The 285,479-nt window shown below is 45.2% G+C and overlaps 4 protein-coding genes and 1 long non-coding RNA gene across 17 annotated transcripts; 3 read left to right on the forward strand and 2 right to left on the reverse strand.

The window, feature by feature from the left end:
* Nucleotides 1-21,728: 21,728 nt before the first annotated feature.
* On the forward strand, nucleotides 21,729-23,873 carry LOC112609172. Its single transcript, XR_003116173.1, has 2 exons — nucleotides 21,729-21,907; nucleotides 23,543-23,873. It is a non-coding gene; the product is annotated as an uncharacterized LOC112609172 (long non-coding RNA).
* A 1,459-nt stretch (nucleotides 23,874-25,332) lies between these two features.
* On the forward strand, nucleotides 25,333-201,057 carry ARSG (arylsulfatase G). Of its 8 annotated transcripts, none has more exons than XM_025361654.1 (13): nucleotides 54,466-54,543; nucleotides 69,920-70,684; nucleotides 102,786-102,973; nucleotides 106,337-106,384; nucleotides 111,880-111,991; nucleotides 116,783-116,920; nucleotides 128,689-128,885; nucleotides 130,607-130,687; nucleotides 144,599-144,707; nucleotides 154,142-154,262; nucleotides 160,161-160,251; nucleotides 189,752-189,875; nucleotides 199,743-201,057. In XM_025361654.1, exons 2-12 carry the CDS (start codon nucleotides 70,467-70,469, stop codon nucleotides 189,832-189,834), a joined length of 1,386 nt encoding a protein of 461 aa, XP_025217439.1. In that variant the 5' UTR covers nucleotides 54,466-54,543; nucleotides 69,920-70,466; the 3' UTR covers nucleotides 189,835-189,875; nucleotides 199,743-201,057. The 8 variants fall into 8 exon arrangements, with proteins under 8 accessions (XP_025217433.1, XP_025217439.1, XP_025217437.1 ...); XM_025361652.1 differs by lacking the exons at nucleotides 189,752-189,875; nucleotides 199,743-201,057 and adding exons at nucleotides 168,093-168,410; nucleotides 176,635-177,378; XM_025361653.1 differs by lacking the exons at nucleotides 54,466-54,543; nucleotides 189,752-189,875; nucleotides 199,743-201,057 and adding exons at nucleotides 55,045-55,262; nucleotides 168,093-168,410; nucleotides 176,419-177,378.
* SLC16A6 (solute carrier family 16 member 6) lies at nucleotides 30,365-54,341 on the reverse strand. 2 transcript variants are annotated; one of them, XM_025361659.1, is made up of 7 exons: nucleotides 54,060-54,238; nucleotides 46,674-46,800; nucleotides 41,285-41,523; nucleotides 37,123-37,266; nucleotides 35,848-35,976; nucleotides 34,185-35,000; nucleotides 31,554-32,686 (listed from the first exon to the last, which is right to left on the reverse strand). In XM_025361659.1, exons 3-7 carry the CDS (start codon nucleotides 41,514-41,516, stop codon nucleotides 32,436-32,438), a joined length of 1,572 nt encoding a protein of 523 aa, XP_025217444.1. In that variant the 5' UTR covers nucleotides 41,517-41,523; nucleotides 46,674-46,800; nucleotides 54,060-54,238; the 3' UTR covers nucleotides 31,554-32,435. The 2 variants fall into 2 exon arrangements, with proteins under 2 accessions (XP_025217443.1, XP_025217444.1); XM_025361658.1 differs by lacking the exon at nucleotides 46,674-46,800 and having other exon boundaries at nucleotides 30,365-32,686; nucleotides 54,060-54,341.
* On the reverse strand, nucleotides 169,167-206,707 carry WIPI1 (WD repeat domain, phosphoinositide interacting 1). Of its 2 annotated transcripts, XM_025361660.1 has the most exons (13): nucleotides 206,525-206,707; nucleotides 201,984-202,066; nucleotides 199,781-199,950; nucleotides 193,555-193,651; nucleotides 185,275-185,372; nucleotides 184,522-184,614; nucleotides 183,452-183,522; nucleotides 182,359-182,466; nucleotides 177,997-178,161; nucleotides 176,832-176,939; nucleotides 175,128-175,246; nucleotides 173,907-174,007; nucleotides 169,167-169,702 (listed from the first exon to the last, which is right to left on the reverse strand). In XM_025361660.1, exons 1-13 carry the CDS (start codon nucleotides 206,602-206,604, stop codon nucleotides 169,655-169,657), a joined length of 1,341 nt encoding a protein of 446 aa, XP_025217445.1. In that variant the 5' UTR covers nucleotides 206,605-206,707; the 3' UTR covers nucleotides 169,167-169,654. The 2 variants fall into 2 exon arrangements, with proteins under 2 accessions (XP_025217445.1, XP_025217446.1); XM_025361661.1 differs by lacking the exon at nucleotides 201,984-202,066 and having other exon boundaries at nucleotides 206,525-206,701.
* Nucleotides 206,708-261,091: 54,384 nt separating this feature from the next.
* On the forward strand, nucleotides 261,092-282,086 carry PRKAR1A (protein kinase cAMP-dependent type I regulatory subunit alpha). Of its 4 annotated transcripts, none has more exons than XM_025362113.1 (11): nucleotides 261,092-261,631; nucleotides 264,854-265,036; nucleotides 272,236-272,406; nucleotides 273,203-273,294; nucleotides 273,494-273,555; nucleotides 274,407-274,453; nucleotides 275,247-275,405; nucleotides 277,298-277,358; nucleotides 278,328-278,449; nucleotides 279,250-279,331; nucleotides 279,609-282,086. In XM_025362113.1, the coding sequence occupies exons 2-11, from the start codon at nucleotides 264,860-264,862 to the stop codon at nucleotides 279,779-279,781; spliced, it is 1,146 nt and encodes a 381-aa protein (XP_025217898.1). In that variant the 5' UTR covers nucleotides 261,092-261,631; nucleotides 264,854-264,859; the 3' UTR covers nucleotides 279,782-282,086. The 4 variants fall into 4 exon arrangements, with proteins under 4 accessions (XP_025217898.1, XP_025217899.1, XP_025217897.1 ...); XM_025362114.1 differs by lacking the exon at nucleotides 261,092-261,631 and adding an exon at nucleotides 261,865-262,065; XM_025362112.1 differs by lacking the exon at nucleotides 261,092-261,631 and adding an exon at nucleotides 261,871-262,034.
* The last annotated feature ends 3,393 nt before the right edge of the window (nucleotides 282,087-285,479 follow it).

A 285,479-nucleotide genomic window follows, 5' to 3' on the forward strand; every position in this document is an offset into this window, starting at 1 on the left:
AGGGTACGTGGAATTTTTACCTCTGACTTGTAAAAACAGACTTTTAGAAGGCAGTAGCTTGGGTTCTTAGGCATTGTTTATTGTATTTGCACTGTTGTGCAAATGAACGAACATGTAATGGTGTTCAGACGGGAAGCTTTCTGCAGATCTTGGTAGGCACTCTGGTGAGCTGCAACAGTGCAGAGGCTGCCGATTCCACACACCAAGGTGTAAGGAGGGCCCTGCAGGCCAGTCAGCAGTTTGGACTTGATGCAGTGAGGAACCCCACTGTGGGTTCTGGAGTCCTGATGCAGGTTATTCTAGAGAAACATAGAGTGGCTTAGAGATGGACTTGAGAGGTGAGACATTCAAGGCCAGAAAACTAGTGAAGAGATGGCAGCCACGTCTGAGATGAGAAGAAAGTGGGAGCAGTGGGAACAGGAGGAAAGAGAACACGTCAGAAATATTCAAAGAAGGAGCAACAGGATTTGGTACAAAATAGACGATAGAGAAGAGGCCATGGTGAAGGGAGACTTGAAGAAACTGGGACTGTTGGGGGCCAGGCAGTAGAAGGGAGTGTGCACTAAGAGGATTTGGAGTAGAGGAGCCAGTAAGGGAAAAAGATGAGTTTTCTTACTGAGTACGTTTTGTTTGATTGTGAATAGACTGTCTGTTAAGTGCAAATGACTGGTGAGCATTCACGAATGAGAGATTGGAATGGAAGTGTATCTGGCTGTTTTAGCTTTCTTTGATGGCCCCGCCCACCCCCCTCCCCAACCCCCAGCAATGGCAGTGGTGGCAGCCGCAGTCGTGGTAGACATCTTAATAAGAGCTGACACATCACCTATGTGCCAAACACAGCTCTTCTGCTCTTCACTCAAATATTTTTTTTTTTTTTTTTTTTTGAGACAGGGTCTTGCTGTCTCACCCAAATTAGCATGCAGTGGCACAATCTCGGCTCATTGCAACCTCTGCCTCCCAGGCTCAAGTGATTTTCCTGTCTCAGCCTCCCGAGTAGCTGAGACTACAGGTGCATGCCACTGCACCTGGCTAATTTTTGTATTTTTTTTATGGAGACGGGGTTTCGCCATGTCACCTAGGCTGGTCTCAAACTCCTGAACTCAGGTGATCCACCCACCTCGGCGTCCCAAAGTACTGGGATCACAGGCATGAACCACCGCACCAGGCCTTTTAAACGCTTCTTGTTTAGTCCTCACAGCAACCTTATGAATGTTATCTCTACTTTACAAATGAGGAAATTGTGACACAGAGAGGTTAACTGAGTTGCCTAGTGTCACACAACTAGTATGTGTGCGTCCTCATCAACATACTCTGCTCTGCCAGACTATTTAGCACTTGATTACATGAAGTTCTGTGCGTCATGTGAAGCAGCCTTTAGATTGCTAACTAAATTGTTAGCTTTAATAGAGACAATAATAGAGAACTTTTTATTGTTATGGAATTACGTTTTTTCAAAGCTGAGGGCCAGCATGTTTCTGAAGGAGCTGGTGTAGATGTATGCTGTAAATTGGTATTGCCTTCTAGAAAGCAGTTGGGTGTTAAGTATCCAGAGTCATTAAAATGTTTGTCACCTTTGACCTCATAATCGTATCCCTGATTATTTTAATCTTAGGAAATAGTCCAAAAGAAAAAAAATTTTGTGCATGAGAATTTTAATTGCAGCATTTCTGTTCATTATGGCTAAAAATTGGAAACAACCTTAATGACCACTAGTAGGGGAATGTTCATGTGAAGTACAACACATGAATGCATTTGGTCTATGTGATTGTCTTGTAAAATGAGGTATGATTGTATCAGCATATGGAGCAGTTCACAAAATATTAAGCAAAAACGTAGAGGTAGGCTGAACATTGTGTGCATATGCTGATTATAAGTAAAGTAGGCGTGTATGTGAACAAAAGCTAGAAGAAAACATGGAAAAGCTAACACTTGAGTCCTAGAGTTATTTAATGAGTGGCTGTTGGTTGCCAGTAGCTAAGAACCTGCCTACTTTTTAAAAATTCTTGATTCTGGCCAGGGGTGGTGGCTCACATCTGTAATTCCAGCACTTTGGGAGGCCAAGGCGGGCAAATCACTTGAGGTCAGGAGTTCGATACCAGCCTGGCCAACATGGTGAGACCCTGTCTTTACTAAAAATACAAAAAATTAGCCAGCTGTGGTGGTGTATGCCTGTAGTCCCAGCTACTTGGGAGGCTGAGGCAGGAGAATCACTTGAACCTGGGAGGCAGAGATTGCAGTGAGCCAAGATTGCACCACTGCGCTCCAGCCTGGGCAACAGAGCAAGACTCCATCCCAAATATATATATATAATATATAATATATAATAAATAATATATTATATATAATAGTATATCCTATATAATATATAGGGATATATAATAATATATAATATATATAAAATATATAATATAATATATGATATATAATATACAATTATATAATATATAGTATATATAATAATATATTATATATAGTATATATAATTATATAATATATATTATATATAGTATATNNNNTATAGTATATATAATTATATAATATATATTATATATAGTATATATAAAAATTCCATTGCATCATTTTGAGACAGTGAGTATTCTTGTTGTAATGAAATTTCAAAATCATATTACACTATTCAGAAAGGCATAAAATGCAGCATTGTGAATAACGGTCAGCATTGTTTTAAATCCTGCCTTGATTTTTAAAATATTTTGACCTTGATGATAAATATTAGCTGTCCTGCTCATGTATTACCAGAAAGCTGTGTTGTAGTTTTGGAAAACTGCCAGACTAAGAAGGAAGAACCAGTTACATTGCATAAGGAAGTGTCCCATCACAGAGTAGCCGGGGACTTGTGTGACCAGCAGCTTCTGTTCAGGGTCTTACAGTTCCCTGACCAAGAGTGTAGAGAAGAGCTCATTTGATCCTTGCAACAGCCCTCCCTCCCAAGTAGACAGGCCAAGTGTGATCACCTCCATTTCACAGACAGAGGTGCTGGCACTCAGAGTAAGTGACTAGTTTGAGTTCTTGGGTCAATAAGTAAGAAAGCTGGAACATAGTTAATTATAGGAGAGAAAGGGTTTTTCACACGTAATACAGCAGCAGTGAAAATGTAGAAGTTCTAAGTCATAAGTGGGGTTGCACAGTTAAGGAACTTTTAGAATAGGTTAGAGAGAGGTGGGCAGAACTTGGAACTGGGAAGTGATCCTTGTGAATTGGCATTGGATTCAGATCTCATTGCTTTTAATAGAGGAGCAAGGAGCAGTGTGGAGAAGGTGGATATGCAGACAGGAAGATCACGCTGGCTAGGACCAAGAGTGGCTGACAGTGCAAGCTGTGCTTGTACTTTTCTTCTCCTAAACAGAATGAAGGGCTTTCTCTTGGTATCGCAAAGCAGGTGTGAGGAAATGGCTGGAGGTAATGGCTGTACTCCTGGTTGCTCTGACTCCAACCTCTCTGGCAAATGAAAATTATTTTCCAGGTTCTCACCTCTAACATGAAATTTTACTGTTGATCTCAAGAGAAACTGGGATAGAAAATTTGGACTTTGAGTCTAACTATTAATATTTAAAAATCTGTGACCTTGGAAACAGGTCATTAAAGTCTTTCTGGGAGAGATTTAAGATCTTTAAAAATTGAAACTAGACTCACTTGAGCATTTGAATCCCCAAACAAACCAAGAGGTCATTTAAGAAACAAAAACAAAAACACCTTTTCTTATGCTATTGTTGGAACAAGGGACTATTTATCTGTGTAAAAAGAAACAATACAAACTGTTGTGTAGCAGAGTGGGCACAATCCTGGTTAACTGGCACCAGGGGATGTCGTGTCAGTACAGGATGCTCTCCCAGAATGACCTGTTTCATTGCCCACAGAGTGGGTTGTTGGAAAAGAAAAGGGAGACTTTTCGGTCCTGAGAACGTAGGAAACTCAACGTTTACAGGTTAAACCAGAGGTCTGTTTTGGTGACTTGGGAAATTTGGCAAATCCTCAAAAAACAGATGGCCCAGGGCAATGTTTTAAAATACAAGCTGTAGACCGGGCGTGGTGGTTCATGCCTGTAATCCCAGTACTGTGGGAGGCTTAGGTGGGTGGATCACTTGAGGTCAGGAGTTCGAGACCAGCCTAGCCAACATGGTAAAACCACATCTCTACTAAAAATACAAAAATTAGGTGGACCTGTGGCAGGCACCTGTAATGCCAGCTATTTGGGAGGCTGAGGCAGGAGAATTGTTTGTATCTGGGAAGCAGAGGTTGCAGTGAGCCAAGATCGTGCCACTGCACTCCAGCCTGGGTGACAGAGAGACTCCATCTCAAAAAAAAAAAAAAAAAATTAAAAATAAAAACCAGGCGTGGTGGCTCACGGCTATAATCCCAGCACTTTGGGAGGCCTAGGTGGGCGGATCACCTGATGTCAGGTATTTGAGACCAGCCTGGCTAACACAGTAAAACCCCATCTCTACTGAAAATACAAAAGTTAGCTGGGTATGGCAGCACGTGCCTGTAGTCCCAGCAACTCAGGAGGCTGTCTCTTTAACCCTGGATGGGGAGGTTGCAGTGAGCCAAGATCGTGCCACTGCACTCCAGCTTGGGTGACAGAGCAAGACTCCGGCTCTAAATAAATAAATAAATAAATAAATAAATAAAAGTACACGCTGTAATTTTTCCTCAGAAATTAGTGGGGCCTCTGAAATACGGTATTGTGGTTGGAGTAAGGGGTATCCATGCAAATGCTGTGCCAGAATGTTTCACAGTGTTCCTTTTTCTTTGAAGTACACCAAGAAAACAAAAGGCTCAAACAAGTATGTGATACAAATTAGCCATTCAAGGAAGCTGTGTTCAGCTTCTCTGTTTGCCACAAGAATACTGAGGGAAGTTGTATCCAGAATTAACATTTATACTGAGTAGAGGAGTATGTTGATTTTTCTTTTCCCTATAAAGGTTCGTGGTAGGAAAACAGAAGCTATCAAGCCTTTTTTAAAGTCAATGATTCTTCTGTAATGACCTACACTGCCGCTTTAGACACGCTTGATTTTCTGCCCCTGCCAACTGGTGAAGGGGAGACGGAACACAGAATGAACTGAAGGCCAAGCACTGCTGACCTTGGGGGGAGAAAAAGTCCACAAGTGCCCACCACGACGCCTGGCTAATTTTTGCGTTTTTAGTAGAGACGGGGTTTCACCATGCTGGCCAGGCTGGTCTCTAACTCCTGACCTCAGGTGATCCATCCACCTCAGCCTCCCAAAGTGCTGGGATTACAGGCGTGAGCCACCACGCCCAGCCAGGAAGCCAATTTATAACAAGCTTTCTTGGTAAACATGGGTGATTAGTTGATGACCCTAATGGTCCCTACCCCTCAAAGTTTGGTGCATCCTCTTTCTCCCAGCCATATGAGAACACAACACGAAGCTGGCCATCTGAGGACCAGGAAGAGAGCGCTCCCCAGAACCCAACCATGCTGGCACTTGACTTTGGACTTCCTAGCCTCTGCTGTGAGTGATAAATGCTTGTTGTATAATCCGCCCAGCCTATGATACTCTGTGACAGCAGCCCAAGCTGACTAAGACACTTGGCAAGTGCATCTCCACAGTAAGATCCGAGCCGTCTCAGCCTGGAAGTTGGCGTTTCCAGATGGCGTTGAGGAGAATGACCAAAGTTTGTCTTTCTTTTTTTTGAGACAGTCTTGTTCTGGCTGGAGTGCAGTGGTGCGATCTCAGTTCATTGCAACCTCCGCCCCCTGGGTTCAAGCAATTTCATGTGCCTCAGCCTCCCAAGTAGCTGGGATTACAGGCATGTGCCACCACACCCAGATAATGTTTGTGTTTTTAGTAGAGATGGGGTTTTGCCATGTTGGCCAGGCTGGTCTCGAACTCCTGACTTCAAGCGATCCACCCACTCGGCCTCCCAAAGTGCTGGGATTATGGGCGTGAACCACCACATCCAGCCCAAAGTTTTTCTCTGTGACCTTTCATTTTCTATTATTGATCGATCTCCTCACCTTTTTTTTTTTTTTTTTTTTTTTGAGATAGGGTCTTGTTCTGTCACCCAGGCTCGAGTGCAGTGGCGTGATCATAGCTTATTGTAGCCTCAAACTCCCAGACTCGAGCAATCCTCCTGCTTTAGCCTCCTGAGTAGCTGGGACTAGAGATGCAGGCCACCACACCCACATAGTTTTTATTTTTTTGTAGAGATGGGGTCTCATTATGTTGCCCAGGCTGTTCTCATACTCCTGGGCTCAAGTGATCCTCCAACCTTAGCCTCTCAAAGCACTGGGATTATAGGCATGAGACATCACGCCCACCCCTAACCCCCTTTCTGATTGGCACGTTCTTAACATACCTTACAAGAGGTTAGAAGTGTTTTTGTAAATGTACTCTTTTTTTTTTTTTCCAAATTCAGTTGTAACCAAGTCTTTTTTTTTTTTTTTTTTTTTGAGACGGAGTCTCCCTGTGCTCCCAGGCTGGAGTGCAGTGGCGTGATCTCGGCTCACTGCAAGCTCCGCCTCCCGGGTTCACGCCATTCTCCCGCCTCAGCCTCCCAAGTAGCTGAGACTACAGGCGCCCGCCACCACGCCCGGCTAGTTTTTTGTATTTTTAGTAGAGACGGGGTTTCACCATGTTAGCCAGGATAGTCTCGATCTCCTGACCTCGTGATCCACCCGCCTCGGCCTCCCAAAGTGCTGGGATTACAGGCTTGAGCCACCGCGCCCGGCCAACCAAGTCTTGCTAAAAAACCCATTCTGATCTCTTAAGGTAACTTTACATTTCTTTACATTAGAACTTTATATTTCTTCTAATCCATATGCATTGGTTTCACAGTTTTACAGTTTTGTAATTGCGAAAACAATGCAGGATTCTCAGTCACATCGGAATTTCAGATGAACAATGAGTAATTTTTTAGTATAAGTATGCCCCATAAATTTCATGGGATATACTTACATTAAAAGTTATTTGTTGTTCATTTGAAATTCTAGTCAACTAAACACCCTTTATTTTCATTTGTAAAACCTGGCCACCCTCTCTCCAAGGGAAATCCTAGTTCTCTATTTCCATATTGGTGGAGGTGGTGGTGACCTCATGATTGCTCATATAACCTATCCACAGTTTCAAGAAGGAAGGAAAGGTAATTCTGTATGCTAAAAAGACACATACACACAAATAACAAATCTGTCCTCATGCAAGGCACAGTGCTGGATGACTCAAGGAGAGTGATGTCTGGTCAAGCACAAGCCCTCGGACGCAGTGGCTCATGCCTGTTATCCCAGCACTTTGGGAGGCTGAGGCAGGTGGATCATGTGAGCCCAGGAATTTGAGACCAACCTGGACAACATGGGGGAAACCCCTCTCTACAAAAAAAAATACAAGAAAATTAGCCAGGTGTGGTGGCACATTCCTGTTAGTACCAGCTACTCGGGAGGCTGAGGTGGGAGGATCACTTGAGCCCAGGAGGTCCAGGCTGCAGTGAACCATGGTCATGCCACCGCACTCCAGCCTGGACAACAAAGTGAGACCCAGCCTCGGAAAAAAAGAAAAATTAAAATAATTTTAAAAAAATGTAAAAAGTGTATATACATCTTGGTCTACAGATTAGCTGCATTCAGAGAAAATCACCTGAAAATCAGTTTCTGAAAAGTAAATTTATTTCCCTAGTTTTCAATAAAAAATGAGTATACTAGAACCCCAATCTGCCAATTTATCATTTGGTCCTTAGCAAGTATATAAACTAAAAACTTCACTGAGACTCAGCTTTCTCCTCTATCAAATGTAGCCCCAATGGCTACCTTTCCTTCCAGCCAGTGCCAGGGGAAGTGCTTGGTGAGGAAGGGGTAAGCAGCATGACAGGCCCTCCAAGATGGCCCCCTGGCATCTGTGATCTCCCTGTTTCCTTCTCAATAACATGAATGCAGATCAAGCAACTCCTAGGAGTGAGCGTTCTGAAAGGGGCTGTGGGATAGAACACATCCCTGCATCCCCTGAAGAGTTAGACTCCAGCTGGAAAGACAGGACATATGTAGCCATCGGTTACAGTGGTAGCCCCCAGTGAAATGCACCTCCTGGTATTCATGCCCTCTATAGATCACTTCACTGGATCTGGGCTGCCTCAAACAAGAAAATGTGACAGAGGTGACACTGTGCCAGCTGTGCCAAGGGGCACATGTGGAGGGGCTCACTTCAGGGTGCTGGATGAAGAACAGGGCAGGAGGCTGGGCGGGGTGGCTCATGCCTGTAATCCCAGCACTGTGGGAGGCCAAGGCAGGTGGATCACCTGGGATCAGGAGTTCGAGACCAGCCTGGCCAACATGGTGAAACCCCCATCTCTACTAAAAATACAAAAATTAGACAGGCGTGGTGGTGGGCACCTGTAATCCCAGCTACTAGGGAGGCTGAGGCAAGAGAACAGCTTGAACCCGGCAGGTGGAGGTTGCAGTGAGCCAAGATTGTGCCACTGCACTCCAGCCTGGACAACAAGAGTGAGACTCCATCCCAAAAAACAAAACAAAACAGGACAGGGACAGATGCTGGGCTTCGAAGACTGCACAAGCTCTAGGGAAATCTTAGTGGATTCCACATTTGTAGTCCTGGGAACCCTGAGCCACTATGTAACGAACCTTACTTTCCTGTTGGAGAGGCCACGTGGAGAGTGAGAGGCCCCTGAGTCTATATGGAGGAGAACGAGGGGCTCAGCCAGACATGTGCCCATGTTCAAGCTGACCCAGCCACCCTCCGGACTCTGGAGCTACACCGGCCGGGACCCCTTTACATGGGATTGATGAAGCCACATCTTCAACTCATTTTTGGGTGTGCAAGATGTGAGTTAACATGGATCATTCTTGGGTATGCAAAAGATCAGGAATGTTTAAGCAAAGCAACCCATGTCTAGGTGAAGGTGATGTTCCCCCAGACAGGGAACAGCACCCAGTATGCCCTGTTTAAATTCCAGAGCCCCAGGTTTGTGGGCAAATAGCATTTTGGTTGTTTTTAGTCTGTTACGTAGCAATAGGTAGTAAAATCTCCAACTGTCAGGAAAAGTCAAATGTCCCTCAAAATGTTAGGAATCTGTGCCTTCCAACCAGCCAGGTTTCTCCGGGTCGAAAGCAAGGACATGTCCAGTTCTAACACAGGCAAGAACACTTCCTGTTGGGGAGTGAGCAGGAATTTCCTGGGAGGACCCCAGGTTTCTGGATCCTGGGTGGGTGTGGGGACAGGCACCCAGGCTGAAGGGCTCGCCTGTGTCTGTTCAGCCACGGCTGTGCTTCCCCAGAGAGGAAACATCATGGGAAGCTGCGTTTGAGGTGGGGGTGTCAGTGCCATGGAATCAGGGCTACCTCTACTGCACAGAGCACCGTGACGTCGCCTACCTTCCAGGCAAGAGCAACAACCAGAAGAGTCAGGCGGTAGCGAAAAGGGAGAGTGGAGCGGAGGGAGAGAGGGATAGAGGCCAAAAAACACCCCATGAGGCAGCAAGGGCAGCTGCCAAGGCTTCAGTTAACCCGGGACAGAAGCAGGACTCGCCACCCGGCCACAGAGGCTGGAGGGCTGCAGAAGGGCGCACATGCAGAGGGGCTGACTTCAGGGCGTTGGATGAAGTACAGGGCAGGGACAGATGCTGGGCACTGAAGACAGCACAAGCTCTGATGGGGCCGGGAGGGGCCAGGATACTACACACACAGGGCCAGCAGGCCAGCACATGCGGAAGCAGCAGTGCAGGTGTCCCGCTGCAGATATAGGCTGCTTGGGGCAGTGGTAGGTCAGTGTAGCGGGCAGGAGGAGCAGGTGGAAATGTGAATGCCAGGCCAAGGCAGCATATGGGCCAGGCTGATTAAAGGCTGGGCCTATGCCTGGTTCATCTTGGGCTCCCCAGCCCCTAGCACATAATAATAGATGCTCAGTAAATGCTTGCCAACAGATGGACTTTGCCTCTAGGTCACTGGGAAACAGTGAAGCTGTCTCCACAGGGGTGACCCAAATGAAAGCAGTGAAAGGAATGCTGGAGTGGCCAGAGAGGCTGGCTGGAGACGGCCCATGAGGCTTCCGCAGCCTCCCGAGGAGGGGAGGCGAGGGCAGGGCTGAGGAGGGGACAGAGGATGGAGAGAGCCTTGTCCCTAGGAAGCATTTTGCCGATGGGCAGTCAGGGTAGGAGTGGATCCCAGGGGCCTGGGCTGTGGCCCAGCCTCGCCGTGAATTCACCGTGTGACCCCAGCAAGTCACCCCCTCTCTCTAGGGCTCAGCTCCATCTCTGTGCATCTGAGAAGTCAGATGAGAAGTTTCCCTTTCGGTCAGACTGTGATGCTGAGATTTGGTGACTGATGTAAAGCGTGGGTGGGGTGGCGTCAGGAAAGGGAAGGAGCACCAAGGATCAAAGATAGTTCTGAGGAGGATAGTGGAGAAAATGATGTGGCTGTGGGCAGAAATAGGAAGTCTCAGGACAGGGAGCTGAGCTTGGGCAGGAAAGATGACGTATAGACGGCTAGGGGAGCTTGGAGGAGACGAGGGCCCAACTCCACAGCAAACAGGCAGTGGAAGCGAAGAGGACAGCCAACTGGAACATGCCCCCTGCAACTGGGTGTGATAGGCTGAAATGTCTCCCTTCCCAAAATATATCCACCCCCTGATCCCCAGAACCTGTGAATACAAGGGTCTTTGCAGATGTGATTAAGTGAGGGTCTTGACATGGAAAGAGATTATCCTGGACTACATGGGTGGGCCCTAAATACAGTTCTTTTATTTTCATTTTGTAGAGACGGGGTCTTACCGTGTTGCCCAGCATGATCTTGAATTCCTGGCCCCAAGTGATCCTCCCGCCTCAGCCTCCCAAGGCACTGGGATTACAGGTGTGAGCCACTGCATCTGGCCAATGCAGGTGTCTCTGTAAGAAGGAGACAGAGGGACATTAGACACACCGAGGAGAAGGCCGTGTGAAGATGGAGCAGAGAGAGATTTGAACATGCTGGCCTTGAAGACTGGAGTGATGCAGCCACGAGCCAAGGAATGCTGCTGGCCGCCAGAAGCTGGAAGAGACCAGGAACGGATTCTCCCCTGAAGCCCGCAGCCAGTGCACAGCTGAGCAGTATGGAGTTTAGACTTCTGGCCTCCAGAACTGTGAGAGAGTAATTTCTGTTGTGTAAGCTACTGAGGGTTTGTGGTAATGCCAGCAGTCATTGGAAGTGCATACACTGGCCATCCCACAAATCCCAGTCTCTGAACTCACAGCCAGGTCCCTACCCGGGCTCCAGGTTAAGTGCTTTGCATGTGTTGCCTCCTCCAATGAGCCAGAGGGGGAGGACCCATTAGTATTCCCACTTCCCAGAGGAGGAAAACGAGGCGTCGAGAGGTCAGATCATCTTCCCAAGGTCATGGAGCGGGTCTGTGACAGAGGCTGATTCTCACTGAGACGGGTGTGACGCCAGGGGGAGCACTTCACCATTCTGCCACTCTGTCCCCCAGCTATGAACATAGATTCCTAAAAACGTTATATACACAAGGGTTCAAGTTCTGGTAAAGGAATTAGGGCCTCCCTCTCTTGGTACCTGAAGTCATAAAAGTTATTATGTATAACAACAGCATTTCAAAATCCCAACTCAGCCACGGGGTGATGGCAGGTTAGTTTGCGCTCCTCTCTCCTAACCCTGCTGTGCCACAGGGCAGCAAACTGGGACCCTAAGAAGTGGCAGCTTGCTCCAAGTCTTAAGGCTGGTCCCCTGATGTTAGAGCCAGAATCAGAAGCCAGTTCAGAATCTCCCCAACCAGCACACAGAGTACATTTTCGGAGTAAATCAGGCAGCTGAAATGTGGAAAGAAATGGGGGCTTGGTCACATGATCCTTGCTATTGAAGACAGTCCCAAGACCATAGTTCAGAATTCAACTATAAAATCAAATGCACTTTCCAAACACATGCATGATGCCTGCCCTCCACCAGAGGTGGAAGGTGGTCAGGCAAGCCAGACCGGGCGCCACCTAGGTCGCTGGAGATCAGGGGAGGACACTTGACCAGAACAGGTCCATTGTCTGACGGGTGGCCCATGAGGACTCCCTCCAATGGGGCGAAGTATTGAATCCACCAGACTGGCTCCCTGCAGTGGGCTGGACAATTTGTAGAGGACCGGACAACAGAGAAAGAGACACAGGGGTGAAGGGGCAGGAGAAAACACCCTGTCGCCAGAGCAGCCTCGCATCCTGGCAGCTTTCCCTCCTCACTCTTCATCCTGAAGGAAGCCTCCCTGGGTTCTCCATTCTAACCACGGAAGAGTCGGCCTCTCACGTAGCTCTTAAGGCACAAAACAGAGTCAAATGTACACAGTAGGCATGTTTTCTCCCAGTCCTTTTGCTTGGCATCTTTGCAATCAGATTCCTGCATTTTTGATTCCTGTGTGAAGTGATACACTTACGAATGTCTTACTGGATTAATTTTGCTGCCTGTCACTCCAGCAAATCCACTTTGGGCCAGTCGGATTTGCCAGGGTTTGTTCTCCTCCTTACGGGTCCAGGAGGGCTCCTGGGTGAGCCAGCTTCAGGCGGAGACCACAGCATGTCCCCTTTTTCATACTCCAAAAGCCAAAAGAAGATGGGGTTGGGGCAAGGCAATCTGGGACCCAATTTTCTTTCTATTAATCTTGCCTGAATTATGTGTTGAAAAATGAATGTTAAGACTGGGCACAGTGGCTCATGCTGTAATCCCAGCACTTTGGGAGCCCAAGGTGGGCCGATCATTTGAGGCCAGGAGTTCAAGACCAGCCTGGCCAACACGGTGAAATTTCATCTCTACTGAAAAATACAAAAATGAGCTGGGCATGGCGGTGGGCACCTGTAATCCCAGCTACTTGGAAGCTGAGGCTAGGACCTGGGAGGTGGAGATTGCAGTGAGCTGAGGTCATACCACTGCACTCCAGCATGGGCAACAGAGTGTGAGACTCTGTCTCAAAAAAAAAAAAAAAAAAAAAAAGGAAAAAAGAAAAGAATGTTAAAGCCCTCACCACTGAGGAATGTTTAATATCTGCCTGAACACAATGCTAACTTTAAAAAATAGCTATTGCTCTTTGGCTTCAGTCACAGAGGGAAAAAGAAAAAAAAATTAAACCGCTATTGTGTGTTTTCCTGTAGTGAAAATAGAGGACAGCTGAATTCTGTTGGGCATGGAGTTAATAATAATTTCCACCTGTGGTGCTCAGCCAACCACACGGTTGGGGAGCTGGTGAATTTTACCTACAGATCCTATTAATATAAGGTGAACTTCTCCATTTCCACCCTCCCACTTCAACCACCATCAACTCGACTCCTCTCTCAGGGAACTTTTAGCTCCACTATCACTGCAGGGTGGCAAAGGTGATACCACAGCCCGAGAATTTCACACACTGGTTTCCAGTTTTCGTTTTTTTTTGTTTTTTGTTTTTTTGAGACAGAGTATCACCCTTCACCCAGGCTGGAGTGCAGTGGTTCCATCCTGGCTCACTGGAATCTCCACCTCCCAAGTTCAAGCTATTCTCCTGCCTCAGCCTCCCGAGTAGCCGGGATTACAGGTGCACGCCACCACACCTGGCTAATTTTTGTATTTTTCTTTTTTAGTGGAAACGGGGTTTCACCATGTTAGCCAGGCTGGTCTCAAACTCCCAACCTCAGGTGATCCACCCGCCTTGGCCTCCCAAAATGCTGGGATTACAGGTGTGAGCCACCACGCCCAGCCTGGTTTCCAGTTTCTTTGGAGGGAAATTGCCAAAGCAAAACCCAAATGAAACAAAGAGGATGATAGAGAAAGAGGAAAGAAGGAAGGCAAAGAAAAGGGAGTGAAAAAGAAGTAGATAAAAATAAAAAATAGCTGCCCCTTAGCCTGGGTGACATAGGAAGACCCCAACTCTAAGTAAATTTTTAAAAATTCACCAGATGTTGTTGCACGCACCTGTAGTCCTAACTCCTCGGGAGGCTGAGACTGGAAGATCACTTGAGCCCAGGAGGCTGCAGTGAGCTATGATTGCATCACTGTACACCAGCCTGGGCAACCGAGTGAGACCCTGTCTCTTGGGGGGGGGGGGAAGCTACCCCCAATTCCTATCCCATGCCTGGCACTGTTGCGGTTTCTGCATTTGATGTTTAACAACAAACTGAAACTGCCGCATAGGTGTTACAGGTAAGGCAAGCAACACCCAGAGAGGCTGGATTTGCCTAAGGCCACACAGCTTAGTAAACACAGAAGCTTGGATCTGAATCCAAGTCCCTCTTAGGCTAAAGCCCATGTTCTTGTTTACCGGTCACAGAAGCATCTTACTCTCATTCCTTAAAGAATCTCACAAAATAAAAGAAAAAAGCAGCATAGCAAGTTTCTAGAAAATCCATTAGCAGGCATGGTAGCTCATGCCTGTAATCCCAGCACTTTAGGAGGCTGAGGCTGGTGGATCACCTGAGGTCAGGAGTTTGAGACCAGTCTGGCCAACATGGCAAAACCCCTTCTCTACTGAAAACAGAAATTACCAGCCTGGCCAACATGATCCAGCCTGGCCAACATAGTGAAACTTCATCTCTACTAAAAATACAAAAATTAGCTGGGCCTGGTGGTGCACGCCTGTAATCCCAGCTACTCGGGAGGCCAGGGCTGGAGAATCACTTGAAACCAGGAGGCAGAAGTTGCAGTGAGCTGAAATCATGCCACTGCACTCCAGCCTGGGTGACAGAGTGAGACTCTGTCTCAAAACAAACAAACAAACAAAAAAATTAGCCAGGCATGGTGGCAGGCACCTGTAATCCCAGCTACTCGGAAGGCCAAGGCAAGAAAATCACTTGAAACCAGGAGGCAGAAGTTGCAGTGAGCTGAGATCACACCACTGCACTCTAGCCTGGGTGACAGAGTGAGACTCCATCTCAAAACGAACAAACAAATAAAAAAATTAGCCAGGCATGGTGGCAGGCACCTGTAATCCCAGCTACTCGGGAGGCTGAAGCAGGAGAATTGCTTGAAACCGGGAGGCGGAGGTTGCAGTGAGCTGAGATCGCACCACTGCACTCCAGCCTGGGCAACAAGAGTGCAACTCTCTCTCGAAAGAAAAAAAAAAGAAAAGAAATGGTCTTCCCATGCCTCCTGGGAGTGAAGGTGCTAATCTGTGAACCTGTGTCCCCAGCCCTCTGAGGGTGACGATTCAATACAAAGCCACTGGTGTTTTTCTACATCATTCTCTCTACGAGCTTGGATGTTATGAGGCTGGTTCTTTCTTTTCTTTCTTTCTTTCTTTTTTTTTCTTTCCTTTCCTTTTCTCTTCCTTTCTTTTCTTTCTTTCTTTCTTTCTTTCCTTCCTTCCTTCCTTCTTTCTCTTTTCTTTCTTTCTTTCTTTTTTTCTTTCTTTCTTTCTTTCTTTTCTTTCTTTCTTTCTTTCTTTCTTTCTTTCTTTCTTTCTTTCTTTTCTTCTCTCTCTCTCTTTTTCTTTGCTCTCTCTTTGCTCTCTCTTTCTCTTTCTTTCCCTTTTTTTTTTGTTTTTTTTTTGTTTTATTGAAACGGAGTCTCACTCTGTCGCCCAGACTGGAGTGCAGTGGCGCAATCTCGGCTCACTGCAAGCTCCTCCTCCAGGGTTCACGCCATTCTCCTGCCTCAGCCTCCCGAGTAGATGGGACTACAGGCACCCGCCACCACGCCCAGCTAATTTTTTGTATTTTTAGTAGAGACAGAGTTTCACGGTGTTAGCCAGGATGATCTCCATCTCCTGACCTTATCATCCGCTTGCCTCGGCTTCCCAAAGTGCTGGGATTACAGGCATGAGCCACCACGCCCGGCCTCTTTCTTTCTTTCTTTTGAGACAGGGTCTTGCTCTGTTGCCCATGCTGGGGTGCAGTGGCATGATCTTGGCTTACTGCAGCCTCAATCTCCTGGGCCCAGGTAATCCTCCCACCTCAGCCTCCTGAGTAGCTGGGACCACAGGTGCACACCACCACACCTGCTTAAGCTGATCCATTCTTGCTGTGCTGGGTCACCCCCAGGTGACACTCAATGTCAATAAGTCGTGTTTTATTCCAATAACTACACTATGTTTTTCTGGATCACTACTACAGCAAATGGCAGATTCCATTTCTTCAGGGTATAAATGTGTAATAAGAACAAGTAGCAGTTGGGCTCAGTGGCTCACACCTGTAATCCCAGCACTTTGGGAGGCTGAAGCAGGCAGATCATCTGAGGTCAGGAGTTCAAGACCAGCCTGACCAACATGGAGAAACCCTGTCTCTACTAAAAATACAAAATTAGCTGGCATGGTGGTGCACTCTGGGAGGCTGAGGCGGGTGGATCACTGGAGTCCAGGAGCTCAAGACCAGCCTGGGCAACATAGCAAGACTCCATCTCTAAAAAAAAAATTAAGATTAACCAGGTGTGGTGGCACATGCCTGTAGTCCCAGCTATGTGGGAGGCTGGGGTGAAAGGATCGCCTGAGCCCAGGAGGTCAAGGCTGCAGTGAGCTGTGAGTGCACAGCCTGGGCAACAGATTGTGACCTTGTATCTTAAAAAAAAAAAAAAAAAACCAAAACAAAACAAATCACTGCATTATTTTCATAAAAGCATATGTATCTTATGGGCCAGGTGGAGTGGCTCATGCCTCTAATCCCAGCACTTTGGAAGGCCGAGGTGGGGGGATTGCTTGAGCTCAGGAACTCAAGACCAGCCTGGGTAATACAGTGAGACATCGATACTACAGTTCAAAACAACAATAAAAAAATGAGCTGGGCATGGTGGCGCACACCTATAGTCTTAGCTACTCGGAAGGCTGAGGCGGAAGGATTGCTTGAGCCGAGGTCAAGGCTAAAGTGAGCCCTGATTGTGTCACTGTACTTCACCCTGAGTGACACAGTGAGACCCGGTCTCAAAAAAAAAAAAAAAAGTAAAAAACATAGCTAGGTAGATAGACAGATGTGTCTGCAAATCATTCCTAGGAGCAGCCCAGGCCTAGAGAGTTAAACCACCCATAGTGACTCACATCAACAGGCCCTTTTGTCAGCGGGCATTTCCATAATTAGAACTTGTGACCAACATGTCCAACCACGAGGATATATGACAAGTACTTGTCTCCAGCACTGGTTTCTTAGCACAAAAAGAACCTGTTAAATGTCAGGGCTTTGTGTTTTTGCCTTTGGGCTTTTGCCATGCCTGGTTATTGGGCACCTTCTGGTCATAACCAGTTGGTTGAAAGGAGCTGTTCCCATGTCTGCTTTAATTCTCTCATTAACCCTGGGGGCCAGAGGTTCTTACTGTCCATACCCCTGGATAAACACACTGAGTCCCAGGGAGGTAAAGTGCCTTGGCTGGGGCCACCCAGGAGCTGGTGGTGCCTCAGTTGAACCCAAGGCCACGGACCGTGGAGTTCATACCCTCTCACTATGGCACATGGGCCTGAGCCTCAGGAACACTGGAAAGTAGGTCGGCTTCCCCCTCACAGAGCCCCTACCCGGGACAGCCACAATCCCTCAGGGCCCCTCTAGGTGCCTGCTTGGCTGACTAAGCAGCCTGGAGAGAACAGTGACCCAGGAAAGCAAGAGGAGAGTTTCCAGGAGGACAGAACACTGGTGCTATCAGGTGCCAGGAGCAGCGTATGCCACACACGGTCCTGCTCTGCTGTGGCTTTGTGTCTTTGGTACGTGCTGTGCCCTCAGCCTGGGCTGCCCTGGACTGGCCGTCCCTACCCCTCCAAGACTTGGCCCAAAAATCTTACTCTTTTTTTTTTTTTTTTGAGATAGGGTCTCACTTAGTCCACCAGGCTGGAATGCAGTGGCACAATCTTGGCTTACGGCAACCTCCACCTCCCTGGCTCAAGCAATTCTCCTGCCTCAGGCTCTCGAGTAGCTGAGATTCTAGGTGCCCATCACCATGCCCAGCTAATTTTTGTATTTTAAGTAGAGATGGGTTTTGTTATGTTGGCCAGATTGATCTCAAACTCCTGACCTCAGGTGATCCACCTGCCTCGGCCTCCCAAAGTGCTGGGATTACAGGCGTGAGCCACTGCATCTGGTTTCCAAAATATTACTCTTTTCCCCAGAATGGAAATACAATTATTATTCAAAATATAAGAGTAATCTTAAAAAATAAAAAATGTAAGTTTTAAAACTTTTTATATATACATGTAAATTCATATGCACATTATATATATCAAATGTGTGAATATGTATTTTTGTATTTATAAACACTTAAACTAAAATATGTAAATTTATATATAAAATTATAACATATGAACATGATATTATACTATGTATACATTTTGTAACCTTCATTTTCACTGACTACAAAATAAATGTATTTTATATGGTAAATATAGATTTACATAATTTTTTCAAGGTAAATAGTTAAAAAAATATAAAACTAGTAAATGCTCATTGCAAAATAAATATTGCTAAAAAATATCAAGAAGAAAGTAAACAGCACAAAAAGCCCTCCTTCTAAAGACAACCATTATTAACATTTTGGCAAACATCCTTTTTTTTTTTTTTTTGAGATGCAGTCTCACTCTATTGCCCAGGCTGGAGCGCAGTGGGGAGATCTCAGCTCACTGCAACTTTCACCTCCCAGGCTCAAGTGATTCTCCTGCCTCAGCCTCCTGAGTAGCTGGGATTACAGGCACCCACCACCACATCCAGCTTATATATACATATATATATATATTTTTTTTTAGTAGAGATGGGGTTTCACCATGTTGGCCAGACTGGTCTCAAACTCCTGACCTCAAATGATCCGCCCACTTCAGCCTCCCAAAGTGTTGGGATTATAGGCATGAGTCACTGCACATGGCCCAAACATCCCTTTTTTTTTTTTTTTTTGAGATGGAGTCTCGCTCTGACGCCCAGGCTGGAGTGCAGTGGCGTGATCTCGGCTCACTGCCAACTCCGCCTCCTGGGTTCACAGCATTCTCCTGCCTCAGCCTCCCGAGTAGCTGGGACTACAGGCACCCGCCACCACACCCGGCTAATTTTTTGTATTTTTACTGGAGATGGGGTTTCGCCATGTTAGCCAGGATGGTCTGGAACTCCTCACCTCAGGTGATCCACCTGCCTCTGCCTCCCAAAGTGCTGGGATTACAGGCGTGAGCCACCATGTGCTGCCGCAAACATTCTTTTTTACACACATACACACCCATATTTTTATATAAATAGTTTCAAATTATATATACACTGGGAACTTTTTAAAAATTTTCAGCAAGATCTTGTGGACATCCTTCCATGATAATATGCATAGGATGAGATTGTTCTTTTTCATGACTACATAATATTTTATTGTGAGAGCATAAGTTTATTGAATTTATTTATAAACACTAGTGGCGAAAATCCATTTTTCAACTATTCAGAATTAAAAACAACACCGTGATGAGCCATCTTTATATCTGGATTATTTCTGGAATAAGAAATAAATGGACTGAAAAATTAGAATGTACAATTCCAGAGGTCCCATGTTGTCAAATGTTGTTGAAAAATGTGCACCACAAAAAGTCTAAAAGTTCAGCCAAGTTTCACTTGGGTCATTTCTGGGCAAAAGGACCAGACATGATTTTGTTTTTCTTCCTATTCTTCTGTCCTCCTCAGCTTTTCTATTCTAAGTGTGTCCTTCGTTATGCTGATGCAAGTTGGCATTTTTACATTGCACAAGAATATATGGTTGTAATCCACGCAAGTGTTGCCTCTGATGACACTCTCTTTCCAGTTCCTCCTGCATGACACTTGCTCTCATCATCTGCTACAGGGGAGGGACCTGCTAGCCCTGTGCCTAAGTTAGCACCAGCAGGAACCCACAGGTGTTCAGTGGGGAGCTGCTGACTGCCTTGGAGAAGTGAATTGGAGACAAGTTGTTAATGGCTCCTGGTCCTAGGGTAACCCCCTCGGCTGGCACCTGCATTTAGCGCAGCAGTGAGCCAAGCTGTTTCCAGCTTGTGGGAAAGAAGCCTCGAGGGGTCCTTAAGGGCAAGAAGGCCTTTCCCAGCTCAGTCCAATCAGATACCCGCTGTGGCTGTGCTTCTTCTGGCCACAGGTCCCTGTCTTTGTTGGTTCCCTGCACTGACCTGGCCAAAAGGAAGCTGCTTGCTTCTGGGCAGCAGCTATTCCCTCCCCCAGGAAGTCTAAAAGGACACAGAGGACGTCTTCAGTATTTCCGTAGAGGTCACAAGTGAAGCGGGTCGCTGTTTTATGTTTGGTTGGTGCTGAGACACTTCCTCTTTCATTTACATCTTATTCAGGCCACCTCCTCCATCCCCCTTGGAGACTGAAAAAGGGGAACTCGAAAGAAAAACTGAAAATTTCAGACCGAGCTACAGCGCAGGAGACCATGCTGTCATCCTGAAGCAGAGGCTGGGGACGCCGCCAAGAGGATCACAGCATCCTCCAGGGTTCACTGATGCCACTGACCCAGGTTTCTTTTTCTTTTCTTTTCTTTTCTTTTTTTTTTTTTGAGACAGAGTCTCGCTCTGTCGCCCAGGCTGGAGTGCAGTGGCCAGATCTCAGCTCACTGCAAGCTCCGCCTCCTGGGTTTACGCCATTCTCCTGCCTCAGCCTCCCGAGTAGCTGGGACTACAGGCGCCCGCCACCTCGGCTGGCTAGTTTTTTTGTATTTTTTAGTAGAGACGGGGTTTCACCGGGTTAGCCAGGATGGTCTCGATCTCCTGACCTCGCGATCTGCCCGTCTCGGCCTCCTAAAGTGCTGGGATTACAGGCTTGAGCCACCGTGCCCGGCTTTTTTTTTTTTTTTGTAATAGAGATCAGAGTCTCGCTAGGTTGCCCAGGTTGATCTCAAACTCCTGAGCTCAAGCAATCCTCCCACCTCAGCCTTCTAAAGTGCTGGGATTACAGGCTTGAGTCACTATACCGGGCCTGACCAGGAACTTTCTTCCTCTCCTCATTCGAACTTTCTTAGCTCCCACTCAAGTCTTCCTAAATGCTACGTGGTATCCTTGGGACTCCTAATTCCTACTTTTTCAGGAAGTGAAATTATATTCTTAGAGTAAAAACCAAAATCTGCTCTTGCTCAATTCTTTGACTTTACTGTTTTTATATGCCATATATATATATATAGAGAGAGAGAGAGTGCATATAGATATACACACACATATATACATACATACATACACACACACATACATCAGATTGTGGTAGCTTTTGGAAACTCTCTGAGGCACAGAAAATAAGTTGCCTGACAAGACATCAAAGAATTGCAGAAGAGGCCACAGCCCTGAAGGCCTTATTGACTGCTTTGTGATTTGTAGCATGACAACTGAAAAGCATCTATTGGCTTCAGTAAACAGAAGTTGAATCATAACATTTGTTCCAGGAAACAGTAACTGAAGTCGCAAATCATAAATAATAAAGCATGAAAAATCTTATTTTAACCTAATGGACTAAAAGATTTCTTGCTGTTTTCATTTCTGCTAATGGCCTCTCTCTCTTGGCACTGCCAGAGCTGGCCCATTAAAGGTGAATTGAGCCTCAGTTTGCAGGCAGGACGTGGTCCAAAAGATCATTTGTAAGTTGGTTGTGTGGACCAAAGAATGTGTTTTCCCCTAGAAACCATTTTTCTCAGGGTGCCTGGGTTCTCAGGTTGGCTTGCACAGTGCTGTTCAACTTCTACTGAAGCTGAGCTCTGGGTCTTTGAGGGCAGGTTCTCTGCAGTGCAGGAGGGAGAAATCAGGTCACCTGCTGCTTCTTTGCATAGAGCCCTGGCNAAGCAAGAAAAAGAAGAGACGTGTAGCTTAATGTGATGGTGGTCTTATAAAGCCTCAACATGATTGTCTTGCAGACTTTAACCCATGAGATCGGACACATATTTGGACTGCGACACTGCCAGTGGCTGGCATGCCTAATGCAAGGCTCCAACCACTTGGAAGAAGCTGACCAGCGCCCTCTAAACCTTTGCCCTATCTGTTTGCGCAAGTTGCAGTGTGCTGTTGGCTTCAGCATTGTAGAAAGATACAAAGTAAGTTGCGGGGTGGACAGTGTAAAGAGGGGGAAGTGGTTCTCTGAGTAGCAAACTGATGTTTCTATTATATCCTTCTCTAGAGTTATAATTTATAAGAGGAAATTAGTATAAAGATAAGCAGGAAGCTGCGGTTTAAAAACATGCGAAGAAATGCCCTTCTTAAATACTTCAGCTTGCCTTTGAGTGATTTATGCTTACAGTTCTATGAGAAATAGTAGAATTTCTCTGCTTCTCTTCCATTTAGGGCAAGAGAATTTGACTTTGCAGAACAGAATAAATATTGATATGTGTGGCAAAGGACAAGAGAGTTTGACTTTGCAAAACAGAATAAATATTGATATGTGTGGCAAAGTTCATTTTTTTTTTTTTTTTTTTTGAGACGGAGTCTCTCTCTGTTGCCCAGGCTGGAGTACAGTGGCACAATCTCGGCTCACTGCAAGCTCTGCCTCCTGGCTTCACGCCATTCTCCTGCCTCAGCCTCCCGAGTAGCTGGGACTACAGGCGCCCGCCACCACGCCTGGCTAATTTTTTGTATTTTGTTTAGTAGAGATGGGGTTTCACCGTGTTAGCCAGGATGGTCTCGATCTCCTGACCTTGTGATCTGCCCGCCTCGGCCTCCCAAAGTGCTGGGATTACGGGCGTGAGCCACCACGCCCGGCCAAAGTTCATTTTTTAAACCCTATAAGTGTGTGGACAAGATTTATCTTTCCAATATGGGACAGAGGTATGATGTTCATTAGGAGGAAAAAATGATTTTCTTTAAAAAGGAAGAAGGAAAGTACCTAATCTGAGTATGCGTGTGTGTGTGTGCCCACACATGCCTATAAAACATCAATATACATTCATGTGGCTACTCATGGATGTGACTGCACATTCAGGTGACTGCACAGAAATGTCTACACACGTGTTTTCACATACATATGTCTATCCATCCCTATGTGTACACTTATATGTGTATATACGTACATGTCAAATTAATACAATGCCGGCCGGGCGCGGTGGCTCATGCCTGTAATCCCTGCACTTTGGGAGGCAGAGGCGGGCGGATCACGAGGTCAGGAGATTGAGACCATCCTGGCTAACACGGTGAAACCCTGTCTCTACTAAAAATACAAAAAATTATCTGGGCGTGGTGGCGGGCGCCTGTAGTCCCAGCTACTCGGGAGGCTGAGGCAGGAGAATGGCGTGAACCTGGAAGGTGGAGCTTGTAGTGAGCCGAGATTTCACCACTGCGCTCCAGCCTACAGCCTGGGCGACAGAGCAAGACTCCGTCTCAAAAAAAAAAAAAAAAAAAAAACCAAAAAATTAATATAATGCTTTGTGGAATATTTAGTAAGTTGAGAAAAAATAACATCCTATCATGCTAGTAACAAAGTGTAAGAATGAGTGTATTTCTTTTTCATCTTTTTTCAGTGCATACTTTTGACATCATTTGTAATTCTGTGTATATTTGGTATGCGCCATTTCACTCGGTATATCATAAGCATTATTTCATATTCACACCATCATTATCAAATGCAGCATCTTCGTGGGGTAAGATGTCACTCTATGATCTAGAGGCCAATGCTCTTCTCTTGCCTGATAGTATTTTGCTGTGGTTTGTTAAAATGCGCATCTTTCCTGTTTTTCCAGGCACTGGTGAGGTGGATTGATGACGAATCTTCTGGCACACCTGGAGCAACTCCGGAACACAGTCGTGAGGGTAATGGGAATTTACCGAAACCTGTGGAAGCCTTTAAGGAATGGAAAGAGTGGATAATAAAATGCCTGGCTGTTCTCCAAAAATAAGGACCTTCAAATAGGAGTGATTGAAATAAATGACTACTTGCATGTTATGCTTTCATTTGGGTGGGATACTTCATTGGAATAAACTACTGATCTTGTGCTGTGTCAGAGTAACGGACTAGAACCTTCTTTCAGGTACCTGAATTGAAACTGAATAATAAAAACTCTAGAAACTCTTTATCTTCTTATCTTACTGGCCTGGTCTGTGGCAGCAAGCACTTTATTTCCATTCCCCAGATATGTTTCTGTCTCCCAAGAAAGCTGGGACTGGCGGTAACGAGCAAGTAAATAACTTGAAAAGAATGGTAGATATGCCAAGGAACCAACCAACATAATTTCCAGGGGGTGATTTTGTTTTTAGAAGAGCTGCTTCCCTCTGTTAGGCCCAGCCAAGTCACATTTTTGGACGTCTGTGGGCTCTGATCTTCACCACAACCCGCCTCTTCCGTGAGCCTTCCTTACTCTCTGGAGTGCATTACCTCGTTTTTTTCTCTTGCTGGGTGTCACCTTATTCCTATATCAGTTTTTAGTAGCTTCAAATATGACCTCTCAGGAATATTTGCAAGTGAAAATAACAATGGTCCTTACACTACCACAACATTTGGTGGTGGGAGTTCTGTTGCAGTTCTGAGCTATAACATAGTCATTTATTTATGAGGGATCTTACAAATAGTGTGTAATGGTATTTATATTTGTGAGTTGCACTTTTTCTATAGATTTAGAGCAACTTTCAGGTTTATTTCAGTAATAATGTCTTTCTCACCTTCTTACGTTGTGAAGTGTTTACTTGAGTCAGGGAGAGAGTTTCATGGGGTTATCTGTGGGGGTGCCATGAATGCTGATGAGGACCTGCAGAGCGTGAACGTCAGCCCCATTGCTATGGGGGTGGAGGTGGAAAACCTCAGACTTGACAAATCACCTCTGCTAGATAGATGTATCTTGGAAATCTAGAAATTACAGTGAATATGGAATGCCAGTGAGCAGACAGCATTTCCCACTTTCCTATCTTACCTTGAGGGTAAGACTTGAGAGATATATATATGTATAAATTTGAAACCTAGATTCTTCATTGTTTGATGTTTGCAGTATGATGTAAGGCACATTTTATATCTGAGTCAGTGGTTTCCCTTGGATTCATTCTCCTACTTGATTGAACCCATTTAAGTCATTTTAGAAAATGGTGATTTGCTATTAAAATTAACTGGAGAGAATACTGAATGCTGAATGAACAAAGTATTGCGCTAATAAAAATAATTAATAATTTTCTACTGTCTAAATACTCTTAGATATTAGTGAATGTGGAATGCTGTTCATTTTTGTCGTAGATCCTGATCCCGGTCACCTGTGGATTTGGTATCTTTCCGGTCAAGAGGTTTTTCAGGCCTCAGACTTTTAATGGTGAGGGTTAAATAGAAGAATTTGGCGAGGATTACCCGTCCGTTCTTGTCTAGCTTGCTTTTTGAAACACACATTCCCCTGATATGAATAATTTACATTTCAAGCCCTAAGAGGGACAGAAGGACGCGTTACTCCCTCTTGGGAGCGGGAGTGCTAAAATCGAAGCAGGCAGCTGCGGGACCGCTATAGCCGGCCCTGCGCTCGGGCCCTTCCCGGGCAGGAAGCGCGTCGCTGTCCCCGGCTGCGCCCAGGCGGGTGCGGGCGCGCGGGCTCAGCAGCTGCGAACGGCCGGCGCACCGCCTGTTTCCACGCCCGGGGACTTCCCCCGGCGGGGCTCAGAAGTGTGGGGTGGGTCGCTTGGCCTCCTCTGGCGTCAGCGACCCAGGGTAACCTCCTCCACTGCCGCCCGCCGTGCAGGCCTGCCTGTGGGAGAGCCACGTGTGCCGCGCTCTGGGCATGGCCTTGGAAAGTCAGGACTGCGACGGCAGCAGAGCAGTGAGTGGAATCAACTTCCCAGTAGAGTATTTAAAAAGTGCTTCATTGAAGAGTTTGAATCTCAGTCACTTTCTAGATTCTGATATCTAGAGTAGCGCCGTCCAATAGAAATATAATACAAGCCACATATGTATGCTGAATTTTTCTAGTAGTCGTATTAGCAAATGCATAAAGAAGCGAGTGGAGTTAATTTTAATAGTATATTCTGTTTAATCCAGTGCATCCAAAATATTATTTCAATCAATAGCAATAGCAATATCAATATCAATGCTGAATATTTTATATTCCTTTTTTTTTTTTGTACCGTCTTCAAATTCCCGTGTGTATGTTACACTTACAGTACATCNACTGGATGTGTGGAGGAGTGGGTTTGAGGAGGAGGATCCAGAGTTCTGCTGAGGACATTTTAAGTTGAAGATGCCTAGTTTATATGCATGCCCTGCCGTGCGGGCAGATGTAAATCAGGAACTCAGGGACAAAGTTGGCACTAAGAATGGGAGGTGCCGGTGCAGAGAAGGTGTTTAAAGTTTTGGTTGAATTCTAGGGTGTATAAGTTGTTAGGGAAGTGAGTGTGCTTGTTCTTGAGTTGCTGGAAAGGCGTATAAATGACACAAATACATGGCCACAATATGTATTTTCTCAGTAATATTTGGGGAAATGTTTTGGGCATCAGGTTTCCCGTCTAATTTTCTCTGTAGGAAGCGGATAGTCATTGAAGTAGTTTTGATTTGGGTGTGAGTTGTTACATGGAAAGCGAAGTTCTAAGTTCTCTTGCCGCTTTTCTTGTTCTGCACCTTTCGAGAGTCATTACGAGAACTGAACACTAGGGGGACCCAGTTTCCTTACTTATGCAACCGGGGCTGGCCCAGCTCTGGGCTCTGGTCACCCTCACTTAGGACACATGCAATATAAACACAAATCTGAAAACAAGGGCAGCTTCTCTTTTCTCAATGCAATGTGTACTTATAGCAGTGATCATTTTTGCGTGTAACGTGTCTGAATTCCTTAAATAGGTCATTTTAACTAATGTGCATAACCATTAAAATTTTTCTTTTTTTTTTTGAGACGGAGCCTCGCTCTGTCGCCCAGGCTGGAGTGCAGTGGCCCTCACTGCAAGCTCCGCCTCCCGGGTTCACGCCATTCTCCTGCCTCAACCTCCCGAGAAGCTGGGACTACAGGCGCCCCCCACTATGCCCGGCTAATTTTTTTTTGTATTTTTAGTAGAGACGGGGTTTCACCGTGTTCGCCAAGATGGTCTTGATCCCCTGACCTCGTGATCCGCCCCCCTCGGCCTCCCAAAGTGCTGGGATTACAGGCGTGAGCCACTGCGCCCAGCCAAAATTTTTCTTTTTTGAAACAGGCTCTCACTCTTTACCAAGGCTGTGAGCAGTGGTGCCATCTGGACTCACTGTAGCCTCTGCCCCCTGGGCTCAAGTGATCTTCCCACCTCAGCCTCTCGAGTAGCTGGGACTACAGGCATGAGCCACCACACCTGGCTAATTTTGGTTTCGCCATGTGGCCCAGGCTGGTCTTGAACTCCTGGGCTCAAGCAATTCACTCACCTTGGCTTCCTAAAGTGCCGGCATTACAGGGATGAGCCACCACACCTGGCCACTGTTTAAAGATTTAAAGGCAATGGCTTCTAAACTCTCATTCCCTATTTGTGAGCCCCATATTTGCAAACTTTTGAAAATAAGGATCATTATTTCTTTTTTATTTTAATTTTTAATTTTTATGTTTTGAGATGGAGTCTTGCTCTGTCACCAGGCTAGGTTGCAGTGGCGTGATCTCCACTCACTGCAACCTCCACCTCCCAGGTTCAAGTGATTCTCCTGCCTCAGCCCCCCAGGTAGCTGGGATTACAGGCATGCACCAACATGTCCGGCTAATTTTTGTGTTTTTAGTAGAGACACAGTTTCACCGTGTTGGCTAGGCTGGTCTCGAACTCCTGACCTCAAGTGATCTACATGCCTCGGCCTCTCAAAGTGCTGGGATTACAGGTGTGAGCCACCGCACCCAGCTGAAGAATCATGATGATTTCTGATTTACAATAGTTGAATTGGAGTATGGAAACTGAATGTAATAAATACTACTTGGTGATTTGAATCTGCTCCACGAGAATTCTGACATATAATCCATTTTCTATTTTATTACCAGGTATTAAGCAAAGGGAAAGGCAAATAAATACTCAAAAGCTACATTACATGTTATTGGAGTATAAAACGTATAACTTTGTTAAAAGGTTTGGACACATTTTGTGTTAGTTGCGGATACATAGGTCTTAAAAGAGTAGTACATGATCTTAACTCTTTTTTTTTGAGACTTGGGGTTTCGCTTTTGTTGCCCAGTATGGAGTGTAATGGCGGGATCTCGGCTCGCCTCAACCTCCGTCTCCCAGGTTCAAGCGATTCTCCTGCCTCAGCCTCCCAAGTAGCTGGGATTACAGGCATGTGCCACCATGCCCGCCTGATTTTGTATTTTTAGTAGAAACGGAGTTTTTCCATGTTGGTCAGGCCCGTCTCGAACTCCCGACCTCAGGTGATCCACCCGCCTCGGCCTCCCAAAGAGCTGGGATTACAGGCGTGAGCCACTGCACCTGGCCCAACTCATTTTTATAACTAGAATAATTTTACTTTTGGGGAGAGAAAGTCTGCATAGAACCCTATATAGACTTTTAACTGAAACCTCTTGAAGTCAACAAGCTTAAAGCCAATCTTTTTAATCAGGGGAAGTGAAACCATAAATAACAGCCTGGTGTGGTAGCTCATGCCTGTAATCCCAGCACTTTGGGAGGCTGAGGTGGGCAGATCACCTGAGGTCAGGAGTTCGAGACCAGCCTGGCCGAGATGGCGAAACCCCGCCTCTACTAAAAATACAAAAATTAGCTGGGCGTGGTGGCACATGCCTGTAATCCCAGCTACTCGGGAGGCTGAGGCAGGAGAATCACTTGACCAGGAGGTGGAGGTTGCAGTGAGCCGAGATCACTCCGGCCTGGGCAACAAGAGTGAAACTCTGCCTCAGTAAAAAAAAAAAGGAAAAAAAAGAAAACATAATTAGCAAATGTGTTAGCTATAATGTTGGACGCGGTGTATAATGCTGGGCGCAGTGGCTCACGCCTGTAATCCCAGCACTTTGGGAGGCCACGGTGGGCAGCTTACTTGAGGTCAGGAGTTCAAGACCAGCCTGGCCAACATGGCAAAATCCTGTCTCCACTAAAAATACAAAAATTAGCTGGGTGTGGTGTTGCACGCCTGAAATCCCAGCTACTTGGGAGACTGAGGCAGGAGAATTGCTTGAACTCGGGAGGTGGAGGTTGCAGCGAGCCAAGATTGCACCACTGCACTCTAGTCTGGGTGACAGAGCAAGACTCTGTCCCCCCCCCCCAAAAAAAAAGGGTTAACTTATTGATCGTTCCTATTTTGGGGCAGTTATGATCTAAGAATTACTTTGACCACAATAAATCCTTTCCCATGGGTCAGGACTGTTAGTTTTCAGAGTTTTGCTTCTGGCAGTACTGACCTGTGCCAATGTTACAGATGTGTGGTGAAGGGGCTAGAAACTGTGGTCCACAGGCCAAATCTAGTCCACTGTTTATTTTTTATGTTTTCAGCCTGAGAGCTAATAGTGTGTGTGTTGTTTTCTTTTTAACGTTTTTATGTTATTGAAAAAAAATATATATTTGCTGTGTGAAAATCTTGTGAAATTTACATTTCAGTATCCGTCAATAAAATTCCATTGAAACATTGCCATGTTCATTCATTTATATATTGTCTGTGGCTGCTTTTGACCCTCAGCGGCAGAGTTGACTAGACAGAGGCTTCATGGCCTGCAAAGCTTTAAATATTTACTATCTGGACCTTTACAGAAAAAGTTTGCCAACCCCTGGCATGTAGAGTCTGCACTGTTTACTTACAGGTTACAACAGTTCTTAGAACGCTTCTGTGACTGGGTGTTGTCTTTAACTATTTGCCTTTATGACTTTTGATAGGCTTACTCTGGGTACCATGATATCATTTCATTCATGTATTTTTCATTAATAATTAAATTACATTGCTGCTTTCATTCTGATTTCGATTCTTAGATGAAAATGTGCTTCTTCATTTGATTATATTGTTTAATCTTTGTTTCCCTCTCCTGTTATTCATTACTTAATACTTCCCTTGAATTATTTAGTCTTTTTCTAAGGTGCTTTAAAATGATTTGTATGAAACTCAACATAAAATAAAATTGTCCTGCTTTCAATGACCAAAAAAAAAAATGGACATAAAAATGTTCAGGCCACACACAATGGCTCACACCTGTAATCTCAGCACTTTGAGAAGCCGAGGCAGGTGGATCACCTGAGGTCAGGAGTTTGAGGCCAGCCTGGCCAACATGGTGAAACCTCATCTCTACTAAAAATACACAAAATTGGCCAGGCATGGTGGCGGGCACCTGTAATCCCAGCTACTCGGGAGGCTGAGGCAGGAGAATCACTTGAACCTGAGAGGCGGAGGTTGCAGTGAGCTGAGATTGTGCCATTGCACTCCAGCCTGGGCAAAAAGAGCGAAACTCCATCTTAAAATAATAATAATAATAATAAATATAAATAAAAAGTTCAGTAGAAACTTCTTGGGAAACTTTATATATCTCTAGTAGAGTTAAAAGGTTTTGCAGAAGATAAACGTTAAAAAATTATTTATTTGGAGTGAATATTTGGTGAGTTTTTATAACTTTAATTGTATCAAACACTGAATGCTGTGAGAGTCAATAAATCTTATAACAGAAGAAAATCAGTCTCTTTAAATAAAAAATCCATAAATTTATTGCAAATCTAGAAGTACCAGAATGTCACTAATACAGAACAAATCAGCAATCTTGTTTGTATTTTCTTCCAAACATTTAAAACCTTGATTATTGACATATTGAAATTGGCATACATTTTGCTTTCATGCAGATAACAGAATAGACATGGAGCAGATCCCTCAGAAATCAGTTATAAATATTAAATTGTATTGAACATTCATAGTAAAAAATATGTTGTAAAGTGCTGAAGTCATGTTAAGTCTGCAAAACTGCCACAAGCTCAAAGTTCTTCTCAAGCAGTGACAGAGATTTGCTACATCCACCTTGTTTTAGGTATGTCTGTTTTTGACAGACACTTTGTCATTTCCTCCCCCACCCTCCCCAAAGTTTTATAGATTGTCCTATTTCTATGGCTGATAAGATGCTCTACAGATTGTAGCAGGTGGTGATGAACTATGCCACTTTTCATTTCAGTGCAGAGAAATATTCAAGCTTGTGTGTACCTGTAACCAAACTAGGCTTGTTATGGTTTTCCCCCTGAGTTGTCATAAATTAACATTAACGATGAATAAAGATGGAGCAGCAAGCATTGACCATCACCTGCAGGGTGAGATTGTGGTAAAATAGGTGAGTAAAAAGTCCACCTATTATCCCGACGCTTGCCCTCTTTACAGAAAACTGCTAACGTGAGCAATACTATACATGTAGTGTTAACTCCAAAAGAAAAAAAAAGAAAGAATAACAAACAAAAAACAAAACAAAAAAAAACAATGACCAGCTACCCGATACCTCTGGCAACTTAGAGCAATCAAGTTATAGAAGATGTAAATTGCAACTTGTAACTCACTATAACGTAATTGTCTCTGTTACCCCCATGTGAAATACAGAAATCCTTCAACAATTAGATGGTTTTTTCTTTAAATCAGAAATGCTTTAAGAGTTCAATGAAATATAATTCTGATCAAAGAAGTTCCTCAAGTATTCTTAGATGATAAAACAAATTATTTTTGAAAGCTAAGGCGATTTGCTATCCAGTATTTTTTCCCCTTTAATAGCACACGTTGCCCCTAATCAAATGGAAGAATCATGACAACTTGGCCGTTTATGAAAGTATTTTTACAAGATAAGACGTATTCTGTGAGTAATTGAAAGGATTGCAGAAAGGAGGTAAAAATGCTGCTTATGTCTCCAATTTTTTTTTTGATTACTTTAATCATCCTAGAATAACTTAATAATAAATAGTGGTTTAAATTAAAGACACTACAGTCACATATTTCTGTATAACTAAAAGCAACAGGAAACACATTTTTAAATGCCATTTTGTATATTCTGTACTGAAATACTTCTGGTAAGGACTGGCCATAAAAAGAAGTGGTAATCTTCACATTTATGAAGTTCAAGTTATATATATACTTAAAATTTGTTTATTAGTAAAATGTTTGGTCTTCAACTATACTTCATTTCCAGCAAGCAGAGGCCATAATTTGTTAATGGGAGCCTTGGTATTTTACAAAAGGTTTAACAAAAACTATTTATTCAATATTTCTGAAAATTAGGAATTTTTTAAATGATTTAAGTCTTTTTTTTTTTTTTTGACTGGCCAATTTCATTTCAATGACCTGGGTTGGATGTTGTTTTATTCAAGATAGTAGTTTATTCAGACAAGACCATAGGAAGAAAGAAAAGAAAGAAAGAAAATCATTTGTCCCACGTGAAAGCTTTTAAAACCACTTTGCCAGTTCATGTCACTATTTTAATATTGGAATGTGAACCAAAGAGTCTTTCTATATATCTTTTGTATTGCTACTGAATACAGCCACATTTACATATGGAAGAGTGCTTGGTTGTTTTTTGTTTTGGCTTTAAAAACAAGCAAAAAGGAAAGCTTAAAACAAAACAAAACAAACACGATGTTCGTAGTGCTCTTCACATACACATTCCCTTTAAAATGTAGTTTTGAAAGTGGAGTAGAGGGGTTAGCTCCTCTACCTCCTTGTGTCCCCGTCGGGCCCACCCCATCCCTCTCCAGCCAACACAGTGGCTGTTGTTGTGAGTAAGTGTGTCATACTGGCTCCATCTGCACGTGAACTCTGTGCTCATTTTTTGCAAGATCCATTTCCAGAAAGTCTTCAGGAATGTCCTGTAAAGTCTTCCCACGATGGCTCACTACCTTTGTTTCACCTGAATGATGACGCTGGCACAGTCCCATCTTACACGGTCTCACCAGGGCGAGGCACACAGCAGCCAGGGCCATGCCAGCTGCACAGGAGTAGAAGGCTCTGCTATAGATCTTACTTTGGTCCACCAACAAACCTGGAAGAGAGCATGGCGTCCGTTAACAGCAGCCTTCCTAGACATGAGCCCTCTCACCCAGGCGACCCTCACATTCAGAAGCCTCTCAGTTTCATTGCCTTCCTTGTTTTCTTTTGTGTTTCTAAAGAAAAATGGGTGTTAAAGGCAGACATCTTTGCTAGATTGGAGAGGAGAAAGAGACAAACACACAATATACTTGTTCTTCTTGGGCTAAGTCTGTCCTAGCAGAGGATCTAAAACCTGGGACATTTAGGTGTATACTTCTTTGAAAAGGTAATATTCTTCGGTAGGAAGGAACTGTATTATTTTCACTTGAGTTCACTTTATGTTTTTTTTTTTTTTTTGAGACGCAGTTTTATTCTTGTCGCCCCAGCTGGAGTGCGATGGCGCGATCTCGGGTCACTGCAACCTCCGCCTCCCAGGTTCAAGCGATTCTTCCGCCTCAGCCTCCTGAATAGCTGGGATTACAGGTGCCTGCCACCATGCCCAGCTACTTTTGTATTTTTAGTAGAGATGGGGTTTTGCCATGTTGGCCAGGCTGGTCTGGAACTCCTGACCTCGAATGATCTGCCCGCCTCAGCCCCCCGAAGTGTTGGGATTAGAGGCGTGAGCCACTGCGCCTGGCCCACTTTAGGTATCTTTTGACAGGAGTATGATTTCTAATCACAAACACTTTAAAGACCCATTTGGGATCTAAGATATGAAACATACCTATGTCCCTCCTACAAGGAAACATTCTGTACAAATCAATTAGGTATTTACAGAGTGCTGCTATCCATTCCCAAACACCTTTCCTGAGAAGGGAAGGTGACTTACAGAAGTCCATTAGTTCTATCATTCCAGAAGTCAGGTGGGCTCTGAAGGTGATAAATCCATGAGTTCCTGTCTAGCATGAGAGAAGGCAAGGTGATAGAAAAAGCCTGGGTTGGCAGGTGCAGTGGCTTACACCTGTAATCACAGTACTTTGGGAGGCCGAGGAGAGCAGATCATGAGGTCAAGAGATTGAGACCATCATGGCCAACATGGTGAAACCCTGTCTCTACTAAAAATACAAAAATTAGCCAGGCGTGGTGGCGGGTGCCTGTAATCCCAGCTACTCAGGAGGCTGAGGCAGGAGAATCACTTGAACCTGGGAGGCTGAGGTTGCAGCGAGCTGAGATTGTGCCACTGCACTCCAGCCTGGGCGACAGAGTGAGACTCCATCTCAAAAAAAAAAAAAAAAAAAAAAAAAGCCTGGGTCAATCTGGACTACAGACACAGCTTCCTGTCTTCATTCGACCACTAATTTACCATCAGACCTTTGGCTTCAATTCTTTGGCCTTCAGTTTCCTCATATTTAAATCAAGAGGGCTGGCTCAGGTAATCTCTAATCCCTGGCAGCTCTAAAATTCAATGGAAATATAAAACGGCAGTAAGTTTTTTTATGGCTTACACAGGAAGCTAGCACAATTCATACGGGGGAGTAGACAAGCATTGGTATTTTGTGTATTTAAATTACCTGCAAGGGGCGGTCCAGCCAGTCCTGCTATGCTCTGAATGAAGATGTAGACCCCAGCTGCAGAAGGCATCTTCTCAATGCCCACGACATCGTCCTCAGCAAGCAGTGGAATGTGGGTTCCTCCTATTGTTCCAACCATGAACCCAAAAAATATGCTACATGACATTAGACCCCAGAATTCAGTAGCAAAAGTAAAGGCAAACAGAGACACAGTCAGTAAGATGACGCAGATGAGCTCAATGTAAATCTTACGGATGGGCTCTCTGTTGAGGACAAAACCAGCTCCGATCCTCCCGAAAACTTCTGCAATGGCCATCGTAGATAATAAAAAAGCAGCGCGGTCCTGGTCAATGCCCAGACTAATGCCCAGAGGAATGATGTACAAGGAAGGTGCAAAGAATCCCAGTGTTGCGAAGAGACCAAATAATGCATAACAAATAAAACTTTTCTCTTTCAAAATGGTGAAGTCTAACAGCGGGGCTTTCTTTTCACTCGGCCCGGGGCTGGTCTTCACCAGGACCTGCTGCATGTCAGCCTTCGGCTCCAGTTCCGGGTTAGTGTGACTAGGCACATTTTTAGGTGAGGTAGTTAGTTCTACTCCTGAGTCAATGGAGTCTATTGAGGTTCGTGTTTTCTCATTTTCAAGCATATACTGCGCTTCTTTCCGATTTTCCTGGATGACTGTTTTCGGTGACCCTGGTCCTCTGATGATGATGGGTCTGAGCAGTGCTCCGAAGATGACAATGTTTAACTGTAGTAGGCCCACGAAGAGGAGGCTGTATCTCCAGCCAATGTGCTCCTTCAGAGCCATGATTGCTTGAAGAGGCAGGAGTGAGTGAAGAAGAAATAAAATATAAGGTCAATAATGGACTCAAGACCCAGGAGAAGCCATCAAGAAGAAATATGGATCCAGATTCCATTATAAATTTTGTGGAAATTTATTATACTCAGCATTATAAATGTGTACTCAATCTTTTTTTGAGACGGAGTCTTGCTCTGTCGCCCAGGCTGGAGTGCAGTGGTGTGATCTTGGCCCATTGCAACCTCGGCCTCCTGGTTTCAAGCAATTCTCCTGCCTCAGCCTACCAAGTAGCTGGGATTACAAGCGTGTGCTACCATGCACAGCTGTTTTTTGTGTTTTAAGTAGAGACAGAGTTTTACCACATTGGCCAGGCTGGTCTCGAACTCCTGACCTCAGGTGATCCGCCCACCTTGGCCTCCCAAAGTGCTGGGATTACAAGCATGAGCCACTGTGCCTGGCCAAAGATTTTGTTTTGAGATGATCTGCACACAGATAAGAATGCTGTCTTTATTAGCATAATCTAAATCCACATTAAATGTAGCTCTCTTGAAAAAGGAGAGGACATAACAGGTGAACAACTGCAAATTACTAGATTATTCTGGAATGCATGTGTCAAGAAAGCCCTACCACTGCATATGTGCCCAGTTAGGAATTCAAACCTATTATTAAAGTGGTCTGAATACCTGAAGTGGGGGTTAGGGAGGACAGATCCTAAAAATGAGCTGGAGAAGAGACATAAATAACCTCTCATTACTCATACACTTAAAGTCATCCGTACTGTTGGCAAAAGTCAGTGTAGCAAGAATACCTGAGTGGCGTCCCTCATCCACATTCACACTTAGACTGTTGTAGTCCACCTACCTGGTGCGAAAGCAAACACGGCGAAACACTCTCCTGTGGAAGCCACTGCAGTGACTATGGAACGTCTTTTGCCAAAATATTGTGATAGGATGGTTACAGTTGGGAGAAAACTAAAGCAGTATCCCAGACCTGTGAAAGAAGAGTCAGAAAAGCCAGTGAAACCCACATACTGCTTGAGACTGGAAGGATGCATTCAAAGAGCTGGGATTTTTGGTTTTGCTTTTTGAATCTTAAGTTCTGGGAGCCAAGTAATTCATTCTGGACAAAGGTGATGTTGCAAAGAAAAATGGGTTTCACGAAAGGTCTGGATAAACTTCAGTGGTTGTTTTGGGATACTAAAAGTATAATTTTTTTTTTTTTTACTTTGCAACACTTTTTTTCAAATTTATATAATTCACAATGGATGAAACTATTCTTGCATGAAATTTTATATAGGATTTGTATCTAGAAAGAAATAAGTCATTTCGTATGTGCAGAAATACAGGAAAAATGTAAAGTCTGCAAATCTTAACAACTGTGTGTGTGTGTGTGTGTGTGTGTGTGTGTGTATCTATCGTCTATGAGGAATATACGGCCTCCTTTTATTGTTCATTTCTTTTTTTTTTTTTAAACAGACAGGGTCTCACTCTGTTGCCTCGGCTGAAGTGCAGTGGTGTGATCACAGCTCACTGGAGCCTTGACCTCCCAGGCTCAAGTGATCCTCCCACCTCAGCCTCCAAAGTAGCTGGGACTACAGGCACACACCACCATGATTGGCTAGTTTTTTATTTTTTGTAGAGATGGGGTCTCCCTATGTTGCCCCAGTTGATCTCCTGGGCTCAAGCGATCCTCCTGCCTCAGCCTCCCGAAGCGCTGGAATTCAGGCATAAGCCACTATGCTGGCTACTCCTTTTAAATGGCAAAAGGTTTTCTTAGGCCCCCAAGATTAAGTCTGGCGTGTTGCACTTCCCCTACAGCCCTGGATCCTCAGACACTGATTTGAGAAATACTGGCTACAGAAATTCGTCCTACTTTGTAAAAATGCTATCTTTTGGCTGCAAATATAGCAAAAGAGAAGTTATCTCAAACAAAAACTCTTGGGCACTTGAGAACAGGTTCCCAGGTCCCCTGAAGTCCATATAGCTCAGTTCAAAACTACTGATCTGAGACACCGTTAATGTTAAAGAGAAAAAAGAAAGAGAAAGAAATACAGTTTGGCTTTAATTTCCTCCTTCCCCTTCCTTGTTCTTCAAACTAAGTGTCTAGAGAATTTCTGAGCCAAAGAGGAACACTTACCAGAGATGATACCGATGGCGACGTACATATGAGAAACCTCTTGTGAGAAGGAGGCGGCCACCATCCCGGTGCTGACAAGTAGCCCCCCCAACATCACCACCAGACGGTGTCCGAAACGATTGCTCAGGACTGTGGCAAGGGGAGCTGCCGGGAAAGAACCAAACGATATTTTAACTCACAGAGGCTTCAGGGTTAGCTGCCATAAGACTCCTTTCTCCACATCTTGCACATGGAGAGATGATGTCAAATATAAATACAGCTGGGCGCGGTGGCTCATGCCTGTAATCCCAGCACTTTGGGAGGCTGAGGAGGGAGGATTGCTTGAGCCCAGGAGTTCAAGACCAGCCTGGGCAACATGGCGAAACCCCGTCTCTACAAAAAATACAAAAATTAGCCAGGCATGGTGGTGTACACCTGTAGTCCTAGCTACTCGGGAGGCAGACGTGGGAGGATTGCTTGAGCCTGGGAGGCAGAGGGTGCAGTGAGCAAGATCACACCACTGCACTCCATACTGGGTGACAGAGTGAGACCTTGTCTCAAGAAAAAACAAAACAAAACCATAATACATTTCATGCAAAGTCAGTGCAGGAATTCTTTTACTATGTGTTCAAATTCAACACGATTTGTCAGACTCCTGAAAGAGAAAGCCAGAATAACAGTATACAACTTTTATCTATATTTTTAGATGACTCTGACTCACCATAAGCATCTATAAAATTAGATATGTATTTAATTTATGTTATTCTATAATAAAAATTGGTTTTCCTATGATTGCTTGAATCATTGTTTTTTCTCTACTCACGGCTTTGGATTCTTTTTAAAAAGCTCCATTTGGGATCAGATTCTAGTTAGTTTCTTTTTTTTTTTGACATGGAGTTTTGCTCTTGTTGCCCAGGCTGGAGTGGCAACGGTGTGATCTTGGCTCACCGCAACCTCCACTTCCTGGGTTCAAGTGATTCTCCTGCCTCAGCCTCCCGAGTAGCTGGGATTACAGGCATGTGCCACCATGCCCAGCTAATTTTGTATTTTTAGTAGAGACGGGGTTTCTCCATGTTGGTCAGGCTGGTCTCGAACTCCCGACCTCAGGTGATCCACCCACCTCGGCCTCCCAAAGTGTTGAGATTACAGGCGTGAGCCACCACGCCCAGCCTAGTTAGTTTCTTTACAGGACCAAAGAATGTGAATTCTAAGTTATGCACTCCTGAAGGAGAGTTGCTATGGGATAGATAATTGAAAGCGAATCATCATTTGCTTAGCTTCTATAAGCTGTATCCCCTAGGACATTTAAATCTGGCAAATTAGTTTCTTAGTTATAGGTTACTTAATATTAACTTGACAACAGTGACATAAGTGAACCATTGAAAGTTGGGTCAAGGAACAACAACATGCTAGAAGAGGAAGTGGGGAGAAAAGGATTCCATTTTTTGGGATTAGTCTATATGTATCTACTATGTTAACCATTAGAATACAAAGTAATCTTGGATGTAGCTCATAATAAAACCACTGTCACCATTTTGAGCCAGGATGTTGGCTCAAAGCATTAACAATTAGAATAATAGCATTTGGAAGAATTATCTTCTGGTATAATAGTATTAAGTGGAAATTTCTTGTTGACTACATTTTTATTTTTAGCTATAAAAGACCTAAAACTGAAGCTTTGGGATTTTCTTTTTATTTAGATTACCAAATATAACATTTTAGTCCTAATTCATTTCAATTATATTTCTAAGAAGGTAATTAAGTATTCCACAATTTAAAAATTAAGTTAACTTGGCCGGGTGTGGTGGCTCACGCCTGTAAATCCAGCATTTTGGGAGGTTGAGGCAGGTGGATCACGAGTTCAGGAGTTAAGAGACCAGCCCAGCCAACATAGCAAAACCCCATCTCTACTATAAAAATACAAAAAATTAGCCAGGCGTGGTGGCAGGTGCCTGTAATCCCAGCTACTTGGGAGGCTGAGGCTGGAGAATCACTTGAACCCGGGAGGCAGAGGTTGCAGTGAGCTGAGACCGCACCACTGCACTCCAGCCTGGGCAACAAAGCGAGACTCCATCTCGAAAAAAAAAAAAAAATAAATAAGTTATCTTAATACTCACTTAAAGTGGAACCAGGAACTACTTCATGAAACTTGTAAGAGACGGTAAGAGAACTAACAAGATAATTTTTTTTTTTTTTTTTTTTTTTGACAGAGTCTTGCTCTGTTTCCCAGGCTGGAGTGCAGTGGCACAATCTCAGCTCACTGCAACCTCCGCCTCCCAGGATCAAGTGATTCTCCTGCCTCAGCCTTCTGAGTAGCTGGGATTACAGGTGCCCGCCACCACACCCAGCTAATGAGAGAAATTTCTACCTTACCCAAAGGGTAAAAACATGTAGAACTGCCTTTTAAAGACATTCTATGGCTAAAAATGGACTACATTTAAGAAGGGCTTTAACTTCAGCAATCACTTCAGAGATAACAGTTCCAAGACTGGGTGTAAGGGTAAACCTAGGGAAGTTTAAGGTCAACCTGGTTAACTTTCTTTTTTCTTTTTTGAGATGGGGTCTTGCTCTGTTGCCCAGGCTGGAATGCAATGGCATGATCATGGCTCACTGCAGCCTCGACCTCCCAGGCTAAAGCGATCCTCGCTCTGCAGCCTCCCGAGTAGCTGGGATCACAAGTGTGTACCACCAAGCCTGGCCAATTTTTTATTTTAATTGTTTGTAGAGATGGGGTCTTGCTATGTTGCCCAGGCTGGTCTCAAACTCTGGGGCTCAAGTGATCCTTTCATTTTGGCCTCCCAGAGTGCTGGGATTACAGACGTAAGCCACCACGCCCAGCCTTGTTAACTTTCCGAGGTGAGTTCAACAGCCCTTTTCTCTTGGAAAACCCTTGGCAATTATTTCTGACAGACCAATGAACTCATGAGACCTGGCATGTATATCCAATAGTCCTTTATAGGACCAAGTGAAGATTAGTATGTTAAAAATGATACTGAAGCCCCATTTTATTTTATGCTATTGGGTCTAGGAGTAGGTTATGTAATGACGAATCAGTGAAGTCCTTTAGGGAAACAGGTGCTCGGAATTCAGAAAGTCTCCTCAGAACAATATTTGTAATTTCACCTTATCTCCTTGTACACATGTCATTTCTCTTCATGTATCCACATTTACATGTTTCTACTTGGAATTATGAGATTGGGACACGGTACGTCAGCAATTCTTTTTTTTTTTTTTTTTTTTTGAGACGGAGTCTCGCACTGTCGCCCAGGCTGGAGTGCAATGGCACAATCTGGGCTTACTGCAACCTCCACCTCCCGGGTTCATGTGATTCTCCTACCTCAGCTTCCTGAGTACTTGGGATTATAGGCACATACCACCATGCCCAGCTAATTTTTTGTATTTTTAGTAGAGGGGGGATTTCACTATGATGGCCAATCTGGTCTCGAACTCCTGACCTTGTGATCCGCCTGCCTCGGCCTCCCAATTTTTGGGATTACAGACATGAGCCATCGTGCCTGGTTGCAACTTTTTTTTTTTTTTTTTGATGGTGTCTTGCTCTGTCGCCCAGGCTGGAGTGCAGTGGTATGACCTCAGCTCACTGCAACCTCCGCCTCCCGGGTTCAAGCCATTCTCGTGCCTCAGCCTCCCAAGTAGCTAGGACTACACGTGCGAACCACCATGCCTGGTTGATTTTTCTATTTTCAGTAGAGATGGGGTTTTGCTATGTTGGCCAGCCTGGTCTTGAACACTTGACCTCAAGTGATCCACCCACCTTGGCCTCCTACGCTTGCCTACAGGCGTGAGCCACCCGTGCCCGGCCACCAGCAACTTTTTGATGTTGCTTCTCAGACAGTGACAATATCCTCACATCCTCACAAAAGGGGGTTGACTTCACTCCTCAAGGGGATCTACAGAATCCTAAGAGTGTGCAGACGGCAGATGTTTAATACGTGTGTATGAAATTGAAGGCTGTCATGGCTGGCAAATACGGTTTTTTTCTTCAGTGCCTTTTGTTTCTTGCCAATCCTCAGTGCTCTGAAAACCCTGTTAGTTGGGGCTAGGAAGGACCAACAGGCATATAAGGGAATGAAAACATCACAATCACCCTGACTACCATTATCAAGGTAGCCAAATTAAAAGGGACCTACACTTACGTCATGGTTAGGCCGAAAGATGTACTAACCTGAAAATGTTAAGACAAACACACAGATTGAGATTATCCATGAGATCCTGCTGTTGGATTCATTAAAACTGTCCATTAAGTCATTAAAGAAGACACCAAATGTCTTGATGATGCCGTAGGTGAAGACTTCAACGAAGAAAAATGAAACAGCGACCGCCCAGCCCCATCCTCCGTCAGGCACTTCAGTATACACGTTGGCTTTGGAACAAAGCTTTAATTTATTTTGGGTCATTCTTAATCTGAAAGAAAAAGTTAAAAAACAATTCAGATCAGCAAGAGCGTGAGGCTTGATGATTCTCATACTCTTTAGCAAACATAACAGATAAGAATGACTTACTGGGGGGAGGGGGGAGGGATAGCATTAGGAGATATACCTAATGTAAATGACAAGTTAATGGGTGCAGCACACCAACATGGCACATGTATACATATGTAACAAACCTGCACGTTGTGCACATGTACCCTAGAACATAAAGTATGTGTGTGTGTGTGTGTGTGTGTGTGTGTGTGTATATAAAGTACTTACCCAATTTCTTAGGTTGTTGAATATTTATTTATTTATTTATTTATTGAGATGGACTCTTGCTCTGTCGTCCAGGCTAGAGTGCAGTGGCGTGATCTCAGCTCACTGCAACCTCTGCCTCCCGGGTTCAAGCAATTCTCCTGTCTGAGCCTCCCAAGTAGCTGGGACTATAGGCATGTGCCACCACACCCACCTAATTTTTTTTTTTTTTTTTTTTGAGACAGAGCCTCACTCTGTTGCCCAGGCTGCAGTGCAGTGGCGTGATCTTGGCTCACTGAAATCTCTGCCTCCTGGGTTCAAGCGATTCTCCTGCCTCAGCCTCCCGAGTAGCTGGGATTACAGACGCCCGCCACCACACCTGGCTAATTTTTGCATTTTCAGTAGAGATGGGGTTTTGCCATGTTGGCCAGGCTGGTCTCGAACTCCTGATCTCAAGAGATACACCCGCCTTGGCCTCCCAAAATGCTGAGATTATAGGCATGAGCCACCACACCCGGCTGATGGTTGAATGTTTAAATTATGTACAAGTAGTATAAAGTCTTTGGATAAGTTTATGTATATATACATATATACAAATCTTGGTATCGTACATGGGCCCCCCAAAAAGAAAGTTAAATGGGAAAAATAAACAGACATGAAGAACCAGAGCAGAATATTTAGAAGCATATTGAAGGACACCAGATGGTCACCAGACCAGGTATTAATGCTGACCTTGAAAGACTCAACTTAGGCCAGAAAAGACTGCACTGACCATAAGGAATGTTGATCAGAAATGAAGCCTAGAAAATGGAGGCTGAAAAGCAAACACTGGCTGTGCATCCAGCACCTTCCACCGAGTACGTGTTTCAGATACCATAAGCATCTCTGCTTGATGTCCCTGGTCACCACGATCACCCAGCAACTCTTCTTCCCCCCCATTTTCTACTCAGTAAGCAATATTCTGATTATGATTTGGTGTTCCATGTGGATGTACCTACACAGACACAATGTCACTATAAATCAAAATGAGGGCATTCTGTCTTCTGGGAGTTTGTTAAGCAGGAGTAATTTCCTCAGAGTTGACCACCAATTGGTATATTAGCAATTCAATTTCCAAGTACATGATGATACTCTATAATATGGTGTCTAAATAAGGTGCTATTATACAAGCCTGTGGTGCCCCATCTGGATACCAGTTAACTGAGTTACCTCTAACCTCACTGTGCCTCTCCATTCAAACCGCAACAAACATCAGAACAAGCAGACCTGTACCTTAACACCACTAAGGAGACACTGACATTGACACTGGTTTAACTTAAGTCTTCTGGATTGGGCTCTAGCACATGAATACTGTCTTTTTCAAAGCCTCTGTGGTTACATATACTTTGAAAGAGTCATTTTTTTTTTTTTTTTTTTTTTTTGAGACGGAGTCTTGCTTTGTGCCGGGGCTGGAGTGTAGTGGCGCCATCTCGGCTCACTGCAACCTCTGCCTCCCAAGTTCAAGCGATTCTCCTGCCTCAGCCTCCTGAGCAGCTGGGACTACAGGCATGTGCCACCACACCTAGCTAATTTTTGTATTTTTAGTAGAGACGGCGTTTCACCATGTTGGCCAGGATGGTCTTGATCTCCTGACCTTGTGATCCACCTGCCTCGGCCTCCCAAAGTGCTGGGATTACAAGCGTGAGCCACCATGCCCGGCCAAAACAGTTATGTTTATTTTTAGCCTAACTAAACATTAATTATATCTATAATAATCAATGAGTCCATGCCATGGTCTTAGAGCTCTTAATGGCAACCAACCTCAAATTTAAGAATTCTTTACGGCCAGGTACGGTGGCTCACATCTGTAATCCCAGCACTTTGGGAGGCTGAGGCAGGTGGATCACCTGAGGTCAGGAGTTTGAGACCAGCCTGGCCAATATGGCGAAACCCCGTCTCTACTAAAACTACAAAAATTAGCTGGGCATGGTGGTAGGCACCTGTAATCCCAGCTACTCAGGAGGCTGAGACAGGAGAATTGCTTGAATCCGGGAGGAGGAGGTTGCAGTGTGCCGAGATATCACTGCACTCCAGCCTGGGCAACAGAGCAAGACTCTGTCTCAAAAAAAAAAAAGAAAACAAAACAAAAAACAAAAACAAAAAGAATTATTTACATACGACCCAAAGCAATCTACAGAGTGGATTCCTATCAAAATACCAACGACATTCTTCACAGAAATAGAAGAAAAAAATTCTAAAAATTTGTATGGAACCAAAAAAGATCATGAATAGCCAAAGCCATCCTGAAAAAAAGAACAAAGCTGGAGGCATCACACTAACAGCCCTCAAAATACATGACAACACTACAGTAATCAAAACAGCATGGTACTGGCATAAAAACAGACACACTGACCAAAGGAACAGGAGAGAACCCTGAACTTAATCCATGTGTCTACAGCCAACTGATTTTTGGCAAAGGTGCCAAAGATATTCATTGGAGAAAGGTCAGTCTCTTCAATAAATGGCGCTTTGAAAACTGGATATCGATACAAAGAATAAAACTAGATCCCCACCTTTCACCCTATACAACAATCAACTCAAAATAGATCAAAGACTTAAATATAAGACCCAAAACTATAAAACTACTAGAAGAAAACATAGGGGAAACACTTGAGGACATTTGTCTGAGGAAAGATTTTTATGAACAAGACTGAAAGAGCACACATAACAAAAGCAAAAATAAACATGGGATTATATTAAGCTAAACAGATTCTGCACAGCAAAGGAAACAGATCAGCAGAGTGAGGCCAGGTGTGGTGGCTCATGCCTATAATCCCAGCACTTGGGGAGGCCAAGGTGGGTGGATTGCCTGAGCTAAGGAGTTTGAGACCAGCCTGGGCCACATGGTGAGACGCCATCTTTACTGAAAATACAAAAAATTAGCTGGGTGTGGTGGTGCACAACTGTAGTCCTGGTTACTCGGGAGGCTGAGGGACAAGGATTGCTTGAACCCAGGAGGTGGAGGTTGCAGTGAACTGAGATCCTGCCACTTCACTCTAGCCTGGGTAACAGAGGGAGACTCTGCCTCCCCCAAAAAAAAAAAAAAAAAAAAGAATGAAAAGACAACCCACACAAAGGTAGAAAATATTTGCAAACTATTCATCTGACAGGGGATTAATATCCAGAATATACAAGGAACTCAAACATCTTAACAGCAAAAAAAACTCCCCAACAATCTGACTTAAAAATGGGTGAACAGGGCCGGGCGCGGTGACTCACGCTTGTAATCCCAGCACTTTGGGAGGCCGAGGTAGGTGGATCACGGGGTCAAGGAGATCTAGACCATCCTGGCTAACACGGTGAAACCTCGTCTCTACTAAAAATTAAAAAATTAAAAAATTAGCTGGGCATGGTGGTGGGTGCCTGTAGTCCCAGCTACTCGGGAGGCTGAGGCAGGAGAATGGAGTGAACCCGGGAGGCGGAGCTTGCAGTGAGCCGAGATGGCACCACTGTACTCCAGCCCGGGCACAGAGCAAGATTCTGTCTCAAAAAAAAAAAAAAAAAAAAAAAAAAAGGATGAACAGGCCGGGCGCGGTGGCTCACGCCTGTAATCCCAGCACTTTGGGAGGCTGAGGAGGGTGGATCACGAGGTCAACAGATCGAGACCATCCTGGCCAACATGGTGAAACCCTGTCTCTACTAAAAATACAAAAATTAGCTGGGTGTGGTGTCGCGTGCCTGTACGCCTGTAGTCTCAACTACTTGGGAGGCTGAGGCAGGAGAATCGCTTGAACCCGGGAGGCAGAGGTTGCAGTGAGCCGAGATCATGCCACTGTACTCCAGCCTGGTGACACAGTGAGACTCTGTCTCAAAAAAAAAAAAAAAAAAGGGTGAATAATCTGAACAGACATTTCTCAAAAGACATACATATGGCCAACAAATATATGAAAAAATGCTCAACATCACAAATCATTAAGGAAATGCAAATCAAAACCACAGTGAGGTATCATCTTACCCCATTTGGGATGGCTATGATCAGAAGACAGAAAATAACAAATGCTGGCAAGGATGCGGAGAAAAGAACTCTTATACACTGTTGGTGGGAATGTAAACTAGTACAGCCAATATGGAGAACAGTATGGAGGTTCCTCAAGAAACTACAAATACGGCCAGGCGCAGTGGCTCAACGCCTGTAATCCCAGCACTTTGGGAGCCCAAGGTGCGGGGATTGCTTGAGCCCTGCAGTTTGAGAACAGCCTGGGTAACATAGGGAGACCCTGTCTCTACAAAAATGTATTAAAAAAATTAGCAGGCCGGGTGCGGTGGCTCACGCCTGTAATCTCAGCACTTTGGGACGCCGAGGCGGGCGGATCACAAGGTCAGGAATTCCAGACCACGGTGAAACCCCATCTCTACTAAAAATACAAAAAATTAGTCAGCTACTCGGGAGGCTGAGGCATGAGAATGGCGCGAACCCCGGAGGCGGAGCTTGCAGTGAGCCGAGATTGCGCCACTGCACTCCAGCCTGGGCGACAGAGCAAGACCACGTCTCAAAAAACAAACAAACAAAAAAAATTAGCAGGGCCAGTGGCTCATGCCTGTAATCCCAGAACTTTGGGAGGCCAAAGTGGGTGGATCATGAGGTCAGGAGTTCAAGACCAGTCTGGCCAACACAGTGAAACCCTGCCTCTACTTAAAAAAAAAAAAAAAAAAAAAAAAAAAAATTAGCCTAATGTGGTGGCGGGTGCCTGTAATCCCAGCTACTTGGGAGGCTGAGGCAGCAGAATTGCTTGAACCCAGCAGGTGGAGGTTGCAGTGAGCTGAGATCGTGCCACTGCACTCCAGCCGGGGTGACAGTGTAAGACTCCGTCTCAAAAAAAAAAAAAAGTGGGGTGTGGTGACACATACCTGCAGTCCCAGCCACTTGGAAGGCTGAGGTAGGAGGATTACTTGAGTTGAGGCTGGAAGCTCCAGGCTGCACTGAGCAGTGAACACACCACTGCACTCTTGCCTGGGTGACAGAGCAAGACCCTGTCTAAAATTTTTTTTTTAAAGTTGACTAGCATGGTGGCTCACACCCGTAATCCTATCACTTTGGGAGGTCGAGGTGGGTGGATCACTTGAAGTCAGGAGTTCAAGACCAGCCTGGCCAACACGGCAAAACACCGTCTCTACTAAAAATACAAAAATTAGCCGGGCGTGGTAGCGCGAGCCTCTTATCCCAGCTACCCAGGAGGCTGAAGCAGGAGAATGACTTGACCCTAGGAGGCAGAGGTTGCAGTGAGCCGAGGTCACACTACTGCACTCCAGCCTGGGCAACAGAGTGAGACTCTGCAAGGTGGCTAATGCCTGTAATCCTTTGGGAGGCCAAGGCAGGTGGATCACTTGAGGTCAGGAGTTTGAGACCAGCCTGGCCAACACGGTGAAACCCGGTGTCTACTAAAAATGCAAAAACTGGCCAGGTGTGGTGGCACGTGCCTGTAGTCCCAGCTACTCAGGAGGCTGAAGGAGGAGGATCACTTGAACCCGGAAGGTAGAGGTTGCAATGAGCAAAGATTGTGCCACTGCACTCCAGTCTGGGTGACAGAGCAAGACTCTGTCTAAAATAAATAAATAAATAAATACAAATAAATAAATAATAAATAAAATGTAAAAAGAGAATTCTTCATAATTATACAATTGTATACTGGTGAATTTTCAGGGTCAGGGTGCATTATATCCTTTATATCCTTTTCCTAGCCATAAGTTGTTGGGTCAAAGTTACTAAGGCAAAGATTTTATTGAAAATAGAAGGCAACTGAAAAGTAACAGGACACAACCTCATCTATCCAGCAGACTTGCTGGTTTTCTGTTTTTAAAATCTAATGTTCTGAATTTACTCTACAAATCTTAAAAAGCAGCAAATCTGATCTAACTTAATATCATTAATCCTATTGATAGCGCCATTCCCACTGTAGCCTAATACTTGGGAAGGACTGTGTATTCACTTTATACTCTATTACCGCTAAATATTTGGTTGATTAAAATAAGGCATAAGATGTTGTAAGATGAGTATGCTCTTTGCAGCAAAGGCCTTTGCATTTTGATGTGTGTTGATGTGTCATGTCTGAGAGCAAACGGAAAGGTGGGAAGGGCAGTTAGATAGCTCAAGAGATAGGCTGAGCAACTATAGAATAGTTTGTCACTACTGTCCCTCAACATGGAAAGCAATTGATTTAAGTTGGGAGCCAGGAGCCCTTTACCAAATTAGGTTTTCACAACATCCCTCCATTTCAAAAGCCACTCTCAAAATGAGGCCGCTGGGGCAGAGAAGTGAGAACAACACTAGCTTAAGATTTAGAAAACCAAAAACATTTTTAAGAAGTGCTTGCCAGTGTTGGCTTTAGAATAGTGTCTAGCCCTGGGGAGGAATGGTGAGCCTGCAGCTGTCAAGGCTGTAGCCTTCACCCCTTCTATTTCATCCCCCCAGCAGGCCATTGGTTTGAGCTTTTCCTTGTGAAGACCATGACTCCTTTGCCAGCCTCTTAACGGACTTCCGTATCCTGTACAATGAACCTTTTGGAAATGGTGTATTGTCATGGCATTTTTCTACTGAGACTTTTTTTTTTTTGGAGACGGAGTCTTGGTCTGTCACCCAGGCTGGAGTGCAGTGGCACGATCTCTGTTCACGGCAACCTCCACCTCCCAGGTTCAAGCAATTCTCTGCTTCAGCCTCCCGAGGACCTGGGACTACAGGTGTGTGCCACCAGTGCCCGGCTACATTTTTGTATTTTTTCAAGAGACCGGGTTTCACCATGTTGGCCAGGCAGGTCTTGAACTTCTGACCTCAAGTGATCCACCCACCTCGGCCTCCCAAAGTGCTGGGATTACAGGTGTGAGCCACTGCGCCTAGCCTACTCAGACTTTTTCAATGGCTTTTGTCTTTCTGAAGAATAAAATCCACTCATTAAGGCTGGGCATGGTGGCTCATATCTGTAATCCCAGCACTTTGGGAGGCCGAGGCGGGCAGATCACTTGAGGTCAGGAGTTTGAGACCAGCCTGCCCAACATGGTGAAACCCTATCTCTACTAAAGATACAAAAATTATGCGGGGGCGTGGTGGCGTGTGTCTGTAGTCCCAGCTACTCAGGAGGCGGAGTCAGGAGAATTGCTTGAACCCAGGAGGCAGAGGTTGCAGTAGGGGCAACCTGGGAGTTGAGATCACTGCACTCCAACCTGGGTTAGACTTCATCAAAAAAAAAAAAAAAAAAAAAAAAAAAAAAAAATTCCACTCATTAGCCTGACTTTCAATGTTCTTTGTAACCTCTCTTTGTGGCCTTATTTCTTCTGGTTCTAAAACTTGACTCACCTGCCACGGTCAAAGTGGAGTCCTCCTGGCCCTCTAGTCTCTACCCACCTGGCTGTGGCCATGCCATTTCCCCAAAATGAGACCCTGCTCTGTGACATCCTTCTTTCTCCATAATGCTTTCTCCAACCAGCTCAATCTAAGGGCTCTCTTCTTCAGGTGACAGGTATCATTTAATGATGGGGTATTGTTTACTTTTATGCCTTTATCTTATTTGCTTGATTAAATTATTATGTTCACAAAATCTGAGGTCTATTTCTCTTTGTACAACCCCATGTCCCCGGACCCCGCCTGTACCTTGTACACAGCTTGTATTTATTTTTGCAACAAAACACCTATCAGGTGCCAGGTCCTCGCTTTCACTGTAGGGGCACTACAGTGAAAAGACCAAGAGATGGTCTCTGCCTCCATGGACTAAAATATCTGCTGCTGATGATGCTAAGGAAAATGAATGCATCTGAAATGCATCCTATTTAAATGATTCAACCACATCTTGCTGGAATTCAGCACATTTCTGACAAGCAGTCAGGACTCAGTAGCTGCTAAGTCCAAAGTCAAATTGGCACAGTTGTTCTAACCCAGAAATGTGCCCAGAAGGTCTGAAGAGTTTTAATGGAGGGCTCAGGACCACCTTGAAACAAAACATATATAGTGATAAAATGTGATAAAGACCCTAGAGAAACGTGGAGTGCAGTGACACAACCATAGCTCACTGTAGCCTCAAAACTCCTGGGCTCATGCTGGGCGCAGTGGCTCACACCTGTAATCCCAGCACTTTGGGAGGCCGAAGCGGGTGGATTGCCTGAGGTCAGGTTTCGAGATCAGCCTGGCCAACATGGTGAAACCCTGTCTCTACTAAAATTACAAAAATTAGCCTGGCGTGGTGGCGCGCACCTGTAGTCCCAGCTACGTGGGAGGCTGTGGTGGAAGAACTGCTTGAACCCAGGAGGTAGAGGTTGCAATGAGCTGAGATTGTGCCGCTGCACTCCAGCCTGGGCGACAAGAGCGAGACTCCGTCTCAAAAAACAAAAACAAAAAAAACTCCAGGGCTCAAGTGACCCTCCCACCTCAGCCTCTCAAGTGGCTAGGCTATAGGTATGTGCCACCATGTCCAGCCAATTCTTTTTTATTTTTTAATTTTTATTTATTTATTTTTTGAGACAGCGTCCAGGCTGGAGTTCAGTGGCATGGTTTCGGCTCACTGCCACCTCCGCCCCCTGGGTTCAAGCAATTCTTTGCCTCAGTCTCCCGAGTAGCTGGGGTAACAGGCACCCGCCATCATGCCCAGCTAATTTTTTTGTATTTTTAGTAGAGACGGGGTTTCACCATATTGGCCAGGCTGGTCTGGAACTCCTGACCTCGTGATCCACCCCCCTCAGCCTCCCAAAGTGCTGGGATTACAGGCGTGAGCCACCGTACCTGGGATAATTTTTATTTTTTGTAGAGACAGGGTCTCACCATGTAGACCAGGCTGTGGACTGCATTTAGATGAGTGGGACCAGATTGCAGTTTTTTTATGAGCTGAGATTACCTGCCACCATGAGAAGCCTCTGTCTGGCCAGCAGTGAAGTTCTGGTGCCAGCTACCCCCTTCCTCTTTTCCCTTGCCTGTATCATCAGAGGTTTACACTTGAAAAACGGATGGGGTTAGGATGAATCTGTAACCCCCGAAGAGAGTTAGAATTACTGAATGTTAAAGCTGAAGGGGAAAATTGAGGTCATCTTATTCAATTCCTCTTTGTAAAATCTTACTCATTTTGCAAAATCGGGAAACATCCCCAAGAGGTGAAGGGACTTGACTGAAGTAGCCCAGTACTGAATCTCCTGCCTTTCAGGGCTCCTGCTGTACAAGCCTACAGGAGAGCATTTTTATTTTATTGAATTTTTTTGAGACGGAGTCTTGCTATGTCACCCAGGCTGAAGTGCAGTGGCACAATCTTGGCTCATTGCAACCTCAGCCTCCTGGGTTCAAGTGATTCTCCTGCCTCAGCCTCCTGAGTAGCTGGGATTACAGGCACTTGCCACCACGCCCGGCTAATTTTTCATTTGTCTGTTTGTATTTTTAGTAAAGACAGGGTTTCACCATGTTGGTCAGGCTGGTTTCAAACTCCTAACCTCGTGATCCACCCTCCCAAAGTGCTGGGATTACAGGCGTCAGCCACCGTGCCCGGCCTTCTCTTCTTTTTTTTCATTCCTTCAGCAGAAGGCCAAACCTTCTGTCTCTGCAAACAAAGCAACTGAGGCCTGAATTTTGAACTCATTTACGTAGAAGTCTCTATGTTCCAGAATATGAAAGTTTATCTGTCCACTTTGGTTTGTGGCCATGTGAATTTATCTGATGGGTAGGGATATTTTTCAGCTGTGTGCGGATCTAACTGGTGAGGCAAGCTGAGTCATCCTGCCCATCAACCCCTGCTTTACGGATGATGGGATTTAGGCAAATCACGTTGCTTCCCCATTTTCATTGTCAATGTAAAATCAAGGTAAATGTAAAAAAGGGAGTTGAACTAGACTCTGATGAGCTTAGATCTCTTCCTGCCCTAATAGTCTATACTTCTATGATAGCCTTTGACCGTCACTTGCTTTAATCCTTCTAAGCCCTTTGAAGGCAAGGCCCAAGAGTTGGTCTTCTTAAAGCTCTTAGGCCGTATTTGTTAATTTCTGTGTACCGTTAACTGGCTGCACAGTTATGGAAGCCACTGAATCCCGAACTTCTATCATCTGGAAAGCACGGCTTGTCAGGGGAGTCTCTCAAGCCTTTTCCAACTTATAAAACTCAACAATTCTGAATGGGGGTTCCTGGCAGCCATCTTCCCTTCACCCTAGTGTTCTTCTGGAGGAAGCACAATGACAAAATCCATGGGCAGTTTGGAGGATTTCCTAGTAGCATGTGGTTAAGTGTCCCCTTCACTAAATGGGTATTAACCAGGTGTGGTAGCTCATGCCCGTAATCCCAGCAATTAGGGAGGCTGAAGCAGGCAGACTGCTTGAGCCCAGGAGTTTGAGACCAACCCGGGCAACGTAGTGAGACCGCGTCTCTACAAAAAAATTAAAAAATGAGGTGGGAGGATCGCTTGAGCCTGGGAGGTCGAGGCTGCAATGAGCAGAGATCACTTCCATAATGGGAGGGAGACCCTGCCTCTAAACAAATAAATAAATGGGTATCTTGCCAAAGGCTTGGAAACCCGCTATCCTTGGGAGTTTCACTGTGACTTAATTTGTTGAGAGAAGATTTGGACCGAGGGCATGAAAAAATTGGATTATCGTAGACCATCAGAGTGTTATTCTAGGGGCAGCTCAGAGCAAGGTTCAAAACGCAGGCTCTGGATGGAAATGGGGTGCCTACTGGTGTAGGCAAACCCCGAGCAAAAGCACTGTGGATTTCTCTTCTTCTTAAAGGTGTAGCCTGGAGAACGGCTTTGACAAGCTGTTTCTGGCCCAAGTTGGCAAAACCAGTCTGCATTTGGCTAAAGTTCATTTTCATTCTCTATTAAAAAAAAATTTCCAAACCTAACCTGGATAGCTGCCTCACGATGTTGAATCACTGGCTACAACCGAGTCACCATTTTACAAGGCTATGGTGTTGAAACCTGAGCCCCTAATTTAAGTGTCCTCCTCAGGAGTTCCACTGAGGAAAGTCCTCTTTCGGAAACCACAGAAGGAAAACTCAGGGTTAGTGGTACTCATTACACTGGAAGGAGCTTTTCCACTTGGCTGCATTGTTTATTTACATTCTGTAAGTTCCTATCTTGGACACTCTTCCCTTAATTATGAGAAGAGGGGTTTCTATTATATCATATGGCCGGATGTATTGTTGACCCCCAAAATGCCACGTAACGGTGCTTGGGACATGGGGAGTTGCATCGTTTAGAGATTTCAGCATAAGCACTTGGCATCTTTTTACAAACAAGACACCTATCTTACCATGATTTGCAAAAAACAATCAGATCACTGAGAAATCTCATTCCCGAGATAGAAACCATCTCCTGCGAGAAGGAGCTGGCACGGAGTGTCTAACCGTGCAAACAAAACCGGCTTCCAGGTTGACAAGTTGTAATTGCTCCTCCCCAGTTGGCTCCGGGGAGCTTTTTCTAAGACTGACGCCCCCCGTGTTTGGTGACATTTTATATACGCCACCTAACAAACTTCTATGACCGGTCTTGCTAGGGTAGGGAGAATAAAAGAATAAAAAGAATAAAAAGAAAAGACGACAACAACCTAGAAGGAAATAACCCATTTCCTCTGCAAAACCATCTTCCCTTGCTACGGAACTGCTCGGCGACACCAGCGCTTTCCTGCGGTTGGCAGCCCGGGAACCTTGAAGTTGCGCGGGACCGGCCGTCAGCCGCTGACAGTTCTGACCGTCCAGGTGGAGGACCCGCGCTCTGCCGGGAAATCCCTGCCTTCCCGCAGGGGGCAAACGGTGGCCGCCCCAGGGAGTGCTGTGTTTGGGGGTCGGGGAGGCAGGGAGCCCCACTTTCCCTCGCGCTGCCTCAGTGGCCGCCCTGCGTGCGCGCGCCAGCCTGGGGAAGGAAGGTACCTCTGACATTTCGCTCCTGCGACGCGCAGGCAACTTCATGCGGAAAATCCGCGGAGGGGCTGAGCTCGGAGCCCCCGACTCTTCCGACGTCCCGGAGCCCCCAACCCGGGGCAGGGGCCACTCAAAGGCCAGGCGTGCCTTTAGGTATCTTCCGGGACCCAACGGTACCAGGGTCACGGACATTCAACTCTCAGCTACCCACACCGGCGCGAGCGCGTCATCCCGGTGGCCCTGGGCATTCCTAACTGTCAGAGCGAATATTTTTGGGAATAACCTCTCCAAAATGTGAAGATGTTCAGTGGTCTCCTCCGCCTCCCATCCCAAAAAAAGGCCCCAACACATATTTTTTAAAAAACAACCCACACCCCACAATCAAACTTTTAAACATGTAAAATAATAAACCAACTCACCAAGTTAGAAGGGAAGAGAATAAACCCCAAAAGGCTCCCAATAAGGCGGAGGCTTGGCCTCCCCCTCCTTATAAGCCACTCGGTAACATGAGAAAAGGATTAACCCCTTAGGGGGCGGGCCCGACTCTAGCGCAAGTTGGCTCGGGCTGCTGAGGCCGGAGCGCCCGGGCCCTCCACCCACTCCCGCGACTCAGGCACCCGAGCCACACCCTCCCCCCGCCCCCCACCCCGGCCGCCTGCGCCCCGGGCCGTGCGTGCTGCCGCCCGCGCCCCGGCCCCGCGTCGCTGCCTAAGCTCTTATCCTATACCGGCTGCAGCCGGTCTCCGCCGGCCTCGGGGGCGCGCCGCCGCCGACCATGTGCTGCGAGCGCCGAGCGCAGCCAAGGAGGGGGCCTGCCTGGCGCGCGCGCGCCGGCCCACGTGGACCTGGGCCGCGCCGGGCGCGCGCCCGCCCGCCTGCCTCCTGGGCTGGGGGTCACGGAAGGTAACCGCGTCGCGGTCCGGGGCCGGGCCGCCCCCACCAGCGCCTCCGGGGTCCTTGGCACAACGCCCCGATCTCCCAACCCAGGCGCGCCTCTGCGCGCGTGACCCGCCCAGACCCCGGAGCTTTGCTGCAACGCTAGTGGGAGCGCGAGTGTGCAGGGGTGGTGGGGGCGCCTGCACCCTGTCTCGGAGCACCTCGGCCAGGCGCGCGCGCGGGGGTCCCCGTCCCCACCCCCAGGCGCCTTCCCGGCGCGCCCACCGCCCAGTCCCGCCAGCACCCTGAGCATTTAGGGATTTAGCGGGGAGGGGGAACGCGCGCGCCGGGGCTGATTCCGCGCGGCGCTCGCGGCTGCGGCGGCTCCGCGCCCGCCCCGGGCAGAACAGGTTCCTTCCAGTTTGGGTGTGAGCTGCGCGCGCGGCGCCTGAGTTCCTCCTGCAGCGCCCACTTCCCTCAGTTTCGTCAACTCGCGCACCCCCACAGTTCCCCTTCCGGCGGTGGGGAGGGAGTGCCGCAGTGGGCCCCGGGGAGCGAGCGGCCCGGCCGCTGCGGGTGCCTTGCTTCCCCCACTTTGCTGCACCGGCAGCAGCAGCAGCAGCAGCAGTAGCAGTAGCAGCAACAGCATCCGCGTTGCGCGAAAGGAATGTGAGCCGCCGGGCTGAGTCAGCATCCCCGGCCCAGGGCGCGCGCGCACCCTCCAGGCAGAGGCGGCGTCGGCACAGGTGCATGGCTCCCATACCCGCGGGGAGCCCTCTGTAGGGGACCTGAAGGTTTAGACAGTCTGTGCCCCTCATCCCGTAGTCCCCGACCCCAAGGTCACTGTGAACTAAGCGGTTGATGCACGCGAAACCCCAGTTACGAGCTCCTCATGGGGACAAAGCATGTGTCAGTTCCTAGACATTTCAGAGCCTGCGGGGGCGCAAACTTAGCTTGTCGGTCTCTACCTCACATCCCGAGGGCAAATTTGGAAACTGCTCGCAAGCGAAGGCCATGTTATTTGCATTCCTCTGCAGACTTTGGCGCCGGCTGCTGCCTTCATTGGGGTTCGGAGAATGTGGTTCTGATGTCAGAAACTCAAGAGAGCCTAGTTTGGGAGTGCGTGCACGGAGGGTCGCCACCGGGAGGAGTCGGCGATCTGAATTTTAATAAAAGCCTTCCTTGCTCGCTGATTTCTCTCACCATTTTGGGATAGGCTCTCCTGAGTTAAATGCCATCCTTTGCTGTTGACAAGTTCTGGTTGTGTAAGTGGGGAGAAGATTCGTTGGTACAGGGTGCCCTGTATGGCCAGTCCTGTACAACCAGGGGGCCGCTGTGTAGCTTTGCAACCTTGTAGACGTAATTTAACCTCGTAGAGCGTTAATTTCTCCAGATCTGTAAAATGGGAATGGAGGTGGTATTCCCAGAATTGGAGGGTTTAATTTATGGTACTTGTAAAGTGCGGATCGCAGTGACTGGCATTTGGTAAGGCCTCAGTACCCATTAGCTCTTGATGCTGTTATGATTTATGCTTTACCAAGGCCAATTAATTGCTGACTCCAACACACTCCCTGTGAGAGCCTTTTCTGAGTTGTTCTTCAAAGGATCCACATATAATGATATTTAGAAACTGATTTGAACACTTCATGCTAATACAGTGCTGCCTGTAAGATAATCTTTGATATTTAGGATCTTACACTTTAATATTTAGGACCTGTTACTGTATGTATGGAAATGTCGTGTGTAATATGACAGCATATTCTGTGTGTCTTAGGAACCTAAAGTTGCAGCCTGCCATTATATACCTGAGTGACTCGAAGCAAGTCACATAGTCTCCGTACTTCAGTCTCTTGATATAAAAAATTATACAAATTATGCCTAAAGCCTCAGGAGTGAATGAATGATTGGAAAAATCACATCTGAATGTTTGAGCAAGTGAAACCTGGCTTTTGGGGAGCATGATTCTAATAATAATAATAATAATAGATTTTTCTTACTAGTAATATATTACTATTCTTCTATTTTATTAATATTAATCTTTTTAAATGTTTACTTTGTCCTCAACATTGTATTAAGTACCATACATGTAATTCAATTTTAACCCCATCAGTAACCTTCTGTAGTTGACACTCATTATTCCCATTTTACAGTTGGGGAAAGCTGAGGCACTGAGCACTGGAGGGATTGACCTAAGGTTACACCATGTTTATAGATACACACTAGCGCTTTTTACAACTAGAGCTCATCCAAAGATGACATTTGCCATCTGTGTTTGAATAATGGAGAGGTGGCTGGAAACCCCACCTAAGCACAGCCTTGCTAGTCACAAAAAAGTCACGCAACATGACTTTTGCCCACCCTAGTTAGAGGCTGGCTTCACCTTGTTCCCTCAATCCTAGTGAGACCAAGCGTAAAAACCCCTGCTTTTTTAACTTCTCCAGAGAAAGCACTGCATTGCCATGCTAATCAACACCCCCTCGCCCCCAAACAAAACTAACTCTGTTTAGTTCTAAATAAGAACAAAAGAACCTTTGGAGTCTGGAGTACAGGACCAGAAAAATCAGGAAATCAAGTGACGGGCTCAGCTCCCCTGGTAGCCTCTCCCGTTGTGTCTGCCTGATCTCAAGTGGCAGGCAGAGCCCCTTCTTGGCTTTCCTTTACAGTGGGCAAGGCCATCATGATGCCCTTAAGAAGTCCCCCAACATCTTCTTGGGGGAAAATATTGGCTCTCCAGAGCTGTCCCCAAGGCTCCCTCTTCTAGCCCTCTTGCAGGGTCATTTGCATGAGAACAGATTCCTTTGTGTAAAGTTGGCCTGCCTGTTCTCTGTCCACGTTTATAGTCCTTCAAGTCTTCGTGTTGGGTTGCTAGGCAGATATGACCCTGGCTTGCAAATAAGCTCACTGCATTTACCAGCCTGTGAGAACTTCAACTTGGGTAAGTAGACTGAAAGGAATCTGGTCTGGAGCTCTGGGAAGAGGGTCCCTCAAGCCTGCTTTTGGGGGCTGATTCTTCAGGGCAGCCATCACAGAGGGAGAGTGTGTGAAGGGGGCTTCCATGAGGCTTCGATGGCTCAACCACCCTTCCATTCTTCCTCTTCCAGTCTCTGTTCCTCCCACCATGCTCCCACCCAAGGGCCTGTGTTCTGGGCGAGTGACTTGTATGCCACTGAAGCAATTTCTTGCTTTACAACTTTAATATCTGCTTCTCCAGTTGGCCAGGAACTTCACACACTCCGCCATGTAGCAACAGTGAACTGATGGTCCAGGTAGTTCTGCTAGGTTTATTTTGTGATTTGTGGTTCCCCCCCCCCCCACAAATTTCACAGTTTGTAGGAAGGCAGGGCCCTTCAAACTGGGAAACACACACTTCTGGGGGAATTTAAAGATTTGCCAAGGGGTTCTGAGGCACAGATAGTGATGACGATGATAATAATAATATTACCGAGTTGTGTGCAAGGCTTAGTACGCTTGCTAAGTTAACTGAATTAACATGTGCAAGGGGCTTAGCACTGGTATTGGCTCGTGGTCCCTAACTCTTGGCTGCGACTCTTTCAACCTGTGATTCCTGGGGGATTGAGGAGGATGGTGATCAGGGAAGTCTTCAACTGGCAGAGAGGACCTTGGGAGGACTGGCAGGGGGTACTGAGCCAGGGGAGAGGTGAACAGCATGAGAGGAAGGTAGGAGGTAGGTGAGGCCATTCTGTATTTGGGGACAGTGAGGTCATCTTCCCACTCGTGTGTGTAGGGGCGGGCGATGATTGATTTCGATGTATTGCTGGTGTCTGGCATTAACTCTGGAGTAACTTTTACTTGATCAGTACTGAATTTCATTCCTAGGCTTCTCAGTCTTCATAGTTGACTGCTCCTGTAGTTTTGTCATCTATTACTGCTTAAAAATTAAAAAAAAAAAAAATAGAGAACACAGCCTCCAGGAGGCTTCTATAAATTATCTCAAGGCTGTTGCAAAAGTCCTAAAAAACAAACCCAGGCTGAGTGTGATAATCCTAGTGCTTTTGGCATGAAGGCAGGAGGATTGCTTGAAGGCAGATTGAGACCAGCCTGGGCAATATGGCAAGACACCATATCTAAAACAATTTTTTTTTTTTTTTTTTGAGATAGAGTCTTCCTCTGTTGCCCAGGCTGGAGTGCAGAGGCGTGATCTTGGCTTACTGCAACCTCTGCCTCCCAGGTTCAAGCGATTCTCCTGCCTCAGCCTCCCAAGTAGCTGGGACTACAGGTGTGCACCACCATGCCTGGCTAATTTTTGTACTTTTAGTAGACAGGGTTTCACCATATTGGCCAGGCTGGTCTCGAACTCCTGGCCTCAGGTGATCCACCCGCCTTGGCCTCCCACAGTGCTGGGATTATAGGCATGAACTGCTGCGCTGGCCTAAAAAATATCTTTTAAAAAAATTAGCTGGGTGTGGTGGTGCTGTCACACCACTGTACTCCAGCCTGGGCAACAGAATAAGACGCTATCTCTAACCAACCGACCAACTCAAAATCTCAGAACAAAAGTATTTAAATCACGTTGCATTTAGGAGTGAATGCATGTCACAGTAAACTGTATGACACAGCTGTGGGTCGTGGGGGTCGTGGAATCTCATTGGCAATATTGGGAAGGGCTGCATATGGGACAAGTGAATTTTGCCCGGATAGAGTCACGCTTTCTTCGGATAGTTGTTGAAGTTGCCCCACCTGCCCTGTTCCTCAAGGCCCAAGGAATAAAAACCTGCTCTCCTGCTATATTTCTTGCCTAAAGGGAGATGCTGACTTTCCCTATCTTGTCTAAACAGGTACCTCCTGTCCTGTGCTTCTAGATTCCCAGGAACAATAGGCAATGTTAAGCTTCTATTTTAACCCTTTAGGACCAGTGCCTCCATGAGTTTCCAGATGGCTAGGGGATGATGCGAAGAAACTAGAAGGATGCTGCAGGATTGTGTTGTGGGCAAATGCTGAGGAGGGGTCCCGCCTTGCTGTGATCAGTGGGGGGCTGTGGAGTTAGGTGAGCTTTTTAGGGATACACAGCAGGACTGGGTCCAGGCAACATCCATCCCTCCATCCTTCCCTCCCACGCCCGTCGTTCATCCATCCATCCAAGTAGCCTCTGCTCATCCATAGCCCACTCATGAGCACTGACAAATACTGTTGTCTCCCAGGCCACAAAACCACACCTCAGAGGATGTGGTTCCTTCTCTCATAGTGTTTATAGTTTAGTTCAGAAGACAGGACACATGTGATTGTTACCTAAAACAGCATTTCAACAAGTGCAATTTTACAAGTGAGAATTACAAGTGAATGTCTTCCGAGAAAGAACTTAGAAAAGTCATCTAAGTTTAGGAGAATGATGAGATGAAGCTGGTAGGGTGGGGCAGAGCCGGCTGGGCTGTCGATGTTCATGTTACATGCATTCATCCAGCAAATATTGACTGAATACCTTCTGGACCAGTTGCCGGTATTATGCAGTGCATAAACTATACAGAATGCCCCTGCCTTTACATAGTTTCCACCCCGGAGTTGTGGATCTTTCTTGCTTGAGCACCTAGCTAGCCAAGCATCATGGACAAAGAGTTCTTTTGAAATGTTTCTGATATGGAAATGTAACTTCCATTTTCAAGTAACATCAACAAAGGGGAGATTCCCCTCACATGCACCCTACGTCTTGACCTCATATTGTTAAATTGTCCAAAACCAGATTTGCTGGAAGGCAGCATACTCCAAGGATGCCAGCTATTATTAGAGTCTGCTTAGCTGAAGGGACCTGGCTCAGGTTTAGCCAAGATGGCACAGATAGTCATGGGATTGTGTAACACGGAACCATAGTTTGGAACGTTGAAAATGCAAACTGAAATCACTCTTTATTTCCTCTTTGCCTTGTTTGAGACTATGGTGGTGTGTTTGTAGCTTCTACCTTCTCTAGGTTCAGAAACCAGCATCAGAGCTTGCTAACAAACAGTTCTGGTAGATTCAGCCAGTAGCTGCAGGGAGTAAAAATTTTTTTTCTAATAGAGACGGGGTCTTGCTATGTTGCCCAGGTTGGTCTGGAGCTCCTGGGGTCAGGTGATCCTCCTGTCTCGGCATCCCAGAGTGTTGGAATTACAGGCGTGAGCCGCTGTGCCCGGCCATTATGTTTTATTTTAATGTTAGTAATGCTTTGGCTGGCACAGCACATTTTCAGTGTGTTCTCGTATTTATTATCCCTTTATCCTCAAAACAATCAAGAGATGGACTAACAGTAGCCAATATTTCTTAGCACTTACTGAGAACTTGGGTAGGATTATTTCATTCTCACATTGTGTTTGGGGTTGAGAAAGTTTACTGTGACTCTTTTTTTTTTTTTTTTTTCTGATATCTAATTCCAGGCTAAAACTGCATTTTTCAGGTAAGGGAGAAAACTGAGACACAAAGAGATTCTGTAACATATCCACGGTCACACAGCTAGCAAATCACTGCTGAATCCTGGATACATACTATTCTGGAAATAAGACAACACATCTCAAAAGTCAATTCCCCAAAAGGCAAATTTGCTAAGTAACTGCTTCACTAAATTGAGTGGGTTTTTTTTCTAAGTTTGGGTCTTACCTCTACTTCTGCCCCTACCTGAGCCTTGGCTTCAGAGATTCCCAGGTAAAACTTTAGTGGGAATCTGTCTTGGGGTACTCAGGATGTCATAACAAAATACCATGGACTAGGCTGGGCTTGTTGCCCCATGCCTGTAATCCCCACACTTTGGGATGGTGAGATGGGCGGATCACTTGAGGTTAGACGTTTAAGACCAGTCTGGTGAAACCCTGTCTCTACTAAAAATATAAAAATTCGCTGGGCATGGTGGTATGTATCTGTGGTCCCAGCTATTTGGGAGGCTGAGGCACGAGAATCTCTTGAACCTAGGAGGTGGAGGTTGCAGTGAGCTGAGATTGCTCCACTGCTCTCCAGCCTGGGTGATAGAGCGGGATTCTGTCTCAAAAAAAAAAAAGAAAGAAAGAAAGAAAAATACTGTAGACTAACAAGAGAAATTTACAAAAATACAGCCCAAACAACAGAAATTTATTGTTTACAGCTTTGGAGGCTGGAAAGTCAAAGATTAAGCTGCTGGCCAATTTAGTTCCTGGTGAGGGCTCTCTTCCTGGCCTGCAGACAGCCACCTTCTTGCTGTGTCCTCACATGGCAGAGAGAATGAGCGAACAAGTTCTCTGATGTTTCTTCTTGTAAGGGCACTAATCCCATCACCTCATGACTTCATCTAAGCTTTATCACCCTACAAAGGCCTATCTTCAAATATCATCACACTGAGAGTTAGGGCTTCAACATACAAATTTTGGGGGCACACAAACTTTTAGTTTATAACAGAGTAACATATTTCATTATATGGAAGTGGAATGGATCCAGGGCAAGGGTAAATCTACAGAAATAGAAAAGATAGTACAAAGCACTGTTTTTCTTAAGAGAAAGTTTCCGGCCAGGCGCGGTGGCTCAAGCCTGTAATCCTAGCACTTTGGGAGGCCGGGACGGGCGGATCACGAGGTCAGGAGATCGAGACCATCCTGGCTAACACGGTGAAACCCCGTCTCTACTAAAAATACAAAAAACTAGCCGGGCGAGGTGGTGGGCACCTGTAGTCCCAGCTACTCGGGAGGCTGAGGCAGGAGAATGGCGTAAACCCGGGAGGCGGAGCTTGCAGTGAGCTGAGATCCGGCCACTGCACTCCAGCCTGGGTGACAGAGCAAGACTCCATCTCAAAAAAAAAAAAAAAAAGAGAAAGTTTCCTACTCTCATGCAAAAATGACAAAGGGAAAAAATTGAACTTGTTTTTTTTTGAGACAGAGTTTCACTCTGTTGCCCAGGCTGGAGTGCAGTGGCACTGTGTTGGCTCACTGCAACCTCCGTCTCCTGGGTTCAAGCAATTCTCCTGCCTCAGCCTCCCAAGTAGCTGGGATTACAGGCACCCACTACCATGCCTGGCTAATTTTTATATTTTTAGTAGAGATGGGGTTTCACCATGTTGACCAGGCTGGTCTCAAACTCCTGACCTCAGGTGATCCACCTGCCTTGGCCTCCCAAAGTGCTGGGATTACAGGCATGAGCCACTGCGCCTAGCTGAAAAAATGGAACTTTGACATGTAAACCACCGATCAGGCTGAACGTGACAAGGGGAAAGATACGATGCATGAGGTGGGCCTGCCAAAAAAAAAAAATCGAACCTGGATCGGATCTCATCCTAGATCTACAAGCCAGTTTACAGGGAAAACAGGGGTCCAGGGAACATTTCAATAGAGGATACAATCAGCTAAATCCAAAATTTGAGAAATGTTACAGGGCAAACAACATAACTTATTTACAAATCTATGCAGAGAAAGGAGGAGGGGAGCCATAAATGAAAAGAAAAGAGACACGTGAACCAAGTGCAGTGTATTGTGAACCTTGTCTGGATACTGATTAGAACAAACTAACTGTTAAAAAAAAGATACTGATAAGACAATGGAGGACATTTGAACTCTGATTGAGTTTTTGATGATACTATCCATTGTTAATTTTTAAAAGGAGAGTGTTACGGAATTGTAGTTATATAGTAAGAATTAACTTTTAGAGACTCGTACCAAAATACTTTTGGATACAATTATATTATGTCTGGGATTGCTTTTTATTTTTTAAGAGACAGGGTCTTGCTCTGTTGGCCAGGCTGGAGTGCAATGACATGATCATGGCTCACTTGCAGCCTCGAACTCCTCAGCTCCAGCCATCTTCCCACTTCAGCCTCCCTAGCAGCTGGGACTACAGCACATGCCACCATACCCAGCTAGTTTGTTGTTGTTGTTGTTGTTCTAGAGAGATGGGGTCTTGCTGTATTGCCCAGGCTGGCCTCTAACTCTTGGCCTCAGGTGATCTTCCTGCCTCAGCCTCCCAAAGCACTGGGATTACACGTGTGGCCCACCACCCCTGGCCTGGGGCTTACTTCAAAATAATCCAGCATATGTGGAGAGGGAGGCAAAAGGAAATTGAAGGAGAGGGCCAGCCTGACCATATGTTGATAATTGTTGAATTGAGATGTTGGGGAAGTAAATGTGAGTTTCTCAATTTTGGTGTGTTTGACAAGTTCCATAATAAAATGTGTAATAAGTGATAAGTAAATACAGTTTTGTGACAAGTTCTTAAAAATGTGGCAAACAGGCTTCCAGGGAGCTAATTTCAGACAATTTTCCTGGAGCTTTCTTCTTGATCACACCCTTCAGGATTTTCCTTCTCAAGTGGAGGATAGACTTTTACAGAAAAGATGTTATCCAGAGGTCCATGTCCTCTCTCTGATCTGTGAGCCAGGACACAGATATAATTTCCTCAGGGCTACTGGGTGTTTAGATGCATGGCGTGATACCACCTGGGCTCTCTCAAATTGGCTCCTGCAATATGGCTTTCTTCTGTGACAGTCTCAACAGGTGGTTTGAGCCTAAAACTAGGGAGGATATCATATGCCCCCTGTGGATGGGTTTCCTGGCATCGTTGGGTTCACAGAGATGATATTGTCCCAAACAGTGTCTGGCGTGAGGTCTCCAAGCTTTTTTTTTTTTTTTTTTTTTAAAAAAAAAGCATTTTAATTACCTAAGTGAAATTGCTCTCCCAGCCTGGATAGAGGCATTCAGAGATGTCTTTTGCATCCTCTGTTGAGCTTAGACTACTATCCCTTAGTCCCCACACTCTAAGAAAGCAGTCTTTCCAAGTTGGGCCAGCCTCAAAATTACATGTTGGGGTCTATGGGCAAAAGACTGGGACACGAGAATGTTTATTATGTATAGATAATAAATAAACCTTTGTCCTGGCTATTGTGGGAACTGTGTTTTCCTTTTCACCTGGATGGACTAGGGTGAGGCAACATGTAAGGAAGTGCTCACTGCCCAGGTAGTGTGAGTACAGGGTGGCCACCTGAGCAGAAGGGCCACCTCCTGACGTTTTGTGCCCTAGGCATTTTGCTTGTCTCGCTTTAGCACTGTCTCTCACCTGAACTCACCTGGACCCATGCAAGGGACTCCTAACTCAGCTGCTTGTTTCATCTGCCGCCCTGTAGGGCATTTGTGTATTCTCACCAGGGCAGGGATTCTGTTACAATATAAGCCAGAGCCTGCTGCTCTTGCTCAATCCCTCTGGCTTCCCATCTCTCGCAGCAAAAGCCTTTCTTTCCTCTGACTCTAATCCCTGCCCTTCGTCTCTCCATTGCTTCTGCAGTGGCTTATTTGCCGCTCCTTGCTTGTGCCAGACCTCAGCCTTTCCCAGTTTCTCTACCTTTCCTGCATGGCTTCCTGATGGCTGCGTAGCTTCCTCCCTGACCTCATACAGATCCTTATCCAAAGTGCACTTTCTTGATGAGATTGTCCCAGACCACCCCCTTTAACTTTGCAGCCTTCATCCCACGCCTGAGCTCCTTCTTTGATGTCCTCCGTGCTATTTACATTTTATTGATTTCATTTCTCCCCTCACTCTCAAAAAAGTAAGTGGTGTGAGGGCAGGGATTTTTGTCTGTTTCATTCATGGCTGTATGCACCGTGCCTGGTTTAAAACCTGTCAGTCAGTACAAATTTGGTGGACAAATGACAGAATACATTGGGGAGTTGCTTCAGACAACACATGAACAGCTGATGCCCAACGATGGCCCCTTCTGACAGCCCCTGATGGCTCCTGGCCCCCAGCCAGCACACAGACCATGTTCTGATTTTGGGGAGTAAAACAACAGGACTTCACATCCCAGAGACCCGCTCCCCCACTGCTCTTTTGTCTTTTTTGGCCTCAGCTCATCAGATGCTTTTGTCTCTGGAAAACCAACAGAACCCTCTGCCAGAAAGGTCTGCCCGACATTCTTGTTATTTCAGCTGTTTTCAAGGTTCTCTAGGAGGATGCTTGGCCACAGGGAGGCCCATGGGAAATGAGGGTCAGGTGATGAAGTGAGTGGCTCAGGAAGCCCAAGGACTTCAGCTCTGTGTTTTCAGACACTGCTCAGCGGATCTTCAGGTTGCTGTATTCCATTTGCTTCTCAGTGCTTCTGGCCCACAGCCTGCCTGTGGGTCATTTGGCTGTTTATCAGTACCTTTACCCCTAAGCAAGATTGGAAACTGAGGGAGGTCAAACTTGAGCACACTTAGCAGCCCTACTTTAAAATGGGAGTCGTGGAGAAGAACAGGAATCACGGGTAAAGCTGATTGTCAACTAAAGTTCACTCTACTCCTGCTTGGGGAGCATGAGATGTGGGAAATTGTTCATGCTTGTCCTCAGCAAGGATCTTTCACAGTCAGTTGTGCTCTGATGGAGCAGATGGGCCTTCGTTGTGGGATTTGTTGACTGATGTGGCCGAGTACCTTCTGCCCCAGTGGAAGGAGGGGTGGACACTGTATTTGCCAAAGACTCTGCCTTTCTTTATAGCCAGGAATGCTCCTTCCCTGTGTCTACTTTCCTTTCTGAGAGTGATGGAGAAAGAAAAAGCTGGCAAAATAACATCAGATAAGATCTGAGGGCAGCAAGCAAGGCCATTTTCTTTTCTTCATTTGTTCTAAGGGCTAGATGCAATCAAATGCTTGGCTTATATAGCTGTATGTTTGGAGGTATTGCTTTCAGAGACAGGATCTTGCTCTGTTGCCCAGGCTGGAGTACAATGGCACCATCATAGCTCACTACAGCCTTGAACTCCTGGGCTCCAGTGGTCCTTCCACCTCCGTTTCCTGAGTAGCTGGGATTGTAGACGTACACCACCATGCCTGGCTAATTTTTTAATTGTTTTGTAGAGATCGGGTCTTGCCATCTTGCCCAGGCTGGTCTCCAACTCTCAGTCTCAAGCAGTCTTCCCACCTTGCCTCCCAAAGTGCTGGAATTACAGGCATGAGCCACTGAGTCTGGCTATGGGACCATTTTCCTTATATTTTTGTTTTGTTTTTTTTTTGAGATGGAATCTCACTCCGTTGCCCAGGCTGGAGTGCAGTGGTGCAGTCTCAGCTCATTGCAACCCCTGCTTCCCAGGTTCAAGTGATTCCCCTGCCTCAGCCTCCCAAGTAGCTGGGACTACAGGTGCACGCCACTATGCCCAGCTAATTTTTTTGTATTTTTAGTAGAGATAGGGCTTCACCATGTTGGCCAGGCTGGTCTTGAACTCCTGACCTCAGGTGATCCGCCTGCCTTGGCCTCCCAAAGTGCTGGGATTACAGGCATGAGCCTCCGCGCCCAGCCCCATTTTCTTTATCACACTTGAGCTCTAAGTTTGAGCTTAGATCTTAATCAAAGTCTGTACCTGGGCATCCATTCTTTGAGTATCTGGTCTGCCTTTTCCATTTAGTTAAAACAAAAATGGGGAAAGGATTAAATGTCTCCCTGGAGGTGTGGGTGTGAAGAATAATGCAATGGTGTGCTGGCTAGATTTGCTTATTTCCATTCTATGAAAATTTTAAGTAACGATTCTCTTTGAAAATCCTCAATGGAATGTTTCATCATGGAACACTGAAGAAACACAATCTGTTTATTTATATTCTTACCTTAATTTTAGCTTCTTTCTTAAGTGAATTTTTTTTCCCTGAAGTCTTCTATATTGGATCCATTCTGAAATGGATTATTGACCAGGCATGAGGCTGCTCTAGTGTTCCAAGCTAAGAAACTTTAAGAGGAAAAGTCTCCTGTGTCTGTTGCACATGGTCAGAAGCCAGTAGAATAATCTTGGAATCAAGCAGTAGGACCACAGGCATTTGTTAACTACTCTCCTTGTGCTAAGGCTCTTTCTCCTACAAAGGGAGACATCTTTGGAGTCTCAAGATCAACAAATACCAGTTGAGTCTAATTGAGTTTGAGATAATACATCTCCTTTTGGGAAACAAAAGAATTTGCGTTTCTGAACAATTGATTCATTGGCCTCCAGATGACATGACTGTGTACTTGGATTTCCTTTTATTTTGATTAAGTGTGTATTTGCCCATTCTTTTGGTTTTTATCCAGGTCTTCCAGAATTTACATACCTCTAACCACCCCCATCCACGTGGATTGATCAATTGGGTTGGGTGGCGAGGAGGTACAACTGGAAAAAGTGTCTGTCATAATCCCAGGCCCATCTTTTTTACACATTGGTTCTCCTTTAATCTGCTCCATACATTGGGTGTTCAACTGAAACTTTGTTGTTGTTGTTGTTAATTTTAGATTAAAAAATATAGAGATAAGGTCTCACTATGTTGGCCAGGCTAATCTTGAACCCCTGGCCTCAAGTAATCCTTCTGCCTCGGCCTCCCAAAGTATTGGGATTACAGGAATGAGCCACCATGCCCAGCCAACTGAAATTTTTATTTGGTCCACAATTTCAACTCTGTTTCTCCTTATTAAACTTCCTAATTGACTGGATGTGGTGGCTTATGCATGTAATCCCAGCACTTTGAGAGGCTGAGGTGGGAGGATCACTTGAGCCCAGGAGTTCCAGACTGGCCTGGGCAATGTAGTGAGACCCAATCTGTACAAAAAATAAAAAAAAAATTAGCTGGGCTTGGTGGCATACACTTGTAGTTCTAGCTACCCGGGAGGCTGAGGCAGGAGGATCGTTTGAACCCAGGAGTTTGAGACTGCGGTGAGCTGGTATCTGTCTCTTTAAAAATAAATAAGTACATAAATAAAATAAACTTGCAAATTTAGGGCTTTTAAGTGAACTAGAGCTAATCTAGTTTTATCCTTGGCTCCATTTGCAATCTCTAGCTTAAAGTATAACCTTCAATTCCCGTCTTTCAAAACTCAGTCTGATTTGTTGCTTTTGTTTGTCCACTGAAGTTGAGTCATTAGTTAGAGTAAGCAGTTTCTTTTTTCTTCTTGCACTAGACTCATGATGTTTTTGTTTTCCAGCACCTATGCTACTTAAAGTGTGATCCAAAGACGAGCAGTACAGGCCTCACATGGGCTTGTTAGAAATACAGATCCCAGGCCCAGCGTTACCTACTGAATCTGTGGTTTAATAAACACAAAATCCACAGCAGATTCGTATGTACCTCCACGTGTAGGGCGCACCACTGGCTGAACATGTCTTTAGATTTTCTTATTAAAATTACATGGGTAGGATGCAAAGGGACACATTTCCATGAAAAAAAAATTATGAAATTTTTTCTGACATTTTATTATGAAAATTACAAACATACAGCAAAATTAAAAGAGTTCTATAGTAAGCACCCATATATCCTCTACCTAGATTCTATTATTAACTTTTTAAAACCATTTCCTTTTCCCCCAGATTAACTTCTGTTAAGAATTTTAGCTGGGCCTGGGTGTGGTGGCTCACGCCTGTCATCCCAGCACTTAAGGAGGCCAAGGCGGGCAGATCCCTTGTGGTCAGGAGTTTGAGACCAGCCTGGCCAACATGATGAAACCCCATCTCTACCAAAAATACAAAAATGTGCCGGGATGTGTTGGTGTGCACCTGTAATCCCAGCTACTGGGAGGCTGAGGCATGAGAATTTCTTTTTTCTTTTTTTTGTTTTTTTTGAGATGGAGTTTTGTTCTTGTTGCCCAGGCTGGAGTTCAGTGGTGCGACCTTGGCTCACCACAGTCTCCACCTCCTGGGTTCAAGCGATTCTCATGCCTCAGCCTCCCAAGTAGCTGGGATTACAGGCATGCGCCGCCACACCCAGCTCATTTTATATTTTTAGTAGAGCTGGGGTTTCTCCATGTTGATCAGACTGGTCTCAAACTCCCAACCTCAGGTGAGCCACCCACCTTGGCCTCCCAAAGTGCTGGGATTACAGGTGTGAACCACCACTACCGGCGAGAATTTCTTGAACCCGGGAGGCAGAGGTTTCAGTGAGCCAAGATTGTGCCATTGCACTGCAGCCTGGGTGATAGAGTGAGACTCAGTCTCAAAAAAAAAGAATTTTAGCTGGGCATGGTGGCACATGCCTATAATCCCAGCTATGTGGGAGGTTGAGGCAAGAGGATCACTGGAGCCAGGAGTTCAAGACTGACCTAGGCAACGTAGCAAGACCCTATCTCCAATTTTTTTTTTTTTTTTTAATGTAGAAACATTAGGTTATAGCATGACTGTTACAAATAACCATGTCTTGGTAATAAGGGTCTCACCTCTCCTTCTAGAATTCTCAGTGGCACATTGGGATTTAGCAGCATTGGGGGCTGGTCCTGGTCCCACCCAGAACACTGGGCCTCAATATCCTCATCTATACAGTGAGTGGGCTGGCAGAGATCATCTCTAATGTTACTTCCAACCCTGTCACTACAGGTCCATTGCGAGTATTATTATCATCACTATTTTTCAGGTGGAGAAACAGATGAATCAGTTAAATATCTGAATAAAAACATCTGTTGGCATGGAAAAGTGATTATTTCCTAAGCTACTGAGTAAAACACAGCTGCACTGGCAGTTTTAACTCTGTTTTCTTGTCAATTTTTGTTCTTTCAGGAAACCTTACAGAAACATGAAGCCCTCAACCATCTGGAACTCAGAAACTTATTCGGGGCTGACTGTGGCTTCTAGAACATCCAGGTGTTCTGCAGATGCGAGAACTCATCCTGTAGTCACCAGATGGAGTCCCAGACAGATGTAAGGCCTGTGCTGTGGCTCTACAGCCCTCAATACAGAAGGGTCACTTTCTTAGTGGCCAAAGAGCAGTTATTGACATTGATGTCTAATTATTGAACACAACCAGTCATTTTACCGAGCTGCAGTGAGGAAACACTGACCATAGAAGATCAAGCCAAATTAGGGATGGCACATTTCCTGATTCTTTTGAATTAGGATTCCAGATGGGGGCCTCATTTCTGTCGCCCCCAACACTCCTATAGCCGTTATCACCGCCATCACCGCTGCCACCAGCATCTTCTTGCATACGCCACCTCTGCTCCCCAGAGACTTCCTGCTTTGAAAGTCAGCAGAAAGGAAGCTGTCAGAAAAGTCTCTAGTGGTGGCTGCCGTCGCTCCAGACAATCGGAATCCTGCCTTAACCACCATGGGCTGGCTTTTTCTAAAGGTTTTGTTGGCGGGAGTGAGTTTCTCAGGATTTCTTTATCCTCTTGTGGATTTTTGCATCAGTGGGAAAACAAGAGGCCAGAAGCCAAACTTTGTGATTATTTTGGCCGATGACATGGGGTGGGGTGACCTGGGAGCAAACTGGGCAGAAACAAAGGACACTGCCAACCTTGATAAGATGGCTTCGGAGGGAATGAGGTGAGTCTTGAGATGCCAGGCCAACCTGTCTTTGGATGTCTTACTCCCGTTCTTGAGAGGGGAAGGGGCCGTGCAAAGCACTTAAAGAGTCATTGATGGACCCATGCTGATTTAATTAATCTGTCAATTAATTTGGTTTGAAGCTAGCGTAGCATCTGAAGAAATCCCACCATCTAGCACCCATCCATCTATCTAATAACATTTATTATGTGTTAGGCGCTAGGAATACAGAGGTGAACAAGATAAAACATTTTTGCCCTCAAGTTATTCATTGTCTGGTAGAGGAGACAGGTTAAAAGGAAAGTAAGCGGCTGGATGCAGTGGCTCATGGCTGTAATCCCAATGCTTGGGGAGGCTCAGGCAGGAGGTTCACCTGAGCCCATGATTTTGGGACCAGCTTGGGTAACCTGGCGAGATCCCACTCCTACAAAAAATAAAAGCAAGTTAGCCAGCGGTGGTGGCACACTCCTGTGATCCTAGCTACTTGGGAGGCTGAAGTGGGAGGATCACTGGATCCCAGGAGTTCAAGGCTGCAGTGAGCTATGATCATGCCACTGCACTCCAGTGTGGGTGACAGAGTGAGACTCTGTCTCTTAAAAAATAAGTAAATAGGCCAGGCGCAGTGGCTCACGCCTGTAATCCCAGCACTTTGGGAGGCCAAGGTGGGCGAATCTCCTGAGGTCAAGAGTTGGAGACTAGCCTGGCCAATATAGTGAAACTCCGTCTCTACTAAAAATACAAAAATTAGCTGGGCATGGTGGCAGGCACCTGTGATCCCAGCTACTCGGGAGGCTGAGGCAGGAGAATCACTTGAACCCAGGAGGGGGAGGTTGCAGTGAGCTGAGATCGCACCACTGTACTCCAGCTTGGGCAACAAGAGCAAGACTGTCTCAAAAAAAAAAAAAAAAAAAAAATTAAAGAAAGGGAAATAAGGGAAGTAAGAATTATAAGCAGATTGCTTCTGAGCCCACATCCAGATTTTTTGTTGTTGTTGTTGTTGAGACGGAGTTTCACTCTTGTTGCCCAGGCTGGAGTGCAGTGGCACAGTCTCGGCTCACCACAACCTCCACCTCCTGGGTTCAAGCGATTCTCCTGCCTCAGCCTCCCAAGTAGCTGGGATCACAGGTGCATGCCACCACGCCCAGCTAATTTTGTATTTTTAGTAGAGATGGGATTTCTCCATGTTAGTTAGTCTGGTCTCGAACTCCTAACCTCAGGTGATCTGCCCACCTTGGCCTCCCAAAATGCTAGGATTACCGGCATGAGCCACCGCACCCAGCCCCAACATCCAGAGGTTTTGGAGAACAGAGGCGAGGGTGTGGAATCCAACCTGGGGTTTCAAGGGAGGAGATGGCCTTTGAAGAGCAGCGGAGAGTGTGTGAGGCGTGGGAGACGTGACTCACTTATTTATGAGAGGCATGGCTTATGTTTAAGGCACACTGAATTCTAAGGGACCACAAAAGAGGAGCCTATGCATCTGATGCGTCGAAGTGTTTAGGAAACAGCTATTGCAGTTTTTGTTAAAACACCCAGCTCCTTTTCCCACTTAGATGGAGAACAGGCGTTAGAGCTTTCAGGCTTCAGGATTTTCTTCTTGGGCTAACGTTGGTCTGATTGTCCAGCTCGGATCCTGTCTGCATTGGGCGAAACTCCTCCGTGTGGTTCGGGGGGAATCATTTCAGCTCACCACTTAGGATGACGCATAGGGCATCTCCACAGAATTTTGGCCACTTGCATCCTAGAGCTTGATGCTTTTCCTGAGATACGCGCCCTTGGTGGGTGGCGGTTTCTGCATCTGTTCTCACCCACTCCAGTTCTTCCTCACCTCCATCAAGGTGAACTTTGTAAAAACACTCTTCTTCTTCCAGTCCTTCAAAGACATTTTTAGCCCGAAGGATAAAACTCAAACCCCATACCACTGGTGTTTGGCTGGGTGCGGTGGCTCACGCCTGTAATCCCAACACTTTGGGAGGCCAAGGTGGGCACATCACTGGAGGACAGGAGTTCAAGACCAGCCTGGCCAACATGGTGAAACCCCATCTCTACTGAAAATACAAAAATTAACCGGATGTGGTGGCACACGGGAGAATCGCTTGAACCTGGGAGGTGGAGGTTGCAGTGAGCTGAGACTGCACTGCTGCACTCCAGTCTGGGCAACAGAGTGAGACTCTGCCTCAAAACAAGCAAAGAAAACCAACAAAACCCCAAACTGGTTTCTTCACCGCCCCCTCTCTCTTGAGTGGTCTTTGGGTGAGCCCTCCCCTCATCTGTGTGATGGGTTCATCCTGGTGCACTCTCCACTTCCTCTGTTTAGTCAGTTTCTAGTCACTACGTAGGTCTCAGTTGTACACGAGGGCCTCAGGAAAGCGTTCGTGGATGCCTCGGGTGTTCTGTGATGGTCCTCGCTGCTTTCCATGGTGGCTGTTCAATCATCTGACCACTACGTTGGGTTGAATAGCATGCTCCCTAAATTCATGTCCATCCAGAGCCTCAGAATGTGACCTTATTTGGAAATAGGGTCTTTGCAAATGTTATGAGTTAAGGCTCTCGATGATCTCAGAATCGATTTAGGGTGGGTCTTAAATCCAGTGACATTTCCTTATAAGAAGAGGAGAAGACACAGAGACACACAGAGAGATGGTGATGTGAAGATGGAGGCAGAGATTGGAGGCGTGCCTCTACAAGCCAGGAACACCAGTGACCGCCGGCAACCACCAGAACCAGGAGACAGACACGGAACAGATTCTCCCTCAGAGCCTCCAGAAGGTACCAGCCCAGCTGACATCTTCATTTCAGACTTTTAGCCTCCTATACTGTATTTTTTTTTTTTTTTTAAGACAGAGTCTAGCTCTGTTGCTCAGGTTGGAGTGCAATGGTACGATCTTGGCTCACTGTAACCTCCACCTCCCAGGTTCAACTGATTCTCTAGCCTCAGCCTCCCGAGTAGCTGGGATTACAGGCATCTGCCACCATGCCTGGCTCATTTTTGTATTTTTGTAGAGATGGGGTTTCACCATGTTGGCCAGGCTAGTCTCGAACCCCTGACCTCAAGTGATCCACTCGCCTTGGCCTCCCAAAGTGTTGGGATTACGGGTCTGAGCCACCATGTCTGGCCTGTACTGTTGTTTTAAGCCGCATAGCTTGTGGTAATTTGTTATGGCAGCCTCCCTCCTTACACACCTCCCTCCTAGCTCTGGACTTCAGGAAGAAAAATGCCTCATCTATTCTTTCCCGCTTATATTCCTAGCATGTAGCACAGTACCTGCTACGTAGTGGACAATTAATATTTGTTTGTCAATAAATGGGCTCTAGGAGCTCAAGATGCCCTGGAATGTCACCCCAAATTTTGCATATAGGAATATTTTTCTGGGGAGAGAGTTCATCCATCCATTAGCATTTACCAGATTCTCAAAAGGGCCTGGGTTGCCAAATGCTTAGGAACTTCTGCTTTCAGTGTCTAGCGGGTTAGTGAGGAAATACTAGTTCCATTATTTAAGCTGAGATTTTCGAAGCTCACACATTTTTTTTTTCTCATGTGCTGTCTCTACCGTCACACTCTCATTCTGAGCAGAAAGGGCGACTCAGGGGTCAGATGCCAAATGTGGTTCGTCAGGCTCTCCTTCTCCCCACCCCCTTATGAAAGTGTTTCTTTCCATCTGAGCCTCGTGACAGTGGCCAGGTGGATAGCCCTCTGGCCTGAGGTCGACGGCTTTTCATTCTTCTTTGTTGACAGGAAAGCCTGGCTTCCTGTGAGGCCACGAACTGATTCATCACTGGTTTCTCCCTCTGCCTACTCACGGCCAGTGGGGAACTGTGACTTTCAGACACAAACTCTTATGCCCAACAGGGTCTGGGGTGACTAGCCGGGACTGCACGCTCAAGCCACCATGCCCAGGTCTATTGGCTCCTTGTCGTTTGTGAATAAATGAATTTTCTAGGACTGCTGGAACAAATTACTCCAAACTGGACAGCTTAAAACATTACTTTGTCCTGGCCGGGTGTGGTGGCTCACACCTGTAATCCCAGCACTTTGGGAGGCCGAGGCGGGCAGATCATGAGGTGAGGAGATCGAGACCATCCTGGCTAACAAGGTGAAACCCCATCTCTACGAAAAATCCAGAAATTATCTGGGCGTATTGGTACACGCGTGTAGTTCCAGCTACTCGGGAGGCTGAGGCAGGAGAATGGCATGAACCCAGGAGGCGGAGCTTGCAGTGAGCCGAGATGGCGCCACTGCACTCCAGCCTGGGTGACAGAGCGAGACTCCATCTCAAAAAAACAAAAACAAAAAAGCATTACTTTGCCCTTTGACAGTTTGGGAAGCCAGAAGTCCAGAATCAAGGTTACGACTGAAGGCTCTGACAGAGAATCCATTCTTTGCCTCTCTCCTGGATTCTGGTGCCTGCTGGAATCCTTGGCGTTCTGGGCTTGAGGACTCCTATCTCTGCCTCTGCTGTTACGTGGTGTTGTTTCATGTCAGTGGCCAGACTCCCCTCCTCTAATAAAAATACCAGTCATTGGATTGAAGGCCCACCGTACTCCAGTATGACCTCATCTTAACTTGATGACATCTGCAAAGACTCTATTTCCAAATAAGGTCACATCACAGGTTCTGGATTGATATGAAATTGAGGGGAACACTATTCAGTCTGGCAGTCTGGTGCAATTAGCCATATTACTTATCTTTTTTTTTTTTTTTTGAGACACAGTTTCACTCTGTCACTCAGGATGGAGTGCAGTGGTGCAATCTTGGCTCACTGCAACCTCTGCCTCCTGGGTTCAAGTGATTCTCTTGCCTCAGCCTCCTGAGCAGCTGGGATTACAGGCACCTGCCACCACGCCCAGCTGGTTTTTGTGCTTTTAGTAGAGACAGAGTTTTGCCATGTTGGCCAAACTGGTCTCGAACTCCTGACTTCAAGGGATCCACCCTCCTTGGCCTCCCAAAGTGCTGGGATGACAAGCATGAGCCACCGTGCCTGGCCTACATATCTCTTTTTCCTCCGCTTCTAATGCAGTCTGTAATGTAGTAGGTGGTCAGTCAGTATCTGTTGTATTGAAGACTAAATGTCATGCTTAAGAGGGCAGGAGCCAGACAGTTTGAGCTCAGATTCCAGCTCTGCCACTTCCTATTTGTGAGCTGTGAGCTGGGCAAGCTGCATTGTCCCTTGGAGTTTTGTTTTCCTCTTCTGTAAGTGGGGACAATGGTAGCACCCCTACCTCACAGGATGTTGTGAGGGTTAAATTAAGTAATCCGGGCTGGGCACAGTGGCTCATGCCTGTAATCCCAGCACTTTGGGAGGCCGAGGTGGGCAGATCACCTGAGGTTGGGAATTCGAGACCAGCCTGACCAACATGGAGAAACCCCAACTCTATTAAAAATACAAAATTAGCCGGGCATGGTGGCACATGCCTGTAATCTCGGCTACTCAGGAGACTGAGGCAGGAGAATCACTTGAACCCAGGAGGCAGAGGTTGCAGTGAGCCGACATCACGCCATTGTACTCCAGCCTGAGCAACAGAGCAAGACTCCATCTCAAAAAAAAAAAAGATGCCAGGAGTTCGAGGCTGCAGTGAGCTATAATCATGCCATTGTACTCTAGCCTGGGCTACAGAGTGTCTCATTAAAAAAAAAAAAAATTAAGTAATCTATGTAAGCAGTTAGCATAGAGCCTAGCATACAATGGATAGGGTTCTATGCTATTTTTGTTATTGTTACTAGAAATGTCCATATGTAATGTCAGAGTGAATTGGCTAATCTGCGTGATAAAAGGTCCAATGACAAAACTTAGAAGGATGAGGTGGAGTTCCAGTGACAAATTCCTGGTAATCCCTATGCTGGCTGTGCGCCGGGACCAACACCTTTATTTCAATCAACACAACAGCTGCAACAATCACCCTTACCAAGCTCTTGCAAGGTGCCAGGCTCTAGGCATTACCCTGGTTAATTCTTGGTACCACCCTGCTTTTTCTCTTATACCTCAGATGAGGAAATTGAGGTTAAATAACATGCCCAGAGTTGGTGAGTGGCCAAGCCAGCATTTAAACTCAGATTTCCTCATTCTAGAACCTTATTCTTTCAGGACTGGGCAGAATTGGGGAATTATCAAAGAGAATCCATCAAGATTTGGCCAGCTTTGCCATAGGGCTGTCAAAGAGGAGGAGGCCAGGCGTGGTGATTCACACCTGTAATACCAGTACTTTGGGAGATGGAGGTGGAAGGATTGCTTGAGCTCAGGAGTTTGAGAGCAGCCTGGGCCATATAGCAAGACTTCATCTCTACAAAAAAATCAATAAATTAGCTGGGCATGGTCCTACCTACTCTGGAGGCTGAGTTGGAAGGATCGCTTGAGCCCAGGAGGTTGAGGCCACAGTGAGCTATGATCGCGTCGCTGCACTCCAGCCTGGGTGACAGAGTGAAACCCTGTCTCAAAAAAAAAAAAAAAAAAAAAAAAAAAAAGATTGGAATCTCATCATTTTTTTCTCCCTTTGGTGCTAATGAAGGATTTTTGTGCTGTCCAAGCATAAGAGGCAACCTGAGAAATGGGATTGTATTTTATTTATTTATGTATTTATGTAAGTATGTATTTATTTATTTTGAGACGAAGTCTTGCTCTGTTGCCTAGGCTGGAGTACAGTGATGCGATCTTGGCTCATTGCAACCTCTGCCTCCTGGGTTCAAGTGATTCTCCTGCCTTAGCCTCTCGAGTAGCTGGGACTACAAGTGTGTGCCACCATACCTGGCTAATTTTTGTATTTTTAGCAGAGACAGCATTTCACCATGTTGGCTAGGCTGGTCTTGAACTTGACCTCAGGTGACCCACCCGCCTCAGCCTCCCAAAGTGCTGGGATTACAGGCGTGAGCCACTGCACCCGGCCAGAAATGGGATTTAGATGTCAGTCATCAAAATGGTTGATGTAACCATCGTTCCGGAGGCTCACCCAGCTGGGGATGTGTGATGGCTGCAGTTTCAGGCACCTGTGATCTTATCCCGCCCACTCCCGCTTCATCTCCAACCCTCTCCTCATGTTCCTCACATTGCACTTGTTTCTGTTCCTTGAGCATATGCTTTTCCCTGCCTCAGGGGCTTTGCACTGGCTGTTACCCCTTATTGGCAAGCTCTCTTCTTAGGCTTCAAGCTGCTGATCCCTTCTCATCCTTCTGGCCTCCACTCAAATACCATCTCCTCAGAGAGGCCTTTCCTGACCACTCTCTCCAACATTGCCTTCCTTCCCCATGCACATCTCCTACCCATTCTCCTGTTCTGTGTCATGACCTGTATCACTGTTCAAATGATCTTCTTTGTTTACTTCTGTATTGCCTGTCTCTCCCACTGGAATATCACTTCCTTATAGGAGCCTCCTTATCTGTCTTATTTATGTCTTCAGTGGCTAAAACAATGCCTGGCACATGGTAGGTGCTCAAACAATAATTGTTCACGTACTTGGACTCCTGGATCTAAACTTCTAGGTGTGCACACATGGGCTAACCCGAGCATGAGAGCTGGAACTAGACTGCCTGGGTCTGTTACATGCTAGCTTTGGGACGCTGGGCTAGTTACTAAACCTTGCTGGGCCTTAGTTTGCTCATCTCTGCAATGGGAAAATAATAGCACCTACATTACAGGACTATTGTGAGGAGGAAATAAGGTCATATAAGGCAGCAAAAGGGTCCTTGGCATGTATTGGTGCTTGATGGGTGCTAGCACTTAATGATTCCCTATGACACCGGCCCTGCTCCCCGTTCATCCTGCCGTCCTCTGGCTGCAGGGTGAGGCCTGTTTTCTCAGCTTCTGTTCCAAAAGCACCTGGCTCGGTCTATTCCCAGACTCTCACCCTTCCCCAGGCTGAGCTGTAGGACTTAGAATCTGCTTGTTTCTTCTCATTCCTAGGCCAAATCCCCAAGTCAACACCGAAAGGTCTCAGTAACATTTCCCTTTTCGTTTGTGGCCAGCACACGCTATTCGTTTTTTGTTTGTTCTTAGCCTGGCTACAGGAGATGTGATTTGCCCATTTTGTGCACAGAAAGAGCACCATCCATACCACAATTATGATGTCATTATTTGTTAAAGGAAAAAAGGAATCTTTGGGGGAAGAAAAGCAGAATCTTTGACTGCCTTCGTATTTTGGTATCCCTTTTCAGACTTCTAAACGCCATCTACATGGAGATAAAATAGGGATGATGGCCTAAAATCCCACAGGCTTAAGCCTATTTAGAGTAGCCCAGGTCAAAGAGCATTCATGTCACCATATCCCTTAGGGAGAAACTGAGGCCGAGAGACATGAAGCATTTTTACTATTATAATCAGCTCTCTGCCATGTGTGGATAGATTATCTCGTTTGTGGGTTTGCTAGCTTAGAGACTGGCCACATGAAAAATAATGATGAACTTTTTTTTTTTATTTGTATGTGAAAAACCCAAAGCTACCGCAAATTAGCAGACATTGCTTTATCAGAGGGCGTTGTTGTTCGGGGCTCCCCAGTGTTGAGAGATTGCTCGTGTATGCACCGCAAGGCCCAGGTCCCCTTGCACATGTCAGTAGGTTAAGCAGCCAACCTATTTTGCCCTTGACCTTGTGGGATGTCATTTTGCCAATGTCCTTTGCAGATCTGAGCTGGGCTATGCTGTTGGACACTTACCAGTTTAAAAATGATAAGATAGCCAGAAGATAATTGAAATGAAATTTAAGTGAAAATGTCAGGGACTTAGTAATCAACTAAAACTTAAAAATTTTAAGCAATTGGTCAGGCACAGCGGCTTACACCTGTAATCCCAGCACTTTGGGAGGCCAAGGCTGGCGGATCACCTGAGGTCAGGAGTTCAAGACCAGCCTGGCCAATGTGGTGAAACCCCGTCTCTACTAAAAATACAAAAATAAGCCAGGCATGGTGGCGGGTGCCTGTAATCCCAGCTACTCAGGAGGCTGAAGCAGGAGAATCTCTTGAACCCGGGAGGTGGAGGTTGCAGTGCGCTGAGATTGTGCCTTTGCACTCCAGCCTGGGTGACAAGAGCGAGACTCTGTCTCAGGGGGGGAAAAAAAAGAAGCAATTAAAACGGGAGATGAAAAGCAATTTGTATTACAATAGGGGACAGAGGGATGAATTGCTCATGGTTTAAAAAAGAGAAGAGGACAAACGCATTCTGTTGGCATCTTTTTCAGCTCCTCATGCAGTCTGGAAATATTTAAGATAACTCTGAGAGCTCAGTGAATAACCCTGATGATACAACAGTAGTTTGGTTCTTGCTGGCAGCACATCTCAGACCCAGGGAAAGCCAGTGCTGGTCTCACCTGTGATGTAAACAAGTGACGCTATTTCTTGAAAATTCTCAGGCTGGGAAGTACCTTGCATATGACTCCTGGCAGGTGGCTGGATTCAGGCAATGGCCTAGGATTTCGGAATGGGGATTTGAGCTCCTGGGCACCTAATGACTCACAGGTCTCTTGGGAGAGAGGAGGAGGATGCCCAGTGATCGTGAAAGAGAGGTGGTCACAGGCAGCGGAGCCCAGATACTTCCCACTTGCTTGAACTGTCTGCCAGGCTGACTGAGAGGTGCAGGTGACAGCACATCGTAATTGTGTTACTTATGTACGTTGATTTGCAATATGTTAACTTTGCACCTTGATCTCGTTTCTTCTCTGCTTTCCCCCTTCTCTACCCCTGGTTTAACTTGGAGTCAAGTCAATGCTGCTGCTGCTAGGAGTTACAGGCAGTGGCTTAGCTAGGAATCAAAGATCAATATTCGCCACAGGAAGGTCAGGGGCTCCCAGGGACTTGAGGCTGTTTCTAAAACAGGCCTCAGTGAGCAATGAATTGAGCTGTCAATTTAGTTGAGCACTTGGCTTGATTTGTGTTCTCAGAATTGGCTTTTTGCAAGAGTTCATGCACCCTGTTACCTCTCCGACCTCTTTTTCTTAGCCACCCTGCTGCCTTGGGGATTTGGCAGTAACCTAATGAAAGATGCAAACCGGGTCGGCAGTCACGCGGCAGGGGATTGCGACGAGGTCTTGATGTCTGTTGGACAGTATGGGGACGAGGGCAGAAAGGACATTCTAAACAAGACCAATATTAGAGAGAGAAGGACCCTTCCTCTTTCAGGTAATTCCTTTTCAGCTGTATTCCTATCCCTGACAGTGACTCAGATTCGGGGTTGGGAGGACCCTCACTGGGGAGAAATCCTCTTGTCCTGTGACCTTCACCATTATCTCTGAGATGCCAGCTTTGGGAGGTCCCATCCTGACTTCTCTTTGTAAGCTCTCGGCGTGGTGGGATGGGTGACTTTGTATTTTTGCACTTGGGTAAATAGGTCAAATAGACATCAAAATCATGTCATGCCCACCTTTCAACTGGGGCCAGGTAACGTGCTGAACAAAAGGGACTTCAGGTTTTTACCTCATGGCTCTGTTTAATAGATGGGGACAGGCAGGAACACAATGACCTAGATGGTAGCCAATCTTAGAGAAAAGAAAAGGAACTGAAATATTAACCAGTGGGGCCTTGGTGCCAGCCTGCTTAACCAACTGCAAGTTCAAAGTAGTCTGTCCAATTGCTATTAATAGTTCCTCTTTTAAGCCTCCCAAATACAGTCATTCAACAGTGAATCTCTACGAAGAGGAGGACATGAGATAAATGCTGGGAGACCCTAGCCAGCTCTGCCCTTAGGGGACCGATAGCCTGATGGCAAATAAAGACAAGAAAACCAGCCACTACAATGCAGGAGGGTAGTGTGTTGTGAGAGTGGAGACTCCTGCCATATCTCCTACTTCTGTGCTTTTATAACCTGAGATGGATGCATCTGAATTGACAGCTTAGGGGATACAACTAGCATATCACTTATAGATTGGTCTCAGTCAAGAAAGAGAAAGGCGCCTTGCTGGGCTTCTCATGCTTTCGGTGATAAAGCTTGCAGTGAGGAATCCTGTTAAAGATAGTGCCATGACCGGGTGCAGTGGCTGATGCCTATAATCCTAACACTTTGGGAGGCCGAGGGGGGCAGATTGCCTGAGCCCAGGAGTTTGAGACCAGCCTGGGCAACGCGGTGAAACCCCATCTCTACTAAAATACAGAAGAAATTAGCCGGGTGTGGCGGCGTGTGCCTGTAGTCGCAGCTACTCGGGAGGCTGAGGCAGGAGAATCGCCTAGAACCCTGGAGTTGGAGGTTGCAGTGAGCCGAGATCGCGCCGCTGCACTCTGGCCTAGGTGACAGAGCAAGACCCCGTCTCAAAAAAAAAAAAAAAAAAAAAAAAAGGTGCCGTGGGGCTACAGGAAGAGAAATGTCATTTCTCTAGAGCAGAGTCAGGAGGTCGTCAATAAAGATTATCTGTTAAGACTTGAATGCTGAGGCTTAAAATAAAGGGAGAGGAGAGTGTTGTAGGCAGAAGGGAAGGCAAGAGCAAAGACCCAGACCTGATTCCTCGGGCCTCCCTCGGAGCACTGTCCCAGGTGCTGGGAACACAGCTGTGATCCAGACAACCAAAAACCCTCGCTCTCCAGGGGGTGTTGCATTCTAGCAGTTGAGTATGGCAGGGCTGGGAGCGTGAGGCTGGATGGAGGGACTGGGCCTCTGGTACCGTGTGTCGTGTACATGTTTACAGGATTGGACATGATCCTGCAAGCTGTGGGGATCCTGAATGACTGAAGTCGTCCCCCTGCATTTGAGATGGGATGTTCCAGCTTACCAGGATGGCCCACACAGGCGGCTGGAAGGGCAGGGGTCACGTTGCAGGGATCTCCAGGATGGCTTGACTCAGAATTGTGGCAATGGAGAGAGACGTCAGGTTCAGGAGGTGCATAGATGCCTGTGTGTATGTCGCATTGTCCTATACCTTGTGTGTGTGCTTCCTTGAATGTGAATGTGCATATATATACGAAATGGTGAAAAGGAAAGGAGAAATTTGCCAAGGACCATAAGCAAGCTCAGCTGCCAGGAATCCTTTCTGGAAAAGAACAAGAGGCTGGATGTGGTGACGTGTGGTGGCTACTTGGGAGGCCACCCAGGAGGCTAAGACAGGAGGATTGCTTGAGCCCAGGAATTTGAGGCTGCAGTGCACTATCCTTGCTCCTGTAAATAGTCACTGCACTCCAGCCTGGACAACATAGCAAGACCCCATCTCAAAAAAAAAAAAAAAAAGGGAAAGAAACAAAAAGAACAAGAGTAGAAATGGATGAATGAATGAATGAGTAGATGAAAGGCACCAAGTTCACTATTGGCTGCCACATTTGCTTGTAGCTTACAAAGGGCCTGTGTATCCGTGATCTCAATGATCTCACTTGACAACCTTCTGAGGAATAAGTCAGCCGTGTTCCCATTTAACAGAAGGCAATGTGGAGGTCGGGCTGAGCTGCTTCTCTAAGTTTTCTTCAGCTACTTTCCAGTTCCCATTTCCTGACCCTGTCCCTCTACACAAAAAGGCCACAGCAAAAGATTTTAAAAACCTATTTTCACGTCCATGCCTTTAAATTATGAATGGAGCAAAGACAGTTTTTATTCCAGTCACATAGCAATGTAGAGAGTTGCCACAGAACGCCTCATCATCTATTTTAAATTCTTTGTAAATGAAGGCTGGACACGCTTAACTTTGCGACGTTATGTCTCTCCGGGGCTTTTGTGGCAGCCTTTCTAGTGCTAGCGTTCCTTGATTCTAATACACATAATTTATGCAATGGCAAGTTGCTTTGGTTTCTGTCTGGCTGTGTCTTAATTTGCGTTGATTTTCTTGTTAACAGGCTGCTGTAATGTCTGGCTCTGTATTTCCAGCTTTGCTTTACAATGTATTTTCAGACTTTAATTAGGACCCCTGATGGTGAACTGGCCTGAGCCTGCCCAGATAGACTTGGGAGAAAGGAAAGCTTTCCAAATAACAAGGTCATTTTATTGCTTATTAATTAGTCCCACTAAATGGAGACAGTGGCCAGGAAGGGGGAAAAAGGTGACGTGCAGGCCAGTTCATAAAGCTGCATTTTTTGGGGTGGGTACAGCCTCTCCAAAGAATTGCAAATAAAGGAAACGAGATTGTTTCTGAGAGTTAAGCTATGAACTTTAACACACAGTGGGGAAGGCATTGAGCCCTGAAAGTATCCGCTTAAGTGATTACATGAAAAATGAACTGACATGTTTTTCCCAATCAAACCACCTGAGTTTCTCCAAGTTTTGTTTGTTTGTTCACTAGATATTGCTGGGGCAGCGCTGCCCCACCAAGGTGCTGTGCTTGGGGCTGGAGTTGCAACTCTAAGCCCCATCTCATGGAACCTACACCCGGCAAAGGAACTCAAAACTGCATCCTGCTGTAGAAATGTACGATAGCTGGCCGGGTGTGGTGGCTCATGCCTGTAATCCCAGCACTTTGGAAGGCTGAGGCAGGCGGATCACAAGGTCAAGAGATCGAGACCATCCTGGCCAACCCTGTCTCTACTAAAAATACAAAAATTAGCTGGGCATGGTGGTACGCACCTGTAGTCCCAGCTACTTGGGATTCTGAGGCAGGAGAATCGCTTGAACCTGGGAGGCAGAGGTTGCAGTGAGCCAAGATTGCGCCACTGCACTCCAGCTTGGCGATAGAGTGAGACTCCGTCTCAAAAAAAAAAAAAAAAAAAAAGAAATTAAGATAGCTGTTCCCAAGATGAGGACATTAACAAGTCCAAGAGGAGATTACATTGAGGGCCATCATTAAAATTGGGCAAGCAGGGATAACATTCAGGCAGTGTATTTTTGGCACTGGCCAGCCATATTAGTCAGCTGGGGTTGCTGTAACAAATACAATAGACTGTATGGCATAAACAATAAATGTTTATTTCTCACAGTTCTGGAGGCTGGAAGTCCAACATCAGGGTACTAGCATGGTCAGGTTGTGGTGAGGGCTCTCTTCCTGGCTTGCAGATGGCCCCCTTCTTGCTATATTCTCACAAGGAGAATACAGTTCAAGACCAGCCTGGCCAACATAGCAAGACCCCATCTCTACAATATTAATAATAATAAATTAATAAGAGAGGGCTCTCTCTCTCTCTCTGACATTATCATCCTAATTATTGGAACACATGAAGGGTTTGAAAGGAGAACTGATTTCTTTTTTTTCTTCTTTTTTTTTTTGGAGTGAACAGATTTCGAATGAGCATCTACTTGGTGCCATATCCTATCAATGTGATTTATAAATTCTCTCATTAGATCCTTGCAGGGATTTTATAAGATTATCATTATTATCCTCACTTACATATGAGTAAAATGAAGTTCAGATAGTTTGAGTCACTGCTAGACTCTAATTTATAAATTCTAGGTCTTAGAAGTCAATGAAAACTAGGAAAAGGACTCACATTAACTTGACATTACCCCGAAGCCATAAACATACTTAATGAGAGAGAGAGAAAGAACCCTCTTATTAATTAATGAATCATTATTATTGTAAAGAAAGCTCTTGCTATGTTGCCCAGGCTGATTTTGAACTCCTGGGCTCAAGCATTCCTTCCACTTCAGCTTCCCAAAATGCTGGGATTATAGGTGTGAGCCACCACGTCCAGCCAAGCCCTCTTTTCACAAATGCACTTACCTCCTCATGGAAGCTGATGGAACCCTCATTACCTTATCTAAATCTAATTATCGCCTAAAGGGCCTGTGTCCACATACGGACACACTGGGGATTCGGGTTTCCACATATGAATTTTGGAGGGACACAAACATTCAGTCCATGGAACCAGGCAAGAGGAAATGGTGGCTCAACAGCCTTTGAGTATCCCAGACCCACTGTCAAAGGTCAGTCCACAGGCTGGGCGCCGTAGCTCACGCCTGTAATCCCAGCACTTTGGGAGGCCGAAGCGGGTGGATCACCTGAGGTCAGGAGTTCGAGACCTGCCTGGCCAACGTGGCGAAACCCTGTCTCTACTAAAAATACAAAAATTAGCCAGGTGTGGTGGCGGGTGCCTGTAATCCCAGCTATCTGGGAGGCTGAGGCAGGAGAATTGCTTGAAACTGGGAGGCGGAGGTTGCAGTGAGCTGAGATCGTGCCACTGCACTCCAGCCTGGGTAACAGAGCAAAACTCCGACAAAAAAAAAAAAAGTCAATCTATAGTGGAGAAAAGGCCCTTAAGCTTCACAAAGTAAAGGACTTTTTGGATGCTCTATTTGAATTGTCTTAGCATTAATGAAGTCCACACTCACTAAGGCAAACTTCAGATTCTGATTTCCTGTGTAGCTTGTGCACAGGAAGAAAACAGTTGACCACACTGACACTCTGGTTCCTGTACCCATCCTTGGAAGTCAGACGGGTCACGGGCATTCTGCCTCTTTCTTGGGCTCACGTGGTTTGTGTGGATGTGAGTCAGGCTGTCGGGGCTGGCACCACCAAGCGTGAGTCTCAGGACTTTCCTAGCCAAAGGCTGGCTCCTGTAACACGATGACCTAGTTAATACGATACCTCCTGCGGACCGGCCCAGCTCCAGACAGCCTTCCCTCGCATGGCTGTAGTGGAAAGAGCATAGGAATTTGGGTTGGAAGGGCCTGGGTTCAAATGCTGGCTTTGCCATTTCCTAACTGTAGGGGTCTGTAGTCTTCAATATGGCACCCTGATGAGGCAGGCCTTGGCATAAGATGCATTGAGCTCATACCAGCTGTGTAGTCTTGGAAAGCTATTTAAACTCTCTCTGCCTCAGCTGCCCTCTCTGTAGAATGGGAATTTGGATGTCTATTTTACAGAGTGTTTTAAATGTTAGAAATATGTGAAACATGATTAGAGTAGTAGCCACTTGGTACGTCGTAGATATTTTTGTTACAATAAGATGAATAATGCTAATGTCTATGTATACCTTAGGGCTCAGCTTACGCATAACTTCTTTTGAGAAATGCTTTCCCAACACACAAGTATACACACTTGGTGCACTTTGAGAACATCCTGTGCTTCATGTGTTCCAAATCCTCTTACATAATGAAATTATCCACCTCCCTCACTGACCGGTGAGCAGCTTGAAGGCAGGGATTTGTCTTGTTCATTGGCATATCCTGGATCACCTACGGCAGGGGTTCCCAACACCCAGGCCACTGGTAGCATCCATGACTTGTTAGGAACTGGGCTGTACAGCAGGAGGTGAGCGGCAGGTGAGTGAATCTTCATCTGTATTTACAGCCGCTCCTCATCACTTGCGTAACCACCTGACCTCCTGTCAGATCAACAGCGGCATTAGATTCTCACAGGAGTGCGCGTTCTATTGAGAACAGGACATGCGAGGGATCTAGGTTGCATGTTCCTTATGAGAATCTAATGCCTGATGATCTGTCAGTGTCTCCCGTCACCCCCAGATGGGACCACCTAGTTTCAGGAAAACAAGCTCAGGGCTCCCACTTGTTCTACATTATGGTGAGTTGTGTGATTGTTTCATTATATATTGCAATATAATAATAATAGAAATAAAGTGCACAATAAATGTAATGCATTTGAATCATCTCAAAACCATCCCTCCTAATCCCTGTCTGTGGAAAAATTGTCTTCCATGAAACTGGTCCCTGATGCCAGGAAGGTGGGGGATAGCTGACCTACAGTATAATAACCAGGATTCTCCGGTTGTAAGTGACAGAAACCCAACTCCATCAACCTAAACACAAAAGAGGCACAGGTGGGGCTCTTGAACTAAGCCCCTGAGAGCCTCCGTTTTTTTCTCTGTGCTTCTGAGCCAGTTGGCCCATTCTTTCAAGTTCCTCCATGTGGTAGTCAAGGAAGCCCTTCCCCTTCTGGGGTTGCATGCTTATAGCTTGATATTCCAGAGGGGGGAAAAAGAGCTCTTTCTCATTCTCTGGTTCAGAAAATTCCAAGTTTAAATTCACAATAGCCCTGCTTGGCTCATGGGTCACGGGCCGGTTCACCAAGGACAGGAGGTTGTGTTAGTGTGATTAGCGTGCAGTGGAGTCCTGTACTGCGTTAGTATCCAGGTGGGGCATGACACGGGAAACTATCATTAGATCTCACCAGATAGAGTGCAGGACCCGAGCTGCTGGTGGTGGAGAAACAGCGTTTGTGAGGTCTGGAATTATACCCCAGGGCAGTGACGAGACTAGGCAGACACACCTCTGCTCTTGTGGAACTCTAACCTGGATAAGGGAGCCAGCAGCAGCAAAAAGACAAATCACCGAACGAGATAAAGTCAGATATGATAAGGGTTAGGGACAAACTGGAACACTGCTGCTGTGGGTGTAGCCGGGTCAGGGAGATCTCCCCAGGAGGCGAAATGAGAGCGGAAGCCCAGCTGACCAGGAGGAGCCAGCCCTGTGGAGACCAGAGCAGGGTGATCAGGACAGAGGGAACACAAAAAGGGCCTGAGGCCAGAACCAGCTGGAAGTAACTCAGCGGGGCACGGTGGCTCACGCCTGTAATCCCAACACTTTGGGAGGCCGAGGCAGGTGGATCATGAGGTCAGGAGTTCGAGACCAGCCTGGCCAAGATGGTGAAACCCCGTCTCTACTAAAAATACAAAAATTAGCCGGGCGTGGTGGCGCATGCCTGTAGTCCCAGCTACTTGGGAGGCTGAGGCAGAAGAATCGCTTGAACCTGGGAGGCGGAGGTTGTGGTCAGCCAAGATCATGCTATTGCACTCCAGTTTGGGTGACAAGAATGAACTCCATCTAAAAAAAAGAAAAGAAAAGAAAAGAAAAAGCAACTGACCTTGTCTGGCTGGAGGGGAGAGAGCTTGGGGAGGAGGGGGTTGATGCCATACGGGGTCCAGATCACTGGGGTGGCGAGTTCCCACCTTTCCTGTATCGTGTCACACCTGGAAACTAATGATACTTCTTGTGGTGGGTTGTTGTGCATCAGGGAACAGGTGTCAGCAGCCCCATGAGTCATGTGGAAGGAGTGGCCAGAGAAAGGGTGGATGCTCCACAGCAAAACACAACTGATGGCGGCAATAGTCAGTGCTCAGACAACAGGCGGATATCTACATGAGACATGAAAAGGCTGCGAGACAGTTTCACGTGCTTCCGAAGTCAAAGTCAAGGCTTATCCTCCTGGAGGGTAAGGAAAGACTTTGTGACAACAGTAGGTTCTGAAGGACAGGTAGGAGTTTGGAAGGGCAAGAAGAGGGTAATGCATTGTTTAGCAGAGATACAACAGAGTGAACATGTTGCGTTGGAGAGTTGAGTGGGGTGCGGGGGAGGGAGGGATTCCAGATGTTCCAGGAAAAAGAATTCTGTTGAGCCGGACCCTGGAGACACGCAGGGAGGTATACTCGTTTCTGAGGGCTACTGTAACACAGTACCACAAACTGAGTAGCTTACAACCACCAAAATGTATTATCTTACAGTGCTGGAGGCTAGAAGTTCAAGATCAAGGTGTTGGCAGAGCCACACTCCCTCTAAAGCGCTAGGAGAGGTTCCTTCCTTTCCTCTTCCAGCTTTTGATAGCCCCAGGTATTCCTTGGCTTGTGCTGGCATCATTTTCGTCTCTGCCTCTTTTTCTTTTTCTTTTTCTTTTCTTTTTCTTTTTTGAGATGGAGTCTCGCTCTGTCACCGGGGCTGGAGTGCAGTGGCTCGATCTCCCCTCACTGCAAGCTCCGCCTCCCGGGTTCACGCCATTCTCCTGCCTCAGACTCCTGAATAGCTGGGACTACAGGCGCCTGCCACCATGCCTGGCTAATTTTTTTTGTATTTTTAGTAGAGACGGGGTTTCACTGTTAACCAGGATGGTCTCGATCTCCTGACCTCGTGATCCGCCCGCTTCGGCCTCCCAAAGTGCTGGGATTACAGGCGTGAGCCACCGCGCCCAGCTCTGCCTCTTTTTCACATGGCCATCTTCCCTCTGTGTGTCTCTGTGTTTTCACAGCATTCTCTTCTCTGTGTCTCTCTGCTCTTCTAAAATAAGGACAACAGTTACATTGGATCAAGACCCACTCTACTTCAGTATGATCTTAACTTAAAATTACCTCTGCAATCACCCTATTTCTAAATAAGTTCATGTTCTAAGGTATAGGGGTCAGGACTTCAACGTATCTTTTCGGGGGACGCAGCTCAACCCGCGGCTAGCAGCCATGGCTCAGAGGCTGATAGGTAGGTTGAGCCAGAGCATGATGGGTTCTGGTGGCTGAGACTGGGGGCTGCAAAATGGCATGACCAGTCAGCGTGCTAGCATGGGTTAGAGGGAGTGCGTCGGGTGAGGGTGATCCTGGGTGGCGTCCTGGGTGGCGTCACTGGGAATGAGGAGGATCCGAAGGATGCAGGAAGTGGTAGAGAGACTTGAAGATAATGCCTCAGCCTCTACTGCCTCAGTGCCACTGCTTGACCAGGAGGGAGTGGTCATAGCTTTTGGAGGGAGAACGCTGAGTTTGGTTCAGTGCATGTTGAGTCTGAGTTGACATGTGACATACGTGTGGCAGTGAACATGATGCCAGGATAGCACCAGCAGCATCTAAGTGCCGCTCACCCACAGAGTTCCATCCACTCACATCTCGCTCACTTACTGCCCCTCCACACACGGAGATGTTCTCTTTCTCCCCATTTAGCTGGTGATGGCGGTCATCACGTTGCCTGCGGTGAATTTTAAAAACCTACTCTGTGCTGGATGCTTTGCTAATTACTTTATGTACATCGTCTTATTGAATTCTTCAAATAAGTTGATGAGGTAGGTCTGATTATACCCATTTTGCAGAAGAAGATAACTGAGGCTTAGACTGAGTTACCTGTCTAGTCTCACACTAGACAGAGTTGGGGCCGTATTTGGACCCAGGCTTGTTTTCCCGTGCCTTTAATTTTCTTGTCACTCTGCCTCCCATAGCACTTTCTTTGTATTTCTCAGATAGGGCTCATCTTATTTTCTCTTATTGTCCACACAAGACAGTTCTGCTAGAGTGTAAGCTCTTTGATGGAAAGGGCTGTAGCTCCCCAGCTAGCTCTGTTGTGGTTGGTTGAACTAGACCAGGAGCTTGTAGGTGAAAGGTTTGCGATGGCAGGTGATATGCATGTATCTGTTCGGAGGCAGAGAGATGAGCAAAGGGAGGGACGTCCAGTGGTATCTTCAGGTCTCCATGCCTAGCTGCTGGAGGGATGAAGTCATGGGGCCTGCAGAGAACCCAGCTGAGGAAGCCAGTGTTGATGCAGGCTATGGCTTTCCCAGCAGACTGGAAGAAACAGGTCTCACCAGATAGAGTGCAGGACCGGAGCTGCTGGTGGTGGAGAAACAGTGTTTGTGAGGTCTGGAGTTATACCCCAGGGCAGTGACGAGACTAGGCAGACACACCTCTGCTCTTGTGGAACTCTGATCTGGATAAGGGAGCCAGCAGCAGCAAAAAGACAAATCCCTGAACAAGATAAAGTCAGATATGATAAGGGTTAGGGACAAACTCGAACAGTGCTGCTGCTGCTGCGGGTGTGGCCGGGTCAGGGAGATCTCCCCAGGAGGCGAAATGAGAGCGGAAGCCCAGCTGACCAGGAGGGGCCAGCCCTGTGGAGACCAGAGCAGAGTGATCAGGACAGAGGGAACACAAAAAGGGCCTGAGGCCAGAACCAGCTGGGGGTGTTCTAGAAAAAGCAACTCACCTCGTCTGGCTGGAGGGGAGAGAGCTTGGGGAGGAGGGGTTTGATGCCACACGGGGTCCAGATCACCAGGGTGACGAGTTCCCACCTTTCCCCTGTCATGTCACACCTGGAAACTAGTGATATTTGTGTCCCTTTCCAAGGACCTCCACTGAGGCTGGCAGTGGAGGGCTGTCTCGCATTGTGCTGTAAGGGGACTGCTTTCTGTGGAGCTGGGCAGGGAACAGACAGAGCCACATTGGACAGCTCTGGTGCCTCAAGTTGCCCCAGGCCCCACCTGGCTGCCCCAGGGGCTGAGAAGAGCACAATCTCAGAAAACCTATGGCTCATTTGGGCCTAACTGTGCTCCAGCTCTCCTGCTGGGAGGCTGTGATGGAGGGCCTGTAGACTGTGCTGACTTCGAATTTGCTTTGACTGCAATAAGAACCCATTAAAGGGTTTCCAGCCAGGGACTAATCGCAGGGGTGTCTAATCCTTTGGCTTCCCTGGGCCGTGTTGGAAGACGAAGAATTGTCTTGGGCCACATATAAAATACTCTAACATTAACGATAACTAATAAGCTAAGAAAAAAAAAATCACACACAAAAACTCAATGTTTTAAGAAAGTTTATGAATTTGTGTTGGGCCTCATTCAAAGCTGTCCTGGGCTGCATGTACGCATGCTAGGTGATCATCATTTTTAAAGGCGCTGGACGAGGTGGCTCACTCCTGTAATCCCAGCATTTTGGGAAGCCGAGACAGGTGGATCACCTGAGGTCGGGGGTTTGAGACCTGCCTGGCTAACATGGTGAAATCCTGTCTCTGTTAAAAATACAAAAATTAACTGGGTGTGGTGGCGTGCCCCTGTAATCCCAGCTACTCGGGAGGCTGAGGCAGGAGAATTGCTTGAACCCGGGAGGTGGAGGTTGTAGTGAGCTGAGATCGTGTCACTGCACTCCAGGCTCGGTGGCAGAGTGAGACTCGTCTCAAAAAGAAAAAAAATGTTTAAAGATGACTTTGGGTGCCCCATGGAAAATGGTGGGGGGGAATTGGAGACAGGAATCGGAAGTGGGGAGTAAGTAGGGCTGCCGCTTATAGCTGGGGAGACTGTACATAGCTCACCTCTGGACTGTGGTGTGAATGGTGGCCCCTAGGGTTGTTCGACAACCCTGGGGTCTGGGTACAAGGTGATGGGAGCTTGGACCAGGACATGAGCAGATAGATGGAGAGAAATTGATAGATTCTGGATATATTTGGAAATTGAGTTGATAGGACATGCTAATAATTTAGCCGTGGAGAGGGAGGAGGGAATGAGTGAAACCTCAGATGACTGTGACTTGAGTGACAGGGTAGGAGGGGAGCTATTTACTGAGAGGGAAGGTTGGTATAGGAATAACTGGCATGTAGGGAAAAAATCTAAAGAAGGCCCAGATAAACTTGTGGAAACTGGCAAAGGAAGCCACCACGTGCCACATGGGAGCACTGTCTGGGGTCCTGAGACCCACGGGTAGTTCTCTCCTGGCCTGGGAAGCCCATTGGGCTGAGAGGTTTAAGACAAGGCTGATGGCATTGTGCAGGGCTAGCTTTAGGGGCAGTGTGGCCTGGGCAGTTGCACACTCTTAGACCCTGTGCTTGGTTGCAGGCTTTGCTGTCACCGTCTTAAAATGCTTAGTGATTCTTGAACCAGGGACGTTGAATTTTCTTTCTCTTCTTTTTCTTTTCTTTTTTCTTTTTTTTTTTAAAAATCTTATTTATTTATTTATTTATTTATTTATTTTTGAGACAGAGTGTTACTCTGTCACCCAGGTTGGAGTGCAGTGGCATGATCGCAGCTCACTGCAACCTCGCCTCGTGGATTCAAGCAACTCTTGTGTCTCAGCCTCCCGAGCAGCTGGGACTACAGGCGCCTGCCACCACGCCCAGCTAATTTTTTGTATTTTAGCAAAGGCAGGGTTTTACTGTGTTGCCCAGGCTGGTCTCGAACTCCTGAGCTCAGACAATCCGCCCACCTCAGCCTCCCAAAGTGTTAGGCTTACAGGCGTGAGCCACTGTGCCTGGCCGGAGCCTGTATTTTCATATTTTACTGGGTTCCATGAATTATGAAGCTGGTTCTGCTGTGGTAGATAAAGAGATGACACCAGTAAGCTTGGGCCAGCTTGTACAGAGCTAAAGTGAAGCCAGGGGCAGCAGATGCTTATGACTTAATGTATGCGAAGTGCTTGGAAAAGTGCCTGGATTAAAGTAAGTGTTTCATAAATGTCAGCTATAAGAGTAATAAGAGGGCTGGGCACAGTGGGTCACGCCTGTAATCCCAGCACTTTGGGAGGCCGAGGCGGGTGGATCACGAGGTCAGAAGATCGAGACCATCCTGGCTAACACGGTGAAACACCGTCTCTACTAAAAATACAACAACAACAACAAAATTAGCCGGGCGTGGTGGCGGACACCTGTAGTCCCAGCTACTTGGGAGGCTGAGGCAAGAGAATGGCGTGAACCCGGGAGGCAGAGCTTGCAGTGAGCCGAGATCACGCCACTGCACTCCACCCTGGGTGACAGAGTGAGGCTCTGTCTCGAAAAAAAAAAAAAAGAGAGAGAGAAATGTCAAATGATATATAATTACATGGAGAAGAGGGACCCCGTTTCTGTGTGGGTATTGGGGTGTGGCAGATAGGTTGCAGGAGGAGAGATCAGCGAGGATGTCATCAAGGTGCTAACATTTGAACATTTGATCTAGGCCTTGAAGACAGCTGGGATTTGCCAATGCACAGAAGGTAGGATAGTGGAGAGAGATGTTCCCAGTGGTGAGAACAGCGTGTGCAAAGGCACAGACGCATGGGAGTAATGTGGTGTGTTGGGAGCATTGGATGTGCAGGCATCAGGGGCAGCAGATAAGCCCAGAGAAGCAGTAAGAGCAAGATCATGTTTTTCTTTTCTCTTTTTGAGATGGAGTCTCACTCTGTCACCCAGGCTGGAGTGCTGTGGCGCTATCTCAGTTCACTGCAACCTCTGCCTCCCCGTTTCAAGCAATTCTTCTGCCTCAGCCTTCCAAGTAGCTGAGACTGCGGACGCCCACCACCACACATGGCTAATTTTTGTATTTTTAGTAGAGACAGGGTTTCACTATGTTGGCCAGGATGGTCTTGATCTCCTGACCTCAGGTGATCTGCCTGCCTCGGCCTCCCAAAGTGCTGGGATTATAGGTGTCAGCCACCGCACCTGGCCTTCTTTCTTTTCTTTCTTTTTTTTATATGGAGTCTCACTCTGTCACCCAGGCTGCAGTGCACTGGCATGATCTCAGCTCACTGCAACCTCTGCCTCAGTCTCCTGAGTAGCTGAGACTACAGACACCCGCCACCACACCTGGCTCATTTTTGTACTTTTAGTAGGGACGGGGTTTTACTGTGTTGGCCAGGCTGGTCTTGAACTCCTGACTTAAAGTGATCCACGCACTTTGGCCTCCCAAATTGCTGGGATTACAGGTGTGAAACACCACGCCTGGCCAAGATCGTGTTTTTCAATAAGGAATTGGTGTGATCAAATTTGCATTATGGAAAAACGTTTGGGTTGGGTGCAGTGGCTCATGCCTGTAATCCTAGCACTTTGGGAGGCCAACGCGGGCAGATCACTTGAGGCCAGGAATTTGAGACCGGACTGGCCAACATGGTGAAACCCCATTTCTATTACAAATATAAAATTAGCTGGGCATGGTGGCACGCATCTGTAATCTTAGGTACTCAGGAGACTGAGGTAAGAGAATCACGTGAACCCAGGAGGCAGAGATTGCAGTGAGCTGAGATTGCAGCATCACTGCATTCCAGCCTGGGCAATGGAACAAGACTCTGTCTCAACAAAAAAAAAAAAAGAAAAGAAAAGAAAAGAAAAGAAAAGAAAAAGAAAAACATTTGTACTAGTGTGAAGGGTGACGTGAGGTGACAGGAAGATCAGGCTCCTGTAATAACCTTGACTCTAGCTCCTAAGGACCTCCATGGAGGCTGTGATCATGGGTGGCAGAGAGTAAGGAAAGATCTGGGAGAACTGATAGAACTTGGTGACCACCTGACATGGAGAACGAGCAGGAGTGAAGCATCTAGGCAGCCCTGATGGGTTCTCTATTGGGATGTGGGGTGGATGGTGGTGGCACTGCTCCCCGGATGGCAGATGGGAGCAAATTTTGTAGGGGAAGACACTGAGGGCAGCCCTGGATTATTGCATTTAAGGTGCCAAGAAGAGATTTCCGGGAGGGGACGGGAGCGAAGGTAGTCTCCGCACGAAGTCCGAACTGGAAATACGGATTTGGAGATCATCAGCTTTTAGGCATTAGTTTAGAGAGTGGGGCTGTCTGAGACTTCCCAGAGTGTGTGAGTGGACTAGAAGTAAAAAGAGGGCTGGGGAGGGAGCCTGGGCACATCCAACATCTTAGAGATGGACAAAGGAAGACAGCCCCACAATGGAGGGAGAATAGCAACCATCAGGGAGGCCAAAGGCAGATGAAGACGGGTCTCCTGGAAGGTGAAGGAGGAAGGTTTCCAGAAACAGGGTGCCATCCGGATGATCATGACCCTGAACAGGCACCTGGAGATTAGGAAGCTAAGCAGAAACTCCTCTATTTTATTAATTAATTAATTAATTTATTTATTTATTGTTTTGAGATGGAGTTTTGCTCTTGTTGCCCAGGCTGGAGTGCAATGGCACGATCTCAGGTCACTGCAACCTCTGCCCCCTGGATTCCAGCGATTCTCTTGCCTCAGCCTCCCGAGTAGCTGGGATTACAGGCATGCGCCACCACGCCCAGCTCATTTTGTACTTTTAGTAGAGATGGGGTTTCTCCATGTTGGTCAGGCTGGTCTCAACCTCCCGACATCAGGTGATCCGCCCGTCTCGGCCTCCCAGAGTGCTGGGATTACAGGTGTGAGCCACCACGCCCAGCCAGCAGAAACTCTTCTTTCTAAAAGCATACATTCCTAGAATCCCAGCAAGGTTTGCTCCAGGAAACTTCTGTCTTCAGGCGGGTTTCCGAGGAAAACCCCCAGGCATTCAGGTGCCTGGTTTTTGTAGGTGGTTTTTAAGGTACAAAAACCTTGAAAAACTGGCTTCCCTGAATAGATCATTCCAGTGTTGTCATCTGATTTCAAGAGGCCTTCCCCAGGCCCAGTTAGTACTTTCCTCAGTTCACATTGAGCTGTGTTTGAAGATGTGTGTGTGTGTGCATGCATGTGTGTTGGATACATGTGTGTTTTTAGTGTATGTGTGTGTCTCACACCTGTCTTTGGATGGCGAAGCCTCAAGGTCTCTTCTCATGCCCAGGCCAAATTCATTTTTCTCTCCTCCCTTACATTAGGCCAGGGGGACTGGGCACGTTTTCCCCTCCACTTTAAACTTCACTTTATCTCTTGGGGGTTTCCTCCTTCCAAGACTGGCTGTGGAGTGGGCGAGTCTCCCCTGCCCCTTCCCTTCAACTTTCAAGACAAGCTTCTGGAGTTCTTAGTAGAGGCAGCGTGGTTTAATGGCACCTGCATAGGATTTGGAATCAGGCAGGCCTGAGTCCCAGGGTGTGCCCTTGGATACCTGACTGCATAGTGCCACGGCCAGGAACATGGACTGGATTTGCCTGGATACAGACTGTGGCTCTACCCCTTCCAGCAGTGTGAGGCAAGGTCTTTAATCTCCCCCTGCCTCAGTTTCTTCATCTATATATGGGAATCCTTATATGAGCCCATCCTAGGGGCATTTAATGCCATTAAATGATTTAGCACATGTAAAGCACTCTGTTCATAGTTCAAGCTAAAAACTAGCTGTAACTATTCATTGTAAAATGGAAATGACCTCCTTGTACGTTCATTTGAAAATGAAACTGGAAGGTCATTGGGCATAGGGACCGTGTCTTTGCTTCCTTAACATGGATTACAGGGTCTGCCCCTAGTAGCTGTTGCTGCTCAGTAAATATTTTTGGGATGAGTGAAATGATAAATGAATCCCTTTGTTATAAATCAGTAGCTTTCTCTCCTGAAGACCTCCTGACACCCACTTAATGGGCCAAGGCCCCTTCCTAAGAGGTTCTCTTTGAGCATTTTCCTCTGTCTGCAGGATTTTTTTTTAATTGAAGTGATATATACATAACATAAAATTAGCCACTTTGTAGCTGGGCATGGTGGCGTGTGCCTCTATTACCAGCTACAGCTCTCAGTCGGGAGGCTGAGGTGGAAGAATCCCTTGAACCCAGGAGGTGGAGTTTGCAGTGAGCTGAGATTGCACCACTACACCCCAGCCTGGGCGACAGAGCGAGACTGTCTCAACAAGAGAAAAATAAATAAAAATAAAATATATATATATATAAAAGAGGAATAATATTCTTCCATATGCCTATAATACTGTTATTATACTCAGAAAATGAACAAAAATTCCCTGATATCTTACATTGGGTCTGTATTAAAATTCCCTTAATTATCCCCAAACGTGTTGTTAGTTTATTTGAACTGCAGGCCAATCAAGGATCACATATTACATTTGGTTTTGTCTCTTTAATGTCCTTTAATGTAGGTTACTACCCACCCCAATCCCATTTTATCCCATGATACTGACTTTTTGAAGCGACTAGACCAGTTTTCTTGTAGAATATCAAGATACTGGTTTGTTAAATTACTTCCTTGTGGTATCATTTAATTTGTTTTTCTATGAGCTGTATTTCCTGTAACCTGGAAATTAGATCTAGAGATTTGATTAGATTCAGGGTAAATGCTTTTGGCAAGAATCCTTGATTTTATAAACTTCATCTTGCATCCCATCAGGAGACGTACGAGGTCAGGGTACCCGTTGTGCATGACACTAAACTTAATCATTTTATAAGGTGGGGATCGCCAGCTCTGTCCAATTTATGATGCTCCGAGGTTGACACGCTGAACAACCACTCCCAACACATCCACTGATCATCAGTTATTAGCTGGGGGATGCGTTGGTTTGGCTGCCCCAACAGAAAAAAAATAGGTGAGGGTTGGGTGAGGTGGGGAGGGGGTTGCAAAAATGGTGATTTCCTGAGCCTGCCATCCCTTCCCTGCGTCCGACTGCCTGGCATGCTTCTGAAAAGGAGTGCTTTCCCTCATCACCTAGTGATGACTATGGTCCTTCTGAAGTGTCAAGATGAATGTTTAATTACGAATTTTTAGGGTGTGGAATTGGCATAACATGCTTTTCTAATGGTGGTAAATGAATTTTTCTGAGTGTCAGTATGGACTAATGGATTTTTATTTATTCATGCCTTCAATCAAATACACTAATTGTTCTTTTTTGTGTGTATGTGACCAAGTCTTGCTCTGTCTGTCTCCGAGGCTGAAGTGCAGTGGCGCGATCTCGGCTGACTGCAACTTCTGCCTTCTGGGTTCAAGCGATTCTTGTACTTTAGCCTCCTGAGTAGCTGGAATCACAGGCATGCGCCACCACATCCTGCTATTTTTTGTATTTTTGGTAGAGACGGAGTTTCGCCGTGTTGGCCAGGCTGGTCTCGAACTCCTGGCCTCAAGTGATCCACCCGCCTCAGCCTCCCAAAGTGTTGGGATTACAGGTGTGAGCCCCACGTCGGACCTAATTGCTTTTTGATGCCCACATTGTCCCAAGTTTGGCCAGCGGGAGCCCCTCAAAGTTGGCTCTTGGGTCTTTGCCTCCTGGCACAAGCAGATGTCCCAGATTCCCCTGTTACTTCTCCTTGCTCAAATCTGGAATTAACTATTTCTCCAAGGAGATCCAATTCCTTTTATTGCAGAATGGTGTTTAAAACAAAGATAGGGGTGTAGCGCCCTCATTGCTACAGGAGTGTCAATGATTCTAGGCTCTTTCAGCAGATAGTAGCTAGAAGATCAATCGATCTATCTATCTGTCTATCTATCTATCTATCTATCTGTCTGTCTGTCTGTCTGTCTGTCTGTCTATCTATCTATCTGTGTGTGTGTGTGTGTGTATATCTATATATATATATATTTTTTTTTTTTTTTTCTGAGACGGAGTCTTGCTCTGTTACCCAGACTGGAGTGCAGTGGCGTGATCTCAGTTCACTGCAAGCTCTGCCTCCCGGGTTCACGCCATTCTCCTGCCTTAGCCTCCCGAGTAGCTGGGACTACAGGTGCTCACCACCATGCCTGGCTAATTTTTTTGTATTTTCAGTAGAGATGGGGTTTCACCGTGTTAGCCAGGATGGTCTCGATCTCATGACCTCGTGATCCGCCCACCTCGGCCTCCCAAAGTGCTGGGATTACAGGCCTGAGTCACCACGCCCGGCCAAGGAGATCTATATTTTTAAAAATCATGAGTTCATAATGACTTCTGCATTAATTTTAACATTATAGGTTTTTTATTATCTTCTTTTATTTTATATCTTTACCTTTTACCCTGGAAATCTTGGTTCCTGGTTAGAAACATTAATATAATTACTTGTTTGCTTTACTCTACCATATCACATAAAATAGTTTCAAATCCTGAACCCAACATTGCCACCGATGGAACAACTACTGAGTGAAGTTTATGCTTTTTTTGTGGTTCTCTTTGTCCTTAGATTATATCCCATTAATGTTGTAGAGCCTGAACACTGGGTGCTAATATTACTTGAAATGATTCTTTCCTCTGTGTGGTCATATTACTGTTTATTATATGATCAGATTTACTTGTTTCAGTGGGTTTTTTAAAAAATTATAGGGTCTGCTTGTTTTTCCCTTGTGGTTTAATTCTACATTTTGGCCATATAAAAGATTTGTAAGGTGCAGAAGTCAAACTGTATAACAACATAGTCCAGAAAATCTTGCTTTCCCCCTCCACATACTGTTTCTCCCTCCCCTTGTGGGAAACCATTCTTTTATTAGCTTGTGGTGTATCCTTTCAGTGTTTCCTTTTGCAAAAATAAGAATATCCTGCTATTCCTCCACCAGGAATGCCTGTCCTTGTGATTTTTGAAGTGTTCGTACAGTCCCATCTTTTAGATTGATTCCAACCTCTGTGCCACTTCCTCTACGGAGATTTCTCTAATCCTTGGACCGTCATCAAGTTCTTTCTCCGTGTCTCAATCCTAGAGCATTCCTAATCTCCATTTCCTGTGGCTCTATCCGTCTATTTGGGGTCTTAATTACATACCATTGTGCATTGTTGTGACTTAAATTTGCTCACGTCTTGTCATTCAATGTCTTGTTTCTGCGTGTTCCTTGAGGGTAGGATAATGACTAGAATTCTTTCGTATTTCTCAACAATGTCTAAAAAAGGACTGGGCATAGAGTAATAGGTCATAGATTCAGTCAACTCTTTTTAAAATTTTTTTGATACAGAGTCTTGCTCTGTCGCCCAGACTGGAGTGCAGTGACATGACCTCGGCTCACTGCAACCTCCAACCCCTGGGTTCAAGCGATTCTCCTGCTTCAGCCTCCCAAGTAGCTGGAATTACAGGCATGTACCACCATGCCTGGCTGATTTTTGTATTTTTTGTAAAGACAGGGTTTCACCATGTTGGTCAGGCTGGTCTCGAACTCCTGACCTCAGGTGATCCACCCGCCTCAGCCTCCCAAAGTGCTGGGATTAAAGGAGTGAGCCACTGCACCCGACCTCAGTCAATTTTTGTTATTGATAATAGTTATGTTCTATCAAGCCACCGTGAGTACTGAATTAGGGAATACTGACTCTTTTGCTCCTAGGGAAAATATGGGGTTAGCGTCCTGTGAGCATCTAGTCAGAAAATTTTCGTTCACTAATTAAATTAATACATAACTGTGTTTTATGAATGTTGCTGTGTAAAGATACCTTACTATATATATGTATGTATATATGTGTGTGTGTGTGTATATATATATATATATTTTTTTTGAGACAGAGTCTTGCTCTGTTGCCCAGGCTGGAATGCAGTGGCATGATCTCCGCTCACTGTAACCTCTGCCTCCCGGGTTGAAGCGATTCTCCTGCCTCGGCCTCCTGAGTATCTGGGGTTACAGGCACACACCACCATGCCCGGCTAACTTTTTTTTTTATGAGACTCAGTCTCACTCTGTCGCCCAGGTTGGAGTGCAGTGGTGCGGTCTCAGCTCACCGCAAGCTCTGCCTCCCGGATTCACGCCATTCTTCTGTCTCAGCCTCCCAAGTAGCTAGGACTACAGGCGCCTGCCACCTCGCCCGGCTAATTTCTTTTTGTATTTTTACTAGAGATGGAGTTTCACCGTGTTAGCCAGGATGGCCTCGATTTCCTGACCTCGTGATCTGCCCACCTCAGCCTCCCAAAGTGCTGGCTAATTTTTTAAAAAATATTTTTGGTAGAGACAGGGTTTCACCATGTTGACCAGGCTGGTCTTGAACTCCTGACTTCAAGTGATCCATCCGCCTTGGCCTCCCAAAGTGCTGGGATTACAGGTGTGAGCCACCACACCCGGTCCTAACACATCCATTTTCTCTATAAGGAACATCGAAGCCTTTGAGCGCTTAGGAACACTACGCAGCACGTAGACACATCTGGGGGCAATTTTCCACAGTGAAACCACCAACACGAAACACAAAAATGCAAAAGCCGTGGCTCTAAATAGACTGTGAGGACATTTGTTTACAGTGTGATATGAGAGCTGAAACCAGAGGGAGAGGGTCACCTTGTTCAGCCTCCATTGAGAACGTGTGCGCCAAAGCTACTTAAACGTTTTGCAGGTCTGCCTATATCCGCGAATGACCCTAAATCACCTCAAGTATTGATTTTGGGATTAAAAAAATACGTTAGTAAGTAGGCACATTTGAAATGTGGAATCTTCGAATAAATAAGATTGACTGAATTTGTTGGATTAAATCCATTTGAATGAGTTGTGGAAACTTGGACTACTTGTGTTACCTCTCTGGGTTTCATTTTCCTGAAACCCAGAAATCCTATTTCCTTTTTTGTTTTGTTTTGTTTTTTGAGATGGAGTCTCGCTCCTGTCACCCAGGCTGGAGTGCAGAGGCACGATCTTGGCTCATAGCAACCTCTTTTTTTTTTTTTTGAGATGGAGTCTTACTCTGTTGCCCAGGCTGGAGTGCAGTGGTGCGATCTCGGCTCACTGAAAGCTCCGCCTCCTGGGTTCACGCTATTCTCCTGCCTCAGCCGCCCGAGTAGCTGGGACTACAGGCGCCCGCCACCACGCCCAGCTAATTTTTTGTATTTTTAGTAGAGACGGGGTTCCACCATGTTAGCCAGGATGATCTTGATCTCCTGACCTCATGATCCGCCTGCCTCGGCCTCCCAAAGTGCTGGGATTACAGGCACGAGCCACTGCGCCTGGCCATCGGCCTCCCAGGTTTAAGCGATTCTCCTGTCTCAGCCTCCTGAGTAGCTGGGACTACAGGAGCATGCCATTGCACCCAGCTAGTTTTTAAATTTTTAGTAGAGATGGGGTTTCACCATGTTGGCCAGGCTGGTCTTGAACTCCTGACCTCAGGTGATCCTCCCACCTCAGCGTCTCAAAGTGTTGGGATTACAGGGGTGAGCCACCGTGCCCAACCAGAAATCCCATTTCCTGACCTGTCCCATGACTAGGTGATCTTTGATCTTTGAGCACTGAAATCCCAGGAACTGAGTGGGCATTGCCTTTTCTTTTACTCTGGCTTCCTGTGGTTGGTGCAGTCCTGACCACTGTCCTTTCCCTGCAGGTTTGTGGATTTCCATGCAGCTGCCTCCACCTGCTCACCCTCCCGGGCTTCCTTGCTCACTGGCCGACTTGGCCTTCGCAATGGAGTCACGCACAACTTTGCAGTCACCTCTGTGGGAGGCCTTCCGCTCAACGAAACCACCTTGGCAGAGGTGCTGCAGCAGGCGGGTTACATCACTGGGATGATAGGTAACTCTGGGCCCCGTCTGCCTGTTGCATTTACTGCAGTGGCAGTTGCCTTGTGTTTGCAAATCCCAAACATACTGCCTGTCTGCTTTCCTGTTCATGTCTTGCTATGTAAGTTAGGGATGCTCTCAGCTATAAGGAACTGAAAAGACCTAACAGTGAATTAAAACATACATGGAGCTATTTTCCTCCCATTACCGCAAGTTTCAAGGTAAGTGGTTGCTTTCATTAGCTCAGCTGCTCAAAGATGCTGCCGGGAGCCAGGTGCGCTCACTCGATCTTTCTGCTCTGCCGTCCTTAGCATGTAAGTGTTTTGTGTTTGTCCTCATGCTTGCTGCCTCATGACTGCCATCCAGCAACTTTAGGCCCCTGAATCATGATTTGGCTCAAAGAAGGAAGAAGAGAAGGGAGGTGGCTCAGCTCTGCCCGCGCCCCAAGAATTGCACTTGCATCTTATTGGCCAGAGCTGGGTCTTTTGGCCACGCCTCACTGCTGCACTCCCAGATTGAGAAACTGGGGACAGCGTTGTAGTGACTGACTTGAACTTGGGCATGGTAATCTCCCTCCCTTTGAACAAAACCACAGTTCTGTTAGCAGGATACACGGGACATGGGCATTGCTGGGAGACCAGCAATGTCTGCCATATTGTCCAATGACTTCCTCTCCTTTAAAACATTTTTAAGGCATCTCTTACTCAGCATTTATTATGTGCTAGGCACTGGGCTGAGTATTTATTGGCATGAAGATGATTATCTCCCCCAGTGTATTGGCAAGAGAACTGAGTTGCAGACCGGTGAAGAGAAGTTGCCTAACCTGGAGGGGCGGAGGCCAGGTCTAGACAGGTATATCTGGTCCCAGCCTTGCCCTGAGGCTCTGCCTCACTGCCGTTCTCCCCTCCAAGAGCCAAGACAACCCAGTATTCCCAGAAGTACCCTCAGCTGCCTGCATTTGTTAGTCTAACTCTCAAAGAGCTGGGCCCCTTGGGATCCCTGCCTTCTCCACCATACAGGAAATTGCAAGGGAGGGAGGGTGCGACCACAAGCGGGTGGCCCTGTGGGCATGCTTTGGGTGTCTGAACCATGTGAACCTGCGGGGGGTTGTTCTACCCAGACCCAGGGCTGCTGCCTCTGCTATTGGCCCTTTTGTCCCACTCTGGGTTAAAGAGCCTGATATCCTTTTACGGAAGCTCAACCTGGAGTGTGGTATTCTTTGTCCCAGAAGGGGCAAGTCCCAGGCTGTAGGAGAGACCAATTAAGGTCCCACACTTCTCTTTTACCAATCCCTTTCTTCCCATACCCCAAGGAGTCATTATGTTAACAACATCAACACCAGGACACCATTTGTAAAACTGCCACTGTGGGCTGACTCTCCTTACTAGGCCAGTTACACGCGTCCGTGTAAACCCCACAGCTGGCTGAACAAAGGGGCTCACACCTGTAATCCCAGCACTCTGGAAGGCTGACGTGGGAGGATCCCTGGAGCCCAGGAGTTCAAGACCAGCCTGGGCACCATAGTGAGACCCTGTATCTACAAATAAGTAAATAAATAATAAACCTTATAGCCAGGAAGGGTTTGGTCTCAGGGCTGTCCCAGACTCAGCCCCTATGCTGTAGGAGGGGGGCTGGCTGCTTCTGGAGCTGTTTTGACCTCACCGGCCCCTCCCTTTTCATGCTTTTAAACTCCAAGTAAGCAACTGTTTGCAGCTTGACTGTTTAGCTGCCATTCCTCACCCCCTCACCACTCACGACACCTTTTGCACATCCTGGGCAGTATATTTAAGCATATCCAGCTGTTGAAATTATGAACTAAAGTACACTTTTAGGAAAAATTAAAGACCCGCCAAAGGAATATCGATCCATTTACAACACTCACACTTTGCTTCTCATCTTGGTCCATGTGTCTCTGTGTTGCCTAGCTGTGCAAATACCGCTGGGCTCCACTTTTTCCCCCTTCACATTATTCTATGTTTCCGTGTAATATAATTTTACATATTATAATTTTTATGATTAAACAATACTTTTCATAATTTTAATATAAAGTCATGTTCCCATGTAATGTTTAATCCAAATATTTCACATAATGCTTAATCCATTTCTCTCAATTTTTTTTTTTTGTTTGTTTATTTGAGACAAAGTCTTACTCTTTCGCCCAGGCTGGAGTACAGTGGCTCAGTCTCTGCTCACTGCAACCCCCACTTCCCGAGTAGCTGGGATTACAGACATGCAGCCTCCCGAGTAGCTGGGATTACAGACATGCACCACCACGCCCAGCTAATTTTTGTATTTTTAGTAGAGATAGGGTTTTGCCACGTTGCCCAGGCTAGTCTCAAACTCCTAGCCTCATGTGATCTGCCTGCCTCAGCCTCCCAAAGTGTTGGGATTATAGACGTGAGTCACTCAACTGAGAGAAATTGAGAGCTCATTTCTCTCAATTTTTTTATTAATCTTTTTTTTCAATCCAATAGAGCAGTTTCAGGGAGGGAATAATGGACTCCCAGAGGCACTTCATCCAGCTTCACCAATTCTTAATTTTTGCTACATGCATTTGCCTTGAAAAAATAGTTTGATAGTGTCTTATTGAGGCCACATCAAATAATGTACTTAGACATACTCCTGTGGTTGCCCGTTAATCTCTCTCGTTTGAGCGGTTTAATGCTGCCAGCGTCTCGATCTTTGTACCACATTCTTTTCTTTGCCTCCTCACCATGGGGGTGACGCCCCTGGGGTCTACTCCTCAGAGCGGAAGAGCAGATCAGAGAGTTCTGACACTGTCAGAGCTCCTGCCACACATTACCCAATTATTCCCCCAGATTGAACGCATTTGCAGACCAAGGAGCAGCGGGGCATCTGAGTTTCCTCATTTGCTGCCCCGTAGGTGTCTCGGTGCTTGAACTGCGGGCTGCTGACGTTGGCTAGAGAGGAAGATGATGAAACCAGGCAGGAAGCGGACATTTCTGAGATGACGTGGGGCGGTGCACCTGCACCCTGGGCCGCCTGGTGTCTTTGCAGGGCCCCAGCGCAGGAGGGCAAAGTGAAGGGGGTGATGGCCCATATGGGGTTGCTGTGTCTGCGGAGCCCTCTTTGAGGGGCAGAGGCTTAGGCTTCTCTGGGCTCCTGGTGATGGGCTGTCTTCCCCTTTCACTGTGGTTTCCTGTGTGGGTCTGGAGTCATCCTTTATGTATCCCTGTGGACAGCATCTCGGCCCCAGAGAGCAAAGCGTGGCTTGTATACCGCATTGCAGCCTCTCTTTGCTTGTCCACAGTGTAAGGCAAAGCCAATGGAGAGCTGAGTGTGTGATCAACTCCTCAGGGGGCCGTGGTACCCCTACGGGGATTCCTCTGAAAATCTCTCTTTTGTTTTTCTACAGGCAAATGGCATCTTGGACACCACGGCTCGTATCACCCCAACTTCCGTGGTAAGAATTCTTTTGGGGATTTGTTACCTGGGAAACAGAAAATAAAGGTCTCTGTGTAAGACTCCATGCACAGCTAAGCCATCCTGTCTCTGCGGGCAAACCTAAGTTAGGACATCTTTGTTCACAAAGTCATTTGGGTGCATTTGGGGTGCCAGGGCTCTCCAGGACCTTCCATCCCACTTGCTGACATCTTCTTTGGCTCCCCTTCCTTGGTGCCTGTCTGCCCTTCCAGCTGCCCCATCACAGGCCCAACAGCTTTTTTGCCATCTCTTGGTTCTTTACACCTCAGGGAACATTCTGCCCCATGAGGTCCAGACATGGCTAATCTGGGAAGAAGTAACAATTGACTGATGGGTTCACTGAAGCAGGAAACCTGGCCATAGACCCAAACAGGAGATGCTGCCTCTTGGCCTCTTCCTGCAGCCTTTGCTGCCTCACCCTCTGGCCTTGGGGAAGTAGGCCAAGATCAAGCTGCCAAAGCCGGTTCTCTGAAAATCACTTTGCTGAAGGGCGGATTCTCCAAACGTCCAATTCACTGAATTATTGATGGGTTTTCAAAGTTGCCGTTCGTGCCACTGTCCTTTTCCATTTCCTATGGGAAGCCACGGACTTTCTCTTGAAGGCAGTTTACCATGATCTCAGCTTTGGTGGCTTCTCCTCTCCCTGGCCCCTTCCTCTTCTGCCATTTTATAAGCAAATGTGATTCTCTGACTATTTTGCAGACTTCTCCCCTCCCCCGCCCCAGTATCTCTCCCTATCTCTGTGAAAAATGGCTGAATTGTTCTGTCCTAGACCTGGCAGAAGGTTTTCATTGGAAGTTTTTTGCATTTGGAGAATGACTTTCAGAGGGTTGGCCTGGAGCCAGCCTTCAGCAGGGACCCACTGGTCAGTAACCCCATTGGCTGGCATCTTCTTCAACTCTTACCTCCTCTTTGATGCTCATTGCTCTCCCTCTCCTCCTTTGAGCCCCTTTTCCCAGTTGGGCATTCATGGCATCATCCACATGTGCTTTAAAAAACGTGGCAGGCCGGGCACAGCGGCTCAGGCCTGTAATCCCAGCACTTTGGGAGGCTGAGACGGGCAGATCACAAGGTCAATAGATGGACACCATCCTGGCTAACATGGTGAAACCCCGTCTCTACTAAAAATACAAAAAAACTAGCCTGGCATGGTGGCAGGCGCCTGTAGTCCCAGCTACTCGGGAGGCTGAGACAGGAGAATGGCGTGAACCCGGGAGGCGGAGCTTTCAGTGAGCCGAGATTGCGCCACTGCACTCCAGCCTGGGTGACAGAGCAAGACACCGTCTCAAAAAAAAAAAAAAAAAATGACAGATGGGGGAAGTGAAGACCTGGCTTTTGCACTCACTAAAAATTACTCCAGAACTTATTTCCTCCTTGGTCTTCAGTTTTCTCACTTGACAATTGAGGGGTTGGACCAGATCAGGTGTTGGCACCTTGAGCGCATATTCCTGTGGTGAGGGGATACTGAGACCAGCTCCTATGCAGCAGGAAGTGGTACCATGATGGATCTGGTGCCTGCTGCGGGTGTGGGAAGTGGGAAGAAAGAGTACCTCCTACCTATTTGCTGTCTTTGGACCAGACAATTCCAAAAAGCCTTCTGGCATGGACACTGAGGTTTCTTCATGCTCGTGTCCAAGTTCACTCCTCTTCCCTCCTGCCTCTTATGTCCTCTCTGTGGTGCACTGTCCTGGTTCCCCATCTCACTCTGTCTCCCAGGCTGGAGTGCAGTGGCATGATCTTGGCTCACTGCAACCTCTGCCTCCCAGGTTCAAGTGATTCTCGTGCCTCAGTCTCCCGAGTAGCTGGGACTACAGGCACCCGCCACCATACCCGGTTAATCTTTTGATTAAAAACTTGGGTTGGAGAAGAGATAGAATGAAGGAGGAATTCAGAAAAAAACTTCAGATGCCCTGGTTTATGCCAAGCACACTCACACATTCCTTCTAAGTACACATTCCTTCTAAGGCTCCTCTTGCTGCCCTGGGCTGTTCCTCAGGTCAGGGCTCCTGCAAACACAATGAGGTCTTTCTAGCACTGGGGTATGAGGATGCCTGTGATCTAGATCAGTGGTTGGCATAGACCTGTGGTCCAAATCCAGTATGCTGCCTGTTTTTGTAAATACAACATTATTAGAAAACAGTAAGGCCAAGCACGGTGGCTCACGCCTGTAATCCCAGCACTTTGGGAGGCCGAGGTGGGTGGATCACCTGAGGTCAGGAGTTCGAGATCAGCCTGGCCAACATGGTGAACCCCTGTCTCTACTGAAAAAATAAAAAATTAGCTTGGCATGGTGGCACATGCCTGTAATCCCAGCTACTTGGGAGGCTTAGGCAGGGGAACTGCTTGAACCCAGGAGGTGGAGGTTGCAGTAAGTCGAGATTGCACCACTGCAGCCTGGGCGGCAAAACTGAAACTCGGTCTCAAAAAAAAAAAAAAAAAAAAGAAAGAAAACAGCCAATATTTACAGTCATTTGTGTACATATTGTCTATGGGTAGGTTTGCGCTACAATGGCAGAGTTGAGTGACCTTACAGAGGTCATCTGACCCACAAAACCTAAGATGTTTACTGTTTGGCCCTTTCCAGCAAAAGTTTGCTGTCCCTGGTGGAGAGTCATCCTGACACCAAATGCAGGAACATTTCAGGGCTATGTTGTGTACCTAAGGGGTAGCCAAATCCATTTGTACAAACCAAATTAACAGGAAGGTAGCATTTTTTTAAAAATACAGCAAACAGGGTGATCATGGTGGCTTATATCTGTAATCCCAGCACTTTGGGAGGCCGAGACAGGCGAATCACTTGAGGTCAGGCGTTCGAGACCAGCCTGGCCAACATGCTAAAACACTGTCTCAAAACAGAACAAAACAAAACAAAAAAACAGCCAATATATCAATATGTACAGTCATTTGTGTACATATTGTCTATGGGTGGGTTTGCACTATAATGGCAGAGTTGAGTGGCCTTAACAGAGACCATCTGACCCACAAAACCTAAACTGGCTGGGCTCGGTGGCTCACACCTGTAATCCCAGCACTTTGGGAGGCCGAGGTGGGCAGATCATGAAGTCAGGAGATCGAGACCATCCTGGCTAACACGGTGAACCCTGTCTCTACTAAAAAAAAGAAAAAAAAAAAAATTAGCTGGGCGTGGTGGCGGGCGCCTGTAGTCCCAGCTACTTGGGAGGCTGAGGCAGGAGAATGATGTGAACCCAGGAGGCGGAGCTTGCAGTGAGCTGAGATAGCGCCATTGCACTTCAGCCTGGGTGACAGAGCAAGACTCCACCTAAAAAAAAAAAAAAAAGAAAAAAAACCTAAAATGTTTACTATTTGGCCCTTTCCAGCAAAAGTTTGCTGTCCTTGGTGGAACGTCATCCTGATACTGGATGCGGTGGCATTTCAGGGCTATGTTGCGTACTTAGGGGATAGCCAAATCCATTTGTACAAACCAAGTTAGCATGAAGGTTTCAATTAAAAAAAAAATACAACAAACGGTCTGGGCGCAGTGGCTCATGCCTGTAATCCCAGCACTTTGGGAGGCCAAGGCAGGTGGATTACTTGAGGTCAGCAGTTAGCGACCAGCCTGGCCAACATGCTGAAACCCCGTCTCTACAAAAATACAAAAATTAGCTGGGTGTGGTGACGGGTGCCTGTAGTCCCAGCTACTCGGGAGGCTGAGGCACAAGACTTGCTTGAACCCAGGAGATGGAGGTTGTACTGAGCTGAGATCATGCCACTGCACTCCAGCCTGGGAGACAGAGTGAGACTCTGTCTCAAAAAGAAAAAAAAATACAACAAACACTTACTAGTTATTCTACATACACCACATATTGGGTTGGCAAAGATCTAGTATCTAACTTGAGGAGTGCATCACTAATGGGGAAGACGGTATTACCCAGATGATAAAAAGTCTGTAGGTTATGCTAGGAGAATGGGTTGAGTGCAGGGCTGTGGCAGGCGGGATTGAGTGCAGGGCTGTGGCAGGTGAGGAGCAGGGAAATTCTGTAGGAAACTTCACACTCAAACTGGGCTGGGAAGTGCTAATGCAGTTTCGCCTGTGAGAGACACAGAGCAGATAATTCCAGGCAAAGCCACCAAGGCCCCAAAGCATGAGGCTCACAGGGAACTGAAGGGAACTTGCTTCTTTTAGGAAGTGTGCTTATAGAGAGGGCCAAAAAGCATTTTTTGGGGCAGGAGTTGAAGCTGAAAACACAGCTCTCCCTGTTCCTGGGCCTAAAATTTGAGGCTAATGAGAAATAGCAATTCTTTGTGAGATTTGAATTCTATCTACCTCTAAAGAAATAAACAGCTGAAGCAGTTACCTGGGCAATTGGGGGAAGGTTTCATTTTTCTGGAGAATTTGTTCATTCTAGTTGCATATGCAGCTATAGCCTTTGATTAAAAGCTTCGGCTGGGCTGGGCGCAATGGCTCACATCTGTAATCCCAGCACTTTGGGAGGCTGAGGTGGGTGGATCATGAGATCAGGAGTTCAAGACCATCCTGGCTAACACGGTGAAAATCCATCTCTACTAAAAATACAAAAAATTAGCCGGGCGTGGTGGCATGTGCCTGTAGTCCCAGCTACTTGGGAGGCTGAGGCAGGAGAATGGCATTAACCCGGGAGGTGGAGCTTGCAGTGAGCCGAGATTGCCCCACTGCACTCCAGCCTGGGTGACAGAGCGAGACTCCGTCTCAAAACTAAAATAAAATAAACTAAAAATAAAAATAAAAAAGCTTGGGCTGGGTAAGAGATAGAATGAAGGAGGAACTCAGAAAAAAACTTCAACATAAAGGCTTTGGGTCTCAGTGCTCACACCCTTCCATCCCTCACCTTCACTCCACCACTGCAAGCCCAAATTCTGCCAGCCTTTTGAGTCCCAGCTGAAACGCAGTATCTTTCAAGGAGCATTTTGAGATTCCTGCCCCATCCCCATCCCACCATCTCTATCGGGGGTAGCTTCCTCTGATCACTGTTGTTGGCTCTCCTATTCATCTCTTATTGCTTAATCTTTATATCTTATTTTCTCTTCACATGAAAAGTCTCTTGAAGGCAGAGTTCATTATTTCTAAAACTGTTTTTATAATTTTTTTCTCTGTGGGTGTGGCAGCTAAGAACAACTGATTTTCTTTTTTTTTAATCCCTTAAAGTGTCATGTGTTTAGTCAGTTTTCACCAAATACTGAGTATGTTCGTAATTTCATTGAAGATGTTAGGCATTCAATAATTCTCTCCACTTCCTCCCAAACTGGGTTAATTCTAATCACAAGATGTTTTGCAAATCTAATCTAACAGCCAGAACCCAGCAAAGTGATTTTCTATGCATACTACAAAGGGATATTAATCAAATCCTCTTTTAATTACATACTCTATAGCACTGCAGTATTAAATCATAGGAAATTACATTTTTGTCGTGGGTGTACGAAGGCAAGCACATGGAGTCACAGCCACGTGGGGGTGCTAACCAGTTGCTTCTATTCCAGGTTTTGATTACTACTTTGGAATCCCATATAGCCATGATATGGGCTGTACTGATACTCCAGGCTACAACCACCCTCCTTGTCCAGCATGTCCACAGGGTGATGGACCATCAAGGTAATGCTGTCTGACACATTTGCGATGGGCTCCAGGACAAGGCAAAGTTCCAAGACTGTGGTCCATCAGCAATAAATGAAAGATGCAGACAGGAAACAGTTAAGACGGCAAATAAGATACACGGTACATTCTGTGCAAATTTAAATGTTATTTGCAGGGAGTGCAAGAAACCTTTCAACGATGAGGTCCACAAAATTCTTCTATTGAAATTTTCCAGGTTCCTTGGACTAGTGAGCTCAGCTGGGGACAGCCTTGGGCTGCCAGGGTCTCACACATATGGGGCCTCCCTCCTCCTCTGCCTGCTGGCTTTGCTTCTAGCCCAGACACTGGACATAAGGAGGGAGGGAGGAGGAGGGAGAGAGAGAGAGAGAGAGAGAGAGAGAGAAAGAAAGTACATAGGATGCCTTTTGAGCTTATCACCCCATGGACAACTAAGCCAGCGTTCTGATGTTGGAATGCCAAACAGACACCAAACAGGATGTTTTGAAAAAACATTTAATGAAATGGGAAAATGCTTATGATATAATAGTAAGTGAAAAAAAAATGCAGGAAGCAAGTCATTAACAGTAAGATCTTAATGACCTCTGTAGCCCTATCTTTGTAGTCCTATTAACAGAGACTCAAAAGAGACGTGCCAAAATGTTATCAAGGACTTTTTCTGGTTGTGGGACTCAGGGTTTTCATTTTCTCTTTTTTTTTTTTTTTTTTTTTTTTTGAGACGGAGTCTTGCTCTGTCACCCAGGCTAGAGTGCAGTGGCGCAATCTCAGCTCACTGCAACCTCTGTCTCCCTGGGTCAAGCGATTCTCCTGCCTCAGCTTCCTGAGTAGCTGGGATTACAGGCGCCCACTACCACACTAGGCTAATTTTTGTATTTTTAGAAGAGACGGGGTTTCGCCATGTTGGCCAGGTTGGTCTCGAACTCCTGACCTCAGGTGATCCACCCGCTTGTCCAAAAAGTGCTGGGATTTCAGGCATGACCCACCGCACCCAGCCAGGTTTTTATTTTCCTCTTTCTCATTGTATTTCCTAAATATCCTGCGGTGCATTTATGATCACAAAAAAAGATGATAAGCCTTACTCAGGTAAGAATGCAGCACAAAACACGTGTTCCCTTGTTCAGACAGTGCACTGTGGTTATTTCTAAGGCTACAGGTGTCTGAGCCACTTGAGAAAGGTGAGTCTCAGCTGGTCTATCTATAAAACAATAGTTAATATAATAATGGGTATTTGTTGAGAAATTGTTACAGTCTAAGCACTGTCTATGTTTATCTGTAATCCGCATGACCACTGTGTGAGGTAGGTATTTCTTAGGTTGGTGCAAAAGTAATTGCGGTTTTGGCCATTACTTTCAATGGCAAAAACCACAATTACTTTTGCATCAACCTGTTACCTGATTTTACAGATGAGGAAGCTTATGTTACCCAGGTTACACTGGAGCTGGAAAGAGGTAGGAATGCTCTCTGAATCCAGAGCCCATAAGTCCCTTCCTGTCTTTGCTACTCATAGTGTAGTCACTGAACTAGCCTAATGGATATCACCTACATGCTTGTTAGAGGTGCACGAATTCACACCCTACCCCCAGGTCTGCCTTTTAACAAGACTTACGCGTGCAGTGAGCTATGACTGCACCACCGCACTTCACCCTGGGCGACAGAGTAAGATCCAGTCTCAAACAAAAACAAAAACAAACAAACAAAAACCCAGGGATTCTGCACATTATGGCACGAGAAACGAGGCTATAGAGCATCCTGCTGCCCTCCTCACCCACTGTGGCCTGCTGGGCACACCTGTAATCACACCTGGACATATGGAGGTATGACATATGTCAGCCAGTCTCTTTTAAAAAATTTAAAATTTTTATTTTTTTGGGGGGGTGGGGGGATGGAGTCTTGCTCTGTTGCCCGGGCTGCAGTGCAGTAGTACTATCTCTGCTCACTACAACTTCTGCCTCCCGGGTTCAAGTGATTTTCCTGCCTCAGTCACCTGAGTAGCTGGGATTACAGGCTTGTGTTACCACGCCTGGCTAAGTTTTGTATTTTTAGTAGAGATGGGGTTTCACCATGTTGGCCAAACTGGTCTTGAACTCCTGACCTCAAGTGATCTGCCTACCTTGGCTTCCCAAAATGCTGGGATTACAGGCATGAGCCACTGCCCCAGCCTTTTTCTTCTTCTTCTTCTTTTTTTTAAAATTTCAATCCTGCTCCTGTTTTAGTTTTTTAAATTTTTTAAAAAAATTTTTAATCTATGTTAAAAATCTCTTTTTAATCTATGTTAAAAATCCAATAGAAAGCCAGGTGCAGTGGATCACTCCTGTAATGCCAGCACTTTGGGAGGCTGAGGTGGGTGGACCTTGTGAGCCCAGGAGTTTGAGATCAGCTTGGTCAACACAGCAAAACCCCGTATCTACAAAAAATACAAAAATTAGCTGGGTGTGGTGGCCCTTGCCTGTAGTCCCAGCTGCACATGAGGCTGAGGTGGGAGGATGGCTTGAGGAGGAGGTTGCAGTGAGCTGAGATCATGCCAGTGTACTCCAGCCTGGGTGACAGAGCCAGATCCTGCCTTAAAAAAAAAAAATCAAACAGAAAAAAATGGTGGCTTAGGAGAGAGAGAGGAAAAAAAGGAAAGAATGTAAATGACTTATGAAGTTGCAATGATATAATAAAAAGCTGAAAAATTCGACATAAATATGAGATTAGTGTTATAATGCCCAGCATGGTGATAATTCTTTTTCTCTTTTAAAAAATTTGGGATGCCTATAATCCCAGCACTTTGGGAGGCTGAGGTGGGCGGATTGCTTGAGCTCAGGAGTTCGAGACCAGCCTGGGCAACGTGGCAAAACCCCGTCTCTACAAAAAATACAAAAATTAGCAGGGCGTGGCAGCACACACCTATAGTCCCAGCTACTCAGGAGGCTAAGATGGGAGTTTGAGGCTGGAGTGAGCTGAGATTGTGCCACTGCACTTCAGCCTGGGCGACAGAGTGAGACCCTGTGTCAAAAAAATAAAACAAAACAAAAATTGTGGTTTTTAACAATTATCTACCCAGTCTGACCATATCTCCTATATTTCTATAATGGGGTGTGTGTGCATGTAGAGTGATGGGGAGTTTTGATTTCTTCACAAATCCGTCCCAGCACTATTAGGACGATGTATTTGCCTGAGAGGACTCCATTCATTACCACCTCTGTCTCCATTGCTCTCAGCTTCTCTCTTAGTTCTCTTTGGTGACCAGGACTGAGAGCTTGAGTTTTTTTGGAATTCCTAATACACTGAAGCTGTGTGCAATGCACTAACCATTTGTTATCTCCTTTAGACCACCAGCACCCCTATAAGGATGGCACAGGCCATCCAGTGCTACAGATAAGGAGATAACTCTGGGAGCTTAAGTAACTTGCCAGAGATCATGACTGGAGTCAGACCATGACTTAGCCACATTGATGGGCAGCCATGGGTCAGATTCATTTCCATCTGTAAGATCAAAGCTTGAGCTTGTGTTGCTTTGTTTGGAGACAGAGTTTTGCTCTTGATGCCCAGGCTGGAGTGGAATGGCACAATCTCAGCTCACTGCAACTTCTGCCTCCTGGGTTCAAGCAATTCTTCTGCCTCAGCCTCCTGAGTAGCTGGGACTACAGGTGTGCACCACCATGGCTAATTTTTGTGTTTTTAGTAGAGATAGGGTTTCACCATGTTGGCCAGGCTGGTCTTGAACTCCTGACCTTAGGTGATCCACCCGCCTCAGCCTCCCAAAGTGCTGGGATTACAAGTGTGAGCCATTGTGCCCAGCCTGGTCCTGAACTTCTGACCTCAGGCAATCCACCCGCCTCAGCCTCCCGAAGTACTGGGATTACAGGCCTGAGCCACCGTGCCTGGCCATGAGCTTGTTTTTTTTTTTTTTTTTTCCAGGAGATGTTATTAGTTTAACTCTTATTTTTTTTTTCCAACTGCTGAAGTTTCTCCAAATTCTGCAAATATGGCTTAAAATTCAAATTGTCCCAATCCATCTTATGTGTTCCTTTTTTTTTTTTTGAGACCGAGTCTCACTCTGTCACCCAGGGTGGAGTACAGTGGGATGATCTCAGTTCACTGCAACCTCCGCCTCCCGGGTTCAAATGATTCTCCTGCCTCAACTTCCCGAGTAGCTGGGATTACAGGTATGCACTGCCATGCCCAGCTACTTTTTGTATTTTTAGTAGAGACAGGGCTTCAGCATGTTGGCCAGGCTGGTCTCGAACTCCTGACCTCAAGTGATCTGCTGGCCTCGGTCCCCCAAAGTGCTGGGATCACAGGCATGAGCCACCACACCTGGCCCATCTTGTATATTCTGTCCTATTGACAGATCTGGTATTACATGAAGTCCCGAGTGTTGACTTCAGAAAACGCCAAGTTACACGCCATACACAGAGGCTGGGATTGAAGTGAGACCGCAGAGAAAGCCAGCAATGGGGCTACTGACTGGCGGGGGGACTCTGCTTGACATCATTCAGCCTCTTTAGACCTCAGTTTCTCTCCCTGCAAAATGGAAGTAATAAAAAATAACGTCCCTAGCTCACGAGAGTCTTTGTAAGCTTTACAGAGTGGTCGGCTTGTCCGAGGAGCCTAAATATCTATTCAGAGGGAATGGAAGAAAGCATTATGCATAGACTTTTACACTTGGAGGAAATGGCCAACCGGAAGAATCATCTGGGGCCAGAGTTGTATTTATGTGCATATGCATTGTTGCATTAAAGCATTTAGTTCTGCTCCGTGAGTACGTAGGAAATGAATACTCTACGGTCTGTGGTTTCCACACAGCAACCTTCAAAGAGACTGTTACACTGACGTGGCCCTCCCTCTCTATGAAAACCTCAACATCGTGGAGCAGCCGGTGAACTTGAGCAGCCTTGCCCAGAAGTATGCGGAGAAAGCAACCCAGTTCATCCAGCAGGCAAGGTGAGGAGCCTCCCTCCCTCCCCAGGGCCTCCCGCTGCTTCCACCTACCCGTGCACACACACCACGTCCCTCGGCCTCGGCACGCTTGAGGCCTTGACAGAGTTTTGCTGCCCAGCAGAGATGGATGCATACATGTCTCCTATAAATAAAGCTGGAAAACAGCGCCTTCTGGAAATCCGCAGTCCTGGATTAGAGATTCCTCAGGTATGTGCCTAGAGTCCCTAGGGCTTATCCCTCTGTTGCTTTGATCATGTTCCACTGCCATGATCATTTTGTCCTCTCCTTCTAGGTTATAAGCTCCTCGAGGGTAGGGCCTGCCCACTGCACTCTGTGCACTCAAGACATTTGTTGAGCTCACTAGCTGGCAGGATATATTACTTTTCTATTGCTGCTGTAACAACCAATCACTAATTTAGTGGCTAAAACAATAGTAACTTACCCTGCTACAGATCTGGAGGCCAGATGTCTGAAATGAGTCCTAGGGGGCTAAAATCAAGGCATCCGCAGGACTGTTTTCTTGAGGAGTCTGTAGGGGAGAATTCCTTCCTTGCCTTTTCCAGCTTCCGGCATTTCTAAGCTAGGGCCATATCATTCTCAACTCTAATTCTGTTGTTCACGTGCCTCTTAGTCAAATCTCCCCTCTGGCTCCCACTTAGAATAACACCTGTGATAGCGTTTAGGGTCCACCAGGAGAATGCAAGGTGATCCCCCTACCTCAAGACCCTTAACATAATTCCACCTGAAAAGTCTCTTTTGCCATATGTTCATAGATTCCAGGAATTAGACCCTGTTTATCTTTGGGAGCTATCCTTCATTCTACCAGACAGATGTTACAGATTCCCGCATCTAGAAGGCACAGATAGGTAACCTTAAAGAGGGAAGCAGGATGAACGTAAGGCATTAGGGAGTGGTGGGGTCTACAGCAAACCCATAAGCACATGCCCCATCTGCAGGGGGCAGCTACTACCTAGCTCCAGCTGCTTGGTGCTTCTTTGTGAAAATGTGAACCTGGAATATCAGATCTTTTCATTTTACAAGAGACATAGGATACCTGGCTTTTATGTGAAATCTCCTGATCTTGAAATATTAGAAACTACTAATTAACAAAAGACTGGGTGTGATAGCTCATGCCTATAATCCCAGCACTTTGGGAGGCTGAAGTGGGCAGATTGCTTGAGTCTAGGAGTTCAAGACCAGCCTGGGTAACATGATGAAACCCCGTCGCTACAAGCAATACAAAAATTAGCCGGGCATGGTGATGTGTACATGTTGTTCCAGCTACTCGGTAGGCTGAGGACGGAGGATCACTTGAGCCTGGGAGGCATAGGCTGCAGTGAGCCAAGACTGTGTCACTACATTCCAGCCTGGGTGACAGAGCAAGACCCTGTCTCAAAAAAAAAAAAAAAAAAAAAAAAGAATGAAAAGTAAAATAAAATAAAATAAAATAAAAGTAAATAAGAATAACGAAGAAGTGGACTATGTGCGGTGGCTCATACCTGTAATCCCAGTGCTTTGGGATTACACTGGGTAGTCCTCCCAGGTGGAAGGATCACTCGAGGCCAGGAATTCCGGACCAGCCTGGACAACCTGGTGAGACCTTGTCTTTACAAAAAATTATAAAAAGGGGCTGGGCGTGGTGGCTCATGTCTGTAATCCCAGCACTTTGGGAGGCCGAGGCGGGCAGATCACCTGAGTTCAGGAGGTCGAGACCAGCTTGACCAACATGGTGAAACCCCGTGTCTACTAAAAATACAAAAATTAGCTGGGAGTGGTGGCGCGCATCTGTAGTCCCAACTACTCAGGAGGCTGAGGCAGGAGAATCACTTGAACTCAGGAGGCAGAGGTCGCAGTGAGCCCAGAATGTGCCATTGCACTCCAGCCTGGGTGACAGAACAAGACTCTGTCTCAAAAAAAAATGAATAAAAATTATTAAATAGCTGAGCGTAGTGGTGTGAATCTGTAGTGCCAGCTAACTTGGGAGGCTGAACTGGGAGAATTACTGGAGTCCAGGAGTTCAAGGCTGCAGTGAGCCATAATCGCGCCACTGCACTCCAGCCTGACACATTGAGATCCTGTCTCTTAAAAAACCCCCAAAACCCAAAAAATAAGAAAGCAAAAACAAAACCATACTACAGTGTATCTCTAACAAATCATATATGCGTGAGGGTTGCTGGCTTACAACCTCTGTCAGATGTCAGGGCAAAGAATGGACATTGTGAAATAATGGACAACTCCAAAATTGTGCACAGTTATTTGGAGGGCACACCCACAGACTGTGGGGTGGAAGTGCACACACACGTGTACCTGCACACATGCGCACACAGTCACCCTCCCCGCCCCTTCATAACTGCCTTCTGCTGCCTTCTTTTTTTTTTTTTTTTTGAGACGGAGTCTCGCTGTGTCGCCCAGGCTGGAGTGCAGTGGCACGATCTCGGCTCACTGCAAGCTCCGCCTCCCGGGTTCACACCATTCTCCCGCCTCAGCCTCCGAGTAGCTGGGACTACAGGCGCCCGCCACCGCGCCCGGCTAGTTTTTTGTATTTTTAGTAGAGACGGGGTTTCACCATGTTAGCCAGGATGGTCTCGATCTCCTGACCTCGTGATCCACCCGCCTCGGCCTCCCAAAGTGCTGGGATTACAGGCTTGAGCCACCGCGCCCGGCCTGCTGCCTTCTAATGACCCCATATATGTTCATCTTATCTTCCCCTCAGGATTCCACTCCTCAAGGGCAATGGGCTCCAAGAAACTTGGTGTTTTCTATAGCCTTAGCCTAAGTGGGCAAGACAACACGTGCTGCATGGCTGTCCACTTGGGCAGAATTAAAAAGGGACTCTACCTGTAGTGATCACAGCAGCCCCTTGAATATGCAGGAATCCCCCACCCCTCGTTCAGCCACATGGGACGTTTTTTAGAAGCTCAGCAGGGAGGGTAGAGGCAGCCATGCAGGAGGTCCAGGCATCCTGTTTTCTTGGTAATAAAACCTATTTAAGGATTGAATCTCAAAGGTAGCTTCAGACATTGCATCTTAAGGGTTTATCAGGACTTTCTGAGAACACTGTTGTTTTATTTCAGATTGTCAAGAGTAGAAAGGGCAGAGCCTCTTCTCCCATCTGGAGGGTTGAGCGTCTCCCAGCTCGCTGGATCTTTGGGATGGTTTCAGGCCCCTGTGCCCCATGGCACATGGATGCTTCAAGGCTAGTGGGGACAGTCTCTTCTGCTTTTGTAGTGAACCAAACAACACTGTGTTCTTAGGGGAAGGAATGGGGACTTGGGACTGTTTAATGCCCCCTCCGAAGTGGGCATAGAGCCTGGACATCCACCCGTTAATCAATCAGTTGAAAGGCAAATCAACCCACAGCCTCTTTATTATACAAAAGAGGGGAACAGTTTTGTTACTTCATTAACTGGTTATTAAGTGAAAAGTCCCGAGTCCTGCTGGCATTTAACATTACAGAAGGAAATCCCCAGAAATGCTGATTTCTTTGGGATTTCCACATGCCAAATGGTATTCTGAGCATCAGCAGAAAAGGCCCCCAGATCCTTGCCCTTCCTCCTCCATGACTCTGGCCCCTGCCTCAAGCCCCTCCCCCAACTTGGGCCTGTTTGTCAAAACCACCAGGTATCCCTAGAGTGCGGCTTCCCACTCTTCCCTGACAAGGGGGCCCAGGACTTAGGGAGTTTTTACTTGGGTCCTTAGTTGGCTTTAGTGTCTCACCCAAGACCGTCGACGTAGTACTTGGGTATCACTGCTGATCATTCAGTTTACTTGACTTTAGACTCTTCATCTGGTAGCAATGCTGATTGCTAATGCTTGATCTGAATGTTTTAAGCAGCAGGCAAAGCTCTGAATAGGACAAAGGAGCAGGTAGAAGGCATGGGCTCCTAGGTCCCAGAGCTAGCTGGGCCTCTGTTCCTTATGAGGTCTGGGACCGTGCATTGCGCCTAAGTGGGGAATACAGGGCTTAATAAGCAGGAGTGTATCGGGCATCAGAATGAGCAGTGGCCCAGGATGTTTCAAATCAGGTATTTCTTTGTTTTTTTTTTGAGACTGAGTCTCTCGCTCTTGTCACCCAGACTGGAGTGCAGTGATGCAATCTTTGCTCACTGCCACCTCTGCCGCCTGGATTCAAGCAATTCTCCTGCCTCAGCCTCCCAAGTAGCTGGGATTACAGGCGCATGCCACCACACCCAGCTAAGTTTTGTATTTTTAGTAGAGATGGGGTTTCAACATGTTGGCCAAGCCTGTCTTGAACTCCCGACCTCAGGTGATCTACCTGCCCCGGCCTCCCAAAGTACTGGGATTACAGGCATGAGCTACCGTGCCTGGCCTGAAATCAGACCTTTCAAACAAACCAATATTCCATGGTGTCATGTACTACACGTTGAAATCCTAACTCTTAGTGGGGTGGTATTAGGAGGTGGGGCCATTAGGAGGAAATAAGGTTTAGATAAGGTCATGAAAGTGAAGCCCCCATGTTGGGATTAGTGTTTGTATTAAAAGAAGAGAAAGAGACTATGGTGTGCTCTCTCTGGGCCATGTGAGGATACAGTGGGAAGGCAGCTGTCTGCTAATAAGCCAATAACCAGCCCCTTGCCAATGGACTTCCCAGCCTCTAGAACTGGGAGACCTAAAGTCGGGCATGGTGGCTCGTGTCTGTAAGCCCAACACTTTGGGAGGTCAAGGGTAGGAGATTGCCTGAGCTCAGGAGTTCAAGACCAGCCTGCACAACATAGTGAGACCGCCATCTCTACAAAAACGAAACAAAACAAAACAAAACAAACAAACAAACAGAAAAGTCTTTCTGCATTCTAGAACCTGGAAAAAGGAAAAAAGAGGCCAGGAACAATGGCTCACGCCTGTAATCCCAGCACTTTGGGAGGCCAAGGCAGGTGGATCACATGAGGTCAGAAGAAGTTCGAGATCAGCCTGGCCAACATGGTGAAACCCCATCTCTATTAAAAATACAAAAATTAGCTGGGCGTGGTGGCACATGCCTGTAATCCCAGCTACTTGAGAGGCTGGGGTAGGAGAATGCTTGAACCCAGGAGACGGAGGTTGCGGTGAGCTGAGATCTTGCCATTACACTCCAGCCTGGGCAACAAGAGCGAAACAACAACAACAAAAACAAACAAAAACAAAACAAAACAAAAACCCAAAACACAGAATTGGGAGAAGTCGATGGTTGTATACTAAGCCACCCCAGGGAGTGGTATTTTGTTATAGCAGCCCAAGCAGGCTAAGACACAGGACACGCATCTTTTGGAACTAGGTCCTCGGGATGCAGAGACGAAAGACGTGTTTAGTCTTCATGAGCTCACGCCTGGGATCTGCAGAATTCTCTGTTTTCCTTGATTCGCTACTCCCCTTCATTGCTGGCACCTGTGCTTGCCTAAGCGCCCCTGCTGTGGTGCTGCCCCCTCCGCATCTTGCCTCTCACCCAGCTCCCAACCGACACCAACCTATGTCAGGGATCCAGGTTCAGATCCAAAGACCATACTCACCCCCAACTCCTCTTTCTCCTTTCTCCTGTTTGAATGTGGAGACAAATCTCTAGTGACTGACAAAATAAACTAATGAATAGGGATGCAACCGTATCGAATGTCTCCCCCAGGGCTGTGCTTTCTGCCTTGTGTGGTCACCACACACTGTCCTCCAGGTCCCATTGTCTCAGGGATCTTCCCCTCCCCACCACACCCCAAACCCCATTTAGTTCCCCTGTTACACCTTCCACAGCACCTTGTATTTCTCTTCCATCACTCCTATGGGCTGAGTATTCCTTATCTGGAATGCTTGGGCTAGAAGTATTTCTGATTTTGGATTTTTTAAGATGTTGGACTATTTGTACTACACTTAGCCGGCTGAGCATCCCTAACCCTCCCAGAAGTATTTCCTTTAGTGTCAGGTCAGCACTCAGACAGTTTCAGAGTTTGCAGTATTTTGGATTTTCAGATTTGGGATGCACTACCTATACTCAATTTTTAAATAATCATCTTATTTCTTTTTTAGTTGCCTTTTTCTCTTTCCTGGTCTTAATTAGATGTGAAGCTCCAAGAGGGTGGAAATCGTATCTATTGTGCTCATTGCTCTGTCCTCAGTGCCCAGTTAGAGCTTAATAAATATTGAATGAATGAATGAATGAATAAATGAACGAGTTACTTTATCCAGCCCCAGTGACGTGCGGCTGTTGTGCCAGGGATTCAAACGTGGATTAGACATGTCCGGTCTCTGAGTGATTCCCAGGCTAGTGGGGAAACAGATATGTGAAAACATGCTTTAATGCAGGTTGTTTGTGTCTTATTAATACTGCAAGAAGCAGGGAAAAGGGCTATGGCACAGATGGGGGCAGAGAAGAGGCAGCCAATCGTGACCTGGGAGCAAAGGAGGAGGACTGTTGGTGGCTTTGGAGTTGGATCTTAAGAACTGATTGTTTTTAGGCAAGATAACAGGGAGAATACTGCTGAGAGAGGAATAACATAGATGAGGCACAGGAAGTGGGTGAGGTGCTTGGGACACTGGCATATAGCAGGAGTCTTTGAGGGGGAAGGAAGGTCTGGCTGGAAGGGACCGCGATAGGGAAAGCTGCAATGGCTGGGTGAGGAGTTTGGATTGACCCTACAGGCTGCAATGAGTCCTAGCATGTTTCTTATTTTTCTTTTTTCTTTTTTTTTTTTTTTCTCTTTTGAGATGGAATTTTGCTCTTGTTGCCAAGGCTGGAGTGCAATGGCGCGATCTCAGCTCACCGCAACCTCTGCCTCCTGGGTTCAAGCGATTCTCCTGCCTCAGCCTCCCGACTAGCTGGGATTACAGGCGCCCGCCACCACGCCCGGCTGATTTTGTATTTTTAGTAGAGATGGGGTTTCTCCGTGTTGGTCAGGCTGGTCTTGAACTCTCGATCTCAGGTGATCCAACTGCCTCGGCCTCCAAAAGTGCTGGGATTACAAGCGTGAACCATCGTGCCTGACAGCCCTAGTACGTTTCTAAATATGGATCTGCCAGATCAAGTCTGGGTTAGAGAAGGTTGTCTGTGATGCCAGGGTCTAGTGGAAGATGGCAAAATGGTGGGGTGGGGGACAAGTGGTTATTGCAACAGTCCAATTCAGAGAGACCCCTTGTCCATCCATCCCCAGGGAACCACCACCAGAGAGGCCAGTGGGCTGAGAGCTGCAGGTATTCATTTCCCCCTGCATGAGGGAAGCCCTGCCTTCACCTCCAGGCCTGCCTCCCTCCACCTAGGCACCATCTGGGGACACTTCTTGAGAGATGGGTGCCTCTCACCTGCCCTTTTCCACTTCGGATCAGATGATTTTCCCCACCCTTAGCTGTCCCTGCACCATAATCTTCAGTGTGTCTCCATGCCCTGCCGCATCCTCTTGCTCTCCTGGAATGTTCCCTGTGTTATCTTACTTGTTTTTTTCCTTCTCTACTCACAAAAATAACACGTGTTCCCTTTAGGAATCTCGGAAAACTAAGACAAGCAAACAAAAAAAATCACCCTGAATTCCACCCCGGAGATAACCTGTTGTTGTTGTTGTTGTTGTTTATTTGAGGCAGAGTCTTGCTCTGTTGCCCAGGCTGGAGTGCAGTGGCACAATCTGGGCTCACTGCAACCTCTGCCTCCCGGGTTCAAGCCATTCTCTTGCCTCAGCCTCCTGAGTAGCTGGGATTACAGGCACACATCACCATGCCTGTCTAATTTTTGTATTTTTAGTAGACAGGGTTTCACCATGTTGGTCAGGCTGGTCTTGAACTCCTGACCTCAGGTGATCCACCCACCTTGGCCTTCCAAAAGTGCTAGGATTACAGGCATGAGGATAACCTGTTTTAATAGCTCTGATTATGTTCTAGCCTCATTCTATGCTGGTGCATAAACATATGTCTCCCTAGTTTTATTAAGGCATAGTTGAAATGAACGTATTTTAAAAAACAAAAATGGAGTCACACTGTGATATAGTCAGTATTTTTTTTAAAGCACCAGGTGTCCCCCACTCTATTTTCCATTCAACACAGGTGCATATGAAGAGGTGACTTGCAGGACAGATGCCCCCAAGGGACTAGTCTGTGTGGGCTCTGCCTGATGCCATGTTTTGGAATCTAGCCTGGCATCAGGATGCAGGGAAAGAGGTACACCCTTGGGCACCATTTATACTTACTACTGCTGGCATGTATTCAACATTATTAACAAGGAAGCAGCCGGGCGCAGTGGCTCACGCCTGTAATCCCAGCACTTTGGGAAGCCAAGGCAGGCGGATCACTTGAGGTCAGGAGTTCGAGACCAGCCTGGCCAACATGGTGAAACCTCATCTCTACTAAAAATACAAAAATCAGCCAGGCGTAGTGGCACGCGCCTGTAGTCCCAGCTACTCAGGAGGCTGAGGCAGGAGAATTGATTGAACCTGGGAGGTGGAGGTTGTAGTGAGCCGACATCATGCCACTGCACTCCAGCTTGGGAGATAGAGTGAGACTCCATCTCAGAAACAAAAAACAACAACAGAATAAGCTACCATTTATTAGATGCTTAGTATGGGAAGTTACACAACAACTTTGTTGGGGAGGTCTGATTGTCCCCAATTTATAGATGGCGAGGGTAAGTTAATTGTCCAGGGCTACACAGTCATGAAGTAACAAATCCGGAGGTTTGGATGCAGGATTTTCAAGGCTGTGCTCTTCATCAGCCTGTGCTCTGCCATCTCTCATAACTGCCCTTCTCTGTAAGCCTCTGGCTCAGGGTGCTAATGTGACTTTGATAATGGGTGAGAATTTGGAAGATGATGATGGATGATGAAGGGTGGACAGCAGGACCACCCCTCACCCATACACACGGTGAGCTGATTTCCAAGAAAACAGCTGCAATCTGTAGCATTTGCCAATTCCTGGGGTGTAAATACTCACTCTCACCATGGCTGATTTCCAGCTATGGAGATGTCACTGAATGTGGCATTGAGAAATGATGGGCAGTAGCAAGCCATTGTGTGTTATTTCCACGACACACATACAATAGATGTAAATAAGCCCATGAGCATACATCATAGTAGAATGTAGTAATTAGGAAGTGATAAATGGTGAGAATGTACCACCTTTAAAAAATATTATTTATTTATTTATTTATTTTTGAGACAGAGTCTTGCTCTGTTGCCCAGGCTGGAGTGCAGTGCATAATCTTGGCTCACTGCAACCTCTGCCTCCTGGTTTCAAGCAGTTCTCCCTGCCTCAGCCTCCCTAGTAGCCAGGATTGCAGGTGCCTGCCACCACGCCTGGCTAATTTTTGTATTTTTCAGTAGAGGCAGGGTTTCGCCATGTTGGCCCAGCTGGTCTCAAACTCTTGACCTCAAGTGATCTGCCCGCCTCGGCCTCCCAAAGTGTTAGGATTACAGATGTGAGTCACCACGCCCGGAAAAAAAAAATTTATTTCATTGTAAACTTATATAATTCAATTTTTAGCAATGGCCGTGTTTAACAACTGGTTTGCAAAATTCTTGAAATTTGAGCCAGGTTTAGGCACCACTGCAATATGGAATCTACCTGAAAATTACAAAAAGACACCCCTTGTGGCTAGGCACTGCCCTGTGCAGGGTACCAAGGCAGTAGATTGTAAGCTGGAAATAAGGACCCATTCACTCAGCAGGATGTCCTGATGCAGGCCACAACCTGCACAACTGTATATGACCATCCCTGGGAGAGGGGTCACCAGGCACTGCAAATCAGTGCTGTACGAAAAAACTCGGCAAGAATGGAGATGTTTTCTGTCTGCACTGTCCAAGCTGCTAGCCTCTAGCCACCTGCTGCTGCTGAGCATATGAAATGTGGCTAGGAATTTGTGTGTGTGTGTGTGTATTTTACTGTGAGTATGAATATATACAGATATATATATAATGATACAATTTTACCATCTTAACCATTTTAAATGTAAAGTTCTGTGGCATTAAACATTCACTTTGTTTTGCAACCATTACCACTATCCATCTTCAGAACTTTTTCATTTTTTCTAACTGAAACTGTACCCATGAAACATGCGCTGCCCAGTTTTTCTTCCCCACAGTGCCCTGCCACTCACCATTCTACCTTCTCTCTCTGAATTTGACTATTCCGGGCACCTGCCACAAGTGGAATCATACAGTTATTTGCTTCTTGGTGACTGGATTATTTCACTTAGCATAATATTTTCCAGGTCCACCCATGTGCTAGTGTGTGAGCCATGGAACTTCTATTATGATTTAATTTTCATTCATTTAAATCTAAATAGTTACATGTGACTTGTGGCTGCTGCCCTGAACAACGCAACTCTAGCAATGTTGCAGAGAAAGTGTGAATTAAAATGGGGAAGGCAGAGGCCCCTGTCTTGGGACTTGTGTCCAGGGTTTTATGCCTATCAAGGAGAACTGAGTGCAAGCACAGTCCCGGGCGGCAGACCCTGGGAGCCATGGATGCAGGGGAGTTTGAGGGCACAGGTGGCTATAGAGCAAGGCTGTGAGGTGGTGTAAACCAGGGTGAGCTAAGGAGACCCCTGGGTCCAGCTGAATCTCTGGGTGAACAGGTATGAAAGGGCCATGCATCTCCCCCTACTGGAATGTTGTTGATTCTCTACTCTCCCAATACCCTTGCTTGGTGTCCTCTGAAAGACCCCCATGGATGGATCTGTGGGAGAGGGGCCCCTGAAGGTCCCTGCCACCGTTGTAATTCTGCAGCTGCTCTTAGCTGGGAGTAAGGCTGGGACCTTTGCTTGGAGACAACCCCAGCTCCTCCAAGCCTTTCATTCTGCACTTTCCAGGGGAATCAGAATTACTACAGAGGCAGCAGAACAACAGGGCCTCTGACAGAGCCCTGATCTAGATGTTACCTGGTGGTCATATGTGTCCTTGGAATTCCTGTGATTAACTCGAGACAACCACTTATCTCTTAGAAAGGAACAAGACCGGCCAGGCACAGTGGCTCACACCTGTAATCCCAGCACTTTGGGAGGCCGAGGAGGGCAGATCACCTGAAGTCAGGAGTTTGGACCAACCTGGCCAACAGAGCTAAACCCCGTCTCTCCTAAAAATACAAAATTAGACAGGCGTGGTGGTGGGCACCTGTAATCCCAGCTACTCAGGAGGCTGAGGCAGGAGTATCGCTTGAATCCAGGAGGCGTAGGTTGCAGTGTGACAATATTGCACCACTGCACTCCAGCCTGGGCGACAAGAATGAGACTCTGTCTAAAAAACAAAAAGAAGAAAGGAAGAAAGGAAGGAAGGAAGGAAGGAAGGAAGGAAGGAAGGAAGGAAGGAAGGAAGGAAGGAAGGAAGGAAGGAGGCTGAGAACGGACAGGATAGTTCGGATGCTGCAAAATAAAATGTAAAGGTGTGTGTGTGTGTGTGTGTGTGTGTGTGTGTGTGTGTGTATGCCTTAGACTTTACAGTGTGGCATTTAAGAGCAAGATTGGGACACGTAACTAATTGCATATCCTGGGCAAGTCCTTTAATCTCTAAGCTTCTGATTCTTCATCTGATGATGAAGGGGCTATGATGAGGATGAACCTAGACAACGTGAGTCCCATATAATAAGCTCTCAGTAAATGATAAGGGATAGTAACTATTATTACAGTTCTCATTTTTAATCGGCTAACCGGATTGCTTTCACATTTCCTTGGAAGGTTATGGATAAATGTGTCCTTCCCGAGCCTATGGGGCAGAAGGAGCTTTGGGGAGTTTCCTGGAGGAGAGGGAGAATCCCTGAGGCACCAGACGAGCCAGGAGAGCCTTCTGAAGAGTCACCTCTTGGTTCTCCTGTTTCAGCACCAGCGGGAGGCCCTTCCTGCTGTATGTGGCTCTGGCCCACATGCACGTGCCCTTACCTGTGACTCAGCTACCGGCAGCCCCACGGGGCAGAAGGCTGTATGGTGCAGGGCTCCGGGAGATGGACGGTCTGGTTGGCCAGATCAAGGACAAAGTTGACCACACAGCGAAGGACAACACATTCCTCTGGTTTACAGGTAAAGTAATAAAAGCCAGCCAGCCTAACTGCCATTTAATAGATAAACTTGCACGTTACCTGTGAAGAGCAGAGTCTGGCCTCGTGATCCCCTTTCATAGGTCAGGGGACTTGCTTTGAACTTGAGGCCCAGATAAGGCTTGCTGGCCTGAATGCTGAGCACCTGTCCACTGGGGCCTCCAAGGCCAAGTCCCTGGGAAGGTTTGCACACACACAGCAGGCGCCTTGCTGGCCCCTTGTGTGTCGATTCAGGCTATCTGGGTATTGCTCTTAATTGCCATTGAATGACATTGACATTGTGAGCCTGTGTTGTCCTTGTGCAGTTCTAAGATTTCCCTCTTCTCCATCTTCTCTGGTCCCAAAGATTCCACTTGCTGCCACTCCCCGTGTCACGTCTTTTGACTGAGTGGCCTTAGTGAGCTGAACTGGTGGCCTCTTTAAAGGCCTCATACATGCATGATGTGTTTTAGGTTTCTGTCTGGAGCAACCACAGAGGTTAAAAGCACTGCTTTCGGCCAGGCGTGGTGGCTCACACCTATAATCCCAGCACTTTGGGAGTCTGAGGCAGGCGGATCACCTGAGGTCAGGAGTTTGAGACCAGCCTGGCCAACATGGCAAAACCCTGTCTCTACTAAAAATACAAAAATTATTTGGGCGTGGTGGCACATGCCAGTTGTCCTAGCTACTCGGGAGGCTGAGGCAGGAGAATCGCTTAAACCTGGGAGGCAGAGGTTGCAGTGAGCTGAGATCGTGTCACTGCACTCCAGCCTGGGCGACAGAGCAAGACTCTGTCTCAAAAAAAAAAAAAACCAAAAAAACAAAAAAAAACACTGCTTTCGGGTCAAGTAGAGACCGATACTCTCTACCGTGCAGCAAAGGTGTTATAAACTCCTATAGGATTTGAATCTATATTCTACTACTGAGGGAATTCCCGTAATCTCTCCAAGCCTCCTTTTCCTCATCTGCAAAATTAAGCTAATAACAGAATCTACTCCATAGCATGTTGGAGGATTATGAGATGATGTATGTGAAACACTGGGTGCATAATAGATGTACATAAACAGTGGCTGGACTGAGGCTGATGATGGTGGCAATGAGATTGCTGAAAACTTACAGAAAGGCAAGGGAGGAAAGAGGAAGGAAGGGGAGGAAAGGCAAGGAAGGCAAGAGGCTCACGATGGGGCTGTGTTGGGGCAGAAAAGGCCACTTGTCTCTGAAAGCCCAGTAGAGACAGGCCTCATATCAAGGGTTGTTCTTCATGAGTGGGAATCATATTTGTCTTTATTTATTTATTTATTTTTACTTATTTTTTGAGATGGAGTCTCGCTCTGTCACCTAGGCTGGAATGCAGTGGCGTGATCTCGGCTCACTGCAGCCTCCGCCTCCTGGGTTCAAGCGTTTTTTGTACCTCAGCCTCCAGAGCAGCTGGGATTGTAGGCGCCCGCCACCACACCCAGCTAATTTTTGTATTTTTAGTAGAGAAGGGGTTTCACCATGTCGGCCAGGCTGGTTTGGGACTCCTGACCTCAAGTGATCTGCTTGCCTCCACCTCCCAAAGGGCTGGGATTACAGGCGTGAGCCACTGCAGCAGGCCCGTGTTTGTCTTTATAAGTCCTTTTTCTATCTAGTTCCTGCGCTGCACAGGGAGATAGGGCTAGAGTGGGAGGGTCAGCGAAAGTGTCCAACCAGCCTGGTGACCATTATGCTTTTTCTGGTTTCTAGGAGACAATGGCCCATGGGCTGAGAAGTGTGAGCTAGCGGGCAGTGTGGGTGCCTTCACTGGAGTGTGGCAAGCTCGTCGAGGTAAGAGGCTCAGCTGGGGTTGGTGGATCCCACTGCAATGCTGAGCCCAGGCTGGGGTGTGGGATTCTGCCTCTGGGTGGGGAACAACTTATATCTGGGCCTTAGGGTCATCATCGTGAAACATTTGCTCACCAGCCACCAGCACCCAGAGAAGAAGGAACAAGTTGTGATGGAGAAAACGACTGCTCAGTTTGCACCATCCCTTGTCTCTCCTTTCCTCCTAGAACTTCCCAAAGGCGACCAGCCCTCCATCCAACAAGCCAGTCTATGAACATTCCAACAAATGTGCTTTGTCTTTACTTTCATCCCGTTCCCTTGCTCTTCCTCCTTCCTTTTTAAAAATTCATCCATCCATCCATCCATCCATCCATCCATCCATCCATCCATCCATCCAACCATTAACTTATTTCATCCATTCAAAAAATATTTAGTGCACAGCGGTGCAAGGTTTTTAATGTACATTGTTTCCAGTTCTTACAATAGTGAGAGGGTGGCAGTCATAGCTCCATTTACAGATGAAGAAAGAGAGAGGCTCAGAGAGGGTAAGTAATTTGCCCATGTCACACAGTTTGTGAGGAGGGAGCCAGGTTTTCCATTGAAATTAAAGTTGGTACTCGCCCTGCTGTACCATACTGCTTCTCACAGCTGCCTCTGTCTCTATTTCAACATCTTTCTACTTCCAGCTCAGCTCCCATCTGCTCTGGGAGAGCTTTCCCACAAGGACCTCACTTTCGGAGAGTGCAGCCATGCCGGGGACAATTTGACATATGGACCAAATGCTTGAAAAATACGCATATCTTTTGATGCATCAATTCCTCCTGTAAGAGTTTGTCTTAAGGAAATAATTAGGCACATGCTCAATGACATACGAAAAAAGATGCTCATTGCCGTGAATTTTTTTTCATAGTTGGACATAACCCAAGTGTCTAGTAAGAAGATAGCGCTTAAAGAAATTATTATACCTCCGTTAAAAGGAATAACAAAGAACCACTAAAATAATTCATATTTATTGACTTGGAAACATTTACATGAGATATTTTTTAATGAATAAAACAGATTCCAATATGGAACAATATGTATAGTATGATTTTATTATATAAAAAATAATCATATGTAGACTCAAAAAAATCTTGAAAGAGTCAATAAAGGGTAACAAAACATTAGCAGTAATTACCTCTGGGCAGCGGAGGGAGAGTTGAAGGGGTGAATTTACCCCTACAATAAACCGGTATTGTTTGTTTCATATAAATTAAACGTTTAGGAGGTATTTGTGTCCAAGGGGTTCAGAGGTGGGCCTGGCAAGATTACCCCCATTGAGGAATCTGTGAGGCAGAATTTTAGATCTCGGACTGTGTATTCGTCCACAGACTAATACACACAATCGCACCATTCTTGAATTAGAGGGAACCAAAAAGGTCTATCTGTCTGTCTGTCTGCCTGTTCTGTCTATCTATCTATCTATCTATCTGTCATCTATCTATCTATCTATCTATCTATCTATCTATCTATCTATCGAAACACAAATACTCCAAGAGATAAAATAAACTCACATTGCTATAAAGAACTACCTGAGACAGGGTAATTTATAAAGAAAAGAGGTTTAATTGACTCACAGTTCCGCAGGCTGTACAGGAAGCATAGCTAGGGAGGCCTCAGGAAACTTACAGTCATGGCAGAAGGCGAAGGGGAAGCGTGTATGTCCTCCATGTTTGGAGCAGGAGGAAGAGAGTGAAGGGGAAGGCGCCACTCACTTTTAAACAGCCAAGGCTAATGAGAATTCGCTCACCATCACGAGAACAGCAAAGGGGAAATCCGCTCTCATGACCCAGTCGCCTTCCACCAGGCCCCTCCTCCAACACTGGGGATTACAATTCGTCGTGAGATTTGGGTGGGGACACAGAGCCAAACCATATCAGGCTGTTTTTCCTGCTGTTAAACTCAATCCTGACCTATGGCCCTCAGCTGTCTCCAGGTGGTCTCCACTAGCACTCGCCTCATCGTATTAGTCTGGCAGGATAATTGTAGTTACCTAGAAACTGAAGCATTGTGTACCTCGATTCTGGTGCAGAGAAGCAAATGCTGATTTTTTTTTTTTGAGACAGAGTCTCACTCTGTTACCCAGGCTGGAGTGCAGTGGCACGATCTTGACTCACTGCAACCTTCACCTTCTGGGCTCAAGCGATCCTCCTACCTCATCCTCCCAAGTAGCTGGGATTACACGTGTGTGCCACCATGCTCAGCTAATTTTTTGTTTGTTTTTGTTTTTGTATTTTTAGTAGAGACGGGGTTTCACCGTGTTGGCTAGGCTGGTCTTGAATTCCTGACCTCAAGTGATCCACCCGCCTTGGCCTCCCAAAGTGCTGGGATTACAGGCATGAGCCACCATGCCCGGTCATTATCATTTTTATTTTTATTTTTTTGAGATGGAGTTTCGCTCTTGTTCCCCGGGCCACAGTGCAATGGCACAATCTCGGCTCACGACAACCTCTGCCTCCTGGGTTCAAGTGATTCTCCTGCCTCAGCCTCCCTAGTAGCTGGGATTACAGGCACCCGCCACCACACCTGGCTGATTTTGTATTTTTAGTTGAGATGGGATTTCTCCATGTTGGTCAGGCTGGTATTGAACTCCTGACCTCAGGTGATCCGCCCACCTCAGCCTCCCAAAGTGCTGGGATTACAGGTGTGAGCCACCACAACTGGCCTATTTTTCAATTTTAACCTGATGTCCCTTGGATCAGATACCTTGAGAACTTTAGGAGCAAGTGGCTGCTGGACTATGGCCATAACTTGTGTCTGGAAATTTGAGTCAGGGGTCAGGAGAGCTGAGTACCACCTCCCACTAACCTTCTCAGTGACCAGACTATTTTATCTCTTTGAGTATTGGTGTTTCTCACTCTCACTCTCTCTCTTTCTCTCTATATATGCATAGATCTTTTTGGTCCTCTTCCGTTAAAAAATGCTGTGATTTAGTTGTGATTTCTGGAGAGTTGGGTCAAGAGGAGATGCTAAGGAGGACTGGAGGTGGATGGAGGTGTGTCAAGAAACAAGAGCCTAGAGAAATACAGCATACACTGGGAGTGGTTTGTTGCATTAGCTGATTACAATTCCTCCTTTCTGTACCTGGGACACCCTTGGGCCAGGCTGCCATCTTCAGTGTTCAGTTAGAAAGCCTGGAACAGCCTGGTGTCAGAAGCCCCATGGTTAAAAGTCCAGAAGGTGTGGAGACCATGGATGTAGGGGAAAGGATCTATAAGTAAGTAGCTTCGTGGGGAGAAGAATTGACCTGCTGATCTCCTATCTGAGGACTTGCCTTATTGATCTCTTCTCCCTTTATGAGGCAGTTTTGAAATAGTGAGTCAGGCTTAAGGAAGTGGACTGGGACCCTATTCTTTGAGGGAATGATGAGAAATACATTTACTAGCTGGCCAGGTGCAGTGGCTCATGCCTGTAGTCCTAGCACTTTGGGAGGCTGAGGCAGGAAGATAGCTTGAGGTCAGGAGTTCAAGACCAGTCTGGCTAACATGGTGAAACCCCGTCTCTACTAAAAATTCAAAAATTGGCCAGGTATGGTGGCGGGCATCTGTAATCCCAGCTACTCAGGTGGTTGAGGCAGGAGAATCGCTTGAACCCGGGAGGTGGAGGAGGTTGCAGTGAGCCGAGATTGCGCTACTGCACTCCAGCCTGGGCAACAGAGTGAGACTCTGTCAAAAAAAAAAGAAGAAAAAGAAAAAGAAAAATAGATTTACTAGCTGGGCAACCTCCATCTCTCCTTTCCTTCCTTCCTCCTGCAAGCATTTGTTGAGCGCCTACTGTTTTCTATTCCTCCTATTGAGCACCTACTGTGTGCCAGGAACTATGCTCAGTGCTGGTGCTACAAAGATCAACAAAGCCCCGACCGCAAGGAATGACAGTCTAGAATAGTGTTTCTTTGATTTTAAAATTAAAGTGTGCAGACCGTCCCCCGGGGATCTTGCTAACATACAGTTCTGACCCAAGAGGGCTGGGTTGCTGATGGGGGTTTTGCATTTCTAAGGCACTCCTAGGTGATGCTGATGTGGCTGGTCCAGGGACCGAACTTTGAGATCCACCAGTCCAGAACGTCTACATCTAGACCATGAGTCTAGAATCATCTGAGTGTAGAACTTCCAACTTTAGACCAATGGTTATCAAAGTGTGGTTCCCCAACCAGCATCATTAGCACCACCTGAGAAATTGTTAACAGTACAAATTTTAGGGCTTTACCCTGGGCCAAAAGAATCAGAAACACTTGAGATGGGTCCCAGGAATCTGTGTTTTAACCAGTCCTTTGGGTGATAATGCAGGTTAAAATTTGAGAACCACCTGTCTAGAGCTACACAATCCGGTATGTCAGGCACTAGCCACATATGGCCATTTAAATTAAAATTAATACAAGTCAATTAAAATTCAATTCCTTGGTCACACCAGCCACACTTCCAGGTCTCAGTAGCCATATGTGGCTACTGGCTACCATATTGGGTAGCAAATAGGCTTCCCTGGGGGTGGTTTGCGTTTTGAAGAATGAGTAGGAGACAGCCAGGGATTGGCAGGAGAAGAGGCTGTGGGCGAGGGGAGCAGCCCAGGCAGAGATGGGAACATCAGGGAGTAGGAGCCGCTCCCTGGGGCTGCCCCTGTGTCTGTGAGTCTGGAGTTTGTGACGACCAAGGAGAACAGCGAGAGATGGGGCCAGCGTTCGACAATCTTTGCAGTTTGGCTTTTATTCTAAGGAAATGTGGAACCATGGGAAGATTTTAAGAGCGGGAGGGACATTATTTAATGTTAAATATAGAGGCGAAATTTACATCACATAAAATTAACATTTTAAATTGTTTGGTTAAGTAGCACTCAGCACCTTCCCTATGTTGTGTGATGACCACGTCTGTCTAGTTCTAAAACACTTCTATCACCCCAAAAGAAACCCTATATCCTTTAATTAATTTATTTATTAATGTTTTAGAGAGATAGTCTTGCTCTGTCCCCCAGGCTGGAGTGCAATGGCACGATCATAGCTCATTGCAGCCTCAAACTCCTGAGCTCGAGGGATCCCCCCACCTCATTCTCGTGAGTACCTTGGACTACAGGAGTGTGCCACTGCGCCCCCTGCATTTTTTTTTTTTTTTCTGAGATAGGGTCTTGCTCTGTTGCCCAGGCTGGAGTGCAGTGGCATCATTACAGCTCACTGCAGCCTCAACCTCCTGGATTCAAGCGATCCTCCCACCTCAGCCTCCTAAGTAGCTGGGACCACAGGCATGTACTACCATACCCAGCTAATTTTTCTTTTCCTTTTTAAATGTTTTTTTTTTTAGAGACAGGGTCTTGCTATATTGCCCAGGCTGGTCTGAAACTCCTGGGCTTAAGCAATCTTCCCACCTTAGCCTCCCAAAATGTTGGGATTACAGGTGTGAGCCACTGCACCTGGCCTATGCCTAGCTTTTAAAAAATATATATTTATTTTGTTTAACCCCATATCCTTTAAACAGTTGCTCACCATTTCCCACTCCCCCTCCAGCATACTAGCCAATGTTTTTAAAAGATCCCTCTTGTATCAGGGGAGCTGAGAACAAGGAGAAGGGCAAGTACCAGTCTCACTTCCACTGATCCAAAAATGACCAATGAGAGAAGCCAGTGACAAAATCTCCAGGAATATCCCCAAGTTCAAAGAATGCCAAAGCTGGAAAAGACCTCTGTCATTTTTTTTTTTTTTTTTTTTTTTTTGAAAAAAAGTTTTTTTCTGTCGCCCAGGCTGGAGTGTAGTGGTGCGATCTCAGCTCACTGCAAACTCCACCTCCCAGGTTCAAGCGATTCTCCTGCTTCAGCCTCCTGAGTAGCTGGTATGACACATGTGCGCCACCACACCCGCCACCATGTCTGGTATTTTTAGTAGAGACGGGGTTTCACCATGTGGGCCAGGCTGGTCTTGAACTCCTGACCTCCGGTGATCCACCCGCCTCAGCCTCCCAAAGTGCTGGGATTACAGGCATGAGTCACCATGCCTGGCCGACCTCAGCGATCTTTATTCCAGCCACCTTATTGGACAAATGAGGAAACTGAGGCCAAGGAGAAGGGAAGGCATCCCTGAGGCCAGCCAGCCATGGAGGGGCCCACATCCTCTGGCCATCACTGGCTCATTCCCCAAGCCACATGACTGCTCTCACACACATCTGATTATACGCGACACTCAGCCACCTGGAAAATCGTATCTTGCTCTTTGAACCTAGTAATTGTCAAGGAAAAAGTATTTAGCTCTTGCGACAGTCTGAATCTTTCTGCATCTGTGGAAGGCAGAGAGGGTTTGGAGGCTCAGGCTGGGCTTGAATCTTGACTCAGCTCAGGGCTCAGCAGCCTCTTCTTGTTAGGTGGAGTCGTGGACTATTCTCTGTAGACTGTTGGGAGAATCAGTGGGGGTACTGCCTGGGACGCTCTCAGCCTTGTGCCTGGCCTCTAATGATAACCCCCATTAGACTCAATTTCTTAATTCCTGGCTGAAACAACCTGACGGGACCCCACCCATAGAAGCTCTAGAAGGGGACCGGCAAACACCCTGAAAAAGATTCCCTCACTAAAGGATCAGGCAACTTAAATTGCATACAGATAACTTTAAAATGTTCAGGGTCTCTTGGGAAATGTTCTGAAGCTGAATTTCAGGCACCTCAAGATGACATTCTTTTTTTTGGGCAAGGCCTTCCCACTAAGTCTGTGGCTTGATGTGGGATTGGTGGGTGACAGCACTTAAATTCATGATCGGGCTGGGGCTGGATGCCATTCCCTTCTTTTCTTGGGAGTCTGAAAGTGAACTTTGCCTGAAAGGCTGCTGCCTGGGGGTAGACACTTCTTCCTCATTCTCCAAAGCAGCTTCCTGTCAACTAACTATGCCACAGCCTCCGTCTTCCTCTCTGCCTGGAATGCTGCTGAGGCTCTGGAAGCCAGGCAGCTCCCTGCTCGGCAGGTGGCCATGTCCTGTGAGTCAAAGGGGCTGGGGTCCCTCTGGCCACCTGCTCCTCCTCACCCAGTTTCCCATCAGTGGGATGTCTGCACGGCTCACTGTACGGGGCCAGACTCAAGAGTAGATGAAAGAGAGAAGGCGGTCAATGTTTTCGCAACGGAGTAGGACAAACAGTACCGGGAGTCGTGCAATTTTCTCCCTGAAGCCAGGCTGCTGCGTCAGGCCACGCGCTGTCTTCCCCTGTTCTCAGGGCCCTCAGGCCCCCCTGCTTGTCTTCCCTTTCCTTTCCTGGCCAAACCGCCCAGCTCAGCTGATGGGATGAGGCAGCGTCTCCTGGAGTCATCTCTTCACCCCGTGCGTGTGGACTGAGAATACTCCACTTGGCTTGTGCCCTGCAGGGGCGAGGAGACACAGAACTGGGGCGGAGGCAGAGCAAAGCAGCCCTGCCCTCTCCCGAAGAAGAAGGGCACGAGTTAGTCACCCCCGCTGTCTCTGGGCCCGCAGCCTGGTCCAGGAGGCCTGGCTCTCACTGCAGCCGCCTTCCCTTCTCCGTGCCAGATCTGTTTCCTACCCAGGACAGAACCAACACCTTGTTTTTCCCCTAACTGACTGCTCCTCTGTCTGGAAAATCTTTTCTTGTTTTATTTGAAGAGCAGAACTGTTCCTTCCTCCCCCTTGGTGATGAGGAAACATTCTGTTGAATTTGGCATCCAGGCTCCTAGGAGACCTTGGTTGTTTGTAATCTGATGCTATCAGGTTGTTGCATAATCTTTCCCACTGGGAAGCCGTCTCCGCATCCTGGGCCTTCTGTCCTGTTTGGGGTAGGGGGTGGGGCAGGGAAAAGTCAGAGGTGCCATGGGGTGAGAGAGCAAGGGATAAGGGACTCTGACTGTTGGCCCTGGCTGGGGACTGGGCCTGCTGGTGGAGACCCAGCAGAAGTCAAACTGTGTCTCTTTCTGGGACTTTGGCCACCAGGCTTAGTGGAATGTCCTCATCCCATACTCAGGGCCACCCCAGGCCAGCCGGAGTCCCAGGCTGCCCTGTGTTTCTAGAAAACGAGTACACTGTAGGCATCCTTGGCAAGGGGACATACTACATTTAGAAAAAGCCTGCTTCTTTATTTTATTTTTGTAGAGACAGGATCTCACTCTGTTGCCCGGGCTGCAGTGCAGTGGTGTGATCATGGCTCACTGCAGCCTTGACCTCCTGGGCTCAAGCAATTCTCCTGCTTCAGCCTCCCTAGTAGCTGGGGCTACAGGTGTATGCCACTATGCCTGGAACATTAAATTTTTCTTTTTTCTTTTTTTTTACAGAGATGGGGTAGAGGGGTCTTGCTTATTGCTCAGGCTGGTTTCGAACTCCTGGCTTCAAATGATCTTCCTTGCATTGGCCTCCCAGAGTGCTGGTAGTACAAGTGCGAGCCACTGCACTGGGCTGAGAGCCTGCTTCTTTAGAAGGTTATTAGAATGTGCACTCCTCAGAACAGGCGCGCTACCCAGTCACAAATGCTAATGGCTTTGTGGGCCCGGCAGGTGATAAGGAACAAATGTTTGTTTTTGTCGGTCATGGGCAGTGTTAGGAATTCAATAAACTGGAGAGAGGACCCTGCCAAATGACATTCAGCATTAGTTAAAAGAAAAACACCATGCATGCCAAACCAAACTGTCGGAGGTTGGGCTCTCTGCTATTTTCTCCCCATAGGTAATTTGGTTGGCACTTCTCTGGCAGGCATTATGCAAAAGTACCTTGCTTAAAGCTTTATGTACACTATCTTATATAGCTGTTCCCACAACCCTATGAGATAAATACAGTTGGCCCTTGAGTGACATGGATTTGAACTGCGTGGGTCCACTTCATACATGAATTTTCTTCTGCCTCTGCCACCCCTGAGACAGCAAGACCAACCTCTCCTCTTTCCCCTCCTCTTCCTTAGTGTACTCCATGTGAAGACAACGAGGATGAAGCCCTTTACGATGAGCCACTTCCACTTAATGAATAGAAAATATATTTTGTCTTTCTTCTAATTTTGTTTTTCTTTCCTTCCTTCCCTCCCTTCCTTTTCCTTCCTTCCTTCTTTTCTCTTTTTTCTTCTTTCTTCCCTTCCTTCCCTCCCTCCCTCCCTCTCTCTCCTCTTTCTTTCTCTCTCTTTCTTTCTTCCTCTCTCTTTCTTTCTTTCTTACTTTTTTCCTCTTTTTCTTTTTTGACAGAGTCTTGCTGTGTTGTCCAGGCTAGAGGGCAGTGATCTAATCAGAGCTCACTGCTGCCTCAACCTCCTGGGCTCAGGCGATCCTCCCACCTCAGCCTCCCAAGTAGCTTGGACTACCAGCTAGGACTCCCAAGTAGCTGGGACTACCGCACTTAGCTATTTATTTATTTATTTATTTTGTAGAGACAGGGGGTCTCACTACGTTGCCCAGTCTGGTCTCGGACTCCTGGGCCCAAGCCATCCTCCTGCCTTGGCCTCCTGAAGTGCTAGGATTACAGTTGTGAGCGACTGTGCCTGGCCAGGATTTTCTTACTAACATTTTCTTTTCTCTAGCTCACTTTATTATAAGTCTACAGTATATAATACATATAACATACTAAATATGTCTTAATTGAATGTTTATGTTATTGGTATGGCTTCCTGGTCAACATAAGGCTATCAGTAGTTAAGTTTTGGAAGAGTCAAAGGTTATGCCCAGATTTTCAACTGCGCGGGAGTCAGTGCCCTAACTCTTGTGTTATTCAAGGGTCAACTGTACAATCATTTCCCTGCTTCCTGGCTGAGATGATTGAGACTGAGGGAGGTTATGAATTCTGCCCAAGGCCACTTGGTTGGCAGGGGTGCCACTGGAGACCTGCCTGCCCCCAAAGGTATCGTTCTAATTATTCCTTGAATACTTCTTCAGCTCTGGTTTTCAGACCACTGACATCAGAATTACTTAGAATCAGAGCCTCACCCCGGACTTATTAGATTAGAATTCCTGGGGATAGGACCCAGAAATCCATATCTTAGATGAGATCTCTTGTGGTGATTCTTCTGTATGGAGAAATTTGCGCATTTCCTTGTTTGCTGCATTGCCTTTCTGACTCAGTGAAACATGGCCCTTGGGTCCCAGCCAAGAAAGACCACTATTCCTCCGCGTGGGCAGTGGTGAGTCTTCCTCGGCCTGCCCATGTCTCGATGCATCATAAAATGCCACTTCACTTCCGTAACCAGAGAAGCACAAATAAGCAAATTCATGAATCATGGTTTTGTTTATATTTTGGTTGCTGTGGCTAAATATTTATTGCTTTAAGTAAGAGGCTCTGCTTTAATTAGAGTCATAAGTAACCACGAGTGCATAGAAATGCATTCTCATGGCCATAAGACATGCATTTCTCGACAGAAAGCCGAAGGCAACTAACACTTTTAACGTGCCAGTGCCCGATCAAAGTATGGAAGCTTATCTAAATGAATGAATAGTGTTTGAAATTGAAAAGTGATTAGAAGTTTCATTTATGGATTATCTATTGTTCTTACTTACTATGACTTATAAGGTCATATGTATGACGCTGTGGCATAGAGGTATAAAGGCGTGGGCAACAGAAAGCCTGCGGTGACGATGACCATTAGCTACATTTAACTTTGAAATGTGCTGTGTTCTCTTCCCTATCTTGCCCGTTGCCCTCCTTCTCTGGGAATGGGTGCTCTCCACACTAAACCCCATGAGAGTTTTAGAAGATTTTATGTCAGAGCCTCACTGCAGGCTGATTAAATCACGGTCTCTGGGAAAGAGACTTTGGCATGGGTATTTTTTAAAAGCTCCCCAGTGATTCTAATACATATTCAAAATGGGAACCCCTGCCCTAGGTTTAGTGAGTGAGGGTGCTGGCTGTGTAGTCAGACCGGCATTCAGATCTTGACTCTATCATTTTCTTTCTTTTTTTTTTTTAGACAGAGCCTCACTCTGCCACCCAGGCTGGAGTGAAGTGGCTCAATTTTGGCTCGCTGCAACCTCTGCCTCCCGGGTTCAAGTGATTCTCCTGCCTCAGCCTCCTGAGTAGCTAGTATTACAGGCATGTGCCACCACGGCTGGCTAATTTTTGTATTTTTACTAGAGATGGGGTTTTACCATATTGATCAGGCTGGTCTCACACTCCTGACCTCATGATCTGCCCGCCTCAGCCTCCCAAAGTGCTGGGATTACAGGCGTGAGCCACCGCGCCCAGCCGGCTCTATCATTTTCTAGCTATGTGACTTGGGGGCAAATTACTTCGCCTCTCTGAGCTTTGGTTTCCCCATCTGAAAAATGGGGACAATAGTAGCTAACTTGAGAGGGTGTCATAAGGATTCAATGAGATAATGCCAGGAAGCATGTATCTTTATGCTGAGGAGCACTTAACTTGGTACTTAGTAAGGGCTCAATAAATAGGAGATGCTATTGTTGTTATTAATATTATGTTTAATTTAGAATAACTACCCATTAGTGGGAGCAGGTATTACTGAAGAATATTGGGGGATTAGGAGTAGCTACCTTAGAATTCAGCCTTTACTGGTGCAGATAAAACACAACACGCCTGTTTAATACAAGCATATGCATCTCATAATTAGACTATACAACCCTAGGGGCTGATAGAATGCTAGTCAGATCTTTGTAAGTTTTGTCCACTCCTAGAAGTACCAGTGAGAAATTGGAATTTATAGCAAGACGGTATCTGCGTTGTGGGTGATACATAAATATTTAAGAATTGTTTGTTCACACTCTAGACCCTTTTAAGATGAATCCCTTTAGAATACAAGATCTGTGGGCCTGTGATCATTTGCACGGCTGGCATATATAATTGTGTCTTCCTGTTAGAGCCAGAACCCAGGGTGTAGCCTGCACTAGCCGACTAGTCTCTACAACAGAAAGAGGGGATTGCTCCTTAAGTGACCACACTAAGGGACTTCTCTCAGCCAATCTTTTTCTTTCTCCTAATTCCTGAATCTTTTGCAAGGAGATTGTCTGCTTTGTTGACTACACCTGTTTTATAACTAGCTGGATTCCTCCAAACCCCTCCAGCTTTCAATCCTTTGCTGAAATAAGACAAGCACATTGAAATGTTTTTCTCTGAAGAGCGTATTAGGAAAGTCAGTCAGCTACAAGAGAGCAAAACAAAAGGTTGTGGCAAATGAGAAGAATCCCTAGTGGTGAAGACTGATTAGCAAATTTATTAATTAAAGATCAGTTTCCCCTTCTGGAAACATCCTGGAGGCAGAGACCAAATCCTGTGTTCAACCCTGGTGCCACTGCCCACCCCAGTGCCTTCTGGTGGACCAATAGACCTAATGGCTTGTTTCCTGGAACTACAGCCTTGATCTTTCCTTAGCATCTGGCCTCAAAGGTTAAGCAAGACTATTTGAATATTGTACACCATGGACATGCAGATAAACAGGCTCCCCGGTTTCACCCACCCATACCCCAAGTGTCCACAAAGATGCCCCCGTGGGGGTGGAAGTATCCACAAAGTCCCAGCACATGCCTTTGAGTGGATGCTTCCTCCCTGCTCTTTGGCCCTAAGCTGAAGCATAAGTCATACATTCCAAAGCCACGTGGAAATGTGTCTTATGCTTGCCGGAGTTCTGGATTCTTTGTTCCAAGTGCGTGAATAAATTGGAGGGAGCTATATGTATTTATGGGAGACGTGGCTCTCGATAGGAAGGATGTATTTGAGAAATGCTGGGCTAGATCAAAGAGCGTCTCACTTAGCCTGCAGAGACCCCAATTGGATTTTTGAACCCCACACCCTTAAACATAAACAGTCCATAGGACGTAAGTTATTTTGTGTTTTGTTTCTTACTTCAAAACTTGAGGGACTCCAAAGCTGGTTATGAAAAAGCCCTAAGAATGCTGAGCATTTCCCGTGTGGTGTGCTGGGCCAGGGACATCAAAGATTCCGTTTGCAGCAGTGCTAGTACAGGGCGACAGAAGCCTTCATCTTGTTCCTCCCCACGCTCCTCCCCACATAATTGCTTTTATCATTCACACCAACCAAACAAAGGGAAATTGCATGACCACAGTGTGTGTGAGCCACACACAGCACTTGCGTTGGAAAGGCTGTGCACACGCTAACTTTGTGGGATCCTTGGCCCTTGGCTCAACCAGGATGAGGGTGGGGTGTGTGTGGGGGTGGTGGGATGGCCGTGGTTCATGCAACCCAACATGTATTCAGGATGTTTCCATCAAACATGACCTCATCTCTTCCAGCCCGCTAGCCATCATTATACTGGTGGTCGCTTTTGACTTAATGGGTACAAAAATAATTCCTTTAATAACCGAAGTGGAAATTCATAGATTGCACGTAGTTGGTACTTACCTCCCCCAGGAGGCAAGAGGTTGGAGCTATTACTGACACTGTCTCCATAACATCAGTACAACTCATTAATTCAAGGAAAAACAAAGCAAAGCAAAACAAAATAAAGCCATAAAATCCATGCCAGATCGGTTCTTGGACGTTGAGCTGATCAAATAGCTTCAGAAGTTTCCTTCTTTTTCTCTTCTTTAATAGTTGTATTTCTTCATCCTAAACAGACAGTCACATTATGATCACTAGGAAGAGAAATTCACTCACTCAACAAAGATTTGTTAAGCCCTACCATGTCTTAGGTGCATGAGACTGATGAAGTCTCATGATGTTGAGATACACAACATGCAAATCAATAAATGAAAAAAATAATTTACGGTGGGGAAGGTCTCCTGAAGAAAATAAAATGAGGTGATTCAGTAGAGTGAGGCAACGTTTTACATCTGAAGTCCAGTAAAATAAAAAGCATATATTGAAAGACACTAGCTAGTTGAGGGAAATAGCTAGTTACCAAAAATGTCATTCCTTTGTTGGGGTTATTGGAAACTCAGACAGGGGTTCTCCCAGAGACTAACTCTTAGCTGAAAAGAAATCTGGAGTTATCACCATGGATGAACCAGCTGCTTCCCCTCCTCTCACAGGGGGAAGTCCAGCCAAGCAGACGACCTGGGAAGGAGGGCACCGGGTCCCGGCACTGGCTTACTGGCCTGGCAGAGTTCCAGTTAATGTCACCAGCACTGCCTTGTTAAGGTATGAGACCCAAACTACCTTGAGATGTCAGGACCCAGAGCAAGAAAAGTCATGGAGGCATGGGTGGCTAGGTGGAGGCATGGGTGGCTAGATGGAGGCATGGGTGGCTAGATGGAGGCATGGGTGGCTAGAGGCCTCAGGAAGGTCATTCACCACTTGCCTTTTCCAGGTGTTCCCAGACACTTCCAAGACTGATTGCAGAAACGATGAAAGTAATAGTGAAGTGGGGCCACGCTTGGGGGCTCACTTCTGTAATCCTAGCACTTTGGGAGGCTAAGGCAGGAGGATTGCCCAGGCCAGGAGTTTGAGACTACCCTGGTCAACATAGCAAGACCCTGTCTCTAAAAAGAAGGGAAAAGAAGAGAAGAGAAGAGAAGGGAGGGGAGAAGAGGGGAGAGGAGGGGAGGGGAGGGAAGAGGAGGGAGAAACAGTGAAGTGGGACTTGAGCCATCTTCTGGGAATAATGCCTGAGTGAAGAAGGGATTGGTTGGTTTCACATACATCAGCATTGGGTCCTGGCTGTGTCTGCTGGAGAGAAAGCCGCAGAAAAGGCGGCAACAGCAGCATCTCCCCTCTCAGCCTGGGCCAAGCTGACCGAGGCAACAGATCTTTGGAACCCTGATTATTCCATCCTTGGGGTTAAGGCAGATGTCTTAGGGGTGGCTGTGAGAAGCCAGCTAGTCTCTAGCGATCCGATGGCCCCAAGAAAGGAGTCCAGATGTCCACTTTCCCTGGAGGAGGGTGGAGAAGAAAGGTGGCCCCTCCGGGCCATTAGGGAAAGAATGCATCCTTAGGTGAAGACATTCCTCCTGCCTCTGGCCATGAAGCTTCTCAATGAGCTAAGTGTCTGGGTGCTTCCTTTATTAGAGGGAAGCTCGCTGCGTAGCTCACTGCAGACCCATCACATCAGGTAAATGTGATGTCTCACCATGACTCTTATGCCCGCATTAAGGCAGATCCAGGAGGCCATCTCCATGGCAAAGAGCTTGGCTGTGCAGCGTCTATGTGAAAGCAACGTCTTCCCAGCTGTGGAACTATGACTTATCCTGGGGACATTTCACTAATTCAGAGAGGACCTTCCTCTCTGTGGTTCTGCCCTGTGTTCACTAACAAGGGGGACCCTCCGTAGAACCCTGTGCTCATTCATGTGCTCAGAAAACTGCTGGTTAAGGACCAATTTCCTAATTCCAGAGGTTCTTTGCAATGAGCCCAGTGAGTCCTGGCGTAAAGAACACAGCTGAGTAGAGGCAGGCAAGCTTTCTTGGCACCCTCTGACTTCCCGAGATCCAATGGGGAGGAGGGGAGAGACTCAAAGTCCAGGGGAAAAGGGTAAACAGCTCTGAGGGCCAAAGTATGGGGTGGGTGGGCGTCAGCCCTGGCAGCCTGTGGGGCCCCCAGGAATTCCAGGTCAGCCCTGTGCAGTCAGGAGGGGGCAGCGTGCTGTCAGCGGGCACCAGCAGGTGTGACAACAATAGCAGAGCCTGGAATCTGTGATGTCAGGCTGCCTGGGAAAAGAGCCAGGCCGGCTGCTTTTTATAGGGCTGACTTGGTGTAGTCAAAGCGCTTATCAAGAGGGGCCAAGTGTTCACGGGCTGGGCTGCACGTGGACAAGTAACTCAGCCGTCCCTCAAGTTGCATCACAGAAAGTCAAGCAGTGTCTTCTCATTGGAGAATGGTGTTTGCACCTACAGTCAACCATGATAAAACTGTCTCATCTCGTTGATAATGTGGGGCCTTAGAGGAGACAACGGACTGAGGGGATGGTTTGATGACCCAAGACAGCGAGTTCTTGGTACAAGGCAGTGTCTGCCTGAGGGCCCCTGGAATTGTACCAGGACAATATCAATACACCATATCAGCACCTCCTAGGAGATACATTAGGTTGGTGCAAAAGTCATTGTGGTTTTTGCCATTACTTTTAGTAGCAAAAACTGCAATGACTTTCGCACCAACCTAATATATAGTGTATCACACACACACATATATATACATTTTGTTTATTATTATTATTATTATTATTATTATTATTATTATTATTATTTTTGAGACGGAGTCTTGCTCTGTCGCCCGGGCTCAGTGGCCGGATCTCAGCTCACTGCAAGCTCCGCCTCCCGGGTTTACGCCATTCTCCTGCCTCAGCCTCCTGTGTAGCTGGGACTACAGGCGCCTGCCACCTCGCCCGGCTAGTTTTTTGTATTTTTTAGTAGAGACGGGGTTTCACCGTTATTATATTTATTTAAGAGACAGGGTCTCACTCTGTCGCCCAGGCTGAAGTGCAGTGCTGAGATCATAGCTCACTGCAGCCTTGAACTCCTGGGTTCGTGTAATCCTCCCATCTCAGCCGCCCGAGTAGCTGGGACTATGGGCATGCGCCACTCTGTCTGGCTAATTTTTAAATTTTTTGTAGGGACGGGGTCTCTTAATGTTGGCCAGGCTGGTGTGGAATTCCCAGTTCCAAGCACTCCTCCCTCCTGAGCCTCCCAAAGCACTGGGATTACAGGCATGGGCTATCACACCCAGCAAGGCTAGTTTTTGGTGTTAAATTAGGCTGGACTTCAACCAGTCAGTTTTACCTCTATAGATTTACCCTCTAGCTGTTTCCCATGTGAATTCATGTTAAGCAAATTTGGGCGGAGTTTCCTTACTGCCTGGGCAGGCTGTGTGTGTGTTTCTGTTTCCCTTGACACCTCAGGGTCAGCTCGACAGAGAATGGTAGCATGATCCAAATTCAAGACATTGATGCTAATGCTTCATGCTGTTGGGCCCAGCCCAGCACTCCCCCGTCCCCCGCCCAGACTGCATATCACCTACTCTCATTCTATTGCTTGAGGAATATAGATCTTCCAGATCAGAGATAACTCCCTTAAGCCACTAAGAGCTAAAGCCAGAGTCCCTTAAACCTATATCCTTGAGGCCCTGAGGAATTATGAGCATCAGAGAGGGGTCAGGTTGCTATAAATATGAATACAGAAAAGCAAAAGAGAATGTGTGGGAGAGGGGGTGGGGGATCCATTCACATGGATCCCATTGGTTTTAGAGATAACCAGTGTTAATATCGGTGTGCACCTGGGTGATGTCATAAGATGAAAGAAGGGCTTTGCACATGACCCGCCTCTACAGACACAAGTACAGAATGGGGAAAAGGCATTTATTCCACAGATATTTATTGCCATGTCCAACTCTGGGTCAATCATTGCTCCAGGGACTGGGGAGGTGGCAGTCATGAGCAGACCAGACAGAAAGCTCTTTCTTTAGGAGCTACCTTACCTTCAGGAGGGCAGGGCTTTGGCAGCACATGTGAAAAAGTTGCAGTAGTTTTAACCTAAAACTGTGATGCAGGCTTTCCCAACTGTGGCGTGGTTGAGATTTTGGACTGGATCGCTCTTTGTTTTGGAGGACTGTCCTGTGTGCATTATAGGATGTTTAGCAGCAGCCCTGACTTCTACCCATTAGATGCCAATCGTATCCCCACCCCACCCCCTAAGTTGTACAATTAAAACGTTTCCAGACAGTGCCAAATGTCCCCGGGGAGGATGAACTCACTCTGGCTGAGAACTATGGCTTAGCGGAAGCTTTCTTAGCCATATACAAGAAGGGGAAGGGCCTGCTCTGCCTCTGAGCTGGGAGACCCCCATCTCTGCTCTGAATGAGGATCCATCCTTCAGAGATGAACTGGGGCAAGTATGAGGTGAGCAAAATGTCAAAAAGGACTTGAAACAGTCTCATTTGAAAAACAGCTAAGGCCAGGTGCGGAGGCTCACACCTGTAATCCCAGCACTTTGGGAGGCCGAGGAGGGCTGATCACGAGGTCAGGAGTTCGAGACCAGCCTGACCAACATGGTGAAACCCCGTCTCCACTAAAAATACAAAAATTAGCCTGGTGTGGTGGCCTGTGCCTGTAATCCCAGCTACTCAGGAGGCTGAGGCAGGAGAATTGCTTGAACCCAAGAGGCGGAGTTTGCATTGAGCCAAGATCGCGCCACTGCACTCCAGCCTGGGTAACAGAGTGAGATTCTGTCTCAAAAAAAAAAAAAAAGAAAGAAAGAAAGAAAGAAGAAAGGAAGGAAGGAAGGAAGGAAGGAAGGAAGGAAGGAAGAAAGAAAGAGAAAAATAACTAAAGCTGCTGTGTAGCCAGAACAGGTAATCCCCTGGGCTACCTCGTGACCCCTTCCTTCCTTCCTTCCTTCCTTCCTTCCTTCCTTCCTTCCTTCCTTCCTTCCTTCCTTCCCTCCCTCCCTCCCTCCCTCCCTCCCTCCCTCCCTCCTTCCTTCCTTCCTTCCTTCCTTCCTTCCTTCCTTCCTTCTTTCCTTCCTTGATGGAGTTTCACTCTTGGCACCCAGGCTGGAGTGCAACGGCATGATCTTGGCTCACTGCAACTTCTGCCTCCCGGGTTCAAGTGATTCTCCTGTCTCGTGCCTCAGCCTTCCCAGTAGCTGGGACTACAGGCATGCACCACCACACCCAGCTAATTTTTGTCTTTTTAGTAGAGAGACTGGGTTTTATCGTGTTGGCCAGGCTGGTCTCGAACTCCTGGCCTCAAACGATCTGCCCAGCAGGCGAGGCCTTTCTGCATCCTCATTGCCACTGCCCCATCTCCACTCCTAGGTTCCTTCAGCAACTCCTTGGATAAGAACACAAATATGCACCCTTCCTATGAACAACCTTCAGAGCCTGGGCTGGCCAGTGCCACAGGAAAGAAAAAGTACATATTTTCATAAGGGCAATGCAACCTGCAAAGATGTCACCCTGCCCACTCTGAGGACAGCCTGTTGTGCCATTGTGCAGAGGAATCTCAGCCCTCTCCTGTCATCATGAGTGGGCTCATGGCTGCCCTTGTCACAACCAAAAAGCCCACTGAAGTGGGGTTTCATCCCATCAAAGGCTGGGAACCACTTCTCCATCAGACCCATGAGGCACAGTGCCAGAGTCCACGGAATTTTGGAATTTTTTTTTTTTTTTTTTTTTTTGAGATGGAGTTTCCCTCTTGTCATTCAGGCTGGAGTGCAATGGCACGATCTCGGATCGCTGCAACCTCACCTCCTGGGTTCAAGTGATTCTCCTGCTTCAGCCTCCCGGGTAGCTGGGATTACAGGTGCCTGCCACCATGCCTGACTAATTTGTTTTGTATTTCTAGTAGAGACAGGGTTTCGCCATGTTGGCCAGGCTGGTCTTGAACTCCTGACCTCAGGTGATTCACCCTCCTCGGCCTCCCAAAGTGCTGAGCCACTGTGCCTGGCCCTCTTTTTTTTTTTTTTCCTTTTTTTCTTTTTGTAATGGAGGAAGAGACCCATGAAGGTAGAAATGACTGCCTTCACTTTCATGGACTGTGGAGCCATGAAAGCTGGAATGTGGCTCTGCCAAAAGTCAGGCATCGAAATGAACAGGGGCAACTTTAAAGTATAGGTTTGTATTTATTTTGTCTCTTTCTCTGAGGTTTTAAAGACTCCCAGGCCTAATCTCTTCGGTGGAGTTTGAGGTTTGGAGTAGCTGGGGTGCCCTTGGCACCCTTAGTAGGGCAGATGCTTTCTTCAAGTTCACATGTAGGCTGGGGGCGCAGCCCTGGGATGACACTGGGCTGCATGTGCCAGGGAGTGTCTCCCTTTTCCAGGGCTAAGCTCAGGGCCTTGGCTTTTTCTGTTACTTAAGGAAGGACTATTTGACAGCCCCAGCTTGCCAAATTGGGATGGGGCTGCCTTGAGTGGCCTGAGTCACTGGACATGTTGAAGCTTTTCTCACGGGCGAGAGGCTTTCTTTGGGCTCTGGGTGGACTAGGTACCTCTGAAGTTCTTGCCAAAGTCTGAGACATTAGGATTCCGTGAACATTAGATTTAGTGCTATATAATTAGGATGCTAAACCCCAGGAGAGAGCGGTGGGGGGAAATCAGATGGAAAAAGAAAGTACACAATACTTTCCAAAATCGAACGCAGATCTTGTTTCTCTTGCTGACTGATTTGACCCATCTGTGACGCTGATCTCTCTTAGGGGCACAATTTAGAGAAAACTTGATCAAACAGCTCCAAACCACCGCGGCCTTTTCAGACTGCTTTGCGGTCCTCTTTGCTTTCCGGTTGGTGGCAGGAACCTTGGACTCTGGACAGGTTTCTGGACTGTTCCGTGCTCTGTGAGTGCTGACTCTGCATTCTTGACTTTGCATCAGAGTGGGATGCCAGGTCCTGGAGCTTGTTTCTTAAGAGAGAAGCCACCAGCTCCATGGACTGTGGGAGAGAAAGGCAAACGGAAACACTCTGTACTGTAGTCACTGGAGAGATTCTGCCTGGGGTTGTAGGTAGAGCCCTGCAGAGGAGAAGGAGGTGGCCAACAGGAGACGGAGCCTCAGAGCAGGTCCTTTCTGCAGCCCCCTTACAGGGCGGATATCCCCCCAGCCCCTCAGATATCTGATTGGGGAAAGTGGGGATCTGTGGCCCTGGAGGCTTCCCCGTGAACGGTGCATGCAAAAGCCTGAAGTCTGCTGCTGCGCCCAGCCTCAGGGCTACCAGGGCCTCTTTCTTGGGAAAGTCCAGCTTCCCATTAGCTCAGCCCTCCTGGCTCCAGTAAGCCCCGCTGACTTCCAGTTGGCCTGGCCATCAGATAAACGGCTCTGTTGAAGGGGCAACCTCTCTGTTTTGCTGAAGACTTTTTTTCCCCCAACATGAGCACAACAGGCTGGAGGAGGATGTGCCACAGGAAGAGTAACCTTGCACCATATGACTTAAAAAAAAGTCACATGAGCAAAATCCACTAAAATACAAACAATGGCTGCCTTTGGGTGATGGACTAAGTGTGTGTTGTTCTCTCTTATATTTCCGAATGCTCTCATTTTTTCTACCATAAACATTCACTATTTTTATTTATTTATTTATTTTTGGAGACAGAGTCTTGCTCTTTCACCCAGGCTGGAGTGCAGTGGTGCAATCTCGGCTCACTGCAACCTCCACCTCCCAGGTTCAAGCCATTCACCTGCCTCAGCCTCCCAAATAGCTGGGATTACAGGTGTGCGCCCCCACACCCAGCTAATTTTTGTATTTTTACTAGAGACAGGGTTTCGCCATGTTGGCCAGGCTGGTCTCAAACTTCTGACCTCAGGTGATCCACCCACCTCAGCCTCCCAAAGTGTTGGGATTACAGGTGTGAGGCACCGCACCTGGCCGCATTCACTACTTTGTAGTGGACTAAAAGAGCTAAAATAAAGAGGGTGGAAAGTTTCACATATCATGGCATTTTGAACAAAAACTAAATCTTTTATAATACAGAGACCCACCCAATGGAAAACACAGTGAATATTCTCTTGTGGACACCTGACCCACACTGTTTCTAAGCAAATGGCTGTCACCAAGCTGGTGACAGGTAGAACCCCTCAGTTCTTAGATGGGCTCACAGGGATTACCCTTGGGAATCATTAACACATAAACATCCAGTGAGTCCTTTCTCAGTGCCAGGTCTTCTCTGTGCTTTACATGTGTGTTTCATGCCCACAACCACCTGTAAGCGGGCACCAATATGGCAGTCCTCCTTTCTCCACGGTTTCACTTTCTGCAATTTTAGTTACCTGTGATCAACCATGGTCTAAAAATATTAAATGAAAAATTATAGAAATGAATATAAGTTTTAAATTGTGCACAATCTGAGGAGTGTGGTGAAGTCTGGCACCGTCCCATCCCCTAACGCCCAGGACGAGTCAGCCCTTTGTCCGGTGGGTCCACGCTGTATACGCTACCTGCCTGGTAGTCACTTAGTAGCCATCTCAGTTATCAGATTGATTGTCAAGGTATAGCAGTGCTTGTGTTCCCGTCATACTTATTTTTAATTACTAATGACCCCAATGTGCAAGAGTAGTGATGCTGGCAATTCAAATATGCCAAAGAGAAGCCAAAATGTGCTTCCTTTAAGTGAAAGGTGAAAGTTCTTGACTTAATAAGGAAAGAAGGCTGAGTGCAGTGGTTCCTGCCTGTAATCTCAGCACTTTGGGAGGCCGAGGCAGGTGGATCATTTGAGGTCAGGAGTTCAAGACCAACCTGGCCAACATGGCAAAACCCCATCTCTACTAAAAATACAAAAATTAGCTGGGTGTGGTGGCATGCACCTGTAGATCCAACTACTTAGGAGGCTGATGCAGGAGAATTGCTTGAACCCTGAAGGCAGAGGCCGCAGTGAGCCAAGGTTGCACCACTGCACCTCCAGCCTGGGCAACAGAGCAAGACTCCATTAAAAAAAAAAGAAAGAAAAGAAAAAAGAAAGGAAGAAAGAAAAAGAAATTATATGCTGAGGTTGTTAAGATCTATGATGAGAATGACTCTTCTATTTTTTTGTTTTTTCTTTTTGTTTTTTTGTGGTAGAGATGGGATTCTGCCCTATTGCCCAGGCTGGTCTCAAACTGCCCATTGTTCACATGGCCATTGTTCAGCCATTATTCACACTTTGGTGGATTTTGTTCATGTCAGAACAAAATCCACCCACCTTGACCTCCCAAAGTGCTGAGATTATAGGCATAAGCCACCAAGAACGAATCTCCTATCCATGAAATTGTAAAGAAGGAAAAAGAAATTTGTGCTAGTTTTGCTGTTGCACCTCAAACTGCAAAAGTTATGGCCACAGTTCATGGTAAGTACTTAGTTAAGATGGTAAAGTCATTACATTTTTGAGTGGAAGACATGAACAGAAATGTGTTCTGATTGGGCGCAGTGGCTCATGTCTGTAATCCCAACACTTTGGGAGGCTGAGGCAGGAAAATCACCTGAAGCCAGGAGTTTGAAACCAGCCTAGGCAACATAGCAAGACCTTGTCTCTACAATAAATAAATAAATAAATAAATAAACAAACAAACAAACAAATAATAAAACAACAAAGAAATTTTGTAGGTGTGGTGGTACATGCTTATAGTCCCAGCTACTCTTAGAGTCAGATGAGAATTACTTCAGCCCAGGAGTTCGAGGTTACAGTGAGTTATGATCACACCACTGCACTCCAGCCTAGATGACAGAGCAAGACCCTGTCTCTAAAAAAATAATGAACAAACATGTTTGATTTATGACAATCAGGTTCGGTACAATCCAAGGTTCCAGGCATTCACTGGGGCTCTTAGAATGTGCCTCTCTCTGATACGGGGGCGACTACTATATTATTAAAATATCATATATATTTTAGAGAATTGAAAACTGAGGCATTGAGAGCTAGATATGTGGCAGAGCTGGGATTTGAACCCAGGCAACACCTGGCTGCAGAGCCTGGGTGCTGAACCACTGTACCATTCTGCCTCTTGTAGGAGCAGAAATCCAGGTGGAACTGAAAGGAAAAACAAACAGGTAGAGAAGGTAAGCCAGGCCATAGGAGAGGCTGTCGGTGCTTGCTCTGGGCTGATTCAGGTGGGTGTTGACACAGCAGGGTCAGAGAGTGAGTCAGAAGAGCTGGGGGCAACTCAGTCTTGTTATTTCTGCAGTGTGCTGGACATTTTTCCGACTGTGGTAGCACTGGCCCAGGCCAGCTTACCTCAAGGACGGCGCTTTGATGGTGTGGACGTCTCCGAGGTGCTCTTTGGCCGGTCACAGCCTGGGCACAGGGTAAGTGGAAGAGGTACGTGCCCACATGTAGGCTCTTTAGGAGGCTGGTCTGCTGCCTCTCACCTCTGTGCAGACAGAACCATCCTCAGAAGATGCAAACAAGTGACTACCCTAAAAGGTGAAGCATTTGAGATGAGCCTCTTTCCACCCCCAATCCCCAGTCCAGATTTATATTTAACAATTTGGCTTAGGGTGGGTGTATATAGGTTCTCATTGCCTATAATGGGCAACTTCTTTTCTGGCATGTATTTAATTTAATAACATAACTACCCAGCATGTTTTGTTAGATGAGATGACTGACTAGTGTCTGCAACTTGTTTATTGTGAGCCTCTCCCTCTAGAAGGGAAGCTTCTTGAGGGCAAGAATCTGAGCCATGGAGTTCAGCTCTGAGTTCTCACTGCTTGCAGTCAGTGAGCATTCAGTCCACGCAACCTGGATGAACCAATGAAGGACCAAATGAACAAATGGAGGAAAGACCCTTTGGATGGCAGGGCCAGCAAGGGCCTTACATCCAACATTCTCCCAGCTCTAGAGGGCTAAGCACACTCTCTGTAGCCTGTTTTTTTTTGTTTGTTTTGTTTTGTTTTGAGATGGAGTCTTGCTCTGTCGCCCAGGCTGGAGTGCAGTGGCGTGATCTCAGCTCACTGCAACCTCCGCCTCCCGGGTTCAAGCGATTCTCCTGCCTCAGCGTCGCGAGTAGCTGGAACTACAGGCCTATTCCACCATGCTCCGCTAATTTTTGTATTTTTGTAGAGGTGAGGTTTCACCATCTTGATCAGGCTGGTCTCGAACTCCTGACCTCAAGTGATCAGCCTGCCTCAGTCTCCCAAAGTGCTGGGATTACAGGCGTGAGCCACTGTGTCTGACCTGCAGCCTGTTCTTGACCAAGCAGTCCTTGGCAATGGCTTTGGGCTTCCACTTCCCAGCGTCACCTCCTCAATGTCCCCTTTTTGCACTCTGAAGCACTCATTGGCAGTGACAGCCAGGAAATGTCAGGCCTCATGGCCTTTCCTTGTGATTTCCCTGTGTTTTCCTTTCACCAAAAGGAAGAGGAAGCAGGAGGAGGCAAGGAGGCGGAAGGAGCACAGAGTCCCTTCTGCGACGCCCTGCAAATGCATGGCTTCTTGATGAGGGACCCACACATCAAAGGGTCTATTTATGTCTTTGCTAAGGGTCACATGGAAGTGACTCAAATGTACACAAATGTCCTGTGGCTGGTAGTTATCAAAGCTGCCCTTCCCACCCAGCCTCCCCCAGCAAACCAAAACATGAGTCTTCTATGGGCCATCGGCACTTCTGTGCACATGAATGCAGTTTTGAGGGGTTGTTGGATGAGATCTGAGAGGTCTTCTGAAGTCCTGCTTCTCCGCAGATTATCTGCCCCATAGAGCTGCAGACCCTTCCAGGCCTAGCCCTTCTCCCTGAGCAGGAGCAGCCAAGCAGGAAGATGGTTTCCGCCTTGTGGTTGGAAGTTAGCAGTATGTGACCCTGGAGGGTTGTCACAGACGTCATTGGAGAGGTGCTCTGGAGTGTTTATTACCATGGCTGCTAGGAATAATTGGGGTCATCAGGAAGTGCTTCAAGGACTGTGGTCTCCTTGACGTTGTCGGTACTGCCTGTGGAAGCCAGCTCCTTCATGTACTAACTTCCTTTCTCAGACGAGAGAGCTCTGCTCTTGCTCTAACTGGAGTTTTGCGCAGGCTCCCAGAGACCCCATCCTAACTCGTGCCCAGCAGGGTTAGGCCCAGGAACCAGATTGGAAAACCAGATACAAGTCACAGCATCATCGTGGGGATGTATGATGGGGTGATTAATGCAGCTGGAGTCAGGACTGATTTGCTCCCTAACCACACCCCATGGCCCAGAAAGAAACAGCCACGCTTACAGATTGTGGGAAGCAGCTGATTGTATCTTCAAGGTTAAGAGCACATGGGGCTGGCACCTGTGGGTCACACCCAGTCTCCCAGAGCATAGCTGCAGTGTCAGCAAAGACGCTTGAGAGAAGATTCTGAAGTTTGAGGACAACATGGGTAGTCGCTGGACCTGAATTTGGGTTTGGTCTTCTCTGGTCAGTTCTCTCTATTGAAGCAAAGTAATAGGCCTAAAGAAATAAGAGTAAATTGTCTCAAATTTGGAATAGCTATGGAGGAGGCTAGAAGGTAAGAATACGAGGAATTATATATATACACACACACACAATATGCTATACATACCTACATGTATGCATATGTGTGCATATGTCTATACATGTGTATTATACATGTGCCTGCATATTCTAGACATGTATATGCATATGTATGTTTTGTTTTAATTTAATTTTGTTTTATTGTATTTTACTTTTTGAGATGGAGTCTCACTCTGTCACCCAGCCTGGAGTGCAGCGGCACAATCTTGGCTCACTGCAACCTCCACCTCCTGGGTTCAAGCGATTCTTCTGCCTTGGCCTCCCAAGTAGCTGGGATTACAGGCGCACGCAGGCCCAGCTAATTTTTGTATTTTTAGTAGAGACGAGGTTTCACCATGTTGGCCAGGCTGGTGTCAAACTCCTGACCTCAGGCGATCTGCCTGCCTCGGCCCCCCAAAGTGCTGGGATTACAGGTGTTAGCCACTGCGCCTGGCCTGCATATGCATGTTTATATACCATGCATGTATACACATGTAGGCATATGCACATCTGTAAACATACATGTATACACATGTATGCATATGCATGCGTATACCATACATGCATACACATGTTTGCATATGCATGTGTCTATATAAACATATATACGTATGCTTATGTTCATACACTATACATATGTACATATGTATGCATATGCATGTCTATGCGCATATATGTATACACATGCATGCACACACATACATGTATACATATGCACATATCCAGGCACATACATAGAGATATACACATATATTTATATGCATGTGTATGCACATGTATACATATGTATATACATGCATTTATCGATATACACATACATATGTGTACACAGATGCATATGTCTGTAACACATGCATACATGTATACCCATGTATTTTTAAAGAAGCACAATTTGTATTCACCCTCAGATACATCCTGGACTTACAAGGATTCCAATATGATTTGGTTTAGAAACAGTTTCAGTTCTAGAAGCTCAAGGTAACTCCTGGATACTCAGCTGGAAACAATATGCCAACGCTTCTCAGCAATCGGGTCCTTCCCTGTGGCAAACCAAGTAACCAAGAGCTAAGGAGAGAAGCAAGAGAGTTGAGAGGTGTCATGCACATAATGGGCTCCGGTTCTACACTGGATGGTCTTCTCACAACCCACTCCATCAACCTCTAGGGGCGTTGTGTGGTGATGTTCAAAACCACAGCAGCTGACACCATGCTGCATATTCGTGCATCAGCTCAACCTCCTGCTTCTGATCTTGATGGGTCTGTGTCTAGGCAGTGAGGGGCACCTGGAGACACATGAGGGCCGGGAAGGGGAGGGCTGCACAGCCTAGAACCAAATGTCCCACTTTGTGCTTTCCTGACTCCCAGATGGAAGCTGAAGGTTGTAACATCACCACTGGTTGGGTTGTGTCTTAGCCCCAGGTTGTCATGGTCAGGTCCAGAAATTGTTAACGAAGGAACGTTTCCCCTAACAGCTCTGCACCTGCCCAGCCTAACACAGTCTGGGGCTGCTGTAGGTCATGAAATGCTTGGCATGCCCCTGGAAGCCATACATTGAGCAAACAAGCTGCCTTTTAACGTCCAGAACGCCCATCGCTTCTCTTAGAGAGGCCCCTAGTGGCGAGAGACATCCTCTGGGGTGGCTGGCAAACTGATCACCCCCATCCACCCCCTTTGGAGGCTGTGAGCTGTGCATCCCCACCTGAATGGAGAAGAAGCCCACCTTCAGGGGATGCTATATCAGCACCCTGTAGGACCTAAGGTAAGGGAACACTCTCGTGCTTAAAAAACAAAACAAGATAAAATAGAACAAGAAAGGCCACCAGGAAGGCAAAACAAGTTTGCAGAAGATAAAGTCATCTTTGAAATTTGAACCAGGCATCTGGAGAGCAGTGATTCATGTGTACTTTTGACAACTTCCTTCCTATGTTGATATAAACAAGAAAGCCATAGTGGGTCTGCTCACATGAAAAAAAAAAAGAATGCATAGACAAATTGCCCAAAGTCCATCTATGTTTCCGAGAATGAGCCATCTCACCAGTTTTGCTTCCTCGTGGATTTTGGAAGTTGCCTCTGGTAACGCCACATAAATAGTGGGAATATAGCAGCCCACCCTCATGGAATTTCTGTGACCGAGACCCAAGTAGTGTGACTGATCTGAAGCAGCGAGCCTTCACTCCCATCTTCTGCATGTCCAAGTGCATCGTGTGTCAGTTGACAATAGATTTTCCAAATCTCCCACTTCCTGCTGTCTCAAGAAGGAAACAAAACGGTCTCCTGCGGTGAAGAGGCTTGGCTTTCTGTGGGGATGGAAGAAGTGAGGGTTTTCAGTTACGACTTCTTTTCCTGTTTGGAAGGAACCTGCTGTCATCACGCGCGCCCTGGATATGTGCAGGGATTGTCACGAGAACCTGGAAGCCGCAGGTGTGGGGAGGAGCCCTACCTCGGCGGCATCCTCTCGGAGCTGTGAAACTCGGGGAGACAGCTGTTTACTGCTCCAACAGATGTTTCTCATTTTTTAAAAAGTCTCGTGGAAACTTTGAATCATGTAAGTGCCTTTCCAGCCCTATATACGGTTGTGATTCATACCAAGGCAGTCTCATGCTTTTAGCCCAGATCCACCAAACTACCAAGGACGCTGGCCTTTTATTTTCTTTTACATCCTTCCCTCGAGAACCCTGATTTAGGTATTTCCATTCTGTAGGGTAATTCTTTTATTTGTGACCTGATGAGGAAAGATTTCCTCTATCCAAATATAGTCGGATTGAGTCATAGCTGTGGGCGTCTGTGACCAGAGTCTGGGCTGTGCCTGATTCTGGGGAAATCAAGGATGCCTTCTTTTGTACCATCCTTGCTCAAGGGAGAGTTGGAAAATTGACTTGATGTGAAAGAAGCCTTTCTTCAAAGAGATCTGAGGGTCACCTGCATCAGAATCCCTGGAAATACTTGTAAAACAAGTAAGTCCCCAGGGCCCATCCTGACCCTGAGGCGTTGGAACTCAGGCAGGGTGGCCTTGTGGGCCTGTGACTGGTGCTCCACACACAGAGCCCCGCACTTGGAGGGACCCTGCACTTGGTTTAAAGCTCTGCCGTGGTCATCATGAAATTTTAAGTTTGTGAACAAGGTATCCCTGATTTGCATTTTGCTGTGGACTTTGCAAATCACATAGCAGGTTTCAGGCCTAGAAATCTGACCTACCTAGTGAGACCTTTTGCCTCCTCTTCCGGAGATGTAACCCACTCCCTTACCATTAACTAGCAGGCTCCCTGGATTTGGCTGCTGTGGACTCCAGGCTTGTGTCTGTCAGTGTTGGTTTGGGCACAGGGATAGGGAGACCAGACCCTGAAAAAGACAGTAATATTTTCCAGGGAGCATCTAGCATCATCTAGCGTGTTTTTTTGTTTTGCTGTTTCGAGACAGGGTCTCGCTCTATCACCCAGGCTGGAGTGCAGTGGTATGGTTATAGCTCACTGCAGTGTTGACCTCCCACGCTCAAGCAATCGTCTCGTCCCGGCCTCCAAGTAGCTGGGACCACAGGTGTGCACCACCATGCCTGGTTAATTTTTTGTATTTTTTTTTTTTGTAGGGAGGGGTCTTGCTGTGTTGCCCAGGCTGGTTTCAAACTCCTGGGCTCAAGCGATGCTCCTGCCTCGACCTCCCAAGGTGTGGGGATTACAGGCGTGAGTCACCAAGCTCTGCCAATTTTTCTATTAGTAAGCTCTGCCACCCTTTCTCAGGTGCTGTTCCACCCCAACAGCGGGGCAGCTGGAGAGTTTGGAGCCCTGCAGACTGTCCGCCTGGAGCGTTACAAAGCCTTCTACGTTACAGGTGAGTGAGGGGCCACTTAGCCCTGCCTCCCACATGCACAGCTGCACGGGGACCCCGTGGACTCTCACCCAGGCCTCTGGGAATGAGTGTGAACCCCTCCTTTGGGGGGTTCTCAGCCCCTCTTGACAAGCATCTCCTCCAAACCCAGGGTCCCTGCACAGGCCCTCTGGATCCCCCATATGCAAATAAGGTCTTTGTGCTATTCACCTGAATTTCTAGCGAGCTGGGGGCTCTCAGCACGTTTATTCAGCTCCTTTTCACATACAGAGCGTTTCCTATTGTCGTGCTTTAAATGCCAGTTTGGATGAACTGGAAGCCTAGAGATATTTGAAAGTGTAATTTACTTGACAATAGACTGTTTCAGAAACTAGATTTTAGAGGACTAGTTAGCAAACCGACAGAAGTCCCTCTGCTTCTTGGTTCACTGTGACTATCTGTCTCTTAGATGTATATTTTAGAACGTCATACGGGATCAGCATGGTCCTCAGGGTCTTCCAGTGGCTTCTTGCTGCCAACCGAATTGAGACTCTCAATCCCGAGTCCTTCTGTCTTTCCAGCCTTAGTTTTCCAAGAACAAGTCTCCTCTTCCTTGTTCTCCATATTAAAACCCTTTTAAGCTTTTATGGCCCAAGTCAAATGCCACGTTCATAAAACTCTTGCTTATCTTCCCAGCCGGGTAGGAATTCTGGAGGACTCTGTTATCTCTCACTTTCTGCCACGCATGCCAGTCATTTAGGTACACGTCTTATTTCCTGTACTAGTTTTGTTGTTGTTTGTTTGTTTGTTTGTTTGTTTTGAGACAGAGTCTTGCTCTGTCGCCCAGGCTAGAGTGCAGTGGCACGATCTCGGCTTACTGCAAGCTCTGCTTCCCGGGCTCACACCATTCTCCTGCCTCAGCCTCCCGAGTAGCTGGGACTACAGGCACCCGCCACCTTGCCCGGCTAATTTCTTGTATTTTTAGTAGAGACGGGGTTTCACTGTGTTGGCCAGGATGGTCTTGATCTCCTGACCTAATGATCCACCCGCCTCAGCCTCCCAAAGTGCTGGGATTACAGGCGTGAGTCACCGCGCCCAGCCTGAACCTGTACTAGTTTTAAGCTTTCTAAATTCAGAACTCTTTCAGTGCTTTAATCTTTGTTGTCTTGAAGTGCTTAGTACACTTAGTAGGAACGCTACAATTTTTTTTTTAAGTGAATGAAAACCAAAAAATAAAAAAAGGAAAACCTGTGACCTAATGCAGATTCCAACTTGATTCAGTTATTTAATGTTGGAGCTTTTCAAAGAATTATATAAGAAAAAAATGATTTTCCCTGAGTGTAAATAAGTGATCCTGAAGAAAATGTGGCATAAAAACGAAACATGACTTGAGGGGTATTAAAAATGTCACAGAAATCTTTGATTCTCTAAAACCTAAAACTCGAAACAGTCAGATATGTGTTGTTTTCAGTTGAAAAGTTTCTAGATTAGAGTCCTTATATTACATTATCTGAGAGGTATGGGCCTTCCAGGCTGAGTTAATTTCACAAGTAATAGTCCTGCCAGAAAGCCCTTGGCACCACAACGTTGGAATCATACATGTTACTATGAAGTAATAGGGCTATTTAAAATGATCACAATCAGATACGAATTATAACACCCAGGGGAGGTCTGCTCTTCTAAGGAGTCACCAAACTTCCAAGAAAGTCTGGGTAGGGAGCACTGAACTTTTAATCCATCAGTGAAAACTGGGAATAGGATGAAACAGCAGCATGTTCTGATTCCTTCTTCCTCTTGCTTCTAATATTTGCATTCCAGTTACTTACAACTGCTTTTGGATAAGCTAGATGAATTGACATCTACCACATTCGATTAGAGAAAAGATGTGTTTTTCTATGATGAGGATATGATGTTATGGTCATGCCCTGGGAGTGACCTTAAAAAGACAACCAGTCTGTTTTGGGATGTGGCCTAGAATTCAGGTGTACCTTATTGTTCTTCTTTTTAAAAACCAGTTAAGGTAACCTGTACACAAAGTGAAAGGCCCAGATCTATAATGTATAATTTGGTGAGGTTTTATAAATGGTGATAGCTGTATATGTACCCTTTTAATGGTGTGAATTCCATTGATTCTTTTTCTTTTTCCACTGATTGATTTTCAAATGTTAAGCCAACTTTACATTCCACGATAAATCCCATTTAGTAATGATGTATCATACTTTTTATATCTTGCTAATTTTGATTTGCTAAGATTTTGTCTATAATTTTCCTTTCTTGTCTGTGTCAAGGTTTGGTATCAGGATTTTGCTGGCCTTATAAAGTGAGTTCAGAAACATTCCCTTCTCTGTTTTCTGAAAGGGTTTGTGCAAGATCAGTATTATTTCTTTCATGTTTGATTGAATTCATCTGTGATATGATTTGCCAAATTCATTGTTGTGAAGATTTTGTCATATTTTTTAAAAAGAGTGTTAGTATTTTAGGTCTTATATTTAGATCTCTGATCCATTTCCAGTTAATTTTTGTATGTGGCATAAAGTAAGGGTCCAACTTCATTGTTTTACATGTTGACATCCAGTTTTCCCAGCACCATTTATTGAAAACACTGTCCTTTCCCCATTGCATGGTCTTGGCACCCTTGTTAAAAATCATTTGATCATACATGCGAGGGATAATTTCCACTGTCTATTCTATTCCATTAGTTATATGTCTGTGTTTATGCCATTACCACACTGTTTTGATTACTGTAGACTTGTTGTAGTTTTGAAATCAGGAGTGTGAGTCCTCCAGCTTTGGGCTTTTTTTTTTTTTTTTTAAGACTGTTTTGACTATTCTGGGTCCTCTGAGATTCCATGTGAATTTTAGGATGAATTTTTCTATTTCTGCAAAAAACATCATTGGGATTTTGATAAGGATTGTACTGAACCTGTTCACTTTGGGTAGTATTGACATTTTAAAAATAGTAAGTCTTCCAATCCATGAACATGGGATGTAACCATTTATTTATGGATTTCCAGTTTTATTCCACTATGGTCTGAAAGAATGCTTGATATAATTTCAATATTCTTAAATTTATTGAGGCTCATTTTGTGGCCTATCCTATGATCTATCTTGGAGAAAGTTCCATGCACTGTTGAATAGAATGTGTATTCTGCAATTGTTGATTGGAATGTTCTGTATGTATCTGTTAAGTCCATTTGTTCCAAGGTATAGTTTAAATTCATTCTTTGTTGACTTTCTTTCTTGATGACCTGTCTAGTGCTGTCAGTGCAGTATTGAAGTCCCCCACTATTATTGTGTTGCCATCTATCTCATTTCTTATGTCTATTAGTAATTGTTTTATAAATTTGGGAGCTCCAGTGTTAGGTGCATATATGTTTAGGATTGTGATGTTTTCCTGTTGGACAAGGCCTTTTACCATTGTATAATGTCTCTCTTTGTCTTTTTTAACCACTGTTGCTTTAAAGTTTGTTTTGTCTGATATAACAATAGCTACCCCTGCTTACTTTTGGTGTCCATTTGCATGAAATGTCTTTTTCTACCCCTTTACTTTAAATGTATGTGAGTCCTTATGTGTTAGGTGAGTCTCCTGAAGGCAACAGATAGTTGGTTGGTGATCTTATCCATTCTGCTGTTCTGCACCTTTTAAGTGGAGCATTTAGATCATTTACATTCAGTGTTAATATTGAGATGTGAAGTACCATTTCATTCCTCGTGCTACTTGTTGCCCATGTACCTTGGTTTTTTGTTTTTGCTTTTTAAATTGTATTTTTGTTTTATAGATCCTGTGAGCTTTATGCTTTAAGGAGGTTCCATTTTGATGTGTTTCCAGGATTTAGAGCTCCTTTTAGCAGTTCTTGTAGTGCTGGCTTGGCAGTAGTGAATTTTTTCAGCATTTGTTTGTCTGAAAAAGACTGTATCCTTCTTTCATATACGATGCTTAGTTTTGCTGGATACAAAATTCTTGGCTGATAATTGTTTTGATGGAGGAGGCTGAAGATATGGCCCCAGTCCTTTCTAGCTTGTAGTATCTGCTGTTAATCCTGACAGGTTTTCCTTTATAGGATACCTGGTATTTTTGTCTCATGTTTTCCTTTATAGGTTATCCGATGATGTTTTTGCAATGAATTTCCCAGGTGTTCTTTGAGCTTCTTGTATTTGGATGTCTAGGTCTCTAGCAAGGCCAGGGAAGTTTTCCTTGATTATTCCCCCAAATATGTTTTCCAAACTTTTAGATTTCTCTTCTTCCTCAGGAACACCAATTATTCTTAGATTTGGTCGTTTAACATAATCACAGCCTTCTTGGAGGCTTTGTTCATATTTTCTTATTCTTTTTCCTTTGTCTTCGTTGGATTGGGTTAAGTCAAAGACCTTATCTTTGAGCTCTGAATTTCCTTCTTCTACTTGTTCAATTCTATTGCTGAGACTTTCCAGATCGTTTTGCATTTCTATAAGTATGTCCAATGTTTCCTGACGTTTTCATTGTTTTTTCTTTATGCTATCTATTTCCTTGAATATTTCTCCCTTCACTTCTTGTATTGATTTTTGGATTTCCTTGCATTGCGCTTTGCCTTTCTCTGGTGCCTCCCTAATTAGCTTAATAACTAACCTCCTGAATTCTTTTTCAGGTAAATCAGGGATTTTTTTTCTTGGTTTGGATCCATGACTGGTGAGCTAATGTGATTTTTTGGGGGGAGTGCCAAAGAGCCTTGTTTTGTCATATTATCAGAGTTGGTTTTCTGGTTCCTTCTCATTTCGGTAAGTTATTATTGAATCTTAGTGTTTTGGTGAGCCTGTATCCTTGGACTGTGAACTTCACAAATGCTTCTTAGTCTTTCCCTTCCCTCCCCTTAGGTGGAACAGCTAGAGTGACTACAGCTGGGATCTCCCTACCCTTAGGTCAGTTAGGCTCTGAGAAAAACCTAAGTAATTGAAGCTCTGGTAAAATAGTTTCCCCGGGCAGGCCTCGTTAAGAAAACTAGAACGTTTTGGTATATTTAAAAATTACTTTTCTTCTACCTCTTTTGGAAGGATGAAGAGATGTTTCTCCAATATTTACTGTAAGAACTTGGTTGAGCTCCTGGAGGTAAAACTCACAAAAGTGCGTGTGTTTTGGGTGTGGGGGGAGGGGGCACTTGACAACTGGGCCCCACTGGAGTTTTTCCGTCCCTCAGACTTGTCCACACTGAGCCTCCAGCAATTTGTCAATTACAGTGCAGGGTTTCCCTCCTCCTGGCACCGGTTCTTGCAGAGGTTTCTGCTTGTGGGTTTCTGCTCTGCTAAGTTGTGATTCTTTCTGTTTGCTTGTCTGTCTCTCTGACTTTGGGGGCAGTAGTTTGCCCTGTGACTTCATTTGTCTCAAAGACCTAATAAGAGTTGTTGGTTTTTTTTTTTGTTTTGAGATGGAGTCTCGCATTGTTGCCTGGGCTGGAGTGCAATGGCACGATCTCGGCTTGCTGCAACCTCCGCCTCCTGGGTTCACGTGATTCTCCTGCCTCAGCCTCCCAAGTAGCTGGGATTACAGGTGTCCGCCACCACACCCAGCTAATTTTTTGTATTTTTAGTAGAGATGGGGGTTCACTATGTTGGCCAGACTGGTCTCGATCTCCTGACCTTGTGATCTGCCTGCCTCAACCTCCCAAAGTGCTGGGATTACAGGTGTGAGCCACTGCGCCCGGCCGAGTTGTTGGTTTTTTAGTTTGTTCAGCTTTTTACTTGTTAGAATGAAGTGATGACTGCCGACCTCCTTACTTGCCAGACTAGAAACTGGGAGTCTCCTATTTAGCCATCCTTAAAAATTGTAAGCTGGACATTGTTGGTGATGCATCGTAGCAATTCTGATTTCTGTTATCTGAGAGTGTTGATTTTTGTTTTCACTGGCAGTTAATCAGTAGTCAATTCCCTTGAACTTATAAAGCCTTAGTTTTACACTTTGTTAGGATGAGTCTTTCAGATTTTTCCCTTGATCTTAGGCAGATCCCTCAGTCCTGGGACACAGTGTCTACTCCTAGCATGAACTGTTTTTCAAAACTCACATCACTGCCTTTTACTGGCAATGAAGAATAATCAAGTTCTACTCCAAACTCAAGGCAAAGACAACAACTATTAATCTCTACTGATCAACTTGACTCTCAGCCACAGGAGGAAATCCAGTAATAAAGGGTTATCTAAAGGCTTTGAGATCTACTCATTCTCCTAAATATTTCAAATTTTATTTCTGGCCAGATTGGACCAGAAGCCTGAATCCTTAGGTGGTATGGCTTTGCCCCTATAGATTTCCTTGGACTGAGTTGCATGTTGGCACCTGCTCTCATCATATAGTAAAGGATGTGATAAGAAGTCGTCAGTAGAACCATCCTAGTATCAGTTTTGTTTTTTGTAAGAATGCCAGTGAGCATTCTATCCTACAGGGTCCCCTGTAGGAGAAGGAGCCACTGGAAGAATTTCTCTCAGATCTTAGTGTCAGAAAAAGCTCTGCTTCTCCTGAGCAACTGGTAAGTTTCTATCTCATTAATGTTTGGCTGCTGCTAAGCTCAGAAGCAAAGTCAGTGTGTAGGAACTCTTGTAATTTTGAGGGCTATCTTTTGCCTTAATTCCCTTTGTTTATTTAATTATGTTATATTTGTTTCCATCAGACACCTTAACTACTTTTTCTATAGCAAAGGCAAAAACAACAACAACAACAACAACAACAAAAACAAAAACACACACAAAAAAGTCATCGAAATCATGAAGAGCCAAGGAAGCTGCTGTCATTCCAAACATTTTTGTCCTTCCTCTTCTGGATGGCTTTCACAGCCAGATTCGAATCCACATAAGACTGTCATCTTCAACCCAAAGTGAAATTACTCACCTACCTTTCTACTTGATTCACCAATTGGTAGTCAAGAAATCGATTTTCAAAAAAATCAAATTTACTCTTAAAGGGCAGAGGTTAAAGATACTTAAAAAAATTATATCCTGGCTGGTGCGGTGGCTCATGCCTGTAATCCCAGCACTTTGGGAGGCCGAGGTGGGCAGATCATGAGGTCAGGAGTTCGAGACCAGCCTGGCCAACATGGTGAAACCCCATCTCTACTAAAAATACAAAAAGTAGCTGGGCGTGGTGGCGGGTGCCTGTGATCCCAGCTACTCAGGAGGCTGAGGCAGGAGAATTGCTTGAACCCAGAGGCAGAGGCTGCAGTGAGCCGAAGATTGCGCCATTGCACTCCAGCCTGGGTGACAGAGCAAGACTCCAACTTGAAAAAAAAAAACAAAAAACAAAAAAAAATTATATCCTGATTTTGTGTCAATAAAGATACTTGAATGAATGTTCTACTGGCTCTGAAGGCAAGTTCAAGGAGAACTTCCAAATCATTTTAAGCTGGGTGCAGTGGCTCCTGCTGATAATCCCAGCATTTTGGGAGGCTAGGACAGGAGGATTGCTTGAGGCCAGAAGTTCGAGACCAGCTTGAGCAACATAGTGGGCCCCTGTCTCTGGGGGGGGGGGGGAAGCTGGGTGTGGTGGTGCATGCCTGTGGCCCCAGCTCCTTGGGAGGCTGAGGTGGGAGGATCGCTTGAGCCCAAAAAGGCTGAGGCTGCAGTGAGCTAGGATCACGCTACTGCATTCCAGCCTGGGCAACAAAGCCAGACCCTGCCTCAAAAAACAAAAACGGAAATGAAAAAGCAAAACATTTTGGACCACAGGATCATCACTGGAAGAAGCAAATAGATTTCTCAAGGTCATTTCTCTGATAGAGAGAGCCGTCATTGGAATATTTGGTTATCTGGTATGTTTGCATTAATGTATAATCACTTGCAGCTCTCATCTTTACAACATAGGGCAACTGTCAGGGTTAGCGAGGTATTTGTTGTCATTCCCTCTCTAGGTGGAGCCAGAGCATGTGATGGGAGCATCGGGCCTGAGCTGCAGCATAAGCTTCCTCTGATTTTCAACCTGGAAGACGATATCGCAGAAGCTGTGCCTCTAGAAAGAGGTGGTGCGGAGTACCAGGCCGTGCTGCCCAAGGTCAGAAAGGTTCTTGCAGACGTCCTTCAAGACATTGCCAATGACAACATCTCCAGTGCAGATTACACCCAGGACCCTTCAGTAACTCCCTGCTGCAATCCCTACCAAATTGCCTGCCGCTGTCAAGCCCCATAACAGACCAGTTTTTATTTCACAAGGAGGAATATCTGGGAATTAGGCAAGTTTGTTTCCAAACTTCGTTTTTACCCTCTTTACAAACACACGCTTTAGTTTAGTCTTGGAATTTGGTTTTGGAGTTAGCCTTGCATATCCCCTCTGTATCCTGTCCCTCCTCCATGCTGGCCTGAGAGCAGCTGAGCCGTGCTGGCTCTGGGCAGGGAGTGTGCCCTAATGGGAAGCACACGGGCTTTGGAGTCACGCACAGGTGCCAGCTGCAGCTTTTGAACTTGGGCAATTGTTTAACCTAACCTGCAAGTTGATTTTGAGGGTTAAATAAAGGCATACATGAAAATGCCTGGCACGTTACCTGACACAGAACAGATATTCGATACATTTTAGTTTCCTTGTTTCTCTGGTTCCCAGTGTCTCTGGTCATTTTCGTGTAAATCCATTCTAATTAGTATCTAGGGCAGAGCTTCTCTATTTTTTTTTTCCTTCCACACACCAGTGTACTCACTGGTCTCCATCTTTAATATGCAAACAAATCACCTAGGATCTTGTGAGAATCTGGATTCTGTCTCAGTAGGTCTCGAGTGGAGCCTGAAATCCTACATTTCTAGCAAACAGTGCACAGATTTAGACCAAAGTTAGGTCGCTTTCCAGATCTCAGAGCAGACGAGTCCATGGATAAGTCTGTGGCCCAATCCCCTTCCTCTCCTTTTAAGGGTGAAACGATTGTATTTAAAAGATGTTAAAGAGTTCTTCCTGTCCCCTATAACCACGAGGAAATAAAAAAATATAAAAACCTCAAAAATGCATTGCCATCATTTTATTATTAGTGTCCAAAATGGGACTCCCAGTAATAAATGATTTATTCCAGTCACAGCCAAAAAAGACTTTGCCTGGCTAAAATAGTTTCTCTAAGTATGTAATATACAAGAAATACAATTCAAAGAGATGTTCCTATAAGTACATTTTTTACACAGCATATATTTAAAAAGGAGGCCCCTTTTAATATAAAATTCTGGTTATATACCAATATGGTTAATTAGCATTTACACTATGGTTTGAACATATTTTAAATAGCATAATGTGTATACAATGTCTCCCACGCCCACTGGCAACCAGGGTCGTGGGAAGCTTGGTGAGGAGTTAACCAGGTCCTGTGGTTTAAGCAGTGCAGCACCCGGGATTCCTGCCCCCCTTTCTGCTCACACAATTGCACTCCATTCTTCCACCTTCCTTGTTTTCTCCAAAACCACCTGATAGGGGGATGTCCTGATTTCTGAGGTGTGCTTCTCATCATGACTGCTTCGTTTTGCCCTTCTGATTTCCACGGCACAAGATTATCTACCAAAATCAAAACAGAATGGCCTTACTCTTCTCAGAAAGAGGCTGGGAGGCAGGTGCATTATGAACAGGTCTGTGCCCATGCAGAGTGAGCAGGGAGAGGCTGGGCACTGCGGAATTTTCTATCTGACCTCGCTCATGGCCACAGAACAGTCACCCAGCTTATTCAGATGTAGACAAGTATGACACAGTTCTAGCAAATACTGACTGTATAAAAATATCTGTGTGTGTGTATGTATTTATATGTATATGTATATATTTTTTAAAGGCTCATCTTACTTGTAAACATGGACTGCTCCATCACTATTAAAAAGTCTGTTTAGGCCAGGTGCGGTAGCTCACGCCTGTAACCCCAGAACTTTGGGAGGCCGAGGTGGGTGGATCACTAGGTCAGGAGTTTGAGACCAGCCTGGCCAACATGGTGAAACCCCATCTCGACTAAAAAATACAAAAATTAGCCGGGCATGGTGGCGCGTGCCTGTAATCCCACTCAGGAGGCTGAGGCAGGAGAATCACTTGAACTGGGAAGGTGGAGGCTGCAGTGAGCCGAGATCACACCACTGCACTCCTGCCTGGGCGATGGAGCAAGACTCCATCTCAAAAAAAAAAAAAAAAAAAAGTCAGTTTAGGCTGGGTGCAGTGGCTCACACCTGTAATCCCAGCACTTTAGGAGGCTAAGGTGGGTGATCACCTGAGGTCAGGAGTTCGAGACCAGCCTGGCCAACATGGTAAAACTCCGTCTCTACTAAAAATGTAAAAATTAGCTGGGCATGGTGGCATGCCTGAAATCCCAGCTACATGGGAGGCTGAGGCACTAGAATCACTTGAACCTGGGAGGTGGAGGTTGCAGTGAGTGGAGATCACGCTAACACATTGCAGCCTGAGGGACAGAGTGAGACTCTATCTCAAAAAAAAAAAAAAGGGAAGGTCAGTTTATACCCTTGGGCTTGATTTCCTGACTCTTGCTCACAAGATTGGGACTAGTCTCACAAAATACAGAGACTTGTACAGGTTGGATTGTTCCTGAAACAAAAGCTTCTCATCCTCCTGAATGAAGCAGCTTTCTAAGGCACTAGAAATGATCAAGTCTCTTTTCTTTCACTGCTCTCGGAGCAAAAGAGGCAAGCGTGATCAGTATATGAAGTGTCAGTATATGTTCTAAAAAGATCGCTAGTGATGAGCCGCCTTCTTAAGGTGGCGGCTCACAGAGCTCCTGCAGCAGACTACTCAGGCAAGGCTGTATGTTTGTTGCTGCAAGAGAGGCGATTTTAACCAAGCTGAGACTCCAAGAGCCTTTTGTGGTCCTAGCAGATTTTAAGGAATGTGAGTAAAGATGTGAATTCTGCACAGAGATTTGCAATAGGCATGACAATTCAGAATAAGAACACAGAGAGGAAGTTCCCCAGCATCCCTCACTGAACATTTCTGCCAATTCGGGCATGACTGAGATGGGCCATGTTGACAGAGCATCCCAGGAGCACGCGTGCCTCTGGTCCTTACGTGATGAGATGGAGAAGCCTGCCAGCTACTGAGACAGTGCCTTAGTGGGAGCACTGCCCCTCATCACCATCTGCCTGCAGGCTGGAGGGCAGGCTGAGAGGTTGGTGGCTGCCACGACACAGCCGTGCACACAGGGGCTGCCCGACACTCACAAGGGTCTAACACCCAATTCTAGGGACCTTGTTAGGTGACCACTCTCACTGGCAGGAAGTATTTCTTGTGTATAAATAAGAATTCCTGATGCAATTTCAACCAACTTTCTTTCATTTGGTCCTCAGGAAGGAGAAGAAACAACTGGCTCATGCCCAGCTTCCTGGCACTGAATGGGCACACAGGCCTCAGGACAAACTTTCTCACTGGTTCTTCAATTAAGCACCTCCCCTTTTCCTTTTCACCCCAAATCAATGATCTGCACAAGGTACCTATTATTTTATACAGGTTCTTTGGCAAGGAACTACCTCCTAGATGCCAATATCCAAATTACCCCAATTCTGTAAATATAAGAGGTTGCAAGGTTTACTGTGATTACAATGAAGAATCTGATAATGTTTTATAGTAGTCACAGACTTTTACCAAAATTCGTGAAACGGAACCTAGTAAGTGTCTGGATGCGGTAAACCCTGACAGAGTAGAGTGGCCACATTTGTCCCCACAGTGTCTGACCGAGAGTGCTCTGGTTCGTGGAAGACTCAACTTCAGGTAAATAACCACTGCCTTTTGAGGGTGCAGAAAAACACCCTTTAAGGCCGGGTGGGCCATGAGAACCCAAAGGTAAAACACCTGGTTTATAGTTAGGCAGCATGCCAACAGAGGTGTTGACGTTTATAATTAGTATTTTTAAGAACAACTGCTCTCCGCCACTAAGATATAAACTTCACTTGCCAGCCACGTCTCTGACAACCTGCCTCTTGAAAGCCACAAATGTAAAAGCTCACGCGGTGATCCACAAGCCGATGTGGGAGATCACAAACAACAGCTCCCGGCCCTGTACTCAGGGCCCCACGGCAGCTTTGTTTTCTAAGCCAAATGTACTCACTAGAGGGTTCCTACGGATCTGCCGGAGAAAGAAGCCAGACCTGCACTCCAGCCTTTTACAATTGGAATCTCAACGGACACAAACCATGATCAGGAGACATTTCCATAACAAAGCTTAATGGGCATTGCTTCAGTGCCTGAGTGGCGGCTCCTCTCTGGTTCTAGGAGTTGATGCTCCAAGTCTTGGCCCAAACGCTACTTCCGGCCAGGAGCGGTGCCTCACGCCTATAATCCCAGCATTGTAGGAGGGCCGAGGCGGGTGGATCACTTGAGGTGAGGAGTCTGAGACCAGCATGACCAACATGGTGAAACCCCATCTCTACTAAAAATACAAACTATTAGTTGGGCGTGGTGGTGCACGCCTGTAGTCCAGCTACTCAGGAGGCTGAGGCAGGACAATTGCTTGAACCCAGGAGGCAGAGGTTGCAGTGAGCCAAGATCACGCCACTGCACTCCAGCCTGGGTGACAGAGCAAGACTCTGTCTCAAAAACAAAACAGAACAAATCAGTACATCCATCTCGCAATGATTTCAGGTTGACTATCTGGGATGTTTTGACTGAAACTCACAAGAGCGGTCTATGTTACTCCAGACGGGAGCTTGAAGAATGGGAAGTTGAGGAAGCCCTGGCAGGCACTCAGGAGAGAATCTTGTCTTCAGTTGCAGGTGGTGGGAGAAGCCACGCCCAGCACTCAGCCAGCACTCAGGGCCCTAGCTGTGGGAACAGCCTGAGCAGGTTGCTGGGAAACCCAGCTAAAGGTTGCTCGGGCAAGCTCCTGCGCTGCACCTCCCACCCTCCACAGAGCATACAATTGCTTTTCTTTTCTTTTCTTTTTGAGATAGAGTCTCACTCTTTCACCCAGGCTGGAGCGCAGTGGCACAATATAGCTCACTGCAGCTTCGACCTCCCAGGCTCAGGTGATCCTCCCACCTCAGCGTCCAGAACGGCTGGGACTACAGGCACGTGCCACCACACTCGGCTAATTTTTGCCTTTTTTTTTTGGGTGGAGATGGGGTTTTGCCATGTTGCCCAGGCTGGTCTCTAATATCTAGGCTCAAGCGATCCTCCAGCCTCTGCCTCCCAAAGTGCTGGGATTACAGGTGTGCGCCACTGCACTCGGCCAGTTCGTTCTTAATGAGTGTCTGCAACTGCCGGGGCGGTGCAGGTCTGCCAGTCAGAGCTGCAGGTAAGTGAGGGTCAAGCTGGTCTGCAGAGTGCAGCAACTCAGCTCAGAGTCCTGAACACACAGCCCAGCCCTCTGAAACCATCCCCTCCAGCACAAGGAAAGCAGCATTCTGCAAAAGCATCCACGGAAGCCTCAGGAAAATAAGTTTTACGCAAGGCACATATTCCTACCTTCGAGGCAGCAAAGTCAATGCCACAGGAGCAAAATAAGAGATTCCAGGCCTCTGGCTGGAGGGAGGTCACCAAGACTCCCTGGATTAGTGACTCTAATGCCATCAGGGTTTAGCTCGACACCTAAAGGCTACTCTGTAGGATTCAGAGCACACAGTACAACAACTATCCTAGGGCTTTCCAAATACCAGAGCAGAGAATTAGTTGGTACAGACTAGAAAACAGGGAAAGGGACTCCGCCTCTCGTATGAGGCGAAGGTTTCCTTCTAAGCACACAGACTGAGCCGCCCGGTTACGGGTTCCTAATGCTCACAGGAGGAAACTCATTCTCATCATCAAGACACACTGGTCCCGTCGCAAACTCGTGTTCAGGAATAACTTCTCCTCGCAGCGCCCCGCCGTCCTCGGAATAACCTGGAAACCAAGAAAGAGACATGAAACAAGCCCTGGGCATCTGCTTTTATGCCATGACCTGGCGGGTGGGGAGTGGGAGCTCCAATAAAGGGCAAAGGAAGCAGAGGGGCTGTCTGTCTTCCCCCTGGAGGGACTGTGCCTAGGACAAGCCATAATCCTCACCATCTGCTGTCTTTAAGCCTGACCTGCCTTTCCACTTTGGATGTCTGAAACATCCTACCTCTTTGAAGTTTGCTTTGTTGAGGTAGGGTCTCACTATGTTGCCCTGTCTGGTCTCGAACTCCTGAGCTTAAGGGATCCTTCTGCCTCAGTTTAACTTCCTGAGTGGCTGGGACTACAGGCACTTTGGAATTTTTAGTTTAGCTTTAATTTTTTGAAAAGGGGTCTCACTCTGTCACCCAGGCTGGAGTGCAGTGGTATGATCTCAGCTCACTGCAATCTCCACCTCCCTGGTTCAAGCGATTCTCCTGCTTCAGCCTCCTGAGTTGCTGGGATTACAAGTGTGTGCCAACATGCCCAGCTAATTTTTGTATTTTTTAAGTACAGATGGGGTTTCACCATGGTGGCTAGGCTGGTCTCAAACTCCTGACCTCAAGTGATCTGCTCGCCTCAGCCTCCCAAAGTGCTGGGATTACAGGTGTGAGCCACTGTGCCTGGCCTCATTGCAATTTTTGAAGAGGCAAAGGGTTAACAGCACTTGTTAGGAAAAAGACCATATTGTGCAACGCCTTGCCAGGTTGAGGGTCCTACGTTTAAAGGCTATTACCATGGCCTCACCTGTGAGGAAATAAAAAATTCAAGAAGAGTGCTCCACCCCAAGGTAACAGTGAAGGGGGAAGGCGAGGGAGGGTGAAGGGGGAAGGCGTGGGAGGGCGAAGGGAGAAGGGAAGGGAGGGCGAAGGGAGAAGGGGAGGGAAGGCGAAGGGAGAAGGGGAGGGAAGGCGAAGGGAGAAGGGCAGGGAGGGCGAAGGGAGAAGGGGAGGGAGGGAGAAGGGAGAAGGGGAGGGAGGGCGTTCCACCCCCAGGTAACAGTGCAGGGGGAAGGGGAGGGAGGGCAGAGGGAGAAGGGGAGGGAGGTCACTGTTGGAGATGCTCCCCTGTTGGCCCCGCATCCACCCACCTGGCACCGTGGAGGCTGAAGATGCACTTGGTCTGGCTACGGTTGCTGCATAAGACTGAGGTAAGGAAGGTCTGAGGTCGTTTTCTTTATTCTCTTCTGTTGTTCCTGAGCCAAGCAAGCTACTTGTAACAATCAAGAGGGGGTGAAAGAAAAAAAGAAATCATCATATATCTAGGACACCTTCCAAAGGAAAAGCATGAGGAAGCCTGTGCTCAGCTCTGTGGGTTATTTATTTATTTTTGAGACAGGGTCTTGCTAGGTCACCCAGGCTGGAGTGTAGTGGCGCAACCTCGGCTCACTGCAACCTCCGCCTCCTGGGTTCAAGTGATTCTCCTGCCTCAGCCTCCCAAGTAGCTGGGACTACAGGCACCCACCACAGCAACTGGCTAATTTTTGTATTTTTAGTAGAGACGGGGTTTCACCATGTTGGCCAGGCTGGTCTTGAACTCCCGACCTCAGGTAATCCGCCCGCCAACTCTGTGGGTTTAAATTGTAGACCTACCCACATGCTGCTGGGCCAGGATGAACTGAAGTGACCTGAAACCGCCAGGGGCAGCTGCACACCGTCAAAGTGGCCCCTTTCTCTTATATTGACTAAACAAAGATTGGTCCTCTGCTCTTCCCAGTACACACAGGTGAGGACATGCTAGCTAGCAGAGTGGCCATCGGTGGGGGGCAGTGGCAGCTCTGGTGCCCTGGTCACAGCAGGAGAGCTCAGTCGTGCCCATTCACAGAAGTCATGAATGCTTTTCTTTTGTTTTCTTTTCTTTTTTGAGACAGGGTCTCACTCTGTTGCCCAGGCTGCAGGGCAGTGGTGTGACCATGGCTCACTGCAGTCTTGACCTTCCTGGGCTCAGGTGATCCTCCCACCTCTGCCTCCCGAGTAGCTGGGACTACAAGGCATGTGCCACCATGCCTGGCTAATTTTTATATTTTTTCTTTTTGTAAGGATGGGGTTTCCCCATATTGCTCAGGCTGGTCTCAAACTCCTGAGCTCAAGCCATGCGCCCTCCTTGGCCTCCCAAAGTATTGGGATTATAGGCATGAGTCATGAGTCAACGTGCCTGGTAGAGCACCTTCCAATTCCACGCAGGGAACAGATTTTTTTTTTTTTTTTGAGACAGGGTCTCATTCTGTTGCCCAGGCTGGAGCACAGTGGTGTGATCATGGCTCACTGCAGCCTCAACCTTTCCAGGCTCAGGTGATTCTCCCTCCTAAGCCTCCCGAGTAGCTAGGACTACAGGTGTGTGCCACCACATCCGGCTAATTTTTGTATTTGTTTTTGGTACAGATGGGGTTTCACCGTGTTGCCCAGGCTGGTCTTGAACTCCTGGACTCAAGCCATCCGCCCGTTTCGGCCTCCCAAAGTGCTGGGATTACAGGGGTGAGCCACCGCCCCTGGTGGCAGGGAACATGTTTGAATGCCCACTGTGAACTCGGGGCCATGTTAGGAGGACAGGCCGAGGGGGGACCATCCTGTGCGTTATTAATCCTGGCACTTTTCCAGATGACTACCACAGGCTGAGGCCGCCTGACACAGAGCCCAGTGCGGAGCAGTAGCCCACTAGGGGTTTGCCACTGAGACTGCCAGTGAAGAACAAATCAAAGCAAGGGCATTGAAGCTTGTCGCTGTTCTTGGCGAAGGGACAGCTCTACGCAACCAGCTCTTGACAGAAGCTGTCTTTTGAAAAGCAGTCTCTTCACCTGTGGGTTTTGATTAAGACACACTCTCCTCCATCCTGAGGATCCAAATTGTAGATATAAAGGTGTCCATTGGATGATGCAACTAGCAGCCGTGGCAACTTCTGGATCCTAAGGGCCAAGGAAAACATAAGCTGTGATGACAACAGAGATGGGTGATGGGTTCTCTTCCAATGACAAAGCCCCCCTCACCCTAGCTGTCACCAGATTCTGCCTTTGACAAACCCTTAGCCCACTGATCTGGTCTGGGCTTCTGGCTATTCCTTTGCATTCTGGCCTTGGGATCTACTTTCAGGATTATTTCTTGTCTTTGAACGCAATAGTGTGGATGAGGCAAATGAGTGTAGATGTTGTAACCCTGTGAAAAGCAGTACCTAGCGAACACATTAGCGCCCTACATGGGACTCAGTCTCCCTCTGACATGTGTCTCTGCCCCTAACCAAGACAGAAAGCGGGTAAATGGATGACTGGCTCACTGTCTTTGCTGGTAGGTTTTGTGAAATTTTAAAAATGTTCAACTTTTGAATAAACTCCTTTAAACTTCTTAAAACATCTGTCAGCCCCATAGGAGTCTGAACCTAGAAAACAGACCTGGAGGCTTTTTACATAATTACAGAAAAATAAGAATTGTTTTTAAGACAGCGTCGTTATAACCAGCAGGTTAAAATTCCCATGCCAACTTCTAGCTGCCCCCTGAGAATCCGCATTGAAGTCAGATGGGAATAGCAGGGGTTTGATTCTGCTCACTCTTCCTTTGGGGCAAGTTTTCTTTTTCTTTTTTGAGACGGAGTCTTACTCTGTCACCCAGGCTGGAGTGCAGTGGCACGATCTCGGCTCACTGCAACCTCCACTTCCTGGGTTCAAGCGATTCTCTTGCCTCAGCCTCCCAAGTAGCTGAGACGACAGGTGCGCACCACCACACCCGGCTAATTTTTGTATTTTTAGTAGAGACGGGATTTCACCACATTGGCCAGGCTGGTCTCAAACTCCTGACCTCAGGTGATCCGCCTGCCTTGGTCTCCCAAAGTGCTGGCATTACAGATGTGAGCCACCGTGCCCAGCCTGGGGCAAGTTTTCTCTTTCTTTTCAGGTTTGGGGATTTTTGTGCTTTGGAGAAATAGATTGATGAAAGCGTGGTCTTGTTTAGGGTGGGTGGCGCTGTACGTACGTTGAGAGGGTACAGATGTTCCTCTGCCCGGAGAAGTTCAAGCGTGCGGTGGCAAAGGCCCGGTCCTGATGCATCATGTCGGACACCTGGGTTGGGAGGTAGTTGGTAGCAGCCATGAACATCTTTCCCATGTAGCCACTCCAGGTCGAAGTCTCTTCTGGTCGACTAGGGAGCAATGCACAGACAATGCTGGGACTGGGCTGCAGGCCCCACACACACCCAGGAATCTCCACACCCAAGCGTCATTAGCCACACTCGCCACAGCAGGGAGAGACTGTGCCTTAGCTAATGTTCTGCCCACTGAGAACAATCCAAGATGTATTATTCTGGCAATAACTAAAGAGCATCAAGGGCTTGTTTGTTCTTCAGAAGAGCCATTGTAAAGCTGTTATAAGGTTCCCAATGCTACTGCTTTCCCCTATTAAAGAAGGCTTATCTGATGACTAGTCTGATTCTAGATTTCTAGAAGAGAGCTGGGGTAAAGAGTGAGATGGACTCGATATCCCGGTGCCATTAAATGAGCTCCGGACTGTGCTGGGCTCATGGAAGAACAGACAGATCTCAACGTGAAGGCCTCCTGAGCCAGACTGAGTGGGTAGCAAACCTCCGGGCAAGAAACTTTGGGTGGTGTTTGATCGTAGATAACCCTGGAGTCACCCAGGTACCCAGCATGCGTAATGATGGAGATCATGCAAAGGGGCCTGGGATGTCGCCTGCAGTCGTGGAACTTCATCCCAAGGCCTCTGCCAGACAAAGGGGGTGACCGTTCTGTTGGTGGGAGACAACCCCCAGCTCTGCCCCACACAGAGGGTGGCACAATGAGGACCAGGGCTGCCATGTGAGTTCCCAGGAGCAGGCAACTGCTGAGAGGCTGCTTGTCTGCAGGATTAGGTCCTGGTGGGAAGCTCACGCTGCAGCTCAGAGCCCCGGGAGGTATTCTTTACTCTGCTACCAGTGGGCTAGGGGGGTCTTTGGACGAACCTCTCTGGGCCTTCATGTTCTCATCTGAAAGTGACTACGCTAGGTGCACCGCTAGGATTCTGTGATCCGAAGCATCCTGAGACATCCCTGTACTGATTGTCCCACAGCCCTGTGCTCCAGGCTGGGGTTTACAAAGAGGTGTACGATCCAGACCCTGCATTCCAGGTTGAGAGAGCACGGGTGTATACAAAGAAAAACAACGTGAGCAGTTAATATGTGGTGCTGCACAGATGGTCCAGGCAGAGCTAGTCCAGACCACAGAGGAGGGGAGAGGCGGATGAGGTTCCTTAACGTTTCTGTGTCCAGATTTCCTCATTTGGGAAACAGGAATCATCGTCACAACCTTCCCGACAGGGTTGCTGGGAGAACGAAGGAGGCTGAGGGCTGAGCATGGAGCCTGGCACGCGGCATGTGCTGTTTTATGGGACGGTGTCTCTGCGGCTGGAGGAAGTGAGGAGGTTCTGCGGGTGGTGGCTGCTGCGCTCTGCAGCAGGTCTGACTCAGCGGGGCAGGGAGGAGCTGGGATTTCATTCCCAAGCTCAAAGGGGAATAAAGGTGTCTGAGGAGGAGGTGTCATGTTCAAAGGGACATTTTCAGAAGATTAATCAGCAAGATGATATAGGGGTGGATTGGTATTGGTTGAGAGACTGGAAAGTCAGACCAAATGTAAGAGTAACGGCTGGACCATCACGAGGTGCTAAAGACACGGCTAAGGGCCCTGGCCAGCAAAGCAGGGCTGAAGAGGCGCGTGTGAGCCGTAACTGCTGGGTACATATGAATACTCCGTAGATAGGCTGGGGGAGGCACATGTCAGCCATAACTGCCAGGGACATATGAACACCCCATGGACAGGTTGAGCGAACCCAGAACAACTTGGAGGTTCTGCTCCTGGTCACCTGTGTTCACAGACAAAAACGGGAGAGCCTGGAGTGGGAAATGAATCTCTGATAATAATCCCCGGTGAAGGCGGGGCTGCAGCAGCAACTGGGATCATTCACTCATGGAACCTTGGGGTTGAACAGCATCTTAACAGCTCAGCTGCCCTCCGGTGCTCAAACCCACGACAACAGATGATGAATTAAGGCTCCAAAAAGACCAGGGCTTAAGAAGCTGTCTGAAAAGTGAAAGAAAAGCCTAAAAAGTGGATATAATCTCCAGGGAAATAGTAAAAAGAACCTCAGGGCAAACAATAAGCTTTGGGTTACATCTGTGCAGATTGGGGGTTGGAAAGTTCTGGAAGGACAGAGGAGCGAGAAGGGAGCAGCCCCCAGTGTTTCATACACCACGGGGGGTGGGGGGGGCGGGGGACAAGGATTCTAGAGACGAAGAGACATCAGTCCCGTGGCTGTGATATGTGACATGCCTCAGGTGACCTCAGACAGCATGGGCTTTCTCTAATCACACGTGCCTTTGAAAACAGAGCTTTCTCCAACTGGTGGCAGAAAAAGATGGCAGAAGGGCAAGTTAGAGAAATCTTGACACCTCCCTTTCAGCCTTGTGTCACGCTGAGAAGAAGACCCAGTCCTGCCATTCTGGGCTTCTGGCTGCAGAACTATGAGATCATAAATGTGGCTGTTTGCCTGTAGTCCCAGCACTTTGGGAGGCTGAGGCGGGTGGATCATAAGGTCAGGAGTTCGAGACCAGCCTGGCCAACATTGTGAAACCCCGTCTCTACTAAAAATACAAAAATTAGCTGGGTGTGGTGGCAGGTGCCTGTAATCCCAGCTACTCGAGAGGCTGAGGCAGAGAATTGCTTGAACCCAGGAGGTGGAGGTTGGGCAACAGAGGGAGACTCTGTCTTAAAATAAATAAATAAATGAATGAATGTGGCTGTTTGAAGCCCTTAAGTTGTGGTCATTTGTTGCTGTGGCAGTGGGAAATGATGACACATACCATTGGCTACACTCTAACACCGGCTTCCGTACGTGGCCAGCCCTCACTCCACTGCTGCCTCCATTGCGCTAGTGGGCATTGGTACCTGCCTGTGTCATGTATGTGTTAGCATGTGTCAGTGTGATATGGTGCCCAGCCTCTCTCATGTATGTATTGGTATGTATCAGCACAATATGGTGCCTGGCCTCTGTTACATGTATGTTAGCATGTATCAGTGTGATACAGTGTCTGGACTCTGTCATGTATGTGTGTGTATCAGCATGATATGGCGCCTGGCCTCTGTTATGTATGTGTTAGCATGTATCAGCATGATACGGCGCCTGGCCTCTGTTACGTATGTGTTAGCATGTATCAGTGTGATACGGCACCTGGCCCGTTACGTATGTGTTAGCATGTATCAGCGTGATACGGCGCCTGGCCCCTGTTACGTATGTGTTAGCATGTATCAGCGTGATATGGCGCCTGGCCTCTGTTACGTATGTGTTAGCATGTATCAGCGTGATACGGCACCTGGCCTCTGTTATGTATGTGTTAGCATGTATCAGTGTGATACGGCGCCTGGCCTCTGTTATGTATGTGTTAGCATGTATCAGCGTGATACGGTGCCTGGCCCCTGTTATGTATGTGTTAGCATGTATCAGTGTGACACAGTGCCCGGCCTCTACACCTTCCTCTTCTGAAACTCCGTCCAAGGGTACCAACAACCAACTCCCCAGATATAGTAGGCTTTCTGTCCTGATCCTGCCTTTCCCTGCAGGTTGGGGTAACGTTTTCAAAGCACTCTTTCTTTAGAATCCTTGCCCCCCACCGTGGGGTATGAAACACTGGGGGCTGCTCCCTTCCCACTCCTCAGTCTTTCCAGAACTTTCCAGCCCCCATTCTGCACCGGTGAAACCCAAAGCTCATTGTTTGCCCTGAAGTTCTTTTTACTCTTTCCCTACAGATTTTATCCACTTTTTAGGCTTTTCTTTCACTTTTCAGACAGCTTCTTAAGCCCTGAGAAATTGCAGGTGTTTCCCAAGCACTCAGCGGTGGTGCTGGCAGCGATGATAAATAAATATATTGCTATATTTACAGCTACATTAGCTGACACTTCTTAGTGCTTACTATGTGCCAGGCACAATGCTAAACGCTTTGAGATCTGCAGACTCATTTAATCCTCGCAACAAGCCTCAGATGCATGTACTACCGTTAGGTTTGTTTTGCAGATGAGGAAACTGAAGGACACGGATCTAAATTATCTTCCCAGGATCTCCTGGCTCCTAAGAGGCAGAGCTGGACGTGGACTCACGTGGGTGGCTCCCAGTTTTTTGCTTATGTGCATTATGCCCCCAAAGTTTTGCTAACACACTCCATCACTTAGGTGAAGCCCCAAGTAAAGCCAAGATCAGGGTGTTGAGAAAGAAAAGAGATCATTCATGCCGGCAGAAGAGCCAGGGCCTGACTCCTTTCATTTAATGAGCATTTGGCACCCTGTGCAGTACTTGCCTGTTGGTGACCTGCTCCAGCTTGAAGATGTGTACCGTCTCGGTGTTACTGGAGGCGCAGAGGAATTGTGAGTCCATACTGAACACTAGAGAGCTGATTGTCACATACCTAGAAACACAGCAACACATGGGCCCGTGAGCTACAGAAATGAGAGTTACGGCCTTATAGCTCAGAGATCAGCTTTATAAGAAAATTAGATGTGTCCTGAAGAGCCTAGGTAGCCCCAAATCCCTTACACATTGTGGTGCCCATATTTAGAAATCAATATCAGAAAGCTTCACAAAGGGTCATAGTCTTTTTTATTTTATTTTATTTATTTATTTTTGAGACAGAGTCTCGCTCTGTTGCCCAGGCTGGAGTACAATGGCTTGATCTCAACTCACTGTAACCTCCACCTCCTGGGCTCAAGCGATTCTCCTGCCTCAGCCTCCCAAGTAGCTGGGATTACAGGCACACACCACCACGCCCAGCTGATTTTTATATTTTTAGTACAGACGGGGTTTCAACATGTTGGTCAGGCTGGTCTTGAACTCCTTACTGACCTCAGGTGATCCGCCTGCCTCGGCCTCCCGAAGTGCTGGGATTACAGGCGTGAGCCACCGCGCCCGGCCCATAGTCTTATTTATGTGAGAAGAAACAAGGTATAGGCCTGCCTCTGTCAGCAGAAGGGAGGAACTGTGCCTGGCATCTTGGAATCTTCCGGTTGCTCTGTGCACCGATCTGGCTGCAAACCTACATCCAATAAGATCCCAAACAGTCACACTTTACATGGTCCTTTATTTCCATGGAAGGAAATCAGAAATTATTTTTGGACTGTGACTCCCTGGCTCTCTCATTTCTCCTGTGCCGGCCGCCCACACACACATCAAAAAGGGACTCTCATGGCTGAACTGCTTTAAAACAGCATCTCGGCTTTCAGTGTTGCCGAACCCTAAGTAAAGCCTGCAAGTCAATTACCTGGGAGAGTAGTTACACTTCCTCCAGGTGAGTGGAGGGCACAGAGCCACTCTCTGTCCTCTCCCTAGACAGCTGCCAGCGGCCCCTGCGGGACTTCTGCGGGGACTTTAAAATGGGTTTGACACTGAACACAGACCTTTTCATCCCTCTCCGGAACTCATAGAGCTTTTGCCCGTCAGGGACAGAGAACACCCGGATGACTGTGCCCTGGAAAAGAAAGCAGGTGGACATTTCATAACCGTTAATGGTTTCACACAGAGATGTCCCTTCAGAGAGGAGTTTGTTTTACTGGTTTTGAACATCTGTCTCTGAGGAAGCACACCGTGTTGAGCGTAGAGGCATTTTTATTTATGTTCCATTTCAACAATTCCTGGAAAATGTTTTAAACACCCGCTGTCTACCTTTTCCTTTCCACCTGTGCCCAAGGCTGGTGTGTGTGTGTGTGTGTGTGTGTGTGTGTGTGTGTGTGTGTTCGCCCAACTGCTCTGGTTTCTTAGAATTTCAGTTTGAGGCTGGGCATGGTGTCATCCTAGCACTTTGGGAGGCCAAGCCGGGTGGATTTTCTGAGCTCAGGAATTCAAGACCGGCCTGGGCAACAGTGAAACCCTGTCTCTACTAAAATACAAAAAATTAGCCAGGCGTGGCAGCATGTGCCTGTAATCCCAGCTACTCGGGAGGCTGAGGCAGGAAAATTGCTTAAACCTGGGAGGCGGAGGTTGCAGTGAGCCGGGATCGTGCCATTGCACTCCAGCCTGGGTGACAGAGCCAGACTCCATCTCAAAATTAAAAAAAAAAAAAAAATTCAATTTGATCACTTTCTCTGATTATTCCAGGCAGAAGACGTCAGTTTCTCTAAATAGCAAAGTAAAGCATTTGGTTTGCACTGTACTGTGTTTATAAGGTGTAGCATCTGTCTGTCTCTACGGCTGATGTGCATGTACATTTCTTCATAAGACCACGAATTTTCATGCAAAGTGTCTTGTATCTTGCATAGTGCAGGCCCCTGGCCTATTGAATTATTGAATTAACAAATGCATGAATATAGCACACATGCAGAGGCCAGAAATTCTCCCTCTGAAACAAATTCTGAGTGGGCCCAGAGACCAGTCAGTCTTCATGTCACCAGGCTCGTTCCATCCCAGCCCTGGGCATGGCAGGAGCCATCCAGTGAACCCCAGACAGAGGCGTTGGTGGGAGTGGACTCACTTTTTCAGACGCACTTGCTAGTTTGGAGCCCGAGGCATTGAAGGCGATGGCAGCCAGTGTCCCCTCGTGGGCAGCAATAGTGCAGACTGTTTTCTGTTGGTGAAAAGGCAAAATGGATACTGAAGATGTGGAAGAGGGAAGATGGATTTCACCCTTCCTCTTTTCTCCTTTCTCCCTTTATCCAGCTCCCTGTCTCTTCCTCTGTTCCCCAGGCCATTTGCATGTAAGCTGCACGTCATTTCCTGGTGAATCAAGATTCGGCTTCAAAGGCCACTCCATTTCCTTCCCTTTTCCTGCCCTCGGGAAGGTGGCCACGAACTGAGCAGCTGACGCAGGGTGATGCCGTCGCAGGCGTGTCCTGCACGCATGTTTAGGGAACTTCCCACAGCAATCCTGTCCTGCTCAGGGATGCCTCAGAGACCAGAGGGCAGGGAATATGAAACACCTGCACACTGTCTCAGGCTGTGGCATGGGACAGCGTGACACATTCAGGCAGACAACTGGCCCCCTGCTGGCAAGTGGTTTTTCATTATGCTGCAGATGTCTGACTTGGCCTGGCCGGCTGGCTCATGGTGATGTTGACTGACAGCAAGCCCGAGGGGAAATAGCATCACCTTCTCTTGAACAACTCCCCCAGGATTGCCTACCCCCACCGCCTCCAGCCCCCCGCGGCAGGGTGTCCTTATCTATCTCCTTCCATGACCACACAGCCAAGGCAGGTGGGTTGGCTCAGCCAGGTCACTGTCAACTTACCAGGGAGTTTCCATCATAAAGCACAATCTCCCCTGAAGTCAGGCTTCCAGGATAGGCCAAGTAAGAATTGGAATGGTTGATAGAGAGAGCACATAGACCTGGCAAAGAAGAAACAGGACATGAGAAATCTGGGGCCAAGGGAGAGAGTGCACGGCTGGAGAGGGCATGTGAAAACAGTACAGCTACAGTGCCACCTACTGGCAAGGGGAGGAATAGCTTTGTAGACAACTGCTTTCCACTGATGATTCTTCTGATCAAAGGGTTCCAATAAAGCCAATTCACAGGGGAAGACCTCCTGATTTAACACTGGCTGTGTCCTTGCTACAGTGAAACAATGAGACTTGCCGGGTGCAGTGGCTCACGCCTGTAATTCCACCACTTTGAGGCGGGCAGATCACTTGAGGTCAGGAGTTCCATGGCCAACATGGTGAAACCCCATCTCTACTAAAAATACAAAAAGTAGCTGGGCATGGTGGTGCATGCCTATAGTCCCAGCTACTTGGGAGGCTGAGGCAGGAGAATCACTTGAACCCGGGAGGCAGAGGTTGCAGTGAGTGGAGATTGTGCTATTGAATTCCAGCCTGGGCTACAGAGTGAGACTCTGTCTTTAAAAAAAAAAAAAAAAAAAAATATATATATATATATATATATATACACACACACACACACACACACATACACACACACACACACATATACACACACACAAATATATATACACACACACATATATATACACACACAAACATATATATATACACACACACATATGTATATATTATGTATATATATTGCTCATTTTTACATTTTACCCCAGGACTCTGAAACAGCATCTACTTCTCTTCCAATTCCATTATCCTCTAGGGCTACAAAAGATTTAGTCAAAACTTAAATAAATCTTCCTATTGTGAAAGGTCAGTGTATGTTGCTCTTTCTGCAGATGATTATATACTGTTGGCCAGTAATTTCAAGTTGGAGAAGAGGAGCTGCCAAGAACCTGTTTAGAAACTGAGAAATTTTAGGCCAGGCATGGTGGCTCACGCCTGTAATCCCAGCACTTTGGGAGGCCGAGGCAGGTGGATCACCTGAGGTCAGGAGTTCAAGACCGGGCTGGTCAACACAGTGAAACCCTGTCTCTATTAAAAATACAAAAATTAGCCAGGCATGGAGGCATGTGCCTGTAGTCCCAGCTACTCGGGAGGCTGAGGCAGGAGAATTGCTTAAACCTGGAGGTGGAGGTTGCAGTGAACCAAGATAGCACCATTGCACTCCAGCCTGGGTGACAGAGTGAGGCTCTGTCTCAAAAAAAAAAAAAAAAAAAAAAAAAAAAAGAAACTGAGCAATTTCTGAGCCGAATGTCCTGCCTTGATAAGGGAAATGGGCACCTCTGGAGGCAGGAGTTCATTTGAGGTCTGCGTCTGCAGTCAAGATGGTGCGCCTAGACATTGAGGCAAACTAAATAAAGAGGACATTTTGGATTTAAAATGCTTCAACAATATTCCAGAAGAGTAAACAGCCCATCAAACCATCGAACCAACATAAGCTGTTTTTATTTATAAGGGGATTCAAGGAGGGAACATTTAAGTAAAGGATTTTCAAAACAATGGTTTAGATTAATAGGGGTGCACATGATAGCAGCGAATTCCAGCAATTCCATAGAAACCAAAGTGTTACCAGAAACTTTGAGATCATGGAAGAGAAACATCTTTCTACCAAAAAAAAAAAAAAAAAAGTAAAAAAGGTGACTGGCGTCTATTACAAGTTAGTATATTAAGTGGGTTTCTTCTAAAAGTATAAGAAAAACTTTAGGTCAGGCTGAAACATACGTTAACTAATCTGCTGAGGAAGGGGAGCAAAGGAAAAAGAAAGCAAACATTTTGAGTTGGAACCTAGGTCTCACTTCCTGCTCTGGCTTTGCTGAGTCCACAGCGGGGCTGTCTTCTTATCACTTGCCATGCATAGCTCCGGGAGGAAGTGGCCGAGCCCTGAAACCTTCAACTGCACGTTCTGGCAGCCCTACCACCCCTTTGGCTATACAAGGTCATTTCTGGCCCCAGCCTTAAAAGAGGCAACTCTTTTCTTTCTTTTTTTTTTTTTTTTCCAGTTTTGCTCTGGAAACCCCAATTCCTCATCCCGTCTGAGTTCTTTGCCATCCAAATGTAATTTCAAGAACAGCCAGGCAGGCAGAAGGGATTCTAGCCTTGTGAAACTGCGCGGGGAAGGCCGTCAGGAGATCTGGTTGGCCTGTGTGCTGAGGCAGCTGGCAGAAAAGATGTGCAGACTGTGGAAATCTTACAAGGACTAGAGTACTAAACTAAAGAGTTAAGGCCTTCCAAATGCAGTATGTAACTGCTGAAGGTTTCTCAGCACATGTTTTGTTTTGTTTTGTTTTTTGAGACAGAGTCTTGCTCTGTTGCCCAAGCTGCAGTGCAGTGGTGCAATCTCGGCTCACTGCAACCTCCGCCTCTTGGGTTCAAGTGATTCTCCTGTCTCAGCCTGCTGAGTAGCTGGGATTACAGGGGCCTGCCACCACACCCAGCTAATTTTTGTATTTTTAGTAGAGACGGGGTTTCACCATGTTGGCCAGGCTGGTCTCAAACTCCTGACCTCAGGTGATCCATCTGCCTCAGCCTCCCAAAGTGCTGGGATTACAGGCATGAGCCATTGCGCCCAGCCTAGCACATATGTTTTTTTAAAGACTGTGTTAAAAACACGATGAGATACCACTCTACAACCACTAGGATGACTATAGTCAAAAAGACAATGTTGGTGAGGATATGGAGAAACTGGGACCCGACGCACCGCTGGTGGGAATGTAAAATGGGGCAGTGCTCTGGAACCTTTAGCAGTTCTTCAAAAGCTAAACATAAAGTTCTCATATGACCTAGAAATTCCACTCCTACATATATACACAAGAGAAATTATGACATGTCAACACAAACATTTGTATATTAATGTTCATAGCAGCATTATTCATAAGTCAAAAAGTGGAAATAACCCAAATGTTATCAACTGATAAATGGATAAAGAAAATGTGACATATTTTTATAATAGAATATTATCCAGCAAGGAAAATAAAGTATTGATACATGCCTCAACACAGATGAACCTTGGAAACATTAGGCTACGTGAAATAAGTCAGTCACAAAGGAACCGATATTATATGAGTCTACTGCTGTAAAATGTCCAGAATAGAGAAATCCATAATCTAATAGAGATAGAAAGTAGATTAGGGGTTGCCTATGGCTGGGGGCAGAGGGAGTGATGGCTAAGAGGTACAAGGTTTCTTTCTGGGGCAATGAAAATGCTCTAAAATTAATTGTGGTGATGGTTACACAATTCCGTGAATATACCAAAAGCTATTTAACCATGCATTTTAAATGGGTGAATTGCATAGGATGTGAATTATATCTCAAAAAAGACTTTCAAATTTTATTTTAAGGTGTGTTTCAGGAATATTTATCTGGGTTAGAGACAGACTGAGGACATGGGTTCAAGACTGGGGTCTGTTATGTACTATGCAACTCTGGCCGAGTTATTTGTGGCTCTTTCCGGCCTGTTTCCTGTCTGTGAAATGAAAGCTACCACGACATAGAGGTCTTTCCAGATTTAATACTCCAACATGCCAAGCCTTCGTTTCTTACTTCTTCCCTCTGAAATATTGGGCATGTCTTTATGGCAGAGCGAGCTTAACGGTCTTGGAGCAGAAGCCTTGGACGCATACCTACAGCTATGCTTCAGAGTTTTATGCTAAAATATAAATATTCCCAGAAGGGAAGAAAGGTTTAAACTTTCTAAGCTAACATTGAACTTTCTGTAATACCTATTATAGAACCGGATGACATAGATGCTAACAAGAAAGGGACAAAGGATAAGAGTGAGGGCAGGCATACTCTGACACATAGCACTTATTTGACAGTTTTGCCTCCAGGCTTGTACCTGTACCAAGTCATCTGAATTTAGACAAGGAATCCTGCCTTCCTACCCTTACAGACTTAATGAAGGTCCCCAGAAAAGCCTGCTGTGACTTCCCTATGGCCCAAGTGTCAGAAAAATCCAACCAGCTCCATGAATGTATCTTCCTATCTTGGGAACCACCCAAGGCAAGCAAGAAGAGTTTTCCTTAGCTTGGCTGTTGCCATTCTGCCAGTCTCCTCTTTCTGTTACAGGTGTCACACAAAGCCTTTTTAAGGAAGGAAATGGGCTTTAAAAATATTATTGTATAATATAAAAGTCATGGTGTAGAACACTTGCGAAGCCTAGAAAATATAAGGAGAAAAAAAATCACCCACAATTCTAAAACCCAGAGGCTTTTCACTGTTCTGAACATCTGAGCACATTTCCTTCCAGTCTTTTTTCTACCTAGGAATGAGGTTCTGATGGGGCTTTTGGACTTGTTATAGACTTGACACATATTTTCACAAGCCACTGGCAGCTATAATTCCACTGTAATTATTTGGCTGTAATTCTTCTACAGCTGGAAAAGAAATGCCTGCTCTCAACTCAAGAACCAATGGCATCATCAATGGAATTAAAAGGAAGTCCCATAATTCTAAATGATTCTCACCTTGGTATTTAAAGTATTGCATGTCAAACTTTAGGTAAGTTAACAGTGATTTATAAAATGCAGTTCCCTCTGAGTTGATTAACGTCTCAGGTTACGCTTTCCAATTTTCAAAAATAGAAAGGAAAGAAATCTTCTTTGTACAGCAAATGTCCTATGCTCCTACAGAAAGGAAGCATTTATACCACTTGTATTACCATTTTCAAGCAAGAAAGAGGTCTTGCTGGGGAAGAAACCATGAATTGTTCAATGATCTGCATTGCTGTGTGGTATAGAATGCTCCCTCAATATCCCATAAAAGGTGGTCAGCTCTGTGACCACCTCCTCCACACTGGGAGGTCTGCAGTTGGCAGGACTTTCATGGAGATTTCCACCCTTGACTGCTCAGACCAGACTGCTGTGCTAGCAGGAAATTAACTTGGAGCCCCTGTCTGGCCAAGCTCTTTAAAGGAAATAGCCTGCAATCTCTGACACAACAGGAATGGGCATGACACAAACAGACAGAAAGAAGGAAATTTACAGCTGCGTTAGATACCAAGTGTGAGGCAACAGGCAAACTCTGCGTAGCTAATTTATTTGTAGTTTATGAAGTCAAAATGCATTCAGGATTTGTGTACTGAAGACAATTAGACAAGTGATTCTGTCTTCCTTCTGTACCTAGCAAGGATTTATAAAATCAACAGTCAGAGTTTCCATCTTATTTCTTCGTTCAGAAAATAAACTAGAGGATGAGAACAGAGAAGGCGACTCCTGGCCTCTGGGAAGTGTATATTCATGATTTTGACAGTACAGAGTCCTCTGAAGGTTCCCGAGTGAGGACCTGATCATGTCACCGAAGCACAGCTCTGACCTGTGCAAGGCTGCCCTACGGGACGGAGCTGGCTGGGGAGTGAGTCTGACTGCCCGCATGGACAGGGCGGACCCACCTTTGCCCACCCAGGCCATGACCTCAGGTAATGCTCACTGTAGCAACTCTGCAGGCTAAAAATGATCATCTCCATTTTACTGCAGTAGAAAGGGAGGTCAGGAGAGGTTGAGGTGATAATTATAAACGGTAGCATTTAAAACACCTTGGGCTGTGTCTCCAAAGAACATCAGAGGTCTAAAAAGACACAGTTTGGTCAACCTGCTCCTGGTCTTTCAGAAGAAATACTCAACCTATCCCTGGATCCTTTCATAAGGAGGCATTCTTTTATCTGAGACAGGGAAAGTCTCTGCCGTTGTTTCTAATTTTTCTTGAGATAAAAGTGATTCCCTTTACAAGCAATATACACTGTCTCTAACATGGCACACAAATAGCCCTGCACTTTTAAACCTGATTTTCTCTCTGTTTAAGCTGCAGAAAGTAAGGCAACCAGTGAGTTTTCTGAATTACAGAAAAACAACTATTTTTGCTAAATAATAAGAGTAATGGTGGCTGGGCGTGCTGGTGCACGCCCGTAATTCCAGCACTTTGGGAGGCTAAGGTAGGCGGATCACTTGAGGACAGGAGTTCAAGACCAGCCTGGCCAACATGGAGAAACCCCCCCATCTCTACTAAAAATACAAAAAATTAGCCGGGTGTGGTGGTGGGCACCTGTAGACCCGACTACTCAGGAGGCTGAGGCAGGAGAATCGCTTGAACCTGGGAGGTGGAGATTGCAGTGAGCTGAGATTGCACCACCTCACTCCAGCCTGGGCAACAGAGTGAGACTCTGTCTCAAAAAAAAAAAAAAAAAAAGGGGAGAAACATCTGTTTATAAGGGAGGGTGCCCAGTCCTGAAGCAACCCCGTCCTCTGGGGGTCAAGTGTGTGACAGGTGTGAGGAGTAAGTGGCATTTACTGTGTGCAACTCTCCTCTCTTCAGAGAAACTGAGAGCCACAGGCAGCTTCTAGCTTTCTGCATGCCCGACGTCCCTCCCCAAATCCGTGAAGGCCCAGCTCAGGCCCTGCCAGCCTCAAGCTCCGTGCAGATTCAGGGGCCTCTCACTCCCGATCGGAAGAGCACATGCTCCCTTCAACTGTGTCCGCACCCCAGAGTTAAACATGGTTCCACCCCTGCCAAAGGCTGCTGGCGCACCTGTCTCAGACCACCTCAGACAGACTGTGGAAGGGAACTCGTGACAACTAGATTTGGGGCTCCTGGCACTAATGGTGCCTACCATGGTGCCAGGCACAAAGAATGTCTGTAATAGATACTTGTCCAGGTGATTCCAGCCTCTCATTTCTAAGGGAAAAACTTACTACCCATAGCTTCTTCACATACCATCTTCCATTTCAGAAATTATGCTTCAAAGTCATTATCTCACAGAACTCCTTAACGGCCTCAATGGCGTTGTTCTTTTATTTATGTATTTATGTATTTATTGTTTTTTGCGACAAAGTCTTGCTCTACTGCCCAGGCTAGAGTGCAGTGGTGCGATCTCAGCTCACTGAAGCCTCCGCCTCCTGGGTTCAAGCAATTTTCCTGTCTCAGTCACCCAAGTAGCTGGGATTACAGGCGCCCGCCACCATGCCCAGCTAATTTTTGTATTTTTTTAGTAGAGATGGGGTTTCACCATGTTGGCCATGCTGGTCTTGAACTCCTGACCTCAGGTGATCCACCTGCCTTGGCCTCCCAATGTGCTGCGATTATATAGGCGTGAGCCACAGCACCTGGCTAGCTTTGTTCTTTTAAAATATCCTCTTGCCATGGCAGAAATGTGAAAGCACTGAAATGAACAGCCAAGGGTCATTTATAGAACTGGAATGAAGAGAAGGCATAGGAAGTATTTCATGCATGGCAGTTCCTGTGCTGGTCACTTTCACAAACATTACCTTCTTTAATTCTCAGCCAACCCTGGGAGATGCATATTATTCATAAGGGAACCAAGGGTCAAAAAGTCTAGGTGACTTGGGTGGCACCCAGATAGATCTTGAAATTCAGTGAAAGGCAAATAACTCAGAAACAGCAAATGGAAGCAGTTGTTCAATGACACTAAACTGAAATATAATAGAAGCAGTTGTTCAATGATACTAAACTGAAATATAATCTGCAAATGTGAATCCATTAAATGTACAAATTGTTCCAGTGTGCTGACTCCTCACCCCACCACACAACGAAGGAATTCTTTCTTGTTTACTCCTAGCTCGATGAATTCATATAATGTCGTCTGCTATTTCGATATAACACATCCAAACCATTCCTCTTCTTATACACCAGGAACATATTAAATAGTGTTAAATCCCGAGAATTCAGTAAGATTTAATATCCTAGCACATCGTCAAGGTAGAGAGATTTCTTTGCCGTATAATAAAACGCATTCTTTATGGTTCAGATTATCTTTTTGCTGGCCACGCAGACACGCCAAGTTGAAACCTGCTTCTAATGATCACACCTACTCTGTACTGAACGAACCACAAAAAACAATTAGGGGTAAACGCCTTTCAACATCAGATGCTTGAAATCTTTTACATGTCTACCTTACGTGCCTTGACACATTTGTGGATGTGGATCCCAGACAAAGGGTGTTGTTACTCTTGGACTGTCATGAAGGGCACACAGCCCCCTTACAGAACACATAGCCTGACATAATTTGAATCTGCCACCATTAAGACAAAGCTTCGAGATAAACCTCACTAAGACTCAAAAAGCGAAAACACTGTTTCGGGTCTGCAATTTGGAGGAAAATAAAGTTTGAGAAAGAAGCACCTGGACATGAAATTTGAGGGTCGTTTGTTCCATTTTTGGAGCTCACCTGTTGGGTTTGCAGGAATATCCAGGAGGGTCTTCAACAGCTTCATGTCTTTAATGTTGTGAATATAAATGGACTCTTCTAGGCAAACCAGCAGCCTCTGTAATCACACAGACTTATCAGTCTACCAAACCGTTCCTTACAAAGGCCCTGACCAAATCCAAATCATTCATCTTTCATATGAGTCCTAACTTGATGCTAAGCCTAAAGGAGAATTTTGATGATGCATTTTGAAGATTATGTTTATGGATGTACACACATACACAATTATCCACCTGAACAGAAGCATAAAATGCAAGATCTTAACAAATTTTATTAGAAATTAAGATTGTTTATACTTTTCTCTCCTTCCTGCTTCCCTCCCTCCCTCCCTTCCTTAGAACAGGGATTCCTGAACACTTTTTTTTTTTTTTTTTTTTTGAGACAGAGTCTCACTCTGTCACCCAGACTGGAGTGCAGTGGCGCGATCTCAGCTCACTGCAACCTCTGCCTCCCGGGTTCAAACAACTCTCCTGCGTCAGCCTCCTGAGTAGCTGGGATTACAGGCATGCACCACCACGCCTGGCTAATTTTGTAGTTTTAGTAGAGATGGGGTTTCACCATGTTGGTCAGGCTGGTCTTGAACTCCTGACCTCAGGTGATCTGCCTGCCTCGAGCTCCTAAAGTGCTGGGATTACAGGCATTAGCCACCGCATTCGGCAGGACTTCTACACACTTTCTGATCAGACCCCCTATGCCATGTAAGGCAATTTCATGTGTCCTCTCTAGTTTCCACGGCCATCTGACAGGCTGCCTTTCAGTGTTTATAGCACAGGTCTCCCTCCTGTATAAAAATGGGTTTCTTTGCTTTCTGTCTATCACCAAATCTTAGGTTTTACCCCTCTCCGAATAAGAATAATTACCAGTTCTAACTTCTTCCTACTCAGACTCTCCTCTAGGCCTGCTTTTGGGTTGCTGTCTGCAGCCCTGGCAAAGGGAAAGGAGAAGGGCTTCAGCCCTCGTGTGAACACCCCAGTGTCCCACGTCCCCAATGTCCTCCCTGGGCTCCCCTCTCTGGTGCTTGCTCTCCCCACTGCTGTCAGACCCTTCTCTTCTTCTCCAAATCAAAGCTTGTCAGGTTCAGAGCCTCTTCCCATGGCTGTGCTCTCAGCTAAGTGAAAACAGGCCACAGGGTTGATGTGTTGAGTGTTTAAAGGAATATAATGCATAGCCAGTACAAGGGCAGACTTCGGTGCTAGTGAGGAGGTGTCAGGAAGGCATTTCTGGTCGGGCAGCTCCTTGAACATCTGAGCAGCTGCCGACCACCCCTGCACATGCCTGGCTTGGCTTCCCCCAGGCCGGTGTTTCTCAGACCTGGATGAGCACCAGAATTGCCCAAGGAGCAAGCCCTGGGCTCTCCCGGGAGATTCCGGTTTGGGAAGTTTTTAGACGAACACCCAGGTGATTGCGATGCACACTGAGGCTCGAGAACCACTGCTCTCAGCCAGCTCCTTTTATTCCAGGGAACCTCAGCTGGAAGGGAAGGTACCAAAAAATACCACACAAAAGAGACAGGCTCTGCTCCTGGGAAAAGCCTGCCCTGCTGTTCCCCCAGGAAGACTCTCCATGGCTCAGAATGATGAAGGTCATCAGTGTTAACCAAGCAGAAAAATAAAAGTTAAACACCTTCCTCAATTTTTTGTTTTTTGTTTTTTTGAGACAGGGTCTCGTTCTGTCACCCAGGCTGCAGTGCAGTGGCAGGATTATAGCTCACTGTAGCCTCGACCTCCGGGGCTCAGTTCATTTTCCCACCCCAGCCTCTCGGTTAGCTGGGACTACAGGTGTGCGCCACCATGCCTGGCTAAATTTTTGGTATTTTTTGTAGAGACCTGGGTTTCACTATGTTGTCCAGGCTGGTCTCTACCGTCCTGAGCTCAAGAGATTCTCCTGTCTCGGCCTCCCAAAGTGCTGGGATTATAAGCATGAGCCACTGTGCCCGGCCCTTTCTCAGTTTTACTTAAGGCTCTGTCATAGGTCTGAGACTGGAGGTTGAGGGTTAAAAAAATTTCTAACAGGGTCTCAAAATTGATGATAAATATGAGTGTTCCTCTGTGAAATATTCTCTGACTTATCCACTCCCTGTGCCTTTTGCCAGCACATGCCGTGGTTTGAACTATGTGGTTCTATGCTTGCTTCTGTTCTGAGGTTTCTGATAGCCTCTTGTGTCCCCTCCCAGCCCAACAGCCAATCCCCGGGATAGGGGGCCTCGACATATGCCTCTCATAGGAACAGCGTCTACATCTAGCCCATCTGATCTGATCTGCATTTTTTTCCCACGAGCTCTGATGGCACCATCTGCTCTGCGGCCCACTCAGCTGAATTTCAGGTCACCCTCATGCTGGCTGCAGATAAGACTAAACACAGAGGGAAACAGAGGGAAAACACTGGGAGGGGACGAGGATGCGCTGTGTCTTAGTTTGTGTGACAGCGTGCTTCTGGGGTGGGCACGATGCTGCTAATTGCTTTTTTAACCATCAGTTTTCAGCCCCTCCAGAACCATGGCCTTGCCTTCAACTCGGCTCCTTGTCTGTTGCTTTGACTTTCATCTACTTTTCTAGGTTTTATAAGTAATAAGTCCTTTTATCAATTACCAAATATTTATAGCATCTGCCCTAGAACACCATAGATTTGGCCTCAGAGGATTTAAGCCAATCAGCCTCCATCTGGATAGCAAGGGTCCCTGGGAGCAGATTGCAAAAGAACTGTAAAAGTGTGCAAATCTAAATACATCATACACCTGGTTTATTGTCTTTATTCCATAAAATATATTTCCTCAGTTCAATGCAAGAGAAATAACATTAACTAAAAATGAAATGTATGACAATTCCTAAGTGTTCTTCCTTTTTCACATTTTTAAGTTTTTATTTTTTATAGAGACAGGGTCTTGCTGTGTCACCCAGGCTGGAATGCAGCAGCATGATCGTAGCTCACTGCAGCCTTCAACTCTTGGGCTTAAACGATCCTCCTGCCTCAGCCTCCCAAGTAGCTAGGCCTACGGGCACATGCCACCATGCCCAGCTAATTTATTTTTATAGTAAAGACCTAGTAAAGACTAGGTCTCGTTACGTTGCCCAAGCTGGTCTCAAACTCCTGGGCTCAAGCAATCCTCCTGCCTCAGCCTCCTGAAATGCTGGGACCACACTTGGCCCTTTCCTTTCTATATACTTAGAAAAAAGGGATTTGGGGCTGGGCGTGGTGGCTCACGCCTGTAATCCCCACACGTTGGGAGGCTGAGGTGGGTGGATCATGAGGTCAGGAGATCGAGACCAGCCTGGCTAACATGGTGAAACCCCATCTCTACTAAAAATACAAAAAAAGTAGCCGGGCGTGGTGGTGGGTGCCTGTAGTCCCAGCTACTTGGGAGGCTGAGGCAGGAGGTGGAGGTTGCAGTAAGCTGAGACTGCACTCCAGCCTGGGCAACAGAGTGAGACTCCATCTCAAAAAAAAAAAAAAAAAAAAAAAAAAAGATAAAAGGGGGATTTTGGATCCTTATAACTCCTTATACAAATCTTCAATTTTTTCCTGTTTTTTTTTTAAAGAAACTGTGCTGTCTAAAGGCCTGAGGAAGTAGCAGACTGAGTGTTACAGAGCAAGACACACTGCCCTTGGGCCTTTATCATTTCCCCAGAGTGGGCAGTCCTGCCGGACACCGCAGAATCCCTACCTGGCAAGAGAGACTGCAGCAGCTGAGTTGCTTAAGCCAAAAGTTAAGTCCCAAACTTGAAAGTTTTCAGAAAAGCAAACCCCCAATACTTCCCAGACCTGCTTCAAGTCATTCTTGTCGGAGAAGAAATGCTAAAGGAAGGGAGAACTGTTAGATCTTGGTTCTGATGAACTGATGTTCATCTTGGTTCTGATGTTAGATCTTGGTTCCGAGAACTGTTAGATCTTGGTTCATGGCTTTGCCATGAATTGCTGACAGTTGCTGGTGCATCAGCGTTCTTTAGAAGGTGGGGGAGGAGAACCTCACAGTTAATGAGTATTATATTAAGGGGAGGCTGGCACCTAAAGGTTAACAGACTTGGACACTCAAATAGGCCTTCCTTGTCCCATTTGCTACTGAATATACCAGACAGAAAGAGAGAAATCATATAAGCAAATACAATAGATGTGATTTGAGGGCTCCGGTCTTTATAGATCATTTGCCTAAACAATCTTAAAAAGATCATCAGGTACCAAAAACAGACATTTAACCTTGTATACGGATTACTATTATATGCAAGGATAAAAAGTTTAGCAGCGGAACTTAATCTGCTACCAACAGATTTCAAAGAAAACACTTGAGTCAAGAATTTTATCTAAAAGCCTTCAAGTAGAAAACTCTCAAACTGCCCTTCCCTCCTTGCCAAGAACGCGGGTTTCTTTTCTTTCTTACTCCTGCTACTCCCTACTTAAAAGGCCTCACTTCTCTTTCTCCAGCTATTTTTCACTGCACTGCTTTAGATGGACTTACGTGGATTTTCATTGGAAAGAGCTGCTCAACTCAAAGAAACAATCCCTTCCTTCTCATAAATTTAAAGAGCATTTATTTGTCTCATTTGTTAAAAAAATAATTAGTACGTAAGGGTTCAGATACAAAGACAGAAGAAAACATTGTCCTCAATGAATGCAGCAACCACTCTGGGAATACTTAATCGCATAGATAAATCTGCATGGTCACACAAAGAATCTCTTTGTTTATTTACTTATTTAACAGTCAGTCAGGAAATAGATATTTATGAGCACGTATCTACTGTCTTTTCTACCAGGTCTTATAATAGTGAACACACCAAGACAGTCCCTGTCCTCACAGTAATTTGATCAGGTGTGGTGGTTCATGCCTGTAATTCCAGCACTCTGGGAGGCCAAGGAGGATCCTCGAGCCCAGGAGTTTGAGACCAGACTGGGCAACATGGGGAAACACTGTAACATGGTTCGGATCGATGTCCCTCCCCAAATCTCATGTCGAATTGTAATCTTCAGTGTTGGAGGAGGTGGGGCAGAGTTCTTATGAATGGTTTAGCACCATCACCCCCCTTGGTACTGTAGAGTGAGTGAGTTCTCACAAGACCTGGTTGTTTAAAAGTGGGTAGCACCCCCCACCCATCTCTTGGTCCTGCTCCTGCCACGTAAGACGCCTGCTCCCGCTTTGCCTTCCGCCGTGAGTCAAAGCTCCCTGAGCCCTCCCCAGAAGCAGATGCCGCCATGCTTCCTGTACCGCCTACAGAACCTAGAGCCAATTAAACCTCTTTTCTTTATAAATTACCCAGTCTCAGGTAGTTCTTTATAGCAATGTGAGAACAGATGAATACACACTGTCGCTATAAAAAAATACAAAAAAAAAATTAGCTAGGCGTGGTGGTGCCCACCTGTAGTCCCAGCTACTCAGGAGGTTGAGGTGGGAGGATTGCTTGAGCCTGGGAGATGGAGGCTGCAGTGAGCCACGATCGTGCTACTGCATTCCAGCCTGGGTAACAGAGCAAGACCCTGTCTCAAAAACAAAAACAACAACCCAAAACGAAAACCCAGCAACTCAAAAGGAAATCTGCTAACACCCCCAATACTTACTGAATAAGAATTTATATTTTAAAAGAGAATGTATGGCCTATTTGAGATCAGAATAATCCTTCAACAAGGAAAATGCTACAAAACAGAATAAGTCTTCAAGGGTTAGCTGGGAAAAAGAAAAACGAGAACCCAAGGCAGAATAGTGGGCCTTCCAGGAGAGCTGAGGACGAGGTGGGAGAAGGGCGGTTTTCCTGACCCAGGGAGCCCCGACTTCACTCTCAGGCGTCTCCTGCTTGGTGGTATTGCCCCACCATCTGCAGTGAATGCCACTATCTGGGGCAAAACCAGAAGAGTCGCTCCTCTGATTTAAGATGCCCTTGCGGTGGCTCATGGGACTGTTCAACCCAGAGCTCTGACCCATCCCTGCGGTGCCCAACCTGCACCCTAAGGAGAGGGTGCAGCCTACGAGTCAGGGACCAACGTTCTGGAAACATAAGCCAGAGGTCCAGGGAAGACAAGGTTATAAGCAGCACCTGGAGTAGACTCTGTTTACAATACCCCCAGGACACGGGGCCTGAGTGTTAAAATTCTCATTAGAATTGGAAGCTTGTTTTAAAGACATTGATCTTGAAAGATGTCCATCTTTTTTCTCTGGTTCCCGTTAGCAGAAGCTTTGAAACCCTGAGGGATTTCCCCCACTCACCTGCCGGTTCAGCCTTATGGACAAGATGTTGCTGGAGTAGCTGTAATTACAGATCTCTGTGCCTTTCTTGAAGTGATACACGTTCATTTGCCGTGGTTTTGTGTGACTGACTACCACCACCAGGCTGCTGGAGAAGAGGCGCTCCACGATGTAGACGTCCGGGATTTCATCTGGGAGGAAAAGTGGCCAGGAGGTTACATGGATGGATCACTTTCAAGAAGGATTCCAGCCTCCATGACACTGGGCCCGGTGCAGGCCAGGTTCCAAAGGTTCTCCAGGTCTTGCCAGCCAGGCGCCCTCTCTGAGCTTGCATTGACAGTGATCCGCCATGCCCCCCACCCTGCCAGGTGACTTCTTACCCTCTCCCAGGGAGCACTTTCAGAGTCCTTTCCAAATATCTAAAGTGAAGAAAACACTAGTGGCCTGGCCTGGTGGCTCACGCCTATAATCCCAGCACTTTGGGAGGCTGAGGCAGGAGAATCACTTGAGGCCAGGAGTTCAAGTCCAGCCTGGCCAACATGGCGAAACCCCATCTCTACTAAAAATAGTTTAAAAATTAGCCAGGTGTGGTGGTGCACACTTGTAATCCCAGCTACTCGGGAGGCTGAGGCATGAGAGTCACCTGAACCCGGGAGGAAGAGGTTGCAGTGAGCCGAGATCATGCCACTGCACTCCAGCCTGGGCGACAAGCAAGATTCCGTCTCAAGAAAAGAAAAAGAAGACACTAGTGACTAGACTGCAAAGTCAGAGCAAAGGCAGACAGCTGTCTCTGATGCTGTCTGAGTGGAAGAATCTCCCTCCAGACCCTAGGGCTCCACCATTTGCTCTGTCAAACATGTTTGGAATGTTTGAATAATTTTCATCTACCCTTTCCCTGAGAGATTTCAAAGGTGTGACTTCTTAGTTGGGAACCTCTGCTTCAGAATTCTCCTTGTCCTGCTAGAGGGGTGCCGACATGGGAGGGGACAGTAACAGAGTTCAATCTGTACTCCCCCCACCCCCTACCTTGCTGTGCTCCCTGGATCTCTTTCCTGCTGAAAATAAACTGGACATTAGTATTATGATGAGGAACGTACTTCTGTACTCAGGAAGTTAGTTAATGACCCTCCTGAGCACAAAGGTTACGGCTTTGGTGTCTTTCTGAGCACGTTCTTTTCATATGTGTACCTTTCTTTCACTTGGACAAGGCCCACAGGGAACGATGCGGGACAGACATAGAGCAAAAAATTCACAAGAATGGTATAATAAAAATAACATCTTACAAATAAAGTAGGAGTCCAAAATATTATTTACTGAACCACTTTCTTTCCAGGAAACTGAAAGATTGTATATTGTTTGCTATTATGATGGCATAAACTATCAGCCTGAGAAAATAAGGAAGTGACATTTCTAGTGAATTATTTACAGTGTTCACTGGATGTGCTTCAACATCATTGACATGGGCTATGTAAACAGGATACTGTTGCCTTCTTCAAACAGATACTTCCATAGCTGAATGAATGTTATCAGTATCTTATGGTGCCAATATAACGGCAAAAATAAGTCACAAGTGGCTGGGTGAGGCGGCTCATGCCTGTAATCCCAGGACTTTGGGAGGCCAAAGTGGGCAGGTCACTCGAGGTCAGGAGTTGGAAATGAGCCTGGCCAACATGGTAAAACTCCATCTCTACTAAAAATATACAAATTAGCTGGGTTTGGTGGCATGTGCCTGTAATCTCAGCTACTTGGGAGGCTGAGGCAAGAGAATCACTTGAACCCAGGAGGTGGAGGTTGCAGTGAGCCAAGATCGTGCCACTGCACTCCAGCCAGGTGACAGAGCAAGACTCCGTCTCAAAAAAAAAAAAAAAAAAAAAAAGAAAGAAAAGAAAATGTCACAAGTGTTCTTTAGGTTTGACAACGATAAAAAAAATTAATGACTGTGCATATAAGCATGTGAAAAAGTCTCAGTAATATGATTTCACACAAATAATTTATTCATATAAAAAGAAAATGTTACTTAAACTGTTGCCAGATCTTACTAAGTGCCTGTGGTTTTAAAGCAAGTGGTGGCAATGATTTATATTTAAATCTGAAAAATCTTGACTTCCCTAAGTTTGACGGTTAAGGAAGGGAAAAATAGGCTGCTTGGTAGCACCTCAGAATAAAGCCCAGAAAGAGGCTCTGGTTCTCCTGCAGATCCCTGGGGTCTCTCACACACACTTACTGCTTCCGTGGACTTGATCCAGCTGCTCCACAGAACTCAGAGAAAACAGCTTATACCCGGCTTTAGTTCCAATTGCTAGGGACCTGTGGAGGATAATGACAGCATGGGAATGACGACAGGTATTCTAACAACAGATCTGTCTGAAAATAGATACCTTTTGCCCCCTAGCCTCAGGGGTACAGGTAAACAAGCATCTGCAGGAGCTTAGATCCTTGATAACTTCCTAAAGGGTGAGCATGCCTTGACAGGCAGGAAGAGTAAAAGAAAAGAAAAAAAAGTCAAAGGCAACTTAAAAAAAAAAAGTAAAATGGTCAAGGGACATGAAACGGCATAAGTTCTGTCATCCAACAAAATGTCAAAGCTACCAGACATATTTTTTCAATTGGGCAGATAATAGGAAAACTGGAATGTTTAAGAATATTCATAATAGCTCAAAGCTCTACCTCCAACACAACGAAGGGGTCTTCTTGTTGTCTGAGAGGCACTTTACCAGATAAATCATTTTTTCTTTCCTTCATAACTTTGTTTGTTGCTTATAAGAATACTCCTTCCTTCCTTCCCTCCCTTCTTCCTTCCTTCCTTCCTTCCTTCCTTCCTTCCTTCCTTCCTTCCTTCCCTCCTTCCTTCCTTCCTCCCTTCCTTCCTTCCTTTTTCTCTCTCTCTTTCTCGCTTTCTCTCTTTCTTTCTTTTTTTGAGATGGAGTCTCGCTCTGTCACCCGGGCTAGAGTGCAGTGGCACCATCACGGCTCACTACAACCTCTGCCTCCTGGGTTCAAGCAATTCTTCTGCCTTAGCCTCCCAAGCAGTGAGGATCACAGGCATGCACCACCACGCCTGGCTAATTTTTGTATTTTTAGTAGAGACAGAGTTTCACCATGTTGACTAGGCTGATCTCAAACTCCTGGCCTCAAGTAATCCGCCTGCCTCGGCCTCCCAAAGTGCTGGGATTATAGGCGTGAGCCACGGCGCCTGGCCTAAGAAACACTTTCACAGTAGGCATAGTGGGTCATTAGTAGGTAAAATTTAATAGATTCTTCCTTTCATCAGTTTCCAGAAAAATGTCCCAATACTTGATACTAGTAGCTCTCACACTTGGATGTACATTAAACTCAGCTGGGAAGTTTAATTGGATTTTCTTTTAAGTTCAAGTACTCTAATAAGCAGCCAAAGTTGGAGAACTCTGCTTTCTACGATGTCCTACAAAGCAATCATCACAACCAACCAACAAACAAAATAAAAACTAAACATTTATCTGGGACAAAGTACCTTTTTAAAAAATCTGGTTTTCTTAATTTTTCATTTTTCAATGAGGAGATAAAGATAGGACATGAATCCAGATTTTCTTGGCCTTGTGTTGAAAGTAAACATCAAAGTCAACTTTGTTCAGCAGCTGGGAATCCCCACCCAGCTCTTTCCAGCTGCGCCCTCCGCACCTAAGTGATGAACAGAATCTGACCTGGAGCACACTCACAGCAGTGTGCTTCTCTGAAAGCCAAAGTGAGATTCACTCATTACAGGGAAGCATATACTAAAATAAGCAACTTACTACTACAAGCCTGGATGGCCAAGGCTCTTGTTTCACTAGCCTAAAAAAGAGAAGATCACATGATTTTCCCTGGAATTTTTTTTTCCCTACCCAAACACTTGTTCATCCCTGGGACACAGGGATAGGGCAACTACAGTAAACTTTTAATCCACAAGGTAGCTGGTGACGGCTCGCAGACCTCCAGCCTGCTAAGTAGCTAAACTGGTGGGTTAGACATTTGCAGCTGTGCACTTAGAACTGGCATTTAGTTCCCAGATTGAGGTATTCATGATGCCAAACAGCAACTGGAAAAGTAAGCCCGGAGCATCTTAAAACTTCAAAAAGTATTTTGTAGTGATTATTGTTTTTAAACTTTCTTCACATAAACTTTTTCACATAAATATAGATGTGTTTGGCTGCAAATTGAGGTTTGTAAAGTTTGCAAGTAAGGAAAGAAATACTGTAACTAGAGTTTTATAACCGTAATGCAAAGTGGCAGCAATTTAAAGTAATTTTCAAACATAAGCCCTGCTCCTGGACCAGAAGAATTCTACATATGAGAAAATCACAGAGTGATGTTTTATGTGATATTTTAGATGATTGATCAATGGCCACGAAAGACTCTGAATCAAGAAATTTAGACTTAGACCTTATTTTGTCCATAAAGTCTTTCTGTAGAAACAAAATTCTAATCACCACTCATGGAAACAGAGCTGGGGACAATATTTATCACTAATCAAATGTAAAATGTACCCAAAGTAGGCTGGGCACAGTGGGTCACACCTGTAATCCCAGCATTTTGGGAGGCTGAGGTGGGTGGATCACTTGAGGTCAGGAGTTCGAGACCAACCTGGGCAATAGGGCAAAATTCCATCTCTACTAAAAAACCAAAAAATTAGCTGGGCGTGGTGGTACACGTTTGTAATCCTAGCTACTCGGGAGGCTGAGACGGAAGAATCGCTTGAACCCTGGGAGGCAGAGGCAGCACTGAGCCAAGATCACAACCACTGCACTCCAGCCTGGGTGACAAAGCAAGACTCTGTCAAAAAAAAAAAAAAAAAAAAAAAAAGTACCCAAAGTGTATAGCATGGTACCAAGCACAAAGTATAAGCATAGGGGACTGGTAAGGGTTTGCTGTTTTCACCTACCTTCTTTGGAAATACTGGATCCCAAATTCAGCCTGCATTTATAGAAAAAGACATGGCAATACACCTAAATATATTCAGGTGAATTGACTTATTTTAAAATCCAATGTCATACCCTCTGTGGCTCAAAGCAACTGACTGTGACAAGAACTTTTATTTATAGGCAAGGCAAAGCTGCCCAGCAAAGCCTCCATCCAAGAAAATAAAACTAACAGTAGGGAGTAAGGAAATTAACTTTCAAAGCACCCTACAGTTTTGATAATAACATTCAATTGCTGTAGAAAGCTGGGACTTTGCATTATTTAATGACTAGAATATAAATTAACACTTTTTTTTTTTCAAATCTAATAATGTTACAAAGCAGAATTTAGAACATTTACTACTTATAAGCAAACTAACCCCCCTTCTTAACTTGTGTTCAATTGGGAAGGAAAACATCACCCAGGCATTTCAACAGCCATGCCCTCTTGCAAAATGTTTCTTACAAAACATCAGGATTTTATCTATACCAGCACTTTTATAAATGGCAGGTCTCAACTCATGAGTGGATCCTAAAACGCAATTCAGTGAGTCACAAGCAGCTTAGAAAAAAACGACATAGAAAATTTGCACATGATATTTTGTGAATAGTGTATGTGTTATGGGTATTGGGTGATGTTGCAATATGTATTTCTTATTGCGGATTGTGGTCAAGAAAAACTTGAAAGTCACTCAAATAACCAAGCTGTAGAGCTACTCGATTACATGATTACACATATGGTTTTTTCAAACAAAGGCATATTGTTCAGCACCGGGTGTTTTTAAACAGAAACACAAAGGGAATGGAAGCCAGGGTGGCTAATGGTACATAATGGCCTTAATTACACTACTGAAGGATCAATATTAGCATAGCTCAGTCACCAGCAGCCAAGGCACAGAAACTGGTACAGCAGGAAGTGGGAAACTGGGAATCGGTCATCCCCGCCTGATGCTCTGGGTGCACATTCCAAAAAGATGATTCCATATGGTCCCCAGGGCTGGCTTCCATGAAAATAGGGAAAGAAACACGCGTTTGCCTCTAAGTCACAGAATCCTGCAGATGCCTGAAACACACTTCAAGTCCCAGCTCCCTCCCAAAGCCCAAATGTGAACATCAAAGTAAAACATTAAACATCCACTCAAAAACAACAGGGTGGAGCTCCTGTTTCCTGGAGAGAAAGCAGTCTGCGCCCGGGAAAAGAGTCTTGGACTCCGAGAAGGAGATCCTGCCTGGCTGGGTGGGCGATGTGAAAACAGCCAAAGAAATCCAAAGGTTTCTTCCATCCAGAGCGGGCAGGCACGATGCCCTGCGCTGGGGATGGGGCAGGGGCTGGCCTGGCCGCAGGGATAGGCTGCCTCTTCGCTTGAGGCCCTGCCCAGATGCCACGTTGAGATGCTCAAGGACAAATGGGAAAGTTTTTCCAGTACTCTCATCTTCCTGGGCCCCAACTACAGAGTCCTGGATCAACTTGCAACTTCCTCTCCTTTCTCATCTTTTTGTTTGGCCACCGTCTCTCTTCCCCAGACACCCACTTTGGTCACTGGCTTTCCCACCGCCCTGCTCCCCCCATATTTCGTGGCCCCCGCTGCCCCACCACTCCCTTTGCGAACTCCCTGCTTTCACCCCTGGCCCAACCTTCTGGCTCTCGGAGGACACTGGGAGTGGGGTGGGGTGGGGCAAACCCCACTGCAGGCGTAAGGGGATAACAAGATCCCAGCGCGTCCGAAGCAGCCACCGGCCCTCCCGCCGAGGCTGCCTCGAGGCGCAGGCCACAAGTTGCGCTCAGGACGACACCCCTGGGTCCTGACACTCTGTCCCCCACCTCCCTGGCAGGGGCCGCGTCGCGACTTACGTGCAGTCCTGGTTGAAAGAGAAGCAGCTGAGCGCCGACTCGACCCCACCCGGGGGAGCGTCCGCGGCCTCGGCCTCCATCGGGGGCTCGGCCCGGGAAGCCGCAGCTCGGAGCCGGCGACAGCCACCTCAGCAGCCCGCCCGCGCCGGCTCCACGGGCCGGGTCGCCGGTCCTGTCCCGCCCCTACCCCGCCCCGTCCCCGCCCCGTCCCCGCCCCCACCCCGCCCCGTCCCCGCCCCGTCCCCGGCCTCGCTCCGCCCCTCCTTGCCTCTCGAGCGGGTCCCGAGGACCAGAGCACCTGACAGGGCGGGCCCTCTGCCTCCGGTCACCATTGGCCACGAGCCCAAGCCACGGCGGGCGGACACTGCCTCCTTGGCCAATCCGTGACGGCTGTGGGCGGATCCACCCTGGCGACCCGCCCCTGGCTTCGTAACGCGGCTTTCCATTGGACAAAGGCGCGTGACGCAAAGGCAGCAGGCCCACGTGGTGGTGTTTTCATTGCCGGAGCCGCCCAGCTGGGAGGGAGAGGGAAGAATGAATGCGGCTGGAGCCAGACCTGCTGGTTTCAGTCCGGCAACTGCGTCCGGGCCGCCGCAAGCAGGGCAGGAGGACGCGCTAGTTCCCACCCCGCCCAGACCCCTTGACATGTGTAACTCTGCCTGTTAAACTTACAGAGTTTAGCAGAGAGGGTTAGACTCCAAAGCCCCACCCTTTTGTAGAGTCCTCAAGCTGCATTGAGAGAAGCTCCTGAAATGGGGCTGCCTCAGCCAGAGAGATAGCAAGTTAAGTTATCTTATCCATTGCCGAGCGGTTGAGAACCTCACTACTTGCCAAGCGCCATACTATGTATGTCATCTTGTTGAATTCTTATAAAACTTGTGTGGAAAATATGATTGTGCTCAATATACAGAAGAGGCAACTGAAGCTCCAAAGCTACACAATTTGTCTAAAGTAACAATAAATGGTAGAATGTGTATTTGCTTTCAAGACCTGTGCACTAAATAACTGCTGAACAGTTATTTGGCAAGACCTATCCGATCCGTAGCTGAAAAGGAAATGAAAGAGTGTGTAGGGCAGTGTAGTTTATGAAAGGGGTAAAGTCTGGAAGACGTAGCACAATTCAAAACTCACATAATTCGAGATAAACCTTGACAAAGGATCTCTTTTTTCAAGCTAAGTACTGTACATATTTCCATGTGGAATTATTGTCAATACGGTTTATGAATCAGGCGCTCTGCCAGCTTTGGATTGTATAATTGCTGATGGATTTTTAATTCATCGTTTTCAAATTTTGAGATGATATTTTAATTATTGTTATATGACAGTGTCTCAAATCAGCATAATTCAAATTTATTAGGTTGGTGCAAAAGTAATTGCGATTTTTCCCATTTCCCACTTTTAATACCTAGTTTATGACAAAGCCATATATATATATATGTATATTTTTAATCTTGGACCTAGAATAGATGAGCAAAGGGCATTGTTTCACCTAAACCTTTCTGGTTGGATTTCCGGTTTGTGTTTTCTGAGATGCAAATGTAACAGTTTCTTTTCTCAACTTTATTTTTTTTCTCTCCACTGATGTAAAAAATAGTTCAGCTCATAGACTCAGAGATGTTATTGCTCTTTGGCTGATTGTGAGGTGTTGTATAAACTCTCAGAAGTGAATGGAACTGCTGTTTAGATACTTCGTGCCATTTTTGTAACCTCTCAGGTCAAAGCTGCTTCCCCCCCACCTTCCAGCTCTGTCAAATGCTGCAGTCATTTCTGTCCTGGTTAGAAAACCTAGAATCTGGCATGCTAGGTGCTAAATTGTTTGGAGAGTTACATGAAGTGTACCATAAAGTTTTTAAAGTGTAAGCTGTTATTATCAGTTTGTTATTAAGAGTCTGGACTTTATGGGGTAGATGTGGGAGCTGGTGTTAGTTTTTGAGCAGGAGTGTTTCGTGATAAAAGCAGTGTCTTTGTCAGATAAAGTTGGCCAGGGTGTGCAGAACAAATTAGAAGTGGGAAAAGACCTAGAAGTCTTTAGGGGACTAATGTGAAATTCTGGAAGTAAAGGGACAGGAGAGACTAGGCTAAAGTGATGAAAACAAGGCCAGAAAATTAGACCAAATCATGGAGTTGTTTTCAGGCAATGCTGACCGATAGATAAAATGAGCCCCAAATGTGAACTCCACATGTAAATTTCAATTTTCTAGAAGATACATTTAAGAAGGTAAAAAGAAATAGGCAAATTAATTTGAATAATATCATTTATTTAATCTAATATATCCAGAATATCATTGCAATATAAAGATAATCAATATAAAGTTACTGATCAGTTAATTCAGGTTTTAATTTTCTTTCTTTCTTTCTTTTTTTCTTTTTTTTTTTTTTTGAGACAGAGTCTCGCTCTGTCACCAGGCTCACTGCAACCTCTGCCTCCCGGGTTCAAGCGATTCTCCTGCCTCAGCCTCCTGAGCAGCTGAGACTACAGGCTACAGGTAGGTTCAAGCCATTCTCCTGCCTTAGTCTCCTGAGCAGCTGGGACTACAGGTGCCCACCACCATGCCTAGCTAATTTTTGTATTTTTAGTACAGATGAGATTTCACCATATTGGCCAGGCTGATCTCAAACTCCTGACCTTGTGATCCACCCGCCTCGGCCTCCCAAAGTGCTGGGATTACAGGTGTGAGCCACCATGCCTGGCCTCAGATTTTAATGTTTTTAGAACTAAATATTGAAAATCTGGTGTGTGTTTTTTACTTACAGCATATCTCAGTTCACATGAGCCACATGTCAAGTGTTCATGTAGCTGGTGGCTACTTTATTCTCAGTAGACTCTTGAGGGACTAAATGACAGGCATGGCAACTAATGGGGAAGGGGGAGGGGCAGGGAAGAAGAGGGAAGAGTCAAAGCTGGTTTCATGGTTGGGAAGGGGAAGCCTGTTGATTTGCTTTTAGAAACTAGATCTTCAGTCAAGTAATGAGGAAGATTTATTTCATTTCAGACACTTTTCACTAGCAGCAGAACTGCATGCTTATTGGAATTAAGGTTTGGATGTAGAGATGTGGCCATGGGAGAAAAATGGTCACCTTCCCAGCCTCAACCTTCCTGTGAACGATCCCCCTTATATGTTTCTCTCCAGGCTAATGGTCCATTATGCCACCAGCCATGTGGAAATAACGTCCCAGGGCTGCCTCATCTGACTTCATTTTTCCCAAGACAATACGTAAGTCTATATTTTTATATAAATCTATGCCTATTTTAGTAAAAACCTGCATTTGTAGGTAAATTTAAAAACTGATGAAAACGAATTCTTATTTTCAAAAAGTACCTTGTGAGCCAAACTGAATACATCAGCTAGCTGGATGTGGTTTGCGGAGGGCTGGTTTGTGATTTTTGTTAGAGGTGTAAGCAGCCACTTTGAAGAGCTCCACCCTCAAAAAATTTCCCAGAAGTCCATTCATATAAAAAGCCAAGGACAAGGTTATAAATAACTTAAGAGGTGCTGAATCCATTTAATGTCAGACTGGTTTTTTTTTTTTTTTTTTTTTTTTTAACATTCTAGTTCTGGGTTCTGTGGGAGAGGACATTCTTGATTTAAATGTTGGGCTCACGAGCATCCTAATTCTTACAAGTTCTTGCAACAGCAATTTCACTACTAAATAACATCAGCAAAAGGTAATGGGGTAGGTGGGGCGGCAAACAATGCTTTGTTCCAATGGGAATAAGATTTTGGCTTTTTCTCTTTCGACTAAAATTCCTAAATGTCTATCTTTTCCCTGAAAAACAAAACAAACAAACAAAAACACCTCCATTATTTCTAGGAAAACTTACTCGTAAGTTACTTACCAGTCAGCAAAATCTGGGAGAATAAAGCTGGGCTCTGGGAATTAAAAACATGTTTGGTAACACAAAATTGCAGGCCACGATTCATCTAATGGAGAGACTTCTTATTTGTGTAACAGTCAGGTTGTAATTTTAAAATGCTGATTAGGGCATGCACAGGGCATTCACAGGGGAAGGTGGAAATGAGATGTCCTGTCTGATGCAACACTCCTGTCACCCCATATGGTCACTCATGGCACCCAACCATCTATAATTAGAGTAACTACTAGGTGAACAAACACTGCTCCTGTTCTGTTCTTCTTTTTATAAAGTCCATTCTATTTTTATAAAACCAAGTTACAGGAAATAATCTCCTTTTTCTTTTCTGCTATGGGGCAATACTCAGAACATGAACTGAGAACGAGTTGAACCCTAATGGGCCAGTTATGTGGCCCTTTGAGAAAGGGTAAAGTAGGAAGGGCCTTGGGACAATGGAGCCAAGAGGGAGAGGGAGGGAAGGGCGATGTGTCAGTACGTGGAGGAAGTTCAAGGAGTCAGCCCTATGGTGCCAGGGTAGAAGAGGAGGGGTTGGGCTGTGGGGTGATTTCTGGGAAAGGAGATGATGGATCTGATTGGCAAGCAGGAAGCCCCAGCCAGAGATCTGGCTGAGCAGCAGGTGCAACTGGGTTTTTGTTTCTAATTATAGACAGTTCGTGTGAGATAGCATGGCTGCAGGGAATGAAGGACCCCTATCATGTGCCCTTGTCCCCCAAATGGAACCATTATTTCTGGATTTATTGATGGAAAGGGGAGAGACAGGGAGCAAAAACTAACAACACTTCGAATATTCCTTGACTTACATATTCCTTCCCAAGAGTCAGGAAAAATGTCATTTCATGAAAGAGTGAACTGATGTCTTAATCTTCATTCTCTCCCCTCACCCATCTTATGTTTGCCTCCAGAATAACCTTCCTGAAACAGCAGGGTGAATCACAGGTTCTCAATAAATGCTTGCTGATTGGCTGATGATCACGAAGACAGTTGCTCTCTATGAGTGCTTTTGCTAATGTCCTTTGAGCTGAGAGTCTATTACTCATGCCAGTGCAGAGAGGTTCAATCAGGGTGTGTTTGTTCACTGAGGCATCTTCAGATTGGTCGAGAATACAGAGACGGGTTCAGCAGGTCAGCCGATCACCCTGCCTTAAATTTTAGAGTATAATTATAGGCGATATCTGAAAATAGAAAACCAAGCTTTCTATAAAGCTTGGTTTGGAGCGTCATCCATCTTCTCATTTAACACTAACCACACCTATCTGGTCTAGAAATGTTTATCCCCATCAGGCAGCTGCATATGCCGAAGTGGAGCCTGTTGAGTAAGTTGCCAAAAGCCCGAGCACAGTTTTTGATGCAGGTGTGGTTGTATTCTGTCCCTTCCACTGGGTGCCCGGGTTGCCAGTCCACGCTGTCTCTCGGACTCCTTTGGCTCAAGGCTGGAAATAGAATTGGCATCTTAACCTGTGCTTCATCCTACGAAGGGACAGAGGAGAAAGGGGTGAAGAGATAGAGGCCGAATTATGCCAAGAGGGTCACAGGCTAAGTACACGGGGGAGAGTGTGGAGTCCTGCAGCTCTTCAAAGGGCACGAACACTTTGCCTACATTTACCAAGGGTACGTCTAGAACAACTCAAAAACGACCTTTGCTCCCAGAGAGTTAGCCTGTGCTCCTGGCTGGGCATGGCTTGTTGGGAAGTGCTGTACTACTTTAGGTTTCTTTCTAGTCTAGCGGTGGTGTAGGGAGTGGTAACCATTTTTTAGAATCAGTCAACCCTGGGAAGAAGGTGGATTCAAAGGCTTTGGGGTGGAGGTGAGAGGGGCGTGGCTAAGAATCCCGAGATTCTTGGTGAACAGTGCCATCTAGTGGTCTGCGTGATTTAGTTCTAGGATGGTTGGGTGGACACCTCAGGAAAAACTGGCTTGAGTGATAAGATATGGGTAGCCGGTCCGAAAGCCCCAAAAGGTAAGTCTCTGAGGCTGCCTTGTGTATTCTTCCAAAACCTGTTTACTGTCTATAAATGGAAAACACAGAAGCCTCCCTCACCACTCCCTCTGAAGAAGAAGAAGTTTGGAAGGAGTTTGTATAATCATTCATTCATCTGATCAATTTTTTATCACGTGCCTGTTGTGTACCAGCCATGGCCCCAGGTTCTAGGGATATGACACTGTCCGAAATAAATAAAAACCCCTGCCCACCAGGGCAGAGAGACCATCAACAAGAAAAATGAGATGTATAGTTCCTAGATGGTGATAAGTGCTAAGAAGAAACGCACAGCAGTGAAAGCGTGTTTGGGAGTGTGGAGTGTGGGGAGGGGAGATTTTGCATAGGGTGGGAAGGGAAGGCCCCACTGAAAATTCCCATTTGAGCAAGACGTCTGGAAGAAAAGGGAGCAGATTATGCAGTTATGGGGGAAAAGGCTCAAAGAGCAACGAGGAGGCAGGGCCACTGGAGTAGGGAAGAAGAGTGGGGAGAACTACAGGTAAAAAGGTCAGAGTGACCTGAGAAATCGCTGGAAGTTCTGACTTACATTGGAATTCGACACAGGCAACTGTGCTGAAAATAAATTGAAGGTGTCTTGGGAGATTTCGCTTTAGCACGTTCGAGTCTCCAGAAAGCCCAGCATTATGTTTATTGAACATTGTTTCCCAAGTACTTTCCAAGCTTATTTAAAGATAGATCCCTGTCTTCCAGGAACACCCACTACATGTGGGAACCGGAGGAAATGGAAATCAGCTCGGATAAGCAGACTGGAACATTCCCGACAGCCATAAACAAGGCCAGCACAAGGCCAGGCAAAAACCGTGTTTAACCCAAGGCCACACCATAGCTGCAAAATTACTGACACTGGCATGTCTAATCCTTTCTTATCAAAGCCTCTCCCAGACCCACTCGATCTCTCCACTTGCTGAACAAAAATTTCTGAGATACCCAATGAGGAAACCACCCTGCCTCATGACACACGCGTTCCTGACCTGATTCCTGTTTCTTCTACCTTTCCCTCCCTAGCATCACTTAACACAAACCCGGCAAAACATCCCTTTCCCACGGCCTCTTACTGAGATGCCTCATGGTTCACTTGATGTGCACACCCTCTTGCTGCAGGAAGTTAATAAAACTGACATTGCCGAGGCGGATGGATCACAAGGTGATTAGCTAGGTGTGGCGGCGTGCGCCTGTAATCCCAGCTACTCAGGAGGCTGAGGCAGGAGAATCGCTTGAACCCGGGAGGTGGAGGTTGCAGTGAGCCAAGATCACGTCACTGCACACTGCACTCCTGCCTGGGTGACAAAGCGAGACTCCGTCTCAAAAAGAAAAAGAAAAAAAAAAAAGTGACATTGACAAGATTCATTCCTCTTGTACTTTACCTGTTATCAGAGCCCAGCATTTCATAGAATAAGTTGTAAGAACAGCTGGACAAAATGATTATTTCCTATTATGAAATTCTGAGTCTAAAGATAAGACATTGCATCTCCCCCAAATCTGTCTTGTGTACCAATTGAGAACAGCATTTTAAGAATGAAAAGGGTGAGGAAGTGTGGTTTTTTCTTTTTTTTTTTTAGACGGAGTCTCACTCTGTCGCCCAGGCTGGAGTGCAGTGGTGCGATCTCAGCTCACTGCAAGCTCCACCTCCCGGGTTCATGTCATTCTCCTGCCTTAGCCTCCCGAGTAGCTGGGACTACAGGCGACCGCCACCACGCCTGGCTAATTTTTTTTTGTATTTTTAGTAGAGACGGGGTTTCACTGTGTTAGCTAGGATGGTCTCGATCTCTTGACCTCGTGATCTGCCCACCTCGGCTTCCCAGAGTGCTGGGATTACAGGTGTGAGCCACTGTGCCTGGCCAGCTTATTTTTATAAGTTGCTCCTTGTCTCTCTGGTCCCTTCTGCTGCTAACATTTTTGGCTGAACATTTGTACTATGGGACCTCTTGGCTTGGTGAGGGTTTAATACTCTTCCCTCCTGCCAGGAGCCTCCTTGGAGTTTCTCAGGCAATGCACGGATGACTGAAGACAGACCAGATTGGTTCTGGGCAAAACAAAGGACATTGTCTCTGCTTTCTATTGTTATTATTATTTTTTTAGATGGAGTCTCACTCTGTTGCCCAGGCTGGAGAGTAGTTGTGCGACCTTAGCTCACTGCAACCTTTGCCTCTGGGGTTCAAGCAATTCTCTTGCCTCAATCTCCAGAGTAGTTGGGGTTACAGGCGTGTGCGACCACGCCCAGCTTATTTATTTATTTATTTATTTATTTATTTACTTATTTATAGAGACGGGGTTTCACCATGTTGGCCAGGCTGATCTCGAACTCCTGACCTCAGATGATCCACCCGCCTGGACCTGTCAAAGTGCTGGGATTACAGGCGCGAGCCACCGCGCCCGGCCTGTCTCAGCTTTCTTGAGCTGTAGTGAGTGTATAGGCAATGGTGATTCACAAAAGCAGATTGCATCTTAGAAAGCTCCCTACAGCAGCAGTAGAGGATATTGGAGATGGGTGGGTGATGGGGCAGAGACCAGGTGACAGGCTGGTGTGTCAGTCCAAGTCAGACACTGGAACTTAGGTGCTTGCTGCGGGTGGAGGTAGAATGTATAGGACTCAGTGGCCTATTAGATGAGGGAACAGGGAGAGGCAGGTCAGCATGGAGATTGGTTGTCAGTGTAACTTGGGTTTCCTCTGACCTTACTGGCTTCTGCGTGCAAATGGGCCTGTGTTATCAGTTACCCAAATTTCATCGGCTTCTTCTACCTTTTATAGAACATTCAGCTCCCTCCAAAGCCCTTCCTATTAATTACTGGGAATCCCTGGAAACACCACGCACCTGCAGGGACCTGCCCTTTTAGGCGTTGCGCATAGGGATGTTTGTTTCTGCTGAGGAAGGCCCTTGTGATGGATGCCTCATTGCTGCCACCTGCTGGAGTTCACTGTAACAACACCGAAGTGTTTTTTCCCCCAGTATACACCCTTTCTGCTTGTATTGAAATGATTATTTATGTTTTCTCACTCTCTCTCTCTTTTTTTTTTTTTTTTTGAGACAGAGTCTCACTCTGTCACCCAGGCTGGAGTGCAGTGGTGCGATCACGGCTCACTGCAACCTCTGCCTCCCAGGTTCAAGCGATTCTTGTTCTTCTGCCTCCCGAGCAGCTGGGACTACAGACGTCTGCCACCACACCCGGTTCATTTTTGTATTTTTAGTAGAGACGGGGTTTTGCCATGTTGACCAGGCTGGTCTCGACCTCCTGGCCTCAAAGGATCCGCCCTCCTTGGCCTCCCAAAGTGCTGGGATTACAATCGTGAGCCCCCGTGCCCAACCATGTTTTCTCCTATGTTAATGTGGAGAATTATACTGAGTAATTTTTTATTGAAGTGAAATTCACATAAAATTAACCATTTTTAAGTGAACAATGCAGTGACATCTAGTGCGTTCACAATGTTGTGCATCCACCTCTGTTATCTAGTTCCAAAACATTTCTATCACTCCGAAAGAAAACCCTGTACCCCTTAAGCAGGTACTACTCATCCCTCCTCCCCAAGCCCTTGGCAACCACCAGTCAGCTTTCTGTTTCTATGGATTTATCTATTCTGAATATTTCATATAAATGGAATTACACAATATGTGGCCTTTTGTGTCTGGCTTTCACTTAGCAGAATGTTTTCAAGGTTCATCCATGTTGTAGCATGTGTCAGTATTTCATTTCTTCTTATGGCTGAATAGTATTCCTTTGAGTATGCATATCACAATTTTATTCATTTATCAGCTGAGGGACATTTGGGTTGTTCCCATCTTCTGGCTGTTGTGAATATTATGAACATGGGTGTACACGTACTTATTTGGTACCTGTTTTCAATTCTCTTGAGAATGCTCTGAACTCCTAGGAGTGGAATTGCTGGGTCACCTGGTAATTCTATGTTTAACTTTTTGAGGAAATACAAAAATGTTTTTCATAGCAGCTGAACCATTTTACATTCCTGTAGCAGCATACAGGGACTCCAATTTCTCCATGTCGTTGCCAACACTTATTATTTTCTGTTTTTGTTTTCCAAATTATTATAGCCATCCTGTGGGTGTCATGAACACTAAAGTTTTATGAGATGCCTGCAAACTGCAAACCCTTGGGACATCTAACTAGTGCTCGATGCCCCAGCATTCTCAATGAGTCAAAGCCCTACTGTATTCTCAAGACCCCTGTGCTCATTCTGGGTCCCACTCTTGACACCTGGACAATAAGTTTCAACCCAGAGCTCTCTCTTCATGAAACTCAAATGAGAGTTCATGGGGCCGTGTCAAGAACTCGATATCTGAAGCAGATTCCAGGCTTTCCTTCCTGGCCTGTTCTTTCCAATCTTATCTTTCATTCTCCTAGCTAAAACCTCTTGATATACCACCAGCTCTTTAGGTACACTGGGATATGATTGCTTCCAAACTTAGCTGCTTAGCTGCCACCAGGGATCTCTACTATGCAGGGTTTGTTGTTGTTGTTGTTGTTGTTTTGTTTTTCTTTGTTTGTTTGTTTTTTGGAGACACGATCTTGCTGTGTCACCCAGGCTGGAGTGCAGTGGTGCCATCATGGCTCACCGCAATGTTGACTTCCCAGGCTCAACTGATTCTCCCACCTCAGCCTCCACAGGTAGCTGGGACCACAGGCACATACTGCCATGCCCAACTAATTTTTATGTACACACACACACACACACACACTTTTTTTTTTTTTTTAGAGAGATGATGTTTTGCCATGTCACCCAGGCTGTGATGGAGGTCCTTGTTAGGATGGAGAGTGGGGCCAATCATGCAGATGATATAGAAAAATAAACACTGAGGACCAGAAACTTTGGTCCCTTTGGCTCTAAGGAAAATCCTGTGTGACATCAAAGAGGGCATGTCTAGGAGGTATTTGATATCTGTATCTGGGGCTAAGGGTAGATATGTGGGATTGACAGAGAGATCCGGGAGTAATTGGGGGAAGATGTAGTAGTTGAAGCTGTGAGAGGAGGCAGGCTGTAATGGAAAATGTGTCAGTTGGTGAAGAACTGGAATGAAATGTCCTGGTTTGACGTTTTGAATATTCATTTAATTTTAGGAACACTATCAGAAAAGAGGCTAGCTTGTGAGCTGAGTCGGCTGCAGCAGCTCTAAACCACACATTGCTGATGAGTGAGAACCTCTGTTATAAATGGAAATGTGAACTGGCAAATACTCACTGGCTAAAGCTGAATGCACCAGTTTATTTTGGTACCTATTATGTCCATGATCTCCTATTTTCCTTATTGATTGCAAATACGCACAAGGAATAAAAAGCTGGCTTGCTTTCCAAAAACATGACCGAATGTTTTCACTGCTGAATATCTAAAGAGGGTGCAGATTGGACTTTTTGTTATTTCTCTGAGGTTAGAAATGTCCTTTGGTGGGTTTCTAATTTTTCATGAAAGGTCAGTTCCAGAGACTATTTACAAGCTGTTAGGAAAAACATCAAGCAGAGAAGACATATCTCAAAATATTTAAAGTGGCCCATTCCTAGGTTCTCAGCTCTTCTCTCTCTACTTCCTCTCCAGGGATCCGTTCCACAGATGCGGGTTTAAGTCAGCCTTTATCTGTAGGTGACCCTTGTCTGACCTCATACTCTGGAATGCTCCATATGCCTCTGACTTTCATCCCAGGGAACATCAACACCCACTTCCGCTGGCATTCCTGTTGGGATCTCTTTCTCCTGAACAATTGAAAGAGTCCTGCTTCAGTGACTCCCAGGGAATGTCGAGAGAGTCATTTTTTTAAAAAAAGAGATTTATCCCACACCAACACAGGAATCACTCATTTTGCACCATTTTATGCATTGTCTGTTTTCAAGGTAGGCCGGTTTTTTTTCTCCTGTTCTTCCATGAACGTAGTATAGATTCTTAAGTCCTTTTGAAGTGTAAAATTTCCCACAACCACGTAGCTCCATTTCTTCTACCCCCAGGAATTTTTTTAATCACATTAGCCTGTGTATTTCCCCCAAAACAGTTATCAAAACTGAAATTATCTTGTGATTTCTTGGTTTACATGTTTACTATCTGACTCCTCCATCTAAAAGGTAAGTTCCATGAGGATGGGGTCCCATGTATCTTCTCCCAGCACCTAGAGCAATGCCCCCATGTATAGGTGCTCATGAAATGTTTGTTGGCTGACTGGCTTACAGAATCAGTTGCTTAAATATCATACAAAAGTTTCCATCATGAATGTCCTTTTTTTTTTTTTTTTTTACTCTCTTGAGTAAGGATGTTGTCCTGATTTAACTAGCATTATTGACAAATGCCAGTTAACTGTATTAGTGGCTCTCAAGCTTTTGGATGCTGTTTACACTCTTAAAAAAAGTATTAAGGACCCCAGCTGGGCGCGGTGGCTCACGCCTATAATCCCAGCACTTTGGGAGGCCGAGGCAGGCGGATCACGAGGTCAGGAGATCGAGACCATCCTGGCTAACACGGTGAAACCCCGTCTCTACTAAAATTACAAAAAATTAGCCGGGCGTGGTGGTGCGTGCCTGTAGTCCCAGCTACTCGGAGGCTGAGGCAGGAGAATGGCATGAACTCAGGAGGCGGAGCTTGCAGTGAGCCGAGATGGTGTCACTGCACTCCAGCCTGGGCGACAAAGCGAGACTCCGTCTCAAAAAAAAAAAAAAAGTATTAAGGACCCCAAAGAACTTTTGTTTGTATGATTATATCTATCATTACCTAGTGAAATAGAAATTAAAACTGAGAATTTAAAATATTTATTAATACACTAAAGTAATAATAAACCCATCACATGTTAACATTAATATTATTTTTTATTCCCCCAAGCATACAAAAGAACAGGGAGAACAGAGGCATTGTTTTTTATTTTTGCATATCTCTTTAATATCTGGTATAATAGAAGACAGCTGAATTCTTATATCTGCTTTTGTATTCAATGTGTCATGATATCACAATATTATGTAGCCTTTGAAAAACCCCTCTGTGCACTTGCAAGAGAATGCGAGTAAAAAAGGCGAATAACATCTTGGATTTCTTTCTTTTTTTTTTTTTTTTGAGAGGGACTCTCACTCTGTCACTCAGGTTGGAGTGCAGTTGCATAATCTCGGCTCACTGCAACCTCCACCTCCCGGGGTTCAAGTGATTTTCCTGCGTCAGCCTCCTAATAGCTGGGATTACAGGAGCATGCCATCGCACCCAGCTAATTTTTGTATTTTTAGTAGAGGCAGGGTTTCACCATGTTGGTCAGACTGGTGTCAAACTCCTGACTGCATGATCCACCCACCTTGGCCTCCCAAAGTGCTGGGATTACAGGTGTGAGCCACTGTGCCCGGCCCATCTTAGATTATTTTGCAAATAGTTTTGACTTCACTGATACCCCAAGAGAGTCTTGGGTAAACCCAGGGATTGCTGAAGCACATTGAGAACCAAAGATTGATATTAGTGGAGAGGAATATTTTTCTTTGTCTTTGAACTACATTCTCTTTAAACACTAATTTTCTCTTCAATATCCTTTACTTAGCTTAGTATTAGAACACATTTGCATTCCTCAAGTTTGCCAAAGGTGACCAAGAGGAAGGGGTGATGGAAAAACAAACCAAAGGTTAGTAATTTGTTGCTTTTATACAGACACATCCACGTACAAACAAAAACAACAATAAAAACATGTGCCTTTGTGGAGCATGCACTGTGTGCTCTATATTTTCCAAAGATTATTCTTATCTCAACATTTCCAGGCAGGAATTATCAGCTCCGTTTCATAGACAAAGAAAAGGAGGCTCAGAAAACCAAAATAACGTATGAAAGATTGCCAAGCTAATAAGTAATAGAGAGGTGACTGCCATGACCAAATCTCGTTTCCTCCAAAAGTGTGGCCTTTTTGACCATCAAATTCTACGTTACCACAACATGGGAGGGGAAAACTCAGAAACAATGAAGAGTTCAATGTACAAATTAGCCTTATTGTTTTGCATAAATGAATAAAAAATCTAACTCCTTTTTTTCTTCTAGTGATGTGTCAATTTAAAAAGTCAATGCTTTTTTTCCCCCGATTTGAAAAGTAATACACCTACAGCAGGAGACTGAAAGACGACTAAATGTCCATCAGTAGGGGACAGGGTGGTTGCATTAACTGCAACACACTTGTGGATGCAATACTATGCAGTCATTAAAAAGAACAAAGCAGCTCTATTGGTACTGAAATAGAACTGTCTCTAAGATGGGAAAAAGTAAGGTGGCTCAAGTTCTACGGTATGCTGTCATTTTTATTTAAAATGTGTATATTAATATGCACTGGTAACTGGTCGCTTTTGTGAATTCAGTAGAGGGACAAGCAGAAGGCAGCTTGCTTGTCTGTAACCATAATCTCCTCCTCCCCCAGACATAGACCTTGATGTGTGGTATGGACAGAAACCCTAACTTTTCAGAGAGCAGAACCGTCCAGCCATGTATAACACCAAAACGTCACTCTCGCTGCCAATTCAAAACTGCTAAGCCCCTCTATTCTTTCCCCTCCTCCTCCTTTCTATTCCGTCTCCCTCTCTGCCTGGGTTGGGGCCATGAGAGGGGATTACAGGGAGACGGGGGAAGTCTTCGCCAGCGATGTCCCTGTAGTGCTTTCTTGCCCTAATGCTTTTCTATTAGGGGAGTTCTCCAAATGTCTGCAAATGCCTGGCTGTCTCAGAGGCCCCACTTGTGGTTGTACAGAGGGCTCCTGTGAGACCCTCTGAATGGCCTAGTGTCTGTCTTTCTTTCTTTCTTTTAGACAGAGTCTTGCTTTGTTGCCCAGGCTGGAGAGCAGTGGCACGATCTCAGCTCACTGCAACCTCTGCCTTCCGGGTTCAAGCCATTCTCCTGCCTCAGCCTCCCAAGTAGCTGGGATTATAGGCACCCGCCACCATGCCTGGCTAATTTTTTGTATTTTTAGTAGAAACGAGGTTTCACCATGTTGGCCGGGCTGGTCTTGAACTCCTGACCTCAAGCAATCCACCCGCTTGGGCCTCCCAATGTGCTGGGATGACAGGCCTGAGCCACCGCGCCCAGCCTGTGCTGCCTAGTTTCTGATAGGAGTGAGGAAGTGCGGTTCAGCAGACTTCTTGTGCTCAGCTCCTTCCCCCAGTGCCCCACCCACACAACCCCTTTCTTCTGTGGCCCAGGCAGGTGGCAAGTAAGGCCATTCAGGACGGCTCCAGCGTTGCTAACTCCCCCAGCCTCTATGACTCCCGAAGCTCTCAGACCCTCGCCTTGCCATGGGTGGAGAAGTCCTCCCCACACTGCCATTTCCTCACCCCTCCATGTTCCGGGGAACACAGGTGGAACTCCCAAGAACTTTCCTACTCCTGGGTGCGTGAGTCTTCACTGCACTGCCGAGTTTCCCATCAGAGCCAGTGACCTAACTTGCGGACCTCAGTGCAAAACAGAAATGTAGGGTTTCTTGTCCAAAAAACAGGAGAAACTGCTATTAAAGACACTCAAACGTAAAGTTTTTCTTTAAAAATATTTTATTCCTAAATAAAATGTAATAGGGAAAAGAATGGTACGTGAGCATCACACTTAACTTACACGTTGCAAAAAATTTAACATTTTCATGTCGTAATTTTATGTAATGGCTGGGTACAGTAGCTCATGCCTGTAATCCCAGCACTTTGGGAGGCCGAGGTGGGCAGATCACTTGAGGCCAGGAGTTCGAGACCAGCCTGGCCAACATAGTGAAATCCCGTCTCTACTAAAACTACAAAAATTAGCTGGGCGTGGTGGCACGCCCCTGTAATTCCAGTTACCTAGAGGCCGAGGCACGAGAATCACTTGAACCGGGGAGGCAGAGGTTGCAGTGAGCCAAGATCATGCCACTGCACTCCAGCCTGGGTGACAGAGTGAGGCTCTGTCTAAAAAAAAAAAAAAAAAAAAGTAACTTAATAAATAATAATTTGTTAATGTGGTATTTGATTGATCATTAGATTTTCTGGCTCACTTTTCTACAAATTCATTCACTAGGTCATCAATATTTTTATACTTTTAGCAGCTTCATTTTTAATTGATATCATTGAAAGTGATATCAGCCTCTCTTGGCAAATGCTGGATCACAAATAATTTTTAATGTTGAGAAAAATTATTCTGTAGATGCAACTTTCGGCTTTTGCTATGGCCTCTACAAGTTACAGGAGATGTCAGAGGAAATATTAGACTGTCATTGTACACGCTTACATTTAAACTTAAATTAAAGTTGGGTACAATGTTTCTTCACCTCTATAATCCCAGCACTGTGGGAGGCTGAGTGGGAGGACCACTTGAGTCCAGGAGTTGGAGACCAGCCCGTGCAACATAGTGAGACCTCATCTCTACAAAAATTAAATTAATAAATACACTTAAATTCCAACTCACACAGAACTGATTAGCGTGAAAAGATAAAACTACTGATCTAGCTGTAGATCTATCTGAAAATAGTTGATCTGGTAAATAAATTGACCTATTTTATTATTTATTTATTTGAGGCAGAGTCTCGCTCTGTTGCCCAGACTGGAGTGCAGTGGTGTGATCTCAGCTCACTGCAACCTCTGCCTCCCAGGTTCAAGCAATTCTTCTGCCTCAGCCTCCCAAGTAGCTCGAACTACAGGTGTGCGCCACCATGCCTGGCTATTTTTGTATTTTTACTAGAGACAGGGTTTAACCATATTGGCTAGGGTGGTCTCGAACTCCTGACTTTGTGATCCGCCCACCTCGGCCTCCCAAAGTGTTGGGATTACAGGCGTGAGCCACCGTGTCCGGCCCACCTATCTATTTTATATGGATTGTTGATTTCTGGAAAGATGGAGAGAAACTGGAAAAGGTGATTTCCAAGTCTCTTCTCATTTCCCAAAACCTTGGAAATTGGGGGAATGGGATGGGAGAGAGCTTATTCTTTATTTTTATAATTTGCCATTGTTTGGCTTTTTAAACATGTGCATGTATTTGTTTTTTGATTTAAAAACTTGTTAACAAGAAAAGGAACTCTTAAAGAAAAAAATGCATGTTAACATAAAATCTTCATACTCAGTTGATCTTTGATTCTTGCTAATCTTTCTAAAAACCACCAAATATATTTCTATATTCATTTATATTATACATAGTTATATATAGTTTAGGTATCTTCAATTTAGCTGAAAAATGTTAAGCCTAAAAATTTCCAAATTTAGAGCATTTAGTCACATCAACTCTGCTTTTCCCTGGGGCTAAGTTTTTGGAAAGGTAAGGAGTCAGCTGTCATTTCAGCTGTTTTTAAAAAGGTGAAGTGTGCTTCCTAACGAATAAAGAGGATGCTGACAGAAGGTTACTTCCTGCATTGGACTCTCCGGGCGGGTACAGGAGGAGTTTGAGGCTTGGGTGACTTGTACAGCAGTGCCCCAGGGGCCTGCTTGATCTCCGGTTGTCTGATGTCACACATAGTGAGAAGTCTGGCAACAGGAAGGCAGCGCGGCCTCGGGCTGATCCCGTGATGAGTGGTCAGCAGTGCACCGTGTCAGGCGGCTCTCTACAGGAATTTCTCAATCAGCTTATCAAAAATAAATAAATAGGGTGGGAGCGGTGGCTCATGCCTGTAATCCCAGCACTTTCGGAGGCCAAGGTGGATGGATCACGAGGACAGAAGATCGAGGCCATCCTGGCTAACACAGTGAAACTCTGTCTCTACTGAAAATACAAAAAATTAGCTGGGCGTGGTGGCAGGCGCCTGTAGTCCCAGCTACTCCTGAGGCTGAGGCACGAAAATCGCTTGAACCCGGGAGGTGGAGGTTGCAGAGAGCAGAGATCACGCCACTGCACTCCAGCCTGGCGACAGAGCAAGACTCTGTCTCAAAAAAAATAAAATAAGATAAAAACAAATAAATCACAGTCAAAATGCCCAAGTTTTCCTATTTGCTAATAAAAAAATTTGTAATGTCTTTTTAAATTCTAAAATCTAAATTGGGTTTATTTTTGTAATGAAAGAATAGCTCAACATCGGAAAATCAATGAATACATTTAATGCAATTTTAACATGTAAATGGATGAAGAGGGAAAATATAACCCACTCAACAGATCTCTTAGTGGATTGTTACATTTCAAATCCATTCCTGATAAAAATTCTCAGCCAGCTGGGAATTAAAGGGAACTTCCTTAACGTAACAAAAAATATCTACCAAAAACTTCTAGCAAATACTATACTTGTTATGGAAACATGGAAAGAATTTCCTTGGCATCAGGCAGGACACCTGTGCCCTTGTTTCCACATCATAGTTAAATGGGTGAATTAAATCTTCATGTGTCAATACAATCCCTTGTGTAAAACAAAATACTGAACAAAGAAAGCAAGCAACAGCAGGATGAGTATAACAAGAAACAATTCCTCTAAGTCCTGCTGTATAGCTTCATCCTAGCCATTTTATTTTGTTTTTATTTATTATTATTTTTTGAGACAGAGTCTTGTTCTCTTACCCAGGCTGGAGTGCAGTGGCACAATTTCGTCTCACTACAACCTCCACCTTCTGAGTTCAAGCGATTCTCGTGCCTCAGCCTCCTGAGTAGCTGGGACTACAGGCACGTGCCACCATGCCAGGCTAATTTTTGTATTTTTAGTAGAGACGGGGTTTCACCATGTTGGCCAGGCTGGTCTCAAACTCCTGACCTTAGGTGATCTGCCTCACTCAGCCTCCCAAAGTGTTGGGATTACAGGCGTGAGCCACCGTGCCCAGCCCATCCTAGCCATTTTACACAGACTTTTCATTTGTATCTCAGGTCTAAACATTTTCTGATTTTCATTTCAGCCACTTCTTTGATATGTATTTTTTATGCATATATATGTAGAGTATTTTAAAATTTCTAAACATGTTAAGTTTTTTGGTTATTGTTCTCTTTAAAGTTGATTTCAAATTTTGCAGAGAATATGGCGATGTGATGTTGAGTTTTTGGGGGGGTTTTTAGGTTTTGTTGATGCCTTCTGTGTAGTTTCATATGTTTTCATGCATATGACCTGGTCGATTTTGGCAAATGCTCTATAGTGTTTACAAATAATGTGAATGCACTAATTGTTGAGTGCCTAACTTTGTCTACTATAATATTTATAATCTACTCTAATATTTATAATCTACTGTAATCTACTAGGTCAAGCTTTTAGACTGTATTGTTCAAAGCTTTTACCACCTTGCGTATGTTTGGGTTGCTTGATTGAACCAATACTAGGAGATAGTATGTTAAAAACTCTCACTATGGCTAGAAGTTGTTGTCATATTCTGTTTGGCATTGCCAGGTATTTGTAGGCAGAAGGATTTCAGGGTATTTAGACTGTTATGTTGCAGGAAGTGGAGGTCTCCATTTTCCCCTTTCTTTATTAAAAGAGATATTTTTAGAAATAGATAATATACACACATTGCTCAAAATTTACAGGTACTGAAAGGCATGCAGTGAAAAGTGTTTGACCCCTTCTCTGGGCTGTGGCCACTCATCTTTCCTCCTGCGGCAACCACTGTTACCAGCTTCTTACCAGTCCTTCTGGAGTTTGTCTGTCTGTCTGTCTCTCTCCTTTTCTTCTTCACCTTTTTTCCTCCCTCCCTCCCTCCCCCCCCACCCTCCCTCTCCCTCCCCCCTCCCCTCCCTCCCTTCCTTCCTTCCTCCCTCTCTTTCTGTCTTTCTTTCTCTCTTTCTTTTTGACAGAGTCTCTCTCTGGAGGGAGAGAGAGGCTGGAGGCAATCTCGGCTCACTGCAACCTCTGCCACCCGGGTTCAAGCGATTCTCCTGCCTCAGTCTCCCAAGTAGCTGGGACTACAGGTGTGCATCACCATGCCCAGCTAATTTTTGTATTTTTAGTAGGGATGGGGTTTCACCATGTTGGCCAGGATGGTCTCAATCTCTTGATCTTGTGATCCGCTCACCTCAGCCTCCCAAAGTGCTAGGATTACAGGCATGAGCCACTGTGCTCGACCGAGATTTCTACTTTTAATGTCTGTTTTGTGCTCCCAAATTCTGAATCCTGCAGTATATCAAAATAATATGGCTTTTGCTATTTATTCATTTACAAATTTTAGACAAGGCCTTTAGTTGTCTTGGTACAACAGAGAAGTCCCAAACACTCACTTCTTCAGTCATATAGTAATTCTATAAATCCACAACAATCATCTTTGCATATGACAGCAATGATCATAAACCTTTATTCCTTTACTCATCGTGCATCAACTCTGGTTGACAATGAGAGGATATCAGAACACCATCCTTCCCTCTATCACTTCTAATTCATTTAATTCTCTTCTTTCATCTGCTATATCTCTGCTTGTTGTAGCATTTTCTGCCATTAATTCATAATTATCATGTAAATTTTGTTCACTTCAGAACGAAGGCTCACTGTGAGACTGCAGTTTCACCAGTAAATATTCAATTTTACAATCTTAATGTCATAGTGTGGAGAATGTTTTGAGTGTTGGGTTCAAATGAATTCTCCGGTTTAATGCTACTCCAGATCTTTTTCCAAACTCTTATCAGCCCGGCAAGTTGACAGATACCTTTTTTCCCCGTGCGTACTTATTTCCATATTATTCAACCCATCTGGTCAAATTCAGATTCAGTGCTCTCTGGTTTTCTACGCAGATGATTTTCAATTACTTGCCTTCATTTTTTTTCTCCTATACTCGATCTAATGTTTCAAATACAATTTCATTCTTTTTTTTTGGTATATCTTCCATTTTTATTTATTTTATTTGACATGGAGTTTCACTTTTGTTGCCCAGGCTAGAGTACAGTGGTGTGATCTCGGCTCACTGCAACCTCCACCTCCTGGGTTCAAGTGATTCTTCCGCCTCAGCCTCCCAAGTAGCTGGGATTACAGGTACCCGCCACTACACTCGGCTAATTTCTGTAGTTTTAGGAAAGACGGGGTTTCACCCTGTTGGCCAGGCTGGTCGCGAACTTCTGAACTCAGGTGATCTGCCAGAGCCTCCCAAAGTGCTAGGATTACAGGGGACAGCCGCGTGCCTGGCCTGGATTACATTTTCAAGTAAGCTTTAACAAACTGTACTTGAGACACAACTTTATGAGTCCTTTAATGCCCCAAAATATCTATTATGTTTTCACATGTTTTTTGATATTTTGGCTTGGAATATCATATTTTGTTTAAAAACATTTTTCTTGGCTGGGCGTGGTGGCTCATGCCTGTAATTCCAGCAATCCCAGCACTTTGGGGGGCTGAGGCAGGCGGATCATGAGGTCAGGAGATCGAGACTATCCTGGTCAACATGGTGGAACCTTGTCTCTACTAAGACACAAAAAATTAGCTGAGCGTGGTGGTGTGCGCCCATAGTCCCAGCTACTTGAGAGGCTGAGGCAGGGGAATCACTTGAACCTGGGAGGCAGAGGTTGCAGTGAGCTGAGATCGCACCACTGCACTCCAGCCTGCCGACAGAGTGAGACTTCATATCAAAAAAAACAAAAAAACACAAAAGACAAACAAACAAACAAATAAAACATTTTTCTGTCAACACATCGAAGGCAATATTAGATTGCATTCTAATATCCACTGTGTTGATGAAAGTTGATATCGCTATCTGATTATTGTTCTTTCGTCATGACCATGTAGAAATATGTGTGTGCATGTGTGTGTGTATCTGAATGTGTCTATATTTTATATTCAGTGTTTGGAACTTTCACAATACTAGGCCTAGGTGTGTTAAACCCTATGGTTTTAATATGTATATGTTGAACAGTTATTTTTTTTTTGAGACAGAGTCTCGCTCTGTCACACAGGCTGGAGTGCAGTGGCACGATCTCGGCTCACTGCAACCTCTGCCTCCCGGATTCAAGCAATTCTTCTGCCTTAGCCTCCTGAGTAGCTGGGATTATAGGCGCTTGCCACCATGTCCAGCTAATTTTTGTATTTTCAGTAGAGATGGGGTTTCACCATGTTGGCCAGGCTGGTCTCGAACTCTTGACCTCAGGCCATCCACCCACCTCAGCCTCCCAAAGTGCTGGAATTATAGGCATGAGCCACCGTGCTCAGCCTAGGCAGTCTTAATCCATTTCTCCATGTAGATTTACTGTAGGCAAAAAACTGAGAATGCTTTAACTGTAGTTATCCACATTCTATTTTTATCCAGTATTTTAGTTTCTACATTGTTTTTATACTTTTCACATTGGTAATTACAGCTATTATTTTTACCCAGTAAAAACTTGTTTAGGTTTATTCACAGTCTTAATAATTTCTTTTGTTTTTATTTCTTGTGTTTTATTCCTTCATCTTGGTACTGTGAAAAAGTCAGCTGTGGATTGAATTGCTGTTCTATTTTAGGTACAGATAACATAACGTGTCTTTTTCCTCTTGTTGCTTTCTACATTTTTTCTTTGTATTTGGTGATTTTGCAATTTTGCTTTGCTATTTTTTGGGCTTGGATTTATGTATTCTGAATGGGACCTGGCATATTTTTCGATGCTCACATCTATGGTTTTCATCAGTTTTGGATGCTATCAGCCATCATGTTTCAGATCCTTCTACCCCATCATCTCTGGGGTTTTCATTGGGAATATGTTATTTTAAAAAATGTACTTTATCCTCTATGGCTCTTAACTTTCCTATTTTCCATTTTTTATTTTTCTGTGCTGTGTTCCATGTAATTTTATCAGTCTTTTCTTCAAATTTACACATTTTCTCTTTTTCTGCATTTAACATCCTGTTTAACTAGTCTACTGAGATTTTAATTTTAGTGATTCCTGTATTATTCCATTCTCACGCTGTTATGAATAAATACTCGAGACAGGGTAGTTTACAAAGCAAAGAAGTTTAATTTACCCACATTTCCACATGGCTGGGGAAGGCCTCAGGAAACTTCCAACCATGGTGGAAGGGGAAGCAAACACATCCTTCTTCACATGGCAGCAGGAGAGAGACGTGCTGAGCAAAGGGGGAAATGCCCCTTATAAAAGTATCAGGTCTTGTGAGAACTCACTAACATGAGAACAGCATAAGGGTAACCACCCCCAGGATTCAATAACCTCCCACCAGGTACCTCCCACAAATGTGGGGAATATGGAAACTACAACTCAAGATGAGATTTGGGTGAGGACATGGCCAAACCTTATCAATTCCATGTTTCATTTCTAGAAGTTATTTGATCCTTGAAGAAAATAACAGTTCTTTTAAATCCTACGTTTTCCCCCTTAGTTTTGATTCCGTCTTTAATGTCTTCGATTATGTAAACATGCTTGAATGATAATATTTTTGGACTGTTTTATAATTTAAAGTTTTGACCATTAGTTTTATATTGTGAGTTCATCTTCTGGGTAGCACTATTTATGAGAATCCCTATGGCCTGAGTTATGGGAAGGGCCTTCCGGGGAGGTTTGTGTTTCTTCTGTTAGGTGTCCCAGGGATATCATTATTCTGGGACCTTTTTAAACATTAATTTATCAGTTCAGAGGTTCCCAGACAACTCTGCTACTATGTATTTCAGATCCAAACCCACTAGAAATGCAGGTTAGGGGGTTTAGTTTCTCAGCGGAAAACTATTTTATCCAGACTCAGATGACACAAGCTTTTTAAAATTTTTTGGAAACAGTGTCTCATTCTGTTGCCCAGAGTGGAGTGCAGTGGTGCAATCATGGCTCACTGCAGCCTCAACCTCCTGGGCTCAAGTGATCCTCCTGTCTCAGCCTCCTGAGTAGCTGGGACTATAGGCATGCCACAAGGCTCGGCTAATTTTTGTAATTTTTTTGTACAGATGGGGATTCATCATGTTCCCCAGGCTGGTCTCGAACTTCTGGACTCAAACAATCTGTGTGCCTTGGTCTCCCAAAGTGCTAGGATTACAGCCAACACAAGGTTCTTTATCTTCCTGAGCTACCGGGTAATTTTCTACCCTTTTACTTGGTAGTAGATCTTCAAAGTCCTCAGTTTTATTCAGGAATCTTAGATTCAATTCTCTACCTCATGCAGGTCCACAGCTTCATCTCTATGTCTATGTAGGTAATAAAATCTAAGCCTGTAGCTTGTCAGTCTAACAGTCAGGTGTCTCCCTCCCCAGTTATAGCAGCAGCTCACCCTCTTGTGGATGGTCATATTTTCAGTGCTGTTTTTGTTTGTGCTTTTTATTTTGCCTGTTTGCCTGTGGCATGTTTTTGGCCCTTGAGGTTTCCTTTCCTCTTTGAAAGCTTAGTTATGCATTAAAACAGCAGTCCCCAACCTTTTTGGCACCAGGCACTGGTTTCGTGGAAGACAAATTTTCCATGGACCAAGGTAAAGTGGGATGGTTTTGGGATGATTCAAGCTCATTACATTTATTGTGCACTTTATTTCTATTATTATTACATGTAATATAGAATGAAATAATTATACAACTTACCATAATGTAGAATCAGTGGGAACCCTGAGCTTGTTTTCCTGCAACTAGACGGTCCCGTCTGGGAGTGATGGGAGATAGTGACAGATCATCAGGCATTAGATTCTCATAAGGAGCACACAACTAGACCCCTCACATGCGCAGTTCACGATAGGGTTCGTGCTGCTATAATAATCTAACGCCCCTGCTGATCTGAGAGGAGCAGAGCTCACAGTACTGGTCTGTACCTCAGGGTTGGATACCCCTGCATTAAAACGTTATATGAATTGATCCAGAATTTCCAGGTAGCCAGACATTTTCCTCTTTATCGTAGTCTTCCATCTTTCTGGAACCCTGGGATAGTTTACTCGTTCATCCAGCCATTCATTCATTTTTTTCATGTGATATTATTTAAGCACCCATTATATGCTGGGCACTGGGGATATACGCAGATGAATAGAACGTGTCAAAGCCAGTGGAAGCTTGAGCTGACAAGGAACACTTCTCAGATGGATGGAACTTAAACTGAGATTTGTTGATTACGGAAAAGGAGACAGATGCGTATTGAGTGCTTGGTACGTGGTAGGCAATGCCCCAGGTGCTAGGGCACAAAGTGGAAGAAATGCCCTACCTTTAAGGAGTTTATAATCCAGTGGGTGGAGCCAGAGACAGACTAGGAGATGGGTCCTGACTATGTGGCAAGTGCTGTGTGTTCCAGTGGGGGGATGTACAAGCCGCCAGGGAGCAAGAAGACAGGGCAGGTCAGAGACGATATCTCCAAGGAGACATTGGAGTTGAATTTTGAAAGACGAGTGGTGGTTAGTCGGATGAAGCCACAGGGAAAAAGACAGATAGATTTGACTGCATATAATTTAAAACTTATGTCATCTTGGCCGGGCGCGGTGGCTCAAGCCTGTAATCCCAGCACTTTGGGAGGCCGAGGCGGGTGGATCACAAGGTCAGGAGATCGAGACTATCCTGGCTAACATGGTGAAACCCCGTCTCTACTAAAAATACAAAAAACTAGCCGGGCGCGGTAGCGGGCGCCTGTAGTCCCAGCTACTTGGGAGGCTGAGGCGGGAGAATGGCGTGAACCCGGGGGGCGGAGCTTGCAGTGAACCGAGATCGCGCCACTGCACTCCAGCCTGGGAGACACAGTGAGACTCCGTCTCAAAAAAAAAAAAAAAAAAAAAAAACTTATGTCATCTTTATTGGCAATTTACTATGTGCCAGGCATAGTGGTGCATGTTTGCACACATCCTCCTTTTAGCTTCACAAAAACCTTATGAAGATGTTATTACTCTTTGACAGATAAGGAACTGAGGCTCAGTTGCTTGCCCAATGACACACAACTGTTGGGAGGTAAAACTGGAATTCAAATACAGTTTCATCTCATTTATATGCTATAATATAGAAACAAGGATTATTGGGACTTTTTTACGGTGCTGTAATAAGGAAACATTCACTGACTTTTCAAGAGGAAAAAAATAAATATTTTAAATGGCAAAGACATTTAGGATTTTAAAATTCCTCTTTGTGTTCATGTTTTGTACTTCCTTCACTCTGGGGCAATAACCCTAGACACAAGGTGAAGGTTATATAGCTCATCAAACTTAGCGTTATCAAACCAAATATTGTCCATACAATAAAGGTAAAAAGAATGGGCAGAGAAGGAGGCTTTGTGTGTATATCCATTGGCTCCCTTATCTGTTTTTACTAAGGTCAATCGGTGGACAAAGGAAGGGCCAGATGTCCTCAAATTGCCTTCAGCATATAAACTATTTGCTCTCAGCAAACATATCAACCATTCCCACATGTTGGTGACAGATGACCTGGAGCAAGCTATGAGTTTTCCAGGCAGAAAGTATTTCTTTATGATTCCAGCTTGATGTCTGATCATATCTGGATGTGACTAACTGTTTGTCCTTAGTTTTGATGAAGTCCAATTTATCGGTTTTTTTGAACAAATCATGCTGTGGTGTCAAATATAGGAAACCTTTGGCTAACCTAAAGTCACAAAAAAATTTCTTATGTTGTCTTCTACATATTCATTAGTTTAGGCTCTACATTGCGATCTGTGATCTAGTTTTTTTTTTTTTTTTTTTGTCTATGATGTACATGGACCCAAGTTCATATGGGTTTATACAAATCGTCAAATTGCTCCAGCACCGGGCCAGGTGCACTGGCTCATACCTGTAATCCCAGTACTTTGGGAGGCAGAGGTAGGCAGATCACCTGAGGTCAGGTGTTCAACACCAGCCTGGCCATTATGATGAAACCCCATCTCTACTAAAAATACAAAAATAAGCTGGGCATGGTGGCCAGCCCCTGTAATACCAGTTACTCAGGAGGCTGAGGCAGGAGAATCACTTGAATTCAGGAGGTGGAGTTTGCAGTGAGCTGAGATCGTGCCACTGCACTCCAGTCTGGGCGATAGAGCAAGACTCCGTCTTAAAAAAATACAAAACAAAAAAAGCTTCAGCACCATTTGTTGAGGAGGTGGTCCTTTTTCACTGCATTGCCTTCACATCCTGTTAAAAATCAATTGTCAGACCAGGTGCAGTGTCTCATGCCTATAATCCTAGCACTTTGGGAGGCTGAGGCAGGTGGATCACCTGAGGTCAGGTGTTTGAGACTAGCCTGACCAACATGGAGAAACCTTATCTCTACTAAAAATACAAAACTAGTTGGGCATGGTGGCGTATGCCTGTAATCCCAGCTACTTGGGAGGCTGAGGCAGGAGAACAGTTTGAATTCTGGAGGCGGAGGTTGCAGTAAGCTGAGATCATGCCATTGCACTCCAGCCTGGGCAACAAGAGCGAAACTCCGTCTCAAAAAAAAAGAAAAAAAGATCAATTGTCCATATATGTATGTGTTTGTTTCTGGACTCTGTTCAGTTCATTGATCTATTTGTCAATATTTATGCCAATATCATGTTGTTTTATTACTGGGGTTTTATAATGACTTTTGAAATTAGGTACCATTAGCCTTCCAACTTTGCTCTTGTTATTCTAGGTATTTGTGCATTTCCTTATGAATTTTAGAATCAGCTTGTCAATGTCTACAAAAAATCCCACAAACAACTGCAGGTATTTTTACTGGGATTGCCCTGAAGCTATAGAGTAATATGGGGGAGAATTGACATCTTAGCGATATTATTTTGGCTCACAAACAAAGTAAATCTCTCCGTTTATTTAGGTCTTTAAAAATTTATCTCTGTAGTGTGTTGCAGTGTCCAGTGTACTGGTCTTGCACATTGGTCAGATTTATTTTTAAATGTTTTGTATTTTTGATGCTATTAGAAATGGGAGTTTTAAACTTTAAATTTTTCATTGTTAGTATATAGAAATACAATTAATTTCTTTATTTTGACATTGTATCCTACAACCTTGCTAAACTCACTTATGGTGGTATCTTTTTTTTTTTTTTTTTTGGTATTCCATCGGATTTTTGACAATTTTAGTTCTTCCTTTCTGATATGGATGCCTTTTATTTATTGCTTTTGCCTTGTTGAACTGACTAGATCTTCCATTATAATGTGAAATAAGAGTGATGAGAGTGGATGTCCTTGACTTGATTCTGATGTTAGATATAAAGCATTCAGTCTTTCATCATTGAGTAAAATGTTCCAGGTTTTTCATAGATGTCCTTTAACAGGTTGAAAAAGCTCTATTTGGGTCAGTTTTGGAATCTCATAAAACATAGCAAGAAAGGCTGACAAACAAAGTAATGTTTTCCATTCTGACGGAGAAAGCAAGTGATGGTGAAGTCTCAGATTCTGGAGACAATCCAAACTAAGAAAATGTCCCTAAATTTGTCATGAAAATACAAGTGAGAAGTCACAGGATATTGTTCACTTTCATAGTTCAAGGCAAAGTTAAATTTGCTCTGTTCGCTTTAAAATGAATGTGTTTTCTGCCACAGTGGCAAAGAACTAACAAATTAGCAGTTAAGTTTTTAAGAGATCCACGGAATATATTAAGACATTGCAGACGTTATCTGTTTTACCAAGGACTCAAAGAACAACTTGAACTTCTATGATTTGCTGGATTCAAGGGCAGACTGTGGGCTGCCTTTCTGCTAGTTAGATTATTTTACTCACGAAACTATCATGGAAAAATAATCAAACAAGCAGTAGTTTTAACTATTTGTCTAGAATTGAAGGTAAGCTCAAGACAGATGGAGAGTGGGATGCAAAGATCAACTTCGCTTCCACAAACAGCTGAGTGCTGAGTGACCCCTAAAATGAGCTAATACTGGGCAAGGATGTTGTCCTAGACCTCAGAGTTCCCCTTTATCCTTGGATTGTGTTGTATAATGCAGCAGTGGGTTTGCTTTGTAAAAGAGAAACAGTGAAGTAAAAAACGAGAAGACATCTGTTACTTCTAGTGAGTTAAGCCTTCTAAAAATATTTCCCTTTTAGTGACCACTTGTTATTTTGACCCTTTGATCTTTTGCTTTGGAAATAGGACCTTTGAAACTCTTCTACGTTCCTCTCTGTGTTTGTCAAATGATGATAATGCCTACACCACAGAAAAGACTCCATTTTACATCCAAAGCTTTTGAAGATAAGGGGTTGAAGTGACTGAAGGAGAAAACATTCCAATTATTCTTGCGAGGTCTAAAGAATTATGGTTTTTCATCTAAAAATTTATTTAGAATCATTCCACTGATCCTAAAGAAACATACTTTAAGTTTTTTTATTTTGAGACAGAGTCTCACTCTGTTGCCCAGGCTGGAGTGCAGTGGCACGATCTCAGCTCACTGCAGCCTCCGCCCCCTGGGATCAAGCGATTCTCCCGACTTAGTCTCCCAAGTAGCTGGGATTACAGATGCGTGCCACCATGCCTGGCTACTTTTTGTATTTTTAGTAGAGATGGGATTCCACTATGTTGATCAGGCTGGCTCCAAGTCCTGACCTCAAGTGATCTGCCCGCTTCAGCCTCCTAAAGTGCTGAGATTACAGGCGTACGCCATCATGCCCGGCCTAAGTTTCAGTGATCCCCACAATCCATAACATGTTTAATGATTCAGTGAACTGTTGTTGATTCATCAAAAGGAAGGAAGACAGTCTCCCAGCAATCAGCACTTTGCAATCAGTTTCACCTCAGTCACACTGGTGCCTGGACTAAGAGAAGAGCTCATGAGTTTTTTTTTTAATGCCCGCATGATTAAGGAGTCTTGGACGTATACATTGCTTTGCAGGAAACTGTTCAATGAAGTGATTGGGCTGAAGTCTGTCATAGCATCAAGAGGCACAAGCTCCTTATCTTGGTGCTGCATCTTCCTCCTTCTTCTCATCCTCCTCCTCCTCTTATTCCTTTTCTTTCTTTCCTTCCTTCCTTCCTTCTCTTTCCCTCCCTTTCCTCCCTCCCTCCCTCCCTTCCTTCCTTCCTTCTTTCCTTCCTTCCTTCCTTCCTTCCTTCCTTCCTTCCTTCCTTCCTTCCTTCCTTCCGTCCTCTTCCTCCTCCTCCCTCCCTCCCTCTTTTCCTTCCTTCCTTCCTTCCTTCCTTCCTTCCTTCCTTCCTTCCTTCCTTCCTTCCTTCCTTCCTTCCTCCCTCCCTCCCTCCCTTCCTTCCTTCCTTCCTTTCTTCCTTCCTTCCTTCCTTCTGCCTTCCTTCTTTTCTCTCCCTCCTCCTCCTTCTTCTAATTAGCTTTCTCCTCCCTCTTCCTATTATAAAAATAAATTATGGTCATTGTAGAAAGTGACGATATAGTGTGACTATGTGCTCTTGCTCTGGAATGAAACTTGAGCTGAAAATCTGGTTCTATTGCTAACTAGCTGCATTACCTTGCAGAAGTCACTCATCTAATATGCCTGTGCCTCAGGTACCCAAGTGTTAATGGGTATACTAGTGCTAGTTACTTCCCAATGTCGATGTTGCGTGGATTTTTTTTTTCTGAGATGAAGTCTTGCTCTGTCACCCCAGCTGGAGTGCAGTGGCGTGATCTCAGCTCACTGCAACCTCCGCCTCCCAGGCTCAAGCAATTCTCCCAACTCAGCCTCCCCAGTAGCTGGGATTACAGGCGCCCACCACTGCACCCAGCTAATTTTTGTACTTTTAGTAGAGATGGGATTTCACCATGTTGGCTAGGCTGGTCTCGAACTCCTGACCTCATGATCCTCCTGCCTTGGCCTCTTAAAGTGCTGGGATTACAGGCGTGAGCCACTGCACCTGGCCTGTTGTGTGGATTTAATAAGACATTCATGTACACACATTGCACAGTGCCTGGCACATAGGGAGAGCTCAAAATATGGGTTTATCAATAAAAATCAGAAAAATATAGATAACCAACATTATAGTTCAACTGCTGGGAAATAAACTTTACTTCCAGGTACATTTTTACATTCTAGTGTTTTCAAATGAATGCTACCAAGTTAATTAATCAATATTTACTTAGCCTAGCACTGTGACACATAGTTATAATTTAAGCCAACATTTCCTGACTTTCTCCTGTGCTAATAATTTTTCTAGTATTCATTCGTTCATTATTGACTTATCAGAAAAGTGGTTTGGGGCCGGGCATGGTGGTTTGCCTATAATCCCGGCACTTTGGGAGGCCAAGGTGGGTGGATTGCTTGAGGTCCGGAGTTCAAGACCAGCCTGACCAACATCGTGAAACCCCATCTCTACTAAAAACACAAAAATTATCCGAGGCTGGTGGTGGGCGCCTGTAATCCCAGCTATTCAGGAGGCTGAGGCAGGAGAAAAAAGAAAAAGAAAAAAGAAAGAAAAGTGTTTTTTTGGTTATTTTGCATTTTCTTTGTGCCAGATAGTGTTCTAGGTATCAGAGGCACAACAGTGAACAACAATAATAATGGAAAAAACCTCAGAAAATAAACAAACAAACAAAATGCACTCATGAAGCTTACATGAGTAAGAGAGAGAGGGGGAATAAACAGACTAGAGAAATTTATGTAATACATCAGATCGTGATAAATACGAAGCACAGAGGAGTAGGGGGGCGGCATGGGGAGAGCTGCAATTTGAAGATGGCCAGGTGGCTTTTGAGCACAGACCCATGGAAGTGGGGCAGAGAGCTCTGAGGCTGTTTGGGGAGGTCTATGTTTTGGGTGGAGGGAACAGCCAGCCCTGAGATCGAGGTGGGCCTGGCTTATCTGATCAATAGCTGGGATGTCTGTGGCTGGAGAAATGTGTGAGCAGGAGAGAAGAGCTGAGGTCTGAGGCTGACGGTGGCCAGATCTAAGGAGCTTGCACGCCCTTGCAAGGCTTCTCTGCCCCATGTACACAACCTGATTGGTTTCTGGCCGCTTTGACCTATGAAATGTGACAGGAAGTGCCAAGTGTCCCTCTCAGGAAGACGCTTTAAGAGCCAGCATGGAGCCAGGTGCAGTGGCTCACACCTGTAATCGCAGCACTTTGGGAGGCTGAGGTGGGAGGATCACTTGAGGTCAGGAGTTCCAGACCAGCCTGACCAACATGGCAAAACCTCATCTCTATTAAAATACAAAAAAATTTAGCTGCGTGATGTGGTGCAAGCTTGTAATCCCAGCTACTTGGGAGGCTGAGGCAGGAGAATTGCTTGAACTGGGAGGCAGAGGTTGCAGTGAGTTGAGATCATGCCACTGCACTCCAACCTGGGCAACAGAGTGAGACTCCATCTCAAAAAAAAAAAAAAAAAAAAAGAGTCAGTGTGGGCTTCTCCATCATTCCTTTCCCTCTGCCACATGGTCCTATAAAGAGGTCACCTTTTAGACCTGAGCTCTGGCGTGAAGAAACTATGGAACTGGATTTCAGGCTCCCTGATGGATATGCAGTGTGAGAAATAAGCTTTCAGAGGGTTCTTTCTCTATCCTGTGTCTGGATTGGGCTTGTCTTGAAGCTGTGTGTGTAAAGCACTTTACACAATTTAAAAAATATTTTTTATTTTTATTTTTTAAAAATTTGAAAAAAAAACGCTCAGTTAGATTTTTACTAAGGCTTGTCTGAATAAGTGTGGGCTATTTCTAAACCCCAGAGGTGGGACTGACCAGATTGAAGTTATTGGTTAAAGATTTAGGTAGCTTTCCTAGGAGAAATAGGATAGAGGTTAGGTAAATATTAAGTGAACACCCATCTTGAAAGTGTATATATATATGTGTATATATACACATACATATGTGTATATGTGTGTGTATATATGGAAAACATATATGTATATACATATATGTATGTGTATATATACACATGTGTATATGTGTGTATATGTAAATATGTATATGTGTATATATGGGAAGTATATATGTATATATGTATACATATATGTATATACGTGTACATACATATACACATATACATATACATATGTGTATATATACATATGTATACATATTATATGTGTACATATGGAAAGTGTATATGCACACACACACTTCTCTTTTTGAGAAAGAGTTGCCCAGGCTGGAGTGCAGTGGTGCAATCTCAGCTCACTGCAACCTCTGCCTCCCAGGTTCAAGTGATTGTCATGCCTCAGCCTCCCAAGTAGCTGGGATTACAGGTGTGTGTCATCACACCCAGCAATTTTTTTTATTTTTAAAAAATTTTTTTAGTAGAGATGGAGTTTTGCCATGTTGGTCAGCCTGGTCTTGAACTCCTGACCTCAAATGATCCACCCGCCTTGGCGTCCCAAAGTTCTGAGATTATAGGCGTAAGGCACCACACATGACTGGAAAGTATATTTTTGCTCCAAAGAGGTGTAGGGTATTTAGATATTACCAGGGACTCATGGAAGAATGGTAATTGGTACCTTAAGTAATATAAAGGGGTGTGAATCTTTTCTTTTAGAGAGAGGGAATGCCATTTGCCCTGATTACTCAACAGGATTTGGAGGAGAGTTGTTTAGTAAAGGAGATGAGCACAGAATAGGCAGCTTTTGCACCCCAAAGGGAAATGTATCATTTTACTTGCCACTTGAGAGTTTCCCTTCGCTTTGTCTTGTTGATGATGATGTCTGGTTTGGAAGCCAACCAACCTGAGCAGAGAGCCCTTCAGCTCAAGGCCATCAGGGGTTGGGATTCTGTCCCAGGGGCCCATTGGCCCTCCGGGCAGTCCCATTTCACTGGCCCAGCTTGTGGCAGAGGGGGCAAGCCGTGCAGGGCCTTTCCCCGTTTATCCCATTGGGGCACTTTGCTTTCCAGTGTCCTGGCTTTTTGTACCTCTGGCAGTTACCTGGAGGAGTATCCTTAGGGCAACTTGGAGAGTGCCGGAGAGCTTGTAAAGCAGCCAGTCGTTGAGGCTGCCTCTTGTCTCCACATTTCTCCTTTTTCTTAGCCCTGTCCTCCTATTCTGATCTGGGTTATAAAAGACAGAGGAGGCGAATCTGAGGACCTCCTGCACAGGGGTGTTGGGTTCAATGGCTGAGTTTTGTAGTTTCCTTCCAGTTTAGGCCAAGCAGTATTACAAAGGAAAACTTTTTTTTTTTTTCTTAAGGTTTGGGGGAATAAAACTTCTCCCAGTTTTGGGGATGCATCTGAGGGGCATGTCCTGTGGTATGGAGACACAATTACCCACCTGGGAAGAGAGAACAGAGGAGAAAAAGGAAAAAAGAAAGCATTCCCTCTACTTTCCTGTTATCCTGAATGGGGCATCCTTCATTGTCCTTTGGGTTCCAGAATGAAGCAGTCTTATCATGTATCCTTGGTCCCAACTCATCACAATTACCCACTTGAGAATAGAGGAGATACTGGAGTGAAGAGTGGGTTCTCTGTTTATCCTTGAGGTTCCAGAGTGAACTGGTCCTACTGTGTATCCCTAACCTTGCCTTCATCTCTGTTCTAATGGTAATCTGTTAGCCTGGGAGCAACCTCCATCTCTGTCCTATGGGTCTCTTGTGCCTGCAGCCGTGGACCAGCCTGTCTCTTGTCTCCAAGACCTTATAATGACTCTCACTCAGAGCATTTTAGCAAAAAAATGATTCTTTCTTTTTCTTTTTTTTTTTTTTTTTTTTTTTTTTTTGAGACAGAGTCTGGCTCTGTCACCCAGGCTGGAGGTGCAGTGGCATGATCTCAGCTCACTGTAACCTCTGCCTCCTGGGTTCAAGCGATTCTCCTGCCTCAGCTTCCCAAGTAGCTGGGATGACAGGTATGTGCCATCATGCCCAGCTAATTTTTGTATTTTTAGTAGAGATGGGATTTCACCAAGTTAGCCAGGCTGGTCTTGAACTCCTGAGCTCAGCCGATCCGCCTGCTTCAGCCTCCCAAAGTGCTGGGATTACAGACGTGGGCCACCATGCCAAGCCAAAATGATTATTTCTTTTCTCAGATGCCTAGTTCCCATGTTCTTTAAGGAGACAGGAAGCCTGTTTTTCAGCTCACTGCCGCAAAGGGGCTGGACTTCCCTCCCTGCAAGCTTTGAATGTGACCTTGCAGGTCTTGATGCTTGTTGAGAAGGGCGTGGAAGTCATTAGAGAAGTGGAGGCTCCAGGAGGAAGTGGGAGGAAGTGAGAGGAACGCTCGTGGAAAGCCTTCATATGCTTGCAAAAAGAGCAGCCCTTGGATTCAAGAGGGCAATGTTCATTTGCTATCTTGACATAAAGCAGCAACCTCTGGATGAGTTGGGGCTTGGGGTAAGAACTCACAAATGGCAAAAGCAGAGTTTTGCCTCCTCCCAAACTGGTGTTAACTCAAAAAATAAAACAAAACAAAGCAAAAAAGCCAGTAAGTGGGATCCCTAAAGGGCCAGAATAAGGCCTTATGGAGGCGGACAAACTGCTTCAAAAGCCACCAGAAAACTTGGCCCGAGGCATAACAGAAACGAAAAGCATATGGTGAGTCACAAGATGCTGGCAGAACCAGAGTTAGTGTCTATCCTGGTCATGTGCCAGCAGACAGGGAAAGGGTTGGAGGTCATCCAAGTTATTAGGTTAAAACCAAGTATAAATCTCAGGGGATATCCTCAAGGAAGCCCGTGTCTTTGCTGCCATGCAAGAACCGCAAGCACACGAATAACAGGGAGCGTGTGTTTAAGAAGTCATGTGGCATTCGAAGTGAAAGCCAAGTGGCCAACTTGCCCCTGAGGCCGATGGTTCATTCGGCGGGTGCTCAAGGCCTCTTTTCAGAAGACACAGAGAAAACAGGAGAACAGGCAGTGTGGGTTCTTGGGAAAGAGCCGATCTTATGTGAAAAAACAGGACACCCCGGAAATTGCTCGGTTTGAGGCTTTAGCTCTACCCACCCTCATGAGCCTCTTGTCTAGGAGGGTCATTAGTGCCTTAGTTCTACTTGGTGCAGACCCCAAGGTCCTTCCCACCGCCGTGAGCCAGCCGTCAGGGTGAGCTGAAAATCAGCCATGGGAGCAGAGCCACTGTGGCTGAGAGGAATTGTTCTGGGCATTGGTTAGAAAGCAGGAGAGTGAAAGGGAGAAGAAAACTGTACAGGGCTTGAACGCCTGCAGCTGAAGATGGTGTAGAGGTCTCTAACCACTAGGGAAAACATGTGAGCTATGCAGCACCAAAGTATGTTAGCGCTTGGGAACATATCCAAGTCACACAGCACCCAAGTATGCTACTGGCGGTGAATCTGTATCAGTATGAATGTGCAGCAACCTCAATTCTTGCCTCCTCAGAAGAAAGAATTTGACTGAGGGGCATAAGGCAGAAGGAGAGACTGAGGCAAGTTTTAGAGTGGGAGTGAAAGTTCATTAAAAAACTTTAGACTCCATCCAGGTCCCTGCAAAGGATATGATCTCATTCCTTTTTTATGGCTGCATAGTATTCCATGATGTATATGTATCACATTTTCTTCATCCAGTCTATCATTGATGGGTGTTCAAGTTAATTCCATATCTTTGCTATTGTGAATAGTGCTGCAATGAACATACATGTGCATATATCTTTATGATAGAATGATTTATATTCCTTTGGGTATATACCCAGTAATGGGATTACTGGTCAAATACTATTTCTGCCTCTAGGTCTTTGAGAAATCGCCACATAGACACATGGTGGCGGGGGACAACACACATTGGGGCCTGTCAGAGAAGTGGGGGTCAGGGGAGGGAGAGCACCAGGAAGAATAACTAATAGATGCTGGGCTTAATACCAAGGTGAGGGGATGATCTGTGCAGCAAACCACCATGGCATATGTTTACCTATGTAACAAACCTAAACATCCTGCACATGTACCCCTGAACTTAAAAGTTGGAGAAAAAAGAAAGCTTTAGAGCAGGAACAAAAGGAAGGAAAATACACTTGGAAGAGGGCCAAGCAGGCAACTTGAAAGGCAAGTGCTATGTAATATTTTTTAAAAGTTAAGTTGTTCATATCAAAAAACTAAATAGGGAGAAGCTCATGGAATAGCTGACTCCCCGCCTACCCACACTTTCTTACTTTTCTGCAGCCAAGCCTCGGAGTGGCCACTCCCTGTGCTGTAGCAATCGCTTCCCATTTTGTCTCCTTGCCAAACTATTCTTTGCACTGATGCCAAAGATATTTTTCAACATGCAATTTTTTTTTTTGACACACAGTCTTGCTCTGTCGCCTAAGCTGGAGTGCAGTGGCATGATCTCGGCTCACTGCAACCTCCACCTCCCAGGTTCAAGTGATTCTCCTGCTTCGGCCTCCAAGTAGCTGGGATTACAGGTGCATGCCACCACGCCCAGCTAATTTTTGTAGTTTTAGTAGAGATGGGGTTTCACCATGTTAGCCAGGCTGGTCTTGAACTCCTGACCTCATGATCTGCCTGCCTCAGCCTCCCAAAGTGCTGGGATTACAGGTGTGAGCCACCGTGCCTGGCCCAACATATAAATTTAATGGTATCTATTTCCTACTTAAAGCTCTTGAGTGGAAAAGCATGAAGATAAATGGAGAATGTGGCAACATCGTACATCAAAAATTTTGAAAGAAAACTCTTCACAGCATTATAAATAGTTTCTAGGTGGGAGAATTATGGATGATTTTAATTTTCTTTTTTGTATTTTTCTATATTGAAAATATTTAAAAATATGTAATCAAAAATGCCCTTTACTGACTACCTGTTCTAGTTGCCACAGATTAAAAATGGCCAAAGAGCTTTAACACTCTTTCCATTGACGGACTGGGTTTAATTCCCTTCCCCTTGAATCTAGGCTGGCCTAAGTAGTTTGTTTGAATAAGTAAATATGGGCCAGTTGTGGTGGCTCATGCCTGTAATCCCAGCACTTTGGGAGGCTGAAGTGGATGGATCACTTCAGGGTAGGAGTTCAAGACCAGCCTGGCCAGCATAGCGAAACCACTTCTTTACTAAAAAAAATGCAAAAATTAGCCAGATGTGGTGGTGGGAGCCTGTAATCCCCGCTACTTGGGAGGCTGAGGCATGAGAATCGCTTGAACCCAGGAGTTAGAGGTTGCAGTGAGAAAGATGGCGCCACTGCACTCCAGCCTGGGAGATAGAGGGAGACTTTGTCTCAAAAAATAAATAAAATAAAATAGCAGGAGTGCTGTGCTGGGACTTCAAGGGTGGGTTATAAAAAGCCATGCAGCTTTTGCCTGGCTCTCATGGAACATTCTGTCTGGGAGCCCTGACCACTGTGGAAAAGTTGGATACCCTGAGTCTTCCATAATGTAAGTGCTTGGCACACGGTGTCAGCTGGGCCTGGTATATTAATCTTCCCCACCAAGCAGAAGCCACTTGGAATCCTTCAGACCAGCCCATCCTCCAGGTGACTGCCACCCCTGACCTCAGTCGACACCACATGGAACAGAAGAATCCCCCTAGCTGGGCTTGCCAAATGTCCTGCTCCACAAAATGAGACATAATTATTGTTTTAAGCCTTATGTTAACTTGTTAGATAGCCATAGATAATTGGAATTCTATTAAACAAAGAAAGGCTTCTCAGCAGGGCTAAGATTCTCCTAGATCTGGCCTCTGTCTACCTTCCCTTCCTCCTGTACTGTTCTTTATCTCTCAGGCTCTTTTTTTTGGGACTGGGTTTTGTATTTTAGCCTCGAACTCCTGGGCCCAAGTGGTCCTCCTGCTTCAGTCTCCCGAGTAGCTAAGACTACAGGTATGTGCCACCACGCCCTGCTGAATTTTTTAAAAAGTTTTTTTTTTAGAGACGGGGTCTCGCTATGTTGTCCAGGCTGGTTTCAAACTCCTGGCCTCAAGTGATCCTCCCACCTTGGCCTCCCAAAGTGCTAGAGTTACAGGTGAAAGCCATCACACCTGGCCCCAGGCTTCTTCTAGGTTCCTGAACCAACTATGGTCTTTACCTTGGTGCCATTGTCTATGCCAGCTTCTTTTTCTTATTTATTCCATTTGCCTGGACTGACGTTCCCGTCCTTACTCCATTCCTCTGTCCTCACCTGTCTATCACACCACCAGCTCCTCCATCTCCCTGGTAAATTCTTGTTGAGCTTTCAAAATTTACCTCTGATGGTGCTTCTGGAAAGACTTACTTCTTTGCATACAGGGTTCTATATCTTCTCTGTGCTAATGTTTCTATTGCACGTGCTTCTCTTATTATACTCATTTACTCATCAAGTACATTGTAGCACATTTGTTCTCATGTCCGTTTCTTCTACTTATCTGTGTATTAGTTTCCTTTTGATGTTATAACAAATTACAAAAAACTTAGTGCCTTAAAACCATACAAATTTATTATCTGGGATTCTGAAACTTAGAAATCCTAAATGGGTCTCATTAGGCTGAAAGCAAGGTGTTGACAGGGCTGCATCCTTTTCTGAAGGCTCTGGGGGACAATCTGTTTTCTTGTCTTTTATAGCTTCTAAAGGCCGACCACATTTCTTGGCTCCTGGTCCCTCTCTGCGTTTTCTTTTCCTTCCTTCCTTCCTTCCTTCCTTCCTTCCTTCCTTCCTTCCTTNTTTCTTTCCTTCCTTCCTTCCTTCCTTCCTTCCTTCCTTCCTTCCTTCCTTCCTTTCTTCCTTCCTTCCTTTTCTTTCGTGGAGTCTTGCTCTGCCACCCAGGCTGGGGTGCAGTGAAGCCATCTCGGTTCACTGCAACCTCCGCCTCCTGGTTTCAAGCAATTCTCCTGCCTCACCCTCTTGAGTAGCTGGAATTACAGGTGTGTACCACCACACCTGGCTAGTTTTTGTATTTTTTGTAGAGACGTGGTTTCACCATGTTGGCCAGGCGAGTCTCGAACTCCTGACTTCAAATGATTTACCTGCCTCGGCCTCCCAAAGCACTGCGATTTCAAAGTGCTGTGGCGTGAGCCACTGCGCCCGGCCCTCTCTGCATTTTCAAAGCCAGCAATGGCCAGATGAGTCTTCCTAATGCTGGTCACTCTGATACTAGCTTTCTATCTTCCTCTTCCACATGGAAGGACCCTTGTGATTACACTGGCCACATCCAGATAATCCAGGACAATCTCTCTATTTTAAGATCATCTGATTAGTAACCTTAAATTCATCTGCAATATTAATTCCCATTTGCCATGTATTGTAACAGTTTCACAGGTTTCAGGGAGTAGGACATGGACATTCTTGCGGGGGGTCATCATCTGGCTGACTGCAGCAGTCTGTGAGCTCCTATGGTAAAAAGACTGTGACCTATGTATTACTCTCCCTGAATGCAGAGCAGAATCCTGTTATGTAGTATATGAGGAAGACATGATCTTTGTTCAAATGGAGTTTATATTCTAAAAGAAGGGGTAAACAAGTTTTGATCTACCACCTGTTTCTGTACAGCTCGTAAGCTTAATTTTTTACTTTTTTTTTTTTGAGACAGGGTCTCATTTTGTCACCCAGGCTAGAGTGCAGTGGTGCAAACACAGCTCACTGCACTTGACCTCTCGGGCCCAAGAGATCCTCCTGTCTCAGTCCCACAAACAGCTGGGACTATAGGCACACACCACCATGTCTGGCCCATTTTTATATTTTTTGTGGAGACAGGGTTTTTCCATGCTGCCTAGGCTGGCCTCGAACTCCTGAGCTCAAGTGATCTGCCTGTTCAAGCCTCCCAAATTTCTGGGATTACACGTGTGAGCCACTGCGCCTGGCTGTATGTTTTTCAGTGGCTAAACAAGCTCGAATGGAGAATGATATTTTCTGACATAAAAATTAGATGAAATTTACTTTAAAGTGTCCATAAGTCAAGTTTTATTGGAACACAGCCATGCCCATTCATTTATTTGTTGTCTATGCTGCTTTCACACTATAGTGGTGAAGGTGAGTAGTAGCAACAAAGACCTTATGGCCACAAAGTCTAAAATAATTACTTATTTGACCCTTTATAGAAAAAAATTGCTAGTCCTGCTCTAGAGGGAACTCTAGAACTTTCTGTGACAGTGGGATTTTGCTATATCTGGACTGTCCAATGTGGTAGCCACTAGCTACAGCTGGCACTTGAAATGAGGCTAGTACCCCTAAGGAAAGGAGTTTTAAGCTTTATTTGATTATAATTAATTTAGATTTGAAGAGCTACCTGTGGCTGGTGGCTACTGTACTGACAGCCCTAGGAGATGAGATGATGATTATGGAGATGCTGATAAAAATGTGATAATTTGCCATGTGCCAAATGCCGTGCTAAGAGAACAAGGGTGATGCTCTTAAAATTCTCATTTTACAGATGAAGAAAACTGAAGCTTAGATGGATCAAGTATGTTGCCCAAGGTTACACAGCCAGAGCGGGGCAAGCTGGAACCCAGGGAGGTTGACTCCTGAACTGTTGCTCTAACATTAGGCTATGCTGCCTCACGAAAGACAAGACGCATAGACATTGAATTGTAACATGTGAGAGAATGTCATGAGTGCTATGAAAGAAGCAACAACAAGGCAGAGAAATAATTAAGGGGAAAAATTTCTGACCAGGGAGGGAAAAGACACCTTCTTCATGGGTGCCAAACGACTTAAGATGGGCTTTAAAATTTGGCCAGGATTTTGACTGACACTTACATGTTTGTAAGCTAGGTGGATGCAACCACCTAAACAGAGGTGTGATGGGGGAAGTAGAGGAGGGGTTAAGGGATTGGAAAGCAGTCCACTTTGAAAATTCATGGCAGAACTTTGCTAGCAAAGGGCCCCAAGTTTTCTTGGCAACTGGTGCACTTCCTCTTTTCTCTCCATAGCAACCATGTAAATGACCTTGCCTTCCTTTTCACTTTGACTGGAAGTTTAGCTTCAAACTTGAGCTTAACTTGAGCAAGAGCAGAGAACCACACAGCTTGAATGTTTGAGTTTCTTCTTTCCTCCCCAAAAGCTCAATTTCTGCTCTAATGAGTGCTTTCTCTGGTCTTAATATTTGTTTTTATCCGTATTTTAACATCATTTCATTACATGTTTATTTCTTGCAATGCCCCCGGGGCCCTTTTGTGAATACGTGTGGGTATAAATGACGGAATAGGTTCCAGCTGCGGAGGATGTGGACGCAGGGAGATAAGTTTGAAAAGATAAGTTGGTGTCAGGCACTGGGTACAGTCAGGGTCAAGGAAGCTAGTGGGTGCTCCTGCCTTTGAGAAATAGCTTGAACCAGTTAGGTGCCATCCCCATGCCCTTATCTCCTGTAGCCTTGGCTGCAATCCTGGCAGCTCCCCACTCAGTTCTTGGAAACCTGGCAATTGGCCCTAGTTCCATCCCACGCCACTGCCCGCTTGCTTCCTCTGCTAGCTCTGATGTCTGTTGGCATCTTCTTCAAGTGTTAACTCCCAAACATCCTCAGTTTCAGTCTTGTTATTGGCATCAGGGGACACACTGGCATCCTACAACCTCTCCAAAGTACAGGCTGATCAGATCCCTCCCCTCTTTGAAGGTCTTCGGTAGCTCTCAGGTGGAAGTCCAAGTTCAGTAGCTTTGCTTAGGGTCCTCGTTCACACCCCAGCTCTGCCTCTTCCTCACTACATGACTTGGGCAAGTTGCTTAACTTCTGTATGCCGGAGTTTCCTTGTCTGTAAAATAGGAATAACAATAGTACCTACCTCAAAAGGTGCTGTGAGGGTAGGCTGTGGGAATCTATGTGAAACATGACAATGGTTCCTAGCACAAAAGAGCTCTCCATGTGTTGTTGTCACTGTCATGAGCTCTTCAGACTCACCTCTTGCCAATGCCCTTCACACAGTTTCTGGCTTCACATCCAACGGAACTACTTGTAGTTTCCTATATTTGAGTTTTCTAAATTCAGATGAGCCTGAATTTGCTCATCTTTGGGTGTTTTGCACATTTCCTCTGCTGGAAAGTGTTCCTTCTCTCTCTTAACCTATTCTTCCTCATTCTTCTTATATCAGAGAGCAGGGATGTCATGGAGGTAGAAGGGAGGAAAAGAGGAAGAGAGAGAGAGAGAGAGAGAGAGAGAGAGAGGAGGGATATAAGTAAGCAAGACAAACTCAGCAACAAGGGATGAGAAAATATTCAGCAATTGGGTGCTGAATTGCATTCCAGAATCCAAATCTAGGAGCAGGCAGGGGTGGGACAGCAAGCCAGGCTTCTGTCCAGATGGGCTATCCATCAGGGTTGCTTACTATGGCTCACTAATGACCATTATTAACACCATTGCATGTAAAATGTTTATTTCAAGGTAGAAAATGCACGTTGGGTTTTTCAGAATAGGTGTTCGAATTTCTTCTACAATTTTCTTCAGTATACAGAGGAGGATTGCTTGTGTTGGTCCTCTACAGTTGAGATCGCCACTGTGCTGTAGAGTAATGAGTTATAAGTGGTGGCCAGTGATCACAGCTCCTTGCTCTGGGCTGCCACCCCAGCCGGTGGTGTGGGTGAATCAGGGTTGGTCAAAGTATGGCCAGCCAGCCCAGGCTCTCCATGCAGTTATGACTTTTGACTAACTGACCACGGTCACTCTTTCATGGCCTTCCCTTCTTGGATGACATGAATACCATATATTAACTAACAGGTCACTTCCTAATCATCCAAACAGGAACCTAGAGATTTTTATAATATTCTTTTCCAGGACAGGATACGGGACTTATATCATCCAAAGTTCTTATTTGCAAACAAAGAAACATAACCTAGATGATCTAAGTAGAATCAGAATTTATTGATTATATACTGGATGACTCACAGAACTTCTGAGAAGGTATAAGAACAAGGCTTGGGGGCTGTATCAATTGGAAACAGTTCTCAAAATCACACTGATATGGTTTGGCTATGTCCCCACCCAAATCTCATCTTGAATTGTAGCTCCCATAATTCCCACGTGTGTGGGAGGGACCAGGTGGGAGATAATTGAATCATGGGGGTGGTTTCCTGCATACTATTCTTGAGGTAGTGAATAAGTCTCACGAGATCTGATGGTTTTATAAGGGGAACCCCCCTTTTGCTTTGTTCTCATTTTCTCTCTTGTCTGCCTCCATGTAAGACATGGCTTTTGCCTTCTGCCATGATTGTGAGGCCTCCCAGCCACATGGAACTGCAAGTCCATCAAACTTCTTTTCCTTTGTAAATCACCTGGTCTTGAGTATGTCTTTTTTTTTTTTTTTTGAGATGGAGTTTTGCTCTTGTTGCCCAGGCTGGAGTGCAAGGGCGCGATTTTGGCTCACTGCAATGTATACCTCCCGGGTTCAAACGATTCTCCTGCCTCAGCCTCCTGAGTAGCTGGGATTACAGGTGCCCACCACCATGCCCGGCTAATTTTTAAAATATTTTTAGTAGAGATGGGGTTTTACCATGTTGGTTAGGCTGGTCTTGAACTCCTGACCTCAGGTTATCCACCCTCCTCGGCCTCCCAAAGTGCTGAGATTACAGGTGTGAGCCACTGCGCCTGGCCTCAGGTATGACTTTATCAGCAGCATGAAAATGGACAAATATACACACTGTGAAAGTGCTCAGGTAAGGACACTATCGAGGATTCGTTCCCTGAGATGTGAGTAGAAAAGCAGTTAATGGAAACAACGCAGTCTTCGCATTCTGTATATTTTCCCTGTTTCTTTTGATACAAGTTCCAAATGAACATTTAGCAGCATGACAACTTCTTGATTATTTATTCTCTCATCTCTTCCTGGTTGGTCAATGCACATAGATCCAGGTGGAGAGAGCTGGGAGCATACTCCTCCTGGATGGTGGATCAGAAGTGTCATCTTGGTTTCCAGTATCCTGCCTGAGCTGTGAATTGCCCTGACTCTTCATTTCTCACTCCGACTCTCTGCAGCATCTGTCTGCTTCTCAGAACACTTGCTTCCCTTGGCTTCCGTGACCTCCTTCCTCTCCAGGCTTGCCACCTGCTGTCTAAATGCTCCTTCTGGGCTCCCTTCCTCCCTTTAACCTCTCACTGTTAGCCTTACTTATGGTTCTATGTTCAGCTGCCTTTCTTCTTCCCACTTCTCTCTCAATAGCCTGTCCCAGAAGGGGTTGCATTCACTCCAATGGCTTTGCAATCAATAAATTGATGATTTCAAAACCCTCAGCATTCTCTCTCTCTCTCTCTTTTTGAGACATGGTCTTGCTGTGTTGCCCAGTCTGGAGCGCAGTGGTATAATCATGGCGCACTGCAGCCTTCAACTCCTGGGCTCAAGCCATCCTCCCACCTCAGCCTCCCATGTAGCTAAGACTACAGGTGTGCATAACCATGCCTGGCTAATTTTTAAATTTTTTGTAGAGAGGGTCATCTCACTATCTTGCCCAGGCTGGTCTCAAACTCCTGGCCTCAAGTGATCCTCCCTCCTCAGCTTCCCAAAGTGCTGGGATTACAGGCATGAGCCACCATGCCCAGACCTCAACTCTCTTAAATTTCCAACCAGCAAGGAAGCAACTAGATGGCTCTTTGTGGATGTTCAACAGCCCTTCAAACGGAACACATTCCAAATGGAACCCTGCTTCTCCTCCTGTGTTCTCTGATTCAGTGAATAGCAGCGGAATCATTGTCTGAGTTAGAAATCTAGGTATCATTTTTGAGTCCTTCCTGTCTCCTCCTTATCCTTCACATCAATTCCTAGGTTCTCTCACTCTTATTTTGTTAATATCTCTCAAATCTGCCCAGCTTCATTCACCTGCAACAAAATCTTTTACTTTTAGCTATCGCCATCCCTTACTTGGATCATTGCAACAGACTCCTGAGAAGTGTTCAGACTCCAGGCTCCAGAGAGCCCTCGCAGTCCCTACTCCTGTCCTTGCTTCATTAGGATCCAAATGATAAAATGTATACTTGGTCCCATCTCCTCCCTGCATGAGACCATTCAGTGAACCCCCATGGCTATAAGAAAATTTAAACTTCTAAGGCAGGGGTTGGTAAACTCTGGCTCATGGGTTGAGTCACCTTTTTTCATGCAGCATGAAAGCTAATAATAGTTTTTACATTTTTAAATTATTGAAAAAAATCAAAGAGTGTGACACATGAAAATTATATGGACCTTATCCAAAATATACAAAGAACTCTTAAGCTCAGCAAGAAAACAAACAACTCAATTAAAAAATGGCTAAAATGGGGCCGGGTGCAGTGGCTCACGTCTGTAATCCCAGCACTTTGGGAGGTTGAGGTGAGTGGATCACCTGAGGTCAGGAGTTCAAGACCAGCCTGACCAACATGGTGAAACCCCTGTCTCTACTAAAAATACAAAGATTAGCTGAGTGTGGTGGCAGGCGTCTGTAATCCCAGCTGCTCTGGAGGCTGAGGCAGGAGAATCGCTTGAACCTGGGAGGTAGAGGTTGCAGTGAGCTGAGATTGCACCATTGAACTCCTGCCTGGGCAATAAGAGCGAAACTTTGTCTCGGGGGGGAAAAAAAATTTGAATCTGGTTCTGAGCTAAAGTTAAGTAAATTCTTAGCTAAGAAAAAATTGGAAATCCATCATCTATATTAGCAACAGATTCTCAGAGTAAATTCTTAACTTCTATGATTTACGATAATTAAGCTGGACTTGATCATACAAGTTAGTCTAATAATGTATTGTACCAAAATATATACTTTATTGGGCAGAGTCAGAAGCGTTCATGCTCACAAGCTTTGGGAAAGTGAAAAATAAAATCATTTTGGATTAAAAAAGAAATGGCCAAAAGACCTAAACAGACACCACCTCAGAGAAGACTCACAGGTGGCAAATAAGCACATAAAAAGATGCTTACCAGCATATGCCATTAGGGAATTGTAAATTAAAACAAGGAGGAACCACTACACATTCAACAGGATGCCTAAAATCCAAAGCACTGACAAATGCTGGCAAGGATGAAGAGCTACAGGAGCTCTCATTCATTACTGGTGGAATTAAAGATGGTACAGCTACTTTAGAATCTAGTTTGACAATTGTTTTTTTACAAAGCAAAAGGTACTTTTACAATGTGATCCAGAAATTGAACTTCTTGCTATTTACTCAGAGAAGTTGCACATGGATGTTTATAGCAGCTTTATTCATAATTGCCAACACTTGGAAGCAACAAGATGTCCTTTAGTAAATATGGATAAACAAACTGTGGTACATCTATACAGTGGAATATTATTCAGTAATAAAAAGAAATGAGCTATCCAGTCACAAAAAGACATGGAGGAATCTTAATTGCATGTTACTAAGTGAAGCAGCCAGTCTAAAAAGGCTACATAGTGTATGCTTCCAACTATATGGCATTCTGCAAAAAGCAAACATATGGAGACAGAATATATAAGGAGCTCGAACAACTATACAGGAAAAAATCTAATAATCCAATTTAAATATGGGCAAAAGATCTGAATAGACATTTCTCAAAAGAAGACATACAAATAGCAAACAGGCATATGACAAGATGTTTAACATCACTGATCATCAGAGAAATGCAAATCAAAACTACAATGAGATAGCATCTCACCCCAGTTAAAATGACTTTTATCCAAAAGACAGGCAATAACAAATGCTGGCAAGCATGTGGAGAAAACGGAACTTTTATACTCTGTTGATGGGAATGTAAATTAGTACAACCGTTATGAAGAACAATTTGGAGGTTCCTCAAAGAGCTAATAATAAAACTACCATATTATCCAGCAATCCCACTGCTAGGTATATACCCCAAAGAAAGGAAATCAGTGTATCAAAGAGATATCTGCACTCCCATATTTATTGTAGCACTATTCACCATAGCCACGATTTGGAATGTCTGTCAATAGTTGAATAGATACAGAAATGTGGTACAAGGCTGGGCACAGTGGCTCACACCTGTAATCCCAGCACTTTGGGAGGCCAAGGCAGGCAGATCATTTGAGGTCAGGAGTTTGAGACCAGCCTGACCAACATGATGAAACCCTGTCTCTACTAAAAATACACACACATACACAAAATTTAGCTGGGCATGGTGGTGCACACCTGTAATCTCAGCTACTCAGGAGGCTGAGACATGAGAATCGCTTGAACCCAGGAGGCAGAGGTTGCAGTGAGCTGAGATTGCACCACTGCACTCCAGCCTGGGTGACAGAGTGAGGTTCTGTCTCAAAAAAAGACATGTAGTACAAATACACAATGGAGTACTATTTAGCCATAAAAAAGAATGAGATGCTGTCGTCTGCAACAACATGGAAACAACTGGAGGTCATTTTGTTAAGTGAAGTAGGCCAAGCACAGAAAGACAAAGTTCACATGTTCTCACTTATTTGTGGGAGCTAAAAATTAGAACAATCGGATTGATGGAGATAGAGAGCAGAAGGATTGTTACCAGAGGCTGGGAAGGGTAGTGGTGGAGGGATGTAAGGATGGTTAATGGGTAAAAAGTAGTTAGAAAGGATGAGTAAGACCTAGTATTTGATAGCACAATAGTAAAAAATAATTTAATTGTACATTTAAAAATAATTAAAAGAGTATAATTGGATTGTTTGTAATGTAAAGGATAAATGCTTTGAGGTGATGGATACCCCAGTTACCCTGATGTGATTATTACCCATTGTATGCCTGTATCAAAATATCCCATATACCCTATAAATATATACACCTACTATGTACCCACAAACATAAAAAATAGAGAGAAAAGTATAGGGAGACAGTATAGAAAATCAGTGGTTGGACAGGCGTGGTGGCTCTCACCTGTAATCCCAGTAATTTGGGAGGCCAAGGCAGGCTTTCTTGAGCCCAGAAGTTCGAGACTAGCCTGAGAAACGTGGCAAAACCCTGTTTCTACCCCCCAAAATACAAAAACTAGCTGGGCATGGTGGTGTGCACCTGTAGTCCCAGCTACTTGGGAGGCTGAGGTGGGAGGATGGCTTGAGCCTGGAGGTTGCAGTGAGCCAAGATTGTGCCACTGCACTCCAGCTTGGGTGGCAGAGCCAGACTCTGTCTCAAAAAATATATATGTAGATAATAAAATAAAATGAAAATCAGTGGTTACCAGGGCCTTAGGGGATGGAGAGAGGGATAAACAGTGGACCACAGGGGATATTCATGGCAGTGAATCTCTTCTACAGGATGCTATAACGGTAGATGTAAATGTAATTACACATTTATCAAAATTCATAGAATATACAACAGAAAGAGTGAACTCTAATGTAAACTATGGACTTCAGTTAATAGTAATGTATCAGGCCAGGTGAGGTGGCTCACGCTTGTCATCCTAGGGACATCCAGGGAGGCCCAGGTGGATGGATTGCTTGAGCTCAGGAGTTTGAGACCAGCCTGGGCAACATAGTGAGACCTGGTCTCTACAAAAAATACAAAAATTAGCTGCGTGTGGTGGTGTGTGCCTGTAGTCTCAGGTACTCGGGAAGCTGGGATAGGAGACTGGCTTGAACCCGGGAGACGGGAGGTTGCAGTGAGCTGAGATTGAGATTGTGCCACTGCACTCCAGCCTAGGTAACAGAGTCAGATCCTGTTTCACACACACACAAGTATCAATATTGGCTCTTCAAGTATAACAAATGTACCACACAAATGCAAGATGTCAATACAAGGGAAAACTATGTATGGAGGGATGATGAGGTGGTATCTGGGAACTCTCTGTACTTTCTGCAATTATTTTGCAAACCTAAACTTGCTAAAACAAAAAGTCTATTAATTAGGATAATTATATCAATTTCAAATTCAGTGTTCATAAATTTTGATTGGAAGACACCCATGCCCATTCATTTACATATTGCCTATGGCCACTTTTGTGCTACAATAACCAAACTGAGAAGTTGCCACAGTGACCAGATGGCTTACAGCATCTAAAGCATTTACTATCTGCCCCTCCCCACTACCACAGACCACTGATTACTCCTCCAGCCTCACACCATCTCCTATCTTATCCTTAGGCCATCTTGAAAAATATTTTCCTTAGAAATCCATGCTCTCTTGCCCATCAGTTCCTCTACTTGAAATACCAGGCAGGACTAACTGGGTACCATCATGTCCCAGACACCTTTTTTGGCTGGCTTTTTCTGATCACCTATGCCTGAGTTAGATGGCCTTTCAATGTACCCCCCAATCCCACCCCCATAATTTGGCCTTTCTATTGAAAGAACTCATGTTATTGATGGTCCCTTCAGACTGTGAACTTTTTTTTTTTTTGAGATTGAGTCTTGTTCTATCACCCAGGCTGGAGTGCAGTGGCCCGATTTCAGCTCACAGCAACCTTCGCCTCCCTGGTTCAAGTGATTCTTCTGCCTCAGCCTCCAGAGTAGCTGGGACTACAGGCGTGCACCACCACACCCGGCTAATTTTTGTATTTTCAGTAGAGACGGGGTTTCACCCTATTGGCCAGGCTGGTCTCAAACTCCTGACCTTGTGATCTGCCTGCTTCGGCCTCCCAAAGTGCTGGGATTACAGGTGTGAGCCACTGTGCCAGGCCCAGACTGTGAACTTTTAAGTTTGAGGTCATGGCTTATTGATCTCTGCATCCCTGTTACCTAGCACCTGTTAGTATCCACTAGCATGGATGATCAGGAATCATTTTATAAGGGATTCTAAACTTGGAGTCCATACATGGATGGGCTTTAGGATCTGTGGCCCCCTTGAAATGGGATGAAAAAGGCTGTGTGTGTAAGTTTATTTGGGCTTATTTCCTGGGGAGAAAGCCCATTGTTTTAATGAGCTTCTCAAAGGGAACCATGACCAGCCTCCAACAAAGAACAAAATGAAGAATTCCTGGAAGGGTATAGGTACATGGTCAGTACAGTGCCAACCTGGGTAAATTAACAAGATTTGCTGACTTTGTCAGATTGACAAAAACAAAGAAAGTTACTAATCCTAGTCAACAATCATACCATCCATGACACAAAGATCTGTGTGACAATAGCAAAGACATGGAATCAACCCAAATGTCCATCAATGATAGACTGGATAAAGAAAATGTGGTACATGAACACCATGGAATACTATGCAGCCATAAAAAGGAATGAGATCATGTCCTTTGCAGGGATGTGGATGGAGCTGGAAGCCATTATCTTCAGCAAACTAACACAGGAACAGAAAACCAAACACCTTATGTTCTCACTTATAAGTGGGAGCTGAACAATGAGAACACATGGACACAGGGAGCAGAACATCACACATTGGGGCCTGTTGGGGCGGCGGGGAGGAGGAGCATCAGCTAATGCATGCGGGGCTTAATACCTAGGTGATGAGCTGAGAGGTGCAGCAAACCACCATGGCACACATTTATCTATGTAACAAACCTGCACGTTCTTCTGCACATGTATCCCAGAACTTAAATTAAATTAACAAACAAACAAACATACATACATCCGAAAAAAAGAAAACCACTATCTTTTCATATTAAAAAAAAAGATCTGTGTGGGTGTCTGACTCATCCTTATTTTTTAAAGTCTCAAATCCATAACAAAAGGTCAGCCTTGTTTAAAAACAGCTTAGACCTAGGAGATGAGTATTCAAAGGAAGAACATTTTAGAAGAGATTCATACAAATATCTGGACTTCACTGAATACATGCTTGTGATAGTTAATTTTGTGTCAGCTTGGGTAGGCCATGCTACCCAGTTATTGGTCAAATACAAGTCTAGATGTTGCTGTGAAGGTATTTTTTTTTTTTTTGTACATGTGATTATCATTGAAGTCAATAGACATTGAGTAAAGCAGATTACCCTCTTTAATGTCTGTGGGCCTCACTCAGTTGAAGGTCTTGAGAGAAAAGACTGAGGTTCCCTGAGGAAGAAGGAGTTCTGCCTTGGACTTGAGACTGCAGCATCAACTCTTCCTTGGGTCTAGGCTGCTGACCTGCCCTGCAGACTTGGCACTGTATATACTTAAAGAAATACAAATCATTGTATCATAAAGACACATGCATGCTTATGTTCATTGTAGCACTGTTCACAATAGCAAAGACATGGAATCAACCTAAATGCCCATCAATGACAGTCTGGATAAAGAAAATGTGGTACATATACACCATGGAATACTATGCAGAGATGAAAAGAATAAAATCATGTCTTTTGCAGCAACATAGATGCAGCTGAAAGAAATTATCCTACGTGAATTAACACAGGAACAGAAAACTACCACATGTTCTCACTTACAAGCGGGAGCTAAACATTGGTTACTCAAGGACATAAAGATAGAAGCAATAGACACTTGGGACTACTAGAAGGAGTCAGGGAGCAAGGATTTAAAAACTATTGGGTACTATGCTCACTACCTGGGTGATAGGATCACTTGTACCCAAAACCTTAGCATCACACAATATACCCTGGTAACAAACCTGCACGTGTATCTCCTGAATCTAAAATGCAAGTTGAGTAAATAAGTAAATATGCTATTTTTGATGAAGATATGTTTTAGATTAAGATATTTTTACTTGGAATACTTTAGTGTTAGACTGAAGTTTGCCACCCTTCTGGTTTCTTGGTTAATATTTTCAATTAATGCTCAAGATAAACACCCCTCCTTAGTTTAAATGAGCATTTGCCAGCGAGAAAAGTAGGAAGACATTTTGGCGTTTGGGTGTTTGCTGGAATTAGTTACGTCTGAACCCACAACTTTGGGTCTCCTAGGAAGTATAAATACTCAGTACCATTGCCCACCGTAAGTAGGTGGTGATGGACTTGAAATTGGAAATGTGGATCTGTGTTTAGCCATTGGAAACTTTAGGTACAAGAACCACCAAGAAATGGACCACCAAAGTATTCCTTCCTTTCATGTTTTAGCTTTCTTAGTTCTATTTCTGCTTATCACTCATATTTATTTTACTTTTATGGTTTTTGGTATTGTTTCACAAACATTATAACAGCAATTGTGAAATTCCTTTCTCTTTTTTTGAGTGGGAAGGTCTTGCTGTGTGGCCAGGGCTGTAGTGCAGTGGTGCGATCATGGCTCACTGCAGCCTTGACCTCCTGGGTTAAAGCAATCCTCCCAGTACATGCATAGGTCACCACATCTGGCTAATTTTAAAAATTTTTTTTTTTTTTTTTTTTTTTTGTGGAGACAGCGGTCTCACTGTGTTGCCCAGGCTGGTCTTGAACTCCTGGGCCCAAGCAAGCCTCCAGCCTGGGCCTCCTAAAGTGCTGGGATTACAGATGTTAGCCACCACTTAAAGAGGAAAATTTACTTACAATCCCACTACTCTAGAAACGTATTTTTAAACTGAGTTTCTGAAGGACACAGGCCAAAGGAAAGGCTAACAGACCTTTGAATCAAGGGCAGAAGGCCTCTGGAGAAGGGAAACCATACAGAAACTACAGTGGAATAATGTCATTTCTGAAAGGTAATTTATGAATACCAGCAAGTTGGTATTCTCACAGCGTGTCAGTGGCACTGAAAGAACATTTGTACCATTTGGAAAGCACTGAGGCTATTTAGTTTTTCAGAACAGCTGTCTCACTGAACTCTCCCTGGGCTCAACTGTCTACTGCCCGTTTCCCTTTATGTCTCCTAAAGCCCCAGCATATGAGGATTTGGCACCTAGAACAAGGTTGAGTGTGACTGACACAGGAAACGGCCCGTGGCTGGACTGGCGCCTGCATGCAGCTGAATGGGGACACACAGCCAGGCCAGAGCAAGGAAGCAGCTGTCACTCAAAGCGCTCAGCTCAATGTCACCAGCTTGCTTGTTTCCTTATTCTTAGTGTCTTAACTGCACTTAGAAGGTAACACTAATGGTGGGATATAGTGTCACTCTGACTTAACCTTGTAGTTTGGGTAGCTCTGCAGGAAGAGGGAGAAATGGGAAGTAAATTAACATTCATTTAATATATCCCACACTGTACTGAACACTATATATATATGGAGAGAGAGAGAGAGATCTATCCTGCAATGGAGAGTGATTAAGGTCACTGCCTGAGTTTAAGCCATGCTAGCTGTGTGGCCTTGGGCAAGTCACTTCTCCATGTCTCATGTTTTTTTCTATAACAATATTACATATGTTAAGAGTTATTATGAAGATTAAATTAATTAAGTGTAAAGCCCTTAGTTCAGTGCTTGAAACACAGTAAGTGCTATATGTGTTTGCTGTTATTACCCTTATTAGTGAACTTTAACACAGTCCTGTTCATCCTTTAATGACCGAGGAAACTGACACCCATGGAGATTAAGTCAGTTACCGGACATGGCAGAGCCTGAAACCAAACTCAGATTTACCTGACTGCAATATTTTCTTCCCATAACATGACCGGGCCTGCTCAATGGTATCAAATTTCCTCTGCTGCTTGCCAGCGTAGGGTTCAGTTTATCAGCTCTTCTTTGTACTGTCAAGAGTGAAATCCTATATGACTGAGGCTCTGTCTTTAATCCCCAATTCCGATCATCCCTGGAGAAGGGCCAATGGTCAACATTTGGGGAGTCAGTGAAAGGAGAAACTTCAATCCTCCATTCCCCCCTGTAGGCCTGATTGCCCTTTTGATGTCGCCTATGTGTCCCTGACTATCAGAAGGCAGTGAGTAACATAACTAAATAAATCATCTGACAGACAGTACCCTTAGAGTCCTGGTGGATTTGGGGGAGCAGTCGGCCTCCGAGGGCAGCGCTGTCCAATAGGAATATAATGGGAGCCATCTGTGTAACTTTAAAATTTTTAATAGCTACATTAAGAATTAAAAAACAAAGGTGAAATTAACTTTAATAATATTTTACCTAATATATCAAAAATATCACTTCAATCTGGAATCAGTATAAACATTATTGAGATACTTTTTTGTATTGTGTTGAGTTCATTATTTACTTTAAACATACCATACAGCCCTTGAAGTATATACAATGTTACTACAACAGCTCCTAGACACTTGCATGTGTATTTTGCTTTTTTGTATCGTCTTGAATTCATTACGAATTTAAAGCACACAGCCCTAGAAATATATACAATGCTACTACAGCAGCCCCCAGCCAAACACTTGCATATGTGTCCTTGATGGGCTTTCTTTATTCAGTTAGAGACTTCATGTGTCTAAAACTGTACCCTGTCTCCCTTTTCTTCCTCCTGAGACAGATACTCTGATGGGGAAAAAAAAAAAAAAAAAAAAATGGCTGAAAGAGTAAAGTCGCTTTTCCTCCGATTTTCCCCCATTAGTGCAGCTTGTACGGACAGCTGCGACTTCTTGTTGGGTCACAGGGCGTTTGTGGCAATCTGCACGCTCTGCATTTCTCCCCCTGTGAGGTCAGGAGTGATGGGCGAGGGGGGGGGGGCACTTCAGGTTCTATAAGGACCCGGGCAAAGTCCTTTCCCGTGCCTGGTTTCCACAGGGACGGTGTGGCCTGCACAGACGACAGCACGCCCGGCGGGGAGAGCGGCCGTGTCGGCCCAGCGGGGACTCGGCAGGGCTCAGGTTTCCCGGACCGGATGACGGACCTGAGCCCGGGGCCCAGACGGCGCTGGCCGGGCACAGGATGCGCAGCACGGAGAGCGCATCCCGGGCATCCGCCCGCGCTCGGCCCCGCGGCGCAGCTGCTGCAGATCCGCGGGGGCAGCCATCTCCTCCGGGGGCTGGCAACGCCAGGACTCTCCCCGCCCCGGCCCAGAGCCCTCCCCTGCAGGGGCCGCGGGGCGGAGTCGCCCACCTGTCATCCGAGACGCCCCACGTGGGTCAGCCGGGGAGGGGGCGGAAAGGAGGGAGAAAAGGCAGAGGCGTCGGGGGAGGCCGGAGGGAGAGTGGGGTGGACAGAGGAGCGGAGGGACTAGAGGGAAGCTCACGGTAGCTGCGCGGAGAGGGAGCGAAGAGCAGAAGGAGGAACAGAGGCGACCCAAGACACCCAGAGAGGGACAGGTAAGGAGGGGCAGGTGAGCAGGAAGGAGGAGAAAACCGGGCTAGGGAGAGTGCGGAAAGGAGAAGTGGCGGGCGTGAGAAAACTGCTGTGGATAAGGGACGAGTAAGATGGAATGAATGGCGGAAGGCGAAAGACTGCAGAGTGAGGGTCGTTCCAAGAGCCACGGGGGAGGAACTGGGGCTGTTGCGCCCTTAAGGTTGCTAAGGCGACGGCTCTGGCCAGAGCGAGGCGCATTGACGTCAGCAGCCGAATGCTGATTGGCTGCGGCCAGGCCGTTTCCGGTGGAGCTGTCGCCTAGCCGCTATCGCAGAGTGGAGCGGGGCTGGGAGCAAAGCGCTGAGGGAGCTCGGTACGCCGCCACCTCGCACCCGCAGCCTCGCGCCCGCCGCCGCCCGTCCCCAGGTGAGTGGGGTCAGTCGGGGGCTCAGGCTAGGTGAGCTTCGTCGCTTCGCCGCCCGTTTGGGGGAGCTGGACCGATCCAAGATGGCGTCACGGGGAGCGACCTGCGGGGGGGACGGCCGCACCCCCCTGCCCCTCCCCGACCCGGCGGGCGCCTCCCCTAAGGCCTCACGCCCCCAGGTCCGAGTCTGCATCCCCAAGGCCATCTGGGCGTCCGCTTTGGTACGGGGCTTCCCAGCCGCCCAGCTCCCGCGCGCTGCCCCCACCCCACGGCGCTTGGAGCCCTGGGCCCTCCGCGGCCCTCCCCGGCCGCTTTCGCCCCCGCGCGCCGCGGCCTCCTCGCTCACCCTCCCCCATTTCCTGAAGGACAACGGCTCTATTTTGCTGGGGTCCGCCATCGTTTTGTCCGCCGGTCCTGGCTCTTCTTGTAAGCCGGCAGTTTTCCTCTCCACTCTAACGACTCCTAGTCATTGCTAGCAGTAGCCTTTCCTCTCCATAGCGAGGTGATCTTTCCCCCAGCACGACGGTCTTAGTCGGGCTCCTGAATTTCCTTTTGTCCCCCTTCACCTCCCTCCGTTTCCCGATTTTTCTGCCTAAGGCGTCCTCGCCACCACTGTGGCCTTCCGACTGGCGTAGCTTGAAGTCTCGGCTTCCCTTCTTCATTTTGTGGTCATGACCGTGGCCTACGTGAAGTGAAGGGCATTTTCCTGCCCTTCCTCTAGAAAATACACGGTACCTATTAACCCCTTCAGGTCAGAGCCTGTGGTGACGACCGTCTTACTCCTTGAGAGAGTCCCAAGAGATCCGTCTTGTCAGCAGAGCAAGGAAAGCAAACACTTCCTCAAGATGACCCCAGGGAAGCCGTAACTTGGCAGGTCTAAGGGGGTGCGGTCTGAATCAGGAACAGTTTCTCAAAGTGTTTTTATTTATTTCCCAGAATGTAATCCTTTCGAAGCAATTTTATCACAACTGCATTTTCAAAAGAATGAATCTGGGTATAGAGACAATGCAGCGAGTGTTTTAAAGCAGTTAAATAATTGTGTGTGGGGAGGGAAGGCTAGGTTGTTGGGCTTTTACAAATAAGTACACATAGAGAATCCAGGTAACTCTATTAAAAATATTAAGACTGTGAAATCTGGTTATTCAGGGATTTACATGGTGACTGCATTAATCTTGGGACATTTCTGTTCGTATACTGGCTATCTTTTTGGTTTTTGTAATACATTAGTTGTTTCAAACAAAAACACAGTTTCACGCCTTAGGCCCAGTTCTCTCATCTCTACCAGCCAAAGACCTGATCTTAGAATGATCGGTTGAATATTCTTGAAATATGACTGTGTTTTGAAGCATGAAAGATCTGATTTATGATTGTTCTTGGTGGTCTTCAAGTATTACTTGAAATGCAGACAATTCTACTGAAGTGGATTTTCAGTTCATAGGATTGCCTGACCTGGAGAAGTGGCATGTATAAATCCTAATTTTTTTTTTTTGTTGCCTGTTTATTTCTAAAGTAGCAGCATGATTCTTTTTCCATGGCTTCTAATTTATATGCTTGTCTTGGAGCCACAAATTTTCTAATAGTTTGTTAATTAGTCTACTTGTTATTGACCTTTATGGTGAAAGTTGTCAAGACAAAATGACTGACAGTGTAGCACTTTAGAATAGCTCTTTACTCTGGTATTTCTTTCTATAAATTCTTTTAAATGTACAGTTTCATCTCAGTAGTTTACAATGCATTATAATTGGAAAAGTCTGATTAGTATTGAATTCAGTTGCTGAGTGGAGGGGACCACACTCTTGTCTTCTACTCTTAAGTGCTTAGTAATGAGGAGTTGGAAGAAAAACAATATATGACCCTGTTGTTAAGTTACTAAATTTTTAATTCCAGGGTAGGGTTAGCTGCTCATTATTATCTCTGTTTGCTTTACTTTACATAAAGGTACCATAATTTGAATCCTCTAAAATCCATTAAATGCAATTTATCCGTTAAATGTAATCCATTAAATGCAATTTATCTATTGATTCTTCATGCAAGTTTGAAACTTAAGTGTTTTAACATTCACCTGTCCAGATGAAGAAAATATTTTGACAATTTTCTATCCAAATGTTTTACAGTTTACGTGGTAAGGATTCTTCCCTCCCCCAACTTAGGATTTTCCTTCTTTTACCAGTAGTGTATTATCATTTAGGGGTGGAATCTGGCAAACGATTCTGGAATAATAAAAGGTTGCTTTTAAAACTCACCTGAATTTTCTTGCGTGTTTTAAAAAATTTTGATTACGCTAGTAGTTGGCTAATCAAATCCTCACTCCAGTGGTTTGCTCTGTGACATTAGGACACTCCCATGGGATAGAAGTTACGTGTAGGGAATGTCAGATGTTCTTCATTGTGCTGACTTGCTTTCACTTAGAGTTGACTTGTGTGCCTTGGTAATTCTCTGTCCTGTTTACCGTTTACCTACTTCCCACGTCATCATGATTTCTTTTGCCAGGGAGAACTGAATGAAATTCCCTTAAGGGCCTGACTTCAGCACCCGCCTTTGTGGAGGATAGTGGCTCATACTTCCTCCCAGGAGCTGAAGTTATGGACTCACTGTTGCCTGCAAAGATCCTGCAGCAGGAACTAAATGAAACATTTACTTGGAATAATGCTATTTCTGTACATGTTTTATTCCCTAGTCCCCACTTCTCTGTTTAAAAACAAAATCTACTTAGAAAAAAATCCCTATGAATCAGTTGCCTAATGAATTTAGCAAGTTAAATGCCAGGTTGGCATTTTACTTTATAGTTTATACAAGCATATGTGTGTTTTTTTTCTCGCAGAGAACCATGGAGTCTGGCAGTACTGCCGCCAGTGAGGAGGCACGCAGCCTTCGAGAATGTGAACTCTACGTCCAGAAGCATAACATTCAAGCACTGCTCAAAGATTCTATTGTGCAGTTGTGCACTGCTCGACCTGAGAGACCCATGGCATTCCTCAGGGAATACTTTGAGAGGTTGGAGAAGGTAAAAATAAATGTAGGGAGATGATGAGGTGATTGTGACAGTTGTTAAATATAATAACTGGAATGTTACTAATTTGTATTTTTTGGAAGAAAAGGAATCTGACTAAATAAAAAGTCTAAAACAATTTCAAATAAATACAAGTAGGGCATTTGTAATAATTTAAAAATTCTTAATTAGTAGAATTTATTAGAAAATGAACCTGTATGCTAACTGTACTTGGCTAACAAAGGGTTTACACACAATTCTTTGTGACTTTTTAAATTAGTGCGTAAAACTATAACAGATAAAACTGATCAGAAGTAGTATAGCAGTTCTATGAATAAGAAATGCTATAGTACTTGAAGGCAGTTAATGCTTCCCCCTTTTTGAACAAAGCTAGTAAGTGTAATGAATCTTATCCCACTTTTAAAACTAGTGTAATGAAACATGAATCTAGCTTGTGATTGATATATCAGAAATTTTCAATTAGATTCAGTCTATTTTAGTGTAGAGTATATCTGAAGAATTACTGTAGAGTAGAGATACTGAGATTGATGGTCCTCAAACATTTTACTCCATATTATTGTCAGGACTTGTTGCCCCTTGAAAAAAATTAATCCAGTTTTTCTTTTTTGCTCTTCCTCTTTGCATGTAGGTAATTGTGACTTACATATATGGCATATGTTTTTCTAAGCAAAGTGATAATTTTACATCAGGGATAATTGAAACAGCTTCAGTTGAATGCTTCAATTCATCTCCCTCAAGAAATGATGAATGCGAAAGTCTAGATCACCAAATATTTTCAATAGTGTATGTGATTTGCTTCTGTAAATCAGTGAGAGAAACTTACAGATTTTCTCTTCATGTGGAAGTTATGAGGTGGTTCATAATGATTATGAATCAATTGGGGACATTTCTTTGGTATATGATTATCTAATTGTATAATAGAAATAATTTGCGTTATTTTCCATTGGTTTTTATTCATCAGCATAGGTTATTAGTTTCTTATAATCAGCATAGGTTATTAGTAAAAGAATCTGTACTAAGCTTTAAAAAGTATTTGGGTAGCTCAATGATCAGGTATTTCCTATTTTCTTTAAAAACTGATTGTTAAAATTTGTATTTAGTACCATGATCAGAATAATTTAAAAAAAAAACAAAAAAAAACCTAGTCACTGTGAATGTTGCTTTGCCGTCTTGAAATTATAGTGGATATTCTGGCTTTCTCTTATTTATGCAATTTCCAAATCGTGGAAGTATTATAGAGCCAGGCCATAGATGTACCTTGTTTTGAAGTCAAGTGCGTTCCTGGAGATCCGGTTTTGAAATGGGTCACTGTAAGGTGATCCCTCTTCTTTGGACATCAATAGAAACCATCAAATGAGGGGATTAACTTGGTGAGACATTAAGTGTGTATCTTTTTATAGGGAGTGTTGAATGTGTGATGCTAGTTTCAAAGCTTGTAGTTGCCACAGTACTGTTTAAGGACTAACAAAGGTGGAAAGCAGTGAATAATTATTAAAATGGTTTCTTTGCAGATGGGATTTTAGATTTAATGTGTTTCAGCTTCTTTACCTTTTAATAATTAAAGTCACAGTTCAGCGTGGTTTTTACTATAATTCAGAGGTCTTTGTTCACATGTATACATTCCTTCCAGGGTTGAATATAGATACCTGGATCTTTAAGTAACTAGATTTTCAACTTTTTAGTGGGTCAGTGTTCTGTATATTAGGTGTTAATTTGTATGTTAGTCTATTAGTCTGTTCTCATGCTGCTAATAAAGACATACTGAGACTGGGTAATTCATAAAGGAAAGAGATTTAATTGACTCACAATTCGGCATGGCTGGGGAGGCCTCAGGAAACATAATCATGGCAGAAGGGGAAGCAAACCCGTCCTCTTCACATGGCAGCAGCAAGGAGAAGTACAGAGCAAAATGGGAAAAGTCCCTTATAAAACCGTCAGCTATTGTGAAGACTCACTATCACGAAAACAGCATGAGGGTAACCCCCCCGCCATGATTAAATTACCTCCCACCGGGTTCCTCTCAGGACCCATAGGGATTATGGGAACTACAAGATGAGATTTGGGTGTGGACACAGCCAAACAATATCATTCCACCCCTGGCCCCTCCCAAATCTCATGTTTTCACATTTTGAAACAAAGTCATGCCTTTCCAACAGTCCCTCAAAGTCTTGATTCATTCCAGCGTTAACTCAAAAGTTCAAGCCCAAAGTCACATCTGAGGCAAGGCAAGTCCCTTCCACCTATTAGCCTGTAAAATCAGAAGCAAGTTAGTTACTTCCTAGGGGCATTGGGTAGATACAACCTTTCCAAATGGGAGAACTTGGTCAAAACAAAGGGACTATAGACCCCGTGCAAATCCGAAATCCAACGAGGCAGTAATTAAATCTTAAAGTTCCAAAATGATCTCCTTTGACTCCATGTCTCACATTCAGGGCACACCGATGCAAGAGGTGGGCTCCCGTGGCCTTGGGCAGCTCCGCCTATGTGGCTTTGCAGGGTACAGCCCCTCTCCTGGCTGCTTCCATGGGCAGGCGTTGAGTGTCTGCTGCTTTTCCAGGTGCATGGTGCAGTCTGTTGGTGGATCTACCATTCTGGAGTCTGGAGGATGGTGGCCGTCTTCTCATAGCTCCACTAGGCGGTGCCCCAGTGGGGACTCGGTGTGGGGGCTCCAAACAATCCCACATTTCCCTTCCTCACTGCCCTAGCAGAGGTTCTCCAGGAGGGCCACGCCCCTGCAGCAAACTTCTGTCTGGGCGTCCAGGCAATTCTGTACCTCTTCTGAAATCTAGGGGGAGGTTCCCAAACCTCAGTTCTTGACTTCTGTGCACCCACAGGGCCAGCACCACGTGTAAGCTACCAAGGTTTGGGGCTTGCACTCTCTGAAGTGATGACCAGAGCTGTACCTTGGCGTCTTTTAGCCAAGACTGGAGCTGAAGCAGCTGGAATGCAGGGTACCATGTCCTGAGGCTTCATAGTACAGGAGCCCCAGGGCATGGCCCAGGAAACCTTTTTCCCCTCCTAGGCCTCTGGGCCTGTGATGGGAGGGGCTGTCCTGAAGGTCTGTGACATGCCTGGAGACATTTTCCCCAACGTCTTGGTGATTAACATTTGGCTCCTTGTTATGTGAATTTCTGCAGCAGGCTTGAATTTCTCCCCAAAAAATGGAGTTTTCTTTTCTATTGCTTTGTCAGGCTGCAAATTTTTCAAACTCTGCTTCCTCTTGAATGCTTTGCCGCTTAGAAATTTCTTCCACTAGATACCCTAGATCATCTCTGTCAAGTTCAAAGTTCCACAGATTTCTAGGGCGGGGCCAAAATGCTGCCAGTCTCTTTGCATAGCTAGAATCACCTTTACTCCAGTTCTTAACAAGTTCCTCATCTCTATCTGAGACCACCTCAGTCTGGACTTCATTGTCTATATCACTGTCAGCATTTTGGTCAAAGCCATACAACAGGTCTCTAGGAAGTTCCAGCCTTTCCCACATCTTCCTGTCTTCTGAGCCCTCCAAGTCTCTAGGAATTTCCAAACTTTCCCACATTTTCCTGTCTTCTTAGCCCTCCAGACTGTTCCACCCTCTTCCTGTTACCCAGTTCCAAAGTTGCTTCTACATTTTTGGGTATCCTTGTAGCAGCACGCCACCGTCTGTGGTACCAGTTTACTGTATTAGTCTGTTCTCATGCTGCTAATAAAGACATACCCAAGACTGGGTAATTTATAAAGGAAAGTGGTTTGACTCACAGTTCCGCATGGCTGGGGAGGCCTCAGGAAACTACAATCATGGCAGAAGGGGAAGCAAACACATTTTTCTTCACATGGCAGCAGCAAGGGAAGGGTCAAGCAAAAGGGGGAAAAGCCCCTCAAAACCATCAGATCTCATGAGAGCTCACTATCACAAGAACAGCAGGGAGGTAACCACCCCTGTGATTAAATTACCTCCCACCAGGTCCCTCCCACAACACGTGGGGATTATGGGAACTACAAGATGAGATTTGGGTGGGGATACAGCCAAACCATATCAGTCTGAAAATATAGTCATATACTCATCACCTTCTTCCTCACTACTGGGGGGTTGTCTTTCTGTTTCCTTCAACTACTCCATAAGAAATGTGCCAAAAACTCTTGACAGTTGGTCTTTTGAAAGCTTCTGCATTTTAATTCAGTCATCCGGAATTTGAGTCTTCTTTTACTCTTGTATTTATAAGAACCTTAAATAAGAGGAAATAAAAGAACTGTGACCTTGTGTCTGGTGTGTCAGGTACTTGTGAAGCACTTTACATACATACATACTCATTATTTCAAATGTATGTGGTAGGTGATTATCAGCATTTTACAGACATAGCGGTAAAACTGAGAGAAATTAAGTAATGTGGCTGTGGTCATAGACTGTAGTCTGCTTTTGTTGGAGCAACATACAACCCCCAAATTTCACTGGTTACTACAACAGACCAGTCATGTGCAGTTCTTCTGGTCTCAGCCTGTCTTGTGTTCTGACACCACATATCTTGTTTTGGGGCTGAGCAGAAGGAGCAGCCCTATATAGGGCATGCTGTTCTCAAAGCAGAGGAAGGGCAGAAGCTCAAGGTGGACAGAGCCAAACCACACAGGCAAGCATGGTATGGCATGTCCACTTACATTCCATGGCCAGAGCAAGTCCTGTAGCCAAGCCTTAAGTCAGTGGGGGTGGGAAGTATACTTTACCCACAGGGAAGAGTGACAGAAGCAGGGAAGGAACAAATAATCATGAAAACATAGTAAGTTAGTAGTGGGGACAGAATTTGAACCTAAGAGTCAAGAAGATAGTGCAGAATTTAATGCAAAACCGAATGCAGAATTTGAACCTCAGAGTTAAGAACATAATTAACCACTGAGTAGACTGGGAGGTTTTTTCTAATTTTTAATTTTTTATTGATACATAACATTTGTATGTTTTTATGGAGTACATGTGATATTTTACATGCATAAAATGTGTAATGATCAAGTCAAGGTATTTAGGTTATTCATCACCTCACTTAAAGAGCTGAGGAGGAAGGAGACTGACAGCAGGATGACAACAGCAAGAGAAAAGATATAAAAATATATCATAGTATATACTAGAAAACTCGTGATCTGAGTAATGGCTCTGAGTTGTCAGATTAGGTTATGTTCAGACTGCTGTTTTTAAAAGACTCACTAGACTCCATGAGACAATGCTGAAATCAAAATGCTTTTGTTACTTCACAATTAATCTTAAAAATTCAGTGAAGTAGAATATAGTCCCAAATGAAATGTTGTTTGTGAAATTTTTCCTGAAAGTTTTGTGAAATGTCACTGACAAATTTGGGGGGAAGAATTTGTGTTTTCATTTATACTCTTAAACTGTGTGTGTGTGTGTTTAGTATTATTATTATTATTTTGAGATGGAGCCTTGCTCTTGTCACCCAGGCTGGACTGTAGTGGCGCAGTCTCGGCTCACTGCAACCTCTGCCTCCTGGGTTCAAGCGATTCTCCTGCCTCAGCCTTCTGAGTAGCTGGGACTACAGGTGCCTGCCACCATGCCCGGCTAACTTTTGTATTTTTAGTAGAGATGGGGTTTCACCATAATGGCCAGTCTGGTCTTGAACTCCTGACCTTGTGATCTGCCTGCCTTAGCCTCCCAAAGTGCTGAGATTACAGGCGTGAGCCACCATGTGCAGCCTATTTTTTGAGACAGAATCTCACTCTATTGCCCAGGCCTGAGTACAGTGGTGGGATCATGGCTCACTGCAGTCTCTACTTTCCAGGCTCAGGTGATCCTCCTGCCTCAGCATCCCAAGTAGCTGGGACTACAGGCGCATGTCACCACGCCCAACTAATTTTTATGTTTTTTTGTAGAGATGAGGTTTTACAATGTTGCCCAGGCGGGTCTCGAACTCCTGGACTTAAGTGATCTGCTCCCTTTGGCCTCCCAAAGTGTTGGGATTATAGGCCTGAAACACTGTACCCAGTCATGTACTCTTAAATTTTAAACTTGGGGGAGACTTGAGTTTTATAGCCCTGTGTTAATATGAAATGAGAAACCCTTACTGGTTATTGGAAAAAGCAGAATTAACATGAAATGAGTTTTCTAAAAACCGTATTTTAAAAAGTAGTTTACATATTCACATATTTCAAAGTTGTGCAAGTACAAAAGGACATCATAATGAAAGGTCTCCCTCCCACGCCATTGCTTTTCTTGAAGGCTGCCAATGTTCTGGAGATTAATATATGGACACTTACAGACAAATTTATATATAAAAGAGAAGTAATGGGTCAAATGAATGAGAAAGTAGAAGGTAACACATTTTTATTTTTTCCCTTTTACTTCAGTCATAACAACTAATTCTTTAGATCTGAGAGGAATTTGTTTTTAAGGCTCTAGATATGAAAAAAGAATGCTTAATAGTTTATCTTAGGTTTTATTTGAATTGGTCCAATAGGTAGTTTTAAAAACCTAGTAAACTCTTTTTGTCTTTTAACTTCAAGTTTAAACCTTGATTACAAAGAATGATCCTACCTCTGCTGGGAGAAGTATTATAGATAATGATCTTATTTAAATTCATGATTACCATCACATCATTTCATTATTTGTTTTTATCTGGGATCAAACTAGAATGTGAATTCCACAGGCTCAGGACCCTCTCCTATTTGTTTTTATATTCCTGTTGCCTAGCATAGGCCTTGGCATGGCAGATCCAGAAAATGGCTTATTGAGTTGATGAAGTAACTCGGTAATCTAGACATTCTTGAATCACTATGTTGGGCTTGAATTGTTTTTCCTGATAACATTTCGTTTGGCAGGAGGGTCACTTGCTATCTGCAGTAGCATCCAAAAAAACCCAATTTTCAGGATTTTGTCTTGTGGTGTGTTACTGTTGTGTGCATCACAGATCATTGTTGTCAAGACATTAATGAATATCTGATTTGTTACTCACATGTGAGTACTAATGGCTTGTACCAGTGGCTTTTGCCCGTTAATAAAGGATAGCGTCTGTTATCATCCGAGGTACATTCTCTTGAGAGTGTTTCAAGTGTTACTCTCTATTTTTTTTCCCTTTTGGAATGGTCTTTTCTTCTTAACTTACATTGTTAATGGAAGAAGAGATTGGAAGTGACTGAGATAGACTATCATTGGAACGCGAGAATGCCAGCTTTACATGCTGAAGGATCTCATTTTGCAAACTTGTAATTTCTTTCAGGAGGAGGCTAAACAGATTCAGAATCTGCAGAAAGCAGGCACTCGTACAGACTCAAGGGAGGATGAGATCTCTCCTCCTCCACCCAACCCAGTGGTTAAAGGTCGGAGGCGACGAGGTGCTATCAGCGCTGAGGTCTACACGGAGGAAGATGCCACATCATATGTTAGAAAGGTAGTTTTGATATTTGAACATTAGGGAGATGCTTTTGGGACCCATTTGGTGGTCATCTAGTCTCCTTTGATGAGTGAATCGTAAAATACAAAACGGGGTGGAACTTCATCCATCCTGTACAGTTCTTGGGTACTGGAAAACAGGTGTCTGTAATAGCATGCTGTCAGAGGAAATAACTAATAGCGATTATAAACCAGTGAAAAATTGCATTTTGGGGTTTGTTATTTCCTTGCTGCTGTTGTTTTGCAGTAGAAGGAGGTGGGATTTTTTTCTTGAATCATGATGTCCGGTTTTTGCTATCCTGTTAAATGTTGTAACTTTTAACCTTTTATTCTACGAGCTTCATTTGTCCTATATTCTCCTCTTCCTCAGAGCCAGGCTGCTATTTTAGTTATGCTGTTAACCTTAAATGGGAACAGAATTGTCGCACTTGAGGCTTATGAAACTAACAGATCACAGACTTTAAAATGACTAATTATTATAAAATGCTTAGTTTTGCCTCAGAATAATGACCTTGGTCAAGGTGTTTTGGTTTGTTTCTTTAGTTGTTAACTGGGAACCAGGTACCAAACTTTATATTTAGGCCTGGCTGTAGGCAAGGGGATTAATTAGTCAATATTTGTTGAGTAGTTTATGGATCAAAGATAGTACAAGTGTGTGGTAGTGAAAATATTTAACTCGAAGCAGTCTTGTTTAAATACCATAATGTGGCTTGACATTTAATTGAAACACAGGTTGCAAACATGAAATGTTTTTGGTTTATGGAATTGTCATTTGACCTTCAATTCTTTTCTAGGTTATACCAAAAGATTACAAGACGATGGCTGCTTTAGCCAAAGCCATTGAGAAGAATGTGCTGTTTTCACATCTTGATGATAATGAGAGAAGGTAGGAACAGGCTCTTTCTTAACATTATTTTTCAAGTAAGGGTGTGATCCCCAATTATTTTCAACACTTGTTGCAAGTTTTAGAACTCTTAATGATTGTTCACCAGATGACAATCAGGGGTCTTTAATACTAAGCTTAATGTTTGAAACTCATGGAAGAGACATGTGAAATGTAACATGAGGCCTTCTCTCTCTTGCAGTGATATTTTTGATGCCATGTTTTCAGTCTCCTTTATCGCAGGAGAAACTGTGATTCAGCAAGGTAAGGGCTTCTGGAGCATGCAGTATTGTTATGGGAGAGGAGGCGAGACTGGAGGATTTTTTTGGTTTTGTTTTATTGAAGTTTGTTTTCCTTGATCCTACCACTTTTTTTTTTTTTTTTCTGTTATGCTATTGGATTTTTCTGTTTCTTTTAAATTAAAATTTTCTGAGATGGACAGAACACTTTTTATTGGGAACTAATATTTTTGATACAGTTTTGTTTATAATTTAAAGGAAATGCCTACATTGTCTTATCTTGAATATCATATAAAATTTCAGAAGCATATATATCTCTCATGTCCTTTATATTGATTATTAATCACTTTTAAAGTAAGAAATAAATGAAACACCTACATTCTTCTTTGTATAGCTCTGTCTATTAAGAAGGTTCTAGGACTTATATAGATTTCTTACTTTGCCTACATAGACTAACATGGATCTGACTTTTTGACTATCTTCCTCTTTTTATTTTCTTATTTATTCATGACATTTTATGAATTGTTACATATTTCCATTTTGTGGCAACCTGATAATTTGCTATTAACTATTTGAGTTGTTTCTAATGTCCTTGTTATAGATGCCATAGCAGTTAATAACTTTGTACACATATGTAGCTTTTAACAATTTTTTTTCAGAGATGGTATTCACCATGAGATGACTAAAAAAACTTTTGATTAATTCTGTGACTTTTAAAATATATTGCTTGATTTTTTTCCCTGAAAGATTGTGTTACTTTGTAACACAGTCTTCTCTCACAGTACCACTATAAAATAAGTTTATTATTTTGTATTAATTTTGATAGTTTGTTTCTTTAGTTTGGAATATGCTTCTAACATTTTTACCCTCTTTTAGGTGATGAAGGGGATAACTTCTATGTGATTGATCAAGGAGAGACGGATGTAAGATTTACTCATATAAAAAATATGTTGATCTTAAAAGCCAATGTATTGATTGCTTCTGAGCAATAAGATTAGTGATTTTGAAGGATCATTACATCCCTTGTATGCCAGATTTTATTAATACCTTTTGCCAAGTATTTTCATGACACAGAGAAATTTTTTAAAGGTAATTTTCTGTTCAGAACTTTTGCTGGAGTGGTGGTTAAGAAATGTGTGTAGCTGGGTGCAGTGACCCATGCCTATAATCCCAGCACTTTGGGAGATGGAGGCAAGAGGGTTGCTTGAGCCCAGGAGTTCAAGACCAGTCTGGGCAACAAAGTAAAACCTCACGTCTTTAAGGAAAAAAAAAAAAAAAAAAGATTCTAGACCCAGCCATTAGCTAGCAAACTTAATACAGCTTTCTTATTCACAGATGAAATGGGGACAATAATAGCATTGATCTTTTAGGATTATTAGAAAATTCAGTGACCTAATGCAAGTAAAATGATTAGCATAGTGCTCAGCATGGTTCTCTAAGTATCCATGACTGGTATTAGTGCTTAGCCAACCTTTTTCCGTTACATCCTTACAGAGTGCTTTTTTGTTATCAGATAATTAAATCAAGTAAATTTTAGACACTCAATTTAACTCATCAGAAATCAGCTATTCTTCTCTATTGTGTACTGCAAACATAATATATTCTATTTTTTAAAACAAAGTTTAGGATTGTGACGTTTTTAAAAGGTTGAGGGTTTCTAACATTTATGTGTTTGTATCTAGAAAAAAAACTTTTTTGATGTCACTTGCACTTTAGGTCTATGTCAACAATGAATGGGCAACCAGTGTTGGGGAAGGAGGGAGCTTTGGAGAACTTGCTTTGATTTATGGAACACCTAGAGCAGCCACTGTCAAAGCAAAGACAAATGTGAAATTGTGGGGCATCGACCGAGACAGCTATCGAAGAATCCTCATGGTAAGAGACCATGCTATTTGAGAGTGTGATTTAGAATTCTCATCTGTGTAACTAATGTTTGAATATTACCAAATTAAAAAGAGAATCTTTCTTTCTTTTAATGAGCAAGTATTTCTTACTTTTAATGAGCAAATACTTTGCATTAAGCCCAGCTTAGCATTATTCATTATGCCATTTTAGGCAGTGATATTTTAGAACAAAACCTTGGGAAACAAGATCTGGTATATTTTTGCTGATCATCTCATTTTGGGAAATCTATCCATTTGCCGGTAGGCACATCTTAATTTACCTGATTATACCCATTACAGCATGATAGGTGCTGCTTTTAAGTGCTTAAAGTTATTTGGGGCCATTCAGAAATAATCAGCTTCCCTAACCTGTGAAAGTGGATTATCAGTAATGCATATGTATGTCATGTCCCCCCTAGTTAAAGGAATAAACAAAAACTAAAACCATTGGAACGTTCTGGTGATACAGTCAGATTTTTTGAGAACCTTGTGATAAATGTATAGGATAGCTTTGGATGTTTAAGTCCCAGTCAGTGCATTGGTCATTTTCAGTGGTTTTCTTAAATTTGTGCAGTGTCCATCTGACCATTTGAAAATATACAGTCTGATGTACTTTGAACTTTTTCTGCATTTGGGATATATGGATAGATGAGATTAGATTGTCTTGTTCTTTGTAGCAACATAGATAGAGCCGGAGGCCATTTTTCTAAGCAAAATAACACAGGAACAGAAAACCAAACCGCATGTTCTTGCTTATAATTGGGCACTAAACAGTGAGAACACATGGATACTAGAAGGGGAACAAACACTGGGGTCTACTTGAGGGTGGGAAGAGGGAGAGGATCAGGAAAAATAACTGTTGTGTACTTTGCTTATTACCTGGGCCACAAAATTATATGAACACCACACCCCTGTGACACCCAGTTTACCTATATAACCTGCACATGCATCCCTGAACCTTAAAAATACACAAACGCTTATGGCAAAGATAAGTCTAAATTTTAGAAAGATTGGTTTTGAAGTGATATGACAGTCTACTGGAGAAGAAATTGACCATACAGTCATTTCTGCATTTCCTCTACAGGAATACTATTAGTAAAAGGAAACGTAGAATGTTTACAGCTTTATCTCATTGCCAAAGAAGGAAGAGTTAGGACCTGGAACTATTGGTTTGAAATAAAATATTTTACTTTCTCATAGTGGGCCTGAAAGGAAATTAGGGCCTCACAATGCATTGGCTCTGTGGATGGGAATTAGGAACTGTAGATATGGGGTGAAATATCTATGTAGCTGGTTAGGGGAGGGTATGGTCCTTTCTTATGGAATAAAGACATGTCAGTTGTATAGGTGAGAAGCCAAAACTAATGGAGGAATCCGCATGTAAATATCAGCATTGAACAGGAAGAACACTAGGATTATTGGGTTGTAAATGAAGACCTAGATCACTTTTGTGAGAAAATATTTTCAGAGATAAATTGGGTTGGCAGTGGCGCAAAATCACTTTGAGAGTAAACATGGAAATTGGGCATGGTATAAAGTGTGTGGAAAAATATCTTGAGTGATAGGCTCAGGTATAAACCGGTATTTTGACTGTATTTGGAAGTTGGGAAATGCTTTGTGAAATATGTCAACATACTGGTTACAAATGCTAGGAATTGGGCATAATATTGGCAGAAAATAAAAATCACAAGAAATGTCATTCATTACCTGTAAAATAAAGATGAATTAGTTAAAATTAAACTTTCTTCATTAAAAAAAAGCAGCAAGAAGCTTTGACTTTCTGGTTTTAAAATTTATTTGAAACTTAATATTTATTATTCTATAGCATTATATGGTGATAATTACACGTCTTGGGGATATCACTTTTGTTATTTTTATTTTTAGGGAAGCACACTGAGAAAGCGGAAGATGTATGAGGAATTCCTCAGTAAAGTCTCTATTCTAGGTGAGTTGTGAAGTGTGTTGACTTTGCTAGTATATGAGATACCCCTGAATTAGAATTGGTTGGACTTGGGAAAAGCCTTCTGAAAGTATAATTGCTACTCATTCCCCCTGAAAAGACAGAAGGGCTGAAAGTCCTTCTGACTGTGGACATTCACAGTTATTTCCTCTGTGACTTCTGTCTCTCTTGTTCCATCATTGAGTTGATTGGTTCAGAAAAGTGAGTACTTCCAAGAATGCATTTCCTCTGTGGAAAGATTAGGTATCATTTGCTGGCATCCTCTGCAAACATGCCAAAAGTTTGTTGAAATTTAGAGTAAAGCAGATTAATTGAAGATATTCTTTTGTGCATTTTGTTATGTGGACTTGGAGATGTTAGAACCTGTTCTTCACGAAGGGGGAATGGGGATTTTTATAAGGTAACAGGCTTCGGCCATTGTTTATTGCAGTGAGTTTTTCGCCCCTTATTTGTCTTTTTTTTGAATTGGTTACATTTGCTTTGTGTTTTGGATCGTAGTTTGGCCTTTGGGAATAAAAGTTATTTTCTAGTTCTTGTTTCATAAAGTAAACCAAAGATTTAAGTAGATTAAATTATTTCTACGAAACTTTGGAATGATATGGGCGGGGATACTATGACTTTTGAGGATTGTAGTTGTAGGTTTGATATGCATTGATGGCAATCTTCAGGAATACTTAAGGATTACATTTTCTTATTCCCTTGCCATTGGGTACAGTTGGTATAAATTAACCTAGCCACTGGGCTACTGAAGGTAAGGATCTAAGGGCAATCTGCAGGCAGTATGAGAATCCTGCTCAGACTGGAGGTAATTGAAGACAGGTACCGTGTTTAATCTGAGACACTACTAGAATGTTGAATGGGCATGGCTATTTGGTTGAATCTCTTTATACTTTCTTTTTACCTTTATAACAGCACCAAATAATAAGAGGAATTATGTTGATTCTTGTCTTTCAGAGTCTCTGGACAAGTGGGAACGTCTTACGGTAGCTGATGCATTGGAACCAGTGCAGTTTGAAGATGGGCAGAAGATTGTGGTGCAGGGAGAACCAGGGGATGAGTTCTTCATTATTTTAGAGGTAAAGAACTTGGAATTTGATACTTTAAAAAGTTGTACACTCTAAGAGGGAAAGAGTGGGCTAATTCTGAACTATAGCTTTAGTTTTTAAGAATATCTGACAATTGTATTTTAAAATTATCTTTTACTTTGAAATGCTGTTGTTTGGTTTTCTGCCAGGTCACACTGCACTATCCTTGTTAAAATGCAAGTGTTTGGGCTATCTGGCAAATAAAGATGAAAGATAATTATTTAAATTTGAAAAATTACTGTGTTTGTGTATCTCCACATTCCATGGGAATGTATAGCAGATACTCTTGCTTGCCAAGCAGATCCAAATGGCAGATTTTTATGAATGTGGCTCCATAGTTGCTAATTGATTTTAATTAAATAAGGAGTCAGGAGACTGTAAAGGGCCAGGTGGTAAGTAAGTGAAGCTTTGTGGACCATAGGGTTTCATTCGCAAAGACTCAACTCTTGTCATAGTGCAAAAGCAGCCGCAAATAATGTGTAAATGAATGTGTGCGGTATTCCAGTAAAGTTTTATTTGCGAAAGAGACGGTGAGCTTGGATTTAGCCCTTCATCTACAGTTTGCTAACCCAGGTCTGCACTCTTTAAGCACCTTAGCTTGGTAAGAAGAACCTCGCTAGCAGGAGATGCTGGTAAAATAGAAATTAAAGATCACGTGGTGACTAATTTTAAAGTCATCTTGTATCATATGCACATATTTGCAAGGTAGCTGAAATTGCATAAGATGTTTAAGATGCCACCCTGGGTTTGAGAGTGTTTGTTTGTTGAGCTTTTTGGTGATTTTATTATAGGGGTCAGCTGCTGTGCTACAACGTCGGTCAGAAAATGAAGAATTTGTTGAAGTGGGAAGATTGGGGCCTTCTGATTATTTTGGTATGTATGAATTCCCTCACAATAAATACATGGTTTCTTTAAGTCACCTCTCAGTGAGATATTGTAGTCTTCCATAATTTTGTCTTCTGAATTTTATTTTCTAATTGCAGTCTTTTTTGGCTCAGAGAGATGGTGTGAGATTTTGGTCTTTACTCATTTAATGAAATTACTGATTGCCTCATATCTATTGTCTTCTTTCTCAGAAGTGCACTGCTTTAAGGAAATGTTTTTCATAGAAGTTAGCCTGTTCTTACACTTCTTCTTTTCCTTTCTCCAGGTGAAATTGCACTACTGATGAATCGTCCTCGTGCTGCCACAGTCGTTGCTCGTGGCCCCTTGAAGTGCGTTAAGCTGGACCGACCTAGATTTGAACGTGTTCTTGGCCCGTGCTCAGACATCCTCAAACGAAACATCCAGCAGTACAACAGTTTTGTGTCACTGTCTGTCTGAAATCTGCCTCCTGTGCCTCCCTTTTCTCCTCTCCCCAATCCATGCTTCACTCATGCAGACTGCTTTATTTTCCCTACTTGCAGCGCCAAGTGGCCACTGGCATCGCAGCTTCCTGTCTGTTTATATATTGAAAGTTGCTTTTATTGCACCATTTTCAATTTGGAGCATTAACTGAATGCTCATACACAGTTAAATAAATAGAAAGAGTTCTATGGAGACTTTGCTGTTACTGCTTCTCTTTGTGCAGTGTTAGTATTCACCCTGGGCAGTGAGTGCCATGCTTTTTGGTGAGGGCAGATCCCAGCACCTATTGAATTACTGTAGAGTAATGATGTAACAGTGCAAGATTTTTTTTTTAAGTGACATAATTTTCCAGTTCTAAGCATATTTAGACTGTGGCCATATATGCTGTATTTCTTTGTAGAATAAATGGTTTCTCATCATGCTCTAAAGATTAGGGAAAATGGATATAGAAAATCTTAATATAGTAGAAAGACATCTGCCTATGATTAAACTAGTTTAAGGGTGGAAAAATGCCCATTTTTGCTAATTATCAATGGGATATGATTGGTTCAATTTTTTTTTTTCCAGAATTTTTGTTTGCCAAGCTAATCTGCCTGGTTTTTTATATCTTGTTATTAATGTTTCTTCTCCAATTCTGAAATACTTTTAAGTGTGGCTATCTATACCTGCCTTTTAAGTTTGAAACTAACTCATAGACTACAAATATTGGTTAGTATTTAACTACATCTGCCTCGGCTCACAAATTCTGATTAGACCTTTATCCAGCTAGTGCCAAATAATTGATCAGATGCTGAATTGAGAATAAGAATTGGAGGTCTGCAATCTTGGTTGTTAATTTAGAGCTTTTGGTTAAAGTGTGTCCTTCAGCTGACTCCAGTATAATCTCCTCTGCTTATTAAACTGATTCCAGGAGATTGGATTTGCTATGACTAGATACAGATGGAGCAAATGTCCTAACCGAGAAAAGAGGTGATGCTGCTAAAGGGAGAAATGGCAGGTGGACAAAGTTCAGTGTTGGGAATTTTCCCCGTGAGATTCACTGGGGCATGAGATTTTGGAAGAAGTTTTTTACTTTGGTTTAGTCTTTTTTTCCTTTTTATTTCAGAATTTCTGGTGGGTTGATGGTAGGGTATAATGTGTCTGTGTTGTTTCAAATTGGTCTAAAAGGCTGTCCTGCTGAAAGTCCTGCTTTCCTATCTAGCATTTATTTCTCTGGCAAACTTTTCTTTCTTTCCTTTCGTTTTTAAAGTAAACTTGTGTATTGAGTCTTAACTGTATTTCAGTATTTTCCAGCCTTACGTGTTACATTATTCCAATGATACCCAACAGTTTATTTTTATTATTTTTTTAAACAAACTTTCACAGTTCTGTAATGTAGGCACTTTTATTTTCGTTGTGATTTATATATAAGGTAATGTAGGGTTCTATTTGGGAGTGACTGCAAGCATTTTTCCATCTGTGTGCAACGAACTGACTCTGATTATTGATCCCCTCTCCTGCCTTTTCCTAGGTAATTTAAATTGGTCATGGTAGATTTTTTTCATACATTTGAAAAACTTTTAGGTTGTTACCCAGTATGAAGTATAAATCTGGGGAAGAGGCTTTATGTACATTTTAGGGTGGGTAAGAAAGCCACCTTGTTACAAATTTTTTAATTTCCAAAATAATCTATATTAAATGAGAGTTTTCTGATCTGTACTTTGTGTTTAGCTACCTTTTTATATTTAAAAAGTTAAAAATGAAAATTATGTTCTTACAAGCTTAAAGCTTGATTTGATCTTTGTTTAAATGCCAAAATGTACTTAAATGAGTTACTTAGAGTGCCATAAAATTGCAGTTTCATGTATGTATATAATCATGCTCATGTATATTTAGATACATATAATGCTTTCTAAGTGAGTTTTACTCTTAAATCATTTGACTTGCTGTTTACTCCCTTCTGTAGTTTTTAATTAAAAAATTTAAAGATAAGTCTACATTAAACAATGATCACATCTAAAGCTTTATCTTTGTGTAATCTAAGTATATGTGAGAAATCAGAATTGGCATAATTTGTCTTAGTTGATATTCAAGGCTTTTAAAAGTCATTATTCCTGGGCTTGGTAAGTGAATTTATGAGATTTACTGCTGTAGAAAGTATAGATGGCCAAAGGACCGTTTTGTATTGCTTCCTGATTACCAGTCTGATTATACCATGTGTGCTAATATACTTTTTTTGTTATAGATTGTCTTAATGGTAGGTCAAGTAATAAAAAGAGATGAAATAATTTAAATTCTTAAATGGATCAGTTTTTCTTCCCTTTCTCTTTTCCGTCTTTCTCTCTCTGTCCTTCCCCTAAAGTCTACTCTGATGGGCAAAAATGAAAAGGGAAAGTGAATTATGGGATCAGTGTTTTGAAAGACAATGTTTATTTTCAGTGCTTTTCAGTTTGTCAAAGAGTGGATCTCAAAATCTTGCTTAAAGGGTAATTGGGATGTAGCAGATTTATTTACTTAGTCATGGAAGGAAAAAATTCAGTCAGAAGCTACAGATTTCCTTTTGGTTGAAGATAGATTGGTTCTGTGGCCTTGGAACTTTCCCAGACTTAATGGGGAAACATCATCTCTGGATTAGCATACTCTTTGGTTTAAATTTAATACATACGTTAATGCTACTTGGGATACTTTTATATTTTGCATAAAAAGCCTTATTTCTGATGCTGTTTCCTTAGGTTTCTGAGGAGTGAGATGATTAAGTTGTATTCATTGGTAGTGTGTTGGTATGGTTTCACATTCAGTGAAGCTGGAGGTATGTTGTATGTTAGAAGAGATTCTTTAATTTGTGCTGCTTTGAACATGTGTACCTTTTCTAGATTCAGTAATCCCTTCCCCACCATCCTCTGGATTTTGAAACCTTTAGAGTCACAATAGAATATAAATAAAGAAAATTTCTCTGGGTTGACAGTCATGGTTATAGTTGAAGTCTCTCTAAGCAGTGGCCCAAGTAGACGCTTTTTTTTTGTTTGTTTTATTTTTTAATGATTTAAATACTGACATTTAAAAATTGAAGTAGCATGTCAGTTTTCTTAATACTACTTTATCTCCAACCACAAATAATAGCTGAACCTTTTGTACTTATGTTAGGCCCTGGTAGTGTATGTTTAGATGGGCTAAGACAACATCAAGAAGCAATGGCTAGATAACCATTTAATTTGTCCCCAAAGGTATGTTTTTATCTATCTATTATCTATCTATCTATCTATCTATCTGTCTGTCTGTCTGTCTGTCTATCTATCTAAGACGGTGTCACTCTGTCACCCAGGCTGGAGTGAAGTGGCGTGATCACTGCAGCCTCTCCACCTCCCAGATTCAAGTGATTCTTGTACCTCAGCCTCTGCAATAGCTGAGACTAGAGATGTGCATCATCACTCCCAGCTAGATTTTTGTATTTTTAGTAGATAGAGGTGGGGTTTTGCCATGTAGTCCACGTTGGTCTCAAACTCCTAAGTGCAGTCTGCCCACCTTGGCCTTCCAAAGTGCTAGCATTACAAGTATGAGCCACCGTGCCTGTCCCCCAAAGGTATTTATTATAATAGCTATCAGTAAAGGCTGTAGCTGTGTAAATTTAAATCTCTTCCTTCTTATGCTATGGGATTTTTACATAGAAAGCAGCATTGTTATGCACATGTACCACTAAAATTTGTTTCTTGACATAAGTTCAGAGCTGTGACTTCATCCTGACTACACCTAAAACCAAAACCACTGAGTAAGATTTTTTCATTTTGTGAAAGTTCTGGCAATTTTGCTTAAGTAGCTGTGTGATTTTAAAGGTTGCCACTAGATGGAGAGCTTTTAAAAATCTTTGTTAATCTTAAATGAGTTAACCATTGGTCCTCATCATTCATGGATTCTGTATTTGTAGTTTGCCTACTTGCTAAACTTTATTTGTAACCCCCAAAATCAATAGTCACAGGGCTTTTGCAGACAAGAGAAGAGCAGTGAAAAGTTTGAGCCTCCCAACACGCGTGTTCCCAACTGAAGTGGAACAAAGGGATGCTCAGCCTTGTTTCATCTCTCATACTGTGAGTAAGTATCCTTTTCTTGGGTCTTTTTATGCCCCCCCCCCCCCCTTTTTTTTTTTTTGCATTTTTGTATGTTTTTGTTGGTGATTTCACTATTTAAAAAGCCACTAAGTGTAGTGATGAAGTGCTGACTAGTGTTCCTAAGTGCAAGAAGGCTGTGTTGTGCCATATGTAGAAAATATGTATATTGGATGTTTTCTTTTAGGCCTGGGTTACAATGCTGTTGGCCTTGAGTACAGTGTTAATGAATCAGTATATATTAAATATTAAGTATCTTTAACATGCCTTAACATAAAACACACACAGCAAGGTTATGTATTGATTGGTTGATGAAAATGTGACTAGAGACTACCAGCAACCTAACCATGTATTTCCCATAGGAGCAGTGTTCAGTATTTGCCAATGCAGTGTTTGTGGTGACTTATGGAACATAAAACTAACTCGTAAGAGAATGACTATTTTTTTTTGTAATCTTCAAACTCAAATTATCTTCCTGACTTTTGAGAAGGCTGAAATGAATTCTTCCAAATGCCTCTTTCCATCAGTTTACATGCTGTACAGTTTCCTTTCTTTCTTTTTTTAGTTTGCTGTCAGTAGTAACTTGAAAAGTTCTCAAAGAGTCAAGAGAATTTTTATTTCATGGGACATTAACAGTTCAAAATGAACATGTTGGAAGAACTTGAGTAAGAATGACATTGGCTTTCTGAATGAAGTTGGTTTTCTGATATTTTTGAGAAATGAGTCTTAATTTTGTTTAATCAAAAAGTAATGGAAGGTTGAAGGATAAGTGAATAATAAGGTAGGTATACCACATAACATGGTGAAATTCAAGCCTATTACTTTGAGTTTGTAGAGTGCAGCAAAATTTGTATATAGGCCATTGGAAAACCAGTCCTTCGTTATAGGAGGTGGCGGGTTTTGAGGTGGAGCTGTAGCCTACTTTCCTGAGAGTCTGTTATTTGGAAGTCCCAAACCATTTTGTGCTGTTCTTTGAACGTTTTTACCCAGATATTTTCCCATTCCTGTGTGTGATCTCCTGGTTCTTCATCCAGAGGGAAGAAAGAACTTGAAGCAGGAGAGACAGTAGATGAAGTGGGGGGCCCTGTGCTGCAGTAGGGCCACAACAGTTAAGGAAATCTTTGGGATTAAGGTTTCTCTGTTAAAGAGTTGATTAAAAAAAAAATTTTTTTTTTGTATTTTTTGTAGAGACAGGGTTTTGCCATGTTACCCAGGCTGGTCTCGAGCTTCTGAGCCCAAGTGATCTCTGCCTGCCTAGGCCCAAAATGCTAGGATTACAGGTGTGAGCCCATGTCTAGCTGATTTTTTTTTTTTTTAACAACAAAAAAATATATAACTTCATAAATTGGGTGGGATACTGTTGGGTTTTTTGTTACAGTGAAAAGAACACTTTGGAATAGGTCTAAACCACTCAATTGTGTGATTTTGCTTACTCTCTCTGAGCCTTAAAATTCTTCCATGCACATTGGAGGTTAGGGGGTTATAGCTATGTTTGAGAGGATTGGAAACCTGTGTGTTGCTTCTGTAACGTTGGTGAAGCGCCTCACGTGGTCAGATCTCAGTGAATGGTAGTGATTTTATAGAGACACAAAGTT

This window comes from Theropithecus gelada, chromosome 16, assembly GCF_003255815.1.
Source record: "Theropithecus gelada isolate Dixy chromosome 16, Tgel_1.0, whole genome shotgun sequence".
NCBI lineage: Eukaryota > Metazoa > Chordata > Mammalia > Primates > Cercopithecidae > Theropithecus > Theropithecus gelada.

What these genes read in the sequence shown, in the direction of transcription:
- WIPI1 (XM_025361660.1), bottom strand. Translation starts at nt 206,604, where the DNA reads ATGGAGGCCGAGGCCGCGGACGCTCCCCCGGGTGGGGTCGAGTCGGCG. An exon ending in TAGCAAGTGCGTCTGAAAAA is followed by an intron (nt 183,523 to 184,521) that starts GTGAGTCCACTC and finishes TTTCTTTTCCAG; the next exon opens with GGCACAGTCATCCGGGTGTT. An exon ending in TTCAGCCTCCACGGTGCCAG is followed by an intron (nt 174,008 to 175,127) that starts GTGGGTGGATGC and finishes CTTGGTTTCCAG; the next exon opens with GTTATTCCGAGGACGGCGGG.
- SLC16A6 (XM_025361658.1), bottom strand. Translation starts at nt 41,516, where the DNA reads ATGACCCAAAATAAATTAAAGCTTTGTTCCAAAGCCAACGTGTATACT. An exon ending in CGCCATCGGTATCATCTCTG is followed by an intron (nt 35,977 to 37,122) that starts GTAAGTGTTCCT and finishes CTTCTTTCACAG; the next exon opens with GTCTGGGATACTGCTTTAGT. An exon ending in GGCTGGACCGCCCCTTGCAG is followed by an intron (nt 32,687 to 34,184) that starts GTAATTTAAATA and finishes GCTCTCTTCCAG; the next exon opens with GTTTGTTGGTGGACCAAAGT.
- ARSG (XM_025361648.1), top strand. Translation starts at nt 70,467, where the DNA reads ATGGGCTGGCTTTTTCTAAAGGTTTTGTTGGCGGGAGTGAGTTTCTCA. An exon ending in CAGGGTGATGGACCATCAAG is followed by an intron (nt 111,992 to 116,782) that starts GTAATGCTGTCT and finishes GTTTCCACACAG; the next exon opens with CAACCTTCAAAGAGACTGTT. An exon ending in AGTGTGGCAAGCTCGTCGAG is followed by an intron (nt 130,688 to 144,598) that starts GTAAGAGGCTCA and finishes CTCCTCTCACAG; the next exon opens with GGGGAAGTCCAGCCAAGCAG.
- PRKAR1A (XM_025362111.1), top strand. Translation starts at nt 262,116, where the DNA reads ATGGCGTCACGGGGAGCGACCTGCGGGGGGGACGGCCGCACCCCCCTG. An exon ending in CTGGCTCTTCTTGTAAGCCG is followed by an intron (nt 262,467 to 264,853) that starts GCAGTTTTCCTC and finishes TTTTTCTCGCAG; the next exon opens with AGAACCATGGAGTCTGGCAG. An exon ending in AGTTCTTCATTATTTTAGAG is followed by an intron (nt 278,450 to 279,249) that starts GTAAAGAACTTG and finishes ATTTTATTATAG; the next exon opens with GGGTCAGCTGCTGTGCTACA.